This window comes from Euleptes europaea, chromosome 7, assembly GCF_029931775.1.
Source record: "Euleptes europaea isolate rEulEur1 chromosome 7, rEulEur1.hap1, whole genome shotgun sequence".
Classification (NCBI taxonomy): Eukaryota; Metazoa; Chordata; class Lepidosauria; order Squamata; family Sphaerodactylidae; genus Euleptes; species Euleptes europaea.
Window position 1 is genome coordinate 38,178,319 of NC_079318.1, and position 286,244 is coordinate 38,464,562.

Below are 286,244 nucleotides of genomic sequence, written 5' to 3' on the forward strand. Positions count from 1 at the left end.
CCAATGGTAACTATGGTTTCATTTGCCTTTCCCCTTCAAATGTTACCTCTAGAAGTCAAAGTTGATCCGTCCTTTAACAACTAAGGAAGATTTAGCCTCTTGTAGGCCCCTCTCATGGGAGGGAAGGCAACATGGTGTAGTCCAATCTCGCCAGATCTTGAAAGCTAAGCAGGGTCACCCCTGGTTAGTATTTGGATGGGAGACCGCCAAGGAATACCGGGGTTGCTATGCAGAGGAAGGCAATGGCAAACCACCTCTGTTAGTCTCTTGCCTTGAAAACCCCATAAGGGGTCACCATAAGTCGGCAGTGACTTGACAGCACTTTACACACACACACACACACACAGGCCTCTCTCATACGTTCTCACACATTTGCCTTTACCTCGCTGAACTATCTGAACACTTAGACGCTTAGTGTCTGCCTGGGGACAATAGCAAGGTTAGAGAAGACACTTTCCATTTTAATGAATAAATGGCTCCTGTCCGCTTAACCTCACTCTGAGCTGTCTGTAACAAATACAGGCAGAATCAATTTTCTTCCCTTCTGAGCTGCTAATTAAAGGCCTTCTTTGATGCGATGTTGCCACCGAAAAGGCTGCTTGGATCATTTCTGCTTTCCTGTAGTGCAATAGGGTTCCCCCTCTTTTTTCAGCACACAGAGCTTTAATCGAGCAATTTCTGAGAGACCAGAAGTGACATGCGATTTAGGGAAGCGGTGACGGTGTCCAAATAGAACCAACTGCCTAAGAGTTTCCATAGACAAATCATGAGTGACTGAGCCAACCAATACAAAACCAACATGTTGATAACCAAGTGTCCAGTGGAAGCAGCAAGTGGGAGTTGTTTTGTCCTATTTATTTATTGCAGATCAATGCTAATCTTAGGCATCTGTAATGTTCATCTGGCCTATGCCACCACCACCATTATCATTTAGTACTGTTGGCCCCCAATAATACACTTGAATCACAGTGTTACGGTCCTGTAAATGTTAATGGGTTCAAGGGCAAGTATCCATATAAGGGTGACCATTATGGGCTGAACATCAAGACCATCTTCATCCCTCTTGTCTTGCATGGGTGATCTGTAATCGCTTACTCCAAATAAATAATATAATACCAGATGTTTTATTTTAAAGAAAACAAAATGTCTGGTAATTTTATCATATGATCAAAGTTCTGCTGCTGAATGCCAGATCCTGAATAACCCATGTGAAGAAGAAGAAGAGTTGGTTTTTATACCCCGCTTTCCTCTACCTTTAAGGAGTCTGAAAGCGGCTTACAATCACATTCCCTTCCCCTCCCCACAACAGAGACCTCGTGAGGTAGGTGGGGCTGAGAGAGTTCTGAGAGAACTGTGACTAGCCCAAGGTCAACAGTTAATAACAATTAAATAGTATACAGTTTGGTTTCCAAATCTCATATCCTCTAAAGAGGTTCAAGATAATTTAGAACTAGAAGCTCTCAAGGTGTTAGCAAGCCCTGCATCTGGATTCTCAATTATTGAGATGGATCTTGTCCATTACACATATGGTAACTGCGTTTATTGCTTTTATATTGGGTAGGGTACATAGACTGTCGGTAGCCTTTCAACTCATTATATGTAGTTTTTCCAATATAGCTATCTGCAGAGGAAAATTTTTGTAGAAACATGAATCCAAAGGGCCAAGCAAAAAGGAGCCATAGCTCTGGGACAGAACACAAGTTTTGCTTTGCTAAATTCGTGGTATCTCCAGTATTAAAAAGCAGGGCCAGAGTGGACCTTTGCCTAGGACCATGGAGTGTCATTGTGGTATAGTGGTTAAGAGTGGCAGACTCTAATCTGGAGAACCAGGTTTGATTCCCCACTCTTCCATGTGAAGCCTGCTGGGTGACCTTGGGCCAGTCACAGTTCTCTCAGAACTGTCTCAGTCCCAGCTACTTCACGAGGTGCCTGTTGTGGGGTTACAGTAGAGAAAAGCAGGGTATAAAAACCAACTCTTCTTCTTCTAAGATGGACTGTACTAGACTGATGTATAATTGGTCTGACTTGGTAAATCCTGTTATTCTAGAGTACATCTATAATTTGTGGTGAAGCTGCAGGTGCAGCAGCTCTGAAGGTCAGTCCCAGTTGTGTAAGTAAAAAATGATGGCTTTCAAAGACTATAAAATATGTAAAATAATATCTGGCTCCAGTAAAAGATATCCTCTTACCAATTTTGCAATTTTGAATGACCTGAAACCATTTTGCTTCGTTGCATTAAATGATACTTCAACAGTACTCATGTTTCCAAAGATAGAACTCCTCTTGGACAGTAACAAATAAGAACTGCAGCTGGGGAAGTCAAATCACTCGGAATTTGACCTTTAAGGTCTTGTAAAAAAAAAAAAAATCCTCAGCTATGAGGATGCAGCCAGTGTCAGAGGCAAGATCCTGGAAATGAATGAATGATGGGCTTGATCCATTCGAGGTAGGGTTGCCAACTGCCAGGTACGGTAGTAGCAGGAGATCTCCTGCTAATTCAGCTGATCTCCAGCCGATAGAGATCAGATCACCTGGAGAAAAATGGCAGCTTTGGCAATTGAACTCTATGGCATTGAAGTCCCCCCTCCCCAAACCCCGCCCCCTTCAGGTGAGGAGCAAATGCAAGGTAAAAGAGGTGATAGGCCCACTGTTGGGTGAAAATGGAGAAACTCTGACAGAGGACAGAAAGACAGCAGAAAAGCTCAATGCCTATTTTGCCTCCATTTTTCCCCTGAAGAAGAGAACAGGCTCATCTAGAGATGGTAGTAGGCAAGCCACGGCATCTGGGCTGCTGGTTGGCATAGACAGAGAGGTTGTTGTGAGGCACCTGGCTGCACTGGATGAGTACAAATCCTCCAGGCCAGATATTTGCACCCAAGAGTGCTCAAAGAACTTTCTAGAGAGCTTGCAGAGCCTTTGTCCATCATCTTCATCACCTCTTGGAGGATGGGCAATGTGCCACAATACTGGAGGAGGGTGAATGTTATCCCACGCTTCAAAAAAGGGAGGAGGGATGACCCAGGAAACTACAGGCCAGTCAGTCTGACCTCTGTCCCAGGGAAGATATTGGAGCAGATTTTAAAGGGGTCAATCTGTGAGCATCTGAAGGACAACTTGGTGATCCAGGGAAGTCAGCATGGATTTGTCCCCAACAGGTCCTGCCAGACCAACCTTGTTTCCTTCTTTGATAGGGTGACGAGCTTACTGGATCATGAGAACGCCATCAGTGTTTTTGACAGGGTTCTCCATGAAGTTTTGAAGGTTAAACTGGAGCACTACAAACTAGACTCAAGGATAAGTGCAGAGTTCTACATCTGGCTAACAGAAATGAGGGCCATTTATACTGGATGGGGGTACACTTCTGGGTTGCAATGTATGTGAACAAGAGCTTGGGGTGCAGCTGGACTGTAAACTAAATATGAGAAGTCAGTGTGATGCAGGGCAAAAAAGGGTAACATGGTCTTGGGGTGTATAAAAAGAGGCATAACATCCAAACGGCAAGATGTCATAGTCCCGCTGTATACCACATTGGTCAGGCTCCATTTGGAGTACTGTGTGCAGTTCTGGAGGCCTCACTTTCAAAAAGATGTGGACAAAATGGAACAGGTGCAGAAAAGAGTTAGAAGGATGATCAGGAGCCTGGAGATGACGAAAAGCTGAGGGACTTGGGAATGAATGTTCAGTCTGGAAAAGAGGTTGAGGGGTAAGGTTGCCAGGTCCCCCCTCGTCACCGGCAGTAGCTTTGTTGTGGTAGGGCGGGGGGGGGGGTGATTGCCACAATAACGTCACTTCTGGGTTTACCCCAGAAGTGACAGAGACGCTCAAGCACATTCCTCTAAAAAACTCTATGGAAACAATAGAGTTTTTGGAGAAATGTGCTAGAGCTGTGTTGGCGAACCTATGGCACGTGTGCTGCAGCTGGCACGCCGAGCCCTCTCTGTGGGCACGCGCGGACCCGTCGCGTCTGCCTAGGGCTGTGCCGTGTTGCCATGGTGAGGGTGCTGAGGGCGGTGCTCCTTCTCCCCAAGCACATGCTCCCCAAGCCTGCGCTGGCGCCCTCCCTCTCCTTGCACCGGGGCAAGCCCCTCCCTCTCTCTCAGCTGAGCTGCCACTGGTTGTCGGGGGGCCCTCCCATCTTCAGTTTGGACCGGGAGGCTGCAGCCGAGCACCTTGACACTCCCCCCCGCTCAGCTGAGCTGCGGGGCAGCTCAGCTGTTTGTCGGGGCCCACCCGTCTTCAGTATGTCTGGGGCCCCGTCTGTCTAAAAAAGCATTTAAAAAATTCTACAACATTTGCAGACAATCCTACAAGCCATCAGGAAATCTACAAGGAATTTCCTAGCATTGTAGCAGCTGCAAAGGTGAATTTTAGTAACAGATTTTTACAGTTCCATAAGATGGAGACAACCCTGTGTTTTCTTACTTCTCCAGATAAAGCCAAATTTGAAGAACTTGGTCTTTCCTGTCTACACTGGTTAGATTTAGAAAATCGGGAAATGGAGCTAATAGAATTTCAAGAAAGCTCTATCTGGAAAAATAAATTCTATGACCTGCGTGAAACACTTGAGAAGATAGAAGGGATGCCAAAGGACAGCACAGTTAGTTCTGAAAATGAAATCCTTAAAGTGTGGAATTCTCTGCCAAATAATTTTAAGTCAATGAGAGCACTTGGGATTGCTTTCCTTACTTCGTTTGGATCATCTTATGCTTGTGAGCAGCTGTTTTCAGCTTTGAATTATATCAAATCTGACACCAGAAACAGGCTAACAGATGACCTGAGTGCTTCATGTGTTGCTCTCAAACTTACAAAGTATGAGCCAAGGGTAGACAAATTATCAGCATGCACACAACAGCAAAAATCACATTAATTGTTAAAAAAAGTTGACGATGTCCTCAAAGATGTCACAAAAATGGTGAATTACATCATGGCTTGTGCTCTTAATTGTCGACAGTTTCAAGCACTTCTTGAGGAGGTTCAGGCACAGTATAATTGTTTACTTATGTACAATAATGTCCGGTGGCTGAGCAGAGGACGAGTCCTGGAGAGATGCATGCCAAATGCAAACTTTTACCTTTCAATAAAAAGTTGTTTGTAAGGTTCGCCATCACTGTGCTAGAGCATCCCCATCACTTCCAGGGTAAACCCAAAAGTGATGTTTATCGCCCCCCTTCAGCTGGCTTGCTTTTGCCCACCAGCCAGCTGAGGGGCAGCGAGCAGCCCCAATAAATAGCAAGCAATTGCCTGCCATTACCTGGTATCTGCTTTCTTTAAGTATTTGAAAGTCTGTCACTTAGAAGAGGCCAGGGAGCTATTCTTGTTGGTAGCAGAGGATAGGACTCTTAATCATGGGTATAAATTACAGGTGGAAAGGTACTGGCTGGATATTAGGGGGAAATTTTTTCACAGTAAGAGTAGTTCAGCAGTGGAATTGGCTGCCTAGGGTGGAGGTGAGCTCCCTATCACTGGCAGTCTTCAAGCAACGGCTGGAAGAACACTTGTCAGGGATGCTTTAGGCTGATCCTGCACTGAGCAGGAGGTCGGATTGGATGGCCTATATAGCCCCTTCCAATTCTATGATTCTATATTAAAAATAAAAAGCCTGATGAAGAGTTCTAGAGAATTCAAAAACCTGCATGCTGTTTTGTGGCATTTGGGTTGGTTTCAATAAAAGGTATATGGTTTCGTTTTTGGAATTTGCTTTGGACCAACACTATTTAGTGATGCTAGCCTCCAGGTGGAGCCTGGGGAAGCCCTGGAATTAGAGCTCTTCTCCAGACTACAGAAATCATTTTCTCTGGAGAAAATAGATGCTGTGGAGGGTGGACTCTATGGCATTGTACCACTCTGAGATCCCTGTCCTCCCCAGGCTCCACCCCCAAATCTCCAGGACTTTTACAACCTGGATGTGGCAACCCTACCCCCCATCCCCCACCAGTGGCCGGGGGGACCTGGCAACCCTAACACAATGCATAGTGGAGCAACAACAAACACACAGTTTCCATCTTAATAGTTTATTATTTAACACTGAAACTTCAGGACAGATAACTTTGTCTTGAAAAAAGAGATATAACAATTCCTAACTAAAAGCTGTTTCTGGTCCACTAGGCCTAGAATTGTCCTGGCCTAATTCTGAGCAATTGCCTACACCTAGCTAGGGTTGCCAGCCCCGGGTTGGGAAATACCTGGAGATTTTTTGGGTGGAGCCTGAGGAGGGCGGAGTTTGGGGAGGGGAGGGACTTCATTGTCATAGAGTCCAATTGCCAATGCGGCCATTTTCTCCAGGTGAACTCTATCTCTATCGGCTGGAGATCAGTTGTAATAGCAGGAGATCTCCAGCTACTACCTGGAGGTTGGCAACCCTACTTATATGCTGTTGGGATTTCTGTTGGGCACTGATTTGTTAGTAGACAGCATTATTCCCAAGTTTGCTGGCTATTTGGCTAACCATTTTTGTGCTATTATTGTTTATAAATTGTAGTTATCCTAGTTACCCACCTTGCATTGGTGGGCTTATGACTCTTTTCAACAAATAAATTAATAAAGGGCTCTAAAAATCCTAAAACCTTCTCAAAAAATAAAGGTTACTTTGCTTTTCCTCACTGCTGAGAGAGATAAGGAGTGGAGAACATGCAGTTCCATGCCTTGTATTGAATGCAGAGGAGGGGTGAAGGCTGGATCAGCTTTACTGCAGTCTTCCTCAGTGAAGGTACACAAAACCGCAGCAAAGAATGGTGTGGATCCCATTAGTGGCTCTCCACACCTCCCCACCTCTCCTCCCAAATGGGGCACTTGTTTTCAGCTGAGCAGTAGAATGACTGAAAACCCCGAAGAAATAACAAACCCTCCATGTGCTCATCAGTATGCCTGTAAGTGGGAGCTGACATTTCATCCTCTGCTATGCCAGCTTGTTAAAACAGTTAATTATTGTTAATTATTGTTTTAAATATGTTGGTGGCATTTTGAACATTATTATGATTCATCCTTTGTAACTCGCTGGAGCCGTTATTAGGCAAAACAATTCCACTGATTAAAATAGTAAGGGCATCTCGTCTTCCTCCATGCGTCTTGCCTTGTTGTGCCGTACACTTGGAACAGCCTCTCCAAATCTATCCTTTCAGCCAAATCCCACCTTTAAATCCAGGTCTCTTGCAAATCCTGTCATGGGGTCATGGTAACCTCATTTCTACACCTTCAGCTATCCATTAACTTCCCCTTTACACTATTCATCATTCCTGTCCAAGCCCTTTCTTCTCTATCTGCACACCGCACATACACCTGTACACCAAGGTACAGGGAAAGTCAACTTCCAAGGCTTCTTGGAATCAATCATCCCCTTACAAGGTTCAGTACAGAGAGAAGGGCAATAATGTGAGAGTGTCAGTGCCTCTGTTTCCTTTTCTGATCTGCATCAGCAAGGGTGAGAGGGCCTCTTTGTTGTCTTTTCCTGTTGGAGTAAAGGAAACCAAGGTAGGGACAGCCCAGAAGAGACATGAGAACAGGTTGCAGAGATCAGAAAATCATGTTGCAACTTGTCAGCTCCATGCTGCCTTTGGTCTTGGCACCCTTATCCTTAGATGTGCCGAGCTGTGGCAACACAAATGCTGACTTGTGCCACCTGAGCAACTACAGCAGCACCCAATGGTCAACAAACGGAACCAAACCTGGCATTGCAAGCTCCTCTCTCTCCTTTCAGATTGTCAAGAAAGCCAGATGGGCATGGCTATGGTGGTTGGCTTGCCTTCGGTAGGACCAAGAGTCCTTCAAAATTTAAGAGGCTGAAGATGGCTCTTTTTCTGTCTGCTTCTGGCAGCACTTCTGTACGGGGGAAATTTAGGGTTGCCAGGTCACCCCTCTCCTCCGGTGGGAGGCTTCTGGGGCAGAGCTGATGGGATCGCGCATGCACAGCTGCGCCAATGCGCATGCACATCACTTCCGGTTTACACCTGGAAGTGCCACGTTGCGAGGGGCCTTTTACCACTCAAACTCCCAGTTTAAGTGGTATAAGGGCCCTTGCGATGAGGCTCTTCCAAGTGTAAATGCATTGCAAGGGGCCTTTTACACCCAAAATTTCTGCATCGCAAGGGGCCCTTTACCACTCAAACTCACAGTTTGAGTGGTATAAGGCCCCTCGCAATGCGGCGTGTAGGTGCGCGTGCACGTATGCCCACCGACCCTCAGCTGATTAGCGGGCAGGGGGGTGAATTGCCGGGGGTTTGCCCACCACCACCGGGTACCTGGCAGCCCTAGGGAAATTGTTAGAACTACCTGACTAACAAAGACTACTACACTGAAGCTTAGGTTTTCTCCAACCATTTGCAGAAAGTGAGAAGCCTCCATGTGCACATGTATATTTCTAATTCATTCTATTGTGAGGGTTTATGGTCAGCCAAAAAAAAAAAATTTAACCAACAAAAATCAAAAACCTCAAAAGGTTGTTGCTGTGAAGATACAATGGAGAAGGGGAGAATGAAGCTATAAGCCACTTTGGGTCCCCAATAGAGAGCAATCGGTATAAATATCTAAATAAAACAAAATGAAATGTTCATTAAATATTAAATACTTTATTAAATTAAATAGTTCTATACCCAAACTGAGCTTGAATAGGGGTATGCAATCAGATATTGCCGACTCTAAAAGTCATCCAGCCTACATGGCATTAGATTGGGTCGGCTATATCTGAGGCAGTCAAAGAATTCCCAGAATGACTTCTGGATCTGTTAACATAGTGAATTGTCAGGAATTTAACCGTGCCTGCCTCCCGTTCCCTGGGAAACAGCATTTATCCCAGCCAGTCATAGCTCTGGGACAGTTCAGGAGAGCTGCTTGGCCAATCACACAGTTTTTCTTGGAGGGGGGGATTTTAAATAGCAGCCATCAGATACGTTAGCCATTTTGTGCCACACATGTGCTGCGCTGCTTCTCATGTCCTGGGAAAGATGGCTCGCTCGGCCGGTCAAATCCTGCCTAGACTGTGCTAGATTGTTTTCTCCATAGACTGCTCTGATTCATTTCAATTATTTATTTATTACTGCTAGCTAGCCTTTCCTCCATCCTTCTTCCCCGGCGGGGTAGTAAGGAGAGCGGCATTCAGTCACTGGGAGAGGTCTTATTTTCATTGTTTTTGCTTCTGGGTGGATTAATCTCTGGTTTGGTTTGATCTTCTGCTTCTCCTTTTCTGTGCTTCGGAGAAATTTGTTTCTTGCTTTTTTATTATGCGGGTGTAGTATTGATCCCCAAAAGTCCCGAAAAACATTGCTCACTGTGCTCATGGAGCTGCCCCTCCATTGCTTTGCAGAAGAATTGAAACTTCTGCAGCGATCGCCTCTAGAAAGAGGGCACAATCTGCCCCCTACTCCCAGGAAAACAATTGCAATGCCACGTGAACTTGCTTCAATTAAAATACACTCTTACTTCTCTGCAACAGGATTGGCAGGGTGGGCAGGCTTCTCACTAGGCAGAATCTCTGGAAAGACTGCTTTGCTCACAGTTACTAAGTTTTATAAAAACAAACACACACCGTTCCAGAAACCCAGCAGAGAGGATGCAGACAGGATGGCTGGGGGAACCTTATTTAAGGAGCTGCAAAATTGGACCCCTTTGTCCAATTCACTTGAAACTTGGGGAGTCTTTAGAACAGAGGCTGTACTATAGTCCCAGATATTTTTATAATGTTTGTTGAAAAAACATCCACTTGGGAAAATCTGCCATTTTCCCTGCATGGAAAACAATGGGCAGACATCCAATACAATCTTAATAACAACGGAACGGGAACCCAACGGATCTTCCGAAAGCCAGTGTTGTGTAGTGGGTTAAGAGTGGTGGTTAGGAGCGGTGGACTCTAATCTAGAGAACCGGGTTTGATTCCCCACGCCTCCACATGAGCAGTGGACTCTACTCTGGTGAACTGGGTTGGTTTCCCCACTCCTCTACATGAAGCCAGCTGGGTGACCTTGGGCTAGTCACAGCTCTCTTAGAGCTCTCTCAGCCCCACCTACTTCACAGAGTATCTGTTGTGGGGAGGGGGAGGGAAGGTGATTGTAAGCCAGTTTGATTCTTCCTTTAGTGGTAGAGAAAGTCAGCATATAAAAACCAACCCTTCTTCTTCCCAATACATTTCTGAGAATTCTTAAAAAACCAATATACCTTCCTTTTCTTAAATTATAATACAAAATTAAAATGATTATTTTTCCACTGCACACTCCTATGTCCAAACCAAAATCCCTCAGAGACATTATCGAAATGTTCAGATTTATATTTCACGAGTGAGAAAAGCATTACATTATTTTGTGGCACCCTCCAATAAAACACCTCTCTTTATGGGACTGCCAGTTTTAGGGGTTGTTTTCCCTCTCAGGGTCTGCAGCAAAAGATTAAAACTGGAGAGGTTCAATGAAACCATTTTTCCCAGGGCCCATCCCAACTCCTCATTTTCAACTTCAATACTTCCTCTTTTCATATTGGCTAGACTCAGTATCTTTCTCTTTCTCTCTATGAGACAGTGCATCTTCATTCTGACAGCATGTGGGGAAGAAGGCAAAACCCTTGTAATGGAAGGCTCGAAAGACAGGCTTGAACACTTCTTCAGGGAATCTTCAGTTCTCCATCATTACTGCTAGACTTCATCCCTTGGTTCACAGCATTCACAGTGTGAGCTCCTAGGCTTTGCCTCTGGAATCAGGAGACCTGGCAAACTTTTCTCTGCATGGCTTTGATATACAAAAATGGCACATATAATCAGGCCAATTTCTTGGCAGAACTAAAGAGATGTGACACAACATATGCAACAGTGCAGGATCAAATGAACCTGCAGAGCACATTCAGATCTATGAAAGAGGATCATAAAGATACCTAGACGCTTATGAAAAGCAGTTGCACTGTTTGCCCTGAGTATTTAATGCAGTTGGAAGGTGCCAGGTCAGGTGAATAAGGGTGTGTGTGGCAAGAGCTGGTAACCACAGCTCTGGCATTGTCTGCCAGCAGCCAAACACCTTTGGTCAGTTTGCCTCAGCATTTCCCCTTCAGAGCATCCTGCAGCCTTTCCAGGAGTCCCCTGTAATATGCCCCGATAATGCTATGGCCATAGTCAGGTAATCAGTGAGGATAACACCATCAGAATCTCAGAAGATAGACAACATGACCTTCTTTGCAGAGGATTCCACACGGACCTTCTTATTGGGTGGTGAGGAGGTGTACTTCCACTCTTTACTCATGGTCTTGGTCTCTGGGTCAAAGTGATACAACTAACATTCATACATTGTCACCAGATGACCCAAAAAAGTCATCTTCATTAGACTGACACATGGCCAACACAGTGGAAGCACAATCCAGCCGTTATTGCTTCTGAAAAGGGGTGAGTGACCGTGACACCCTTTGTGCTGAGAACTTAAACAGGTAAAGGTGGTCATGTAATATGGTGGACACTGACTAATGCCCACTTCAGCCACAATGGAATGGATAGTAATTTGTCTGACCTCCATGACCAGCCTTTCCACTTTCTTCATCATGTCAGCATCAACTGTAGAACTGGGTCTCCCTTCTCTGGGTTCATCTTTCAACCTTATGCATCCACGTTTCAGCTAGCTTTTCCATGTTTTTACGGTGCTTAGGGATGGACATTGTTCCCCCAAAAATAATTTTAATTTCCTCATAGATCTCTATGGGTTCTTTACCCTCCCCCTCTTTCTGCCCAACTATTATTTATAGGGGGGTGGCCTGCCTACCTGGCCATATCATCTTTGGCCATGCCATCTTTTGCTACAGTGAGCACTGCAGTAGGTAGTGCGCCATCCACTTTTAATAATTTGGTTAAGAATGGGGAATTTGTACTTATGATTTGATGTTTTAATTGGGGTTTTAAATTGTCATTTATGTGTATGCTTTGTGACTTTATTGTTGTTCTCCGCCCTGAGCCTGGTTTCAGCCAGGGAGGGCGGGTGTCATAAATATAAATAAATAAAATGGAGGAACTTGATTACTGTCCAGTGTTCAAGCTTTGGGAGTGCGCCACCTTCAGTCATTCTGGCAGGTGTAATTCACAAGCACTTCAACCCAAAAAAAAACATTTGGAAAATAAGTTGACAAGACAGGGGACAACATACCATGCAAGTTTCACAATTCCAGCTCAACTCCTTTTATGTGATGGCAAAAATTATTGATAGGCCCTCGTATTTGGAAAATTAGGTATGGAGATAACATCTTAACCTCATACCTGCGTCCCACTTTAGGATTACAGAAGTTGTTCTTTGTCCTAAAGACATCCCTTGTAGACTCACTGACAATGCGGTCTGGTCTCTAATGTGCCCACATTTATGGATATGACAGTGAATTAGGACCAGCCAAAAGGAGTTGCTGGGTTTCATGCTGTCTCCTCTATTCCATGTAAGTTTCCTCTTCACCCGCCTTCTGGCAAATGATTGATAGCCAGGCTGAAAGGCCAGGAACAATCTAACACAGAGGCTTTATAGATCTAGAAAGATATAAATGAATGCAGCAGCATAACTCCAAATGAAGAACACAAACATAACTCTAGATTAGCCCCAAACCCAAATTAACCTGTTAAACAGCAAGACCTTGTCAGGGGATACCTAACATGAATTAAGTGGGTGTTTTTGAACAGTAATAACCAGAGTAAGATTCATCTGGTAAGATTCTGCGGCAGCTTGGTTTTCAGGGGGCTCAGATGGTTCACATAGTAACATTCATTACTTGATTACTATTGTATCCAAAGGTACTTGTCATAGAGTCCTAGAGTTGGAAGGGGTCTCATAAACCAATTAGTCCAACCTCCTGCTCAATGGAGTGAATCCAGCACGAGAACATTCACAACAAATGGCTGTCCAGCTTCAGCTTGGAGACCTCCAGAAAGGGGGAGCCCATCCACCACATAGGTATTTGGTTCCACTGTCAACCCATCCTGGTATCATGTGTTTGTGAGATATAACATACCACAAAAGAACTTTTGTATCTCCTAAAACAACCCCATGCAATGTTTTTCCACAGAGTTCACACATTCGGCCACCAAGCTAAGCCCACAGTAGTCACGTGTAGAGAAATCAGCTTGGAGACATGTATAAACCATGGCTAAGTTTTTTTGTTCTGTCCCCCACTATTACACAACAGCCCATTCTGATGCCCCCCGTCAATGGTCTATGGCAGTATTATACTTTCCTTAGACTATAAAACAACCAACTGCTGCTCCGAACACAGAAAGTTGGGGCTGCTGCTTGTTTATTAGCAACAAAGCGTTGCTGTGACCAAGGATGCAATATAAATAAAAAGATAATGGAAGTCGTTTAACTCCCGTTTAAGAAAAATGAAGCTGCAAGGGACTTTTCCCCCTGCCACCATCATTACCCTTTGTGAGGCTTCGGCTTTTTAATATTGCTTTAATAACCTTGCCTTATGGGAACATCTGGCTTCCTGGTAAACACCCGAACTCATCAAAGGTGAGCGGCTGAGGGGATTGCTCATTGCAACCAAGCCAGGCCCATCACAAGAGAAACACAGCAATGAGCCCATTTAAGATGCTGCCCCTCCTTCCTCCTTCCCCCAGCCCCTGTCCTAGTTACTGGAATAAAGCACTGAAGGTTGCCAGCAAATTAATCTTGTTGCAAGCCTGTCTAAAGGGGTTGAATACAACTGAGGCTCCTGATGCCGCCTTCTGTACGTCTCTGACCATTAAGTGTCAGCGCTATTGACTCAAGGGAACACTTAATGCTCCCATTTATTTTAATTTCATATCACTTTGCTCTGGTTCTTTAGAAACACAATTGTAGGCTTAGCTTTATGTTGAGTCAATATCAGCCAGACAGCCTGCAGTCAGCAGTGGGTTCTTAAAGTCATTGTGTCATTGGCCACTACCAATGACAGGAATTCTGCTCAGGCAGGGTGTGTATATGAAGGGAGGGAATCAATATGAAAAAAACCCACGGATCAAAATGGAAACATTTTCAATAATTGGTATATAATTTGGGGGAAAAACCAGTAATACAGTATGGTGTTTTCCAGTCTTCTTTCCTATGTATTAAGTGTACCCAACAGAAATGATATGGGTGCAAATACTGGTCCCTAAGATTAAAAATTAAAAGTGGTAAGTATATCATCCACTTTATCAACCCCTTAAGATTAGGGATGTGCATTTGGCTTTGCAAAACCGAAAAAAGCCGAAAAATACCTTTCCTGCATTTTTCAGTTTTTTTCGGCTGAAAAAATATCTCTTTAAACAGAAGCAGATAAGTGAAATCCGAAAAAGCCCCCCAAATAGGCTTTTTTCAGCTTTTCGGGATTACCCATAGGCTTCAGTGGAGGCAAAATGCCTCCATTGCAGCCTATGGGAGATATTTGTGTGGCTCTGGAATGCTGTTTTTAAGGTAGAGGCACCAAATTTGCAACCGAGATTTGGGGATTACGGTGTTTTGTTTTGTTTTTGAAATCCCAAAAATATTCAGGTCTAATATACCCAAACAAAAAAAAATGTTTTTTTTTAATGCACACCCCTATTTAAGATGGAGAAGGAAATAAGGGAGGTGACTAAAACAGATAATGTTGTGATACTGGGTGACTTTACCTACCCCCACATTGACTGGGTAAACATATGCAGGAGTCAAGCTGTAGAAATAAGATTCCTAGAGATCATAATTGACTGTGCACTGGAACAGTTGATCACAGAGTCAACAAGAGGGATAGTGATCTTGGACTTGGTTGTCAATAGGGCTTGAGACCTGGTGCAAGATTTAGTTGTTGTTGCAGCAGTTAGGAACCGTGACCACAATGCTATTAAGTTCAGCATTGATGTCAATGAAAAGTTACCCCTAAAGTTCAAAACTGTAATATTTCATTTCAAAAGAGGGAACTTTACAAAAAAGAGAGGATTCATTAAAAGGAAGCTGAAAGGGAAACACAAGACAGTCAGATCCCTAGAGGATGCATAGAAGCTATCTAAAACCACACTAATTGAAGCTGAAGTACAATCCATTCCCCAAGTGTAAAATGATGCCTGCATAGTTAATGACCCAGGTCAAGGAAGTCATAAAAGGCAAAAAAAAAAATGGCTTCTTTTTAAAAGTGGAAGTTCTGCCCCAATGAAGTGAACAGAAGGGAGCACAAGGTCTGGCAGAAGAAATGCCTGTTAATAATTACACAAGCTGAAAGAGAATTTGAAGAGCAGATTGCAAAAATGACCAAGACAAACAATGAGCATTTTTTTTAAAATACAGCTAGACCAGGAAAGCAGCCAGAGAGGCAGTTGGGCCTTTCAATGACCAAAGCAAAAAAGGATTGCTAAAGGAAGATGGGGAGATGGCAGAGATGCTCAATGAATTCTTTGCATCTGTATTCACTGTATAAAGGACCCATGCCACAGCCACTATGTTCAGGAAGTGAGTCTGTAGAACTTGGTCAAACTGAGGTGACAAGAGATGAAGTTCTGGACCTATTGTGGAAATTAAAAACCAGTATGTCACTAGGTCCTGATGGCAGACACCCTGGGGAATTCAAATGTGAGACTGTTGATCTACTAATATGTATGTAATTTGTCACTAAAATCAGCAGCTGTACCAGAAGACTGGAGAGTGGCAAATGTTACACCATCAATTAGCAGCTACTAGCCATGGTGACAAAAAGAAGCATCCACATTCAGAGGCAGTAAACCTCTGAATACCAGTGCCAGAAGGCAATATCAGGGGAAAGCCTCAGCCTCTATGCCCTGTTAGTGGCCCTCCAGCATAACTGGTTGGCCACTGGGTGAGACAGGATGCTGGACTAGATGGGCCACTGATCTGATCCAGCAGTACTCTTCTTGTGTTCAAAGGCTGAACCCAATTCACCATGCATGTCACAACCCCAATACCTATTGGGGGCCATACATGCCCAGGAATCACATTCCCAGCTAGGAACTTCCAGAATACATTTCTATGAAGACCATGTGGAACACACATGAACTTTGTAGCCTGCGGATCAGACCTGAAGCTAACAGGCAGTGATTGCCCCAGCCACCTAGTTGTTTCATACGAACTTAGGCTTAGTAGCAGTAACATACCAAGGTCACCTACAGACCATTATAGTTGCATAGAGATTTCAACAAGGGATTAGGGATATGCACCTAAAAATAAATGTGATATTTTTCAGATTTAAGGAAGGCCATATATACTGGTATTTCAGGTTATTTGAGTCCCCCAATACCATTTAGGTATTTGGTTTTGGGGTCTGTATTTACTTAGGGTTTTGGGGGGTTCCAAATTTTTGGGATCCATTACTCTCTGTGTGGGGACTTTTGCTGAGGTGCTGGAGTGGCTGCTTTTCAAGCAAAAGACACCATCACTACAGGGTACCTAGTCTTTTTTGTCTCCTAAATATCCTCCAAGTTTCAAGCAGATGCCATCAAGGTCTAATTATATGGGCCCCTGAACAAGGTGTCCCCTGTCATCCTACTTGCCTCCATTGTTTTTTATTGGGGGAGGGGGATCTTATGCTTTCTCCGGGGCAAAGAAGCTAGTAGCCAAACACGCAAGAGCAAACTTTAGCCAAAAGTCTCCAAATGCAAACAGAGCCAACAAGTCAAATAGAACCAATGTAAAACTAGAGAATCCATGCAGACGTACGGGTTAATGTGGCAAGCCTACTATAACCAATGTCAAACCAGAGAACTCAACTTAAGAAAGGGACACTGTTGCAAGCCTAACAGAACCAATGCCAGCTCACAGAGTGAAGCAGAACACAGGGCCAATGTGGCAAGCCTGACACAAACAATGTCTAAGCAGACTAGGGCTGTCAATTCAGTTCGGCCCGAACTGAAAATCAACTGAATTTCCCCTGATTCGGTGCTTTTCTGTTCGGACGGATCCGAACTCAAAACTGGCGGGCAACCGGGGGGGCCGAATTCAGCGAGTTCGGGAGTTCGTGAATAAATTCGGCAAATTCGGCCGTCAGTAAGCAGCATAACCGTCAGTAAGCAGCATTCTCCTCCCCCGGCCAATCGGTGGCCAAGCTGGGTCTTCTTCTGGCCAATCAGTCAGGATTGAGTACTGGAGGAATCAGCTGATGTGCGGCCCGGCCAGGGAGAGAGAGAGAGAGAGCGAAATCCTCGTGTGTGTGTGTGGGGTGCTTGTGCACATTCACTCCTTTCTGTGGCTGCAGGGGGGCATTTTTTGGGGTACAGATACAAAACTTTCACTGGAACTTCAGATGAAGCTTCTTAAGGTACCCCCCAAGTTTTGTAAACATTGGGTCAGGGGGTCCCGAGATATGGGCTCCCCCCTTTTTCTTTCCATGGCTGCAGGGGCGCATTTTTGGGGGTGCAGATTCCAAACTTTGAGCGGAGTTTCAGACCAGTGTTCTTAAGATACCCCCCAAGTTTTGTAAACATTGGGTCAGGGGGTCTTGAGATATGGCCTCTCCCCCTTTTCCCTCCCCCCCTTTTCCATTTATGTGGCTGCAGGGGGCGCCTTTTTGGGGATATAGCCCCCAAACTTTTAGCATAGCTTCAGTGAATTATTCTTAAGATACTACCCAAGTTTTGTAAAGATGGGTTCAGTGGGGGCAGAAATATCGCCTCCCCCCCTTTTCTCTTTCCATGGCTGCAGGGGGCGCATTTTTGGGGGTGCAGATACCAAACTTTGAGCGGAGTTTCAGACCAATGTTCTTAAGATACCCCCCAAGTTTTGTGTGCATTGGGTCAGGGGGTCCCGAGATATGGGCTTTCCCCTTTCCCCTTTTCCCTATTGGGATGAATGGAGCAGCCGATCCTGTGTGCATCTCCTCTCCAGAGCAAAACGTTCCGTGCCTAATTGGAATCATCTTGGATTACAGCCCCTCTTGATGGAACAGAAGACAGCCACAGTAAGACCCCTTTGGGGGCTTTAATCTATAATTTTTCTCCTGTGTATGTGTGTGTGTGTGGGGGAAAGCAGAGTCTGTGTGTGTGTGGGGAGGGAGCAGTTTCTGTGGGTGGGGGGGAAGCCAAAGAGGGCTTTCGTCGGTTCTGCCTGGGGTGTGTGTTCCCCCTCGAGTCTCTCGCTCCCTGGTTTGAGGGGGGAGGTTTCAGTTGTGTGTTGCAAAGGTGTTGTTTAACAAGGTTGTGTTTGCAGTTGTTTTGCTAATTTCTCCGCTGTTGTCGGGGCTGGGAGCTTTGTGCGTGGGCAGCAAGCTCTGCTGAGAGATGCACATTAAGGGTGGGGGGGGCCCTTTCAGGGCCCATATCTCAGCCCCCCCTGACCCAATCTTTACAAAACTTGGGGAGTCTTTCAATAAACGTCCTTTGAAGCTCTGCCAAAAGTTTGGGACCTCTAAGCCCAAAAATGCCCCCCCAGAGCCACGGAAAGGCGCGGTTGTGTTTTTAATGGCTTTATTTGGCCGAATTTGTTTCCGAACTTTGAATTCCCGCCGAATTGAACGGATCCGAAGTGGGGGAGTTCGGACTTTGGCACGTACCGAACTCACAAGGGCCAAATTCGGCCGAATCCGAACTGTACCGAATTTTTTTTTTTGACAGCCCTAAAGCAGACGATCTAAGCCAAACTGAAGCATGGGATACTGTTACAAGCCCAACAAAACCAATATCAAACGAAAGAATCCATGTCAAAGCACTTCGGCATGCCTGGTAAGAAGACACTGATGTAGACACTGACGTAGCCACTCTGAGCCCGACCTTTGGGTTGGGGAGAGTGGGGTAGAAATGTAAATAATAATAATAATAATAATAATAATAATAATAATAATAATAATAACTGTAAAATTGAAGAAAAATAGTCCTGTGAGCCTTAAAATGCTGGCCTTGAATATCCCCGTATATTTCTGAATTTTTAGGGGATCCATTTGACAGTATCCCAAAAAATCCCAAATACCATCCAGAAACCTGAATATGTTAAAAAATACTGATAAGGTATTTTTCAGATACATATTTGCACTGGACATATCTGAACACACATCCCTACTAAGGATGCTTGAACACTTGCCAGTTTAGCTCATGTCCTGTTCACCAGTTGTGATCACGAAGCCAGTTTTCAATGATCAGTTTTACTGTTTGTCAACCCACTCAAGTCTGTTCAGCAGGTTACTTCAGCGCAACCTTCCTAACCATGCAATACAGTGCAATTAGCTTTTCATGCTCACATAGCCCGATTGAGTTCTACTATCCCTGCCATCCTCGCTGCTTAACTGCTGAGCTCAGCAGGCATTATTTAAATAGACAAATCAGTCACAAATAATACAAATCAGTAATAAATAAATTGTGTGTTTTAATAAAATCCTACCCGTGGGTGTTCTTCTAAGTAGTCCCTTGTGACACTAATGGCTGGTGATTGATCTGAATGGGCAGCTTTTTTGCATATCCACTGTTTTGAAAAAGAAAATCCCCTTGGCAGGCTTTTATGACTGTTCAGTATGAACTGAACAGACTGTGTGATTAGCTCATATCTGAATGATGCCATGCCTTTGAACATGGTACAATCATAGAGTTGGAAGGGACCACCAGGGTCATCTAGTCAAACCCCCTGCAAAATGCAGGAAATTCACAACTACCTTCCCCCCACACCCCCAATGACCCCTACTCCATGCCCAAAAGATGGCAAAAATAATCCTCCAGGATTCCTGGCCAATCTGGCCTGGAGGGAAATTGCTTCCTGACCCCAAAGTGGCAATCAACACTTACATGGACATGTAAGAAAGGGCCACAAGAGCCAAACACTGACGCAACCGTCCTGCCTTCCCTCTCATAAACTGCCTAAGTTCACAGAATCAGCATTGCTGACTGATGGCCATCTAGCCTCTACTTAAAAACCTCCAAAGAAGGAGCCCACCACCTCCCGAGGAAGTCTGTTCCACTGAGGAACCGCTCTGTCAGAAAGTTCTTCCTAATGTTTAGCCAGAAACTCTTTTGATTTAATTTCAACCCATTGGTTTTGGTCCGGCCTTCTGGAGCAACAGAAAACAACTCGGCAAGATGCTCTATAAGACAGCCCTTCAAGTACTTGAAGATGGTTATCATATCACCTCTCCGTTGTCTCCTCTCCAGGCTAAACATACCCAGCTCCTTCAACCTTTGAAATGGTGACCATGTTCACAGAATCCCTAATTCCAAATGGGGTTTTTCATGTCTAACTCCATCATTCCAACCATAACAGGACACTAACAACGAGAAAGGCCTATGCCTGGTGAAACTCAGATGCAGAACCTAGAGCCACAACCACAGGAATCTTGTAACAGGCCTAACATTCTGTGATGGCAAATTTCACTGGGATAAGGTTAAATCTTTATAGTTCTTTACATGCTTTAGGAGACCTTATAAACATGGGCTAGGTTGAATCCCTGAGGCTGTGGGAGAGTCTTTCTCCCTCTTCTTACCCCAGCACTCCAGAGAGTCAATTGGTAAACCAAATTGGATGGTTGTCTATTTGTTCCCTCTTCCTGTGGTAGTTGATTTAATATGGGAGTGGGCTAGAGGTGTTTTTCTGAAAAACAGTTCCATTGCCAAGGCATAAGCCTTGGGACAAAAATCCCATATGTTGCTGAAATAGGTTGCAAGGTTTTATTTATTATTTTTATTAAAATATTTATACCTGTTACTCTTTGTTCCCAGGGAAGTTGATTTTAATTCCTCTAGTTACTCATCCTCCTACTACACTGGAAAAAGAGCAGGTGGATGAAACTGAATTGGAGTAAATTTGGTTTTCCTGCAATTGCAAACAGTTGTTTCTGTGCTGGAAAAAATGCAAAGAGAATAAGTTCCCCAGCAAATGACAGGTTAACTGGGACAAAACACCTGAGCCCCGTATAAGAAATGCACTAGCAACTCTTTCATTAGCAATGCTCAAAAATACAGGCAAGAAGAAAAACTCATGGGCACAATCGTCAGACCTTTCAGAGCTCCTTAACAGCTTATATAAATCATTACATCCCTAGCTCTTGATTTGGACACCCCAGAAGCGATTCAGAGACAAAAATCTCATTCACAAAATATTGAAAATGTAAAATGAAATGAGATTGTCCTTGCCTGGAATCAACTCAGGGGAAATGTCAAGCTTTCTATTTCAGAAGTACAGTTTAAATACTATACTCTTTAAATGGGAGATGATTGAGTCTTAATCCCACCAAGTGAAACTTGACTAGTTCCAACTAATAGGTTATTATCATCTTTGACAGAAGCCCTTGCATCAAATCCCTTTTTGCTGCCATTTGTAAGAAACATTTACGAGGCAAAGCAAAACACATTTGAAGAGGCCTTTTCCCATTTCGGTAATTTAATTTTTTTTTTTTGCACATCTCCTTTTAAACCAGTTGCTGCTGCTGCTGCTAGAAACATACTCTCCTTCTTCCACACTGATCAAAACCAAACAGAAGCTCATCTTCAAGGGAGGCCCCAGGCTCAGTCAAACACAAGAGCTTCCCACAGAGGATGCCCTGGCTCCCCACTAATCATCGTTATTCATTTATCTGTGTGCTTTGTTGTAATTGAACGTGATCTCATTATTATGCATGTCACTGGATCCAAAAGCAACTATCACCGCTAGGTGTGTTCACATTGTGCCGAGCAATTCTCAGGCTTCAGTTCAGCGGGGAAAATTCTGCTTTATGCAAAAAATAAAAATGAATATTTTCCATACTGATCTCCTTGAAGGGAGGTCCCCACCAATTTCTTGGTGATGGAAAGTGCCATCAAGTTGTAACTGACCTATGGCAACCCTGTAGGGTTTTCAAGGCAAAAGATGCCATCGTCTGCTTCCACATAGCAACCCTGGAGTTTCTTGGTAGCCTACCACTCCAAGTACTAAACAGGGCTGACCTGCTTAGCTTCTGAGATCTGATGAGATCGGGCTAGCCTGGGCCATCCAGGTGAGGGCAGCTGATTTCTTAGAGAGGGGTAAATTCACCCAAGAATCTTGCTGTCTTCTCAGAAGAAAAGAAACAAAAGAATTTGGTCCTCAGAAGTGCACTTCCATTTATCAGAATTAGGGTGGGGGCATTCCTCTCCACTTGTGGTACACTATCTGCTTTGCATTCAAAGGATCCCAGGTGGAATAATCCCTAAATCTTCAGTTAAAAGGATCCGGTAGAAAGTTATATGAAAGACCTGAGACCCCAGAGAGCCGGTGCCAGTCAGAGTACACAATACTGACACAATCACAGTTCTGACTTTGATGGACCAATGGTCTGGCCCATTTTAGGGCAGCTTTGTGTGCTGTTCCTCACTGCATAAAATTTGTGGATGCTTAACTACAATAATAGGAGCCCCGTGGCGCAGAGTGGTAAAGCTGCAGTACTGCAGTTGAAGCTCTGCTCACGACCTGACTTCGATCCCAGCGGAAGTAGGTTTCAGGTAGCCGGCTCAAGGTTGACTCAGCCTTCCATCCCTCCGAGGTCGGTGAAATGAGTACCCAGCTCGCTGGGGGTAAAGGGAAGATGACTGGGGAAGGCACTGGCAAACCACCCCACAAAACAAAGTCTGCCTAGAAAACGTCGAGATGTGACGTCGCCCCATGGGTCAGGAATGACCCGGTGCTTGCACAGGGGACCTTTACCTTTTTAACTACAATAATATAATATTTCAGTATACAGGCCAAGGAAATAGATTCTTCCCGCTTATCTCTGCCTCCCCACTGGCTGAGGGGGGGTCTGTGCTTAGTCCAGTCTTTTGCTTTCTTACAGCTGAGTGCAGAAGCCTGCTACTCTGCATCTTTTTTTCAGAGCATTCAGATCTGCTCAGTTAATGTTTATTCATAGGAACCTTTATTCATTGATAGCTGCACTTATGGCCAGTCTTATAGGTCTCGTATTTTGTTGGTTACTCATTCTTTTGTGTTGTGTTGTATCTTTGTTTTATGTACTCCCCGCATCTTCCACCTTGTTTATCTCTATTCTGCTTTATCCAGTAAAGGATTTTACGGCTTTATTCTTGTCTGTGTTTTACATTGGGCTCAGCGCAGCATCTCTCTTGTGGCTTATCACTGGAGGTCAAAAATACTCATAACTGTTGGCAACAACCGCTGGAACTGGGAGACCATTTTGGTACTCTTTTGGTTGCTGGTATTAACTCTTCAGCTGCTGGGTGACAGCCACTTTTATGTTCTTTCAGTAGCCTGGCCAAATACTGGTCCACATTTTACCAAAAAGTCAGATTGGGATTGGTTTTTTGTGACCATCGCCATTCAGATTAATTTATGTTGATTTCAATGAGAAATACATATCTGAGTACAACTGCCATTAAAAAATTATTATCTTATTTCATAAAAAGACATAGAATACACAACAACAAATAACACATTACAAACATAAAATCTACAAAAAACAAATAACAAGCTTTCCTTGGGTGAGCATAACCAAATTTTGTTCTTGTCTTATAATCATCCCTATATTATACTGTTCTAATTTTATAGCATTAAATATACTGCTTAATATTAAACCCTTCACTCGCATAATATATGTACTTTATACGAACACAATAAAATTAACAATGATTGAATGTGCTATCTCATTTATAATCTCTTTTTAGCTCATTGGTAATAATTACTAAATTCAATTATATGCTTTTCAGTATGACATTATAACTAAGCTTTTTCATTTCTGTCTATATGTATTTTAAGAGACATGTGCAAAATATAATTTCCAATTTTTTTGAAACTCATAGCTGGGTCGTTTATTCACATAACTTGCCATTTTAGCCGTCACTGCGTACTCTGCTAACTTGTCTTTCTAACCTTGAGTACAATTGTCTTTTTGTTTCCCATTCCATTGGGGGGGGGGAACTGTCATTGACTATATTTCCTACCCATGTTATCCTCCTTGCCAAGTTCTATCAAGAAAGTATCTCCATTATACAGGCCACCAACATTATCACTTGCAGGCCACCGATGGGGAGGCAACAGGCAACCCCAGAATGCAGCCAGCAAGGCAGAGTGAACAGGAGTGGTAGACCAGAACCTCAAGACAGATGGGCAGGGTTTCATGTCAGAGGCAAGAGGGTTTGTTTGCTCACCCTGGACAAGACAGGCTCTCCAGGAACTAGGACAGAAGTGGCATTGGGAAGACAAGCAAGGCAGCATTAAGACAGAGGCAGATAATTGCACCCATTGTGAGCCCAGCAGAAGAACACAGACAGGGGCTATTGTTCTGAAAGCACTGATATGCTCTCTGTCTTGTGCTCAGTGAGGGTAAGTGCTTGGTGCAAAACTCTCACTGGAATGCTGAACAGAAAATAACTTTGATCTCCTCAATCAGCTTCATCTGAGATTACACACACACACCAGCAACCAGTCTCTCACCTGCCAGCTGCTGCATGAAGCAAAGCTAGTTCCAGCTTCCAGAATACCTATTCAACACACAGTAGAAGTGAACTAACTGTACCTGTAGCTGACGCAAACTGAAATTGCATGATCACTTTAGCTAATGTTTTTTGGGGGGTTTGCGATCAAGTCACATCTGACTTATGGTGATCCCTGGTGGAGTTTTCAAGGCAAGAGACGTTCAGAGGTGGTTTGCCATTGCCCTGCGTCATAACCCTGGTATTCCTTGGAGGTCTCCCATCCAAATACTTGCCAGGGTTGACCCAGCTTAGCTTCTGAGAGTTGATGAGATCAGGCTAGCCTGGGCTATCCAGGTCAGGGCCAGCTAATGTATAGCTAGGCTAATTCCCTCCCAAAGCCACAGAGATGGTACAATAACTGACAGAGAGGAAACTGGAAATGATGTGCATTAAACATCCAAGGGAAAGATCCAGTTTGATGAGAATTCTCCCAGCTGTATGACATTCCTGATGCTGAGTCACTTTCTCCTTCCACTGACCTCACTCCCCACCCCCAGAAGACTTAACCAGGTAAGCAGGTGGAGTGAAGTCAGATCGGTAGGGTTGCCAAACTCCAGGTAATAGCTGGAGATCTCCTACTATTACAACTGATCTCCAGCCAATAGAGATCAGATCACCTGGAGAAAAATGGCCGCTTTGGCCATTGGACTCTATGACATTGAAGTCCCTACCCAAGCCCTGCCCTCTTCAGACTCTGCCCCAAAAACCTCCCACCGGTGGCAAAGAGAGACCTGGCAACCCTACGGATCAGAGGGCCTGCCTGCCATTCCCAAATGACATAAATATTTCTGTTCAGATTTGGAACATTTGCTGTATTTACAGAGTGACATTGTTCAGGTGAGATCTGTATTAGTAAATGTCAAACTGTATGTCCTTACAAGTTACTCCAAACAGCTGAACTCAAACTAACGGTGTAATCCTAAACAGCTTTAAAACCCTTTGACTTTAATGGATTTAGAAGGTTTTACCTCTGGTTAGGATGGCTCCATGAAGCTGCCTTGAATATAGAGGCTTGAGAAATGAGGTATCTTATGTTAATTACAGTGAGGGCCAGTCAGCTCAGCAGCTTTTCAACCCAAATAGGCTCTCCTTTATTTTCTTTTTTAAAAGCCATTTCCCATGGCTATGGGGAACTCTTTAAAAATAAGCATGTCTAGCATAGCCCTGAATGTATGAGCTGCCTTCCTTAAAAACAACATTGTGGGTAAAGTGATAAGAAAATTCTCCCTCCCCCCCATTGTTGGATCTCTGATAGCCCATTTAATACATGGAGGTTACATTCAGCTGACAAAGCTGCAAATATTAACAGGGGAGAAGGGGAATCACCAGAAGGCCCACTTCTCCAGAACGAGGAATATTACAGGGCCAGCTCTACTTATTTTACCATCCCAAGCTCTATGAGTGTGGCACGGAGGGGAGGCTGCCTCCCCAGTGGTGTGGTAGAAGAGCAATGCCTGCTCCTATGTACTCCCAACAGTTCAAGGCAGCAGCACAGAGTAGAGCCCTTGTGTCCAAGTATTTTTTTTTAAGGGACTCACAACCAAATGTTACAGGAATTTTGAAAGCAACAATTGGTTCTCAGTCTCAGTTAACTTCCTATGACTACCATGTTAGGCAACTGCCATGTGGAAGCTCAGCAGAGAGGTGGTTATTAAAAAAAGAAAAAAAAGTAATTGCCTGGCAATGGATGTTAGCTGTTGTTGGACAAAGTCTGAATAAATTCACTGGCGAAATTAAATTGCCCTGGGGTGGCTGGCTCTGATGCAACAGAGGCATATGGCTGGGTTTTTAGGGAGCGAAACAGAACAGACTGGATGGCTGTGAGAAGTCCGTGCGACTCTGCCAATGTCTCTCGTTCTGCAGCCAGAGCAGCTCCTGCTACCTATCTCCTTCCAGTGTTCTTCGCACAGCTATTCCTGGACGCTTCTGTCCAGGGTTTGTTTGTTTGAAGCCTCAAGTACCCCCTGCTATTCCCATTCTGATCTCTTCGCAAACCATTTGGTAATCTGCAGCCCAGTCCCCCATGGTATACTACTCCTGTCTTCCTCCCCCCCGCCCGCCCGCCCCACCATATACACACAGTCACACCTGCCTACTTTTACAAGCATTCTGCTGTGTTATGAATACACCGCATTTAGCAGGAGTGCTACATGCTTCAGTTGGTCTGACTGATTGATCAGATAACAACGTGAAACTACCCGATCCTGCGCACATTGACCTGGCAGAAGTAAGGCCTTCTGGCTTTAACAGGGCGTTCCATTCTCCCAATGTGCACAGAGGTCTGTAGCCTTAGTTTAATGGAGATATTAGTTGGTGAGCATCCAAAATATACTAGACCGTACGAAACATACACAGCAAAAGAAGAGTGTTAAATACAGAAAACACATTATCTGTACAAGACACAGATATCGATGTTTTAACAGCATGCAGATCCAGTTTGATTTGTTAGTTAAAAGGGGAATGCTTAAGCAACTAGCAGTGATTTAAAGGGTTGATGTTCAAAGTCAGTGGCATACTATGGCATTGGGAAAGTTACAGGACTAGAATGGTGGTGATATTGAAGAGCAGGATGAGGTGCATCCAAAAAATTATACAGCATGCAACAGTGGGATTGCTCCATGGAGAGAGAAGGCTAATTAATCTGGGCCTCTTCGCCAAACTCAGTCAGGCCTGCTGCTGAATCCCATTTTGGTCTTCTTGATAAGCGAGTTATCTGTTCTGAAAGAAGGATGGGAGCACACCTAGTGTTGCCAACCTCCACGTGGTGGCTGGCGATCTCCCGCTATTAGAACTGATCTCCAGGCGACAGAAATCAGTTCCCCTGGAGAAAATGGCTGCTTTGGCAATTTATGGCATTGAAGCCCCTCCCCTCTCCAAACCCCGCCCTCCTCAGGCTCCACCCCCAAAATCTTCAGGTATTTCCCAACCCGGAGCTGTCAATCCTAAGCACATCTTTCTCCCAAGAATTCATATCCCAGACCGTTCAACTATCCCTCACATCATCCATATATGAGGTCTTCTGGGTGTTAAGGAGCAGGCTTGTCCTGCATATGCTTTGTGTGCTTACTCTGGAAAAACGTTGCAGTTATCCCCACACACGTCTGGAAAATACTGCATGAAATTGGCAATGATGTTAACTATGGATAGTGTCAAGGAGAGAGGAGAAGCCCTTGTTGGATTCACTGTGGAGTAAATCCAACTACAGTCTCAACCTCCGGCTGCCAAGGTGATACTTCAAGAGGCTTTCCTAGTTTTCACCTTGAGATTAATAGATTTTTTTTTAAATTCCCATCCAAATCTCTTTTCTGCAGGCTTTGACTTTACAACATGCGGTGGGTTTGCGGAGGGAAAGCATTGCTCCTCATCAGGGATGCCACAAGATATTATCGAGTAGATATTCAGGGCTCTTGCATATCTATATTCTAAACCGCATGCCAAACTGCAATTACTCGGCCATCTGAAGAAACAATTTGATTATTCTGTCATTTGAGTGCAACGTCCCAGCAACAAAAGTTCTGCCTTTAAATGAGAACTCTGGGCCCCGTGTCCCAAATGAGCAGTGGCACGCACATTACTGCTCTGTGAAAGGACCCTCTCTGATCCTGGCAAAGGCATTTCCCCTCTAGGTGTCTCCATTTCACTATCAATAATATGGGGATAGAGACACAGGCCTTCCTTCCCTGGAATTTTGTGAGGCTGAAATTCATTAATGTGAGTGGCGATTTTAATCAGGGGGTGATTAGAGGGTGCCAGAGGATTGCAAACTGTGGCTCAGAGCATTGACCTGGTGTGACTCAAGTGCCTTTCTCCTGTTCCGGCAGGATGGCAGATGTTCCTTTCTCATCCTGGCCCCCCTTGAGGAAGCTGCACCAGCACTTGATAGCAAAATTCTTTCGTAAGTGATGACAGGGCATGCCAAAGCCTACATCTCAAGGACGCTGGCTATACGCACGTTGCTGTGACTCTTGCTGCCACAGGGTCTGTAATTCTTCTAACCCCAAAGCTGGTCATTTAGCAGTGCAATAAATCATCAGAAAAAAACAGAATCTAGGAAAGAAATTCCATATATACCTCTCCTGTGGAATTCACCCTCTCCCCTCCCCACCTCCCCACTACTTGCCTTGTGAGAAAATGCTGCAGCCAATCATTAGCTCCTTTGGAAACCCTGGTTCAGTAAGAGACACTCTACTCCTGCCCCCTTCAACTGTTGCAGAGAAGGACCGTGATCAGAGGTGACTCTAAACCAGCAAAGACAGGGTGGCTTCTTACATCACTTTGTCTCCTGCCCCGCTTAAGGGGATGAATCAGATGCTATGGCTGGTGCATCTTGAGAGGAAGGGTTAGGGTTAGCCCTGCTACACAGTAGAAGAAAAGTGCTTCTGAGAATTTCAGATCAGAAGATATGACTTGCAGGCTGGGGTTAGGGTTGCCAGTTCCAGGTTGGGAAATACCTGGCGATTTGGGGGCTAGAACCTGAGGAGGGCAGGGTTTGGGAAGAGGAAGGGTTTCAGTGGCCATTTTCTCCCAGTGAACTGATTATCACCTGGAGATCTTTTGTAATCCCAGAAGATCTCCAGCCACCACCTGGAGGTTGGCAACCCTAGCTGGGGTACAACATGCAGCTGTTCAGTCGAAGGACACTTGCTGGTCCAGGAGTTAAAAGTATGGTGTTTTCTATAAAACATTATAGGTGTCTGAGTTGAGGAAGATCCCTACACCAATCCCTGGAGCACTGTTTCGACTCACTGTAGACAGCGCAGAAGAGCCTTATTGAGAGGCAGCTGCTTTTATCTGGCTGAAAACCTGGTATCAGGCACTACTGCTCAAGAGCCCATTGGTAAGTTAAAATGGCCCCGGAGGAAGCCAAACCAAGCAACCCCAGCAATGCTACAAGCCAGGACTGCAGGACTACTCCGTTAAGCAGCACCAACAATGGGCATTAGGTCACCCATTGCTTTCGCCCACAGACTGATGGCAGTGCAGGAGACGGCCATGGTTGACCCAACAGATGATCACTGCTGCTGTAAGGTTTGAGCAAAATGGTCCCTGGCAAGCTGCTGGGGCTTGGTTGTGCTTCTTCCAAGCATTTAGCAGCTCTCTAGGGCAGCAGCCCACCAGGAAATTTACCACTCAGTCATAAATAAACACCATGTTTTAAAAAAACTTCTACCATTTGGTGTCTGGCTGAGTAGTTCTTGGACACATGAATAGCTGCTGGTCTGTTGGATTGGCAGCATTTTGCACATGTATGGTTTTTTAGGGAGAACATAAGCAAGCCAGGCAGGCAAGCCAGGCAGGCTTTTGAGTCATTCAGTGCTGAACCATACTGACGAGGTGATCGGTAAATGTCTGATCATCACAGTCAAGCATGGTAAGTTCAACGTCAAACTCTTGCGCAATGAAATTCAGGGCATCTCTAGATAATACTGACAGCAGGGTGTAGCTTAAGAAAGCAGGTAACAGAGCATGGCTGTGCCACTGAGCAAAAGTCCACTGAGGGCTGAAATACTCTTCTGGGGAACTGTGTGTTCTGTGCCCTGCCTCCCTGAAGGACATCTGTCTTCAGTTAAAGGGGCAACTCTAGATTTCTGAGATATTCACTACAGAAAGACTAATATGTCTCTTGGAATTCCTGAGGACATTTATGTGATTGTAGATATTAGAAGGGAGCATTCTCATGAATAAGGGGCAGAGAAAGCACAATCCATTGAGGTTCTTCACCTAAGGAAGTCTTTAAAAGATTGCTTGCCTCAGTGGCTGCTTCCTGAGATGGCTCTCAGAGTCTACCCTATCATTATGATCCCTGAAGGGCATAATTCTGTGAAGGATAGGGCTGCCAGCTCTGGGTTGGGAAATACCTGGAGGTTTGGGGGGGTGGAGCCTGAGAAGGGCAGGGTTTGGGGCAGGGAGGGATTTCAATGGGGTGTAATGCCATAGGGTTTGTCTTGTGAAGCATCCATTTTCTCCAGGTGAACTGACTGACCTCTGTCACTTGGGGATCACTTGTAATAGCAGGATATCTTCAGGCACCACTGGGAAGTTGGCAATCCCAGCATAGGACGACACTTGATGTCCCACTCCCTTCCTGATGATGTTCAGATCATGGGCAATGACACAGGCAGCTCATACAGACACAGTACAGAGCAGGGCCAGCAAAAAGGGGGCAAATCCATCTCATTGACTTGCTGCAGAAAATACCCCCCTGAATTTTTGCAAACTCTCCCATACCCCTGGATCAAGTACCAATTGAAAGAGACTCTGGCCTGGCAGGCACTAGGCACCGGTGAGTGACAGCCATACTGCTCCTACATAAAAGAGTATTTATTTTCGTGAGGCTTTAATGGCCCCAAAGTTCATAGCCCACGGCCTTTTATTCACAGTGTTCTTTGCACTGAAAGGTCTGTATAAACGTTATTTCAACAGCCCAACAGCAACAACCTGCATTTGGCGCCTCAGAGTCTGTTAATCTGCAGTGGTCATAAGGCTACTTATCTCCTGCTCTTTTCAAATAGCTCAGCAGTGGATACAAAAGGGAAATGGCAGGAGCTATTCATCTCTGGAAACCGAAGGGGCTTTCTTTTTTTTTTTTTTTTCTTTTTTTTTTTTTTGCTGCACCGCTGCTACATTACCAAATGTCACATGTAAAAATAATGGCAGTGTTTGCAAGAGAGATAAGAGATTCATATCTCCTGGGTTACTGGGAGTGCAAAATATTCCGTCTAGGAGAACAGCTAGCTACAATAGGCTGCATTCTGCAGGGGCCAGGAGCCTGGCTGTCTGATGCGCAGTAAATAGGAAAATCTCTGATCCTGTTTGCAGAGATGGCCACCAATACGAGAGATGGATCTTCTGCCCAAGGTGACAGATCTGCACAGGGCATTATATATCCAACTTCTGAAGAACACTGTTGTTGTCTTTAGTCAAGTCACAGGAATTCAACCACACACAGGTGCCTCTCTTGACAGTTTGCGAGGAAATCGGAGACCAGTTTTTGTAGTGCCAAAAAAGTGGGGGGGGACAAAAAGGTCCTCCTAGGCAATTCTGTAAGAGCCCCATGGCGCAGAGTGGTAAGCTGCAGCACTGCAGTCCAAGCTCTGCTCACGACCTGAGTTCGATCCTGATGGGAGTCAGTTTCAGGTAGCCGGCTCAAGGTTGACTCAGCCTTCCATCCTTCCGAGGTCGGTAAAATGAGTACCCAGCTTGCTGGGGGTAAAGGGAAGATGACTGGGGAAGGCAATGGCAAACCACCCCATAAAACAAAGTCTGCCTAGTAAACGTCGGGATGTGACATCACCCCATGGGTCAGGAATGACCCGGTGCTTGCACAGGGGGCCTTTACCTTTTAGGCACTTCTGGGCTACTAAACATGTTTCAACCTATCCAATATAATTGGGACTCCCCACAGTAATTATGAGCCGTGGTCCTGAACATTATATTTAGGAGCATGGTGATGCCTCATAACAACCAGAAAGATAGGTTTATCTAAAAAACTATCAAACATGGTCTAAAAAAATGGAGGGTGAGGGACAGCTAGGGTTGTCAGCTCTGGCTTGGGAAATACTTGGAGATTTTTGGGATGGAGCCTGAGGAGGGGGGGTTGGGGAGGGGAGGGAATTCAATGCCATAGAGTCCAATTGCCAAAGCAGCCATTTTCTCCAGGTGAACTGATCTCTATCGGCTGGAGATCAGTTGTAATAGCGGGAGATCTCCAGCTAGTACCTGGAGGTTGGCAACCCTAGGGACAGCCTCCGCATCCTCTTCAAATGGAACTCCTTGTTTTATAATTTTCCCAAGCCTGATCACGAAAGTGGAGCGGTGTTTGCATCTGTCCAGTGAGTTAGCTTGTCCTGCATCTCAACAGACACCTACTCTGGGCCAGGGCTGAAGCTTGCATATGCTGACAGTAGCAGAGGGTCAAACAGACAAGACCTTGGAAGGTGGGTGACTGGATCCTCCAATATTTTTTAAATGTTAACAGATGTCATTTGGAGCTCTCAGTTAACACTGGGGCAGAGAAGAGGAGGTTTCACTCCCCAATTAGTTTTGCTGATCTAAACCAATGGCTACAAGCTATTATTAAGAAGGAAAGGGCAGGGAAACAGATGGGTAGCTAAGTCCTGACCCCCACCCCATGGGCAGCAGAAATTTGAATCAGACCCCTGCACTGCTTCATTTAGTATTTTAAAAATGCTAGGAGGATGTGATCGCCCTAGTGGCTCATCTAGTGTAGCCCTAAATGGCACCTGTAGGTTAGAGCCACAGCTTTTATGCAGCACCTTGAAGCATCTAAAGCTGACCCAGCACTTTCCCTCCTTCTTTAGTATTACCCAAGCGCTCTGCTGGCCCATTTCTTCTTTATAAGAACATTTCAAAATATAACCTTTTATGTTAACTGCATTAACTTACCTAATAAATATTAATTTCCCCCTAAAATCCCCAGACATAACAGCATCAATAAATGGGGAATATCTTTGCTACATAAGAATTCAAATTTCTGCAAGTAAATTCTAGTTTGAACTTGTTCAAGAAAAAATTTCTGGTTTTTTTTTTCCAGGCCAGCTTGTTGTCCCTCATTTCTAACCCAAAGGTGTAAATTAATACTAGAAGGAAAATTAAAATGGGAATTAATTTTTTCCATACACCAGAAGAAGAAGAAAAGTTGGTTTTTATATGCTGACTTTCTCTGCCACTTAAGGAAGAATCAAACCGGATTACAATCACCTTCCCTTCCCCTCCCCACAACAGACACCCTGTGAGGTAGGTGGGGATGAAAGAATGTGACTAGCCCAAGGTCACCCATCTCGCTTCATGTGGAGGAGTGGGGAATCAAACCTGGTTCTCCAGATTAGAGTCCACTGCTCCTTACCACTGCTCTTAATAAAACACAAAAAGATTATCACATACATTAATTATAATATATCCAGTTCAGTTTAAAGAAAACGAGAAGAAAACGAATATGCCATATTGCTACATTCTGTAACATTTGACACTCATAATTATACACTCATAATTTTACACCTGCTACTGTCTGGTGTAAACCAATTTTTCTCCCCTAATAATCTTTTGTTCAGATATATTTCAAATATTTTCTTTTACCTGCTCATTAGGTTTGCTTCTATTCCGGTACAAAATAAATGAATACCCTGTCTCCATAAATGGCTCCTGAATCTTAGTTTCCTCTTCCTGAATTTACTTATATGCTGTAATCTTCGCCATTAACACAATATGCAATATTTTGCAAGCCCAAAATGTTATAGCAAAAATAAATGTTGTGGAAGCAATTTACTTGAGATCATATGATTCACTATTTCAGTGAGGGGGAAATGGGAAAGGGAAGAAAAAAATTTAAAAATGGGATCGACAGCAGAAGAATAGTAGTGTATGGATAATTAGTTTGTACATCTGTAACCAGAATGTTCTGTATCAGCAGTTCTCAGACTTTAGTAGCTCAGGGATACCTATTTGGGTTTAATCATGTTTGCAGATTCCCTCCAAGCTGTGCCCTCCCCTCCTCCCTCACTGGCACCTGCCACACAATGAACCACCACTTTTGAAGTGCATGGCAAGTTGTGCATGTCCCATCGAAGTCTCCATCCTCTAGTCTACTCAGAATGACATCAGGCTATGCTTTAAAAACAAATTTAATACAATCTTCAAGGGCAGCTGATTCTACAGAGCCACAACTAAAAAGGCCCTGATTCAAGTTCTGATGAATTTTAGCCCTTGATTAGAGGAGACTTTGTGCTGGAGACAGCAAGAACCTTCATTATTAGTGAATAACGTCTATCCAGAGGCTAGCTGGAGTGGGAAATGGCGTGAAATGGAAGAGTCTCTGGAAAAGACAATAATGCTGGGAAAGGTTGAGGGCAAATACCTAGAGATTTTTGAGGCAGAGCCTGAGGAGGATGGGGTTTGTGGAGGGGAGGGACTTTAATGCCATAGAGTCCAATTGCCAAAGCGGCCATTTTCTCCAGGTGAACAGATCTCTAAAGGCTGGAGATCAGTTGTAATAGTGGGAAGTTGGCAACCCTACCTAGGCCTCATTTTAAGCCTGGTAAGACCCCCTGCCAGCCAGCTGGATGGCACCAGTGGAGGGGGCCCAAAGCTGGGGATCCCCCCAGTGGAGTTCTGGCAACCTTGGGGGGACCAAAGAGACTCCTGGATGGGAACATTATGGACAGATCCCAGTTGGTTTACATTAAGAGCAAACAAAATGATTTGCTGTTTTATGTAATTAGTGGCTGGATTATTTTTTTTATTAATTTTATATTCAGTGGGTATTAAATCAATATGAGGAAGTCAGGGCTGAAATACAAAATGCTTACTGAACAGCACAAAACCCGCTTCCTGCCTTTTTGGCTCATTTGTCATTGTTTTAATGAAACAATGCTGGTTCACAGAGCACAATAGGAAATGGGTCTGGGGATTGTGCCAGTCCTCTAGAACAAAGAAAGATATTTTGCAGCCTCTGGTTTAGAACTGCTGGGTTATAGCAGCTTCAAGAACTGGTTTCCCTCCTTAGGTTTTGGAAAGTAACCTTCGTTTTCCATCAGACCCACCTGTTGTTTCAAAGAGACATGGAGTTAGATGAAATTCATAATCAGAACCACAACCCCTGTTATATCCAGAAGACCAGGCGTGACATGTAGTAGGCAGCAGTAAGGCTGCCAGCTTTTAAACTGATCCCTCTAGCCATCCCTTTAATAAGTTTGATCCGCAGCAATTATCGGGTGATGTTATCTAGCTTGGTACCATGAAAAGCTTCAGCTGCCCATCCCCACACATTAAATCTTTGTTGAAGGGACAGGATATTTTTCTCCAGGCCTGTTGGCAATGTCGGGGCGGGGGGATGGAACCTTAAAGCAGAGTGAAGCCACAGGCATTGCTTAGGGATGCTAACCTCCAGGTACTGCTAACCTCACCTGTGCTGTACGGTAATAAGTTGGAAAGGAAACAGTACTCAACTCTATATGCAAAAATATCAAAAGTGTATTACAATACAGTGAATATGACAGTGGAGTGCAAACGAAAGCTTATAAACAACCTAAACAAAAATAAACATAAACTTAAGACATGAAGTTCATCAACTGAATTGAGTATAGAGTTGCATATATATATTGCATACAGAGTTGAGTACTGTTTCCTTTCCAATCTCCAGGTACTAGCTGGAGATCTCCTCTTATTACAACTCATCGCCAGCCAATAGAGATCAGTTCACCTGGAGAAAATGGCCGCCTTGGCCATTGGACTCTATGGCATTGATGTCCCTCTCCTCCCCAAACGCCGCCTTCCTCAGGCTCTGTCCCCAAAAAAACCCACCGGTGGCAAAGAGGGGCCTGGCATCCCTAGCATTGCTTCATCACCAGAAACGCAGATCAGGCCTCCTTGGTTAGGGTCTGAAAATTGGAGGCAATTTCATTCAGATTAATTGCCCTTGCAAGGCAGGCAACTAAGGTGCGTTCAGGCTGGATTTGGACTAGTTATGTTTTCGATGAAAGACCCTTCACAGTCTGGGATGATGTTGCATTTTTTACCTTGTCCTCTCTCATTGCTGTCTAGATCTTGTAGGCTTTAAAAAGGAGGGGTGGGGGGACAATGGCAAGCCAAACTTGTGCTTCTTGCTGTGCGGCTTTAATTCGTATTGAATTTTTGAAGGCAAGGCCTTCTGTAACAACAATCAAGACAAGGCTCAAGAAGTAAAAAAAGAAGTGTAAAAAGCTTGGGAAGAGGGTTCAGCGAACTAAAATAAATCCTGGTTTTCTTTCTATTGATCACCTCAGTGCAGGCTTTCATTAGCAGTCCGGCATGATTGAAGAAATGAAGAAAGCTGGACTTTGAAGGTACCTGGGGAAAGCAAGCTCAGCCTGGAGAATGTGCCTATCTGAAAAGCAGCAATCAGAAACAGAACTGGAACGGGGACCTCTTGTGAGGCAGGCGAACCTTCTGCTCACAGAGCCTCTCTGGGGCTGACTGTGAATGGGAGAGCAAGTGGGGGGAAAGCAAGGGTCACACGTAGCTGGAGAAAGCATTTAATTCCCACACTGGAGGGGCGGGGCCCAAGCCACTGTGTACATGTGCCGGACACAACTTAGGAGTCCTTAGGAGAGCCAGCATGGTGTAGTGGTTAAGAGCGGTGGAGTCTGATCTGGAGAACTGGGTTTGATTCCCCACTCCTCCACATGAAGCCAGCTGGGTGACCTTGGGCAAGTTACAGCTCTGTTAGAGCTCTCTCAGTCTCACCTACCTCACAGGGTGTCTGTTGTGGGGAGGGGAAGGGAAGGTGATTGTAAGCCGGTTTTATTCTCCCTTAAGTGGTAGAAAAAGTTGGCATATAAAAAACCAACTCTTCTTCATCATCATCATCATCCCCAGTAGCCCTGCAGAAAAGTGCCCTACCATTTGAACAAAGGCTTAAGCCGCTAGTTACCAACTCCAAATTGGGAAACTACTGGAGATTTGGGGATGGAGTCTGGGAGGGTAGAGTTTGGGGAGGGGACGGAGCTCAGCAGGGATGTGATGCCATAGAGTCCACACACCCAAAGCAGCCATTTTGTGGTGTGTGTAGTCTGAAAATCAGCTGTGATTCCAGGAGATCTCCAGGTCCAGCCTGGAGGTTAGCAGTCCTAGTAGACCCCCAAAGAAACACTCTGAAAAAACCTCCCTGGCAAGAGCAAGGCAGTGACCTTTTTTGTATGCTCAAGTTACTCATGATTTTCTCAGGAGTCGATCCACAAGCATTGGAATTGGTTTGGGCAGGGGTCTTCTTCACATCTTTACTCCCTGTGCTTTTTTACAGTTGTGGGGTCTATTTATTTATTTCTGCACATGGCTTAAATAATGAGGATTTTCAGAGGAAGATGCTGTCTTCATCAGTGGTTATCCGTTGCATCAGTGCACCCCTCTTATTTAAAAAAAAAAAAACAGACCTAAAATATATCACTATTGTGTTGTGATGTTAGTTTAAGCCACTTCTCTGAAATCCCAGCTTTCTTTCTTTTTTAAGTAAGTCTCTAGCCTCTTCCCTTGCAGAAGTATAAGGAAAAAGAAATAGCTTTGTGAGGGAAAGCACTAGAGCCTTACTTTTTTAAGAAATTAAAGCTGGGACTTCAGAGAACCTGCTTAAATTATCATTACAACACTATAGCAATATGTCAATATTTTAGGGCTTTTTTAAAAAAACCTGAAATCACACGTCTTCTGGGTGGGAGGGAAAGGGAGTGGTTTAATGATGGCAAAAGTCCAATCATTGAAAAGTGGGCTGGAAGTGGGTGGGAGAAATAAAACCAATAGAAACATGCGCTCGGAAAAAAACAGCTCAAAAATGGCTTCCCGAAAAAAAATCAGGATAAAGTAGTTTCAAAGGGCAGGAAAAAATCTGGTGGTGGTGGGGGGGGACAAAAACAAACAAAAAAAGAAGGGAAAACTAAAGGCAGATGGGAAAAAAACATGTGGAAAAGCCCAATAAGACTTATTATGGCTGTGGGAGTTGAGCAGATTGCCTTGCCGATTGCAGAGCGCTTTTAATCCTTCCAAACATCAAAAGATTTATTTCATTTGATGATGCTTTTCAGAAAATCTGTAGATCCTCATATCTTTCAGTGGATCTACTGAAATGTCAGTAGAACTGGCAACATCGGTGATTAATCAGACGTAAGGAATTCAAACTCTGCCCATGCTCAAAGGCCTTCCCGGTCACATTTTTCAGAACTGAATCCAGCCACATTGAAAACTGATGCCAAATCTGAGCCCCAGGGAGCCACAATTTTACACTATACTTGCTTAGTTCACCAGTAACTGCAGGTATAATAAGGAAAAGACACAATGACAGCTCCTGTCATTCCCATCCTCCAGCCATCAGGTTTTGCATATCTGTATATTTTTATCTGTAAAGAGCAAGGGCTTTTGCTGCCGCTTATTGCTGCTGCTTCCTGCTCTCCTGCTCTCAGGGCAGATGTCAGAAATGTCGCCCTTTGAGAAAGCCAGGAGGAAAAGACAGTTTTGGAATGAGATGAACAGGGACAGGAAGGAGAGTTGTAGATAAAGGTCCAAATGTCACTAACAATACATGAAATAGCATAACAGGAAGGTGTCATAGGGGAGAGAGAACACAGGCAATACTGGACAGGTAGAATCCAGTTTTCCCTTAGGCGCTCATTAACCTCTTTGCCACGCTTTATCCTGATGTTATGCCAGCCTTGCTATTTGGTATCATTTCAGGCACTTAAACGTGGGAGGATGAGGCAACTGTCATACCCCTCGCTGACATAGGGTTGCCAACCTTCAGACGGTAGCTGGAGATCTCCTGCTGTTACAATTGATCTCCAGCCGACAGAGATCAGTTCACCTGGAGAAAATGGCTGCTTTGGCAACTGGACTCTATGGCATTGAAGTCCCTCCCCTCCCCAAATGCAGCCATCCTCTGGCTCTGCCCCCAAAAACCTCCTGCCGGTGGCAAAGAGGGACCTGGCAACCTTATGTCATACTCAGCACAAAGGCCCATCCTTCCCTTAAATTCCAGGTTCTCTAGAATGGACAAGCATCTGGCTTACGTTTGAGTAAATATGTTGACCATGAAGCCACAAGGATCCCTTTATTACTATAAGAGAAGACTCTGGACCATTTGTTATATGTGGATGTGACTGCACAATAACAACAACACTAATAATAATTATGGCAAGCATATAAGTGGGTGAGAAATATATGTCTAGGGCTGCTTCCACAGTTAGCAATGCCAACAGACTTGGAGAAAAACATCCTGTCCATTTAATAATGGAAAGCTGAAACTTATCATGGCATGCAGGTAAATAAAATCACCTGGTAAAATAACATCCCAGTAAGCCTCTGTTGAAGGGGTAGGGGAAAAAATTCTCTAGGCAGTTGGCAACCCTGCTTCCACATGGCAATGATTCTCCATGTAGCTCTTGTTTCTGCTGTAAAATGTCCTCACGTTTTTGTTGCTTCCTCTCCTCCCATTTTGCAAGCTAAGTTTGCATGATTTATGGTGGTTAGTTAGGGCCTTGCTCAGTGCTATGGGCAGCTGGACTTGGAATGGATTGTCTCTCATCTAAAGGCCCTACCATCAGCAGAGCTAGGGGTGCAGTAAGTGAAGGTTAAAACTTAGTAGACTGGGGCAGAAGGCAAGCCATCTCCTAGTTCTTCCAGTCCAGAGATCCCATACTGTTTAAAGATCACAGGAACTGATGGTGCATGCTCCTAACCCACTCTGTACCTGAAGAGAGTTCTGAAGTCTGAGCACATACGCTTCAGGGTCATTCATTTAAATGGATCCCAGCTTCAGACAAGGTTCCTGCTTCTCCTGACAAAATTGATAGAAAACTGGGAAATACTTAAAATATACTAGAGGTAGATTTATTTAACTATTTTAACCTATGAAATTATGCATACATGACCTATTTAGATCTGAGGGCACTCTTCCTTCACAGAGTTCAGGTCAGTCTATGGGCGAAAACGCATGGTCGCTTTAGCCTCCTTTATTCCCTGTTTCAGCCAGGATTCAGCCAGGATCGAACGCATCCTTTCCGCCAAACGTCCGTTCGATCCTGGCTGAATCCTGGCTGAAACAGGGAATAAAGGAGGCTAAATGACCATGCATTTTCTCCCTCTGTGGTTCCTCCCTTCTCCATTTTATCCAGTGAGATTGGCTAGGATGAAAGATCAACTGACTCAAGGTCATTTCATTATATTGCCGCCTCACTCTCCCAGGGCCGGATCGAGGGGTGGGGGTGGGTGCCGACGTTGAGGCAGTTGCCCTGGGTGGTAGGCAGAGGGGGCGCTGCTGTGGCAGCTAGAATCTGCGGGTATGGCTACTCACCCGGCTGCTGTGTGCCCCGCCCTTCCTCATCAGCCTACGCGACTGCAAGCAAGGAAGCACGTGGTGCCGAGTTCAACTCTGATGGAGACTGAGTGCCGCGCACACCCACACACAAAAAAATCACATGGGGTGGTGGGTGCAGTCTGGTGGGGGGCTCAGTCTTGTGGTGCAGCCCCCAACACACCGAGTCGAGGAGAATCCCCGGCCACGTGACTGACCTTCAGGCGTGTCACTAATCCTGCCACCTCTGGCGGCTGCAAAAGTGGGTCCCTCCTCCCAAGCAGTGAGTAGTGGGGTCAGGGCCGGGGGTGGAGGCAAGCCAGGGCATCCCTGGGATGGGGGGAGGGGAGGAAGAGAGGCGAGCCTCATTCTCATTGGCTCCTCTGCTGCTGGGAACATTTTCACTGCTTTACCTTTCTTAATGTGTAATCCTAAAACCCTTTCCTGGGAGTAAGTCCCAATGAATATAACGGGACTTACTTCTGAGTCACCTGCTTGGCATTGCTCATAGAGGCATTCTTGGTGGATACTCCCTAGCTGCTGTGTTTTAATCTTTCAGTCACTTGCCAAAGAAAGACAAAAAGGCCATTTTCCCCCATTCCAATTCTCCCTTCTCAATGTTTAATTGTAAAATATAATGAATACTTTAATTGCTAATTTTGTGTGTGCAAGTATATGCTTAGGGGTGGCCCAGAGACGTGTGTGTGTGTGTGTGTGTGTGTGTGTGTGTGTGTGTGTGTGTTTGGAGACAATGGATACCCTAGGCAGTTGTCTGTTGCGAGAATCTGAAATATGAATCAGCGCAGAGCTGACTCTAGTTTTGCCTTGCTGGTAGAGGACCAACCATTAGCTGGTTCTCATGATTCCCAGATGAATCTGCATCACAAGGATTTAAGTACAAGTTGAAAGGGTAATGAAACAAATGCTCAGGTAATTGCTTATGACAGGGAAAGAGGGAGCATTAAGTGGCCAAGGGCCTCTTCAGCAGGTCACTTGCCCAACTTAAAAGTTGACTCTGCGTCCTCCAAGCAGCTGAGCTCTATCAGCCTCCATCCTGCAGAGCATTCAGTGACAGATGTACGATTTGAATTGTTGTGCCCAATTTCATAAATCTAAAAAGAAGGAATAGAGTACTCACTGCCTCAACCTCACGAGACTCTGGGTAGAGGATGACAGCTGGTGCTATCAAAAGATTTACATACAACCTGTTTTCAGCCCATGAAATTTAAGAGAGCATTCTAAACTGGTGGCATTATTGAACTTGCGTTCAGCTGCCAAATAACAGAAGATCAGGTTTAAGAGCTGCAGCAGCTATCGAACAAGGAGAGGATATGTGTCCCAACTGATGTGTATGCCATGATCTACATGTGGCACTCATTAGGGTGGAGTGTATGGCTATTCACTTGCAGGATTTGTATAGGTGTTCTGGACCTGTGCACTCATATGTGCATTTTATACTCAAAGGGCTAAATCTTTTCTTGAAATACAGTTGTTTGCAGAAACAGATACCTCCAAACAGCATCCTTTAAGGTGCTGGATAAGTAGTACTTCATCCAGAGGGCCACATGGGAATATTTAAAGTAGAAATAATATAATTCTGCTTTGTGTGTATGTGTGTGGTTTTGCCATCAAGTCACAGCTGACTTATGGCAACCACATAGAGTTTTCAAGGCAAGAGACATTCAGAGGTGGTTTGCCATTGCCTGCCTCTGCATGAGCTGAGAGAGTTCTGAGAGAACTGTGACTAGCCCAAGGTCACCCAGCAGGCTTCATGTGGAGGAGTGGGGAATCGAACCCGGTTCTCCAAGATTAGAGTCTGCTGCTCTTAACCACTATACCACGCTGGCTCTAGTTAGTAACTAGTAACCCTACAAAGCCCCCCCCCAAAAAAAAAACAAGCACCCCTCCTCTTCCATTCTGTGAGCACTTTTGTGTTTACATGTTACAGCTTAAACACTGATGGGGGGCCAAACCCTCATTTTCTTCCCACTTCTAATCTGGAGACTGGGGGCAACACAGGAGAGAAACAGCAGGCATGAGAATGACAGGCATGCTTAGCCCTCACCTTATCCCTCATTTTGTGTTACTAGGGTTGCCAACCTCCAGGTAGTAGCTGGAGATCTGCTATTACAACTGATCTCCAGCCAATAGAGATAGAGTTCACCTGGAGAAAATGGCAGAATTGGCAATTGGACTCTATGGCAATGAAGTCCCTCCCCTCCCCAAACCCCACCCTCCTCAGGTTCCGCTCCCAAAACCTCCCACTGGTGGCAAAGAGGGACCTGGCAACCCTATCTGTAATATTGGCATCTGTAGGTTTAGGGACTGTCATGGACCAGAGTACAGACTCCTCCTCATCAGGTGAAAATGCCAAAGACTCAGGCACCACGCACAATTTTTGGTGATTCTTTATAGCAACGTGATGTCACTTTCAGGTTTTCCCTGGAAGTGATGACATGCCACACACAACACAAGGAGTGGCACAGGAAGAGATAGCTAGCAGCAGGTCTCCCACCATAACAGGAGAGCTAGCAACCCTGCCTGATTTGGACCCTGAATCCTTCACCCCAGAGCCTGCTGCTGAACCAGAGGTCTCTCATCCACCAACCCTTCAAGCCTCTTAAAGCCCTAAACCACCTCAGTTCCACCACAGTACTTGCCCCTATAACTGGTGATGCCACCTTTAACTACTGGCAGCCTGCTTCTGGAGAGAAAGAGCCTGTATCTCCACCTCCTTGAAAGAGTACTTAAGACCTCATTTCACCTTTAGCCTTTGCTGGAACAACATCCATGATAGATGCTGGCTCTAGCTGCAGTAACTTGACTCCTGAACCTCAGCCTTGAGCAGGACAGGGACCTATGCTTCCTGTAGAATGTAGTTTTGCCCTAATACTATGAAGAGGAGAGTACTCTACTACCATCTCTTGGATTTTTGCTGCTCATCTTCCATCTATTGTGTTGTGACAACCAAATAATATCCAGAAGAAGTTTAGCTATGGAGCTCCTAGTGAGAATAACAGAATGGAAACCATTAATCTCTGCCTGACATTGTGGAGGGATATAAAAACAAAAAAAAACAAAAAAGCCAAACTTGTTTCTGGTATAATTTCATCCATTTCTAGAGATTTGCAGTCTGAGATGGATTTGGCCATTATACACCTATTACAACTGTATGCTTCTGGCAGGAATGGTATTAGTGACTTGCTCCAATCATGCAAAGAAGGACAGACAAAGATTTATTTCACTGAGGATTCATGTACAATAGAGAGTGCGATTCAATGGGTACGTTCTATAGAATTAAAAGGAGCAAGAAGGAAATATGAAGGTTCTCATCAGATTCATGTGACAGAAACATACTTAATTGTTTCCTGGGGTGTTTTATGTTCTGTTTGCATGCCATAACTCTAATTTAGGCTCAACTCTCAGCAGCCCACACGGAGCTGGTGGAAGATGCATGTCATTTTCAAGAGGATCCTGCTAGAGGCCACCAGCCGAGAGACATTTCACACTCAGCAGTTTCACATTTTAGAGCAGCAAACAATTTAAAATAATTCCTGTGACCATTCAGTTAGAATCAATGGAAATTACTAGATTTTCAGAGTTTGCAAGGACAGGAATGATAAAGGCAGGGCAGGCAACAGCAGAGGCAGAGGGGAAGTAGAAAAAAGGGGTGAATACTGACCTCACCTCTAACATGCTACTATGATTTGGTTAGAGTTGATAGCCAAAGAACCATAAGAAACAATCCTGCCAAGTTCTTCATTGGACCCTGTTTTTCTGGTAAGGTGTGCTGCCAACAAACTGCAGGCAATAAGATGCTATGGGAGTATAAGGCAGTCAATTTCTAACATAGCCCTTCTTGTCAGTATATGTATCTTACCCATTGCTGTGCCTGAACCATCGAAGGACAGCCCTAACAAGACTGATTGCTACATACCATACGTTGACTGCTACTGCATGTCTGCTCTTAGATACAGTCAAATGTTGATTGCGGAATGTCAGATACTGTCCCCACTGACTTCCACTTCATGTTGGATATCAATTATTGTCAAATGCTGGCTGCAACATGTCTGATATCAAATATATACTAGCTGTCAGACACCATCAAGTTTTGACTACGGAATATTTGGGTGTCAAACACAAAGGGGAATATCAAATATTTGCTGAACATTCTGAGAAAATGAATATTTTCACAGAATATTTGCAAATAACTCACCAACAAATGTCAATTAGAGTAAATAAGGAGAACTGGGGGGGTTGCATTCTATCAGCTCTGTTTTAGACCTTCATGTATTCTCATTTTCTGCACAGAAAATAATTATGAAATTGGGGTGTTTTGTAATTATGAAAATGAAACAACTTCCCCAACTAAACAGACTATAACCAAAAAAAAACAGCCACCATGTTTTTCTTTCATTTTGTTCTGGTTTGCTGTGTTATTGCAGTCTCTGCTTCTTTGGGGTTCACTTTGTTACAGGGCAGGCAGCATTTTCCTAATAATGGCTTAGAGAGAGCACAGTGTTCGTTAGGGGGAGGCAAGAAAAATGTTCTGAGCTTTCTTAATTTACCACAAACTGTAGCTATTAAGATTTGTTCGTGAGGTATCCCAATCCTGAAGGATATGGGGTGGCCTTCCTATCTCCTCCCAATGCCTGTCCTGCTGTGCCAAATTTTGCCTTGCAGTCTGCATTCCCCTACTTTCCTGCTGCTCTCCAAGCCTTAAACCCTCCTGCTGCTGCCTGCCTGCCCAGATGCCTTACCCGTCTTGTGCCATGAAATGCCCTTGCCTCATCAGTCTGCCTGGAACTTGTACTAAAGTTCTTCTGATTCAGTGGCTGCAAGTATTTGTCTGTGTTACTGTTTGGAAGGGAGCTTTGACTTGCAAAAAGGAGCTTTGACTCTCGAACACTTATGCCCTGAAAATCTTGTTCATCTCTCAAGTGCTACTGGACTTGAATCCACTGTTTGGAATATTTCCTATCAATTCTCCCATAGAGTATAATGTTAAACATGGGTGCCTTTCAATGCCTGAAGAAGAGCTGGTTTTTACATTCCAACTTTTTCTACCTTTATATTTATTTATTTATTTATTTTTCAAAATATTATACTGTAAGGGAATACTTTTCAACAAGATATACATTTTATGAATAGGTAGCGTAAGGAAAAATTTAACAATATTGTCGAAAAGCTCTTTCATCATTAAGAAAATATAATGTAATAAAAAGACTTCCCCTTCATCTTCCTTTGTCTTGCTATAAGTTTATACACTCTTTTGTATTTAAAATTCTAATCCTACTAAGATATTCCAGACTGTATTTTCAATTCTATTTTTTATCACTATTAGCTATAACAGTTACATATTATCTTTTAACTTAAAATAATAGTAAAAAGTTATTTTCAAAAATTATCATTAAAGTAAAAGGATTAGATCAATAATAACTAAAATTTGTTGGTTATTATTAAATTCCATAGTAAGCTCTCCGAGTCTCTCTTCACCCATAGGTTGTACGATGTCTTTTGGATTTGTTCTTGCCATGAATTTTAGTTTTTCCACCACTTCTAGAGTTTTTATATCAGTTCCTTTTTGTCCAAGTTTCAAAGATGGAGCTTATTTCCCTTCTTCTTGTTCTTGCTTCTGCTCTGGCATAATATTGATTAGATCTTGTTCATAACATTTCAGAAATTTTTCAGTGTCTTCCAGTGAAATGATGGTAGTTCTGACCTCTTTGTAGATAAGAATAAGTCCCTGTGGAAATATCCAGGAAAATCTTATTCCATTCCTCTTCAGTGTCACAGTGAACTCTTTATACATGTTTCCCTTCATCATCAAATGTTGAGGGATATCCTTGAGTATTATCAATGGGTTTCCCTTCATTGACAAAGGATTGTCGTAAAAGATTTGCATGATCATGTCTTTCATCCTATTGTCATAGAAGGAGATCTTAACATCTCTGGTCTTCGATTTTTCCAATCTGGATGGTAAAGGGATTGTGTATATTCTATTTATTGCGTAGTTCAAATCTTGTTCACTTATCTGAGTTAGATCAGCCAATGATTTTATAATTGATTCTCTGGTATCACCTAGTTCTCCTGGCAAATTGCGAAGGCGAATATTAGATTCTCTTACTTTCAACTCCATCATAGCAAGTTGGTCTTTAATAATCTCTTATTGGGAATGCATAGCTTTAATTTGTTGAACTTTAATTTCCAGTTTTTTCTTTATTTCTTTCTGTTCTTCAACTGTCTTTTTTAATGATAAATCCATTTGTCCCATATCCGTTTTCATTATAGTAACTTGTGATTTTATGTTTTTCATGTCACTTGTCAAAATGTCCAGTTTTTGGTTAATAGATTGGTTGGAGTTGGTTAACATGGTTAACATGCCAGTTAATTGAATCAATTGATGTGACATTTTTTTCTTGTTGTTTACTTATCAGATCCTGTTGTTTTGCTAGCATTCCCTGTATTTTTTTTCATTTCATCCATATTTGTTTTTTAAAAAGGGTCCAGAAATTTTGATATTACAAGAGAATCCAGTCTTTAACAAAGTCAAAACTTATATCCTTAACATTTGTCTTTCAACTGAAATGGCAGGGCCTAGTTCTGTTTACTTTGTATTTCCGCCAACTTTAATCAGTTTGAATTGTTCCAGTTATAATGAGAATGAAACTTAAAGTTTCAACAAACCATCAAATTTTAGTGACGCTCTAGCTCGGCAGTGGAGTAGAAAGTAGACAGGATGTTGTTGGTTTGCGGACCTTCCGTCGTCTCCTCTCTATGATCCTGGGTCGTAGGAGATATTATGTAGTTGCACAAGGGAAACGCACTTCCGGTCCAACGATTTAGTCTGTCCTCTCCGATCTTGGTGGTGCTGGGTCTTAGTTATAGGGTACGTTGAAAAGCAGTGAGTATATTTCCTTGCAGTCTTCCAGTGCTCCGAGATAGATCATTCCAGTGAAAACGTGGCTGGAGGACCTTCTCAAGCTGGAAAGACCCAAAGGTATTTTTCTTGTTTACTCCCACCCCTTTTGACGTCTCAGGAACTGATTGGTAATTGTAATGTCTTTCAAAAGTCCCATTTGTTGTGTCTAAGTGCCGATCAAATAGATAGGGCTCCTGCTAGTTTATCTAATATCTTTTTAAATTCCAAGTCACTTATTTTTTGGGGGAGAGCGCAGATTGCCCTGACCTGGATGGCCCAGGCTAGCCTGATCTTGTCAGATCTCAGAAGCTAAGCAGGGTCAGCCCTGGTTAGTATTTGGATGGGAGACCACCAAGGAATACCAGGGTTGTTGTTCAGAGGAAGGCACTGGCAAAACCACCTCTGTTAGTCTCTTGCCATGAAAACCCCAAAAGGGGTCGCCATAAGTCAGCTGCGACTTGACGGCACTTTACACACACACAAGCGCAGATTGCATAGGTGATTTTCCCGGTCTTTCAAAACTTCAAATTAAAGGTAAAAAACAAGAGAGTTCTTGCAACTTACTCAGCTTTTGGAAGATGCGGTTTCCATTCCAAAAAAAATATTATTTAAGTGTTGATAGATAGAGGAGGTCGAAGCTTGAAGCCAAAGAGTCGTTCATGGTGATGGAATTCCCCTCAGTTGCTGGCGGGACAGCATCCACTCCTCCGAGAGGCTTGAAACTCTCTCAGAGAATATGGGAGTCAAACCGCTCTTCACGGCATGCAGGGGTGATCCTGCATCCCAGTCCGCTATTTAGGACTGGGGTGGAGTTCCTTATTGCACCCCAATTTGAACGTTTCTTGGATTCTCTCGGGGAGATCCCCGAGAGACATGGTGCTTGGGCCAGTGCTCTATCGGAAGTCCCAACTTTTTCTACCTTTTAAAAAGAATCAAATCATCTTATAATCACCTCCCCTCCCCCCCCCCAACAGGCACCTTATGAGGTACATAAGGCTGAGAGAATTCTGAGAGAACTGTGACTAGACCAAGGTCTCCTAGCAGGCTTCATGTGGAGGAGTGGGGAATCAAACCTGGTTCTCCAGGTTAGAGTCCACTGCTCTACACCACGCTGGGGCTTTCCTCTGTCTCAAATTTGGCAATGTGTGTATCCTTGGCAAATATTACAATCCCTCTGAGCTAGGGTTGTGCATATTGATGTACCCGATATACCCCCTACCACCAACCAATAGGCCAAGGCCTGTTGGCGTCTAGCAAAATTTAGAAAATAAGCCCCAGGAACAACAACTTGTTTAAAAGGAAAACGATATCTCAAACCATTCGATGTCTTCTCCTCCAGGCAGCAGGGAGGAAGGAATCCAACCCAAGCAGCAGGTTGTAATCCAGCAGGTCAGGATGAGGCACCAAGATCCAAGATCGCAGAGGAAGAATCAGGCAGCAGCAGCTAAAGCCAAGCTATGCCACCAAACTCAAACGGCCTGGTCTGGGAACCACACCTGCTTTTATAGTCCTTGGCCAAGCACAGAAAAGTTTGAAAATAATTCCAGCCAAAAAAACACCTTCTGTGATTAGTGAAAGAACACTGTTCTTCCCTACATGGGTTCCTATTGACCACTGAGAATTCCTGGCCCTCCTCCTCTCTAAGTTGTCCTCTGTTGCAATTCAGGCATTGCTGCCGTTGGCCACATGGGAAGCTCCAGTGAGCCTTCCTATTGGCCACTCCAACATGCCTGCTCCCTCCCTGCTGCTACCCTGGAAACCAGCCAGGGTGCAGGAATACGAAGAAAGGAGATAGCTCTCCTTTAAACACAATAAGGGCCACAAAATGGAGACTCCACAGAAGGCGAATAGCTGAAACCCAAAAAGCCGAATAGATATTCAGGAATCACCTATTCGGCTTCGTGCGGATTCCCATGTTTTGGTATTCAGTCAACCTGAAACCCAAATATTGCCGAAACAGCTAATTTCGAGTTTATTTCAGTTCAGGTATATTGATATGCACAACCCTAGATTGCAGCCTTAGTCATGTTTCAAAACTGATTTACAGTGCAATCCTGAAAACACAACACTTTCCTGGGAATAAGTCCCATTGAATAAAATGGGACTGACTTATGAGTACACCTGCCTAAGACTGCACTCTCAGTGGCAGCGCTCAACATTTATTTCTCCTTTCCTATCTAATTTCCCTTCCAAATCTACAATTCATTTGTTAACAGCTTGCTAAGTTATCTCAGTAGTAGTCAAGTCATCTGAAGATATACTCAAGCTTCCCTGATGTACTGTGAATAAACGTATACAAAGCTCCTTTCAGTCATATATAGCATTACCCAACCGCCTGGGGCAAAAATGTCCTGTCCTTTTACTACAGTCTTAAAGTTTTAACAATGGGCAGCTGAATCTTTTCATGAAATGGAGGTAAATAACTTCAGATGGTAAAAAGCATCCCATTAAGACCCTATTAAAGGAACAGGCCATTTTTGTCCAGGACTGCTGGTAAGTCTGTTGGCCCATCAAGTCCAATATTGCCTATTTAAACTTACAGTAGTTTTCTAAGGCCTTGGGCAAAGGTTGTTCCCAACCTTACCCCTCAAGAGACATTATTTATTTACTTCATTTCTAGTCTGCCTCTCTCACTGAGATTCAAAGCAGGTAATTTTTTAAAAGTAATAAAAATAGTATAACATTACATTCAATAAAATGCAATAAACTGGATTACAAAACTACCAGGAAAAATGCAATAAGGACAAGATAATATATACGATAAATGATGAAGTAAGAACTATGTAAAGATTTCCCCTAGAGATTAAAGCAACATGCAAAGCATATGTTCTGCCTCAACCCCTCTTCCTTTTAGCCAGCTCCACCCCAGGTTTTACCTGCCTGCCCTTTACTTTTTGGAAAACGTCAGTGATACTTGCCAGATCTAGAACCCTTGAGGAGTAAGTATGACCACTGCTGGAACTGTTGAAGGGAAGGGAACACAAAATAATTTTCTCATGCCTTAAAAAACATTGTTGATACAAATTTAAAAGATCTAAATGGTTCTGGGAAGCTACTCATACTAATTTCTATTGATTTGCAAGGGAAATCACTCAAAAAAACTCTGGATTTGGTTTAGAAGTGAATACTGCTTTGGCAAAAGAAAAAGTGTCATCCTGTAAGAGGAAGCGGGTGAGACCTGTTTTGTTCACACGGCACAATCTTACTTATAAAAACATATGAAAGATGTAGGGAAATAAAAATCCAGCTGACTATTAATGCAATGATATTTTGACAAAGGGCAAGACTGATCAAAACAGACACTGTCATCCATGAAGCCAGCTCATAAACAGAAACTGGTTTATGCCAAAGGTTCGGGACTGAGGCAAACATTGCAGATACCATGTGGCTGCTGCAGAAAGCAGCCCCTTTGTAGGGAGCAGCGCCCCACCTCACCTCACTTCTGCAAACAGCCTGTTCCCTTCTCATTGTGAATCTTCCTAAACTCATGTGATTGTCAGGAATTTAGGAGTTGAGAGTGGAATCCCAATAGGGTTGCCAGGTCCCTCTTCGCCATTGGCGGGAGGTATTTGGGGTGGAGCCTGAGGAGGGCATGATTTGGAGAGGGGAGGGACTTCAATGCCATAGAGTCCAATTGCCAAAGCAGCCATTTTCTCCAGGTGAACTGATCTCTTTCAGCTGGAGATCAGTTGTAATAGCAGGAGATCTCCAGCTATTACCTGGAGGTTGGCAACCCTAAGTCCCAAATGTATGGGAATAAATTGTATGGTGAATATTTCCAAGTATTACAGGATGAGCAACAGTCATTTATGATAGATTTGGGGGAGGTGGATTTTGGCAGGAGCATCTTCATGGAGACTGAAATCTCTGTTCCAGCTTTCAATGTTGATGATGTGTTACTGTCCAGCTATCCCCCATGGGCATAATCAATGCTGTCATCTTGGATGGCATTGATCACATCTTTGGTGGTGATCTTTTCCCAAGTTCCTGGTTCCTGGGATCAGATTCAACATGTCCAAGAACTATGATGGTGCAGTGGATGTAGCGTAGGACTAGGAAGACCTGGGTTCAAATGCCCACTCAGCCAAGAAGTTCACTGGGGCCAGGCACTCTCTCAGCACAATCTGTTCTCACAGGGTTGTGAGAAGTTAAAATAGGGAGGAAGGATCCTGAGCTCCATGGGAAAAGAACAGCATAGACACGTAATAGATATTAGGGTAATCTTTGTCAGATTTAGAGGTAACAAAATTGACTTCAAACTACAACACATCTGCTTTTGAAGCAACGTGCACATTAGTGAAGCTGTGTCAAACTAAAAGGAGACTAGGGTATTGTTATTTCTGACTATACAGGTACATAAGTATTCCTGCTAGGGAAATTACTTGAAATGTTATGTGGCCTCTGTGGTTTTTTCCGGGCACATACCAGATTCTGAGCAGCTTCCTTCGTGTCATTTTTTTCCCATTGTGTCGTTCTCGTCTCATTTAACAGTCAGCATCACTTCAAGCCTTCTGCATTTGTAATCAGAGACAAATACAGTAGCATTGATTTAATTTTATTTACACTTCAGAGTCATTTAGATGGAATAAATTGAACCAAAGTTGATTGAAACCTTCCTGCAGGACTGACTTTAAGCACATTCAGATGCAGAGTTCTTTATAAATAATGGCAGCATTTTAGTACACAAAAGGCACCCACTTGGAAGGAGGGATTTGCCAGAGTTATTAGCCGATGAGAGAAAATAAGCACTGCCAAGAATGGCGTTATGCTAAGCTCTTCTCTTATTATGAAAAGCACTTTTACAGATAACTTGCCCACTCATTCCATTTGTATAGCCTCTATATATAGCGGAGTGAATATGAATACACACACACACACAAAATCTATATAGAAATAGATATATAATTAAATAATAAAAAGAAATTGCCTTATAAATTGGCTGTTGGCACAGTGCTAGTTAGACATCAAGATGATTCTGCACTGGCAAAGAAGTAGATGAGCCAGGCTTATTCACCATCTCCAGGGTGGCAGAAAACTAGTTTGGATACAATGGAAAGGTTGAGCCTTTGCACAAAGCTCAAATTTAATTAATCTCAGTAAATATTTTTGCAGGAATGGAATAGAATTTTCACTTCAGTGGCTCATTCAAAACACACGCCCCAGCTGGAATCCTGCCTGCTGTGAGAACAAGCAGACTTCAGCATCTACATCAAGAGGCGTGGATCTTTGAAGACGTCATGTGCACTGACACTGGACACTCTCACTTGCTGGAGCATGCTGAAAACCTGTCTTTTTATGTATGAAACTACTTGTAATCAAACCTTTCTTGCCTCCATCCATAGAAGTCATTCTAGTAGAAATGTCCTTCAGCTGAGTATATCCATTTTCCTACTGAGAGGAGAAAATAATTGGAGGCTGACTTCAACCAAGCCTGTACGTACATTAAAGACATGTCTGTTGTCTTCTGAGAACAACCCACAAAAAAGCTACTGGCCATGATCCAACCAACTTTAAAAGATGAGGCCTTAGTAGTCTCCTAGTGGTCTTATTTGTGACATACCCTCTTCTCTCCCTCTCCCAATCCCATACATTGGCAGATCAAATAACAGTTTCTAGCTGCTCATTATTTTTCTAATTATTGCATTTGCACAAATTAAATCTTTGGATCTATATAAACCTTGCATGTCCTTTAACAAAGAGTTCCCTGTGATTTATTCAAACTGAAGGATGTGTCAAGTATTACAGAGTCAAAAGGGTAAATTTCAACATTGATCACAACATAGAAGAATTTGATTAGACACTGCAGGTTTTTTTCAGTTAGACTTCTCCAATTACTTTTATTATTTGATGGTATGTATATGAAATGTTCTTCTGATCCATATCATAATAAAACAAAACCCAATTCGATCACCATAATAACTATGTCAGGCAGTAGTTAGTTACCATGAAATCAGAATTCAGCTAAAATAATCAGAAACCATATATGTATTGCTTGTCCTTAGAGGACTTTGGTTTAACTTGCCTACTCACTTGTTTGGTTGGAACTTGATACTTCCCTTAAACTAGATATCACCATGAAATTTGGTGTGTATGTTCAGGACAAAATTCTGTGGTTCAAGTGTGAATACCAGCTTTATCACCCCACACCTGTTTTCAAAGCGGTAGAAAAAATGCAAAACATTGTAATGCAATGTTCACACTGGAGACTGTTACTGATGTGGAATTTTTTCTGCACACTGAGGACACAGTTCCCCACTGCATTCAGAAACATGAGCTCCATTCCTGCATCTGTTTTCAAGGGGAGGCAGAAAAGATTGCAAAACACAGTGATGTAATATCTCCCTAAAGCACATACACAATGAAATTTGCTATGTACATTTATGACACGGTTCTCTGACACTTGACTGCCACGCCTGCTTTATAGGAGCAGTGAGGTGTGCAGGGACAGGGGAAACTGGAAGTGATATCATACTGGTCTAGGAATCACTGGACATGCTAAGGTAAAACCACAGAATTCCCAGCAATCCCCCCCCCAATTTTTCTCCTGCTGCCCAAAAGAGTAGTGGTGAGAAGAGTGGGTTACCACACTGCTGCCATACTGACAAATCTGGCAGCCCTGTAATAAATGAACAAAAAATAAATAAATATTTAATTCCATTATACCTTGCCTTTACCCACAATGGGGACCAACACAGCTAACATTATTCTCCTCTCCTCCATTTTATCCTTACAACAGCCCTGTGAGGTGGGTTAGGCTGACAGTGTGTGATTGGCCCAAGGTAACTCAAGTGAGTTTCATGCTAGAGTGGACATTCGAACCTGAGTTTCCCAGATCCTAGTATAAAGGCTGGCAGTACTGTTGTGGTTGCCTAGCAATGGCCACTGGGGGTGTTTGTTTCTTAAAGCTACAGGTACTGTTTCTATTATTTTTGGAGGGATAAACCTGCAATGTTGTTGTTTATGTCAGATTTTTCTGCACATTCAGGGTCTAAATGTCAGATTTTTCTGCACATTTGTAGAAAGATCTGTCTTGGCTGTTCATGGCTCTAATCCCTTGATTTAAGCATGCACAGATTTTGTCATGTTGAGAATTCAATATATTCATTATAAACTTGTATTTCCCTCCTTTTCCTTATATTACTCTATAAAGTATCATGTACATTGATGATTCTTTTAAATGTATTAATTTTTTAAAAAGTTTGATCATTTACACCCATCAAACTGTTGATTTCTTTATGTAAAACAGAAGCAGCGTGGTCTAGAGAAAATATAAAGGTTGCTGTATGAAGGCTGGTAAGCTAAATTCAATCATCCTCCCCCAAATGATAACAAAATATTTAGAGACAAGAGCATATAATTCAACAGGAGACAGTAATGGGTCTATCTAAATATGTGTTTCCTTAGGGAATATATGCTACTTTATCCGTATTTAATTATCATGTTGAACAGCAATATTATATATTCCTTTATTCATAATAAATGGATAATCCCATTCTGATTTATACTGATCTCTTAAGCTCAGTTTTACCTCATGGGGATGAGCTGAATTTTGTATGCTGTAAAAATGTTTTTCTATCTATCCCTTTTCATTTTCTTTCATCTTTTCCATTTAACTGAATGTTCCCTTGTTCTTATATTTGTGAGAGGATAAACAAGAACACCCAAACTGTCTTCTCCTTACAGTTCATTATTTGAATGTACTTCTTACCCTGTTTCCATTAGTCATGTACTCTCAACAATGAACCGCTCCACTGTGTTCAGCCCCTTCTATAATATCAATAACATATATCATTTTTATCATAGCCGTCTTTACCTCTAATTAAAATTTGGCTATCTCTCTTCTTAAACAGTCTTGTACCTAAAGCAGAATACACAGTTTGAATCTGTACCCTTTTACATATGTAAGCTGCAATATTGTCAATTATTATGCAGCCTGTTGTGTAAGATCTACCAATGCTATTACTTTTTTATATAACTACCACTTCCTTTCTGGTCCTTTGTGAATCTCCCACTGAGTTAACAAGGATGCCTTCCAGGATGCCTGCAATTAATTTAGGACCTGTTTATGTGAACAACTAGTTTGGAGAGCATTTACTATTGAGCTTTTACTACTAGATGTTTACCTCTCACCCTACAAGTCATTCAGCAACCATCTCATTATTCACATCTTTCTCCACACCATTAACAGTAAGCACTTCAGGCATGGTGCTGTTCACTGTTAGTGTTTGATAGTACTAAACTTCTTCCATTTATTCTTCTTTTGAGCTTTCTCTTTCTTAAATATCTCTTCATCCATAATTTTACTTCATGGCCTGTATTTACATGTCACATTTAATTACAGTTTTTAGAGACTTTGGGTTTTTTGCAGCTATACAAGTGTGATATCTGTGTGGGCTTTGTTTTTTATTAATGCATTTAATTGGTTTTCAGAACTAAAATTACAGCCATAAGTGAGAAGGAGAAAAAGAGAAATGAGGTGGTGGGGTGGGGAGGGGGGAGATGAGGAACATACAAAGCTGCTTTTTTACCAAGTTGGACCATGGTCTATCCAGTTCATTACTGTTTCTCAGAATTTCAGGAGCTCTCCATGGTGTCAGGCAGAGAAAAGGTCTTGCTTCTCACCTGCTGCCTGCCTAACTTTGCCAACTCTGGGTTAGGAAATTCCTGGAGATTTGAGGGTAAAGCCTGGGGAGGGAGGGATTTAGAGAGGGAAGGGACCTCAGTGAGATATAATGCCATACAATCCACTTCCCAAAGCAGACATTTTCTCCAGGGAAATTGATCTCCATCTTATGGAGATCAGTTGTAACGCCAGAATATCTCCAGGCCCCAGTTAGAGATTGGAAAACCTATTTCCATATCATACAAGAGCAACAATCTCTCCTTTCCCCAAACCCTCAACCTCCACAGGCTCCACCCACAAATCTCCAGGAATATCCCATCCCGGTACATGTGAGCAGGGACATATAAGGAAGTATAATGGGGCAGCAGTTACAATCAAAACTCTTAAGGAAGGCCTTCCAAGTACCTTCAAACCTTTCCAAGGCATTTCTTTTCTTAAACATTTAAATCTCTTTCAGCTGCATTGAACAAACATAGGAAATAGGTTCCCCAGTTCAGTGGGAAAAGAACACTTCTTATACGTATTTAAAATATTTATCGCCCACACTTTCAACTGGATTAGCTTCTACAGCAGCTTCCAACATAATTAAAACAATAAAACATACCAATATTCAATAACAATTTTAAAAGTCCAGCAAAAACAGCAATGCAATAATATCATAGACATATCCAAAAAGATCCTTGAAAGGACCCAGAGATTAAAAATTTAAACAGTATGTGAATAAAGCAATGCAGGAGTCAGATTTAAACAAGAAGTTGGGGGAATCAATAAAAGGTCAGTGTATGGTAACCAAACTTCTGCTCAGTTGGGCTGCAAAGGCCAGCATAAACAAATGTTTGCAAAAATGGACTTTCCTTCTCCCTGAAGTCCCCAGCCCCCACCCTGCTCAGAGACCCTTGGAAAGGCCTTGCCAAAGTTGAGAGAAACTCTTGAACCAAAAGTCATATGGAACTGGATGGCCCAGGCTAGCCTGATTTCGTCAGATCTCAGAAGCGAAGCAGGATCAGCCCTGGTTAGTATTTGGATGGGAGACCAACAAGGAATATCAGGATTTCTGTTCAGAGGAAGGCACTGGCAAACCACCTCTGTTAGTCTCTTGCCTTGAAAACCCCATAAGGCGTCGCCATAAGTTGGCTGCGACTTGACAGCACTTTACACACACACACACACACACACACACACACACACACACATACATGTAGCTATGGGCAAGTTTCCCAGTGGGGGAAATAGCAGCTCCCCAGGGACATTACAGCTCAGGAAAATAGTACGGGGAAATGCTTATGCTCCCCCATATGCTGGGCCTGACCTAAATAATGCACCTGAATACCTAAATTTTATCCAGGAACTTCTGGCATGTGTTTAATCAAATGTCCTGGCAGCCACAAGAACTTTATAACATGTGAATTGGTCCTAAGGTAGATATCACTTCCCTGAATATCAGTCTGCTTTAGCACCATGTGACAGGTTTGGGAATACTTTAGTCTTCCTAGCCTAGCTCTATTACAATTTCCACTATACCAAGGATAGCCAACCAGTGGCTCTTGAGACAGGCCTGCCCACAAAGAAATCTTATCAAATGTTAATCAAGATTTCTTTATTTTAAATTGTACACAGTTCCTCTTGATACAAAATTTGTTTTTAAAGTTGCCATAGTTAGAGATACGTCTTGGGTTGTGAGTGCGAGGAAACTTGGGTTGAGAGGGGAAATAACCTTCCGACCCCGAGAGAATAGACCTAACAGCCCTTGAGGATAGGAGCCAGCCCAAGGAATCGTTACTACACTAGGCACATTAACATTTTGCCCCCCCTTGTGTCTTCTCATATGCTAACTAGTGTAAAAATAGCACATTAAATGAAAGTTGACCAGGATATTACCATCTCATTTCCATTTCTAATGTCTGTCATTTCTTCTTATCCTTGACAACTGGATGTCTGATGATGTTTGGAAGGGGTCCCAGCCTCCCAGGGAACGTGGGGGATTTTGCCCAGCTGACAAGCTGCTTCTTTGCACTTGCTCAGCCTGTGCAGCAGGCCGCCACAGTGCTTGCTCGCTCTCAATCTCCAAGAAATTCACATAGCTGAGGAAGGGTCCCCTGGAATATTGGTACTCCTGACAATTACCCAGTCTGGTTGAGCTGGCCCTGCTGAGAATTGAAAGGTTAGCCACCCCTTCATTTAGCTGCAGTCCATCTTCACTTTCTCACACAACCTCTTAATTGTTTCAAGGATTTATTTTTTTCTGAAAGGTGAAAGCAACCTTCTCCCACTGAACTAAACTGAAGGCCAGAAACAAGACAAAGCTGAGCCTTTCCTCTGCAGTTACCTAAATCATTAGAGAAGTATTTTTGTGGTGCATGAGTGTGTTTATTTTTTCTCCTTTGAATCCAAAGATCGCTCTTAATAGACATTAACAGCAATGCAGTGGCGCACTTATATTAGCATCTGCCATGCCAATATATCCCAGTAGGCTTTCAAAATAATAGATTAAAGCTTCTGCTTTCATGAGCCAAAGGCAGTGCTCCAGAGGACAAATAAAAGATGTAGTATTTTAAAACAATGACAGCTTTGGCATTATTAGTTTTTAAAGGGGAATGCATCAGTATCCCTCAGAGGGTTCAGGTGGACAAGATAGAATTAAAACAATAACTAAGCGCTGTCAAGTTGCAACCAACTTATGGCGACCCCTCATGGGGTTTTCAAGACAAGAGACGAGCAGAGGTGGTTTGCCATTGCCTTCCTCTGCATAGCAACACTGATCTTCCTTGGTGATCTCCCATCCAAGGACTGACCAGGGCCAAACCTGCTTAGTTTTCAAGCTCTAATGAGCTTGGGGTCAGTCTGGGCTATTCAGGGTGTCCATACTGAAAAAAGAGTCAGATCTACCCTTGTCTATTATTTTATTTAAAAAAAATGTTAGTCATTTGGAGTTGAAGCTAAAGGTATTAGGAAATCAATTGAACAGTTGTTTCCTTTGGCTTCAATAAGGAACATATTTCCTATGAACCACCAGTATCCTCACTCAGAGTCCCTCTTTGGTACTACAGTGACAGATATACGTACCATACCATGAATAAGAGATAGTGAGGAAGGGCACAGGTAGGGTTGCCAGGTCCTTCTTCACCACCAGCGGGAGGTTTTTGGGGCGAAGCCAGAGGAAAGCAGGGTTTGGGGAGGGGAGGGACTTCAATGCCATAGAGTCCAATTGCCAAAGTGGCTATTTTCTCCTGGTGAACTGATCTCTATCGGCTGGAGATCAGTTGTAATAGCAGGAGATCTCTAGCTAGTAGCTGGCGGTTGACAACCCTAGGCACAGACTTTTGTAGAAATATATTCTAGTTTTTTTTCCTTGATTTTTAAGTCTGCAGTCTTCTGCATGTCTATCCTTTAACAGCTGTGTAAGAACCTTACGGATTGTGTGGACTGCCAAAAAAAACAAATCAATGGGTTATAGATCAAATCAACCCTGAACTGACCCTAGAAGCTAAAATTACTAAACTGCGGCTATCGTATTTTGGTCACACCATGAGACGACAAGAGTCACTGGAAAAGACAGTCATGCTAGGAAAAGTTGAGGGCAGCAGGAAAAGAGGAAGACCCAACAAGAGATGGATTGACTCAAAGAAGGAAGCCACAGCCTTCAAATTGCAAGATCTCAGCAAGGCTGTCAAAGATAGGACATTTTGGAGGACTTTCATTCATAGGGTCGCCATGAGTCGGAAGCGACTTGACGGGACTTAACACACACAAGAACCTTAATTGCAAGTAGGGCCTACCGAGTTCAGTGGACCTTGCTTCTGGGTTGGCACATGAAAGGGTTTGGCTGCATTTACTTTAAAAGTATGGGGATTCTTCTTATTTAAACCTTAGGACTTAATTCAGATCCCTAGTTTATTTTTCACCCAGACTCCAGGCAGATTACAAAATATAAAAAACAATCTGATCAAACAGCCTAAGACATCCAGTGAACAATGCAGTAGGACTAGCGTTACAAAGTTGGAAAATACTGCAAACAAATAAAGGGGGGGGAAAGAAACCTGTCTGAGGGATGACATATAAAGAATGCAGAAAGTGGATTACAAAGGCAAAAGGTATGATAATACATACAATAACCATTGCAATTACAATCCTATTCTCTTATAAAAATACCATTCTAGACTGTTCCATTATATCATATCAATACATCTAATTCTCAACCCAGCCAAATCTGAGGATACTTTAGTCTAGAGATTGCAGCCATGAATGCACAGGACTTTCTACAAACCTGAAAGTCATCCCAGGTTCCAAAAAAAAATCTGAAAAACTAAATCTAAAAAAAAAAAAAACACTAGGGAGGGTTAAAACCCCCAAAATAATAGAAGCAGCACCTGTAGCTTTAAGAAACAAATGCCCTCTGTGGCCATTTTTAGGCAGCCACAACAGTATTGCCAGTTGAAGCCTTTGTTTCTGTCAGTAAAAGGCAGGGGGAGGGGGGCAGGACCCTTTCCAGGGTTGTTTTGGCCTTTGAGAGATAACTTATTAAGGCCAGGCCCAGCAGCAACCACTGAGCGACTTGATATCACACAACATGCATGACTCACCCAAGCCTGGCTGCTTGCTGCTGTTCAATAGCAGCCATCCCATGAAATCAAGTGTGGTGTAGTGGTTAGAGTTTCAGACTAGGATCTGGGAGACTCAGGTTTGAATCCCAACTCTGCCATGGAAACTCGGTTACCTTGGGCCAATCACACAGTGACAGCCTAACCTGCCTTACAGGGTTGTTGTAAGGATAAAATGGGGAAGAGGAGAATGTTGTAAGCTGCTCTGGGTCCCCATTGTGGAGAAAGGCAAGGTATAAATGAATTAAATAGATAATAAACCTGGATATGGGCCCATATAAAATGTAGGTTGGTGGGTGGGTATGAAGAAGGGAAAGGTGAATGTATGGGAGTTTCCAGGAGGAGGGAAAAAAGAGAAATAGTGTGGGGAGGGGAACACAGGGAAAAGTGAGGTGTCCCTTGCAAGTACTTGCAGTTTCTCTGGTGGTCATCACTTTGCAACTTGGCTATAGTTTTCCTAGGTAGAGGCTGCCAGGGAGAGTGAAGGAAAAAAAGCTGAAGACAGGGGAGCAGATAAAGATAGGTTGGCTGGTGGACTGGAAGAAGAGGAGAAAGCAAGAAAATGAAAGATGCTATGAGGGAGTTAGGGGAGATAAAGAGGAAATAGTGGGAGAGGAGAACTGAGGTGCCCCCCACAAGTCCTTGTACGTATCCTATTTGTCAATATGTCTAATTCCATGGCCCCATCTGTGGCTACTTAAATCTGTGGATTGGAGCCATTGGAGAAAATATATCAAAAATCAAAAGAGTTTCCGTCTAGACATTAGGAAGAATTTTCTAACAGAGCGGTTCCTCAGTGGAACAGGCTTCCTTGGGAGGTGGTAAGCTCTCCTTCCCTGGAGGTTTTTAAGAAGAGGTTAGATGGCCATCTGTCAGCAATGCTGATTCTGTGACCTTAGGCAGATGATGAGAGGGAGGGCATCTTGGCCATCTTCTGGTCACTAGGTGTGGGGGAGAGGTAGTTGTGAATTTCCTGCATTGTGCAGGGGGTTGGACTTGATGACCCTGGTGGCCCCTTCTAACTCTATGATTCTATGATATTTTCTAACAAATATAGGGGATCCCTCCAGGCTTGCAGAAAAATATGAAACTTTTTTTAATGGAAGTGGGGGTAAGCCCCTTCAAACATTGCATCTCTCCAGGAAGCTGAATTTCTACTTCTTGCAATGGTGCAAGCACAGACAATGCATCTCCCTTGGCCTGGCCTCAGGCAGCTGGAGGAGGGCAGGGGAGGATAAGACGAGGAGTGTGCTGCCTGGATGATCAACCAAGCAAGAGATGTTAAACACCACCCTGGTAGAGTTTAAAATTTATTAAAAGATCACAGTCAATACAGAAAAATAAAAGGTGTGGTGAGCTGTTAATAGCTTGCATAAGAGAAAGGCATCTCAAAGATAAACACAACAAAAATCAAGTCAGGGCAAAGACTGAAGATTGCCCAAAAGCCAGGTGGCAGGTCTCCACAGAACAGCTGGTTAGCTTGCAGTGGAAGAGCTGGGGTGTTGCAGCTGTCGATCTTGAATTTAAGCTGTCTGTTTGCTGAGCAAAAGAAAAACAATGGAGTTTGGTCAAAAGTAAACCAATACTGGGCCAAACAGTTTAAACTATAGCCAGGCCCCTAAAAAAACTACAGAGCAGTCTCTAACAAACCTACAACTGAAATGGTCCGACAGTTCACTAACTGATTTCCCAGTCCAGTTAACTGGCACAAAGTCCATTGACAGCAGCCCAACAATTGAATGATTCCAGAAAATGCACACTTGAGCTCCTTAGGAGGGGAGCTGTATTAATTTTTGTCCAGTGCCCATCATCTTTGGGCTCTGATTGGGCTCTTTTTCCTACTGAAGGCTGATGTGAAGTCAGTCAGAGGCAAGATTTTTACTGGATGGCATTGGCAGGAAAAGAAGGATTATCAGCTCTGCTCTAGAAGGAGGAAAAATCCCCATTAAGCACATGGCTTCCTGTTGTGGCTTAAATGATGAAGAGGTTGTTCTGAGTCCCTATGGTTATTCCTTCAAGGGAAAAGGGCAGAGGGGCACAAATAAAAAATAGGGAAAGTCATAATGAATCCATGACATCCATGCCCATGATTCATTACAGTTGCCAACTGACCAGGAGAAAAGTGGCATGTCCCTTTAAGAACATAAGAAAGGCCCTACTGGATCAGACCAAGGCCCATCAAGTCCAGAAGTCTGTTCACACAGTGGCCAACCAGGTGCCTCTAGGAAGCCACAAACAAGACGACTGCAGCAGCACCATCCTGCCTGTGTTCCACAGCACCTAATATAATAGGCATGCTCCTCTGATCCTGGAGAGAATACATATGCATCATGACTAGTATCCATTTTAACTAATAGCCATGAATACCCCTTTCCTCCATGAACATGTCCACTCCCCTCTTAAAGCCTTCCAAGTTGGCAGCCATCACCACATCCCGGGGCAGGGAGTTCCACAATTTAACTATGCGTTGTGTGAAAAAATACTTCCTTTTATCTGTTTTGATAAAAAGTTTAACAAAGGTTTAACTGGTGGGTGAAGCAAAGAGCTGATCTAAGTGCTGCAGATCACACAATTGTGAAAGGGACAGCAAGAGAGGCCAGTTCAAAATCTGGCAACCTTCAGCCAAGCTCGTCAGTTGTCATCAATGTTGTACATGCATCGACTGCACAGTTTAAGCATTCTAAGTGAAGATGACGCTGTTTACTTTTACTCAAAATTTGGATCAATATGCACCAGATATATCTTATGTGGCTTAATCCATCACTTAAAGCTAGTGGCTACCGCTTTATTTTGAAACTACCCCTGAGCTGAGAGGCGTTTTCTGAAGCTCTCACATTTAATAAATTCTGTGGACCTATAACTGTCTTTTTTAAGAACCGTGAAATATAAACAATCTGTCTAATACCACCCCCTAAACATAGTCTGCCTAGTAAACGTCACCCCCATGGGACAGTAATAACCTGGTGCTTGCACAGGGGACCACCTTTACCTTTAATATGATATATAATCAGCCAAAGCATCTCTTAATCAAATTATTTGGGCTTGATATACAGACCGTTAAAAGGCCAAAGCAGATTGATATTTCAAAGCAGGAGATATTTCCATGCTTCCAAGAATATCAGTTCCATTACATCATTGCTTCATGGAAAGTATTTCACCTGCTTTAGATGTTATGGGTTGATTTCTATGCATTGCCAGAGGCTCCTGCCCATGGAGGTCTCATGAGCATAGGGTTGCCAGGTCCCTCTTCGCCACCGGCGGGAGATTTTTGGGGCGGAGCCTGAGGAGGGCCAGGTTTAGGGAGGGGAGGGGCTTCAGTGCCATAGAGTTCAATTGCCAAAGCGGCCATTTTTCTCCAGGTGATCTGATCTCTATCGGCTGGAGATCAGTTGAATTAGAAGGAGATCTCCTGATACTACCTGGCAGTTGGCAACCCTACATGAGCACCAAAAAGATGATGCTGAGGGTGGGGGCACCAATGCCTTGCAACCCATGTGGCTGTGGTGTGGAGGCAAAATCATCACTTACTGCTTCTATTAACAGCTGCGGAAACATTGCTGGTGGAAGAGGCAGGAGGGTAGGATTGACAGCTCTGGGTTGAGAAATACCTGGAGATTTTTAGGGTGGAGCTTGAGGAGGGCGGGGTTTAGGGAGGGAAGGGACTTCAATGCTATAGAGCCCAATTGCCAAAGTGTCCATTTTCTCCAGCAGAACAGGTCTCTGTCGACTGAAGATCAGTTGTAATAGCAGAAGATCTCCAGCTAGTACCCGTAGGTTGGCAACCCTACAGGAGAAGCAATTTCGCCTCTTCCGCTTCCTTACTGCAGCCATCTATGTGCTAAACTAGAAGTGATGGCATCCTCATAGCCACCATGATTTTAAAACATGGTGAGGGTCCGATCCTGATAAGGCCCACAGCTTGGCAGGCTGAGGCATTCTCTCCTCCAATGCTTTATCAAGTGTAGAAATGGCTCCCCCACCCTCCAAGCGGATTAGCATTTTAAAAGGTACGCAGGAAGGAACAAGAGTTCTGTGCCCTTGCAGCACTTAAAATAATTTTAAAATGGCAGCAGCATCTCCACAGCAGCCATGAGGGTGCCCATCACTTCTAGTTGGACCTAGGTAACATGACTTTTTTGTCCATGCATGTTCTCCAGCATAATGGTGTCACCTTTTGGGCAGCCACAGGGCACTGCTGGGCGGGGGAAATAAATTGAAAAAAAATCTACTTTCATTAGCCTCTTGTGCTAGCGATGCACAAGACCGACTGGTATGTTTGTGATGGAACACAGAAACAGGATTCACTGTCAAGACAGCCCAATAGAAATGGGTATTAATCTTCACAGTGACATACATTTGACGTAAGGCATAAACACATACAGAAAGAAGTATCATTTAAAAAAATACTCTGGTCTCCAAAGATACTGGTCCTTTGCCATTACTATGAAAATGCCAGATGTGGGAGATACCCAACCAAATCCCAAGCCACATATATAGGAATTGCAAAGTGTGTCTGCAACTTTTAGACACAAGTCAAGCAGATAATCAACTTAATGCTAAAAAGTGTTAGCCTTTGTTCATTTAATGACTAGATACCTGCTGGTCATCTCTGCGTCACACAAGCAGGCAGTCTCAATCAGGCAGGCAACTAAAGGCTTGGAAGAAGTGGTCAAAAAGGATGGGGCTTTTTTTTCCCGTTACTGTCGCCTCTTATCTTGGGAGCAGCCTCACTCTAACCTTCTGCCTGGCATCAAATCTGCTAACTCTCTGGTGCCAGGCAAAAGCTTTCCAATTCACCAGAGATTTTCCAGATTATTAATTTGGGGTTTGGTCTTCCTCTGCTGTTCTATGATTGTGACTTAATTAAACCTTCTGCTGCTGTTCTTAATATAGATTAACTTTAACGCTTCTAATTCATTTCAATGCTTTATGCTCTTTTTAATGGTGATTATGCTGTTTGTTTCACACAGTTATCCTGTCAGTATTGTTTTAATATACCTTGTGGTTTTATATGTGGTTCTATTGAAAATTGCCTTGAACACATTGGAGAGGGCAGTATATGAATACATCAAACACAGAAAAAAAAACAGACTAGGTAAGCTCATCTTCAAATATAAAAGACGGTGTTATAGATTTTCTAGATTTAACAACTAAGGCAACCATACGGACAGTTACTTCAATCTAACTTTGGAAAAACTCTGTATAGGAGTACACTGTGACACATATGTATATGCATGTTTGTGTGTAAAGTGCCATTAAGCCACAGCAAACTTATGGCAACCCCAGAGGGTTTTCAAGACAAGAGGCTTACAGATGTGGTTTGCCATTGTGTTCCTATGTGTAATGACCCTGGTATTCCTTGGTGGTCTCCCATCCAAATATTTACCAGGGCTGACACTGCTTAGCTTCCAAGATCTGTTGAGATTGGGCTAGCCTGGGCCATCCAGGTCAGGTTGAAGTGTGACATAGATATATTAGAAAAAAACCTTGAATCACTTTAAGAGTTCATGGAGTGCCTTTTTATGATGTTGTGATGACAGTTCATGTGCTGTCATTACACTGTTAACCCCCCCCAAATCTGAGTTTGACCCATCTGCTCAACTACCTTGTAGACTGTCTTCTACACAGATGAAGTGAATTTCCTTACACTATCCCTTCCCCTTCCCCTCCCTACTTTAAACATTTTTGTTTCATGCAGTTATCTGGGTTATGAAAGGAGATTCTACAACCTATGTATGGAACTGTCTCACCAGGGATATTAGTCTGTCTTCTTCTCTCACTGGCTTCTTCCAGTAAGTGAAAACTTATTTGTTTCGTCTGACTTCCCCTTCATGATTGCTCCTTCCTGCTTTATCTTTAAATTGCAGTGTCCTGTACTTTTATATATGTATTATAGCTCTAGCTTCAGTTGTTTTTATGATGTGTTTTATAATACTTGTTTTACCTGTTAGCCACTTTGGTGGCCATGATGAAAGCAGAAAGGTGGTACAATTTTGTAAACAGAAAAAGAATCTCCTCATAGGAATTATGCTTCTTACGTCACAACAAAAACACATTTTTAGTATCTTGCACATGCTTAGTGGATTTTGGACTAACTTCTATTTCTTCTCTTTTTAAAAATTTAGTTTAACTTATTTTCCTATTGATTGTTATGGTTGTTTTATATGAAAACAACAAATATTATTGATTTTTTAAATAAAAGAGAAATCCTGAGCAGGTCTACTTGGAAGTAAGTCCCACTTTATTCAATGGTACTTATTTTCAGGTAAGTGTTCTTAGGACTGCAACCTAAATTTCTGGTTTTGCACCAAATATTCTGGAAACTAGCAAATTAAGAAATGGTTAAAAAAAAATCTCTAGATAAAATCAAGCTGGTAGACTCAGTAGATGTACCCAAAGCTGTAAGGTGGATTGCGACATCTCTAGGTGGGGCTTTAAAGAAATTAATGGAAAATTAAGAACTTCATTACAGCCAACCTAAATGTCTATGTCCTTCCAACAAACCCAAGTGCCCATGTGCATTTTAGTATCTATGAACTGATAGCATCATAAATAAATGAAGTACACAGGAATAGTTTTAAGGTCAGTAGCTTTTATTCATAATGGACACTTTCCTTGAATAACTAATAATTCCCTTAAATTACCCTTCATTTTACCATATTCACAGTTGTGGTATCTGAAGGGGCTCCACGCAAGATCTCTTCAGCCTAATAAGTGTGATTGTGATCTTCAGAAATCCACCAAAAAACGTGGTAATGTTGACTGACCAGAGCTGTGCGCGCCAAGTGAGTGGAGTTTTGAGCTTACCACTTGGGGCTGGGGGTGGGGGACCACTACCATAATAGCAGAAGAAGCAGCGTTGGTATTTATACTCCAATTTTCTCCACCAAAAGGAGTCTCAAAGCAGCTTACAATCTCCTTCCCTTCCTCTCCCCACAACAAACACCTTGTGAGGTAGGTGGGGCTGAGAAAGTTCTGAGAGAACTGTGACTAGCCCAAGGTCTCCCAGCAGGCTTCATATGGAGGAGTGGGGAAACCAGCCCAGTTCACCAAATTAGAGTCCGCCGCTCATGTGGAGGAGTGGGGAATCAAACCCGTTTTTCCAGATTAGACTCCACCGCTGTTAACCACTACACCACGCTGGCTTTTTTCTTCATAAATTTTCCTATTCTACAAACAAGATCTCATTCTTCAAACAGAAGTTGTTATGCCACAAATATGGAGCATCTTGGGGGAAAATAGGTGGGGTGAATCACTGCTCTAGACAAACCAGTACACCCACTGGTCCCACCCTGGCGCTGGCCCTGGCTGTACCCAGGGTTATTTTTTTTTAAATTGACATTATGTTCTCTATTTCAGTTCAAGTAGACACGGTTGCGCCTGTACATTACCAACCTTTTTCTTTGTTGTTTGTTTTGGTTGAGACATGATTGCCCAATTGAGGTGCGTGTGGAGAACCCTAAAGAGGGGCAGGTAAAGTGGATCACAAGTGCCATGCATCTTCCTTCCCATCTTGAGGGCTAAATTATCATAAAATGAGGAAAGCCACTCATATGGTGCCAATCTGCAAGAGAGACTCTTCATCTGATTGGGAAAAAAATCACTTTTTAAAAACATACATTGCAGTCAGCTGATACTGCATTCTCTTGGAATATCAGCACTTTTAAAATGCTGAGGGCAAACCGCATGCAGTGAAGAATAACAAACAGGACATGTTTCAATTGTTGGAGTTCAGGAAAGAGAGAGAGAAACTGCAGCAGCACTTTCATGGGGGGAAAAAGGCTTTAGAATGCAGAAACTACATTTTCTGTTTCTCAGAGAGGCTTCTGGCAACAGAGCAATTAAAGAGATTGGGTGGCTGTTATTACACATGACTCATGCAGAATGGCATTGGTGACAAGGCCTACATAAAACATGTTATCTTAACATACAGGTGTGAATTACCTTCACATGAAAAGATGATAATAGTTGCACATGTGATTTCACTTCAGAATTCGTGTTTGTTCCCAGCCTAGTCATTGACAAGGGGAACAAATCAGATTGGTTGGGACCTCTTTTACTGTTCTGCTTCTGTGCTTTTCACAGCCGCCTAGTGCCCAGAAATCAGGACTCATTTCTGGCCAATGTGAAATAAGAAGTCAGAAACAAATGGGAAAAAATTGTAGTGGAAAGCTGGAGGCTGTGAAATAGTGTGAATTACTAAAAGGTTAAATCAATGGTGCACAAAGAGGGTGTTACTGCCCCCTGGGTGTGGCGAGGGGCCACTAAGAGGCACGGGGGCGGCAGGGGGGTGCTGGAAGTGGGCCTCTTCTACTGTGTTGTTCACTTATTTACGACTGACCAGGCTATGGCATCATGCTGGCAAATGGAACTTCATGTTTCTGCCTCCACGTAGTGCTGAAACTTGGTGCAAACTATCCGAATTTTTAGTGGAACGTGGTTTTAGCTGCTCTGAGCCTGGCTTTGGCTGGGGAGGGCTGGGTAGAAACTTGACTAAATAAATAGTGTGGTCATTCAACTTTTCTCCAAACAAAGAAATCAACTAAATGTGGTGATTTAAGACTTTTGCTAAGTGACTTTAAACCAGATATTTGGGAAATTGGTATCACCATCAAGCCTATCCATGGTATTAAGAATTTACTGAACAGTGACGTAATTACTAAACGTGGTAGCTAAGATTCTTACTAAATGACTATCAGACTTTGAAAAGCTGGTATCATTGGATCAAGTTCATCAGTTTTGTTGAATAAATTAAACTTAAAAGTTTTAAGTGGATTTCAAATAAATGTGCAATGAATTGTTACTGTTTTGAATGTTGTTATTATCTTACTTAAAGGGACATGCAAACTGCTATTCTGAATAATGCATTTATAGGATAAGGTAGGGGGCACTGGGGATAAATTTATGGGACCAAGGGGGCAGTGGCCCCAAAATGTTTGGAAACCACTGGGTTAAATTATGCCTAGCTTGAAGAAAGTCGTCAGCACATTAGAAAGGAAAAATCTATTTGATTACAAGGAGTAGAATAAAAGAATGAAAGTTGGAGGGGTTGATTTAGTTTTTTAAAATTAATTTAAAACATTTATTAGCTGCCTTTCTACTTTGCAGAAGTCAAGGTGTCTTACAAGGTAAATGAAACAACAATGATAAAAAACACATTAAACACCACAACTGAAAATCTCAGAACCGCCATTAAATAAAGTCTACATTAGTCAAATGCAGTTCTAAATAAAACTGTCTTCAACTGCCTTCTGAAGATTGAAAGTGAGGGGACCAAGCCCTGGGGAGATTGTTCCGTAATCATGGGGCTGCCACTGCCTAGCTTGTGTGCCCACCAGATGAGCTTCTTTTGTGGGACAGTCAGGAGGGCTTCTCCCTGTGATGTTAGTTCCTAGGCAGGAACATATGGGAGAGGATGGTCCTTCAGATACCCTGGTCCCAAGCCATGTAGGGCATTCAAGGTCAAAACCAATACCTTGAATTGTAAGGAGTGTATCAGTAGCTAGTTTAATTGCTGTAGTATCAGGGCCACATGCTCCCAGTAGCTGGCCACAACCAGCAGTCCAACTGCAGCATTCTTCACTAGCTGCAGCTTCCAAACACTCTTCAAGGGTAGACCCAAACGTTGCAATGGGCCAGTCTAGATGCACACTGACGCACCAGCCGAAGCAAGGCAAACATATTCCAAGCCACTGCAGCCATCTGGTTTTCTAAGGTGACTGCTGCATCAAGCAGCACTCCCAAGCTGCAAACCTGGCTTTTCAAGGGGAGTATAACCCCATCTAAGACAGAAGAGATCTCAAGTCCCTGGTCTGCCTTTCTACTAAGCCAGAGAACCTCTGTCTTGTCAGGATTAAGTTTCAGATTGTTCACCCTTATCTAGACTGTTACTGACTCCAAGGACTGGTTCACAACATCCATAACATCCTCGGAATTAAGTGGGAAAGAAAGGTAGTGCTGGATATCATCCACATATTGGTGACCCCGCAGTCCATACCTCCTGATGACCACTCCTAGTGTCTTCATATACATAGTATGGGGAATAAGATGGAACCCTGTGGAACCCTGCAGACAACATATGGTGGCTCTGGAAAGGAGCTACATGACCCCCCCCCATGAACATCAAAATACCCACTCAGTCAGTACAGTGGGAACCAGGTGAGTATTGAGATGCAAGCAAGAATGCGAATTCAGATGTTCTTCTGTATCCACATTGGCTATGTGCATGGAAAGCTGCTTAGCTGTGCATGTTTCCATTGCTGGATATGGATAATGTTTTTAAATTGGATGTGAAAATTGCTCTAACAACAGATCCTTTTATACTGAGGGGTACAGATTCAGTGAGAACTACTGGCGTGGGGGATTTCAGTGCAAAGAAAAATAGTCTATGAATAGTTCAGTGACGCAATATGTGGAACACAAAAAAACGGGGTATTTTTTCCTGGATAAATTATTTAAATTGGCCTGCAGAGTGAGAACTGGCACAGTCCACTCCTATCTGGAAGCAGTCATTTCCTTGTTGAACATGCTCCCAAATTAGAGATGGACAATGTTTCCCCAGATCAAACTCAGAAATGGACTCTTACCACGGCTAGTGGGTCTTCCCAGGATTTGTTGTGGACAGCCTCCACTTCTCCCTGTTCACAGCCAAGTGGGGGAAAACCTGGTGCAAATAAGCCATTGTTTACAACTGGAAATATCTATAGTGAGTAGGGTTGCAAACCTCCAGGTGGGATCTGGTGATCTCCTGCTATTACAATTGATCTTCATATGACCAAAATCAGTCCCCCTGGAGAAAATTGCTGCTTTGGAGGGTGGACTCAATAGCATTATACCCTGCTGTGGTCCCTCCCCATCCCCCACCCTCCCCAGGCTCCACCCCCAAAATCTCCAGGTATTTCCCAACTGAGAACAGGCAACCCTAATAGTGAGGCCTACTATGACAAATGAGTAGCCAGCTTGCTGGGGGTAAAGGGAAGATGACTGGGGAAGGCACTGGAAAACCACCCCGTAAACAAAGTCTGCCTAGTAAACGTCAGGATGTGACATCACCCCATGGGTCAGGAATGACCTGGTGCTTGCACAGGGGACCTTTACCCTTTACCTTACTATGACAAATACTAAGAACCACTTTTGTACCAGTGTGGAGTCTTCCATTTGGCTTAACCCGACCCCCACACCCCACAATAAACATAAGCACAAACTACAGGATCATAGTATGTTATGAAATGTCAGCAATAATTGGTCTCTTAGTGTGAAGCATTCAAGTTGAAAAATATTGCACACATTCCACTGATGCTTAAAAATGGTACGTTTTGTACAAAATGGTATCATTTATCCCTATAATCCTATTCAAACTTGTAATAAGCAACATGCTTGGGAAGAGACAGTGATTCTCTATTGGAAGGAATTTAATCAATGAAGTGTAGAAAGAGGCCTTTTTTATAATCAAAATACAGGTTCCTTCCTTTTCTTTTTTTAAATAGTAACTCAGCCTTTCTAGCTTCTGCCTGTCACTGATTATTTGAAGTGTATTGGTTTCAGTCTGATGCTGAAGGCAACCAACCCTAAAGGGCAGTGATATTTCTAGAATACATATAGATTAACAGGATGGTCTCACACACCAAGGTCTGGGGAGGAGAGAGAGCACAAATCATTATGTCTGAAGACAAGGCAACCTTTCCTCCATGTGGATCACAAACAACAATAGGTGGCTGTTGCTATTAGCTGCGTCACATTTTCAGAAAGTGGAGAAAATCTGAACAAAGAAATAAATCAAGCAAGGGAATGAGGTTATTATGTGAAAATAAGGAAGGCAGAAGGCGATGTGGAGAAGAGACAGCGGGGTAATGCTTGCTGTCCCACCAATAAATGGAATCAGTAGATGCCAATCACAATAACTCTGCCTACCAACATGAACACAGGTCAGTCAAAAGGAAACATTCTGTGACAGGAAGCGATTTCCCATGACTTCCTTATGCCTCAGTCTCATCCTAGCCTATAGAAACGTCAAATGCATTAACAGCCAAAGGAACTAAGGCCACTTACTGTGTTGCCTGTGATGTCACAAATGCCTGTCACAAACAGAGTTTGTTCAGCTACTTACGGTAACTTGAATGCATTCTGCAGGGATTATACCTTGTGTATAGATTATGGTTTTGCAGAACTGCCATCACCTATGAGACACACAGAGAAGTGAATGCCTGGAAACATGGGGACTTCTTCAGTTTTTCCAAACCTGGACACCTGGTGGTGGTGGGGGGATTAAAATATCTCACGAACGATTTCCTTTTGCAGTGATGAGTGAAATGCTTCTAAAGCAAGGTTTTAAAATATTTTTGTGGCTCTTTATTCCCTTAAATTGCTTTCTTAAACCTATGGAAGCCTATGTAAAGTAATAGGCAGTTACCAATCCTGTATATTTGTAGTCATGTACAACTATCAGATCCTCTTGCCTGCTGTCAGTTCTTCCTTCTGCAGCATAAGAAAGAAACTGGTCTCCCTCTGAAAACATTCACACCAAATCAAGAAATATGCTAAGACGTAAAGTAGCAGAAAAGCTTGTTTCAGTCCCTGCAAATCTTCAGTCCATTGGAGATAAAAATGAAAGTTTAGAGTCGGAAGCTATTACTTTTTCACAAACTGGTTCTGCTAATATCCTAAAGGATATAATGTGTGTGTGTAAAGTGCCGTCAAGTCACAGCCGACTTATGGCGACCCCTTTTTGGGGTTTTCATGGCAAGAGACTAACAGAGGTGGTTTGCCAATACCTTCCTCTGCACAGTAACTCTGGTATTCCTTGGTGGTCTCCCATCTAACCAGGGCTAACCCTGCTTAGCTTCTGACAAGATCAGGCTAGCCTGGGCCATCCAGGTCAGGGCAAATAATATAATACTGGTGTACTATTATTTAAATGGCATGTAGCTAACCTTTATTGTATATAATAATTACTGAGAGGTTCAATATTACTATAAAGTTTAACTCCATGTCCAGATTTATAGATCTTCTATGATCTTCTGGGTCATTGGCAGAAACTGTCCATATAGAGCTGCAGCAGAGTACTAAGCAGACTTTCACCTTTCTAAGTCTATTGGGCATAGAAGGGTGTAACTTTGCTTAGGATTGCATTGTTGGATGCTGTTTGAAAGAGGGATCCTTGCTTGTGGTGTTGCTGGTTTCTGAATAGTGTTGATTGCATGGAGAGGCGGCTGTTTTGGTTATGTGATAGTTATAATTATTTACTGTATGAAAACCCAAAAATGTTGCAGTAAACGTTAAACAGTCTTGAACATTTTAAAAAAAACTTCATTTGGTTTACTATAGTGCTGATGGTTTGTATTTTTATCTTTCTAACTATAACAAACAAATGTTTATGAACCTTATTGTGCAATTCTATTAAGTCTACTCAGAAGCCTATTCTGAGGGTCTACTCAGTGGGGCTTACTCTCATGAAAGTGTTGTTAGGATTGTACTATTAAGGTGCAGCAGCTGGCTGTTTCATCTTTAAGAGCAGATATATTTCTAATTCAATTGAAAACAAGTTTTAAAATTTGATATACAGTACAAGTTATAAATAATATATATTGCATTCTTAAGTTAGTAAAGTAGAAATAGATCTTGTGAGAAAATATTGAATATTTTCCAGTTTCCCTTAAATGTTCTTTCCTGCTCACACCAATCAGGATGAAAACAGTGAAATGCACACTGTAGGTAACAGTGGGGGAAGGAAGATTTCTGTCATTAAGCAGAGGAAGTTCTAATGTACGATTTTATATTTTCATGGGTACTTTATTGGATTAACATTTACTATGAAACCCTAAGGAAGTCTACTCAGAATCCTACTCAAAGTGTACTCTCAGGAAAGTGCTCTTAAGATTGCAGTTAGTGTTGTTTCCTATGTTAAACCTTTAGCAGGAGGCACTTTAGAACCAAATCAATCAACCTAGAGAGCGGTTTAAATGGTTATTCCTCTCTGCCATAGCATCCCAATAACATTTGAGGTGTCAAAGGGCTCGAGTTTTAAATGGCATCTACTAACCCTGGACTGGTCCGATGTCTTTTTTATAGCAGCTTGTCATACAAAAATTTAGTAGTTAAATTCCAGACAGGAAAAGGATGGGGAAAGGACCGCCTGCTTATTTTTTCTATCATTTTTTAAATGAAGGCTCTTAAAAAACCCAACCTTGTGCGTTTCCATGAAAATGGATACGCCCGAGTGGCACATCTAGAAATATTCTTCAGCTCCGTCGCTACTACGAGTGAAGTGTTACTCTCAAATACTACAAGCCCTTCCTGAACACAGGCAGGATTGCAAACGCGATAGGATGGCGCCTGTCCCCATTGCTGCATCTGCAGGAAAGGAAAATAAAATGACCGGGTTTTTTTGTTTGTTTGTTTTTTTGCTTGTTTCACAGCTGATAAAGGCAGAGAAGGAAGCAGGGCGAGGAAGTGGGTAATTCCAGGTCTAGAGCTCTTTCTCTCTTTTCTGCATTTGAAACTGAATCAGCAGCTCTACCAAACCCACCCTCTGGTGTCAATACTGTTGCTTGCAGCGTGCAGAAAACAATGCCGGGAGGACAGCCCTAGCAGGAATTCCCGGGGCTGCTCCCGCCTAGACAGGGAATTCCACAAGTGCGGGGGAAGGGAACCTCCCGACAGAGGCTCTTTAATTCATACTTCCGGGTTTCCATTCCCTCTGCGCATGCGTAGACTCTTATCTCTCTCTCTCTCTCTCTCTCCCCCCCCCCCATCTTTTTAGATCGTACCATTAGTAGAAAATAGCTTGGGGTTATTTTGTCTTCCCCACCCCCACCCCGCATTCCATTCACGTCTCTATTAACCTCTCAATCTTTGTTCTCGAGAGTCTATGGGTCCTCGAGGGTATTCACCGGGTTGGCCTACGCCTTCCTTCTCTCCCACTTAGTCCCCACCTCTTCCTGGGTGTTGGTACGCTCCTCTCCCAGCCGGGCCTGCGGCCGGGCGAGACCACCCCACTCGCCCGAGGGGGGGAGGAGCCGAGGGCATTGTTGGGTCAGAGGGCGCGCGCTGCTCACGGGGGCGGCGGCGTGCCGGGGTCCGTCACAACCCCCCCGCCCCCCGTCGGCGGCCGCCCGCGGCTCAGTGTCACCTCAAGCGCCACAGGGTGCGGCCGCCTGCCTTCCCGCCGCCGCCTCGCCCACACCCGCCCTGCCATCGCCGCAGTGGTTGCGCCCGACTCCAGCTGACCGGCCTGGAATCCCGGCTTCGAGCCCCGGCCTGGACCCTTCGCCTTGAGCCGCCCCCCCCCCCTCCTCCGACCCCGAGGCCTGGTGTGGCCGCCGCCATGGGAGACGCCGGCAGCGAGCGCAGCAAAGCCCCGAGCTTGCCGCCCCGCTGCCCCTGCGGGTTCTGGGGGTGAGTACGTGGTCGGGGGAGGAAGGGAGCGAGCGAGCGGGGCGGCCGGCCTGCCTGCCGTGGGGGTGGGGGTGGGGAAGTGAGGCCCTCACAGTCCCCGGGGCTGGGCCTGGCGGGGCTCCCGCGGCTCCGGCCTGCCGCCCCCTCCCCCCGCGCTCCCCGCGCTGCCCCCGCCCCCAGCAGCGGAGGCGGCCCTTCTGCTGTCACAGGAGCCTCTCCCCACCGAGGCCTCTGGGCCGCCTTGGCTGCATCACAGGGGTGAGCTGGCGAGGGCCTCCTGGAGAGGGTGGCAAGCCAAGCCCACGCTGCCGAGAAGAAATGGTGCAAAAGGGCAAGAGTCCAGTAGCACAGGGGTGGGGAACCTTTTCCCTGCCAAGGGCCATTTGCACATTTATAACATCATTCGGGGGCCATACCAGGTGTCGATCTCCCGGTGGGAGGGAGAGGCTAGGGTTGCCAGGTCTCCAGCCACCACCTGGAGGTGGGCAACCCCAGGGGAGGCCACGCAGAGAAGGCCTAGAGGGCGCCCCCAGTCCTCCACCCCTTCCAGGCAGGAGGGCAGCCAGCGGTGGGCCCAAGCAAACGAGGCGCCAGGGAGGCGCAGCCCGCGGTCAGTCGGCAAGGGAAGAGGGAAGGAAAACAGAGAAAGAGGGAAAGGGAGAGAGGGGAAAAGAAATGGAAAGGGGGGAGAAAGAAAAGGACGGAGGGAGACAGAGAAAGAGACAGAGAGAGAGAAGCCTTCCTCCCCCCCACACACACACCCGCCGGCCCCACGCGACCTGGCCCCAGGCTCCATGCCCTCCCTGCTCCAGAGTCCACAAAAGGCCCCCTGAAGCCCGATCAGCTCCTGCGCGCATGCTCTGCGGCCGGGAGCCGCGGGCCTGTTTCCCCCCCCCCTCACTGCTCAACAGCCGACAGGCAGCAAGAGTGTGCCCTGGCATTCCTGCATGCTGCGGCTATAGGAGGCAACCTTGGGGGAAAGCGTCCCTCTCCCTCCTCTTGCCAACCAACAGCCGTCAGTCGGTGAGAGGAGGTCCAAAGGGCGCCGCAGCACCCCTGCAAGCCGTGGCCCCAGGAACACCCTCAGGGAGGGCCGCCCTATGCCACGCCTTCGTGGCAGGGCCCCGGAGCTCCCGAGGGCCACAAAAAATGTCCTCGGGGGCCGCATACGGCCCCCGGGCCTGAGGTTCCCCATCCCTGCAGTAGCACCTTAAAGACTAACAAAAATATTTTCTGGTAGGGTGTGAGCTGTGGCTCACGAAAGCTCATACCCTACCAGAAAATATTTGTTGTTAGTCTTTAAGGTGCTACTGGACTCTTGCCCTTTTCTACTACTGCAGGCAGACTAACAGAGCTGTGGCTCACGAAAGCTCACACCCTACCAGAAAATATTTTTGTTAATCTTTAAGGTGCTACTGGACTCTTGCCCTTTTCTACTACTGCAGACAGACTAACAGAGCTGTGGCTCACGAAAGCTCATACCCTATCAGAAAATATTTGTTGTTAGTCTTTAAGGTGCTACTGGACTCTTGCCCTTTTCTACTACTGCAGACAGACTAACAGAGCTGTGGCTCACAAAAGCTCACACCCCACCAGAAAATATTTGTTGTTAGTCTTTAAGGTGCTACTGGACTCTTGCCCTTTTCTACTACTGTAGGCAGACTAACAGAGCTGTGGCTCACGAAAGCTCATACCCTACCAGAAAATATTTTTTGTTAGTCTTTAAGGTGCTACTGGACTCTTGCCCTTTTCTACTACTGCAGACAGACTAACAGAGCCGTGGCTCACGAAAGCTCATACCCTGCCAGAAAATATTTGTTGTTAGTCTTTAAGGTGCTACTGGACTCTTGCCCTTTTCTACTACTGCAGACAGACTAACAGCTGTGGCTCACGAAAGCGTATACCCTACCAGAAAATATTTGTTGTTAGTCTTTAAGGTGCTACTGGACTCTTGCCCTTTTCTACTACTGCAGACAGACTAACAGAGCTGTGGCTCACAAAAGCTCATACCCTGCCAGCAAATATTTTTTGTTAGTCTTTAATGTGCTACTGGACTCTTGCCCTTTGCTGGACTCTTGCCCTTTTCTACCATTTCTTCTCGGCAGCGTGGGCTTGGCTTGCCACGAGAAAGCTCATACCCTACCAGCAAATATTTTTGTTAGTCTTTAAGGTGCTATTGGACTCTTGCCCTTTTCTACTACTGCAGACAGACTAACAGAGCCGTGGCTCACGAAAGCTCATACCCTGCCAGAAAATATTTGTTGTTAGTCTTTAAGGTGCTACTGGACTCTTGCCCTTTTCTACTACTGCAGGCAGACTAACAGAGCTGTGGCTCACGAAAGCTCACACCCTACCAGAAAATATTTTTGTTAATCTTTAAGGTGCTACTGGACTCTTGCCCTTTTCTACTACTGCAGACAGACTAACAGAGCTGTGGCTCACGAAAGCTCATACCCTATCAGAAAATATTTTTTGTTAGTCTTTAAGGTGCTACTGGACTCTTGCCCTTTTCTACTACTGCAGACAGACTAACAGAGCCGTGGCTCACGAAAGCTCATACCCTGCCAGAAAATATTTGTTGTTAGTCTTAAAGGTGCTACTGGACTCTTGCCCTTTTCTACTACTGCAGGCAGACTAACAGAGCTGTGGCTCACGAAAGCTCACACCCTACCAGAAAATATTTGTTGTTAGTCTTTAAGGTGCTACTGGACTCTTGCCCTTTTCTACTACTGCAGACAGACTAACAGAGCTGTGGCTCACGAAAGCTCATACCCTATCAGAAAATATTTTTTGTTAGTCTTTAAGGTGCTACTGGACTCTTGCCCTTTTCTACTACTGCAGACAGACTAACAGAGCCGTGGCTCACGAAAGCTCATACCCCGCCAGAAAATATTTGTTGTTAGTCTTTAAGGTGCTACTGGACTCTTGCCCTTTTCTACTACTGCAGGCAGACTAACAGAGCTGTGGCTCACGAAAGCTCACACCCTACCAGAAAATATTTTTGTTAATCTTTAAGGTGCTACTGGACTCTTGCCCTTTTCTACTACTGCAGACAGACTAACAGAGCTGTGGCTCACGAAAGCTCATACCCTATCAGAAAATATTTGTTGTTAGTCTTTAAGGTGCTACTGGACTCTTGCCCTTTTCTACTACTGCAGACAGACTAACAGAGCTGTGGCTCACAAAAGCTCACACCCCACCAGAAAATATTTGTTGTTAGTCTTTAAGGTGCTACTGGACTCTTGCCCTTTTCTACTACTGTAGGCAGACTAACAGAGCTGTGGCTCACGAAAGCTCATACCCTACCAGAAAATATTTTTTGTTAGTCTTTAAGGTGCTACTGGACTCTTGCCCTTTTCTACTACTGCAGACAGACTAACAGAGCCGTGGCTCACGAAAGCTCATACCCTGCCAGAAAATATTTGTTGTTAGTCTTTAAGGTGCTACTGGACTCTTGCCCTTTTCTACTACTGCAGACAGACTAACAGCTGTGGCTCACGAAAGCGTATACCCTACCAGAAAATATTTGTTGTTAGTCTTTAAGGTGCTACTGGACTCTTGCCCTTTTCTACTACTGCAGACAGACTAACAGAGCTGTGGCTCACAAAAGCTCATACCCTGCCAGCAAATATTTTTTGTTAGTCTTTAATGTGCTACTGGACTCTTGCCCTTTGCTGGACTCTTGCCCTTTTCTACCATTTCTTCTCGGCAGCGTGGGCTTGGCTTGCCACGAGAAAGCTCATACCCTACCAGCAAATATTTTTGTTACTCTTCAAGGTGCTACTGGACTCTTGCCCTTTTCTACTACTGCAGACAGACTAACACGGCTACCCACTGAGGAGAAATGGCACCAGCATGCCCCGTCAAGCTATCCTCTCTGGGCCCTCGCCTTGTGCTTTTCTTCCCTCCCGCATCCCTCGGTGCTTCGTTCTCCATGTTCCTCCTTTCCTCTCTCTCTCTCTCTGCAGTAGTAGAAAAGAGCAAGAGTCCAGTAGCACCTTGTGTGTGTGTGTGTAAAGTGCCGTCAAGTCGCAGCCGACTTATGGCGACCCCTTTTTGGGGTTTTCAAGGCAAGAGACAAACAGAGGTGGTTTTGCCAGTGCCTTCCTCTGCACAGCAACCCTGGACTTCCTTGGTGGTCTCCTATCCAAATACTAACCAGGGCTGACCCTGCTTCGCTTCTGAGATCTGATGAGATCAGGCTAGCCTGGGCCATCCAGGTCAGTAGCACCTTAACGACTAACAAAAATATTTTCTGGCAGGGTATGAGCTTTCGTGAGCCACAGCTCACTTCTTCAGGTACGAGCTTTCGTAGCTCACTTCTTCAGGTATGAGCTTTCGTGAGCCACAGCTCACTTCTTCAGGTATCTGATGAAGTGAGCTGTGGCTCACGAAAGCTCATACCCTGCCAGAAAATATTTTAGTTAGTCTTTAAGGTGCTACTGGACTCTTGCTCTTTTCTACTACTGCGGACAGACTAACACAGCTGCCCACTGTGAATTATCTCTCTTCCTGCGTGTGGCATGTTCTTGTTGGGTAATTCACAAGCATGCCCACTTGTCTCACACTCTTAGGTGTGTGGGGCACCTGTTTGGCCCTCTCTGACGTTGGTAGACACTGAAGGCAACTTCCCCCAGATGAGCAGGTTCGAACCTAGGGTTGCCAGGTCCTTTCTTGTTTTAGTCCTTATATCCCTCCAACACTAGATATATGCTGCTCAAGATCAATTGATCAAGGAGCTTCTAAGGGATAAAAGGAAAGGCCAGGTCCTTTCTTCATCACCTGCGGGAGGTTTTTGGGGTGGAGCCTGAGGAGGGAGGGACTTCAATGCCATAGAGTCCACTGGCCAAAGTGGTCATTTTCTCCAGGTGAGCAGATCTCTACCGGCTGGAAATCAGTTGTAATAGCGGGAGATCTCCAGCTAGTACCTGGAGGTTAGAAACAAACAATAAACCCCCTATGCTGCACTAAGTCAAGCTTTGACCCCCCCCCAAAAAAAGCACGTAGCTCACAACTTTCACTATGAAGCAATATAAATTTTACTATAGTGAACTAAGTGAGTTTTTGCCTATTGGTGTTATATTGGCTTCTTGAAGCTAGGAACTGGATTCTTTCATTTTACATATTGATATATAGTAGGAGCGTGTGTTTGTTTCTAATGGGGTTTGTTGTACAGCACTTTGTGATTTTTTTGCATGTTGTAATTATCTTAGTTCACTACAGTAAAATTTATATTGCTTCTCAGTGGGAAAGTTGCGAGCCACGTGCTGTTTTTTTGTCAGTACCTGGAGGTTGGCAACCCTATTCAAGCTCCCACTCCTTTTCATATTTGCTTTCTTTTCTGCAAGTGAAGGAGGAAGTTTGGCCCAGTTTTGAACCCATCATTAGAATAGTAGTAATAGTCATGGGGCAAGTAATATGATAGCCGTAGTACCAGTATAGAAGCTTTCCTTGACTTCTTGGTCACAGGCAAAGTAATAATCTTAGCTGTTGTGGGCTGTATAGGCCTAAGGAATGGCTAAATCCTATTTAAAGGCCTATATATATTACTTAGGCCTATATCAAAGTTGGAGGGGAATGCTAACGCATAGGGTGTGGCTTCTGAAATTTTCTGTGATGAAAAATGTTCTATCCTTAATAGAATTCCTGGATTAATGGAGTAGAATATAGGTTTTTGGCAGAGGTTTGAATTGGTTGTCTGGTGAGGCATCCAGTAGAGAGACTTTGGGAAGGAGAAGAGTGGGCAAGAAGCTTAACACATTTTGTTTAATGCCAGCTTGGTGTGTAGTGGGTAGATGAAGAAGGATCTGGGAGACCCAGGTTCAAATCCCTACTCTGCCATGAAGCTTACTAGATGATCTTGGGCCAGTCACTGTCTAATTTACCTCACAGGGTTGTAGAGAAGATAGCCACCTTGAACTCCTTGGAGAAAGGCTGAGATGATGTACGAAATAAAAGGTCATCAATGGTTTACGTTGTATTGTTGGACTGAAGTGGTCAGGTCCTATACAAAATATGGGCAAGCTAGAAAAAGATGCAAAATACAACATAGATATGAAATGTTCGTTCAGAGAGTTCTTACTAAGTGTGTTCTAGTTTTAAAAGGTAATCAATAACAGTAGCTTTTATAATCTGTTTGACCTGTAATGTATTGATAGATCTTTAGGTCAGAGTTATTAGTTTTACTGACCTGTGTTGGCAGAGTACCTTGTTTCTGTCACCAGGCATCCAGTATGGTCATCTGTGGTGAGTAACAGTTTCTTCTTGGCAGGAAAGCTCTTATACCTGCCATAAATAATATAGCTCTGTTTTGAAAGGCTAGTGAACATTTTCGTGTGCGTTTTAATATGAGGGAGGGGTACTTTAAATATGGCAGTATCTTGTATGCTACTCAGATTCCAGAGGGGCTGTCCAGTTTACAACCGTTGTATGGTACGTTAAGCACTTTAAACAAATTTATTAACAAATGAGTCTTTTCTGTGGCCAGGGTAGTATCAGCTTCAACATATCATGGTGTAAACAGGGATCTCAAAGGTTGTCAAACCTTACTACTTTTGAGTTGCATTGGCAAGTCTTTAAGTGAAGAAGATAGAATAATTTAGGCTGTCAATAATTTAGTCTGGGAATCACATTAGTGATTCCCGGCGTGGCACTCATGGTCACCATGGTACCCATCTGTGTGTTTCCTGGTGTCACTTGCTGCTTAACTCCTTTGGGGGAAATCCAGAGAGTCTTGAATGGAACAGGGGGCAAAAGGGACCTTCAGGTCACATTTTGCCAGCTGACTAACCAGCAAAGTGCTGAGTTTAGTCTGGGCACTTGTGTCATAGCTGTGCACCCTTAACTTGGCTATAGATGCAAATTCACGTCTCTGGATTTGCTAATCTCTGTTTATGGGCATGCAGAGTAGTTGTTAAACTGGAGTTAAACTGGGCATGCAAACCAGGTGGAAAATTTCTCCCATTTGTAATACTATGATTTTTGCTGATATATAACTTGATGTAACTAGTGATAATTAACAGAGTACAATCCATAACAGTGTTCTTATTGGAAAGTTTTTAAAGTAGTATGATGGACTGAGAAGGTGTTTCTCCATTTTGTATTTGCTAGTGAGCAGTTAGTTATTTCCCCCAGTTTATTATTATTCTCTTCAATTGACCAGAGAGCCAGTGTGATACAGCAGTTAGAATGTCAGAATAGGACTGGAGACAGTTGGGTTCAAATTCCCACCATAAAGATTTAAGCCTCTCAGATTCAGCCTAACCTACCTTGTAGGATTATTGTAAGGGTAAAATGGAGGGAAGGAGGAGTATGCCACTTTTAGCTCCTTGGTGGGAGGCTAGGATAAAAATGGGATGGATCATCTGAAAACTCTTGCTATTTCTGAATGTTGTGCTATTTTCATTGTTAATATCTATAGGCTCAGTCCAGAAAACTTATATAATATATATATGTGCCAGAGACAACCGATACAGATTGAAATTAATTGTGTGCAGTACTGCCCAAAACAAGTTATGTGTTATACTGGGCAGTGATTTCTGTCTGTTCAGCAGTGGCAATATCAACCTCTAGTAGTATATGTACTTTTCCTTGTATGCTTATAGCTTGATTGCATCACAGCTATATTTCTGTGCTCCTGCATCTGGATATTAATAGCAGCATTGAATGATGATACTCTTGTGGAACTCTACTGGGTGGTTTCTACTACTAATAAGTATAATTCCTTTTGGATTGTCACCAAGTATATAAGATTTGTAAGAGTGTTGCTGAAGCAGGGATATATGGGTTGATCTTGCATTGCATTCTTGATCAAATTTTCTTTCTGTTTTTCTTGATTTACAAGAATCTGCCAGGAAATGGTTTGATTACAAGAAAGAAAATAAATGCACAAATAGTTAAACTGGAAAATTATAAGCAGAGCAAACTATTTCACAAATTTGTAAGAGCAAAGTTTCAAAATCTAGATAGCTAGTTTTTTTTGTCTAATTTACCAGAATTATAGGATTCCAGGTGATTCAGAGTGCTAATCTCTTACAACTCTACATCATTAATATAGAAAACTAAAGCAGGCATTAATTAATTTGTTTAGACTTTTAATGTCTTGCTTTCCTTAGTGAGAAGTGGCCCCTAAGGTTTTGTTTGCCCATTCAGATTGTTATCCAAATTGCCAGTCATTTGCTCCTTTTGTTGATTGTCACCTTTAGCTGAACTGAGACATGCTGACGGTCAAGCATCAGAAGACTAAACACCTGCTGTTTCTATGGTTTTCTGATAATATTCAAAATTAGTTGTGTTTATCAAGTAGGGCTCATGAAAAATAACTCAAGGGAAGGAAACAAGAGTGTATTTGGGGGTTCATTTATGCAGCGAGAGCAGACATTCTTAATCGCTGAACTTTCTGAGGCTTGAAATAGGATAGCTGACTTGTTTACATGTGTTTTTCTGAGGATTTAAGGCTGTGAACAAGCTCCCTTGGCATTTACTTATTGCAGGGGCTGGTGAAGCCTAGTCAAGCCCCATAATAGTATAGATCCAGCTACATAAACATGCTTTTCCTGTGCCACATGGCATAGTTGCTAGAGGCTTGAAACTGGCCACTTTGCATCAGCTGGATGTGAGATAACAAAACAGATTTTGATAATTCTCAAATCTAAGCAGGAAAAGTCATGTATTATATCATCCATGTATACAGAACTAGCTTCATGACACATTTGAGACAACTAAAGTGCAATCAGACCTTTTAACTTAATTTTCTTCTGTGGTTTTTCAGTTTTGTGGGTTAGTGGGATGTTTGCCTTGTGGGATGTGTGCCTTTTCAATGGACACTTTTCTTAGACCAAAGTTCCACATACAAGGGTATTTCATACTTGTGTGTGAAAAATGGGAAACATTGAAGATGTCAAAAAATAATTGTTCTGGTACTGGCATTCATTTTTTTTTTGTCCCCAGGACTTTTTACAGTTCCTTTTCTGATCAATTAGTAATCCAGTGTGCTTTGATTTAATTTCCTGGATCCAGTTTTTGCTTCATGAAGAAAGTTTCCTTGACCTTAGATATGAAAAGGCTGTTGTTGAACTTGACGATGCAACTGAATGCTTGGGACCAGTTCTTGCCAAAGGTTACAGTAACATAGTGGCATTGTAAGGGAAATGCCTGAAGGCACACACAAAAGTAAATAGGTCTTGCATGTGAAAATATTTACTCTTGCTCTTTCCACGTAAGTCTGTATTTGGGGTATGTTTTGATTGCATTTGTACTTCTAGTTGCTGAAATGTGATCTGTAAAAATGAGGTGGGTTGTTATTGCTTCAAAACAACATAGTCAACATTATTAAAAATAGTAATTTATTGTAGGTACTAGGGAAGCTCACGTTTGGTGTTTTTTTCTTTTTTGCAAGGATGCAATCACCGGTAATTGAAGCACTGCTAAAATTATGACATTACAGAAGATGAGAGATAAGAGAACGATGGTCCTGCTGTTTTGCATGGTGGCTCACTGCTTGATGGTTGTGCTGCACCTTGGAACTGGCTGCCTTTCAGGCATCAGAAGGCCATTCAGTAGCCTGGGGGTCTGTTCCCTGGGCACCTTTGCTGGGATGTGGAATTTGGCACCACTGTTTCCTGAACTGGTTGCACTGCTTCCACATATGAGGCATTGCTTTGAGAAGTAAGGCAGCAGACCCTAAACCTCATTTTGTGAATGGGCAGAGGCTATCAGACAACATTGTCAGAACCAAAACCTAGCCATTGACCTCCCTGATCCTTGTGGTACCTATCCAGCTGTGTTGTTAATTCAGTTACATGGACAGTCTGTTTTGTTACAGGAACCTTTTCCAGGTGCTCAGGCGACTATGCAGTTTGGTTGGCTTTGGTAGGTCAACCAGAATTTGTGCGTCCCCCCCCCTCTTTTTTCCCTGTGTGGGAGAAACATGGTCTTAAAAGTGATGTTGTTGTGAGCTTTGGAAGGCTTCTGAGCCCTAGTGCATCTATAAGAGCAAGCCCCTGCCTTTCTCCATCATTTTTCATGCTGAGCCTCATTGATGCTTGGGCAGTAATTAGATATTTTTGTACTTTTGAAACCTCTTCAAGATTTGGCCTGATGTCAGTGTAAGCTCTATCCTTTTCTGTGTTCTGGGGAAGGGAAGGAGAATTTGTCATAATTAAAAAGGCACTCTTCTATGGTGGACGCTGCATTTATGGACCCTGTCTTAATTTATTGTTAAAGTTGACTTTTGCAAACATGTCATTTTTAGATATTAAAGAGAATTCAAAGGTTGAATATGGAAGTGGCCACATGGTTGAGCTTTATACTTATTTCACAAACTTCTGAATGAAAGCCATACTACAAAATTTTCTAAATGAGTCTTACTGCTCTTTTATAATAGGTCAGTTTAGTAAATGCTACAACACCTTTTAAAGCCATTCTATCAGTTGATGAGTTTTCTGACTGTCACTTTCCCCTATTCTCTCCACAAATTATTCATTATCATCACATATACTTTAAATGTCTCAAAATAACTTTGAGGAATTGCATATCCAGTTGTTTTTCCTGCGGTAGTCGAAATCTGTGCCTAGAACTATGAAATATTTGTACAGTTGCAAAAAATACATGTTGAAGTTGTCAACAGCCAGTGTAATATAGTGGTTTAGATTGCTGGACTAAGATTTGGAAGACCAGATTCAAATCCCCACTGTCATGTGAGCTTGCTGGGTGACCCTGGGTCAGTCACACACTTTCAACCTAGCCTGCCTTACAGAGTTGTTGTGAGGATAAAATGGAGGAGAGGAGAATGATGTAAGCTACCTTGGGTCTCCATTGGGGAGACAGACGAGGTATAAATAAAGCAAATAAATATGAAAAGCCTGCATCTGGTATAATTTTAATCTAATTTGTACATGGTTGTAAATCAAACCACACCTAAGTGGCCTACTGTCTACCAATTACAGGAATTAGGAACAGTAAAATAATGCTATCTGTATCTGCTGTGGCTCACGGTAGCTCGTACCCTGCCAGAAAATGTGTTAGTCTTTAAGGTCCTACTGGACTCTCGCTTTTTTCTACCAGTAAAATAATGTGTTTACTTGTGTGCTTTTCATATGAAGATAAACAAAATTTTGTCATGTAGCACAACTGTTTTGTTTTAATACTCATCATTAGCATAACTAGCCATGAAGCATTGAAACTAACGTTTTCAAAAAATGTGCTGAATTATTTTCACTTTTAACAATTCTAGGCAAGGTTTCCATAACGGAGGATGTGTTTCCATAACACTTTGTTTTGGCTTTTGTCCTCAACACCAGAGTCAGCCTGCAGTTTGAGGGAGGGAGGGAAGGAGAGGCGGGGAGGGTGAGGAGGGAACAGAATGAGAGATAAAGCAGCTGTATGTAAGAAACAAGTCAGTTTTTAAACACAGGTGCTAAATAGGCAGCAGGGCAGAACTTGCTATTGGGAGACAACTGCCCTTACAGTAGAAGGTCAGGAGAAGAGGCTTTGGGAAGTCTGCCCCAGCTGCTGTAGGGTTATTGAATTTAAACAAAGGTATTTCTCAGTTTATGGTATCACATTCACAATTGATGTTAAACACTTTAATTAAGCCCACAGTGTTGGGGTAGCATTCACGGCTTCATGAAGAGCGCAACAATATTTGAGCGGTCAGCTGACTAGCATGCCAACCCTTGTGTCGTTAGGGAAACATTGTAAGAGCACATGGAGGATAATACATGAACACATGAAGCTGCCTTATACTGAATCGGACCCATGGTCCATCAAAGTCAGTATTGTCTGCTCAGACCAGCAGCGGCTCTCCAGGGTCTCAGGCAGCAAACACAGTGTCTGTTTCCAGAAACATTATGCCAGTGACTTACAAATCCTTTGATAGGTAATGGATGTTCTTATTTGTTTGTGCACTGTTCGGGATGCCATCTTTTGGCAGAAGTTTGGTCCTTAAATGTATAAATTTTTCATTAGTAGTAAGTCAGATCTCACCATCAATCTCTGCTTTTGGATCTCCCAGAGGCATTTGTCTAGGCACTGTTAATAGGTGAGTTGTTGAATTAGATGGATCATTTGTCCTACCCAGTAGTACAACTCCTATTGGGAGGTCTTGTTTAAAGTGTTTGACAGCCAGGCTGCATTCTTTGCCTTGCACCCTGAGACCTTTCAGGATTTTCACTCAAAGCCTGGGACTTCGGAAGCAGCAGTGTAAGAAGCATATTGGAAAAGAGATCTATAGCCTGAGCTATGACTATTTACTTTTTAAAAAGTCCCCTGGGTGCAGTGGTTTACTCCATGTGCCTAGGATTTCAGCCTTAAAGAATTTTGTATCTCACTATAGGCAGAAAATCTTCTTTAGAGGAACTAACATTGCATGATGTTGAAGTAATTTATTTTAAAACAACAAGCCACAGTGTTAAGAATAAGTAGTAAGCTAAGGGAGATACACTGCTTATTATTGCTCAACCCTGTTCCTGAAGCAGGAACTCAGGCATTCAGGTTCTCTCTTCTGTTTTCTTTTGTGTATAATGAGCTGCTGTGTGTTGTCCTGCTTGTTGAAAACATTTATAGTTATGACAACCACGGCTGGATTTTCCCCCTTCTTCCAATCTTACAGCATTTTGCTAGTGGCCTTGTTTGTTTCCTAACTTGCTTGACCCCAGACGACAGTGAATTCTTGCCACTGAGAAATCTGGCTTCTGTCTTATTATCAGGGCAAGTTCGATTGCTGTCGTTCTGGCTTTGGGAGGCTGACTAGGAAGATCTCCTTCTTCTAAAAATAGCTCTGTGAATGAAGTACTTTTGGACTTTGCATGTCTTAGTGCCCATTTGAAAAATCTCTTCCTTTATACTTGAACTGTAGGTTTCTTGAATTTTAATATTGACAATGACTTTGCCTCTTAGTTTCCTGAATAATTCCAACTGAGAAACCTCAATCATCCAAAAAGTTGGATGAAGATGTGTGAGCTGTCAGTTACTGATTACTTCAAAAAGCCTTGCTTTGGAATGACTTGTTACAGTTGTTAGGTACATCAGTTGGCCACCACTGTAGATAAATAGCTGTCATGTAGGATTACTAAATTTCACTCTTATATTCTTAAATTTGCCCTGACCCGGATGGCTCAGGCTAGCCTGATCTCATCAGATCTCAGAAGCTAAGCAGGGCCAGCCCTGGTTAGTACTTGGATGGGAGACCACCGAGGAAGTCCAGAGTTACTATGCAGAGGCAGGTAATGGCAAACAACCTCTCAACTTCTGTTGCCTTGGAAATCCTACAGGGTTGCCATAAATCACTGCAACTTTGCAGCACTTTACACACACACATTGTTGAGTTCAGTGGTACTCAGGGAGTGAGAGAGAGCTACATTTGTAATAACCATCAGTCAGAGGAGCCACATGACTACTGTATGCCACCTCACCAGACACACGTGTAATAAGATATAGCTATTAATATTCAATAAATACATTTTTTTGAACATGATTTGTTGGAAGAATACATTTTTGATATCTTTTAACAGTTGTCTTCCTTAAAATTGTCAATATGTTTCTAGTATTTCCTCCCATAAATAGTGAATAACATTATGATAATAGTACTATACTATGTATTTGGTCAGTACTGCTCCATAGTCTTATTTTACTTGAGCTGTCCTCTTGCATGTGTACAGAGAAACAGTAGTTTTGGAATAAAAATGTTTTTTCATAATGTTTTTAAAGTTATCAGATAAACAATGTACTTTGTAACATTTCAAAACAGAAAAAATCTTGGCCAGGATCTAAAGAACTTCTTTATGCTTGCTTAAGGGCGTGGGTATATCCACTGTAGATTCTTGATGTTGAAATATATAATGGAAATTTTTTCTTGTAAACAACTTTTTAAAGTTCCCACCATATTAAAAGTGGTTCTCTCCCCCACCCCCTTGAGTATGTTGAACTAATTGTACAGTTCTCTGGGTCTTGGTCTTCAGTTGCTAAATTATATATTCAGTGCAGGTATGGGCTGACTTTTTAAAAAAGCCATCCTAACAGGAATTACATCCTTTTAGGCCCATTGAGGTCAATGTGTCTAGAAGGGTGTAGCTCTTAGGGGTTGCACTGCAAATCACCTTGATTTTAGATTTATGTTGCCTGTTCAACTATTACCAAGTAATCTTGCCAAGCTTAGAAGGTCGATACTGTTAACACAGGCAGTTTCATATCAACAGGTGATAAAGTTTTGTATTTGCATATATTTCTCATCCCTTTTGCCCCGGGAATGCCCCCTTGCGCTGCTTTGTTGCTACACCACCTTTTCTGGTGGCGTAGCCTCGTTGTTTTCTGTGGGGACATTTTCCTTCTTTTATATTTTTATTCCTTTTATTTTATTTTCGGGGGCCTAACTGCCCCCCTTCAGGAATGGGCTGTTAGTCCCACATTGATTCTGCTTCTTGGTTTAGTACCAACATTTTGGGACTTCCTCCGGGGTATTAATCTCTTTACCTGTGAGTGAAGACTTTTTTTGTTTTGTCTGGCATTTTCTCAATGACACCCCTCTTTATTACCCTTTGTTTTTAAATTGCTTGGTGTGTGTGTATAATATATATATATAAAATATGTGTGTGTGTGTGTATACACATACATATATATACATATATATATATACACACACACACACATATATATGTGTGTGTGTGTGTGTGTGTGTGTGTGTGTGTGTGTGTGTATATATATATATATATATATATATATATATATATATATATATATATATATATATATATATATATATATATATATATGGCAGAAAGGCTATGTATAAATTCTGTAAATAAATAGTATATCTCTTGCTTCCAATAAGCCTACTATTGGATGTTGAGAAGTTCTTGATTTAGTGAACTAGTGTAATAGGCTCTGTTAGTGGTTTATCTCGTCTTACTCTGTAATACCCAAAGTCATGATGTCCTGTTATTTGTAACAATTGTAGAGTGCCATTGTACCTCATTTAGAGGTTACAAGAGGGGAATGCAGGATCCCATCCCTTTACTTTCTCTTCTCTTGCTTGCCTAATTTTCTTGTCACTAACATGTTGATCCCCCCTCCCCCCAACTCTGCAGCTGCTCCTTATTCTTTCAAAAAGTACTTCGTGTTGTGTTGCAGGGCCACACGGCACTGCTTCTTTGGGAGGGGGTGTCCCCCCCAGTTTTTTGGGGTTTTTTTCTTCCAGGATTTTTATGCTAATTAGAGCAATACCCCAATGTTTGTAGAAATGTCTTTTTCGGAAAATGGCCCCATCATGATTATTTTAAAATCCACTTTATGGGATCTAGTTCAGAATTAGATACGAGTATTATGGTACCATTATGGTACCATCTAATTCTGAACTGGGTCATGGAGTGAATCACAGAGTCCACACACAGTGGGGTCAGGGACAGGTGGGTTCTATAAGCTTGGTTGGGGAAAGCCTCAGATTTTTCAGAAAAATCTGAAATCTTAAAAGAATACATTGGAGGTTAGAAACCCCCCAACAATCTTAGAAGCAGTTGTCTTCTTTAAGAAGTGTGCTGCTGAGATCTTGCAAGGCTACATTGCGAGACCGTGGCCATTTGGGAGGTTTAGGCAGCCTACAGCCAACATTGCTGAAGTTTCCAAGCCTCAGTTAGTGCCAGTGCTTACTTTGGGGGTGGGGGAGCAGATTTTAAAAGGTAAATGGAGTGAGGGAGGGAAGATAAAGTGGAGGGAGGAGCAGCAGAAAAGGTACAAAAGGAAAGCTGCAGATGGAGGAGAAGAACAGAAAAAGGTGTGTGCATGGTAGCGAAGGAAAGGGGCACTGCCAGTGAAGGCAAGAAGAAAAAGCAAGAGGGATTAGAGAAAAAAATAGATTCCCATGTATGAGTCCTCGCTGGTCCCCCACTTTATGTTTCTTTTGTGATTTTTATCTGCATTGATAACCAGTTTCAGCTATCTTCTTTCCATCTGAACATGGCTCCTATTCTTCCCAATGTACTGACAAATGTAAAAAGGAACCATCTGAATCATGTGGAATGCAACCACTGTAGCCTGTCAAGGTTTTAGTTGTACTTGTGAAGAATTTTACCATCATATTCAGTACTGCAAGGGTAGATCTTTAAAAAACAGACACCTCCCCCCCCCACACACACACACTTTGGGAAAACCATAGAATGAAAGTACAGTATAATATCTGGCTTCTTTCCCAAAGCAAGACGGAGTTTGACAATATAAAAATGCACAGTTATTGACTTTGTCGCCATCATCTCTGTGAGTGATGTAATTGAAAGATATATCAAACTGTCTTCATATTTAGAGTAAAGAATGGAAGGGTTTATCCTTGAATGAAAATCCAAGTGTATTTTGACAGTATATTAAAATGCTGCTTTGTTGGCAGGTAACACTGTCACATGCTCTGCTTTATTCTGTTGTTAAAACCTTACCGCTTTAACAAAAACCCCTCTTATCTGATCGATAGAATGCATTTTTAACTGGCAAAAGAAGCTGAAATCAGTTTGCAGAAGATGATATTGATTTTCCTGTTAGATGCAACAACTCTTGCTAATATTGTTAGTAAGTATTAAGAATGAGGGAAATTAACAAAATTAATTTTTGCTGCTTTCCCCCCTCCCCTGGCATCCCTGCTAACATTACTTTTATAGAAAGAACCATTCTAAGTAGAGATTGTGGAGTTGGGTGGGGTGTCAACTTTTCTGTCAAAAACCTTGGAGGAGTTTGGCCCCATATGGGCCTGACATTCCCATCGGGCAGTTAAATTCTCTAGACGTTTGGGAATCTGCCACTGGCCCAGCAGCAGGAACATCATTACCATTCCATTCAGCCTTCTCTTTCTGCACAGTTTTTGTTTGAGATTTCAGGTTTTTCTGCAGACCTGGGGATTTTTTTCAGATCTACCCATGGTTCCAGTATCCAGATTTAAGTATCCACAGATTTGGCCATGTTGAGAATTAGACTGGTGACCTTTTTTTGCTGTCAAGCCACATCTGACTTACGGTGACCCCTGGTGGGGTTTTCAAGGCAAGAGGTGTTCAGAGATGGTTTACCATTGCCTGTTTCTGTGTCATAACCCTGATATTCCTTGGAAGTCTCCTATCCAAATACTTACCAGGGTTGACTGTGCTTAGCTTCTGAGATCAGACAAGATCAGGCTAGCCTGGGCTATGTAACTATAACCTTTTACATTCCCTGTACATTTTTTTGAAGACAGCTGTGGTTGCTTCCAACTTTGACATGAAGTTCTTTCAGGTTATTCTCATTCCTGTTGTTCTGCTAGTTCTGATGTCTGTTTTTTTCACTTACCCTCTGGTACTGTTCTGCTACAGTACCTCATTTAAGGAATTGGCTACTCCTAGTTTGTATTGATAATCTCTACACTAGCACAAAACAAGAAAGAAAAGAAAAACTCTCTTTAAGAAAAGAAAAAGAAAAACGCTCTTTAAACTTCTGTCATTCATTTTCAGTTTTCCTTTTTTAACCTTTTCATCTCACCTACAAGAAAGACTAAGCCATTCATTGACTATTATCAATATCCCTTGTACTTCCCTTGTGTCTATTATAGTTTATACTCCAATGGCTGGGAACAATGTTTCGTTACTTGCTCTGTGTGGATCACCTAGAGCTTGATAATAATCCACGACAGTATTTAATATTTAAGGTGAAAATATATTGCAGGCCGTGTTATAAGAGAAGTAATAAAAAAGAAAACTTTTGTCGAAGGCTTTCACGGTCAGAGTTCATTGGTTCTTGTAGGTTATCCGGGCTGTGTGACAGTGGTCTTGGTATTTTCTTTCCTGACGTTTCGCCAGCAGCTGTGGCAGGCATCTTCAGAGGAGTAACACTGAAGGACAGTGTCTCTCAGTGTCAAGTGTGTAGGAAGAGTAATATATAGTCAGAAAGGGGTTGGGTTGAGTTGTTCCAGACTAACAAAGACTACAGTCAACAATAGCCATGCAGATTAGCTTTGGATTTCACACATTAACAGATCACTTCAGGATACAATGGTTCCATATTAACATACCACACCCTCATTAGCACATTATCTTGATACTTACAGGACAATGATTAGCACATTACCTTTGATACTTTTTGCAGGACAATGATTCAGCTCAAACCCAACCCCTTTCTGACTATATATTACTCTTCCTACACACTTGACACTGAGGGACACTGTCCTTCAGTGTTACTCCTCTGAAGATGCCTGCCACAGCTGCTGGCGAAACGTCAGGAAAGAAAATACCAAGACCACGGTTACACAGCCCGGATAACCTACAAGAACTAAAGAAAACTTTTGTTGATATATTGATTTTATTTAACAGTAGGATACCTGTTGACAGTAGAGGGTTAGCTCTACAACAAATAAGTAGGTCACCTGTAATTAGAAGGGCAGGATCAAGCCTATATTTTATACTTCATAATCTCCAGTGTCTTGCTACCTTTCGCAGGTATGAAATCCTACAAATCATTTTTTTCTGTGCAGCTGTATCTCTTTTGTAATGATTGTCCTTACATGTGCAATTAATATGAGATCACAGAAAGGGAATGCCAGGTAAGTAAGGAATACTTCCTGTTTTGTTCCAGTGACTTGAAAGGGCAGCTTCAAATAACAAAAGGGGACAGCAGGTACAATGTGTGTCATTCAGTAAATCATTCTGATAGTCAAGTAGAAGGAAACACGATTATTGTTAGGGTAGGAGATTGAGACTTTGATTTCAAAATCAGGAATTTAGCATCGTGCATTTGTTTCAGCTAATTGGATAAAATGGGCTAATGGAATCTCCCTGCCCTTCTGTGACGCTTACTGGGTAATATTGACCCAGTCACATGCTCTCAGCCTTGCCTACCTCACAGGGCTTTTATGAGAGCAAGATAGAGACTGGGAGAACCAAATATACACAGCCCTGAGTTCTTTGGGGGAATGGGAGGGGGGAATGTGATAGAGCGAATCAAAAAATTTTCTCATTCAGATAGAATGGTTAAACCAGTCTTTTTAAAGCTCTGTTTTGTTTTAGATGTAATCTGTCGAGATTCCTTGATGACTGGCTGTGGGCCTGGAACAGACGAGTTTGCCTTTAAAACTCATTTCATTAGGAAAGTAGGTTCTCTGCACATTCCTGTCAATAGTAGTTCTGCCTTTATTGGGTGATAGATCTTCCTGAAATTCCCTGTTGAAAGATTGCCCTAAATTGTTAAAACATGAGGTAATTTAACTTTTATTTTAAAACACTTCAAAGATGGAGGTTCTAATGCTTTCACTTATTGGGCTGGACCTTGCAAGTGCTAACAACTGTTATCTCACTGACAGGAAGATCAAATGCCTAATAGATGTGGTTAATTGGAGTGGGTTTTGTTAGTATTTTGCTTTGGTATTATATTTATTGAGGCCAAAGCCTTTGTAAACGTACTATAAATTCTAACTTGGTCTTACCTGTGAAATGTGTACAGGCTTGCTGGACCAAATGCTCATTATTGTGACTTTTAAACATGTTTTGATTTAAATGCAACTGTGTGATAAAACTCTGAATGTAACTGTGCAGTTAATGAAAGAATGTGTTACACTATTGCAGTTAAGCTATTATTCTTCCCTTGACTGAGACCTGGCATTTAGTAATGACAGCTTGTGGTGAGCAATGTGAACTTTACAACGTGTGTTAAGGTTTCTATGGTAACACAGTAGAAACCGTGATTGACACTAGACATGTGCATGTGGGTGAGTTAATGCTGCTCAGTGAACTAGGTGCTTGCATGCAGAACCTTGTTTTTCATATCTTATTCACGCATCTCAAATGCAACTATAAAAATGCTGCATTCGGTGAGGAAAGTTGTGGGATGGCAGAGCATAAATAAATCCGTTTTGACATATTCATGGTCATCCTTTTTTTTTTTTTTTTTTTTTTGCTAATAGTTTATTATGCCTGTTGTGTTTGTTTTTCTTTACTGGATCACAGTACACAGAATATGGGTTTATACAGGAAAGTGATTCAAAAACAACCGAGGACACATTCTCCATTGATTTGATCACTTGTCCTAGGATTTGACTGAACATCCAGTGTATTATAACATCCAGTGTATTATAGCGATGTAGCAATTTTGAGCCTGTAACTTTGTGCCAGGCCACATAATGATTTATATTATAGCTGGCTTTTTGAAATGTTGCAGTAATGGGAAACCCAGCCCAGACAGAATTAGGACAGATAAAGGCTTTACTTGTCTCCAGTGGGTGATTTAAACCAACTGCTGCCTAACAGACAAGTACCAGAGATTTTTATTATAATATTCCACTTCTTTATTCTCCCCCCCCCCCCTGTATTTTCAGCTCAAGTAGGTGAAACATCATTAAATTCTTGGAAGTGCTGACATGGGAAACTGGTACTGTTACCTTAATGGTACAGAAGAATCATTTTGCTGCCCTCACCTCTATTTGCTGATTTACTAACCCGCTTTTGACATCTATTAAAATACCATTGATGTAGAAAGTTAGCTCATTTTCACAGTAAACCTGTCTTTAAACACAGGAATGACACTGAGCCCCAATTTCTGCTAAAGGATGATCAGTGTGACAAATGCAGTGGTATATATGAACTGCAATTCTGAAAATGAGGATGATAATTATAATAGTAAAGATGTTAATGTTAGCAGTTTGCTGCACTGGCTGCTGACAAAACAAACAGGTACAATGATTGAAGACTGTCATAATAGTATTTTGTGTCACAAGAAAATAAACATTTCAGTTTTACAGTAACAGTGTATATTGTCCCAGTGAGTGTAAGCATAAACATAACTATGAATTCTTAGAAACAGTCTGGGTTTTATTTTTGTAAAAAGTAACAGAATTGAAGTCTGCTGAATATGTTTTTATTTTATTTTAATTTGTTTGAGTGAAATTAGTAGTGGACATACTAGAGAGAGAAGGATGAAATTAATTTAGAATATTTTTGTTCAGTTCAGCCTTGCAAATAAAAAAAACCAGCTTTAATATTTCATGCTATAAAGGTGCTAATTGCACTGTAGGAGAAAGAAAGCTAAATCAAACTTGTAAGCTGGTAATCAAACTTTCCTGCCTTTGTATAATTGATGGCCAGTACACTTCAATCGAACTTTTCAATATATACAGAAAATGGCATATCAGATTAAATATTTTCTGGGGTGTATGTGGTCAACATGACCTCATAAATAGAATTAGATATATACAAGTAGGGACCCACAAAAAACTTGAGGGAGCAGCAATCTCATCCCCCATCTTTGCTTCCTCCCCTCTCCCCCTACTACTCTCAGGGCGAAAATGCATGGTTGCTTTGTGTGTGTGTGTGTGTGTGTGTAAAGTCCCTTCAGCCTCCTTTATTCCCTGTTTCAGTCAGGATTCAGCCAGGATCGAACGCACGTTTGCCGAAACGCATGTGTTCGATCCTGGCTAAATCCTGGCTAAAACAGGGATTAAAGGAGGCTAAAGCGACCATGCGTTTTCGCCCACAGTCTCTTACTTTCTCTCCCTCCTGCCGTACCTTTTCTTATGCTCTCTCTCCTCTGTGCTTGTCACTTTCTTTCTCCTCCCCCACCCATCACTCTTTCTTTCTTGCCCCCCAACTCCATCACTCTCTCTGACTGCTCCCCCCCCATCACCCTCCCAGCTTCCCACCTGCTTTCTCTCCCCTTCCCACAGTATGAAAATTTATCTGGGTTCTGTAATGGTTTTCAGTTACACAAAGGTAAGGAGGATCCGAGATATATGGACAAGTAATAGAATGTTGTATTTACTCAAATGCAAGACTGTGTTTCCCCCCCAGATATTCCATACAAAAAAGGGGGTCATCTTAAATGTACATACAAGTTATAGTTATGTCCAATAATAAAGAGCTTTAGGGGTATAGCAATTTTGGATGCCCTTACCTAGATGGCCCAGGCTAGTCTGATCTCGTTAGATCTCAGAAGCTAAGCAGGGTCAGCCCTGGTTAGTATTTGGGTGGGAGACCAACAAGGAATATCAGGGTTTCTGTTCAGAGGAAGGCACTGGCAAACCACCTCTAGCTTTCAGTTGTGATGTCTACTGCAGACATAGCTTTTTAGCATCTTAGTTGAGGTATAGTGACAAATGACACATTTACTTCTACAGACTATTTCAACATTAAGATTTGCAAAGCTATAGAGGGGGGCTCACAGTAGCACTAAATGAGTTCTTCAACAAAGCAGCAGAGGAAAAATAACACGTATGCTGAGGTTGGTGGTTCAGAGGCTGTGAGGAGGAACATACTTGTCCCTTCCCATTGCTAACATTTACAAAATAATATTCTGGATGAGAGAATAAAGCAGAGATCAGGTTTTTTGGCTATAATTGGAATTAACTCTGTGTCTTGGTCACAATGCATTTGCCGGGGATTATCTTCTCAAATGCAGGGAAAGCTGATCTGAGAAAAGAACCCAAGGTGTTCTTTGGAAATTGATGCAGTACACTGTTCCTTCAGTGCTCTGTGATTAAATATTAGCTGGAATAAGTACAGTGATTGTGGGGTGCGGGGGGGGCTACTTTCCAATCTGCAGTTAAGAGTATAATATTGATTTTTAATTCTCTGGCTCAGAATGAAAATGCTGAAGTAATTTGGATCATTTCATGAAACTGTGAACCAGATAGATTGAAAGCCATTGTACCCAAAGTTCTTTCAAAGTACTGCATGTGATCTCATTTGCATATGAATTTGTGTTCCTTGATGCTACAGTCCAGTAGTGCGTGTTCATATAATCAGCCTCAAGTATATTTGAAACAGTGATATTATATGACTTAACTGTGTTTTATTGTGAGTCCTTTTATTAATTTAATGGTGATGCCGTGGACTGCTGTTTTTGAAAACTTCAGCAGGTCACCAGATAAATTTTGATTTGGACAAGGAACGTATCATGGATCTGTATGTTGCATCACAGAGTTGTGGCCCTTAATTCTTCATAAAACATTACTCGACAAAGTTGCCATGGTGCCTTGAAATTTCACTCTGGCATTTAGTATTTTTTAACAATGATTGTAGTGTCCCTAAGTGAGACAGAGTTCATTTATAATTTCCCACCAGAATATTATTTTGTTGTATGGTATAAAATCCATGTGCTTGAAGCTCCTGTTGTTGGTTATACTAACTTTATGCCATCCAAGGTGGTAGATGAATTTATTTCTTAACCAGTTGCTTTTTATACTGGCTCCAGTATGCAATTAAATGGAGCTTGTAAAACAATAATGGAATGATCAGAAATAGGGGAGAAGTTAGGTTAGGATTAGAGGTTAGCTTTTTGCTGTGGGGATATGATAGCCAAGGCTATCCCTGTATGTACAACATTTTTGTTTTTTAAAAAAGAGAAGAGAAACTAGCATTAGTTTTTGTGATAGCAATAATTAGAAAATGTGCTCTCATTAATATATGAAAATCTGAAGACTGAAAAACTAGTATGACTCTGAAATTTTTGGTCTGGCTTGTAGAACCAAAGAAAACTTGTCAGCGACTATCCTAAAATCAAATCAATTTTCAATATATCTGTTCTGCTGTAAAATTTATATTTTACTAGGCCTAAATATAGAAAAGACCTAACAGTGATTGTGTGTAAATAGTTCTCCCTGTTTCCTTCAGATAGAACTATCACTTGAACTGGTAACAGCATTTATCACTTGAAGGTTGCGAAATAATGTAAAGTGTGTTGATAACAACACTGTACCTTAGATCTTCTCAAAGTGATAAAAGTAGCAACTGGCAACAGTTGGGTATGGCATGATTCACTTTTGGCACAAAAGCCCTTAATGTACATATACGTTGGTTTGGCCAACCTCTTAAATACAGAGGCAACACATGCATTTAAAGCAAACTAATGGATACTTTACTCAAAACTAATGTGTGCATGCAGTGTACCCTGTAGTGTGAGAGGGGAAAATAGTCCCTTTTCATATCTTCCTGTATACCGTTTTGGGAGCTACAGCAGTTCTAAGTGGAACTTAACAGTGAACACATGGAGTGTATTTGCTGACCTTTTAATATGTGAAGCGCTATTCAGTGATAAACCCTGTTCTTCCAGCTCTTTAATTTCTGAACAGAGATGAAGTTCAAGTTAGACATTGATATTTGAAATGGAATAGTGTTGGATTTTCCTTTGAAGATGTAGATTCAAACAACAGGAGATGTGTAGTTTAAAGAATACTGCAGTACAGAATACTGCAGTACATTTGTTGTCTTTCATGACAAGGTGAAGCAGGCAAAAGATTAATTTACATTTGCCCCCCTGCTATAACCTTTGGTGGAACAGCCGTACTGATCTGTAGGCCCTATTCTGTTGTGCTCTCTGAGGCATCTGGGCATCCAATCCTTTGCCTGGTAATGTACCAGCTTTTCTGACCTTGGAGTGAATTTCTCTCCCACTTTCAGTACACCCACTGCCACCACCTGGCCTTTCTAGGAATTTCCCACCAAGAGGACCAGACTCCCAGCTTCCCTTGCCTGCATTGCTGTTCTAAGCCCCCGCCTTGTGCCTCTGCATTTCCTACTACCCAGCATCCAATCACCATGAGGAATGCTTACTGCACTTGTGAACTACTGGAAGAACTGGCAGCTTGCCAGTTGATCGACTGCCTCCCTTACTTGTAGTGCCTATATTTAAAAAATTTCTTTGAATGGTGGAGGTCTGTGGGGTACAGAGAACTACCAACATTAATAATTATAAAATTAATATTATATTAAAATTAATTATAATTAATAATTATAAAATATTTATTATAAAGAAAATGTCCACATGCATACTGTGACAACTGAGAGGACCCACACAGCCTTTTATGATTTTTTGGGATCTAAGATTGTCTTAAACTATAAACCTTCCCTTCAGTTATCAGGTGTTCTAAAGGTAGCAAGGCTTTGGTCTCACTGCCATGAGGTAAATTTTGTGGTGCACAGGGAGATTATGGAGATCACTGAGGCAGGATTAGTACATAAACAACAAAGAAGATTTATTTACAGGTTGGTTTCAAGGAAGAGATCAGCAGCACAGGTCTCCAGGTAGACAAAGGAGAAACCTGGCTGAGACACATAAATTGAAGAGAGTTGTTAGAATTTTTTTTAATACTTGCAGGCACAAGCAGGCTTTAGCTGACTAGCCACTAGGTTGGATCCTCTCACACTCACAGGATTCCACCCACACCCAATGGTAAATGGTACAAGGTCTGCTCATTACCAGACAGGCCTAGCAATCAGGTACTCTGTCCTCTCCCAGAGATAGAGCTAAACCACTCTGCCACACTTCCAGGCAGAGGTACCCTTCATTCTGGCTGCTCTTTTGGTCAACTGAACCTGAGCTGTCACCCTCTCTTCCTGAGGCAAACCTGAACCTAACCTCCTCCTGTGCTTCCCTCAGACATTCCATCCCCCTTCTGAAAGGTGATTGGATGCTGTCGTAGCACTCCTTATAGGCTCATCTGAGTGGCTGTTTTTCCCTTCAGGGGCAGGATAGCCTCCTGTCTGTCGCACATACTCTCAGCACAACAACAGGGTGAGTAAGGGATCCCGAAAGAAAGGTGTAAACATATGATACCTCTGTCCCTCACTCTGTAGACGCTGTAGCTGAGGCAGGCTCTTTAATTTAGAAGTTACAGTGTTTTGAAAGTTTTCCATTACTTTGGAGTCTTTGTTCAGGCCTACAGACTTCCGCATAGAATCATAGAGTTGGAAGGGACCACCAGGGTCATCTAGTCCAACCCCCTGCCCAATGCAGGAAATTAACAACTACCTCCCCTCACATCCCCAGTGACCCCAACCCTCCCCCCACCATGCAGGATCCCACAATCAAAGCACTCCCGACAGGTGGCCATCTGGCCTCTGCTTAAAGACTTCCAAAGACGAGGACACCACCATCCGAGGCAGTGCATTCCACCATCGAACAGCCCTCACCGTCAGGAAGTTCTTCCTAATGTTTAGGTGGAATCGCTTTTCTATTCGTTTAAATCTATTACTCCGTGTCCTAGTCTCTGAAGCAACAGAGAACAAGCTAGTTTCCTCATCAACATGACATCCCTCAGCTGCCCTGAGCAAGGCCTGGGTGTAAGACCTCCTTTAGCCTAGCTGGAATCAGCCAAAAATAGACCCTCCCCTCTGTGCCAAGGGGTTTTTATCATACCTGTTTATGCACCCTCTGTGAGTCTGGGAAGCTTTTTCCTGAAATCTCTGCTCTCCAGGAAGTTAATTTCTGTCTCAGATCTCCCAAACCTCTCCTCCCTGCTAGGTATCAGCTTCTAGCCAGAGCATTGTCTCCAGCCCAGGGAGGCTATTAACTTTTCTAAAGCCTGGCTGGGTGAGGCTTGACTCCCCCCTCTGTTGCCTGTGTTCTGTGAAGAGAGAGAAAAGCTTTTTAAAACTCAAGGTAAAAGTTTTGTACAGTCCAAACATTCAGAATTTCTCCACAGTCTTTATTACATAGATGTGAAAGAAGAGGAAACTTCTCTCAAAGGCTCAAAGAATGTGCAAGTAAAAGATGATTAGGGTAGAGTAGTACCCCTCGCTTTGATAAACAAGGAGAAACTTGGAAATTTAATCTTTTGCCCCAACTCAGGGAAAGCAAATCTCCCAATATGGAATTTCCCAGAAAATGCCTTACAAACCATATACTGGGTTTCCCACTTGATTGTTTTGAAATGAAAATTACAAGCTGAGACACTTGTGATGTTCTGCTTTTTATCTGTCGAGGTTTATCTATAATCATATTAGATTATGTGCTGGAGTAGACATAATGGCTGACGGGTGTAGGATTTAAGAGTGACTGATGGGTTTGTGCATTTCTTCTTCATAGCATCCAGTGTGTAAATTCATCCTGTCCCAGTCTATATAGGAATTTGTATATGATTGCTGAGATGGGGAAAGCTTACTTTCCCTGCTCCATAATAGAAAAGGTATGTTTGCCACTTCTTACATTATGGTTTGCCTGTGACATGCATAGATATACCCACTACTTTTGTAATGTAGGAATTATTGCATAAATAGCATAAAAAGGTTCCCTGACCTGGATAGCTCCAAGCTAGCCTGATCTTGTTAGATCTCAGAAGCTAAGCACGATCTGCCCTGTTAAATATTTGGATGGGCAACCTCCAAGGAATATCAGGGTTGTGATGCAGAGGCAGGCAATGGCAAAACCACCTCTGTAGGTCTCTTGCCTTGAAAATCCTAGGGGGTCACCATTAAGTAAGCTGTGATTTGAACTATATATATATCAGATGTATTCGGCTCAAGATCATTATTTGTTAAGCAGAGGAAGTTAAGTTACTTATAAGTTTGTGATTCAACTGGGAATCTTTGAAGTAGATTCAGTGCCTAAGAAAGCATTCGGAAAGTTTGCTGTAGCATGTCAGTGTACTGACTGAAATTAGCTGGCATCTAATACTGCAAAAATATTAGATTCCTCATAGGTTAATATAAGGTGGTCTATATCTAATAGGTTTATAATGTTCTGTAGGAGTTAAATATAGGACAGGGATGGGGAACATCAGGCCCGTGGGCTGTTTACGGCCCCCGAGGCCATTTTCTGTGGCCCTCGGGAGCTCCAGGGCCCTGCCACAGAAACACAGCGCAGCCTGGCCCTCCCTGAAGCCGGAGCATGCAAGAACGCTGCAGCCCCTTTAAACTCCCTCTCGCTGACAGTCAGCTTTTAATCGGCAAGAGGAGGGGGGAGGGAGAAAGACGCTTCCTCCAAGCCGGGAAGGCGAAGTGTTCCTGCACACCGCGGCACAACAGTTTAAACCTCTCTCGCCACTGAGGGAGGGGGGAAGAAGAGGAAAAAGCCAGCCGCTCCCGGAGGCGGAGCATGCGTGAGGGAGCCGATCAGGTGGAGGACTTTTGTGGACTTGGGGGGGGGGGGGGGTGGCAAGGCTGAAGCCCGGTCGCATGGAGCCGGCTGTGTGTGTGAAGGCTTTTCTCTCTTTTCTTCCTTTTTCTGTCACTCTCCTATTCTTTCCCTCCTCTTTTTCTGTCTTTCTCCCCCCTCTCTTTTTCTTTTTTCTCTCCTTCCCTTTTCTTTCTTTCTCTCTCTCTTTCTCTCTCTCTTTCTCTCTCTCTCTTTCTCTTTCTCTTTCTCTCTTTTCTTTCTTTCTTTCTTTCTTTCTTTCTTTCTTTCTTTCTTTCTTTCTTTCTTTCTTTCTTTCTTTCTTTCTTTCTTTCTTTCTTTCTTTCTTTCTTTCTTTCTTTCTTTCTTTCTTTCTTTCTTTCTTTCCTTCCTTCCTTCCTTCCTTCTTTCCTTTCTTCCTTCTTTCCTTGCTCCCTTCCTTCCTTCTTTCCTTCCTTCCTTCCTCCTTTCCTTCCCTGCAGATCGACCGCAGGCTGCAAGCTGCGCCTCCCTGGCACCTCCGTTGCCTGGGCCTACCGCTGGCTGTCCTCCCACCTGGGAGGAGGGGGAAGACCTGGGGGAGCAGAGGCACCCTCCAAGCCTTCTCTGCATAGCCTTCCCTAGGGTTGCCAACCTCCAGGTGGTGGCTGGAGATCTCCTGCTATTACAACTGATCTCCAGCCAATAGAGATCAGTTCCCTGGAGAAAATGGCCATTTTGGCCATTGGGCTCTATGGTTATGCAGTCTTCCTCCCCAAACCCCATCCTCCTCAGTCTCCACCCATAAAACCTCCCGCCAGTGGTGAAGAGGACCTGGCAACCCTAGCTTCTCCCCCACATCACCAGGAGATCTACGCCCGGTATGGCCCCCAAACGATGTTATAAATATGCAAATGGCCCTTGGCAGAAAAAAGGTTCCCCACCCCTGATATAGGACTAGCATATGAAGCTGATTTTGAAGTATCTTAGTCATTTTATGGTTTGAAATGTTGCATGAAGTGACCTACTGAAATAGTCAATACTGTTTGTCATATACTTAGCCATCACACCCTGAATCTTGTATTTAAGTTCTGGTAGTGCGACTCTGTTCCAGTGAATTCTACGGTCAAATTAATATATTAAGTTCCTTGTAAAGATAGTAGATGAGGCAATAAAGGCATTAAAATGATATCAAATTCCTCCTTGCTGTGGTGTTAAGAGCTGGATAGAAAGGCTCAAAATATGTCTATTGAAAGATTTATTTTGTGAATATTGTCATACCACCTCTTGTTTATCCTGCTTTCTAAGTTTAATTTTGTGGTGGAGAGATATTATAACGTGTGCTTGTAATAATGAGTAGGTGTAAATACAAGGGCATCATCAGGTGAATACCAATGTACATGGGAAAGTATTCTTCTGTTGTCCAGCTAGACTTCTATAACTTAAGGGTGTTAACTGGAGATGGCTAATATTAATGATGAAAGTAGCTTAAAGTTATGGCGCATCATACAATGCTATAAAATTAGGTAAAAAGATTTACTAGGCGCTGGTAATACAGTTTTGCATGTAATTTTTAGTCTTAATGTATAAAATTAAAAATGGTTGATCTTAATATAGAAGAAAGTGGAAACACGTTGGCTGAAAAGGTTTTATTTTTAGTGAGGAAAAAATTGAAAGGCTGTAAGCTTGAACTGTTGAAGCTGTTTTTCTCTAAAGCATGTTAATGTCCATCTTGGGAGTAAAATGAAAATGTTTGACGTTGACAAAAAGTTATAGTATTTCATAAAAAAAACTGATTTTTCCATCAAGTAATGCACTTGTAGGGAGTTTTTGTTAATGTTGCAGGTTCTTACCATATCTGCATTTTCCAGTGTCCACAAATTATGTCTGAGTTTAGTAGAAAAGTCCCCCCCCCCTATTAGCCAACTGAAGTCCAAGCCTCTCAGCACTGGGACTAAGGGGCACTGTGTTAGGATGATTCGAGTCCTGTCTGGGGGATTCCTGCTCTATCCCATGGCTGTTGGCCTGTGGGTTGTTGCAGGGTTCCACGTTATCCCCCTTGCTATTTAATATCTATATGAAGCCATTGGGAGAGGTTATCAGGAGGTATGGGCTGTTGCATCATCACTGTATAGCTCTGCCTTTCTTTCCCACCTAATTCTGAGGATGCTGTTGATGTTCTGAACCGGTGGTTGAAGTCGGTAATGGGCTAGATGAAGATGATCAAGCTAAAACTTAACCCTGACAAGACAGAGGTTCTCTGGGTTAGCAGAAGGATAGATCAGAGACCTGAGATCTCGCCTGTCTTGGATGGGGTTTTATTCCCCTTGAAAAGCCAGGTTTGCAGTTTGGAAGTGCTGCTTGACACAGAGGTCACCTTAGAAAACCAGGTGGCTGTGGTAGATTAGAATGTGTTTGTGCAGCTTCTGCTGGTGCTTCAGCTGTGCCCATTCCTGTTTCAGTCAGATCTAGCCACAGTGATCCATGGCTTAGTTACATCTAGACTGCACTATTGCAATTGCTGTACATGAGGTTACTCTTGAACAATGTTTGGAAGCTGCATCTAGTGCAGATTGCTGTGGCTAGACGGCTGGTTGGGGTCAGCTACTGGGAGCATATGACTCTGATACTGTAGTCATATATGTGTGATGGTACATAAAAAGTATTTTTTAAAGAAAAGCTGGATACTATACTTGTATGAATTCTGATAGTGACATGACAAGGGAAGCAGCTATACAGGGTCCTGAAATTATGTGACCACAGAAAATGTTACCCAGAATTATCTTTAGCTTTCAACATCTTGTCAGCTTCACACACACACGGTAAGCATATTTTTACACTCACAAGGGCTAGAAAGTCATGCTGAATTCTGTGCTGGATACTAAATTTCATGACTTTCCAGTATGTATTTCATAATACTCAAGTTGTCTTTCAACTATTCTCCCAACTGCATGCGAGCTATTTGCCCATTTCTGCCATGCCACTGAAAGCTGTAGGGACCGATTAAGTCTTGCTTGGTCTCTTTAGTTGTATTTGCTTCTGTAGACAAGGCTGGATTGTACTTGTGAGTTCTGTAAATGCTGATGTTGCCAGAATGAGTCTTGGAAGTCTTCCAGGCTCACTTGCTTCTCCACCCTCTATTTCTTCCTCTAAGGCTAAAACTATGACTTGGGCTCCTGCTTTGCAGGAAAGATAACCAATTGTAGTTTGGGAATGTAGTTCCCATGTCACATGTGAGGGGAGCGGATCACATGAATTCAAGACTAGTTGCAAGGCTTGTTCCTGTATGAAACCATGTCAAAGCATTCAGGTTTACATAAAGAATAAGCTGCTGTGCCTAATCTAAAACTAATCTAAAACTGCTGTGCCTAATCTGTGCCTAATCTAAAACCAAGTAGGTTTTCCCAGATTTTGTAGTGATAGAAATAAATAAAATTTTGCATAAATAGTGAAATATTCACTATTCTCTTGAATGGAAGGGTTAAATGGAAAATCTACTCTAAAAGAGAGAGGAGCAGTGATATGCTCTCCATTTGGAAAGAGGAAATACAATTAGTAGAAGAAGAAGAGTTGATTTTTATATGCCAACTTTCTCTACCACTTAAGGAAGAATAAAACCCGCTTACAATCCCCTTCCCTTCCTCTCCCTACAACAGACACCCTGTGAGGTAGGTGGGGCTGAGAGAGTGGGACTAACCCAAGGTCACCCAGCTGGCTTCATGTGTAGGAGTGGGGAAACAAATCCCGTTTACCAGATTAGAATCTGCCGCTCATGTGGAGGAGTGGGGAATAAAACCCGGTGCTCCAGATCAGAGTCCGCCACTCCAAACCACCGCTCTTAACCACTACACTACGCTGTCTCCCAGTGGGCTAGAAACACCCTTCCCTAAACTCCCTTCTGTCCTGCAATGCTAAGCTCAAGTGTTGGTACTGTTGTATAATTTGCTTACATGTTAGGTATATGTTAGAAGCTTGCTCTGTCAGCCAGTCTGTGGTTTTTCGTATGCCAGTATTTGGGAGGCTTTAATTCAGCAGCTAATTTTCCACCCACAACAGAATTTGTGCTTAGAACAGCATAAATTGTTTTTACAGTTTGCAAGATAACACCATAATCACTGTTACATTTGGCCTCATCTGTTACTTTTAGTGTGCAGCTACAAGTGTTTCACTTTTTATTAACCTTTTGAATTGCTTGCATCTCCGAAGCATACATTCTTTTTTGGTCTCCTGCTGTAAATGCCAAAAGTTCTACCACGGTCACCAGCCTCCACCAACTGAGAGGTCAGATAAGAGTGTCTCCCGACTTTTAAGACTTTGTACTAAAAGGGCATTGCATTATGCATTAGGAGCACTTCATCAGTGCCCAGAATGTTCATATGATCAGTCCCATTGACATACGTTCTTCTTAAAAACTCTTATCAATTTCTTCTTCATGCAAAGGCTGTGCAAAGAATTAAAAAAAAATGCTCACCTTTAGGAAACAAAAGGCAGCAAGAAGTGGAAGGGCAGTTAGGGACTTGCCCGTTGGGAACAAAGAAGGTGCTTTCAAAATTTGCTCTATATTCTCCCGTAGATAATTCTGTTGAGACTATTTCAAAAGGCTGCTAGACTTCCTTGTGTGCTTTGGAATGAAGTTAAGTAGTGCTAGGCATCAGTTCTTCTGCTATTGTGTGCTTGGCTCGCTATAGGTGTTATAAATTGGCTTCATCTAGATTTTGTTGTTGCCAGAATGAGTCTTGGAAGTCTTCCAGGCTCACTTGCTTCTCCACCCTCTATTTCTTTCTCTAAGGCTAAAACTATGACTTGGGCTTCTGCTTTGCAGGTAAGATAACCAATTGTAGTTTAGGAATGTGGAAACCTTCAGTTCCCATGTCACATGTGAGGGGAGCGGATCACATGAATTCAAGACTAGTTGCAAGGCTTGTTCCTGTATCAAACCATGTCATTCGGTCTGTGAAAAGTTTATGCTTTCTTAGTATACTCTGCTGTAATTCATACAAAAAAGAATGCGGAAGGACCTTTTAGCAAGTGCTGCTTTCTTCTGCTGCATGGTGGACTGTTGGCACTTGTACAGTTGAAATAATTGGCAGTAAATTATAGACATGCAAGTCAAATTAACTCACTAAATTAGCCATTGTTCCCCTGCCTTATAGGTTCTTGTTCATTAGAGGAAATATAAAAACCTGATTAAATTTTTGTTCTGGTTCACTTTCACGGTAGAAATATTCTTTAGCAAACTCAAAATACTAGGCTGGTGAATGTCCCTTTATAAAAGGGAGGTTGAGCCTTTTATAGTATTCTGACTTGGTCAGCGGGGAAGAAGTTGTGACAGTTCATTTTACCTCTTATTCTGTAGGTTAACTCCATCGTAATATATTAGTTTGGCAGTTGAAAGATACCTTTCTTTGCTTTATTCCGTTTGGTATTCCTAGGCCCTCCAAAATAGTATTTCATGGTATTCCTAAGACATGTATTAGAGCGACTTTAGAAATTATCCTTCTCCAAGGCAGTCATAAATGATTGAAGCAAGTGTAGCTCAAACATGCCTGGCTGGACTGAACTGGAATTCAGTTTTGTTGCCCTGATTGTGAATTTTGATTTGATATGCCAGATAAAAGCTAGTAGCAAAAAAAGTTTAACCTTTTACAATAAGTAGCAGATTAATGTGTAATAAAAATGCAGTAAACAAAAACAATCTTATTAAATTTTTACAGTTGTGGCAATACATATTTATTTAAATTTTTCTGCTATGGCTCACCCATCTATTTTGTCTAGTATACTTCAGGGTATGCCGTTGTCTCCCCTCCATATTTTCCTAAAGTCAAAACTAGTTTCATGAATTTTAAATCATTCTAATGAAGGTTGTTTTTTTTAAATTGAGTGAGCCTGATGTTCTTGAATGCATTGGCTGAATTCAACATTGCTTTATTTCAAAAAAGCACACTTGTATTTCTTGCAAGTAGCCCTTATCCTGTTGAAGAGTAGTCTTCTATAGGTTCCTCGCACAGTGGACAGCCTCCTACTTAAAGCGTGTTAAAGCACAGTGACGCACCTTGCCTACATCCCCATTTCATGCTTGAAGTTACTGCCCCTAAGATAGTAGTTGTGCTAGTCATTTGTGGCACATAATTCAAAGTTTTTTTTAAAAAAAAAAAACTCCCATGGTTTATAACTGCTTCAGGCATTTGGGTAAACCAACGTTTGTGAGCCTAACAGCGATTCACTGGAGGAGGGGGAGATCCATCCAGTTCAGGATGCAAATATTGATACATATATGTTTTATTCTTCATCAGGAAAACAACAAAAAATAGCTGGTGTAAGTTGATGATGCATGAGCAGAAAGGCAAATGTCCTTAGTGCAAGGATTGCAGCACATAGTCCTTCAGTAAAATTTTAATGAAATAACAATGCTTGCTTTAAAACAGGGTTCCTCCATATGGGGGGGATTCAATATCTTGCTCCAGAAGGAGCTACTTGCCTGCTGTTTCACATTGCCATATGGGTACAGAGGTTAGCTTCTCCTTTTGGAGCAAGGTATTCAAGTCAATAAACCAATTTTGTCCTGTCCCCTGATGAAAAGCTAACTCTTTCCAATGCAGTGGAATTTACATTGGTACCAATAAACTTGCCTGTTTGAAACAGGTGGATATTCATGGTTTCTTATTTATAAACCCATTCTTGGATGTTTGTGGACTAAAAAAGTCTGGCATAAAACAAACTTGATGGGTACGTGACTTTTAATGGAGGTTATTCCCCACTGCTGAACTTCTTGAAGAATCCCTGATAAGCTTCTAAGAATTGTAAGATTCCCTGGAACTCATTTTAGAAGCTTGAGTGTCTGTCTTGTAACATTAATATCATGCAGTCTTTGTTTAGTCATTAGAAAAGGGTTTGTACATTGTAGCTGCTCCGATTCATCCAATTAAAATAGCGAGCATAGTTCAAAAGGATAGCATGACCAGAAAAATACTTGGTCTGTCCATTGAGAGGGAAGGGAATGGGCAATGTATGGTCATTCTAAAGCATATTAAAAAGGGGTATTGTTCCCTTTAGCATTTGAAATTGTTCTGATTGTTTCCAAGCTGGTTTTCTGAGAAATTAATTATCTGGACCATTAAAATAAAATTACAATTAATACCACTCTCTATCTGTATCCCTTGAGCTAGAGACTGTGTAATTTATTGTTACCCAAATTGCTTTGTTCTGAAACGTAAAAGAAGAAATTAAGATGGAGATTAGAACATTTTCCCTAAGTGAGGTTGATCAGACAATAGAACATCTGACAAAAAAAGGACACAAAAGCTGAAGCAGAAGAGGGGAGGAGGGAACACTTGGGGGCAAGCTTTCATTGCAGCGGTGGGATCAACTGTAAGCCCCAAGAGAGATGTTCTGCCTCTTACTATTTCTGTGGACAAAAACAGCCTGATGCAATTCCTCTCCATAGACTACTCTTTCAGGAGTTAGAACATTTTCATCTTTGCCCACTTTCAATCATAAAAACAATGCAGTTGTTATATGGCACATGTACTGAAATCTCAAATGTATAGGCTTGCTCTAGAAAGGAAAGGGTTTAATTGGTGTATACAGCCATTTGCTTAAAGGCCTTTTCTGGTGAAGGTAACTTACCGTTCACTTGCAGCAAGCGCTCTGCTTACCATGACTGTATTGTCCTGTAGCATTGTAAAGGTAAGCCTTTTTGCCTGTTGGAAGGCTCACATAGTGTTCTGGCAATTTTCTGGCAGGCCATAACCAGTTGTTTACTTTCTGTTGATTCTGATTTGAAGCATCTGTGAGGCTGTCACCAGTTTGATGCTTCAAAAGTATGTGTGGACAGAGCCTGTGAAGGGGGACATGTGTGCCACCCTGAGCTCCTGGGGGAAAGTTGGGATAAAAATGTAATAACTGTCAGAATATAAGGTTCTGCTCCATGTTTAACTTAGAACTTTTTCAGCTTCTTTAATACTCCTATCATGCATAGCCTTGGTAGGAACAGAGATGTCACTGCTTGTCTTCTACCTTAAGGAACACCTCTCTAAAACAGATCATTTTTGCAAACATTAACAAGTTGGTTATGCGATTGCACATCTTAGTTGGCATAAGTGTGAATTGGAAACCAGGACCTTATCAAAATGTAGAGAATAAGTCAGAGTTAGATGGTGCTCGTGCCGTTAAAAATGGCTCTACTTTTTATAACAGTGTCTCAGTTAACTTCACTTCTTGACTGTGTTTTCAACGTAGCATTAGTCTCTTCATGGAACAGAAAACAGGAACAAAAAAAGCTTTAAAAAAGTACAGGGCTGTTCATTTTTTGGTCCTTTGCAACTGATAACTTTGCAAAACAAATTGTCAGGGCTGGCCTAATATTAAATAACAGGGCTACTATATTCACCTAATGTGCAAATTTGTGTTAAAGCAATATTGAAAAGCGTAGGAAGTTTTAAACTACTACAGAATTTCTACTGTAACTCATTATAGGCTTATTTCCTACCAAATACTTAAAATTTAAATAGTTCGAGAACACAACAGACTTAATATTTTATCAGGCTTGTGTAGTAAATCACCTAATCATTACAACTTAGTACATAGAATTATAGCATAATATGACTTTTCTCTTACTAGAGAACTTATCTGAGTGCTCTCATACACAAAAGTTTGCTTTTTTAATAGTATCTCTTTTTGGTGGTAGGCATACATGTTATGCTTTTCTCCAAGGTTTCCTAAATGTTTATCTCTTGAAATATTTTGAAAAAGGTCATGCCCCAAGAAGGGATTTAGAAGGGTGAAAATTGCACATATTGGATCATTCTAAATTAAATAGAAGAGCTGTTATTCAAACGGCTGTTTCCTCTACTGTACAGCATAAAATCATAATTCTTAGTTCAGAAGCAGACTCCTTTGGAAGGGAAGGTTTGTGGGGTTAAGAGAGTGCCTCTATAAGCTAGTTAATACAGTCTGTCTTTCCAACTACATGTGAATTATGCTTCAGCAGTCCAGATCAGCTTTGGGCATGTGTTCACAGTGAGATGTAGCAGGTAGTAACTTTGAGTGATCACGGAAGTGCATTTCCAGCTGCAGTGATCATGAAAATTGCTGTTTTGTTTCACACTGGATGTCTTCAGTTTTTCCATGTGAACTTGTATCCAAGGATGATGAAGGTGGTAAAAGAGGAAAGGGGGGGGAAAACTAGGGTTGCCAGGTGGGTGGTTTCAGCAGGTAATTGCCCACCAATCCACCGGGCTACTCCAGAGCGGGGATCACCCGCAGCTGCGTGCAATGCGTTTACATCACTTCTGAGTTTACCCCCAGAAGCGCCACATCGCCATGGCTGCTTTAGCACTCAAACCCCCCAAATGCCAGCGGGGGATCTGGCAACACCAGGGAAACCCCAGAATTATGTGAAGTGATGATCTGTCACTTGACAGTTTTTGGATTTCCCTCTATAAGACTACTTACACATGTGTGTTCACAGACACTCACATTCTGTGGTGGCATGTGAGTGCGTGTGGATGTCTGGATTTGGGCCAAAGACCGCAGGCAGTATCCAAGTACAAGTGATTGTGTGGTGCCAGTGGGTGAACCATGAGGAATTACACAGGGTGTCTGTGTGGCTGAAGCCCACCAGTGTGGGGGTAAGGGAGGGCATTGTGGGTAAGCTGCAGAGTTTCTTCACTCCATGAACTACTTCTTGACCTTGCCCCTCTTTCACCCAGATTGCACAGGGCAGGGAGGAACGTCCCACAGAACAGATCCCTCAGGACTGTAGCGGGAAGCCTGAGTTGTTGCTTCCCAGCCTCTCCTTGATTCCCCTCATCTCAGGTAGCAGGGGAGAAATGCGTCAGCTCAGATGCAGTTCTTCCTATTTCTTGTTGTTCTTGTGGGTTGAGCAGTACCTCTTATGCACTGGCATACTAGGAACTCCCCTAGTCTTCCTGCCTTTACTACAAGCAGCCCTTTAGTTAGCGGTTTCTTTATTTCTCTTTGCAAAGGCTGTTTAATGCCAAAGGGACTATGTTGCTGGAAAGCTTAGGCCCCTTTCAAACTGCCCTTATTATCTGGTTGAGCAACAGGTTGTTAATGGGTTTTTATGTCAATTTGGACACAACTGGTTTGGCTCCTGGCTGCTAATGGGGTTTTTACCTGTTCAGACAAAGCCGCTTGCGTCCCGTCTGTATCACAGGACTCTGCCGCTTTATATGAAAACAACTTTTTCCCGTTTTCAGTTCTTCCATGTGCTTCTGAATCTCTCCAGTGTGCTGTTTGAAATGTCTGGAGTGCTTCTGAAAGGACCAGAATTCCCCCCTCCCCTCCTCCTTTTTCCGTATGGCATTCTTTTTAGCTTTTTTCCATAAATGTTCTGGACTACAGTGATTTGACAGTGCCCTGTACTGGGGAAGAGTGAAAAATCAAATTGCCATTGAATTCTAAAATTTATCAAAATGTTCCTTAGGAATCTTTTTTTAAAAAAATAAAAACTTAAAAGTATGTTGCTGCTATAGTTATCTACATCTTTCACACTGTGGAGGGTTTATCTTTTTGTTTGTGTAGTATACAATGACAGGTTCAAGGGTCTTCAAATAAGAACTACAAGTTTAATTTCAAGCCTTCAGCATTCAGTGAAGATGATAGCTGTAACATAAGATTTACCCTAGGCTTGCCTGGCATGCAGGTCATATGCAGTGTGAATTTTTTTGTTGGATACTGTAGCTTCCAGTTACATTATAGGTAAATAGTTCAGAGTCAAATGGTTCATTCACTCTTGACTGCTTCACTGTTTCTGCCCAAAAAAGGAGAGTTCTGACTTGAACAAACTCTTAGACAACTCTGTGGCATGCTTTGGAATGCAATTGTATTGAGTCAACTTAGACTCATATTTCTATGGAAGAAGTTCAGCGTTCACATTGGGATACATATTGTAACATTAGAAATAGCGGTCACATAAATTTTCAATACTTGCATGGTACTTCTCAGTTATTCTTGTAAGGGTTGTCTAATCATCTGTCTTTTGACTGGTTAATAGATCCATATATTATGTATTTTGTATACTACCACAAATGCAGATCTTTTCAAATCTTTTAGATTAGCACTCCAGCCAATTGACCAGGTCTTTTTTAAGCCAAGAATGACATTATGTGTCAGTTGTAACTACTTTTTATGGCGTAATTGGTAAGCAATAGAAGGAGGGAGAGGTGCTTGCTCTCTAGCCCTACAACTATTGGATTCAGATCTAGCAACATAGCTAAGCTTTTCCTCCAGGCCACTTGCTATATCTCTAGGCACCTCCACATAAAGTTAATATTCAGTGGCATTTCTTAGGGCTGCCTACATACATTAAATTGTAAATTAATTAACATAATTTAAAATTAATGTCATTGAGCTGTGCCCAGCAAACTGTAAAATGTAACAGTGATTCTTCCCATTGACCCATGAAGAGGTGCTCCTGAAGGTTGGGGGATCCTTAGCAGTGGTGGGATGCTGCGGCAAACAGGAACTGGCTGGTTTTGACATCCCCTTACACACTTTTCTACAGAGCTTGCAAGAAGGAAGGGAGAAGCTTCTGGTGATTTCCCCCCCCCCCCCCCTTGAGTTGAAATATTTTGCACTGCTTTCCACTCTGTTCCCTGGAGTCTCTGATTCACCAAAGCAGCTTTTCAAGGGTGCAAGGAGATAGGAGAGGAGAAATCTCATCAGTGAACTAATTCCAAGCTGTTTCACAATATCCGTTAGCTGTTCTTTTATTATTTGCTTATATCAAACCTAGTGATTAAACTGTATTTTTGTTGCATTCATTTTATTGTTACTTTAAAAATACCTGACCATTATTTGTTTTGTTTTTAGGAAGGGCCTGGTCAAATGCCCATGCCTAGATGATTCCGGTTTAGTAAACCAAAGATATGGTTAATTATTGAATATAAAGACCATCTTCAATGTTTCTTTTAAATTTCCTACTACTGTTGCAGATTGCTTTCTGTTTACACATTTTTAACATTTAAGTTCTCTGGCAGAGATATAGTAGCATTTTAAACTGTGTTGTACTTCCATGCAACATCTGTCACTGCTTTGGTATCTCACCTTGGTCCCAAAGAGATCATTGTAAGATTCAAGCTGTACTTCTGCTTACTGTTGGGGTAATACAAATGTAGCTTTAGAAACTGATCACCTTTTCAAGCTGTGTCCAAACATAACAACTTTATTCATTTTGTGCTTTTTTAGGAAACTCATGTTGTAGAGCTAGCAAATACTTGCTCTCTTCCACTTGTAATGCTTTATGCTTAGCCACTTAGTATAAAATCTAGCAGGTGAGTGCTAAGAGATGACTGTTAAAACGGTTGCATGTGATTGTATTTGGTATCACATGTGATTGGAGGACTGATTATCTTCCTCACTAAACAAAATGAAGTTTTGCCACTTTGTGGCCAGCTCTGAGGAGAGAAGCAATCAGTGAATGCAGAAAGTGGATATTACATCTGGACTGACTTTATCTTAATCCTAAATTTAGACAACATAGTTATACTACAGTTCTGCTGGATATATTAATATTAATATCAAAGAAAATTCTTCTGGAGGCTTATAAACCACTGAAAATTGGTGTATTATGGAAAGCCATTAATGTTGTAGCATATTTATATTTTTAGCATAAGTGAGGCCATACCACTACAATAAACAATAATTACTGTGTATATACGGTAAGGGCTCTTTATGCCATCTTGTTAGACTTCATTGTTTATTAAATCTTCCCTTGAATGGCTTATGACTCGTGGTACTGTCAGTCAGCATTCTGAGTGTCAGCTAGAGAGCAATCATTACAATATTGTAGCGGGATGGCTACACTTATGCAATAATAATTATGTTCTGCAAATGGCATTTTGGACCAAACATTAATATGAGTAGCTGTTTTATAAGTTCTGGTTCCATGATATTAGGTCATTAACAGAGATTGCAGAGGATCAGTAGTTGAAATTCTGAAAGAATCTTTGGATATTTCACCCCTGTTGAGGGTATGAGAAGCACAATTGGCTAGTACTTCCATGCCATCCATAAAATACATCCTGTGCATTTGTTCCCATGGTTTTTTTGTCTCAGTTTCTTAATATTTTTCAGCAAAATACAGATTCTACACTTAAAGGAGCTGAATCTGTAAACCTTTGTGCTTTATTCCATTTGTAGAACTTGTGTACTTTCAGCTATACCAGAACACCCTTCTGTTGCTTCTGCAGTATTGATTTACCAGCAGTACCAGTTTTATCTGAGTTAGGTTATAAACATACCCTTTTAAAAAAATACAGAAATAGATTGAGTGTCTAAAAGGACATTCCTTGACAATATGTCAGACATCCTTAAGTCAGCTGTTCTAAAAATATTGTTTAAATCCCCAGATGATGGGATTGCCAGGGATGATTTCATCTCATTGTGGGAGGGAATAGATATTATCAGAAGGGATGAGGCCTGCCCCAAACATGTATGTATGTATGTATGTAAAGTGCCTTCAAGTCGCAGCCGACTTATGGCGACCCCTTTTGGGGTTTTCATGGAAAGAGACTAACAGAGGTGGTTTGCCAGTGCCTTCCTCTGCATAGCAACCCTGGTGTTCATTGGTGGTCTCCCATCCAAATACTAACCAGGCTGACCCTGCTTAGCTTCTGAGATCTGACGAGATCAGACTAGCCTGGGCCATCCAGGTCAGGGCGCCCCAAACATACCAGTTACAATTTTAGTGTTCTACTTGTAGTCCATTCACCAGCCTCAGATAGTATGGATGTTAAATAATCAGGGAGGTATCTGAGAGTGTATGAGATACATGTGTCCTTACAATTTTTCATTTTTCCAAATGATCACCTATTGATTCTACAAATGAACAGTAACAAGGATTAGAGTTGTCACACTCCCCTTAAACATTAACTGGAAGAAATCCAGTGTTCTAACACCTTTTGTCAATACTAATTACAAATGTGAGAGTGAAAATCTTTGAGAGCTGAATTTGAGGCATTTTAGGTGTGAGTAATTGGTATCAGGCCTGCTTTTTCTTAATATAGAGAGCTGTGTATATCTTTTTCCACATTACAGATGTTTCGTTCATGACTGCCAATTTCAGCCCTCCAAAGTCTGACTATTCCTAGAGTTCTGGTTTATTTGGCAGAGTACAATTTTTAATCCTCATAGTAGGCAGTGTCAATAGAGACTCTTGATGGCTTGGCAGTAGATCAGTAGAATAAATATATGGTATTTGAGTATAACTTTATGTGCACAACTCAATTAATTGTATCTGTGGGGTGTCTTCCAAACTTACTTTATTGGAAATGTTACACTTGCATTTGTCAGTTACTTGCAGCTCTGGAGTATTGCCATTGCAATCTAAATACCATCAGATGCTTCCCCCCCCCAAATTTAACATACTAGCTCTGCTATAGACAGTATGAGGCCATTCAAAAAGTATAGCTAGCTTGTGACCTGTATTTAAAATTACATATCATTAGTTTTGACAGACCTTTCCTTTAAAAATATTGTACACTTCAGGAACCACAATTTCTTCTTGGCAGGGAAGACATGCCATTAAATTTACTTTGTTTGCTAGGTAAATCTAAGTGCTAGCTACTGAACTTTCAGCCCCACTGTTTTCACTTAAAATCTCTATTTTGAACTCACCTCCTTGGCAAGGATTGAACCCATGAACCATTTCCTTTATCTACCCACCCTGATCACTTGGGAGAGACCTTATTCAGTGACAGAGCATCTGCTTTACATGCAGACATTCCCAGGTTCAATTATTGGATTCTCCAATTAGACGGTTCACATAGTAGGCAGTGTGAAAGACCTGAGACCCTGGAGAGCACTGCCAGTCAGAAGAGATGTCAATGCTGACCTTGATTAGACCACTGATCTGACTTACAAAAAGTCAGCTTTTTGTGTGTGTTCATTTACTGTGTCTTCTAAACTTTTCTGATAAAAGGTGCACAATTTTTGATGTTTCTATGCCAGAAGTATACATATAGTGTAAACGAAATTAACGGAGAATATAAACTATGAATGCCCCCTGGGATGCAGGCGGAAGGCCTAGCCAGTGTCCCTGTGTGGTGCTGCTACGGCAGCACGGGAGGATGGCGTCAGGTTCCCCCCCCCAGCATCTGTGCCACTCTGGACGGCATAAGTGGCACGGGCACTGGTGCAGAGGGCACGAATGCCAGTGCAGCCCCTTCCTGGCCTCCTAAGGACTTTGTCCTTTTGGGTCAGGAATGGGCTGTTAAACACCTACCTCTCCGATATTCAACTTCCAATACATTTCAGAAGATCATCAATGCACTCTGAATGATGCAATAAAAAAGAAAGAAATGGATATTGTTATTTAAATACCCCTAAAATCTGTAAAAAAAAAAAAATTGGACTCAATGGGCTACCTAGTGAACTTTACTAGCTGTTTAAAGGTATTTTGGTCCCTCATTTGGCTATATTGTTCAGTTATATCTTAAATGAGAGCCAAATTCTTGCTGCTTGAAAAACAGCCAGAATAATTTTTCCAAAATTTCAGAAGTGTAATGCTACAGACCCATTACACCGATGAACCAAAAATGCTGAAATTTTCACTTCTATATTAGCAAATAGATTAAACTGTGTGATAGCTACATAAATACTTTAAAGTAATCAGGGTTTAAGCTGAAATAACATATCAGATAGAATTACATTTTAAAAATACATAGTTTTGTAAATCCACAAATGAGCAGCTGTACTTTTCATCTAATGATCAGAAAGCTTTTGCAAAGCGACTTCCTGCCTTCCCCGGCAAGCGGCGTGAATCACCCAACAAGATGACCTTTCCTCAGAGGGAGAAAGGACCCTCATGGTAAGTATCCAGGGTACCCTTTCATCTGGTGATCAGAAAGCTTTTGATAGAGTAGAGCAGCTTCTTAAAAAGGTTTAATTTCCTAAGAGCCCATTCCTGAAAGGGGTAAAGCTCCTTTGGAGCCAGCGTGAAACTCCAGCAAAGGTTCCACCTTATCACGGAATAAGGTGGCACCTACGCTAGTGCAAGGGCAAATCCGCTGGCGTCCAGGCGCCACCAGCCCCTGCCGCCAGAGCAGCCATGGCAGCAAGCCTTTCTTGGAAGGGAAGCCCGTGTCGGCGTTGGGGGCGTTCCCGGGGGTGGAGCTTCCTTTGGGCAGCTTCCACAGCCCTTTTGCCCCAGGAATGCCTCCCTGAGCAGCGGGGCTGCGCCACCTTTTTTGGTGGCATAGCCTCACTTTGTTCAATGGTGGCATAGCCCCCCTTTTATGCTCTTTTTGCCTCCGCGGTGGCCAGGAAGCCTCTGAGGAGACAGCACATCTTAAATAACAATAAACTGATTAGTCAATAATTGCCTATTCTCACTGGTGGTGAAGTGCAGGCTCACCAGTGTTCTCCTGAGCATTACTTTACTAAGGAGAGCAGCTGCTCTGTTCCTTCCTTGGATTAACCCTTGAATAGATTTTATGATGTGTTTTCTCCCTATATATATTGCCACATGAGATGCCTTATGTTCTTCATTATATATAATTGATGGCGAACCTTTTAGAGACCGAGTGCCCAAACTGCAACCCAAAACCCACTTATTTATCGCCAAGTGCCAATACGGCAATTTAACCTGAAAACTGAGGTTTTAGTTTAGAAAAAACAACTCCTACATTCACATATTTTGCATTAAAAGAAAAACACAATAACAGAGCTTTCAATGATACAAACAACTTTTTATTGAAAGGTAAAAGTTTGCATTTGGCATGCATCTCTCCAGGACTCGTCCTCTGCTCAGCCACCGGACATTATTGTACATAAGTAAACAATTATACTGTGCCTGAACCTCCTCAAGAAGTGCTTGAAACTGTTGACAATTCAGAGCACGAGCCATGATGTAATTCACCATTTTTGTGACATCTTTGAGGACATTGTCAACTTTTTTTATCAATTAATGTGATTTTTGCTGTTGTGTGCATGCTGATAATTTGTCTACCCTTGGCTCATACTTTGTAAGTTTGAGAGCAACACATGCAGCACTCAGGTCATCTGTTAGCCTGTTTCTGGTGTCAGATTTGATATAATTCAAAGCTGAAAACAGCTGCTCACAAGCATAAGATGATACAAACAAAGTAAGGAAAGCAATCCCAAGTGCTTTCATTGACTAAAAATTATTTGGCAGAGAATTCCACACTTTAAGGATTTCATTTTCAGAACTAACTGTGCTGTCCTTTGGCATCCCTTCTATCTTCCCAAGTGTTTCACGCAGGTCATAGAATTTATTTTTCCAGATGGAGCTAATAGAATTTCAAGAAAGCTCTATTTCCAGATTTTCTAAATCTAACCAGTGTAGGCAGGAAAGATCAAGTTCTTCAAATTTGGCTTTATCTGAAGAAGTAAGAAAACAGGGTTGTCTCCATCTTACGGAACTGTAAAAATCTGTTACTAAAATTCACCTTTGCAGCTCCTACAATGCTAGAAAATTCCTTGTAGATTTCCTGTTGGCTTGTAGGATTGTCTGCAAATGTTGTAGAATTTTCTAAATGCTTTTTAGACGGGCGGGGCCCCAGACAAACTGAAGATGGGCGGGGGCCCTGACAAACAGCTGAGCTGCCCCACAGCTCAGCTGAGAGGGGGGGGCGTGGCAAGGTGCTGGGCCACAGCCTCCCGGTCCAAACTGAAGACAGGCGGGGCGCCCCAACAAACAGCTCAGCTGAGAGAGAGCTCAGCTCAGCTCAGCTTGCCCCGGGTGCAAGGAAAGGGAGGGCGCCAGCGCAGGCTTGGAAAGCATGGGTTTGGGGAGAAGAAACACCGCCCTCAGCTCCCTCACCACGGCAACATGGCACAGCCCTAGGCAGACGTGACGGGTCCGCGCGCAGAGAGGGCTCGGTGTGCCGGCTGCAGCACGCGTGCCATAGGTTCGCCAACACGGTTATATATCATTCATTGTTTGTTCTAATCTTAGCTGTTAGTGCATTGTGTTAAATCAGTTTGCCAGCTCATTAATCACTTAGTAGAAAACTTTGACTCGTCTGTTTCATTCCATACTGTACAGTGACTTGTTCCTTGCAAGGACTTCCCAGCCTTCCTGAAAAGGTTAGGCAATGAACAGTCAGTTTCTTTAGCACTGTATTATACGATTAGACTGCTTTTGTTTTGCATTGGTTGCTGGTTTGAAACCTTAAGTTGGAAATGACTTGAAGATAGTAATGCAAGTGAAGTTCTACCCATGGCATTATTGAAATGGCTTACACATTAGAAGGAACTTGTCCATTCCCTTAAGGTTCTTTCTTGCTATTAAAGTTGAGTTTGCTGCTAATAGTTTTTCTGAATGCATTGTGGTTGGTTGGCTCTAGGTTAGCGGTTCTTAGCTGTATGTCCCCCTGGGGGTAAACTGCAAATCTTGGAGGCAAAATAGGGCTTTGGGTGTTTTAAACAGTCCTTTCCCCCCACTTACAGTGACTTCTCACAACAAGCCAAGGAGAGGTATAACCTCTCACTGAAGATAAAAACCCAGACCCTACATTTCTCTCTTACTCTTAAAGTCACACATAGCAAATAAGAATCAAACAGAAGATTAAGGAGTTTCTTGACAGCCGTTGGGCATAAAGGTCATATTTAATGCATGCCTGAGGATCATGTATCGTAAATATACATAAATATACATATACGAGTGGGGTAACTGCAAGGACTTGCAGGGGGCATCTCCTTCCCCCCCACACACACTATTTCTTATTCGCTTCCCTGAAAGCCCCCATAGCATCTCCCCTTTTCCTGCTTCGCTCTGATCTTCCCATCCAACAGCCAAACCTACCTTTATTCTCCCCCTGCCCCAGTCTTCAGCTTTCCCTCTTTCCCTCACCTGGTAGCCTTTCTCTAGGAAAACTATGTCTGAGTAGCACACTGCTGGATACCAGACCCAGCTGCACTGTTGGGAACCCACAAGGGCTTGCAGGGGGCACTTCACCTTTCTCTGTATAACCCCCCCTCCAAGCTATTTCTTCTTTTCCTTTTTCTGGCAGCCCACATATCTTTACGTTTCCCTGCTTACTACTCTTCCTTCCAATCTACCTTTTGCCTTCCCTCCTATCATCAGCCATATTTATTATTCATTCATTTATACCCTGCTTTTTGTCACAGTGGGGACTCAAAGCAGTTTCTTTTTAATCATGACAGCATTTGATTATTGTTAGTTTTTCTGCCTACTGACAGTTTTAAATTATTTTAAATTAGTGGTTTTATATATTTTATATATTTTACTATATTTCATCCCTATTTATGGTAAGCCACCTTAAGTTCCTTAAGTGTTACTTCTCTGAAGATGCCTGCCACAGCTGCTGGCGAAACGTCAGGAAAGAAAATACCAAGACCACGGTCACACAACCCGGATAGCCTACAAGAACCAGTGTTTTAAATTGTTAACAAATCATCAGTGCAATTTTATGGTGTGCTTGTCTAAGAGAGAGCCCTGTGGCGCAGAGTGGTATGCTGCAGTACTGCAGTCCAAGCTTTGCTCACGACCTGAGTTCGATCCTGATGGAAGTCGGTTTCAGGTAGCCGGCTCAAGGTTGACTCAGCCTTCCATCCTTCCGAGGTTGGTAAAATGATTACCCAGCTTGCTGGGGGTAAAGGGAAGATAACAGGGGAAGGCACTGGCAAACCACCCCGTAAACAAAGTCTGCCTAGTAAACGTTGGGATGTGACATCACCCCATGGGTCAGGAATGACCTGGTGCTTGCACAGGGGACCTTTACCTTTTACCTTTTGTCTAAGAGAACTGGCATAAAAGTTCAATTTAAAAAAATGATTTGAAAAAATCAAAGCTTTGCTAGTTTGGTAACACAGGCTTAACTGCATTCAGGGATTTTGTTGAGGATAGCTATTGGCTTTACCCTCTTTATGCCAGCAGTGAGATTAACTTTCCATACAAATGTCTTAGAGGCAGCTTGATACTAAGAATATTTTTGAAATTTCATTGTTACATTAGGACGTAATTGTTTGAGCTTCATGTGAAGGAAACCTGACCAGTTGTAACATTGCTGCATGGCCCAAGGGGAAGACAAATGTCCATAGACTGGGGTTCTGTTTCCGTTCCGTTCAAACATCTCACAATTCACCTTTGTACAATAACATTTCCTGTGAAGAGTTTACCAGGATTTTCAGATGATCCTCCTATCCCCCAGCATGGGAGAATGTTTTGAATCCTCTGAATGGACACTGCCAGAAGTTATATGTCTTAAGTTCTGTCCTTTCCAAGAAAATTGCAATTAAACAGGACTTCCATAAATTTAAAGGTCTTCATGTGTTCAGTGAGATAGTTACCGTATATACTTGCGTATAAGCTGAGTTTTTCAGCCCAAAAAAAGGGCTGAAAAAACCCAACTCGGCTTATACACGGGTCATTACGGTGGGGAGGGGGAACTTACTGCCGCCGCCGCCACGCCGCCACCACTGGCCCATGCGCCTTCCCTGCGACCTGGGAGCGGCCAGCGCGCCTTCCCTGCGGCCTGGAAGCGGCCAGCGGGGCCTTCCTGCGCTCAGACAGGGCCCCGCCGGCCCGCGCGCCTTCCCTGCGGCCTGGGAGCGGCCAGTGGGGCCTTCCTGCGCGCAGGCAGGGCTCCGCCGCCGCCTCCAGCTGATCAGCTGGCCTCGTCCTCCTGCCTCTCCCGGTGAGTAGGGGGTTCAGGGGCTCTTCCCCCTCCCCCCTAGGGTGGCGCTGGGGTCAGGGTGGGTCTGGAGGGCCCGGGAGGGGGTGGTGCTGGGGTCGGGGTGGGTCTAGAGGGCCCGGGAGGCCGGGTGGGAGGGCGACCCGGGGCAGGGGCATTGATTAAGCCAACCCTCGGCTTATACGCGGGTGCCTAATTTTTCCCCATTTTTGGGGTGAAATTAGGCACCTCGGCTTATACGCAGGTCAGCTTATACACGAGTATATATGGTACTTATTGAAAACTACTACTATGGGACTGTCTTATCATAATTATAATTAACAGTAAGAGATGGTGATTGTTTTTTTACCAGAAAGGTACCAACATCAAACCAGCATCTTAGTCCTGCCTTTGTAGGGCCTTGTCAGTGTGTAATAAAGCACACTTCTTGAGGGTATCATACACGTTTCCACAGATTGGTTCAGTGAAATGCAGTCAGTGTATAAATACTATCACTTTCCATCATGAAAATGTCACAACTCCAATATGGATGCTGTGGGTCAGCTGTTAATTTGGTCAGTTTAAGCCCATTTTCACTACATTACACTACATATAGTTTTAATATGCTGCGTGCAGGATGCATCTATTTCTGAGTAAGCTTTCACCAGGTTTTCAGTCTGTGTTGTACATCAATTTTAGATGGTAGCATACAGATAAAGTACTTTTCTTTAGTATCTATTTCAAAACTGAAATGTCTAGAAAGAGAAATCCTTACATATTACGGTAGCTTTCTTCTACACTGCAGCTTGATTTGGAAGTGGAGCCTGTCTATTAATTTTATCGTGTTTTACATGTATTTTGTCCCCCACCCCCTATAGCTATTGGCTTTTACAGCCTAATAAAAGTCTAAAATATTCTTTGACTAAAATGATAACATTCAAACTCTTCGTTTTTCAGGATTTATAGTTCTGTGTTTCTGTTCCAGTTTTTCCCCGCCATGGTTTTGTTGCATGTTTGCTTTGCCTACATGTACATTTGATTCAACACTATGGAGACCTGGAACTGAAACTAACCTGTCTCAGTGCCTGCATGCTATTGAAAGCCTTTCTGCCATAAATATGAACCATTTGAACTCTGCCTTTTTCTTTTTCATCCTGGGGTTTAATGGCTTCTCAGGGCAGCTCAAGCTTGGCATATAGACTTTTAAAAATAACTTGAACTTCAAAGCAAAGACCACCAAATTGCAACATGCTAGCAATGTAGGTGTTGATTTATCCTGTTTTAATTGTGGGTTTTTTTTCTGAAGGTAGATAAGCTGAACAGATTGTTGGCATAACAGGTATCCTGGAGTGTGTATACTACTTGAATGGAATAAATATAAAGCTATAAAGAGGTATTCTCTAAAGTGTTGAGAGAGGGAAATTCAAGTATGACTGTGTTCACTCAAATGTGTATGTTGTAATTGAATCATTCCCTCCTGTGTCAAGCACATCCATTTTGGCTCTATAATATGTAAACCAGCGTCTGACCAGACTCAACAATATGCAGAATAAAAGGAAAAAATACAAATTGTGTAGACATTATAAAGGCCAAAAAGCATGTGCATTCTCTAAATTTCCCCCAATATTTCCATCACCACTCCTTTCTTTAAAAAAAAAAAAAAAAGTACAAGAATAATATGTATTTTAGTGGAGAACAGCCCTGACCTGGATAGCCCAGGCTAGCCCAGTCTCATCAGATTTCAGAAGCTAAGGAGGGTTGGCCCTTGTCAGCATTTGGATGGGAGACTGCCAAGGAATATCAGGGTCGCAAGGCAGAGACAGGCAATGGCAAGCCACCTCTGAATGTCTATTACCTTGAAAACCTTACTGGGTTGCCATAAGTCAGTTGTGACTTGACAGCAAAAAAGAAAAGTGGAGAACAAAAGGTTTAAACTATAATGCCACATAGCTGTTCTTGCCTGTGGATTAACCAGTATTATGATGAGCTAGAGTGTTGTCTTGGTTAACAGATGAATTGGGAATTTGTGTGAAACTCTGGAATTTTATAGAACATTTTCTTCTGCACCCTGTGAAGATTCTACATAAATGCAGTACTTAATGCTAAGTTTGTCATACTAGACACTAATGTGCCACATCTTGTTGCAGCAAAGCATTGTAAGTGAAAGTGAAATCAGTCCTATATATTGGATGTTGCTAACATATTTGTGGATATGCCCTGGATACATATGTTTCTTCAGTAGAGCACATCTTTAACACCTGATGAAAATCCCATGCTTCTAACTTCTTACCATCTCTTTCAGCCTAGCTCTTGTAGTTTCTTAATGGGCAAAAAGGCAGAGTGGAAGCCCCCTATCCTCACTCACCAGTTGCTTCTACATAGGTTGAATGTGCTGGGCTGCCATGGTATGTCTGTGCTTTTGAGAACCAGGGTCTGTTTTGAGAGACTGTTTGCTCCTGGCTTTGAAGGAGGGAAGTTTGAGATAGCATTTTCATAAGCTCGCCATAGCGTAGTTTGTGAATCAAGTGGTACAGATGGTTAACCAGAGTCCTTGCTGTCTGTCTTCTTCTCCCCTTTCCAGCTTGCTCTGCTCCTTTAAAAACTACTGTATTAATAACTACAAAGAATTTTTAAGATCTGCTTTTTTTTCCCCCTTGCCTCAGGTCCAGCAAGACTATGAACCTCTGTTCCAAATGCTTTGCTGGTAAGTGCAGTGTAAAAGTTTGGCTTAGAAAGTTGTTTTAGGGATTTCCCCCTGATTTAGACAACGCAAGACCCATAATCAACATCCCCTTTGGAGTTTATGTCTGGGTGTATGTTTCTTAATGTACATGCATGAAATCAGATTCTCCTCACTGCAGTGCCCCATTTATTGGCTCAAGTTTGTTGAAACTGTGTGTGTGAAAGCAAGAGCCCCTTGTCTATAGTGCCACTAATCAGGTCTTCAGGTAAAATTAACAGAAGTTACTTTCACAGGAGTTGTCTAGCTCAAGGACATTTCAGACTTCTGTAAAGAGTTCAAATTGTTATCTTATAATTTTAAATTCAATAGTGCAGGCTTTTATTGTGCTAGTTAGAGTTGAATAATATTATTTTTCAATGGAAAATGATCTGTTTTCTAAAGATTTATTGTTTCGTAAAATGAATAATAATGAATAGATGCCATTTCTCATCCACTTTCAGTTAAGTTTGGGAGTTTCAAAGTTGTAATGAATGTTTTTCAGATTATTATCAAGTAGGAAATGGGCGAGAGTGTGCATGCATGTTTTACAGATTTATAAATAGTTGGGGTGGGGAATAAAGTCACAAATACGTATCAGATTTTAAAAATCAAGTTAATAATTTATGACAGGCTGCGGAGGACAAATCCAAACCACAATTAAATTTCTTATATCTGTCTCCTCTCATATGGTGGAAAGGATATTGTAGTTACTGATCTGATGTGGAGCTAACAGGTTATGATAGTGATTCTGTGGAGAGTAACTGTGAAACAGAGCTTCCCCAGTGCCTCTGTGGAAGAGAGTTAAATTCTGTTGAAACGTGTGAGTGGACAGGCAGGTGCACTGCATACCATGCACAGTTCTTTGGGTGTGCTAAAATTAGCGTGTCAACAGTTTTTGTTGCCTTTGAGTTTTCCCGCTCTGAAGGAAGGTCATCTTGATCTTTGGGTGTTTCTCGGCCATTGCTAGGGGTAGGCAGGACTAAACTAACAACTTCCTGTCTCCTGGCGAGGAACACCTCCCCTTCCAGTTCTCCTGCCTTCGCTGGGGTGAGAGCGTTGCAGCCATAGCTGCTGCCTAGGTCTAGTGAAATTAGGTTAGAATAGATTCTTTTCCTTACCTTGCAGTATCCAATTGTTTTCCCTCCCTACCCTCCCTCTTGTTTGGGTACGTTTGCTTTTTAAATTTAAGCTCCCAGCTCTGCCGACCATCAGCTGAGCTGCGGGAGAAACAGCTACGCCATGGGAAAGATGTGGCAAACAAAATGGCTGCCGGAGAAGCTGCATCGGAGGACATCGAGCTCCTTTCTGATGCAGATCAAGAATTGGCCTTAAAATCAGCTCCCGCCATTAGCCACCCTGGTGGACTATCAGAGAGGGAGACTGGAAAGTTGCCGCCGCCGTCTACTTTGGCTGGAAAATCGCTGAAGAAAAACAAGTCTAATGGAGGGGGGGGGGGAAGGCGGCAGCCGCAAGCGCCATCTTAAGCAGAGTTCTGCTTCGACCTCTAAGGTCCCCTCCAGATCCTCTGCTGTGCCTTTGGATATGGAGCCCAGGATACCTACAGAGAGTAAAGTAACCCACCCTTCTGAGGAAGGGGGATCCCCCAAGAACCGCACGTTAGAACAGGTACATAATATGATAGAGGGCTCCATGGAAAGACAATCTCTTATCCTACCCTTCCAGCAGGGTTACCCTCCTCAAAGACTCCCTCAGCCACTTCCTCAAGGGTTTTCATATAGTTGTACATCTTCCCCTGGGTCCTCAGTCATATCTGAACCCATGCAGGAGGAGCCTGGCTACAGCCAAAGCGCCCCCTCTAGGCAGTGGCCCACTAAGGCAGCTATGAAAGCGGTGCCAATTATCCAAGAGCAGAGAAACCTGCCAAGTACAGAGAAATGAAACCTACCCTGTGGATAGGGATTCTGGGGCTGACGATAAGGAGGAAGGAGAGCTCGTTTCAGACGAAGAACTCCCCATTGTTCAAGAGCAGCAGCCTCGGCTGTTCTGTTCTACCATCCGGAAGCAGAGCAAGTGGACGCTCTTCTGACTCAGTGGCCTCTGGGTCTCCCATACGCCTTTCCACCACTGCCTATCCTTCCGAAAGTCATCAGGAAGATAAGGGCAGAGAGAGCGGAAGTCATCCTGATCGCTCCCAATTGGCCATGCCGGCCGTGGTTTCCGGCACTCATGGAGCTCTCCACCAGGGCATCTTGGCAGATTCCGACATCCTCGGATCTCCTTCAACAGGGACCAATGATTCATCCAGATCCTGGATGGTTTCAATTGACTGCTTGGAGGTTGAAAGGGCAAGGCTCTTAGCCCTTGGGTTTTCCATGGAGGTGATTGGGACCATCCTTAAAGCCAGACGTCCTTCTACTACAAGGATATATCAATACACCTGGAAAGCCTTCTCCAGGTGGTGTCACCGGAAGACGATCAACCCTATCTCTCCTAAGCTACCTCAGTTACTGGACTTTTTACAGACAGAACGGTGCACAGCAGGGCCTTAGAGCAGCAACCTTACAAAAGCAAGTGTCTGCTATTGCCTCAGTCTGTCCGGATATTGATGGGATTCCTCTGTCATCGCACCCTCAGGTTAAAACTTTTATTAAAGGAGTAGCTCAATCTACCCTTCTGGTGACTCACTGCTTCCCTACCTGGAGACTGAACACTGTACTTTCTGCTCTAACCAAAAGTCCCTTTGAACCTATGAGAGAAGTTCCCTTACGATTAGTAAAGATGAAGACCTTATTTTTAGTTGCCATAACCTCTGCCAGGAGGGTTTCAGGGTGCCCTCTCTATTTGCAAAGACTTACGTATCTTTCACAAAGATAAAGTTGTGCTACGTACGGATCCCTCGTTCACCACCAAAGTGGGTTCCCGGTTTCATCAGTCTCAGGAACTTCACCTCCCTTCCTTTTGTCCTAACCCTTCTACTCCCAGAGAGCGGAGTTGGCACACCTTGGACCTGCGTAGAGCTATTTATATATCTAGAACTGAATCCATTAGGAGAACAGAATTTGTTTATCTCCATTTCTGCACCCAACAAGGGACTTCTCGTGTCCTGACAGTCTTATTCATCAGAGAAGCCTACCTAGCCAGTGGTCTCCAAGTTCCGAATGGGATCACAGCCCATTCACTGCGAAGTGCAGCCACGTCGGCCGCACTTTTCAAACAAGCCTCAACTGAAGAGATCTGTAAAGCGGCTACTTGGTCCAACGTGACTACCTTTATTAGACATTATCGAATCAATACTATGGCATCCGCCGAAGTGGCATTCAGCAGACATATTTTACAGCACGTAGTGGAAGAGGCTGAGGACTGAGTTCCCACCCGTTATTTTATTGCTTTTGGAGATCCCAAAGATCAAGATGCCCTTCCTTCAGAGCGGGAAAGGTACATTGTTTACTCCCCGAGAAGGTCCTTTTCGCTCTGAAGTAGAAGGGCATCTTGCCCACCCGGAGATGGCAACGTCATCTTACAAGGGTGGACTGAAGCTCACCAAACTGGCCTACGGATTCAATCGGCCTAATAATATTGTAGCAATACATATAGAATGGTTCTAATTTATCGTTCAGTTTATTGTTGTTTGTACTCCTTGTTTGTGAGTGCCTTTCCCTGTCTCTTGAGCTTGCTGTAGAATAACTGGAAGGGGAGGTGTTCCTTGCCAGGAGACAGGAAGTTTAGTCCTGCCTACCCCTAGCAATGGGCGAGAAACACCCAAAGATCAAGATGCCCTTCTACTTCAGAGCGGAAAATACCTTCTTGGTGAGTAAACAATGTACCTTTCTCTTTAATTTCCTCAGTGTAAGGGAAGTACATGCTGTATTGTCTTCCAGTTTTTACAGCTATTATTCCTGTAAAATAATTTCCACGTACAACTTTGAATTTGCTTGAATATAACCTTTAAACCACACTTGATAAGTCAAAATAAAGTTGCTAAATCAGGGTCACACTCTATTTAGGGCACTGCAAAAATTTCCAATTCAGTATTGTCTACTCAGACCGGCAGCGGCTCTCCAGGGTCTCCGGCAAGGTCTTTCACATCACCTACTTGCCTGGTCCCTTGGCTGGGGATGCCGGGGATTGAACCTGGGACCTTCTACATGCCAAGCAGAATGCTCTACCACTGAGCCACAGCCCCTCCCACACATTGTCTTGTGTTACAAGCTTTTGTAATTGAGGGGATAATACTGTTGCCCAAACTACAGTTTTCCAGCAGTGAAATGTTTAAATACGCTAGCTGATGGCAGCAGGTAATTTCAGCCTTTGCCTTACAACTGGATTATTTATCACTTTTGACAATTTAAAGTGTGTATGTATGTGTGTTCTCCATACTTATTTTGCCCTTCCAGCGGTCAGTGTTCCCATTATACAGATTGAGAGCAGAGTAGGGAGCCGTCATCTTGTGGTGGCTGGTGTTGATGTGGATCTGGGAGACTCAGGTTGGAATTGGCACTCTGAAACGGAAGCTTGCTGGGTCACCTTGGGCCGGCCTCACTCTCTTAGCTTACATATGTCATGGGTTGGGTTGCCAGGTCCCTCTCCACCACCGGCGGGAGGTTTGTGGGGCGGAGCCTGAAGAGGGTGGGGTTTGGGGAGGGGAGGGACTTCAATGCCATAGAGTCCAATTGCCAAAGCAGCCATTTTTTCCAGGTGAACTGATCTCTGTCGGCTGGATATCAGTTGTAATAGCAGGAGATTGCCAGCTAGTACCTGGAGGTTGGCATCCCTAGTCATGGGGAGGATGTTGCAAGGACAAAATGGATGAGGAGGGAACAATGTAAGGTGGTTTGAATCCTCACTGGGGAGACAAGCAGCCTATATATAAATAGGGCTAGCTTCTTGTACAAGACTGTGGCTCAGCAGCGTTTTGAACCCTGGTTTCCTAGGCCCAAGTCCAACATTGTGTTGTGCAAGCCACTTAGGGCTCACATGTTCCTCAAAGATGTAATGATTTAAAAAGCAACAGTGGGAGGTTTAAATATTTGTAATAATCATTCACAGTAGGGATTCTTGGATCAGATTTCTTACAGCCCTGCAGAGTTGTGATCATATAATTTACAGAAGAAACTGACAAGTCCTGTAAACAGCACTATTCTATACAGTATTTATTCTCTGGGTGGCTTTAGTATCGGTTCTCCTCTGAAAAATGCCAAAAACAGTAGTCTGTGTTAAAGGCCTTGTGAAGATAAAAGAATGAGGGTTATAAAGCACTTCAAATAAAGTGGAGCAGAAAGAATGAGTATGATTGAAAGAACAAACACCCATTATACCTATGCCACTTCCTTGGCTGTGACAAGTGCTTTCCTTACTTAACTTGGAGTATGTAAAAACTTCTTCTGAATGGCTGGCTTCCTCAGCTACTCCCATCTCAGGATGCTGGATATTTGGGGGGGGGGGAGTATGCTGCAGCATCTTGACACCGGCCTTCACAAATTTCAAGTGTATTCTAGCCAACAGACACTTATTCCACAATCATTTCATCTGGTTCTGAACTGACCATAGAGGGCAGATCAAAATATTCACACAATGGGACCAGGGGCAGATGGGGGGAGGGATTTTTCTACAATCCAAGGGGAAGCCCCAGGTTTGCAGAAAAAATGTGAATGCAGAACACACATTGGGGGTTAGAAAAAGCCAAAATCATAGAAGCAATGTCTGCTTCTTTAAGATAGGTGTGCTACTGAGATCTTGCAAGACTATCTTGTGTGGTCTCTGCAATTTGGGGGGTTGCTAGGCAACATGCAACCAACATTGCTGAGTATTCCAAGACTCAGTGAAGACCTGTTCACATGTTACAGGGACGCATTTACATCAGTTTCTAAGACATTCACTTTGCAATTGAAGCCAGTGACTGGGACCTGGATAAATGTGAGGAAGGGGAGCAGAAAATGGGATGGAGGCTGCCAGGGGAAGAAACAGAAAAAAGTAGGTACTTGCGGGGGGGGGGGGGGGCGGCGTTGCAGGTACTGCCAGTGGAGTGAGAAGAAAAGCAAGCGGGAGAGAGAAAATGGGAAAATGAGATTTCCTCCATGTGAGTCCTTGTAGGTCTCCTACTAGTTCGGCTCTTAATCACAAAATGCTGTAGTACTCTTAAAGTAGACACATGCAGCCATCTTTCTGGATGTTTTGTGTTGCTTTTCTAATCAAAGAGATGATTAGAAATTTAAATTAAAAGTCTGTAAGTGTGGTTTCTTTTGAGACATGCAATGGATGTGTATAAATCTTGAGTACTGTTAGCTATCTGCCATCAGGTACTCTGAAGCTCTATAAAAAGCTGATATGCAAACAGGTTTTACTGTTTATATGCTGTCTTGTTTCCCTGCTGTTGAAAACTTCCTTGAAGAGCATTCCTTTTCTATTTATATATTAACTTTAACTTGCCATTAAAATGGCCTGACATTCAGCTGGTCAGTGAGCATGGGATTATAGTGTTAACTGCCCTTAAGGCCTAAAACTTTAATGGTTCACTTAAGTATATTTTTGAGCATACACAAATTAAAGAGACTGTATATTTACAGCCTGTTCCTGCCCTGAAAAGATGAAAGTCCTTAGGAGGCCAGGAAGGGGCTGTGCCAGGGTTCATGCCCCCTGAGCCGGTGCCCGTGCCACTTATGCCATCCAGGGTGGCATGGACGCTGGAGGGGGGAACTGGACGCCATCCTCCCAGCACTGCCACAGCAGCACCGCCCAGGGATGCTGGCTGGACTTTCCACCAATGTCCCACCGACGCAAAGCCCCATGCCAGTGTTCCTGGGGCATGCCGGGGGCGGAGCTGCCAGTAGGCAGCTTCCTGCGCCATTTTGCCCCAGGTATGCCGACTAAAAGAACAGCATTGCTGCACCAGCTTTTTGCTGGCGCAGCCTCGCTGTTTTCAATGGAGCAAAATGCCCCATTAAAAAAATAATCCTTTAAAAGGCTTTTTAAAGCCTTTTGGTGGTCAGGGAAGAGCTTTTGAGGCACCTGGTTACGCCGTCCCTGGCTGCTAAAGGTTCAGGAATGGGCTGTTAGTGGATCAAAAATATATGGTTACTTAGCACATTGTCCAGGTATTATGGACAGTTGACAGTAAATATATCAAGAAAAAATATATTCTGTCTTCCAGCTGTGGTCTTCTTTAACCAGATTATGTTTAGGAATTCCTGCCAGTGTACTTGGCATTCTGTCTCTAGAATTTGTATTGAAGTTAGTTACTGCAGCATTGTGGGGTTTTAGCCAGACCACACACCGGTAAATAAGAAAAAATGTGATCTTTTAAAATTGAACTTCAACATGATTCGGAAGGTTAAAGAACTGAAACTGAATCCCTATAAAATCTGTGTATTAACCTTTGAGACTTCGGTCTTGTTTATCCTAAATTAAAATCGTACAAAGTGAATGTAAGAAGGAAAACTTGCAACTTCTTGTTCTTCACTTCAGTTTCTCTCTCTCTTTTTTTTAGAAAAAAGAAATCCACTCAATGAAAAAGGTTAGTAACTGGCAAAATTAATTGACTACTTGGGGGAGGGGTTTAGGTCTTCTTTCCATTTCCTTTGCACAATCAACTGTATTCATCCCATATTTCATTGAAGTATGATTGTAAATATATCAAATAGAAGAGGTTATGTCTTAACTGCTGCCTTTTAGATATTGGGTATAATTATATTCCTGTCACCAGAAGAATTGTTCAGGCTTCAAAAGAAGTTAAACTTTATGCAGAATTAAGGGAACAGGATTGTGCCTTTTTAAAAGCACCCCGATGGCGCATAAAGCCCGTGTGCCTCGGCATGTGGGGCTGGCTGCAGATGTCAATCACTGGACATGATCCTGTACTCTGCTATGCCAATACACTTTTGAACTCTTGAACAAGGCTTAATTCTTACATTATTCTGAATTACTTTCACTATAGGATGCATCTGATCACAGTATTTTTTCTTCCCGAAATTAACTCTTAGACTCTGTAGGAGGATGACTTGAGAATGCTTGAAGTCATGTTGCTTAGCAACCCATTTAACCTGTTGAACACATTAAGGCCGAAGTGCTTAGTCTCCAAATGATACATTTAAAAATCTGTCATACAGGAGTGAAATGATTCTTAAATATGAACTGCTTTCCTGAGCTTCAAGTTAGTACATTTATAGGGCTTATAACAATTTAGTGTACATTTTTATTTAGGAGGCATCTACATAAGAGATCGTTTTGATTTAAATACAGTATAAGTACTGTGGTTTAAACAATGTTGCATTCCCTTCTGTAACTTTAAATCAGACTTTAGCTATTGATGTGCTTACGGATAGATAAATCACATCAAACTTGAGGCTTTTTGTCACTGTTCTTGCTTTTAATATAATTGTGTTACTTGGCTGAGGATCACGCTGCAAAATATTGAAATGGATAAAGTATGTGGTTTACTGCAACAAAACATACTTCATAAATAGCAAGTGATAGTTAGCGTGGTATGTTCACACATTACTAGGAGCTGGTCTGTTGATGCGGGCAAATTGCCTTTGTTCCACTTTTGAGAATTGAAGGGGTGAGGGAAACTTATAAATGTAAATTGCAATGGCTAAGTAATTGCCCCAAAGCTGTTCCCTATGTTTTTGAGGTTATCTGAGTAAAGAAGCACATGGGAGTTTCTTACTTTCCCAGAGGAGAAGATCTGAAATCTACAGCCCAATCTGTAATAAAGAAATGAACAGCAGTAATGGATAGAAGTGCTCTCTCCCTTTCCCATCTAAAGTACCTTGACAAAATACGCTGGAGGTGTCAGAAGAGAAGAAAGTAATAGGCCTATCTTAAAATCTGCTACCCTGCCAATTTCTATATAGCTCACAGCAAGATTCTGCAGCAGATTTGCATGTATTCATTGGCAATATTTTGAACTAATCAAATACCATAATTTAAAGCTGCATTATCTATAGTAAGAGCTGTTGTTTGCATTCAATTTAGGGTGTTTTTTTAAAACCATATAATCAAAAGCAAGGGAGATCTTAAGCAAACATTTGTGGCATTCTCACCTAATATGAACATTAAAATGTGCTATGTTTATTAAACTGTTGAAAAGGGGTGAGCTTGTATTCTGACAGTGCAATCCTAAAAAGAGTTACTCCAGTCTAAGCCCATTCATTTCAGTGGGCTTAGACTGGAGTAACTCTTTTTAGGATTGCTCTGTAAGATGTCTAACTAGTTTATTGTGGCATAAGAATAGGCAAGTCTGTAAGGGAAATGCTTAAGGAACTCAATTTAATCTTTAGTGGGTTTTATATGTTTGTATCTTTTAAAGTACCAAGTGTTTGAAGATTTTTGCCTCTTCTGAGATTTGAGGGATTGCATAAGACAGAATTCCTAAACTTTTTGAGCCTTTGGGCACACAAAATGGTTGCTACAGAAAGTCTGAATGGACAGTACTGACCTTGATGGACCAATGGTCTAATTTAGTATCTGGCAGCCTCATGTGTCTATGTGAGTGAGAGAGAATAAAACCAACTCTGTGGTGGCAGCTGCTGCTGAAACAACGTTACTTTAATCTGCCCAGCCAATTGGATCTCCAGTGGCCAATCAGAAGGCCTTCTGGGCAAGTGCCCCACTTGGGTTTACCCACTTTGAAACATTTGGCGGGTGCCAGGAAAGGTGCCAGCAGGCACCACATGGGTGACCCCTGGCATAAGCTCATTCCAACAAGTCAGTTGTAGAACAGAGTGATATGTGTTACATATACCTCATCCAACTATCCTTGATAATATTTTTAATTAGTATATATATTGGTGAATAATAATAATGTGTATTGTTTTAGCTATCCAACACTGCTTAAAATAGTTAAGCCCAAAGAGTGTGACTGATATTGCTTTCTGCTGCACCATATTATCATTTTTCTCAGCCAACCACTTTGGCAAACTAATACTAAATCATTATGCACATTCTACAAGGTAATAGAAATTGTTATTGTGGACAGTTTGCTGCTAATGCAACTGTTTTGTGCTACAGTAAAGCTGGGCTTTAAAAAATGCTGTCTTGTTTGTGATTAGTTTATGTATGTCTATACAAGAAAATAGGGTATAACTTATGCTAAATGGCATTTTCCCTATAAAGTGGGTTTACTTAAATCAAAATTATCTTGGTTTTATCTTCAGTGTAGGCTTGAAAAACCATAAAAGCTGCTTTAGTGCCCAATCGTTATACTTCAGATTAGCGCTTCACCTCTCTTTGTGGCAGGTTGAAGGACTCAACGTGTCATTTTATGGGCTTATCAAATTGGCTCATTAAGTGGCTAAAGGCATCATTCTTGAATGTAATACAAGAGCTTTGTACTCTCCCTCCTCCCTTTCTTCACCTGACTCCCCGAACAGCTTTTAGATTTGCAGCGCTGGGACAGAAATCTAGAATTAAGTGTGGTTTTATGTGTGTCTATATAAATACGCACAGATTGTTTGTAAATCGAGCCTAGCAAAGGAAACATGGCTGTATTGTGCAGCTGATTTGAGACTATTACTTGACCTGCAGACATGACCTCTGGATCCCAGTACCAGTCTCTAACAAATCTACAGTTTGTTAAGCAGTGTTTTTGACCCCGCTATCCGTGGCAGACTTTTTATTGTGCGAAACAAATTTAATAGGATCTGCCCTGTTAACACTTTCCCTGTGGAATACTTATTTACAAATTAAGACAGGTAATCATGGAATATATTTCATTTCTATTTGGATATTTCATTTCTGACACTATATATTGAGACTTAGCACTTTGTTCTCAGTAGCAACAAATTTCCCGATGCGCAAAGGAGAGTGGTGCTCTGAGCTGCCTAAGAACATCCTCTTGTGGATAAGAAGGCTGCAGTACAATTTCTTCTGCATTAGAGCCTGATAAGAGTTGGCACCTCAATTTGTGTTTCTCCATTAGGCTGGTGCTTTGTGGTGTATTTTAACAGCAATTGGCTCGCCTTTGTAGCTGTAGCCTGTTGAGTGTTTGGTGCAAGATTGTTTCTAAAGTCATTCTCTGGACTAGTATTGTGAAACTGGTAGAGCAGTTTGTGTTCTTGTCCGCTTTATATTGAGTTGATTTGGCATGCTTTTTAAAATGTTAGCATAACTATTGCTTTAAATGACAATAAATATGGCCAGTGTCTGTAATAGCTGTGAAACTAAGAATACCCATCTTCAATAGTATACTCGTAATGGAGGGTAGTTTTTAAAGTGATCCATAATGTTTAGTTCATGAACCATTAATTTTAGATTCACAGTTGAGCTATGACCATTCAGATTAGAAAGATAGGAGGTGGTAAATGTATTACACACGTGAAGATGAAATGGCCAATTGGTTATAACCATGCATTCATTCCTCTAATGATTATCATTGCTATATGACACCAGAATACTAAATGGAATATGGCTTAGTCCAGGGCAGCTTTATTATGTGCTTGGGTAACTAGGTATTCCATTCAATTGCAGAAATGTTATCTGTTAAATACTAACTACCCCAAAGGTCTGGCTCTTGGTTTATTATGAAATAATGCTGTTACCCTTTTATACTTTCTATGTATGTTCTGTGACTATCCTGAAAATTCCACTAAGCATGATTGAAGATCTGTGCACAAAGACATGGGAAAACTTTTTCAAGGAGTAATGTTGTGATTGTACTTTTTTCTCTCTGTCAAAATGCTTTGTACATGTTTAGAGCTTCATAATAGTCTGTTCTTTTACTTTGTCTTATTAATATCATGTTCATCAAACTTCTAGCTAATTAACCTTGCTCTCTGCATGACTTGCTAAAACGTCAGCTCTAATTCAGTCCCTCGTGTTTTGTTCTCAGTTGATTAAAAATGTTTAGCGTATGACTTAATTGTGAAGAGACTTTTGCACATTGTCAGTGTGATAGCGAAAGGGAGTTGGAGGATGATCAGTTTGATTTTTTTTTTTGTAGCACCCATTCCCTGGTCCATATAGGCAGGAGTGTGAGGGAAGGGAATCTTCTCTTTGCCCATGTTCAGCAGTGTGGCTGAATTATGCAAAAGCCTGCCCTCTGTTTTGTATATTTTCACATTTGGAAACCTTGTGTAGTTTATAAAGACACTGGTGATTTGTTCCTCAGCCTCCCTACGGAGTTGGTTCCGTATTACAATCTAATTCCACGTCCGTGTCGCGCACCCCTGAGCCGTTAATTTGTACATTTCGATGCAGTTTGTTTCATCGTGTTTTTGTAATCCAAACTGAATGTAACGAGCTGTGTGCTTTTGGGACCCTGCCTTGCCAATTAGAACAAGTGGTTACTGAGAGGGAGTATGTTTTAAATAAAACATGGCGCAACTGAGTGGTATTGTGATATCCTCTGGGAATAAAAGGAACTGTTTAACTCTTTCTTTCTCCAGAAGAGAGACCAGCATATGAGAGAGGGTGATATTCAAATGTTCAGTTCTTTCTTTTTAGACAGGTAATTAAATTCACATTTTATTTCAAATGTTGGAGACATAGCACATTCAACCTTATACTGTGTAGGCAGAAATGCAGTGTGGAGGTGCATGTTTGTGAGACTTCTACAAGTAAAAATTACGCAAGAATACTTAAATGCACTCTTCAACTGTTTCTCCAAATTCGATGACAAGCAAGTATACATCTGATGGATGTAGGGTCTTCATAGCCTACATGAAATGCAGCAAGGAAGGTACCCATTTGTTTGCTGTAACAGTACTGGCATTAATTTGCTTGCAGTGAACCCTGATCACTATGTCTTAAAACAAGACAGATTTACTGAACTATAATATTATACACTTCCTGTTTTCCAAGTAGAAGCTTTTTACAGAAGATGTGAAGACATCGTCATAAGTATAGTAAGAATGCCATTCATAAATTTTTGACCAGTATCACATCCAAACTAAGATATATTGACAGGGCTTGAGAGGTTGTATGTGCAATACTGACTATAGCATGGTTAGAAACTAGTGGTGTCCTATATGTAAACTAGAAACTAGATCACTGATTGGAGCACATATTTGCTGAGACTTTCACTGGAGTTCATTGGGTGGTAGCATGTCTGTATCATAGAATAAGCAGGACACACACATGAGTTAGAGGGCAAAGGAGCCTGGGAATTGTATTTTCCCCATTGCTACTTTAGCATTGAGGGTTTCTTCCCATTTGGGAGTTTTGTTTCAGCACGTAACACTCTTTCCCCCTCCCACACACACATCACTTCTGACAATACAAATGTCTTCCCTTTGTGGGGCTTTGTTACAGCAGTCTGTTTCTTCTTCCTTGATGGTTAGTTAGAAGTTTTCTGGTGAACTAAACAGGTAAGAAGAGCCCTTTCCATACGATATAAAATGCTGGATTTTACTTATGATTCTACATAACTGACCAGAGGATTTAAAATGGATGATCATGACTTTCAGATGGGGCTACTCGAGCCTTACCATCTAATCACATTTCATAGCCAGGTTTCCCCCCCCCCCCCAAAAAAATGTTGTGCTGTGTAAAAGTCAGCAGAAAAACTAAAGCAAGGTCTCTATCCCAAGGAGGTTACAATACGAATTTAGACAGTACTGGGAGAGACCAGAGAGAGGGGTTTAAAAGCTGAGACAATAATTGAAAAGAAACACCATGCCTGTCTAAAGCACAAAATTGCAGCATCTAGGAAAGTATGCCCCTTCTACATCTAGGACAGAAAGTAATGTTTTCATTTTTCTTCCCGACTCATTCCTTTGTGCAGGGAAGGGGCAAATCCCTGGAAATCTCTCTGACTTGTTGCAGCTTTTAAAAGACAGCAAGACATAGAAAGCTAAAGTCTAGTCCTTAGTTCAATCAATCACATTTTGATATAATATCAGCTCTGAATAAAAATCGAAGTTAGATTAAAATAATAAAATAAAATAACAAAAGTTGATGATTCTGGGAGGGATGATTTGAAGAAGAGGAGGAAAGATCTTCTATGGGGAAAGGCTTTCAATCAGCCGGTTACGAATCCCACTAGACCAGAGGCAAAATTTGGCTACTTGAGTGGTTATCTCCCAAGAGGAGTCTGGTAAGACTCCTTATCATGTTCCCTTGAAGTGACTGAATTTGCAGCCATTACATCACCTTGCCTGGCTCCCAGGGAGCAATGGTGTGTGTGAACATTATTTCTTTCTCTTTCCTTTGCACTGGTTATGTAACCAGGCAAATTCTCTGAGCATCCTCCACTAAGTAAGATTGCCAGAAACCTTTGTGATGCATGGCTAAAGCCATGAAGCCAAGGACTATATCTTTCCTCCCTTCTTGGAGGTAAGTCTCCACTTTTTCCTAGGCCCCCTCCCTCTCACTCAGTTTGTGGCTGCTCCAATTATGTCCCCGAGATCAGGCAAATAATAAGTCTGGGAGCAAAAAAAGAAGTAAAAAGCTATTGCACAGTTTGCTAATCCATTTGTGAGGTGTCCATGATATTTGCTGGGCTCGTGAAGTAATCCTGGGATCAGCTCACCATAGTTGTTTCCCATTGACTGAGATACGTTCGCATGACAAACTCATTCATGACGAAGATTGCAACATCCCTGGCAGCTGATGCTTTTCTGATAGTCATGCTTGTGTGGCCTGTGTCTTAACGATAAACATAAACGGTATTTACTGTGACTATTAAATACACACCAACTCTCTGGGTGTTTCTGAAGTCCATTGTTTCTGCCATGTAAATCATTAGGCTGAAATGAGCAGAGATTTAGGCTGGAAATTTTTCTGTTTTACTCTGGAAAAAAAATCCATTTCTAAAACTTTCATTCGTTTTTTCATAATTACCATTGCCAATACAATTCTAGGCATACTTCATAGTTTCCAAGTTGTAATTAATGTTTTTCATGTGATTGTTCCTAAGAATTGGGTGAGAGTATTGTGCATGTATGCTCTATTGGTTTGTCAACCGAGGTTCGGGTGGGGATTGTGTTTCCTTTCACATGGTTGAAGGAGTATTGTGATTACTAATCAGAAAATAGGACTAACAAGTAATGCAAGCGATTAATTATCTTAGTGACCTCTGTGGATCCCATAGGGATGCCAGCTTCCAGGTGGGGCCTGGGGATCTCCCAGAATTACAGCTCAGCTCCAGATTTACAGAGATCAGTTCCCCTGGATATAACGGCTGCTTTGGAGGGTGGACTCTATAACATTGTACCCCACTGAGGTCCCTGCCCTCCCAGGCACCGCCGTTCGAGTTTCCCGACCTGGAGATTGCAGTCCTATGCCCCCCCCATCAGGTGCCAGGTGGGACCTGGCAACCTTGCATTGATGAGAGGTGGTAAATTCTGTTGAAATAGGTGAGTGGACAACCATGTACACAGTATATCATGCAAAGTTCTTCGGTTGCGGTAAAATCAGCATGTCAGTTTTCAGTGCATTCAGTTCCACCCCCCCCTTAAATTTAAATAATGTAAGGGAAGTGCATGGTATATTGACTCTAAATTTTTACAAGTAGTATTCCCATAAAACTGATTTCCACATAAAGTTTTGAATTGGTTTGAAAATAAGGTTCTTTATTTTTTTTCTGATCAAATATTTTTGTTCAGGTATTTTTTTGCTATTATGACATAAAATTAACAAGAGGTATATCTAGTAAACGCATTTTAAAAGTAAGTCAAAATAAAACATGCTAAAGCAGACCCCACTTTACCTTAGGTATCAGATTACTCTTTTAGAAATATCACTGTAAATCAGACATTTCAAACCTAGTGAACTGCCATTAAAATAGACGAGAACTTTGTCTTTGCCTTCAATGTAACATTAATTATATTTTTTTGAAACCTTCCTGCCATTTTCTTGTTAATGAATTTTATGCTACATTCTAGAATAAGAGTAATTCTGCTTAACATGAAACTACTTTTCCATATGTACATACTAGTAAGTTCATAGAGTCAGATAATTAATTGTCTGTGAGCCATCCTTCCTGCGTAACTATGGCATGTTTCACAGAGGTGGAAATTTCACAGCTTACTCAGTTATGACCTATGAAAAGGTCACTACTCATACTTTAAAACCTCTTAAATTATTTCAGAGAGGCACTTCTACTAAAACCTATACTGTGTGGCTGCATATTTATTGTGAAGGTTGAGCCCTTGCATCCTCAACTCCTGAACCTTTTCTGTCACTGGACGTCTATATATTATTCTGTTCTGGCTACTTAAACATACTCCAATTACCTTCCCCAGGTTAATCTGAGAATTTTCATTGTTGAGTGCCTACTTGGAACAACAATGCAGCCTTGAAGAAAAATGTGATGTTCTTTTTGTTTAGACATTATTTATTTGCAACATTTATGGATAATAACAACAGTAATAACACGTTCTCAAGAACATGAATGAAGTAGTTATGTATGAAGGAAGGACCAATAATACCAATAACCAGTGGTGCTCCAAACTTAAGCATACTTGGATCAGTGGAAATTTATGTAGTCACAACATATAGAATTTGGGTGCTCAGTGAAATATTTAGATTTGATTAATCGGGAGGGAGCTGTATTTCAAAGGCAAATGTGACATTCTTATAGTAGCAGCATGGTGGTGGTAAATTTGATGCATCCTGTGGAGTTCCACTATACTTCCTTCTCCAGTTCTAAACCATTTGGGAAATGACTCCACTTATTGAAGCATATTACATATAAATATGTAGATTAGTTATATTCTGTAAGTGAGGTCACAAAGTGTCACAAGCATACAAAAAAAACATAAAACATTTGATGTACGCCATTTCATACTTCATGTAACCATCAAAGGTCATAGGGTTAATTGTACCCTACTGATTCATGCACTTTTGTTTTCCAAATAAAGGTTAAAACTAGAACAATATTGGGGAATGAGTAATTGCTGTTGCAATCACTGGGGGCGTGAAACTACTATACACCCAAATTTATGGGGTTGTATGGACACCAAGCATACTGAAGAATCTTGTTATTTAGAGCTTTTTTTTTTAGTGGACAGCAAAGAAAGCTGGCTACAATGAATCATCCATCTTGAATCATAGGTGCCCAGATAACTTTCCCTTTACTCTAGTATTTGGTTTAATTGAGCGATTATCCAAAAAGTCATCTTAATTTAATACTATGTGTTCTTTTCGGCTTGTTCATGTCAGGGAGCAGGGTCTCAGTACAAATGAAACTAATTGCCTGGTGAGAGTGAAGTAGCCCCCCCCCACCACCACCACACACATTCTTTATCAATGTGGGTCAGGGCCTGATAATATGGGGGGGACACTTAGCTCCAATCAGGGTCCATCTTGTTCCATATAATTGTTCGAGTTGTGTACTTTGCTGTTAAGAATTCAGATGCTTGAGAATGCATTTCTGTGCCCTTTATGCTTGTATGTGTTAAAAAAGCCAAACCACCCTATTATAAAGTGGTGTTTCTTCCTGGAGGTATCATTAAGAATGTTGTGCACTGATGTCATTGTAGAGTGTGGACTTATTTACATGCCATTTAATTTTAACCTCAGAACTAAACTCTAGAATTATGCTAAAACCCAGTCAGGGAAGCTGGTGCATAGACTTAAGCACTAGCCAAGTGGATCCCTGCAGTCCTCTAAATAAGGACATGAGTTGTCATATCTTCCATAGTGCATGGGTAGGTATCTACATATAAAGTTGTTACATTGTTGTTGGCGATGAAAGCACGAAAGACTACTGCAAGGTCAGGACACTATCATAATAAAGCATTTGTCACTTGGGGAATAAATTAAGAATTTGCTGCTTCCCCTTCTCTCCCCTAAGTAGCTTCCTGTAAGATCAGCACAATGTCCATCTGATAACCTATGTAGGTTTTGTTTTTGTTAGTTTGTTTTGCAAAAGACTCTGACTGAGAAATGATTGAACATAATGGTGTTTGTGAGTTGTGATGCTTTCTGTGGTATGTTTATAAAAATCCTAAAATATGACTAAAGTTCTATTGAATAGTTGGTATGTAAAGGACACTAATTGTCTCTTTAACACAGTCAGGTTTTATGCAACTAGCTTCTGAAACTGTTTAGTTCCTTGCGAGGGAAATGTACAGACAGAGATACATAATCACCTTTCTGTGATCATAACTAAAATCCTTCCAAAATCCGGCTACTTTACACCTGTTCTGTTGAACACGGGTAAATTGTATCTGTAAATGCATAACCATACTAGGCTGGTGGTAGAACTCAGGTCTAGCAATTATATACACATATTTATTAAGCCCTTGATATAAAAACTCATTATCTAACATTGGAAGATCACCTATCAAGCTGTCTATCTTGATCATCTTGACAATTCTGAGATTTACATATTCCGCTTTACCAGTCTTGTTTCAGAATGAGCTTCATAATCATTCACTATAAATCTCTCTCTCTCTCTCTCTCTCTCTCTCCTATCTATCCTATCTATCTATATCACACACACAAAGAGGTATGTCTCAAGGCCTCAGTAACCTCTATATTATCACAGTCAATTTGTCCATGTTTTACACCTATTAAAGAGGAGTCAGGCTCTGCCAGTATAAGGAACATTGTTTCAGGTGCGTAGCCATGTTAGTCTATAGTAGCAGAACAAAATTTGAGTCCAGTAGGATCTTAGGAGACCAACATCATTTCCAGAGTGTAATCTTTTGTGAGTCAAAGCTCACTTTGTCAGATAAGGAACATTGTTGTCCATGGGCTCATTTGTGAAAGCACTTAATACAGTACAGTTGCCTGCATTAGATTTTGGTCCCAGGATTAAAGCTTTTTCAATTCAGAAGGCAAGGATTTGTCAGCTGCTAGTCCAATACTTCATTGCAAAATCTGAGTGGATAGAGGAAGAAGTAGAGATTGTATAAAATACATGTTGCCACTTTTGCCTTAAGTACAATCTATGCTTTTCTTGCTATTCACACATTTGCTGTGGCTGGTTTGCAAACTTTGGCAAGGTGTATCTCAACATCTGGTCTCTAAGTCCTCAAAATTATAAAACGTTTTCTGAAATTAACTGCATATTTTGGTGAGTGGGTTTTTAAAAGTCATCTGCAGGTGACTGTGCAGTTTGTAATAGGCTTCAAGGCTTTGCTTATATTAGAATTGAAAGGATATTGTGATGGTGGTACTTATTCAGATATATATCAGATAATATGTACACTGGGATCAGTTTATGATGTGTTTGGGGATGGAACTGGTAGCCTGGATTGTTTAAATTGACATTCTTTTGTGTGTGGAAAGCCCTGTACATAATTAAACCAAGTAAGATCAGAAATATAAAACGAAAGTGAGCAGTTCTGGTTGCATTTAAAGGGTAACTGTCAGTAAAACAGTGTACTAGTGTTGTATCCTTTAGTGCCTTCCATATTACGTCTCCACATCTGATTAAGCAAAATAAATGTTTCAAAATGCCATCGTATAAGACTCAAGCTGCAGTCTTCCGTACCCATGCCCCATCACTAATAATAATCACAATGGAATTATATTTCTGTCAGTTGAGTGTTGTGTGATGTGGAGCTAGATCATGTCGTTTCAGCAAGAGGATGAGAGCTCTGAAACAGTAGGGTTGTATGTGGAAATACTGTTATGTGGAAATCCTGTTAAAGAAGGTGAATAGAAATTTCTTTTTTCTTTAAGATTGTACTGGAAACCCTGATCGTCAGTTTACCTGGCTGTGTTTTAACATGGGGTTTTGTGTATATGTTGCTGTGATTTAAATGGCCAGGCCTGTAGAATCAAAAATGGGGGGGGGCTGGATGGGTGATTGAAATGTGTTCTGATTGGGATAGTAGCTGTACCCTAGGGGGTGGAGTTGACTGGTTTGTAGAGAGAGAGTTTTTTCAGTGTGTGTGTGGGAAGAGTGAGTGAGGTGCTGGAGAATGTGAAAGAAATCTGTGCTATTTGTGGATGTTACTACCCTCCTCAGCTCCGGAGGCATTCTTGCTAGAGCCTACAAGGGAAACCTCTTCCCCAGCCTCATGAAGGACTTGAACCCAGCCCTGTAGCCCCCCAGGATCCTCTTTCAGTCCGCAGAAGCACTGGCAGCGGAGGCCCTCAGACTGGAGTGGCACAAAGGAGGTGAAGTTATCCAGTGGGCATTGTACACATGTATTTTAAAAGGGTTTAACAAGACTGTATAGGTTAAAGGATTTAAAAAACCTAATCTTCAGAGTATTTGGATGCTTAAAATTCATTTAAGCATATTTAAATTTAACTGTCAACTGTTGTCACCATGTGAGTGCTCAGTAGTTTAAATTGAATAGCACAGACCAGTTCTCCGCTATCTAAGCTTATCAGTGAAGCCTGCTTAAGTGATGATGCATCTTGATACTTATTTAGCACCATCAGTGTGCTTAAATCTTAATGCAGAAGTGATGCAGTTCTCTCTCACCGTGTCAGTTGGTCCTGTCACCACAGCTGCACAAATTGACTCTTAACCTTTTGCAACTTGCTTTTATACAAGCCAACAGACTTATCAAAAACATTATACAACTATGAAAATAGGCCTTTGAGAAAGATGAGGACCAGTATTTATTTACAGTGCCTTCCTGTTCTTCTAGATATACGGTTCCAGATGTGCATGTAATCAATGGCCTTTTTTTACCATCTCTGGCAGATGACATTGGTGGCTACATCTGATACAAATATCTCTCTTTAAGTATTTAATCTATAGACAGTGGGGTTGACAAAGTAGTAACAGTCTTGCCCTACAGCAAGTGATGTTCTGAGTTTAAGAATAACTTCATCACACTGAGAGGCTTACAGAGAAGAGGGCAAAGGAGTGGAGAAAGAACCTCTCTGTTCATGACATGATCTTAAATTATGGTATATATTCTTTACTCTGCTTAAAATCTGGTTGTCCCTTCCCTATTCTCACTACTGTAAAGCAACGTCTTCTATAATTCTTTTAATTCTGTCTGTCGGTCTATCTATCACTTTTTTCCCTACTGGGGTCCCAAAGTGTCTTATAGCATTTTTTCCCCTCTGAATTTTATCCTCACAGCAACTCTGCGAGGTAGGTTAGTTTGAACTTGTATGACCAAGTTCAACCCAGCAATCATCCAGGGCACAGTGGGGGTTCAAGCCTGGGTCTCCCAGATCTTAGTTTGGCACTCTAACCATACACCACCTTGCTTCTTTGGCTGTTCTAAAGGTTGCCACTCGCTCAGCTTGCCAGTTGAAATTGTGCTTAATTTGAATAAAATGTAAATGTGAGCAAAGTGTCATCATTTTTTTTCCTGCAAAAGTGCAGCCCATCTACTCTTCTTATATGCTTAAAATACCATGAACTAAGCGCTTGTGCTAAGTCACAAAATGCTTGCGTTTCTATTGAGTAATGTACAATGGCCAACTTCTGTTTTAGCTTGCTTTATGCAGTGGTCCCAGGCCTCTTTGTTTTGATGTATTTAGCACATTTACATGCCACTTGCCCATTTTTTTTAAAACATGTTCAAGGTGGCTTTTTTTTTAGAATCAATCCATTTGTTAGTGTCTGGCAAGTTTGGAACTTCTAGAGAAATTGGGCAGGCTTGCCTCAAAGGGCTTATTGTAAGGGATGGACACAACTCCGACATGTGGGAAGATTGCCCATCCAAAGTAGCTATCTTGTTATGTGAACATACTCAGAACCATTTACAGCCAGTTAGAGAGTTGCCAACTGAAGCACGGCTTATATTTTCTTGAAAAAAGGTGTTTCTGGCAATAGCTCTGTTGGTGACAATTAGACATTAAAATTGGTGTAATAGTATTTTACTAATTTCTTGGTAGAGAATTAAATTGAAGCTTATTTTCCCTAATAAACTTAGAATTTGCTTTCTGAATTGTACATGTTGATCTGAAATAAATGGGAAAAGTCCTGGTTGAAATATATGGTCCTTTTTCCTTTAATTTGGCTGCTGAGTGGAACTATAGTTCTTGGATTCCTCCCCCCTCCCCCGCTATGTATTGTACAGAAAAAGTATCAACAGACTTCTCGTATGCATTCTGCCCTATTAGCAAGAATATACAGTGATACAAAAATGGATTTGTCCAGTTTTATGGCTCCATGATCTATTGTACAATATAAATCCTGCTGCAGTGTTATTAAGTCATTTTTCATCTCCCCTCAAATTAATGTTGACGTTCTATTACTGGAATTGTTCTTGTCCTCAGATTAAAACAAAGTTTTTTTGTTTTTGTTTTAAAAAAACTTCTCTTCTAGAATATTAAAATTAATTGTAGCATAAGCAGGACCTTGCTTAAAGAGGAGTCCTCTTCCTACAAAAAGTGTAGTGCAAATGTAGTTATGTATTTCATGTTACTTTCTTGCAAGAAATAATTGCTATCTCATGCCATCAAGGGCATAAAAATTAAAAGACAAATTGCAAGTCTTTGGTTAAGGGGTGGCTTTTTGAAATAATGTTGTATTTTCTTTTTTTAAAATCTGTCATTCCTTTATTGGCATAAAAACATAATCCAAAAAGGGTACAAAAGGAATGGGGATCTTTAAAAGTGCTCTTTATGGAACAGTTAAAAGACAGTTACATCAAATAGCGCTGTTTGTTGATACTGCCATCTAATTAACCGTTTGGCGGGCTTTTAAAACAAACTTTAAAAACTGTGCCATCATCTCCAATATATGGGGCAATGTTGTATATTCAAGTTGGGAAAATTTAGCTATGAACACTCTCATCTTAAGCAGAATAGTGTATGTGGGGAGGTTACATTCAACTTTCTTCTCTTGGCCTGCAAGTAGTTTTAAAGCAACCAAGATTATTCCCCGCGGTGATTAGAAGAGATCCTTTTGGCTCTTTAGATTTTGTAACTTGATCTGCTTCACAGTTCAAACAAAAAATGTATACGTTGGCATCATCGTGCAAGTTTTCATTATGAGATAGTTGCAGATGAGTGTGAAACCAGATCTCTGGAAGCTGTGTAATTGCATAATGGCCTCAGTTATATGTGCTTCACGGATTAAGTCAATAATAACCCTTAATTTAGAGATTCACCACTTACTGTGGCTGGAAATACTAGATGATTGTTGTTGATTCATGGCCAGATTATGTTACTACAGATCCAACTGCTTTCTGGTTTTTTAATTTAAATCATCCTGAATGTTGGGATGATTTTAAATCCCTGAGGAATTGCAGGAGAGGAAGAGTTTGGAAATCCCCTTCCCCAGTCTCTCTCTGGTTCTCCTAAAGGGCTTGAGCAGACTGACCCCCATCTACCTCCACCCCCGGGTTTCACTTTAATTGACTCTAAACTGCTGTCTGTATTTTGCCCTTTCTAAAGAAATTTCAGTTGCCCTTCTCTTAGAGTTGTAGGAACCATGGTTTCTTTCTATCTCATGAAAGCAACTTTTGACTTGAAGGTACTGGGGAAGTACCTGCTTGCTGTAATTAAGAATGATGGAGAAATTCCTAGATCAAGGTACAAATAGGTTTGTTCCATGCCATTTTAATGTGTCTTCTCAGACCTTTCTATTGTACATGAATTTATGATTGTATGTGTTCAGTCACACCCAGAAAATCACAGGGCAGTCTACTTAGCTGTTCAGTATCCCAAAAGATGATCAGGCTGCTTTCTCTGTGTATGCAGATTTGCTTTATTGATGGTTGTCAACCTTCTTACATATCTTTTTGTTCTTTTGACTCAGTGGTCTTGAGCAGATCGAGGTCCAACCCTCTTACAGACAATCACTGGAGCTATATATTTAGTGACTGCTAAGGTAGTTTTCTGATCCTTATCTACAAGGGAAAAAATGGACAATTTTTTGAGATGGTAAATTCACATAACCTATTAAGAAGAGCTAATACCTTTCTCTCAAGTCCGACCAGATTTCACACTTCAATAACATATGTTCTAAGGACTCAAGCTCACCAGATCCACATTTACAAACTCTATCCGAATACACTGTGCCTACGAATCAGCCTTCCAGTATGGCTGAGGGAAAATAATTTACCTGAATGAGAATAATTTTTTTTTATAATGTGGGATTGTTAGGAGATTGTCAGTCTATGAATCTCAGATTAATCATATTGTTACTCTTATAAATAAGCACACAATAGTAGTAGAATAAAAAAAATTAAATGCATTCTTTATCAGGTACAGTTTTAGAAGAGGCATTTCTTCTTTGGAAGAAGAAGAAGAGTTGGTTTTATACCCTGTTTTTTCTCTACCATTAAGGAGTGTCAGGCTTACAGTCGCCTTTCCTTTCCCTTCCCTTGTGAGGTAGGTGGAGCTGAGAAAATTCGGAGAGAACTGTGACTAGTCCAAGGTCACCCAGCAGGCTTTATGTGGAGAAGCGGGGAATCAAACTCAGTTTTCCAGATCCACTGCTCCTAACCACTACACCATGCTGGTGTAGAAGAATGCCTCTTCTAGGGCTAACCCTATCATCTGATTAATTGTGAGCATTTAGAGTCCTAGAGTTGGAAGGAACCACCGGGGTCATCTAGTCAAACCTCCTGCACAATGCAGGAAATTCACAACTACCTCCCCCACACACACATCTAGTGACCCCTACTCCATGCCCAGAAGATGGCAAAAAACCCTCCAGGATCCCTGGTCAATCTGGCCTGGAGGAAATTGCTTCCTGACCCCAAAATGGCAATCGGCGTTACCCTGGGCATGTAAGAAAGGGCCACGAGAGCCAAGCACTGACACAACCCTTCCTGCCCTCCCTCTCATGATCTGCCTCAGTAAACTCAGTAAAAAGTTTTAATTGATTAATTTAACCCATTAACTGTCTAAATATTGCAGCCTTTGGTTTTATGCCATGAGCATAAATTGCCAGCAGGCATGCTGTGAGCTGTGAAAAAATTCCATACAATTTATGAAACCCCAGCAGTTTGTGCTTATAGCACCTGATTTACATGGCTGGTTTGCAGAGTGCTAAAGATAGGAATTTCTGGCACGGCTTAAAATAAAAACGGCAGTTTGTATTTATTGTCCGGATTTATACTTCTTGTCCTCTTTTGCAAGTATGTTTGGTGAGAGGAGAGGGTAACTTACGAGGTAGACCTTGTTGTGGGGGGCAGGCTGTGGCCTGCTGGTGGTTGCTGCTGGGAACGGTAGGTTCTGACTGTCCACTGTAAGAGAACAGAGAGGTATTCACACTGAAGGTATCTATGGCAAAGTATTACAGGCCCTTTATGAGTTGTCATACTTGTAGGCTTTTACTATAAAGCCTTTAAAGTATGTGGCATGTTTACCATCCAGATTCTTCCTAGCTGTATAGATTATTGCACTGTGTGTTCCACAGGCTACATTTGGAATACACAGTGCAATGAATCTATATGGCCAGGAGGAGTCTGGATGGCAAACATGCCACACACTTTAAAGGCTATTGAGTGTGGGAATGGAGCAGAAACTCTGTAGAAAGTTGCATTTTAGTAAAATTGTAGGTGTTTAAATCTGCATTTGTGCTTACGTTACCTTATCAGTCAGCAAAAGCTGTTGTGCAAGGCTTTGAGTTAAGCATGCTAAAGCAGAACATTTTATTCAATGAGAGGTATAGAACTGAGGGTCTGATGTTTTGCTTTTACCTGGCTCTGGATTATGCTGCCACCTATCTGGATTACTTTTCTCTCCTGGATGTATTTTTATTTCCCGCTAAGGGGCTTTTCATGAATTTGCTTTTAGATCTCGCTTCAAGAAGTGAGTGATGTATACAGATCTGTCAGTCTGCTATACATTACAGCATGTGTTGAGGTGAAATCTCCATATCTGGAGTAGCAGTTTTCATCTTCAAGGCTTGATGGGATCCCTGTCTTCTGTTATCAGTGTTCAGTTCTTTATGAATCTGAAGAACTGTGGCAGCCTCATCTCTTTCAAATCTTGTGTGTCCTCCTAGTCTTAGGGTGTTTAGGAATTGTAAAGCTGTATAAGGATACTGCAGTGGGAAGCAGATAGGTGTTGAAATATTAAATATAATTCTTCTTGGTATTTACACTAAGGAAAGGAACACATTAAATTTTTATTCTTAAGCTTATAGATAATATTGTATCGCTTCTATCTTTTTTTCTGCCTTCTTCCCATATTTATATGTGGCAAGTGTGCTCTGCATTTTTAAAGTTCCACTTGTCTATTTATGCTGCTGTTTAAATTGATTGGTTCTTTTAACTCTTGTAATGGAGTTTCAGAACTGTTGGTTTCCTGTTCTAAGCCTTTAAATTTGTTTACCCTTGAAGAGCACTGGGCGAGGTGAAGAATAAATATTTCATGTCTCTGCGTATTACCTTTTCTCAGAAAAAATAACAAGTTTTAAATCCCACAGCCAAGAATCCCGAGTGGGATTGCATTTTTTTTTTAAATGACGGCAGAATGAAAAATGAAATTAGGAACCAAATTCACTTTGGGCAAAAGTGCTGAGTTAGAGGGAGACTTTTTGTTGTTTTTCCAGGTTCAAGAATCTTTAAACCAGGGAGGCCGGCTTAAGTGGCACTACACCGGTGTCCGTGCCAGTTTGCATGCTGCAAGTGCCATGGACGCCTGCGTAGAGGTCATGCTGCCTCCTATGACCATTCGCGCCCCCTCTTCAGGAATGCACTGTTGAGTGTCTTTCTGAGTACCGCTTTTTGAACAGTGGCTGTATGAAATCATAAAATGATGGCTAGCCAATTACTGCTATGTGTGTGGCTAAGAATGATAGATATGAAGAAGAAATGGGATGAAAATTGCAGTAGTGATTGGAAACAGTGAAATTTGTGAAGTGAGAGAACTTTGGGAGGCCGTGTAATGAGGTAGGCCATATCTGTGCAGATGTATCTCTCTCACAAGGACATACAGTTCTCCGGGGGTGGGGCGGGGGAGATTCCTGTTGGGCTGCCATCTGGTGGCACAAGCTCCTGTCAAGCCGTCTGGCTTTCATGGGCTGATGCAAAGTCTATTAGCAATTGGTGCAGGAGAGTGGTACGATACTTCACAAGTAGAATGAAAATAACCCACTTTCCTTATCAGTGGATAGATAGAATAAAGACTAGAAGTGAACCTACAGACTGATAAAACCCCTGCGATTTACGTAAGCTCTGGTCTGGAAGATTTCATAAATCATTGCAGGACTGAGTAGGATCCATGTAATAATCTTTTAGTAGGACCAACCAGTGTTGTATGGAAGTGGCATACCTCATAGTGCTATGTTTTCTGTCATTTTGGTTGGCCCAAAAGAAAGATATTACATGAATTTCATTTGTGTTTTGGATTTTGTGTGGGCTATACAGCTGGTGGTAACTTTTCCCCACTTTATGGATTTAAGCAGGGACATAAACATAATTTTTTTAATTTTCTGTTTAAGTAAAAAAGAAAACCTGAAACGGTCTTAAACATACCGAAAATATTTTTGTGGGGCGTCGCCATGAGTAGGAAGCGACTTGACGGCACTTAACACACACACTGTAGTTAGTGACAGAAACAGTTTCGTTGATGTTGGCATTTCCTTCTGTCACTTTCTCACAATATGGCTGCGCAAAGTCTCTAGAAATGATAAAGCAAAACCACCTACATTTTTTCCTCATTGGATTATTATGCTTCTTTATAGTTGTTTATAGTGATCTACTGTAATTGCTTAATGTAGTTCTTAAAACATCTTATTTTAAGCATGCTAACTGAAAAATAATATAAGGTAAGATCTGCTGCAGACATATGACTTAGCACATGGAGTAGTTTCCACATGGGTACATTCTCATGGCTACCATAATGCAGCTACTGTGTGAAACTTCTACCTACCTTGTACTCTGTATCGTAAGTTGTCGTTATCCTTGTACTCTGTCTCTTAAGTTAAGATATCCCCCCACCCCCCCCACCCCGGTTATGTGGCCACGTTGAAAATAATCTTTGTGGATGATGATCGTGTTAATGTATTCATATTAAGCACCTGCCTCTACTGCCCTAGATCCATGTTATTGAATACTGCAGAATCATAACGTCTTAAAAGCCCTTTTGTGAACACACAATACCTTGCAGATCTGTGCAGTGACTGATGGAACTGAACATCCTATCAGAATGCTATGTCTGCTTTAGCAGACATAGTCCGAGGTTTTTTTTAAAAAATTGCCTGTATACTTATCAAGCAATGTGTATTCTGCTGACATTTTAAAAGGGAAAGAAGAGCTGCTTTTGAAGTGTACTTTCCTACATGACGACAGTTTTAAGAGGAAAATCTCCCTCTGCTATGCCTAGTGGAGTAATAGTTGATCAGCTCCATTGAATGTGACAGTGAGGGAATGGAAAAGAGAAAGGTGAGACTAGAAAAGAGAAGGTGACAGCATCATAATGCAGAAGACACTTGTGAAGAGAATATTCGGTCGATCAATGCATTGTGCTGTGTCAAGGGTGTAGAACAAGCTATTGGATCTTGTACGGATCCTATTAACTAACTTGCTCAATTTTGGAACCTTCTTGGTGGAAATTTAACTGGAAATACAAACTGTCCACACTATTCCCTCCTCTCCCCCCCCCTCCCCCATATGTTAGTGAAAGGAAATGAATTTGTCTGGCACACTTTGCGCATTCATTTGTAGAAAACTTTAAAATGAAACCGTAAACCTCTTCTTCTCAAAGAGGGGTAACTGAAAGTCCTTTCCCAGAGTCCAGGAGGTCTCAAAACCCTTCCCTTTTTTTGTGGAGTGTTAAGTAGCAGCAAAGAGAGGTTTTGATAATGTTGCAAAGTAATTGATTTGCTTTTTTATCTGATGTTGATGGGCTGTCTTTTTATGAAGGCTACCATGTGCAGATTATACATTTTTCACTGGCTTTTAATTCAGGAATCCATTCCATCGTGTTACATTGTTTGGAGTGTTTGGTTAGTATCTCAGGAGTGGTTCTCCAGTAGTTTTTGTCAATTTTGGGCCAATCACATGCGCTCAGTCTAGCCTACCTAACATTGTTGTTGAGGATAAAAGGGACGAAAGGAGAACAATGTGAGGTATTCTCAAATAAATAAAGTAAATAAAATAAAAATTAACAAAATGCAATTAGGCAGCTTCCTCACATTGGATATGCTTCTGGACAGTCATAAGAAAACACTCAAGAAGCTGTTCATTCAATTATTGTTCTCCAAATTATGCAGCAGTGAAGTCCGACAAAGAAATAGCTAATATCAGCTTCATATTTCAGCAGCTTCGATTTGGAATGTATCATGCCCTAGAGAAAGGTCAAGTTAATTCTTCATATTGTTAGTAGTAAGTAATTTATATTGCATTTCCACTAGAAAAGCAGTTTAATGGCTGCAAGTAATGTTTAATAACTGAGAATTTAAGTTAAATAGACCAGCCACTACATGTCTCTGCCCCTCTTTATAATGACATTTGAGACTGTGAGAAATTTCACACTCATTTTGTTTGATTATTCTAATTGTTTCTTTTTAATGCAAAGCATGAAGAAGTTCCCACAACTGAGAATACCCTCTGTAAACCAAGTGTAAATCCAGTGGCCCATAGAAATTTGCCTGCCCTGCCTCATAGTGGATTGTTTTAAAGAGGGATTCAGAACTCTCTGGTGTTTACATGAACACTTGCCAATTCTTAACAGAAGCTAGTGCTTCCCTATATTACAAAAGAAGCTTGTACAGGTTGCTTGTTCACTGAAATAGGACAGCATATTTTGCCTGACTGATTATTTATACAGCCTAGGATAGCTAGTGCATGTGTTTGCTTGCAGGAAGCAATGATAGGAACAAGTTTTCCATCCCAGTGTATTTTGTTTAGAAAATGTATTTAAATCTCTTCAAAATGAACTACAGACTCGAGCAAGACATAAGAATCAATGGTATTGAATGCTGGAAAGTCTTATTACAAATACTGTTAAATATCAGTAGACTAGCTCGGGCAGAGTAATCCTGGAGGAGGGGGAGCTGCTCAGGAGCCTGTGTGACCCCCTACGCCAGCGTAAAGGCCACTTGCACCATACAAATGGACACTAATGTTAGCGCAGGGGCACTTATGCAAGTGTAGGGGAGCCTTGCAGCAGTGCGAGGCTCGGGCACCAGTGCTACATCACCAGCAGTGTTTTTCTGGTGCAAACACTCGCGCCAGCACCAATGGGGACATTCCTGGGGAGCGGAGCTGACATTAGTCAGCTCCTTAAGCCCTTTTGGCCCAGGAATGCCCCTAGAGGCTGTGCCCCAAATACCCCCCCCCTTTCAGGATTGCGCTCTAAAAGTACTGTTTATCATTGGCTGGAATATAAACAGTTCAGGATACTCCTAGTGACCTGTTAGTTAAAAGAAATATGGGGAGTGAAAAATGGCTTTGAGAAGTGCTAGTGTATCACAAAAAATACATGAAGACTCAGATACAGTGAGCAGCTTCCTCTGTACGTGGGTATTTTTTCACAAGTCATTGTTATGGATTCACAGGTTTCATTCAGGAGGCACCAGAACAGTGACTAAAACAGGGTTAAGCACCCGTGAACGTAGATGAACGGAGATATTTCTGCTATGCATCTTTCAGTTCTCATCTCAGATATTATTGGAGTATGAGATTGGGGATGGTACAATAGATCTATGGGTAAATCAAAGCAACAAAGGAAGCATTCGTGTTACTTTTATGTTCCACTACAATCTCTGTGAAGTGTAGAACTTGCATGCTTCTTGCAAGACTGTCTTTTATCAACAATTCACCATTGGTTTGATCCGTTATTAGACAAGAACAAACTCATAGATGGATGCTGTTGAGAAAAGATTGATGCTTTATTTTAAACTTAAATCAGATTGATGTGTTTTAGTTATTAATTACAGACTGTGGCAACTTTTATTCTTATACCCCAGAAGGGCTTACTTGTAGGAGTGAAAGATGTCTCTGCTTCTTTAAAAAAAGTGTCTCTCAAATTTAAAAAGCACTGCACTTGAAGATTTTGCAGTTAATCATTAAATGCTTATAGGAATCTGAAGTCTATAACTTGGAACATTTTTTTTTAACTCCAGAAACTAGATCAGTCAACTAAGTGATTTCTGTTTTTCATGGACCCATATTAGCTGATTATAGGTATTCTTTTAATTCTGTCTGCGGAGATGTGACTATCTGAGAACAAAATTATCTGTTTAAAGCTTTTGTTTAGCTCCAGAATTCCCAGCTTTTATTCAGAAAACATGCAAATTGGAGTCTTAAATATGTCACACATCTGCTTGGTTCTTCAGCCGCATCCTGTGAACAAGGTTTTGTGCCTTTTAATGTCACTGCCATATTCTGGACTGACTTTTCAGATTTCATTTAAGTTCACTTTTGTGTTTGAAATTATATATCCCAAAGCTTCCTGTTCAGTTTTCTCATTTAGTTCTGATTACAGAAAACATCACCTCTTCAGTATAACTGTTTTAATATTGACAGAACTAAGGTGGTAGATCTTATACTTTTCTGCCTTCAAATTACAGTTATGATTGGACAGGTTAATTGTAAACTGAACAGTATTAATGGCAAGATTCAAAATATTGTCCAGTACAAAATATTCAATACAATATTTGTACAAAGGCATATTTTTCTACACATATGTGTCTTGGATCTCTAGAAGAAGCTTGAAACTAGGAGGGTTGAGGGAAGGCAATAGTAAACCTTAATTGAAGTCAAGCTAATCGATTGACCTCTTTTTTCCTCTGGGCCAAATGGAGTGTGATTAATGTTTCTCCCAGTGCTGGATGTCTCAGCACAGTCTACCTGTAGCTTTTGAAGACCTTCTAAGGCAGAGGGTGTATTCCAGCACTTCAAACTTGGAAGAAAGATTTAAATACTGTATTTCCATAGAGGAGTTTTTCATCCATTTGGTGATTATTAGGATGGTCTACCCCTGGAGATTAACAGTGCCAATCCTAAAGAGAGTTATTCCGGTCAAAGCCCATTCATTTCAATGGGTTTAGACTGGAGTAACTCTCCTTAAGATTGCAGTGTAACAAAGCCAATTCAGGAAGTTCTTGGCAGTTTTGAGAACTTTAGTGATGACTCACATGGGACTATGCAATAGGTACCCACCCATGTGATTGGGATTCGTTAAAAGTTTTGCCAGTCTTGTGGAAGTTGTTCATGGGGAAGTGTATTACATGTAGACGGGATAATCTCTAAAGGGAAACTCAGTCCACTTCTGTGTTAATTAAGGTTTAAAGAATGAATTTATTACCATTTTTCTGTTCTTACTGGCTTGGATACCTTTTTTGATCATTTCTTTCTCTGATAAAAGTCATGTTGATTGAATTACTTCACTTAAAACCAGGCTTCAGAGGGAACAGTCATCACCACAAAGTAGATTGTTAAAGTTACATTTTTTTATCCATCCCCTGCTTAAAATTGACGACAATGCTGTTGCTGCTTATACATGTACAAAGAGCGAGCTAACTGCTATAAGGCCTGGCATCACAGGGCAATCAGCAGTACCAAAGGGCTGCAATGTTAAAAAGATCCAACCTGCCATACAGACTGTAAGAATTCCAGCTAGTCATGACTCTGGGGTAAAGGTGAAAATAGGATTAAAAACTACCTGCTGTAAGAGTCCATAGGTGAACTTTGTTTAATATACTTTAAATCCCAATTCTGTTCTGAGGTCTGCTAGGAAAAAATTATGAAAGATCAGTAAAGTTAACTTTATACTGCTTTTACAGATTACTTCCTTCCCCCCCCCCTTAATAAAGCAGAATTAAATATGTCGAAAAAGATTGGTCCTGCTTTTAATGCATTTTTAGAAGAGAAAGGACATGCCTGAGCTGCCTAAATCTAGGGGTACTTTCCCACTTCCCCACACCTCTTTTTAACCTTATTTGTTTGAGTTCTTAATGGACAGGATTAGTGCTGTTCAAAAAAGACTTGTTGAACTGATGGTATCGACATGTAGACAGCAGTTCTGTGTGCTCTTCCATGCGAAGACCTCTGCTATGAAAGCACCTTAGACATCTCTTAGCAGGCTGGCAGATGTTGTCCTAGTCTTGCTATTTCTATGACAAATCCAACTAATGCTGTTACAACGGAAGCCAAAGAAGAACTCTCTGAGGAATTCTTGAGGAATTCTATATGTGAAAACTACCTTTAAGGAATAAGGTAGCTATAGTTCCCCTGACCTGTGCACGCTTAACTTGGGGGAAATTCCCATTGAACTTAATTGGGACTCAAGAGAGTAAACAAACAAATTGTGCTGAAAGTCTGTTAGATGCTGTGTGTGTTCTTTCCGTTCACAAGAAATTCATATTTTTGAGAGCATGTCCACATAAATCTTCTTTTCCCCTCTGCTCGCTGCCCCACCCCCCAGCTCCAGCACCAGTTGGTCCGATTCCCATGTGTGGTCTGTTTATGACTTTGTACAGACATGCCTTAATGTAAATATGAAGTTCCATAATCAGTTTCTAGATAATGCCTTTGTGCAAAATATGGGTTAAAGGGAGCTCCTGATAAGGACTTGTTAAACCATTAGTTAGGTATAATTCCCAACATAAAGACCAATGGTTAATGTCGTACACTTCTGCTTGCAATTACTTGTAGAAATTCAACATATTTTTCATTCTCAAAATTGATTCACTGGAGAGGAAAACAGAAGCTCCTATGTCAAGGTTTCTATGCAGGGGAAAACAGGACGAGTGAAAAATTAAGCTGCGTTTCCTGTTTGGCATTCTGTTAGTCAGGCTGCCTTTCCATTAGAGCTACTTCAGCTGGTATTTCTAGCTGGTTATTAGTGTGCCCAGCGAGCCATGGTTTGCTGGAGTAGCTTGGTGTTTTAAAAATAATGTCTGAAAGCTTGATCTGCTTAGTTCCGCTAAGCCAGTATTCCTGATTTTTAAAGACACTTTAGCAGAGCCTGTCTCTTCGTTTTTTGCATGTAGAGCTTCAAAATAAACAAAGCTTTCAAAATATGCATGCATTTTATACTCTTCTGTCATTTCTTAGTGGAGGAAATGCTAAGGTAATGCAAGTGGAAGAAACACAATAAATCTCTGGCCGTCTCTTTCTTTCCTGCTTTGTCTGAAGTAGACTGAAGAAAATTGCATGACCTCTGAAGCAGCCTGCATTTATTTCTTCCTATTTATTGCCCACATTTTCTCAAGGATTTTGTATTAAAGGCTCATTATCTTGGATGCTTCTGCCCATTGGCTGAAACTTAAGTTATTTTAATTAGCAATGCATCTCACAGTTACAACTATATAAAGCATACCTCGCATACGTGTTTCATCCATCTCCAGATTAAACATTTCCATCCAAGAATGCTGCCAACTGCACCCTACAACTCAGTGTTCTTAGGCACATACCACACGTCTGTTTCATTGGACTGCTTCTTTTTGAGAGTAATAACTTTAAACTTTTGTTGGCATCTTTGAGTTTCTGCTGTTCTGCCACTCATGAGAAGCTGTGAACATTTAAGTATGAAATTAACTTTCTGCTTGCTCTTGGCTTGACTCTTTTTTCCTCCACTCTAGAAGCTCTTTCTCTTCTTCAGTGAAGTGTTACGTGAAATGCCAACGAAGCCTAGTTCGAGCATGTCATATTAGTTAGACCTGACTTCCATTTCCACTAAGTTGACTAGTGCGATGTGGCCTAATGTTTTGCCTGCGAAGGGGAAGAAGGGATACATTGTGTGAAAATATGCAGCATTCTTTGACAGAATCAGTAAGACTCTGATATTAAACTTAAATAAGACAATGTTATTGGAGAGCAAAGGCAGTTCTTTAGGCTGTAATTCTTATGTGTTTTGAATTGTTAAATGGATTTTAGTTGGATTTCTCTGCAGTCACCACTGATTATGATCTGTGCAGCCTCATGTACATCCTCCCCAATAGACGTGAGTTAGTTCCAGCTGAAGTATATAAAGCCATAATGCAGATAAATTTAAAATCCCCTACTATACCACTCATCTAAGCCCACTGAAGGCTGTTGAATTTAGTGGTAATTCACATGTTATTGTAGCAGCAAACTCGTGTTAAATACCACTTGTGCAGGCCAGACCTGAATAGCTGCTCATCTGGCATTTCTTATTATTTTATTGCTAATTCTCAGGAGGGATTTTAACTCACTAGTCCTACTGGGAAAATGGAATTTGTGAATCTGCCCTAGTATTCTTGGAGTATGTGTTGAGACTGTCCACAGTTCATTGTCTTGCACTCACCTTTTTTGGGGGGTGTAAGGTTGTGGCTCTTACCAAGGACAGGTTCACCTTTCCTTACTTGCCTTACTACCTGGGTGCTTTGAAATTGAAAGATTAAAACTGTGTTTATTTTTAAAATACCAAATGGCTGAAATCATTCTGTCTTGCTTGTAATTGAGTGGTTGAAATATTTATTCTGTTGATAGCTGTGCTCGTTGATAGGAATGCTTCTTAGATTTACTGTCAGTAATAAAACAGCCTGAATTGACAGCAATTGAAATTTAGATTTTGGACATAAATGGAAGCATCATTAAGAGTCCACCCACATCCAAATATATTTGTAGACCCTACAAGATACTGGTATTGTTATTAACAGCAAAATCTCCTTTGAGTTCTAAGCTTTGATAGGCATTGTCCTTAGAGTTTACAGAAGTGTTTAAAAAGGTGCTTGTTTTGCAAATCATTGCCCATGCCTGGTTTGTGGATTGAAGCTACCTGTTAAATAGAAAGGCTTCTGGAATTAATGGCTGCCATCTCCTTGAAAGAAACACATCTTTTAATTTCTCCTCCCCGCCCACTAATGCACTTTCCCCCTATTACAAAGTTTCATATCCAGATTGTTGTGGTTCTCCTTGCTTAAATGAACTTTGTCCCACTAAGTTAATTTTCTGCCAGTGTTGCTTTGGTCTGATGACGGTGGGTGTTAGCGTGTCCATTAAGTTTGCTGCCAGGACGCATCCACCACTTTCCACTTCTTCCATTAAAAGGCTGTCAGCAGGTTTAGAGAACTGCTTTCTTACTCTGCACTAATTGCAGAAAGGTTGCTCAGTGTGATGAAAAACCTCCATAAAAAAAAGCTTGTTCAGAGATCTCAAAAAGTAAATAGAAATGCCATGAACAGTTAGATCAGATTTTGCATATAGTCACTCTGCGATTAACAGGATGATGGTACAATTTCTTCTTAAATTTTTACAGTGCACAGCAAACCTGTCTGCTACCAGCAGCCCCACATATCAAATAAAATTTGTGCAGGCATATACAATTGCATATTGGTAGAGTTGTAGATAAGGCATGTTCATTAAAGCTGTGGATTCCCCCCTGCTGACTTTACAGTTGGTTTTGAAATGAAAATCTGATAGAATGACATCAAACATTATCTTAGCTGGGTAAATGACATGAGGGGGAACGAATAGGTTTTGTTCATAAAAATTGAATATAATGTATATCCCCTGCCGGCATGAGGCTTCTTTGGAGAGGCCGCATGAAGATCTGGGGTTTAGGGCCTATGGCAGCTTACACTGAAAGTAATTTACACTTAAGGCTGCTTAGGTGTAAAACAGCTTTGCCTCAGTGGCTTTTTAGAACCAGCATTTAACTTGATAAACATGGAATTTTTAAATATTTAATCAAAACATAATTTTTAATTCCAGTTACCAGAATGATTCTAAAACCTTTTATTTTCCTGTGGTTTGTTGTTGTTGACAGGAAAAACCTAGCAAGTAGTTTGCTTAATTGGATGTTTCTCCCCTGACTGGATTGGCTGTGAGAACTCTAAGGTTCCATGAGTTTTTAGAGAACATTCTGTTTGCTGCAGTTCTATAGGCACATAATACATTGCCTTAAAAGTTATCAGGGACAGCCATATAAAAAGATTGATAGCCATGTTGCCGAAAGGACCCATAGCTATTGGCAATTTGGAATTATTCATACAAGCAAAACAAGTTAGCTTTGGGGGTGAAGGGAAAGAAACACTAGGTTTAGTGAGGAAAGCAAGCAGCTTGACTTTTCTCCTCTGGCTCTTAACTCATTGTTTACTTATGGCCACCTGGTCTTTCAGGGGAGACATGTTGCTTTTTCATCAATTCCCAAGAAATTCCTGACTAAAGTATTGACCCTAAAGTAGAGATATGAAGACCCATGGAAAAAAGGAAAAAATGTTCTTTTCTTCCCCCTTTCCCAGATGACTTTCTATTTTTCCAATGGAAAAATTGAAAATTTTGGGGAAACTGAGAGAAATGCCTCTGAAATTTCTGTTTAGAATTCATGAAATATTTTTTGGTAGGTAGCTTTGGTGGCAGCAGATCGCCGCATATTCTGTCTTTGCAATATTGCTTGTAGAAAACAAGTGTTTATAATTCTAAATTTCATAAATATCGAAATAGTACAATTTTTATATGCTGGCTGTTATAAATGATGCATTTTATGTAAACAAAGCCATGGAATAAGTTTAGGCTTGATAATATGTACATATCGGATATATTTCAGTTTTACCAAAATTTTCTGGGGTTTTTTCCCAGCATAGGGGGGAATGTAATGAAATCTGTTTTTCCCTATATGGACTAAGAATTTCTGGAAACTTTACAACCGTGCTTGAAAGAATGGAAGAAGCTCTGGATTCAATTTGGGGAAACTGCCAGTGTTGTTTTGTTTTATTTAAAACATTTCCTTTCTACTGAGTTTAGGATCTCCAACGTGGCAAATGATCAAAAACATTAAAACAAGCTCTTGAAATGTATGGTATAAAACAGTTTAAAACTACAGTTAAGCAAAAGCACATACACAGTTAAAGCACATACACACGAAAGAGCATCAGTGAGGAAATGCCAGAAGAAACAGATAAGTCTTCACCTTCTAGTAGAAGATGAAGATAAGGGACAGATGGCTCTCCCTGGGAAAGAAATTGCATACTTTTGGTGCCATGACCTAGAAGAGCCTCACCCATCTAGCCTCAGATGGCAAATCCACCCAAAAAGGGCCCCTGAAGATGACCATCAGGTAGGTTCATGTGGAAGTTGGAGGGCTTTAAGGTATGTTGCTCCCAAGCTTTAAATTGGGCCCAGATGCTAATTGGGAGTCACTGTAGGTGAAACAAGATTGGAATGATGTGATCCCTATAACCCCCTCTAATTAGGAGTCTAGCTGTAGCATTCTGTACCAGTTATAGCTTCTGAACACTCTTCAAGGGCAACCCCGTGTACAGTGCACTGCAGTAGTCTAATCTAGATGTTACCAGGGCATGTACCACAGTGTCATGATCTTTTCTGTGTTACTGGTATTGGAGTTAGAGTTACTACTGAGATTATCTTTTGGCCATTTCTCCACAGCTGTGACCAAAATGGCATGTAACCGTATAAAAACAGATCAACAAACATATTTTTCTTGATTTATACCTGGCCTTTCTCACCAATGGGAACTCCAAGTGGCTTATGTCATTATTGTCACAATTTTTTATTCTCATGTCCCCACCCCACACCCCAATGGCTGTGTCTTCCAGGCCTTGTAATATTTACCTCAGGAGGTTGGGAGACCGCTGCCGCCAATGCTGCCTCCACCACAACCCAGCCCAACCCAGAGGCCAGCTGAGACCCTGGGCCTACTGCTGTCAGCCCACAGGAATCCTGGGCTGCCACTTTACCTCAGGGGCTAGAAGCCACCTACACAGGCCAAGGGATTAGGTGTCCATCTTAAATAACAGGCAGGTCAGTACATGAGAAGATGGTGCTTTGGGTATCCCATTCCTAGGCCATTAAGGGCTCTAATGATGAGAGCCAGACCCTTGAATTGACCCTGGAAATGAATAGGCAGGAAATGTTGTTGACAATAATTTAAGCAGGGCTCTTTATCACATTCTAGTATTACCGCAAACCAGAACAAAGGGTGGTTTAGTGCAGACTGAATTTTATGGGACAAAGTAAGTAGACCAAAGTGTGGGCCATAGTTGAGCAAGGCAAAACTTGACGCCGGATGCTGATATTCTTGAGAGCACTGCATTACTTTTGTGCAAGTGACCATAAAGTTCTCTACTTTGGATAGTGAGGAAGTGAAACAAAACCTGCCCACCGTGTTTCTAAGCATTCCTTTCAGTGTAATGATGAGCACGCTGCTTGTTGTCTTACCTAAAGAAAACTGCTTTTGAACGGTGAGGTTTTTTCATCACTCATTGTCTTTCATAGATATGTTACTTCCATTGTAATACACTTTTTGTAAGACTAAAACTACTTACCTTTTCACTTTTCAGTGTATTTCTGCACTTCATGGCAATGCTGCATATTGCCGTTCCCTACCTCTGGGAGTCAGCTTAATAAAAGATTTGCCTATGTCATTAGCTTTTGACAGAGCATAAGCAGCTTTGAAATTCTTGCTTTGTAAGAGTTCTTTTGGGAGCCAGAGATCTGTATTTAAAAAAAAACGTGATTTTGCTTTGACTTTGGAATAAAACAAAATACCTTCGTTCAAACACGCTGTGAAGAAAACAGCTAGACAATACGTGTGGAATACAAAGCTGGTGTTTGTTGAACATTCAACAAATATCTTGTCAGTTACTTTGAATACAGTAATTTTCAATGCCACAAACTTGCCACTATTATTTTGTCTACCCAATTAGTGATTGAATATGTATTTTCAGCTACAAGCTCTGTATTGATGTGTCTTGCCAAATAACTGTTATCATACTGAAAAGGAGCTTGAGATCTTTTTAGCTCAGTTAAGTAATTCTAAAAAGGTACTTAGAAGTACATGTGGCCATGTTCACTACTGTGATCCTTTTCTGATTATGAAAAGAATCAGATACCCAGAAATGGAGTATATATTCTTGAGATAGGCAGTTAAAAGAGAAAGTGCCAAAGCAGGACTACAGCTGAACATCAAGAAGACAAAAGTAATGACTACAGGAGAATTACGCAATTTTAAGGTTAACAATGAGGAAATTGAAATTGTTCAAGACTTTCTATTCCTTGTCTCCATCATCAACCAAAAGGGAGACTGGAGCCAAGAAATCAGAAGGAGATTGAGACTGGGAAGGGCAGCCATGAAGGAGCTAGAAAAGATGTGTCACTGGCCACCAAGATTAAGTTAATTAATGCCATCATATTCCCTATTACTATGTATGGGTGTGAAATCTGGACATTGAAGAAAGCTGATTGGAAGAAAGTAGATTCCTTTGAAATGTGTTGGAGGAGAGTATTACGGATACTGTAGACTGCCAAAAAAACAAATCGGTGGGTTATAGATCAAATTAAGCCTTAACTGACCCTAGAAGCTAAGATGACTAAACTGAGGCTATCATATTTTGGTCACATTATGAGAAGACAAGAGTCACTAGAAAAGACAGTCATGCTAGGAAAAGTTGAGGGCAGCAGGAAAAGGGGAATTCCCAACAAGAGATGGATTGACTCAATAAAGCAGGGATGGGGAACCTCAGGCCCGGGGGCCGTATGTGGCCCCCGAGGACATTTTTTGTGGCCCTCGGGAGCTCTGGGGCCCTGCTGCGGAGGCGGGGCGCAGGGCGGCCCTCTCCGAGGGTGTTCCTAGGGCTGCGGCTTACAGGAGTGCTGTGGTGCCCTTTGGACCTCCTCTTGCCTACTGTTGGCTGTTGGTCAACGAGAGGGGAGGGGGAGGGACGCTTCCCCCAAGGCTGCCTCCTACAGCTGCTGTCGGCTGTTGAGCAGCGAGAGGGAGGGGGGGAAGAGGCTGTCGGCTCCCGTCGGCAGAGCATGCATGTGGGAGCCTATTGGACTTTGGGGGGGGGGCTTTTGTGGACTCTGGGGGGGAGGGCATGGAGACTGGGGCCTGGTCATGCAGGGCTTCGTGCGCCGCCGGGTGTGGGCGGGGAGGCTGGGGCCTGGTCGTGCTGGGCCAGTGTGCGCGGGTGTGAGTTTTGGGGGGGGGAGGCTTTTCTCTCTTTTCTTCCTCTTTTTCTGTCACTATTTCTCCCTCTTTTTCTGTCTCTTTCTTTGTCTCCCTCTGTCATTTTCTTTCTTTCCCTCTCTCCATTTTTTTCTCCCTTTCTCTCTCTTTCGCCCTCCCTCCCTTTTCCTCTTTCTCTGTTTTCCTTCCTCCCTTGCCAATTGACTGTGGGCTGTGCCCCCCTGGCACCTCGTTTACTCGGGCCCACTGCTGAATGCCCTCCTGCCTGGGAGGGGGAGCGGGGGTGCCCTGCAGGCCTTCTGTGTGGCCTCCCCTGTGGTTGCCAACCTCCAGGTGGTGGCTGGAGACATGGCAACCCTAGCCTCTCCCTCCCACCGGGTGATCTACACCTGGTATGGCCCCTGAATGATGTCATAAATGTGCAAATGGCCCTTGGCAGGAAAAAGGTTCCCCACCCCTGCAATAAAGGAAGCCACAGCCCTCAATTTGCAAGATCTGAGCAAGGCTGTCAAGGATAGGACATTTTGGAGGACATTGATTCATAGGGTCACCATGAGTCGGAAGCGACTTGATGGCACTTAACACACAGGCAGCTCAGTTGTTCAAGATGGCCTCCAGGGTCTTCCTGTCAGGCCTTCAGCGTAGCACACACACTCACACGTTCCAAAGACCACCTCTAGGAAGGTGTCTTACCTGTGAACTGGGGTAGAAGCATATGGTGGTGCTCATTTGAGGTGTACCAGGACAGAAGTTTGAAAAAGAAATGTTTAAACTTGACATTATTACTATATCTTTTTAGGTACATAACACTTGCTGAAAAGTTATTTGTATGCTAACAAAGCGTTTCTTTGCTAACTTATCCATCAGTTTTTAATTTCTCTTAGCCTTCCTGAGCCTATTGGAAGACTCAAAGGTTAGCAATAGAACAGTGAAGGACTAAATTAAATTTAAGAAACTATGATAATGAGCTAGTCCTGATAAATGGTGCTCTAACATAATGGTTCTCAACTTTTCGTATCTTAGATCCCACCAATCAAAGAACCTGGGTCCTACCGCGAAATGAAAAGCCCACTTTTTCCGAGAAGGCATTCTGTAAAGGTTACAGATGAATAATCCATAGCAGATAGGGTTGGCAGAAGAATGCACATCACACTTACAGGTGGACATGGAGGTGGAGAGAAAATGAATTCTTAGTAATTGTTATGAAAACACTGTGTGCCACATAGAGTACTTTTGCATCCCACCGGTGGTATGCATGTCACTGTTTGAGAACCATTGCTGTAACACATTCTTGCCAAATGTGAATCTTTTTTGGGGTAATTGGAGTGAATCCCACATGAACACATGAAGAACACATGAAGCTGCATATACTGAATCAGACCCTCAGTCCATCAAAGTCAGTATTGTCTACTCAGACCAGCAGCGGCTCTCCAGGTCCCAGGTAGAGGTCTTTCACATCACCTACTTGCCTGGTCCCTTTAACTGGAGATGCTGGGGATTGAACCTGGGACCTTCTGCATGCCAAGCAGATGCTCTACCACTGAGCCACAGACCCTCCCCCATAATCCCATAATATTGCATAATTCCCGGCTGTTTAGTTTCATCATCCTCCCCACTAAAATCAGCCAAAGAAAAAAAAATAGGGTTTAGTGCAAAGCCATGTTCCATTCTTTCTCCTCCCCCCCCTTCTGTTGTCACCCAGTCTGGGAGTTTCAGTAATTCACACAGCGCCTGCTATGGCCAAATGCTATAGATGTTGAATTCCCAGAAGACTAGGAGAAAGTCAGAAGAAGCACTGTTGCATATCCTCCCACATAACTGACCAAGTTTAAGGCTGGCACAAGACATGTAGCTAAATTGAGTTTTTATGATTCCTTTCTCAGACATATTTTTTTTCTTATTCAGTTTCCTATTCAGTTGTAGCAAGTTTGCTATCTTTTCAAATTGTTGCTTATAACATGGAGAAATCTGGGCCAGTAGGGCATGCTTAAAATATCATCTCTGGAAAGGCATAGAGAATACATGTGTCTGATTAACTGGATATGAATGGCATTTGCACTACATTTTCTCATCACTTTAAAATAGGAGTAAGCAGACTAAAGTGTCCGGCTATGGTCCTTATACACTTCAGTGAAAATATAAGTATGTTTGCCACCGTTTCTTTAGCAACTTCTGTAACTCCTGGAGTACTCAAGAGTGTGTGTAATTACAAAATTGCACGAGTTTGCCACTATGTCAAGACTAACATACCTGGTTCAAAGAAAGTCTGTTGACGAATTCAAGCTGAAGTGGCAGTCATTCTTTGAAAGATTCGCTTGATTTAACAATGTTCATGAAAAGGGTCAATAACACTTTTATTATAAGCAGGATAACAGATACAATTAAGACGTGGGAAATGTTTGCTTGTCACAGTTTATTAAAGTTTATTTACATTTATATTTGATATAATTTTACAAGGTAAATATAGGTACAGATATTAAGGTTTCTGCCTACAACATTTTATTAGTCATACAAATAGATTAGTTATCATTTACTAACAGGTTCTGAAAGTAACTCATGAGCTACTAGGGCAGTGGTTCTCAACCTGGGGGTCGGGACCCCCAAGGGGGTCGCGAAGTGTTTTCTGGGGGGTTGCCGCCATTGTCCTGGGACAGCCCCCATCCCAGGCTGTCCAGGACTAACCCAGACGCCCTGTAACCCTGATCCGTCCGCGAGGGCAGGGAAAACCCCAAGCAGAGAGGCGAGGAACTGGCCGACTGACAGCTGGAAGGAGCCGGGCTGCAGAGATGCAGCAGCGTGCCGCCGCACACCAGCTGTAGCCCCACCGCCCAGCTGAGAGGCGGGCGGGCCAGCCCTGGGCGCGGTCGCACCTGCGCCAGGAGCATGACGTGGCAGGATGTGTGGGAGGCCGAGGAAGCTCCCCTGGCTCAGCCAGTTCAGGTCTCGGAGGAGAAGAGGGCGGTCCCCCTTGAGGCCGCTACAGCCACGTTTTTACTTTTAGCCGCACTCAGGTGGGGCGGGAGCTTCAGCCTGGAATCCAAGTGCGCATGTCTGTAGTGTGGCTTCGCTTTTCTGCCCCGAGTCATCAGTTCCGCTCTGCCCTGAGTCATCAGTTCTGCTCTGGCAAGGCCAAGGGGGAGAGAGTCGAGGTGCATGCGCAGTTCGGGATTTCCCCCTCGAGTGCGCAGGTTCGGTGAGGCGCAGAAGGAGCGGTGACTGGCGGAGGGGAGAAAAAGGCACGAAAAGTCTGAGCGGGATAAGCGGCCCTCAGCTCTTTCCTGGCCCTTTGCTCTCGTGAGGTGATTAAACGGAGCTCCGCTTTGAGCGATAACTGCAGTTCTGTGCACAAGCAGTGTCCCAGTCACGAGAGGGGGTTTCCTCGTGAGAGCCCCGGCCTGCTTGGAAGAGTTTTTGGGGAGAGAGGGGAGGACAAGGAATGCAGTGCATGCTCAGAGGCACTCTTTCCTCCGTGCCAGGAAAGGTTGCCTCGCCACACAGTCACAGCCGCTGCGCAACAGGTGGTAGTACCATTTGCTTGTTTGTTTTAAACTTTAAAATTTGAAGTAATTATATATATGGATACCCTGGACTGCCCCAAAAAATGTGTTTTCTTTATCCTATTGAAAATGTCATTTATGCAAATTTATGCAAATTTATGCAAATGTGACAAGGGTCGCAGGTTACTTGGCAATTGTAAAAGGGGGTCGCGACTCGAAAAAGGTTGAGAACCACTGTACTAGGGGGTTAAGTTGATCAGCTTGGGCACGAGAAAACTGTTAATTGTAAATCTTTCCCCATTTCCTCCTTTTCCTTTTTCTGTATCCTTTATAAAATGGAATAAAAAACATATTTTTTAACGAGTGCAATTCTGCATGTTCTGCTTACTTTAGGAAACAATGGAAAGTGTGTGCAACTCAGTTGAAATTTTTTTAACTGGCCTTATCTAATTTGTTTATATATGTTATCATCACTGTACATTTTTGCCTTTGGGGTGTAGGAAGAATTTTCTAGATTTTACTTAAATCTTCAAGCTGCTAAGACACAGGCTAGGCTGAATTTTAAATTGTCTGTTTATATTCCTGTTTGTAATCAAGTAGTAGCACCCTTGGAAGTGTAACGAAACTGCCATGGTGGCTTTGTATTCGTGTATTAATTCTAACAGCAGATATAGCTATTGCGGTGTTCATGACATACGTTTAAGAATGCCAGTATTATATTATTTTAAGGAAGATGCATTGTATTGGAAAAGTCAATATCTATTCTAATACATTCGATCTTTTGAGAAGTTTTCCTCCTTCATTGACAACTCTTCAGTCTGTTCTTGAAGGAAATTCATATATCTGTGTGTCTGATTTGCAAAATGATACCTTCCCTACCCAAAGAACAATGGCTTTTCATCTTAATAAAAAATGTGGTTCCTAGATCCATTAAGCCCTGACCTGGATGGCTCAGGCTAGCCTGATCCCGTCAGATCTCAGAAGCTAAGCAGGGTTAGCCCTGGTTAGTATTTGGATGGGAGACAACCAAGGAAGTCCAGGGTTGCTATACAGATGAAGGCACTGGCAAACCACCTCTGTTAGTCTCTTGCCTTCAAAACCCCTTAAGGGGTCGCCATAAGTCGGCTGCTGAAGGAAATACAGACAATTCTGTATCTTTTCTCCTTGGAGAATGCTCTCCTCTGAGCATCCAAGGTTTTATTAAGAAATATTACAATGGATAGCAAAGGTCAGTCAGTGATTACACAATGGAACTAAAACAAGGCATACCAAGATTAATGATTAATGAGATCAAAAGGAGAGAAAGACAGTGATACATTCTATCTTGGAGTCAGCATCCTTAGAGCAAACATTTGGCTGTCTAATACCTTACAATGAGTGGATTAACAGAAGCTAATCCCTTTAAGGTTGCTACACTGAGGTGAGGAGGTGACCAGTACAGAAAGTGGACTTTGACCAGGAGCTTTCCATAGACCTAGAATTTATTGTAACCAATATTTCAATATGGCAAGAATCAGGGTTCTGTGGAACCAATATTAAAATGACGAGGGTGTGCCCTGCCACCAATTAAGTTTCAAAGATCCCCTACAGGCTGCGACTTGATGGCACTTTACACACACACAGATCCATGAAACGAATTGGAAAGTAGCTGAAGCTTGATTCGGTTTTAAATATTATGAACAAATGCTAGCAACGGTAATTAAATCAAGCTAATGTTCAAAATTGCTAAATTTCAAAAGGTAATAGATGTCAATTATGGTTCCGGAAAAGAATTGAAACGTACAGATTGAAATTCATGCTAACTTTCTTTACATTGGATAGCACAATGTAAACTTTGTTTTCAGTCCGGGCAGCCCATTCCTGAAGGGGGAGAAGGTTTGGCAGTGGCGGGGAGCAGCGCTGCCACGCCGCCTCTACAGAGGCTTCCCGGCCAGAAAAATAAAATTAAAAGTATGGGAAAATCAAAATCCCGTGAAACTTGCCATAGAGTTTTACGGGGCTACGCCACGATTTTGCAGGTGTATCTCGCTGCCTGAAAATTGGCACATTCCCGGTCTGAAGGGGGTTTGGAAGCTGTTTTAGTGGCAAGATTTCTTGCAAACATAGATATTGTAAGAACTTCAATGAATTTCTAGAACAAGTAAAACGGAATTAACAGTGCTGTTACTCAGTTCAAGAAAGAGATTTATCAGGTTGCATTAGTACAATATCTGTGGTATACAGTAAGCAAAATGCTGCAAAACCCACTTGCAAGAGCTGGAGGTGAGGAGAGTTGAAATGTTTGAAGTCAGCTTTCTTAATCTAGTATTTTTTAACAGTAAAACACTTTAAATTATTCATTAGGGTCAAAGTATTGTTTTTTTTTCCCAGACAAGGTATTGTTTTTTCTCAAAGTTCTTGACGGATTGGTTTTCTTGGAAAACAATTGATAGGCTACGGAAGTGTTTGGCATTTGACTTGTCAAATTATGGCCACATATTTAAGGTATTCACTTAATCAACAGATATGGTATTAAATAATAAAAACAAACTTGATGAAACAATGAAGTTAACCATTTTTTAAAAAGTAATGAATTATAACTTTTAATAGTGGATAAGGTTTCTGGAAATGTGAATAACTCACTAAAATTCTTTCCTTTGGCTTTTATTATGGAACACCAAGGCAAGCCAATAGTGATCAAAACATTTTAAATGAAATTTAAGCCTAAAGTAGCAGTAGCTATTTAAAAAACAAAACATGTTTAGAAATACCTGCTGGGCTCCCAGATTTGCCTCTGTCTTCTACTGTACTAGGGGAAAAGCATATATCCTGCAAGTGCTGACAGATTGTACCCCCTGGCAATAACATAGTGGCATTCCTGTCCTCATGGACTATTTGTCAGTATTTATCTAAGATCAAATGGGCAGTAAATTGACCCATGTGCCAATCTAAAGACAGACATAATTTGTGTAACCTTCCTTATCCTAAGGCAGTTGGTAGTGTGCCCATTCTGAATTCACTTCTTGTTGCAGGCCATTTCACTTCCTTTCCAAAGCCATGTGGCTGAAAGATTTGACAGATATTGGCTAGGGATGCTGTAGGGTATGGGTACCCTACATCAGTGGTTGGAATGTATGATGTGGTAGGTTTCCTACAGCCTCGTTTTTACAGGGCCTTCTCAGAAAGCCTTGTCTGTCTCTGCAGGGATTTTTTACCCTCAAGTGTTCTCAGAAACCCATTCATATTTTTTGCTGTTGTAATGTTTTCAGTTGTCTTCAAATTTCCATGCTAGATATTGACAATTTCCATTAATTTCCACAGTATTCTGGTCCATATTATGTTACAAAAATATTTCCTGCTAATAAATACCAATGATAGGTTGAATTAAATATGCCATGGGGATTCCTTCTCTTAAAAGGGCAAAATGCTACATCGGAAATAACGAAAGTGTGTGTATCTAAGCACTTCAGTGGTATTTTGGAAATGAGGGGCCAGTGATAGTAATCTGTGGGGTTCAATTGCTTGGAATAAGGGACTGCCCATAAAAAATGGTTTTGCAAACTAAATAGAGGTGAAATGTTTAACAAATCCATGCCATGGTTATATAGATATGCTTCACTTCTGTGTCTAACTGTAAACAGAATCAGTTACTATACAGCATTTTCTTCCTAAATCTTTTAATAGCACCTTGTTTTGAAATGGCTAGTTAATCTTACAGTGTTTTCTTAGAGTTCCCTCCCTTCTTGGAATTTTCTGGCAGAGTTATGTTTGCACTGTGCTTACAGGATTGGTCTGCAGGAACACTTAATGTTTCTAATAGGTAATTAAAACAGTATGCATGAGATAGCCAGTAGCTTAGAGTAGTAATTTATCTCTTTCTGTGAGAATAATTTACCCTCTAATTTACTCACAAATTATTTATTCTGACTTTGATATGCCAATCTGTAGTTGCCTCTCTACAATAAGCCCTGTAACTGTGTGCAGTCAATATACAATTAGCTACTGGATCTTGTGTCTAAAAATATCAAAATGGCTGCTGTAGGAGGTGGGGCCACCAACAAAATGGCTGCCACAAGAGGCAAAGCCAACCACAAAATGTCAGGGAGTGAAGTCATGCATAACTCTAATAGTAACTCCTCAGGCTGAAGCTCTGTTTAACAGGATGACTTTTAAAATGAATATATTGTTTTAAAATATTTTCTTGCACCTTTGATCACAGAGTGAAGATCCTTGTGCTGCGATAGCAGCTGCTGCCAAAATCTGCACAGCCAGTAAGATCTCCTGTGGCCAATTGGAAGCCCAGCTGGGCAAGTTTTACCTGGCCCCTCCCACTTTCTAAAAACATTTGGCAGAGGCCAGGAAAGGTGTAGGCAGGTGTCATGGCAGCAGTGGGTGCAATGTTGGGCCTTCCCCCCACAACACACCTTGTGCTATGTATTCTGTATCTTAGCTAAACGGTAAGAAGAATTAAAGTTGAGGGATGACACACGTTCTGTGAAATACGTTGAGCAAGACAGTAACTAACAGTGCCATAGGGAGCGTTGCACCCTTCTAAGCTTCACTGTACTTAGAAGTATACAACTCTGCTTATGATGGTATGGTCAGATGTTTAAGTATACACAGTTATGCTAAATTATGTTTGTGGTGATGACTATTAAGCTCTAATTCTACATGTGCTCAAAGCATACACCCACTGTAATTTTTGCAGTGTAGAGGTATGATGGATCTTGCTGCTATTAAAAAAATGGTTTATGTGCTAATTTCCTATTATCTTTTATAAGCAAATTTAACAAAACTACTTTTGGATTAGGCATTAAATTTAATTTCAATGTATTTAATGTATTATCAAACATATACGGTAGCTTATTAATTGTTACCAGAATTATTCATATTCAATAAACATATCCTTGCAAATGTAGATAGGATGCATAGGACTTATTATCTAATGTTGTAGGATTGTCTTATGTACACTTTTCATGTTAATGTTTTTTAGTGAGTAAAATTTTGTCTTAAGAAACGTTTCACTCATTCCATAAGAAGAAACATCCTTCATAGAAGTTTTAGTGCTTCCCAAAATTTCCCAGTTTTATCCCCAGCCTTCACATCTCTACACATAAGTTAATGGGATATATGTGAAATTTCAAATACCCTGATTACTCACCATTTAAGACTAATGTTGGTAGTTGATGGTGTCTTACACTCATATTTGTAATCAGAAAGGCTTAATTGATAGGAAGGCTTAACATTGGTTATGTTGTTCCATTTGTGATTTTCTTCTTGATGCAAACATCTGAAAGTGTGTTTCGATCCTGGTTAGCTAGATTTATATCCAGTAGCACCTTAGAGACCAACAGGATTTTTGGAGTATACCGTATTTTTTGCTCCATAACATGCACCTGACCATAAGATGCACCTAGTTTTTAGAGTAGGAAAACAAGAAAAAATCTGAGTCGCTCTCCTCCTCCGTGGAAGCCAGGGTCTCTCACTCTGACTGACGTCAGCTAGAGGACTCCTGACCGCTCTCCTCCTCGGCCTCCGCTCTGTCGTTCCGGCGCACCCAGCCGGCTCTGTGCGGCCCTGCCCGCTTCCCAGCTGGCCATCAGGGCGGGGAACGCCTGCTCGCGGCGTTCCGGTGCGCCCAGCCAGCTCTGTGCGGCACCACCCGCCTCCCAGCTGGCCGTCGGGGCGGGGAACGCCTGCTTGCATCGTTCCGGCACACCCAGCCAGCTCTGTGCGGCCCTGTCCACCTCCCAGCTGGCCGTCGGGGCGGGGAACGCCTGCTCGCGTTGTTCCGGCGCACCCAGCCGGTTGGTCTTCCCCAGCTTCTGCGGGCCATCCAGGCTGCTCGGCTCCTGCCCCGGATGGACCGGGCTAGGGTCCGTCTCGGGACACACATTCACTCCATAAGACGCACAGACATTTCCCCTCACTTTTAAGGAGGAAAAAAGTGCGTCTTATGGAGCAAAAAATATGGTAAGCTTTTGAGAGTCAATGCACCCTTCTTCAAATACGTCATATCTGACGAAGGGAGCTTTGACTCTCAATGGCTTATACCCTGAAAATCCTGTTGGTCTCTAAGGTGCTACTGGACATGAATCTAGCTGTTCTACTGCCAATCAACACAGCTACCTGAGACTCAGTTCTAATTGAATACTATTAAAAATTAGGCGACAATTAACTTTAATTGAGACTCCATAAGTTAGCCTCAACAAATAAATAGCCTCAAAAAAATAAATAAATAAAAAATAATAGACATAAGTTTTGAAATTCAAAAGTTTTCTCTAGATATTCTATGAAGATGCTTGCTGTACAATAGGTGCTAATTGCTGAAGGGTTTTTTTTATTAAAAACAATATGAAATTCTGCATGCTTCCTGATTGGAGTGTCCAAAGTAAATATGAAGCATAATCAAATTTCATATCCATCAGTAAACCTACTTCAGAGATCTATTTGGTCATTGCACTAGAATTTCCTTTCTACCATTCAATTTCTTAGATGCTGCCTAACTGGGTTTGTATATATGTATCAGTCCCTTTTAATTTCTGTGAGAGAGGTTTTATTTTCCCTGCTAGACTTTTCTGCCTCTTTATGAAATATGTAAAATTAGGTATTTTTGTTGTAATTGTTTCCAGGCAGACACTTGTTTTCCAAATCTCCTTGCAAAGAAATCATTGAAAAATCTGAATAGGTAAATCGCTTTCTCCATATTTGAGCCAAGCAAAACTGATTTCAGTAATGTCTTCATCAGTTAGTTCATTTACCCATTTTTAAACGTGAAAGACAAGCTCTGTAGAGGTTATTAATGTGTCGTATTTTTTGGGTTCTTCATCATGGTCTACATCACACTAGTGGGAGTTGAGCCTGTGCTGAGTCTCATTCAGAATCTTATAGAGCTGGCCTAAAAAGGGTACCTTGGGGGGAGGAGTTTTTCGTCCCTATCATGTTCTGCACAGGCACAAAACCCATCAGTGTAATGCACATGATAGCATACGGGCCTGCCTAAATCTCCAGGACTGGACCTGGCAACCCGGTATGCAAGCGCACTGACTGCTTTCCAGCCGCGCGCCTGCCTCAAACGCTACTGGGCAGTCGCGGCGCGGCTCATTTGAAACTGACACAGCCGCTCTCGCCAACCCGGGCAACCAGCCACTAGGAACCAGATGCAAAGGGCTGTCTCTTGTGAGCCTGAGAGGAGCCATGTTCCTGTAAAACCTCTGTTCTAGCAGCAGCCATTTCGCAAAGAGCTGACAACCACGTACTCAATGCGAGCTGCTTCCCCCCTCCCAACTTCCTCCGTTGCTCAATGGATCGTTAGCGGTGATCCTGATATCCAGATGAGTCATCTCTCCTGTCCAGCTGCAGAGACCCCAGGACATTTGCACAGATCGCACCTATTGTTCCTGAATGTAAATCACATCAGCAGAGAGATTCCTGACCATCTCGGGTTGCGAAAGCCATTGGAATTATAATAGATTTCCAAATTCTCACCACCCTGCCCCGGTAGACACAGCTTAATCCTTCTGTCACCTTTTGTCACCTGGGAACCTGGGAGGGGTAAAATCCCTCTTCCCGCCCCCAGAAAATAGTATAACTGGGATGCCCCTGGCCCATTCAAGACACCTTAGGTCTTTCCTGGCACCTTTGCCTTTACTCTGTTGGTTTGGTTTCGCGAGCCTTACCACGCTCCCTCCCGCCTTGCTGGTCAAGTCTACGGGAACCCCTGCCCCCCCCATCTCGGTCTTCCTTTTCAATCTGTTATTAGTCTACGTGAGTTGGACAACATCTCATCTAGATACGGTAAATATTGGGTCAACGCTCTCCTGCCACGTTGGCAAACGTCTCTGTGCTACTCTCTGATATTTCTTAGCCTCTTGTATGTCTGTACTTCACCATTTGAATGCTTGAATACATAAACACTGTTTAATTTGGAACTCCTAGTCTCTGTCTTTATTCAAACGTCTCATTAAACGGATTCTGGTATAGTTGAGTGCGAGATCGCTATAAAAATACATAGTTACCGATTTCTCAGCTAATTTCCCCATATAAAGGAGCATTTCGGCTAACACACAGATGCCATGAAAAAGTAAAAAATAAAAGTTGAAAGTATAAAACACATTCTGTAGAGAACAAAAAGTGTATTAAGTGGACTCTCATACAGTGGCAATAGTGGATATCAAGTTATACTTTATAATATTGAAATCGCTGAACTCTTTAACAGTGTATTATCATTAAACACATTTTAGTGTATTAATTGTTGCCAAAATTAAATACACTTTTGAACAAATACTTTAATGAAAACATGTACATGTCTAACATAACATAACAGGAATATCTAATGTTGTGGACTATTTAAGATATATTTATCTTGCATCTATGGCAAAAGTTATAATTAAACCTTATTTAGCGTGTGGGAAACAATTTCTATGTATAAAATACACATTCATAATTAAGCCTTATTTAGCGTGTGGGAAACAATTTCTATGTATAAAATACACATTCATAATTTACACATGGCACACAGGTTTATACTATGATGTTGTGGTGTAACTCATCTGATCCCACAAACTTGCATCTCATACTTCAACAAAAAAGTCTCTGAAGCAGTTTTTGGTCTTCTGTGGTCAACCAAAGAACCAGGATAATCAGGATAGCAGAATACTAGGTTAAAAAATTAAAGAAATATTCACTAAGCATTCCCCAAATTGAGTTCAGGCCTATCTTTTGCTACAGTTTGAACATTGTTAGTGAGGAGCTCATGTGTATACAAAAATTTATTAGTCTCCAGTAGATGCATTCAGGCTAGGGCCTCACTAAATATTTGCCAGATTCTGGTCAAAACTGCCCATTTCTGTAGGACAGAAATTTCAAAGAAGACTGAGTGCAGATATTCACTCTTCTCAGTCCTGTTCAGTTTTGTTTCTATTTGCTCCTATTTCTTTAGTTTAGATATATGAGTGATCCCATAAATTAAGCATTAACATGATGTTATTCAACATGTCATCGTCTGAATCTGTGTAAGTAAAAATACAACCAGTACGGTTTGGCTACTGATAAAGGATAACTTGGAATGATGTCATTAAAACATCATTAACAGTCTGTGAAAAACAGTTTGTTGTTTGGCTGAGTTCAAACCATTGCCATTGTTTTTGTTACACCAGCATGCTGTTGAAACACTGATAGTTCTGAAACCCAGCTGTGTTGGCATTTGACTACGTTGAAGGAATTTCCCCTTGGTGGAAAAGTTGATTTGGTTAGATGCTGTGGTTGACTAGGGCACTCTGGAGAGATGTCCCCAATTTGGGTGTGAACAGCTGCTACACATTTATTAGAGATAGTTAGGTTTCTGGACATAACTAGACATATGCTAAATGTTGTCCTGTTATAATTTTTGTATTAAGTGTTTAAGTATTGCTTTTAAGTGGCCAAAGTATTTTCTCCAAAATCTTAAGTTGTAAAAATGTTTGCTGTTATTGTTTGTGGTTATTGTTTCCTTTTTTCTGATCTTACTCTAGTACTACTTCTTCCCTCTTTACTATGTCACTGTGATATCGAGTTAGTTATGTGGATGATTTCACAACATTTCAGAGTCAGATTTGGCTACATTATGGAAGTTACTGGTGACAGTTGTGTCAGAGTAGTGCTTGCTTCCTAAATTCGTCACATTGGCACTCAGCCAATTGCAAATCATATAATGAACAAGATATCTCCAAATAACCAATGAGATTTAGCTATATGTTAACCTCACTATTTGCAAATTAAGCCAGTTCTAAGTAAGGGCAATGTTTTTTTGAACTGGTGATTTCTGTTGCTTGCTTTGCAAAAGGTGCAGCCGCTGAAAAAAAGCATTAAAGGAGTGGGGCTCTTGAGCACCAACAAAAATGTTCGTGAAAAGTTCCCCTCCCATTGTAGCTCAGCTTTAATGACTGCTTTTTTGTTGTTGTTCTATTGTGTAGAATTTTATCATAAAAAAGAGAACTGAAACTAGGATCAAATCAGTTAAGAAATAAAAAATTTAAATTATGAAGTTTATAGAAGTCAGTACTTGGCTGGAAGGCCACCAAGAAAGACTGGTGCTGCTATGCAGAGGAAGGCAATGGAAAACTATCTCTTGCCTTAAAAATCCATGAGGTGAAATTTCATTGGGTTGCCATAAACTTGTTGCAACTCGACGACACACTCTACCTTATAGAAGTCATAAATAATATCTAACCTACATTCTGTATTGTGCATATTGAACAGTTTTGTGATCCTGTAATAGTTTCAAGTGTCTCATTATTCCGTTTCCCCAACATTACATCTTGCCAGATTTTCAAAAGAAGCAGCCAGATGATGAATCCACTCCCAGCACAAGCAACATCCAATCGGATTTGTTCTCTGGAGAATCAAATAATGACAACAGTAATACCTCACTATCTACGCAGACTGTTAACTCCAACCAGCAACTTTCGACAGAACTGAATGTAACTTCAACGAGCAAAGAGGAATGTAAGTGCACAATCCCAGAGGAGGAGGCAAACAAAATGAATTCTGCTTTCCCCCCCCTAGTGAATTTAGTTTCTGGTCCCTGGAGGAATGTAGCAGACTGTAAGTGAAAGAACAGAAAAGAGACAGTTATACATTAATTATAGGAAGAACACAGGAACAAAGTTGTTTTTGTATCCTGAATGAACAAGACTAATTGTTCTGAGTTCAATTTGACTGATAACGATTTCTGTGAATCCCTATTACTATTATGCCATAGCATGAAATGTAAAACCCACTTTATCACTATATCATTAATTATAAAAATATTGGAACAGTGATTAGTAGCTGCACTTAGTGTGCAATATAAGCATCACGTATAGACTGCTGGTAATTGAGTTATTTCTGGGTTCACAGATAAAGACAACCAATATGACAACTGGCTTAAAACAGTGTTAATACAAGGGTCAACTAACTTTTGTACAGCAGTTTCTAAGCCTTGTTTTAGAACTGAGGTCATGTGATCTTAGAGCCATTCCTTAAATTACCAGTTCCCTAAAAGTTAAATATAATGCATTGTCTTTAAACAATACCTTCTGTCATTGCATCTCCCCTAACTCTTATAACAAAGTAAAATTATGTATAAAGTAAAAAAAATGTACATAAATTACATAATGTAAATATCTTTTTTTTTTAAATTCAATTTACTACCCTGCTCTCTCTGGCCGAGATCATAAAAATGACCTTTGCCAGTTAATATCATTATCATACGTTAACATATCTTTAAGTCATTCTGGAGGTTTGATCTTTCTATCTGAACATCTCAATATTGGTTAATGGATGAGTCCTCCTACTGAAAGTTCCTGTTCTGATTCAATGAATATAATGTCAATTGACCAAAACTGTAACTTAGTGCTTTCTCTGGGGCACATCCTAGGATATCTCTTATGTCACTAGTGTTATGACATGCAAAGCTTCCGTTAGTCTGGATCACACGATTCCTTGGATATGGCTGTTCTACAACTGTCCCTTTTAGATCCCACATACAAGTGTCTTGAAACTTGGTCTTCTGGGTTCAAATTCTAAAAAATCAAAAGCTCTCTTGTCAAAATAACAATTTTATTTCAGCTTCTTCCCAATAAAATTCAGTAAGGGACCAACCTAGGAGCCCCGTGGCGCAGAGTGTTAAGCTGCAGTACTGCAGTCAAAAGCTCTGCTCACGACTTGAGTTCGATCCCGACGGATGTTGGTTTCAGGTATCCGGTTCAAGGTTGACTCAGCCTTCCATCCTTCCGAGGTCAATGAAATGAGTACCCATCTTGCTGGGGGTAAAGGGAAGATGACTGGGGAAGGCACTGGCAAACCACCCAGCAAACAAAGTCTGCCTTGGAAACATCGGGATGTGACGTCACCCCATGGGTCAGGAATGACCCGGTGCTTGCACAGGAGACCTTTACCTTTTTAAGGGACCAACCATTCTCAAAGAGCATGCTCCTGTAAATCAGCAGAGACTTATACAAATCGGTACCACCATCAGAATCTTTCTGTTCCTTATTTTTGACTTTTAGGACAGACATTTCTGCAAGTCCATTCCATTGAGGGCAGTTTGGTTATTTTCAGCACACCACATCTAGCTCAATCTTTGGCATAATACCTGAATTGTATTAAGGAAGCTTATGGGGCATTCTTACTGAAGACTTCCTCTTGAGTACCATGTTGTGCAAATATCCCTTTCAGGTTAGCAATCACTGATTTGTTGATGGTACTTGTTTGTGTGTATATTTCTGAATATAGTCTGTGACTGTATCTTTGGATTTCTATGTAAATAAATCACTGCCTGCTTTTTGATATGCCCTTTGATATTTGCTATGTCCTGATTAATCCTGGACTAGTACATTGCTTCTAGTGCTCGTTTTTTGCACGTTCCAGTGCCTAGACGACCCTCCTGGATTTTCTGCAATATTTCTCTGTGGATGTTAGTAGGTATCAACAGTTTGCTCTCCTTAAAGATCACTGCCACTGTGAGTTCGAGTCTATAATTCTAGTAATCTCTTTGTTTCAGATCACATAGTTTCTCTGATTTTTCAGATCACTGTAGTTGCTGACCATTAACTATTCACAGCTTGGATCAGAGTCTGCAGTGCTAGATCTTTATCAGTTTTTTTTAATATGTTGTGATTTTTCATTTTTTATCCACATAGGATTTCATTTCCTAAGCCTTGTCTATTATCGCAGTGTGGGGGACTTGCCCTGAAAAGTACATCAGCAATGAACAAATGTTTGCCTGATATATAGGTCACAGCCAAATCATATTTCTGAAGCTCAGTCATCCAGAATATGCAGTCACACCGTGATCTGCTATATATTGTTATATGGAACTTATGATCTGTCCCCACAGCCACTATGTTCATAAATGTATTGGTTAAATCTTTTGCAAGCAGTTAAGATACTGAAGTAACTTTCTCAGTCTGTTCTTAACCTGGGTTCTATATCAGTGAGAGATCTGGATGTGTATGTCACTGGTTGCCGACGTGCATCATCTTTTCGTAAAAGTTCTACTCCCAATGCTGTTTTTGAGGGATCTGCTGAAATATTCATGGGTCGGTTTGAGGTGTAGAACTTGTAACACCAGATGTTGTGTCAAGTGTTGCTTTAAGACTTTCCAGGATGCCCCCTGTTCTACATATCTTCATGTTTTTCATATTTTGTAATCAGCTTTCAGTGAAAAAGGCGGTCTGTAAATGAAGTTAATAATAATAATGCATCTCAGCAACGTTCATTTAATCTGTCCAAGAAGTCCCCCATTGTGGACAAATTACAGATAGTATTTTCTAGTATAATATATCACTACCCCCACCACTAAACATCTTTCTTTGACTGTAGCCATGGCATCTAGTCTATAGCCAGCACTTTCTTCATATCTGGTTTCACCCCTTCAGCAGGAATGATATATCCTACAAATTTCAGTTCTGTAGCACCAAAACTATTTATCCCAGTTCAGTTTTAAACTTGCAATTCAGAACTTCCTGAACTCATCAGTCATTTTTTTTTAGTCCTGCCCCAAACTATAATGTCATCTATAGATGTGTCAGTGCCATAGCGTGTACACGATCTTGTGACAGATTTTGGGTGCAGATGCAATACTGAATTGCAAGCATAGAAATCTATATTATCTAAATTGAATATTAAGCATACAGAGTTTTGAGCTTTCTTCTGTTAACTTCCATTGACAAAATCCTGAAGAAGCATCCAGCTTGCATTTTTGCACTTGACTCTAACAATGCAACCTCCTAATACTGGGGTATTTGTTTCAGAGTAACTAGCAACCCTGATTTGGGTTAGTATCAGTTTTGGTCTTACTGACAAACTTGTAATCCTGTCCAGGTAATGTATTAACTTGAACGGCAGTATCCACTTTTTCATCTACCTACATTGGCAAAATCCATTCCCTATCCCCAGATTTTCTTCTTGGGATCAGTTCTTCCAACACCTTTATCTGTGGGTGCCACAAGATGCTGGTACTTCCATGGCCATGCCTGAAATCTTCTGAGATAGTGAACAGCTGCTTTGCTAGGCAAGGCTTTTCATCAGAAAAAATTCAGTGAGGAGTTTGGCTGTAAAGATACACGAAGAGGAAAACTTATTTTAAAAATACGTTTTCCTGTTCTAGGCTTCTGTACACACACTAATGCATACTCCAAGATGATAGATATTAGGCAGCCTAGCCCAGCAGCACATCTGAAAATATTACCTATAAAAATTCTTTATGACTTCCTGCTGGGATGGCTGTAAGTGAAACATAGTGGTTAGATTTATTTACAGTTCTAGCTATCTCTCTTCTCCCCCCACCAACACTAGTTCTCTAATGTAGCTCAGATTAGTGTCATTTATCAGAGCTAATTATACAGCAGATGGAGCTTTTCTGATTGATGATGGTCTCAATGTGGAAGGTTCTTTCCCATAATGAAGAATGCCCAAACTTTAAATGTCTTTTTTGATTTTAATTTAAGGGTGGCTTTCCCCCATTATTTATTTTGTTTTGTAGAGAGTTCTGTTATGTGAACACTGCTTTCATTATAGCAGTGTTTCTTGAGATTGATATTTTTGAGTACAGTGCGATGATGTACAGCTGTGTGCTTTACTGAACGAATTTCCTTGAATTTCACTGAAAACCAGTGTGGGAGATCATTAAGTTAATTTTCTACCAAAATGCAAATGGATTAGACTAGCGATGTCTTTAAAAATCAGATGCATTCCTTTGTGACTTTTCCCCCTCTCCTCTAAAACAACTCATCAAGGTGCTAGCCATTGTTAATTACCCTACAGGATAAACGGACTATAAGTAGGCCATTTTATTCATCATGTTGCAATAAGGAACTGTCATGTGAATGGCATCGAATAGGAAGAATTGTAAGTAACTTTTTTTTCTGAATAGTGAAAATATTCTGGAAGGGGAAAAGGCCTGTAATTATGTTTGCAGCCGTTGGATCTAGCAGGATATTTAATGTGATTGCGTACACTTCCGTTATTTTACTAATCCTTCATGTGAGTTAAAAGTATCTTTCAATGATACTTGTATTAAATTTTATTTCCTGCATAATTAATATCTGAAGTGCTACCTGAAGTCCTAAGAATTCTTATTTAAATTTTTGGCCAGTTGCTGATTTTACACTGAGAGGTAATGCTGTTTCCAGCATTGCTCCTGAAAGTGGTCAGATGTGAATCTTCTTAATGTCAAATAGGCCAGGTGCCAGTGACACACATACCTTTGTTCAGACCATTTGGTTTGGGGGCATTTTCCCCTCCTTGGTCTTAAGGTTTGAGTTTTTGGGGAAATTTTGTTTTTTAAAAGCACCTTAAGTAGCTCTTGAAGTGAAAATGACATAAAGAAAGTCCTTCCATCCTTAACTTTATGAGGCTTAGGGCTATTTTCTTGTACTCCTGTGAGTTTTACCCCTGTTGTCCTGCAAAACATCCTTTAATTGCTGTTGATATACCTCTTGTGTTCAGATGTTTAGTATTCAAATACGACTTTCTGCTATCTCCTTCCTTCTTAACTATTCCCTGTTTTTCAGGGCATGTTGACATTAATGATTTCACCAGCTCTCGGATACATTTAGGCTGTATTGTTTTTAGATGATTTGTAGGGCTTACTAGCAGGCAACTGCCTGCAAAGCGTTGATCGTACAGATAGGAAAGAAGGAGCTGAAATATTTTCTCTCTTAAGCACTCCTTCAGAATGTGCTTATTAGAGTAGGAAAAGTCTTGGTACTTTATTAAAAGGTCATGCCATCAACTAGAACAATTTCATTTAGTCTGAGCCTTTCATCCCCTTCTCTGTGGCTGTCACATTGTTTTCCTTTTTTTCTATGCAGTTGCAGCTAGAAGCTGACATGGCACAGGTTTAAGTGAAATCTAAATTGTAATATGACAAGAAAAATGTCAGTCTGAAAAATATGACTTTGGCAGTTGGTTCAGGTTTGATATTTCTGTACTTTCTGCTGCAGAGGACATTTTGTTTTAATATATGCTTAACTATTTCCTTAGCTCTGCAAATTGGCCAATGGTGTGGTTATATGAAGAACTGTTAAAATATTATAATTTCTGGTTATGCATCTGTTAATAAAGCATGCAATTAGACTTATCTGTAGTGGTGCATTTGCATAGTTCTAAATGGAAAATAATGTTAGAATTGCCAGAATGTTCACCTGAACACACAATGTCAGTCCTGATGTTTTGCTTTCAGTCTTAATGCTTGTGATGGAAGAGTCCACTTAAGCCACTGAACATCCATAGTTCTTTAGTAGTGGTGTGTCTTTCAACCCTTTTAAAATTTATAGTCAAGGTGGAGCAAACTCACTACAAATTCTATCGGAAGGTGTTTGGGAGGAGGGAAAAAACAGTTCTGGCAGTCCATCTCCCCACTTAAAACCCTGCAGAACTTCAAAATCTCCTTCTATGCAGGTGTCAGGAAAGCATTGCAGTTGCTAATAGGGGCAGATTCATATTTATGGCAGCAAGTATGTTTTTCACTGTTATCATCATTGCTCCTTGTGGGGGACTGAAAGTGTGAAAGTCAGATGGACATAGGCAAACTCTAAAGCAGTGGTCCCCAAACTTTTCGGGCCACCGGCCTCTTGGTTCCACAAACTCAACCCCTGCGCCCTCTACCCTACCCTATAAAAAGCATTATTCAAAATAGGGGTTTGCATGACTCACTAAAGAAGATAACAACAATAAAATTTCAAAACAGTAACAATTAATTGCACATCTATTCAAAATCAAATTAAAACTTTTTAGTTGAAATTTATTCAACAAAACTGATGAACTTGATCCAGTGTTATCAGCTCTTCAAAGTCTGGAAAAAAATTCTAATAATTTCCACCAAATTTGCCAGCATGGTGCCATACCTTGATCTACTGTAAATTAGTAAACAACACAGTTGAAGAGGCCCACCTCTAGCACCCCCCCCCTGCTGCCCCCTTGCTTCTTAGTGCCCCCGTAGGTAATCCCACTGCCCCCCAGGGGGTGGTACTGCCCACTTTGGGAACCACTGTTCTAAAGGATGTGTGACACAACGGGGGAGCACCATTGGCCATGGCTCACTGCATTTTTGAAGGGGAAAAAAATCTGTTTCATACTTCATGTTCTTTGCAAGGGACACTGTTGCAAGTAAACAAATCTGTTGATGTAAAGTATGAATTGATTCTGATAAAGACAGTCTGTGCCTTCCCCCTCCCCCCAACATTAGGAAAGAGCAATCTAGTGAGAAAATTTCCAAAAGCTGGGAATGGACTAAAAGAACGAAGTGCTAAAGGACAAAAAGATGGGATGTTGGGTTAAACTAAGTAGTGGCTTAAATTCGGAGTATCTCATATCAAAATTATTTTGGAACACTAATTATGTAGCCTAAAGATATTTAAGAAATCAATATTTTAACTATCCTGAGAGGAGTGTGCATGTGTGTGTGTGTGTGTGTGTGTGTATGTTCATAAAGGACAATGGTCTTGAAAGCTAGGTGGTCAGTCATCATTCAGCTAACCTTGACAGCCATTCCATTCATTTCTTGAGCATCTACATAGGTCTAGACATAACAGTGGCTATCAAATGGGAGATGACAATGAGAACCCAGATAAGCTTTGTGTTTTCCAGGCCATGGTGTTTGTATTTCATGCATCATACGGCATTTTTAAACAGGGGCTTTGTTTTAAGTAAGGGAGCATTGTATCCAAGTTACAGATGGAAATAGTAATGCAAAACGAATTGTTTTGACAAAGCTGCCTTGATCTCAGTACCCTCCTTTAATATATTCCTCACAGGAAGCAAAGGCAGTAGGGAAACTCACTGGAAAAATTAGCATTGACAATGAGAGATTAGTCAATCAGTTAAGTAAAATTAATGATAGTGTAACCAGATGCTGAATCTTCCACAAATAAGTAGTTTCACATATAGAGAGGGCACTGCCTGTGCAGACTTCGATCACCGATTAACTTCTCTCTAGTTTTTACCTTTTATGTGTTTGTTTTTCTATTTCACAGCTCTTTCAAAACTTGATTATGTAGATAAATTATGCATGTCTCTTCCAATTAAACATGTTCATGGCTAGATTCAGAGTTTAGGCAAGATTCCCAAAATGCCAGTTCCTTCAGTAGCTTTGTGGTACTTTCTAAAGCTTCGTGTAAGAGCTCTCTGCTGACAGCTCTCAGTGATTTTTTTCCTCCAATGTGGCTATTCTAAGTTCATGAAAAATCTTTGAGTTTCTAGTTTGGAAGGACCCTTATCTCTTTTGCAGTCGATCATGAAAACAACTGTAGATGTTTAGGCAAGTTGTTTCTTAGAATGGATGCATTCTATGGTGTTTTGGCATTAGCATCCCAAGCAATAATAGCCATGATCACAGGAAGTATTCAGAGAAGAGGAGCTGTTCCCACTGTGCTTATGTGGCTGTTTCCTTCTTCAGAAGGTATTCAGGTGCAGTCTTCTTTCTTTCTTTGTGGCTGTTTCCTTCTTCAGAAGGTATTCAGGTGCAGTCTTCTTTCTTTCTTTTCCCCTGTTCTTAGACCAAGGTCTTGAACAATGAAACCATAAAACTTAAATAAGACCCATCTCTAAAATACCTCCTTTCATCTCTGCAGCCTCCAGAAAACAAGTGACAAAATAAGTATGCTGAGGGTCAGAGTCCTCTAGGTGCAGTCTTCCAGTAATTATTTGGGATCCTTAAGTAGACCACACTGAGCTTAAAAATAGAGGACAGGTTTCTTAAGAAATTTCTGCTGAAATTCTTATCTATTTTTTTTCTAGAAAGGAAACAGCATGATAAATTAAGGAAAGGACTTGCCATCTGGTGTCATTAACACCTATATGTTGAATATCTAAATCTTTCGGAACAGTTTTAACTTCTGCTACGAAGTCCTGAATAGTTGAAAATACTTTCTGCAATATTCTTAAGCAAGCTTTTCAGAAATCATCCATTCTCAGGAAAGTGCTTGAATTTACATAGAAATAGCCAAGGCAACAATGTTTAAAGCTTTTTTCCTTCGGCTCTACTCCATATTTCTATAAAATTTGTATATTATTTTAGCATTAATACAAGAAAATGAAATAATTGATTTCTAAACCTGCTTGTAAAAGGGTGGTATGGGGGCAGGGGCAGTAGTCATGGAATTTTACATTAATGTATTAGGACATGCTTTACTTCTAATTTAGATGCCCAGCACTGTTTGTATGAACGTGAGATTTAGTATAACAGCATGTCTAATCCTGCAAAGGTAAAATCATCAAGGAGATTATGATGTGAGTGAAATTGACAAGGTATTTAATAAAGGATGATGCATTTCTAATTAGTCCACAGACAGTGCCTGTAGTTTGAAATTAATTGTAGTGTTATGTAAATGTCATGTTAATTAAGAGAGAATATTGGAAGCACAATAAATCTGCAAAAAGTTACCTATTTTGTTAATATTTATGCAAAGTTACAAGAGACTGGTAGCAAAATAATTATTGACCTACATCATCTTTTAGCTCACTGTATGACAACTTATTTTCATAATTAATGTAGACTTCATTTTTATACTGAGAGCATTTGAGAACTGTTCTCACAGCAGCATACAAAGAGTAAATCTGTGCTGAATTCTACTCATGGTATCAGCATTCATGCTACTGCCTCAGCATATGATACTCTCAGCTGGAAGTTGTCACAGATGGATTCCAAACCACAATTGCCCCACACTGAGAAGGCCATGGGAATGGACCTGTAATGTGGAAAATTTGTATTCATATTCTAGATATAATTGTTGAAACTGTGATTCCGTGTCAGTTTAGGACACGGTGTCCTATAGCGTTGAACTAATGCCAGGCCTCCCAAAGTGTAAGGTAAGTCTCTTTATTGGGAACCAGCATGATGTAGTGGTTCAAGTCTGAACTGTTTAGAATCACCACTGTGATTTTGGGGCCAGTCAGTCTCTTACAGTTGAACAAACTCTCAGGGAACTTTGGGGGAGAAATTTTTATTTTGGTCCCCCATACAAATTGGTGAAGTTCTCTATTAGAGGGGGGGGGGATTAAAAACCTGAATGTCTTTTGCTGTCTAAATCTACAATTATTGTAACCAAGGATTTTACTCACAATCGATTTAGGTATCAGATTCTTGCTTTTTCCATAATCAGATCAATTTAGTCCATTGTACGAAGGCTGGAATACCTTCAATTATATTTCATTTCTAAGACTGAAACTTGATGGTTATGTAGAATTACTTCTTGACTCCTAGTGAGATAAAATGTTGGCTGAATTGTAGAAGATTAATGTTCATCTGCTCTTCAGACCTGTTGTATACATATTTAACTATTCGTAAGATTATGTTTAGTGCAAGCACAAGGTCATTCCAAAGCCTTCCTCAAGGGGGGTGGAATTCACTTCTAAACATGAGTTTGAAGTAAAGGGGGAGGGAGTTCAGTGGCTTTTGCAAGTCAACCACAACAGTACTGCCAGCCCATTGCAGCCTTGGTTTCTGTCAGTGTATTTTGGTGTATTTGTTCAGCTTTATTCTCAGTACTAACAATTCATGGTCTGTACCACCATCAGCTCCTGGGCTTGTTTTAGCAGAGAGAATAGAGAATTTCTATCTTCTGCTTACAATTATGTAATCTATTTGATTTCTATATTGGCCACCCAGTGATGTCCATATATACAATCATCTGTTTGGTTGTATGAGTCACTCCCCTGCTTCATTTTGTGCTCCTAGCTCAAATCTTCCAACAATATTCTGCTTTGTTTCCTACTTTTGTGTTCTAGTCATTTATGTTTATCAGCACATCTTGTTTAGGAGTGTGATCAATTTCTTCCTATACACTTGCATAAAAGCTTTCAATTTCTTCCTCATCAGCATCTGAAGTCAGGACATAAACTTGAATGATGATTATGTTGATAGGCTTTCCCTGAAGTCTGATTGATGTGATTCTGTCAGACTTTGCATTATAGCCCAACTGCTTGTGCTACATCTCACCTCCCTATTAGAGCAACTGTATTTGTCATTTCCTGACTAAAGCACTGTAATTTTCTCACTGAAGATATCCTAACCCAGTGCACTTTAGTTCCTAGGATTGCAATGCCCTAACCCAGTCCACTTTAGTTCACTCACTCCCAGGATTACAATGATGAAATGTTCCATTTCTCAGTTTACAATTTCCAGTTTACCTTGATTCATGTTCCATGTTCCTGTTATATGTGTCGAACAGCTTTCAACTTTCCTTTTGCACCTATTCATGTCAACAACTGAACGCCCTTTTGGCTTTAGTCCAGTTGCATCATTAGGAATAGCGCTAGTGTAGTTCTCTTCCGCTCTTCCCCATTAGCTGATTGAGTGCTATCCAACCTGGGAATTCCATCTTCCAGCACTCTTTTGTTTTTTCTCATAATTGGGTTTTTGAGGTAACAGATGATCAGAAGTGGTTTACCATTGCCTTCTTCTGCACAGTACTAACCGGGTTTAGCTGAAGTGGCACCGCTGTTACCTATGATAGATCCTCCATCAGTGTCACCTTCCACTACTGCTGGTGCCCAGTAGCTACCCATCATCATTGGAACTGTGCGTTCTCTTCTGCCGATGTGGCAATTGATCTGTGAAGGGGGTGATGCATCTTAGTCTGGTGCTCAGCTGTGACCATTCTGCCTTGAGTGACTCTGCTAGAACCTAAAATGACCAAACTGAGTCTATCATACTTTGGTCACATTATGAGAAGGCAAGAGTGACTGGAAAAGACAGTAATGCTAGAAAAAGTTGAAGGCAGCAGGAAAAGAGGATGACCCAACATGAGATGGACTCAATCAAGTAAGCCATGGTCCTCAGTTTGCAAGACCTGAGCAAGGCTGTTAACAACAGAACATTTGGAGGTCAATTCATAGGGTTGCCGTAAGTCAGAAGCAACTTGATGACATTTCTCTCTCACACACACACACACATACACAAACACACACACACACACACAGAGTATGCTTTGCCAGGCTGATCTTTTGGGATGTTTGTGTATTGGGCAATTAACTGCAGAGTAAACAGCCCATCTGTACATCTAGAAGCAAGGTTTTGCAAAGCTGTATTCAATTATTGATGCTTAGGTATCCACGTATTACTAAAATTACATAATTTTATGCCATACGGTTATAATCAGCTGTCACAACTGCAGTGTAGTATTATTACCATTTACATTTGCTGTCAATTTATTTCATCTTAAGTACACAGGTGTATATGTGAGTGTGTGCATATTACTGTGATACAGCTAATGATTATTGGGTTGTTGGTTTTAATAACGTCTGTTAAGAATTGTTCTAAGATAATACATGTTGAGGGTTGCTGAGAAACCTAGATGCCAATTAGGACCGGCCAATTTCCAGATGGCTAGAGCATTGCATTTCAACAGAATTATAGCAGGCAGGGTAAGAATAGAAAAGATGGCTAAAACTTTTGAAGTGGCACCTATAAGAAATTATATATAATATTCTGTGGCTTTAAGCAGCATATATCTTTTGAGGTAACTTTTCATAGTAGAAGAATTCACTTCTAAAAATGGAAACCGGTGGCATAACCATTCAGGTGTAATGCTTCAGTTGCATAACATTAGATTTATTTATTAGACTTATATTGCATCTTTCTCCCAAAATGGAATTTGGTAAGTCTCTCATCTAGACACTGACCAAATATACATGCTTAGTTTATGCAAGGTTTCTTTATCAGGTATTTTCTACCAGTATTGAGACATACATAACTGACAATAAAGCTGTTTCAGAAATAATTCTAGTAATGTACTACCCTAGTTGTTAAAAAGTAAAAAAGTTTCCTACCAAAGTCCAAAGATATAGGATCCAAAGAATTTCTTAGTGTTATCCAACGAGTTTGTCTTTGCTGTCAAGTCACAGCTGACTTCTAACGACCCCACAGGGTTTTCAAGGCAAGAGACCTTCAGAGGTTGTTTTCCATTGCCTGCCTCCATGTCACGCCCCTGGTATTCCAGGGAGGTCTCCCTTTCAAATATTAGCCAGGGCTGACCCTGCTTAGCTTCTGAGACAAAATCAGGCTAGACTGGGGCTAGGTCGGGGCAAAAATCTCACTGTTTTTGATCTACAGTAGTGACAAATGAATATGTGTGCGTCAGCCTTCCATCCTTCCAAGGTCAGTAAAAAATTAGTACCCAGCTTGCTGGGGGGTAAAGTGTAGGCAACCGGGGAAGGCAATGGCAAACCACCCCGTAAATATAGTCTGCCTAGCAAACCCTGTGATGTGACATCACCCCATGGGTCAGGAATGACCTGGACTACCTTTACCTTTTTTAAGTGCCTGTAGGGTTTTCAAGGCAAGAGACATTCAGAGGTGGTTTACAATTGCCTGCCTCTGAATAGCGACCCTGAAATTCCTTGGTGGTCTCCTATCCAAATACTTACCAAGGTTGATCCTGCTTAGCTTCCAGGATATGATGAGATCAGGCTAGCCTGGCCCATCCAGATTAGGGCATGGTTGTGCTAGTCCAGTGGAAATTTCTACTCCCTCCCCAAAAAAAACTTACATCCCAGACTCCTAGGGAAACTCCCTTCAATTTCAAAACAGTTTGACACTGGCCAGGGATCCTTAGATCCTAGCAAAGGTAAAGAAGAATAAGAAAATAAGGCATGAGGAAGGAATAGAAAACTACATTGTATTTCCATTGATCTGGTTCATCCATTAAATTTGTATGTGGGAAATGCAAGTTCTCATTAGGTATGCATCATGGAATTAAGCCCTGATGCATAGAAAAGCAAAAGTAATTTTTTGGAACTGACTCCCTTTTCTGCTTCCAGGTGGGCCATGCACAGATACAGCTCATGTCTCCTTAACTACACCAACCAAAAGATCTTGCGATTCAGGTAATTTTTTCTTTTAATAGCAATCTATGTATTCTAGGAGAGACCAATATTTATGACTGGGAATTAAGAACAAGCCTTGTTGAGTTCTGAGCCTGACTTTGGTTATGTATTTGGCTATGCAGAATGTAGAGGAACCGTGGAATCTAATTATAAGTAGGCTTATTTAAAGTGGGGGTTTCACCAACTTTGTACAAAAATTAAAAAGTAAAATCTGTCCTATTAACTAGGAGTTAAGATTATCAAAATCTTACATCCCTTCCCAAGTACAAGATAAAACCCAATACCAATTTATAACAGTTTTTCTTTAATATTAATGAATTCTGAGGAGGTGTCTTAAAGTTCAGGCTCATAACACAATTGAAGCTTTGTGTTGCAAGGAAACTTGCTGCAGTTGGGAATGCAACAAAAACGAACTAACAGATTAACATATGGGTTCTCTCTCCACAAGACTGCAGCATGTATTTATTCAAAACATTTTAATTCTTGCCTTTATAATAAAAAATATCCTAAGTGGCTAACAAAGAGTCAAAATAAAATTCAATATAATATGAAAACTAAAACAAGAAATCATTAAAATCAGGTAAAACAGCAGTCAGATGTTTTATTTTATTTTCATTGCTACATCTAATCAGCAACAAAAGGGATGGGGGAAAGGTTTTGGCATCAAAAGTATAAAGGTGGAACTATGCCAGTGTCTTTGGGATGTATTATATTGCATGTGTTATATATAACTGAGATGCCACCAAATTAAAAACCCTATCTCTGGTTGCAACCTACCTGATCCCTGATGGTGGGGCACCTGTAACATGGCCTCTGAACCTGATTGTGGAGAATGGGCAGTTTCATAGGAGAGAATGTAGAGCAGGGATGGGGAACCTCAGGCCCGGGGGCCGTATGCGGCCCCCGAGGACATTTTTTGTGGCCCTCGGGAGCTCTGGGGCCCTGCTGCGGAGGCGGGGCGCAGGGCGGCCCTCTCCGAGGGTGTTCCTAGGGCTGCGGCTTACAGGAGTGCTGTGGTGCCCTTTGGACCTCCTCTTGCCTACTGTTGGCTGTTGGTCAGCGAGAGGGGAGGGGGAGGGACGCTTCCCCCAAGGCTGCCTCCTACAGCTGCTGTCGGCTGTTGAGCAGCGAGAGGGAGGGGGGGAAGAGGCTGTCGGCTCCCGTCGGCAGAGCATGCATGTGGGAGCCTATTGGACTGGGGGGGGGGCTTTTGTGGACTCTGGGGGGGAGGGCATGGAGACTGGGGCCTGGTCATGCAGGGCTTCGTGCGCCGCCGGGTGTGGGCGGGGGAGGCGGGGAGGCTGGGGCCTGGTCGTGCTGGGCCAGTGTGCACGGGTGTGAGTTTGGGGGGGGGAGGCTTTTCTCTCTTTTCTTCCTCTTTTTCTGTCACTATTTCTCCCTCTTTTTCTGTCTCTTTGTCTCCCTCTGTCGTTTTCTTTCTTTCCCTCCATTTTTTTCTCCCTTTCTCTCTCTTTCGCCCTCCCTCCCTTTTCCTCTTTCTCTGTTTTCCTTCCTCCCTTGCCAATTGACTGTGGGCTGTGCCCCCCTGGAACCTCGTTTACTCGGGCCCACTGCTGAATGCCCTCCTGCCTGGGAGGGGGAGCGGGGGTGCCCTGCAGGCCTTCTGTGTGGCCTCCCCTGTGGTTGCCAACCTCCAGGTGGTGGCTGGAGACCTGGCAACCCTAGCCTCTCCCTCCCACCGGGTGATCTACACCTGGTATGGCCCCTGAATGATGTCATAAATGTGCAAATGGCCCTTGGCAGGAAAAAGGTTCCCCACCCCTGATGTAGAGCTTCAGAGATACCCTGGTTCCAAATGGTTTAAGACTTCACAGGTTGAAACCAGAACTTTGAATTCTGCCTGGAAACTAACTGGGAGCAACTGAAGATGTTATAATATTGCTTTAGACTTGATTTAATTGAAAAATGTGTCGTAATAGGATTTTGTAGTCAACTCTATCCTTCCTTCCAAGATTGCTGATTTTTTTCAGTGTCCCGGGGGCAGTAAAGAAGGAGCCATCTAGAGCAACCTTTGTTCAGTGAAAGAGGCAAGCTGACAACTGATGGTCAGTTGCCTGGCTGTGCATTCATTTTAGGATGGGAAGGAGCTTGTCTTTTAGTTAGTGTTGCATGGAGGGATAAATTACTCCTTAAGCGGATGGACCATCTCCTTTGCACCCAGAAAATCCCAGGTTCATTCCCCAGCATTGCCAGTTAAAAGAATTAGTTAATTCCTCAGCCTGAGACCCTGAAGAGCTGGTGCCAGTGTGAATAGACAGTACTGACCTTGATGGACCAGTGGCCTGACCAAGGGCAGCTACATGAGTGTGTTTGCATCAAATCCATTCATTATTTTCTATAGTTGAGTAGTCTAGTATCACAACTGTCTTTCTTTCAAACTAATGAAGTCTGATCTCAAGTTTTTTCCAATATTAAAAGATGTTTGAACATTTTGTTGCTATCGTTTGTGCATTTCCATCTGCTTTGTTTATAGAACATGATAATTACAAGGTATTAAATGGATTTCCCTTACTCATATTTTCCCTCCCTCAAAAATTGTTGGATTTGTGTTGGTGTTAGGTCTCTCGATTATATTTGTATAAACAGGCTTTTTTGTTCAGAAACGAGAGGGAAGAGTAAAACTCTTTTCCTGCCCATCATTTTTTTCTCTACAGCTTCCCTCTACCGGACTGCTTTTTCCTTATGAAGTCCTTGTAGCACATTTTCCTGCAACCCCTTCCAAAACTGCTTTTGTTCCCAAATAAAGCTTGTTACACTGTCCCTGATCATGCATGCATGCAATTTTTTTTCTGTTACAGCTAGGCTAACACCTTATTTGCAGCTACCTCTTGCGAGATTAACCGTTCCAGCCAGGCAACGAATATGTCCGTATGCTTTTCTTGGTGTCCCCAGTTAAAGGATCTCCGGAAACTGGGAGAAATCTTCCTCGGCTTAACACCTGAGAGAGCTGCTTCTAGTCAGACGAGGCAAAACTGAGCTATGTGGACCAGTCTCTGTATAAACCAGCTACATCTGTTTATATATGTGCAGCATGTTTTTGTTAAATGTGCATGATACAGTTCTGCCGTAGTGAGCAAGGCCGATTGGCTAACTCCTGAGTTGTGCTTGGCTGAATTTTGGGGGCAGCATGGCCTGCAGTTGCCATTGAACCATTAATTCCTCAGAAGATGATAATTTTCTTGGAAATACTAGAAAATAAGTATGGTAAAAATACCAAATCCAGCAACTAGTTCTTGGCTGTATATTAAACTTCCTCTTTCATACTCATATTTTTTTTTAAAAAATCATGCGTAAAGGTGTCTAACAAGAACAAAAAGCTCTGGTCTTGCCATTAATTAGAAGTCTGTTGCTCTGCAGTGATATAGTGTCTGTGCTAACAATATAAAAAAGGTTAGGCTTTTATTGTTTGTTCGTTTTTAAACAACTTTAAGATGGTTTTGTCATTTCAGTTGACCTTTAAGGTATTCTTTAGTGTCTGACTGGTGGAGGGCACTGTGTTATGAATCCAGCCCTCCTAGGGCATTCTCACTGTATGATAAGAACACTCACAAAGGTACACTGTACATCATCAGTCCTGGCAAAGACAGTGCCCATTAATGACACATTTTTGCCCCGCTCAGTTCTTAGCTGTACTAATAGAACAGCACATCAAGAAAGGCTGTAAATAAAAGTTATTACCTAATAGGTGGGCAGTGAACTGGAACGTACAGGAGCTGAGGCATAGAGGCCTTATTACTGCTCATCAGCAATTATAAACAGGATAAAGTGTCCAGGACTTGCACTGACACAGCAAAGGCTAATGGAGGCTGGGAGATAATGTACCAGAATACCTTGATGGATGTTGATGGAATTTTACTGCCTCAGATTTGCTGCCTGTTTCTGATATCAGTTGTATTATCTTTTTCTATATTGTCACATCTCTTGGGAAAGATAGATCAGTTTCCTCTCCTGGTTCTCATGGGTTGGAATATAAAAGAATTAGAAAATGGCCATGATTTCAACACAAAATACCTTATTCTAGAATGTGGCGTTGTGTAATTTTTCACTACATTCTCCAATACATTAAGGCTGTACCTCACATTATGGTTTTGATCTATAATAAACTTGACACTGCCATAATAGTGAATCACCAAATAACTTGATCAGAATCTTAAAGATAAATTAGCAGACAGCACTACACAGCCCCGCATGGCCTCTTCAGTTCAAGTTAGAAAGGCAATTGCCATTGCAATTTGGACAATACTTCATACCATGGCTAACCAGAAAATGTTAGGTTTTATCTCCCCTGTTTAGAAAAGAGGAAATATTTTGTTGTTGCCTCCCTTCTCCAGTCTTCCAAAGTTGTATGCATTGTAATAGTTCACAAATGGACTACAGGTGCTGGTTGCTCTTGATTATTTTTATTTAATGTGAAATAAAGCGTTTATGGTATCTTCACCAAGCATTTATGGATCCTCTCGCAGCAATTGGGTGTTGACGATTCCCATCAGCTTTAATGAAAATGCATTAAACCATAATATGAAAAGAACTAGGGGGTTATAATAATCAGTAGCTGCAAAACTGTTTAGCATCTGTGTATTATATTTTCTTATCCGTTGCATTGATTTATGCTGTGTTATATGTGCTAGCAAAGGAGAATCAGAGATGTTAACCCTGATTTTAATTTCTTTTTAAGACCTTTACATCTACCTCGACATGCTTACAGTGTATTCAAACAGAGTCCTAAGATGCCTATTGTAAGCATATACTCCTTTAAAGACAGACATAAAATGAACACATAACACATGAGAGCATCGATAGCTTTCCATACAGAAATTATATCTGTGTGAGAACACTGTTTTGATTGAAATGTTCTGGTGTGTTAAGCTCCTTTTTTGAATGTTCAATATTAAACAGCAACTCCAACCAGTAGAAAAGTACCACATTGTTCTTGTTGTGCCTTGCTAAGCTTGCGTGTATATAACAAAAAAGGTAGTCTTGGGAAGGTGATGATACTGCAGTTTCTAGCATGAGAAAAGTCCCCCCATGAAAACCCCAAAAGGGGTCGCCATAAGTCGGCTGTGACTTGACAACACTTTACACACAAGGTTACCCGAAAGGAAGACAACTCACCTTTAAAAGGTTATAAACATTTTTAACCTAAAATGTATAGGAAATTTTTAAAACTCCTTATTTTTCTTGGTCGCAGTCATGTAAAAAAAAAGTCTTCCTTTCAGGTAAACAGGGTGCTTGATTCTACATAAAATCTCTAAACCTAACTACAGACTGATTGTTGAGACTGTAAGAAGTGGTTTTTCACTACTCATGTAACTTCATTGCTCAGTGGCAAACTTAGTGAGGTTACAAAGTAATCTTAGTCTGTAGGTAAATCCTAGTCTGATTGCATGGAAGGGATTGGAAGTAGCTGCTGTTGCACTATATCATAATGCTATAGGTTCCAGGAGTCTGCATTATAGTTGGGGTGCTGCTTGACCCCTCTCATTTTTGCACATCATCTTATTAATCAGTAACCTCCAAAGCTGAATTCTGTAAGCATATTTTGCAGTTATATACAGTGAGACTGTCCTCCAAATGCCCCATTTCTATAAAGAAATTACAAAAGCCTATGAGTGCCAAAGCACATATCTATCTTATACCATACATTTATAAATATAAGATACAAGTGGGAACCCGCCAGGACATCATTTTCCCCATTATTTCTCCTTTCCCTTTCCTGAAAGCCCCCATAGCCTCTCCACTGTTTGTACTTTCTTCTCCCCTTCCTACCCAACAAACAATCTACATTTATTTGCCCCTTTGTCAGATATCCCTCTTCCTCCCAGCAGCCTCTATCTAGGAAAACTGTGGCTCAGTTGTGTGGTTGTGGCCTCAAGGACTTGTGGAGGGGCAAATCATTTTCCCCTGTATCTCCCTCAGAGTTTCATCACTCAGCCTTAATCTAGGCTCACTGTGTAGTCTTGACCAAGTCACTATAGCTTTTTCTAGCCTACCTCTCAGGGTTCTTTTGAAGTATTTGTCTATTTACTTCATTTTGTACCCTGACTTTCTTCCTAACGGGCTCAAAGTGAGAAAGGGGGACCAGTTATAGCCTCTCGCCCAGAGTCTACAAAAACCTGGAACTGGCCCTGGCTCAAACAATTAACTGTATTCTTAAAGGAATTTTACAAAGTACTAAATATGGGAATAAACACATTTTAGTATGTGAATACCCAATGTACTTAACAAAAGTTTAATTATAATATAAATATTAGAATTTTTTTATTTAATCATTATCATAAGAGCCACTCCAGTAATTCTAGAGCAGTGCTGCTGATTGCACTGTCGTGGAACAGAAGCCCACAAATTCCAAAAGGATAAATATAAAGAATGTTGTTAAATCTACCCATTAGAATATTTTTGAGTATACCTTCCATCCCTTTGATAAAAGTGGAGGCCCCTTGTCTTCAGAAGTCACAACCAGTATATGCTTATAGACAGTGATGTTAGTGTTAGTGTGCAAGTTCTTTACACTCTCTTTACTATACAATTTAACGATAACAAATATTTTAATAACTAATCCAGAGACACATTGCATTAATATATAGCTGTGTTGTAGCTAGTGCTGCACCCACCGTTACTCATATTTGCACTATGAGTGGTGCCAGAAAGACGTTCAGGTGGCACTAAATGTTACTACACACTTCCTTTCTTTATATTTAGTTTTATAGATGTTTATAGAATACTTTCTATATTCTTAATTTTTAATCATCATGTTCTGGGGGGTAAACCATTGATTTAGCTGTCATGATACTTGTTTTCTCTGTGGTACTTTAAGTCAGTGGCAGAGTATTGTATATTTCTCGTAGTTTTCCTTATGAGTAATTTTCCATTTATTTACTAGCTCCTTTAAGTCTTGAGCTTAACCATAACAATAATACTTAATTATGAGTAATTTGTTGGTGAGGACTGGTTAAAAACTAAATTGGCTTTTCCCCTGCAAAATTAGTTTTCTGCCTCAGCCACTTTCTTTGCAAAAGTAATTCAATTTATGGGTCTCCCTATTCATACCCTCTCTTGGCAGCCCTGCATGGTCCTCTTTTGTAGGGTTTGTGGCAGAGTAGGCTGTTGCCACCTTGCATTCCTAATGTCCTGATTGTTTTTTATCCTCTTTTCCCTACTGCAGGAGTGTCAAACATAAGGCCCGCAGTCCGGATCCAGCCCCTTGAAAGCTCTTATTCGGCCGCAAGCCAGCCGAAGCAGCCACACACACACACACCTCGATCTGGGCTGGCGAGGCATGGCCCGGCCCGACCAAGTGACATTTATGTCATATTCGGCCCTCGTAACATCTGAGTTTGACATCCCTGCCCTACTGCTTCCCTTTGTAACCCATGTCTCCTGTAGAGAACTGCTCCCAGATTTGATTTTAAGGCTTAAGCTCCTTCTAAAAAAAATGGTCTGAGGAGCTGTACCAGTAATGTTTGAAGGTTCGTTAAGTATTGGCCTTACTGATGTTTTTGCAGGCAGCTGGGATCATAAATGTCAATCTGTCAGACTGTGATAGGTCCTTAAAGAAATCCTGACGGAGCGTCGCAAATTCCATTGTCATGTTGGGGATTAAACAGGCTAGTCTCATCGTGAAGCAGAAGTAGAGGGGGAGTCATTTTCTTTCTCCGTGGTACTTGCTGTCCTTTTCTTACGTCCTTCTCTCCATTTACGAATTCCCTTCTGCATCTTCCAGGTACTTATTTCTGTCAGGGGAAACAATTCTTTGAAACATCGGGGAAGGTGCCGCTGTGGTTGTTAGTGTAGTCGTGTATGTGCAGGTTGCAAACTGCTGTGGCAGGAGATTGAGAGATTGAAATTCAGCTCTGACAGTCCTAACACAATTTATTTGGAAATTTGAGGAGTGGGGGGATGTAGAGTAATGAAGACAAGAACAACGACAGTAGGAACAAATGCAACATTCGGCAGGGGACAAACCCGATTTTAACAACATCGGTTTGTTGGTTTGTTTCTGTTCAAGATTGCAATTTAAAAACTGCTGTGTTGAATTAGCCCATTCTCATGTTTTCCAACCCAGCAGACTAATTAGAAGAACCTGCATTCATAGAATGATAGATCATTAAAGATGCCATTATTTCTTGCCCCTCTATTGAGTTTACACTTAAGTTGTGGTAAGCTGCAAGCAGTGTATTTTGTTGTTCTCCTCTGCCCTTCTCTCAATGCCTCCTGAGTTGGCTCACATATAGCTTTCATTTAATTGGAGAAAATATCTGTTCTCTTTGGCTATATTATGTAAGTTCCATTATAACTTAGTTGGACTATATAGTGTTGGTGTGCAAAGTTTATTTTTAACACATGGGAATACCATTTTTGTGTTAGCTCCTAAAGTGTGTGTTTGTTAGCTCTTTACTTACAACCGAATTCTTGATTTGTGTCCTGTAATTATCCAGTGTTTTGTTGTTTTGGTGCATAGAGTATATGTTTCTGTTGTTCTGTTTGATCCAAAGAACAACGCAGCTAATTTCATGTGCCCAAAGGAGCTTGTTTTAAATAGCAGTCCTCCCGTATGCTCCATTTGAGGGAAGCTTTGAAATGTATCTTGAGATATGGAGGGTCTTCTGTTAAGCAGCAGCAAAAAAGCCTCCTGCTACAAGTCCCAACTGGATACACAAGTCTGGTGAGTCACACAAAGCAGCCATTGGCTCCTGGCATCAGTACTCTAGACCTGTATATGTATTTTATTAGCTGAAAATTAAGATTCTTTTCGCATTATTTATTTTGTGTAATAAGCATGTGGACTGTAAAATTACTGCTGTTCGGTATCTAGCATTATTAGGTCTGATGGAAAGAAACCTGTAATGGCCTCTTCATTGGTTAAAGCAGGTCACTTAGGTTGAGAATCCAATTCATGCACAGTCCGTAGATAATCTTTATATGCGGATTTATTATATTTATAGTTACAGCTCTCCATTAAACAACTTTGAGACAGTTCAAAGCATAATACTTAAAATGTAGACTGATTAAACAAGTAAAAAGACAACAAAAAAGGAACTAGTCAAAACAGCAACTAAAAACATTTCCAGTTCAAACATAAGCAGCCATAATATATAACCACCTGTAAAAGCAAGGGGAAATATTTAGATCAGGGGGAAAAAATGTAACCAATATCAAAGTAGCAACGATCACCACAACAAGATGAGTGCTAAAGAAAAAAAACTATCAATAAAGTAATAATGTCTAGCGTCCCAAACGTAATGTCTAGTGACCCAGAACTGTTTGCCTGGTGCCAGGCAAGGTATCACTGCAGAAGAGGCCCTGTCTCTGGTCTCTCGCCACCTTCTTGCAGAAGGTGAAGTCATACAGAGCAGGGCCTCTGCAGAATATCTTAACTTCTAGGACAGACTCACATGACAACAAGCATTCATCCAAAACACTATGGTGCCAAACCTTTGAAGGCTTAAAAGAACAAAAACTGCATTTTGCCCAGAAACAACCTGGCGAAATGTATTTCCAGACTCGCAAAATATAACCTGCGCTAGTCAGATATCTAGCAGTCTGGCAGATACTTCTGTAGAGGGTACTGTGTCCATCCCCTGCTGTACTTGCCAATCTTGCTTTCTTACATAGAGGAAGAAAAACCACTTAATTGCATATCCTTCACATGCTGTTGCCTTACTTGTTCTTTTCCGACCTGGTAGAGCCCCTGTGTGTTGGGAGCACCCTTCTGGTTATCTGGAAGCTATTTTTACTAATGTGATCACAGAAGGGGGACTAACTGCAACCCTGTTTTGTGTGCAAATGCTCTAAGTAGAGTTGGCATCATTACTTGGTGCCTTAAGAAGTAAAGAGGTGTTAATATTGTCTTGAAGCAGTTTTGTTATTCGATGAAGTCATGCATGTTTAATCTTTCTCTTCTTATGAGTGAAACACAATGATAATGCACTAATAAAATAATACCAGGTGTGGCATGCAGAATAAATCCAGAATACCTTAATCCTGATCTAAATTCTTGCTTAGCTGTGCTCAAATACAGACAGAGAGCAAAGCTCTAGCCCTATGTTTGAGTTGCTGGTGTGTCTTAGTGATGGCAGAAGCAACATGGCATCTTCCTCTTTGGTTCTCCCTCCCCCTGTGGTGATTCCAGTGAACAATTCTAACCACTTGGCCTCCACTTGGAAAATATGCCCATGTAATCTGTTGAAATTGATAATGGGTTTGAGAGTGTTTATTCTTACTGTAGTATAGAATGTGCAAACTTAATGTGTGGTGTGAATCCCCTTATAGGTGGCTTACTGGAAGCACCTTTTAATTTATAGCTTCATAAAGAAATGTTTTCCTGTCTCTGCTCTCCTGAACAATAACATTTTCCTCTGAGAGGGAAAAGGTGCAAATACGTTTATTAAAATATGTAGTGCCATGACTTGCTTTAAAGAGATCTTTCGAGCATTCTGAATCTGCAGCAAGTATGTACATGTTGCGGTTTGGTTTATTTTGCCTGTGTATAATCATTTACATTTAGATTGTTATCCTTGTAGAGAGAGAGAGAGGGACACAGTATGGTGCTTTCATGTGCCTTTGGTTATTGGAGCTGCAGCTAGCACACTGTGCCCTAAAAATCTCTCCCCTGCTTAGTTGGGAAATAGGCCAAATTTGTGTTCTGCTGTTTTTGTAAAAGCAGCATTGTGTGTTTTTTTATGGGGGTGGGGGGGCTGAAGATGGACAGGAGAAAATAAATGAGATGTAAACCAAAGGTTGTAGTTGCCGAGACTAGTGTTCTCTCCATTTGTCATTGCAAAGTTGGAGTCATGACCTAGAGGAGTTACCCAATTTATTTTGTGAACAAGAAAGGAATCTGATAGGGAACCAAGCTAACAGATCCCTTACCTGATTCCTGTTTTAGTTATTAAAGAATATGTATATGAGCTAAGGAGTAAGAAGCAACTTGCTGTTTGCAAGTGAGTCTGCAAGTTGCACACCAGTAATTCAGTGACTGGGGTTAGAGGCCTGAGTGAAGAAAAGCTAACATATTGTACTCCAAATATTTTTTCCCAATACAACAGATTCACAGTCGGAGAGTGAGGCTTCACCAGAGAAGCGGCCACGGTTACTGGAGGACAGTCATGATAGGCCTGAAGAAATCAGCCGTTCCAAACAGAAGAGCAGACGCAGGTGTTTCCAGTGCCAAACAAAACTGGAGCTGGTACAGCAGGAACTGGGATCATGTCGCTGTGGTAAGGGTTGGCTGCTAGCATTAAAATTACTCTTACCTGTACAGTCATGTGAAAGCCCCTTTCACATCTGGGTTAAAATCTGGGTTGCTTTGTCATTTAGCTTTTACCGGTATAGCAGCAATGTAGTCTATAAAATACTTGAATGAAAGCTGTTGCAAACTGATAAAAAACTGAAATCCGTTCACAAGTATCATAGAATCATAGAGTTGGAAGGGACCACCAGGGTCATCTAGTCCAACCCACTGCACAATTCAGGAAATTCACAACTACCTCCCCCACACACACCCAGTGCCCAGAAGATGGCTAAGATGCCCTCCCTCTCATGAAGTGTCTAAGTTCATAGAATCAGCATTGCTGACAGATGGCCATCTAGCCTCTGCTTAAAAACCTCCAGGGAAGGAGAGCTTACCACCTCCCGAGGAAGCCTGTTCCACTGAGGAACTGCTCAAACTATTAGAAAATTCTTCCTAATGTCTAGATGGAAACTCTTCTGATTTAATTTTAACCCGTTGGTTCTGGTCCAACCTTCTGGGGCAACAGAAAACAACTCGGCACCATCCTCTATATGACAGCCCTTCAAGTACTTGAAGATGGTTATCATATCCCCTCTCAGTTTTCTCCTTTTCAGGCTAAACATACCCAGCTCCTTCAACCTTTCCTCATAGGACTTGGTCTCCAGACCCCTCACCATCTTTGTTGCCCTCCTCTGGACATGTTCCAGCTTATCTACATCTTTCTGAAATTGTGGCACCCAAAACTGAACACAATACTCTAGGTGAGGTCTAACCAGAGCAGAGTAAAGCGATACTATTACTTCACGTGATCTGGACACTATACTTATTTTAATGTAGCCTAAGATCGCATTTGCCTTTTTAGCTACCACATCACACTGCTGACTCATGTTCAGTGTTTGGTCTACTAAGATCCCAAGATCCTTTTCACACACACTACTGCTAAGACAAAGTCTCCCCCATCCTATAATTATGCATTATAAGTACACGAAAGCTTTTTAATTCGTGTTTGAAGAACTGGGTTATAAAGGTCCATTATGCATCCAGGTAAGCATAATCAGTCTGCCAAAATGCCCTTGCTGAGAATTACAGAATCAGAGTTGGAAGGCGCCATACAGATCATCAAGTCCAACACCTTCTCTATGCAGAATGCAGGATCAGCCTAGAGCACCCCTAACAAGTGTTCTTCCAACTGCTGCTTGAAGACTGCCAGTAATGGGGAGCTCACCTCCTCCCTAGGTAGCTGATTCCACTGTTGAACTGCTCTCACTGTAAAAAAAATGTTCCCTAATATCCAGACGGTACCTTTCTGCCTGTAATTTAAACCCATTATTGCAAGTCCTATCCTCTACTGTCATCAGGAACAGCTCTCTGCCCTCCTCTAAGTGACAGCTCTTCAGATACTTAAAGAGAGCAATCATATTCCCCCCTCAACCTCCTCTTCTCCAGACTGAACATTCCCAAGTCTCTCAGCCTTTACTTGTAGAGCTTGGTCTCTGTATGTATGTATGTTCCATCCAAAGGTTCCTCACATGTGTAAGGGTCCTGGTGTGCACAGAAGGGTGCCAGGCATGTAAGGATTTCTTTGTACTGCATTGTGGAGAACAGCATTGCATGAATTAGGCGAAATCTCTAGAAATCTAGACACCATATTTGTATACTGATTCTTTATTGTAGTGGAGAGGATTAAGCATGGTAAGACAGCATGAAAAGTAACCCAGGGATGTTTCCCAACATGGTGTCATTACTGCTGTAGAAAACTTACAGGTACCTTGGTTCTCTTAGGTTATCCGGGCTGTGTAACCGTGGTCTTGGTATTTTCTTTCCTGACGTTTCGCCAGCAGCTGTGGGCGGCATCTTCAGCGGAGTAACACTGAAGGACAGTGTCTCTCAGTGTCAAGTGTGTAGGAAGAGTAATATATAGTCAGAAAGGGGTTGGGTTTGAGCTGAATCATTGTCCTGCAAAAAGTAACAAGGTAATGTGCTAACCATTGTCCTGTAAGTATCAAGATAATGTGCTAATGAGGGTGTGGTATGTTAATATGGAACCATTGTATCCTGAAGTGATCTGTTAATGTGTGAAATCCAAAGCTAATCTGCATGGCTATTGTTGACTGTAGTCTTTGTTAGTCTGGAGGTTTTCAAGACAGGAAGCCAAGCCTTATTCATTCTTAAACTCTCTTTTCTGTTAAAGTTGTGCTGATGTTTATGAATTTCAATGGCTTCTCTGTGCAATCTGACAAAATAGTTGGTAGAATTGTCCAGTCTTTCAGTGTCTTGGAATAACACCCTGTGTCCTGTTTGTGTCAGTCCATGTTCAGCCACTGCTGATTTCTCAGGTTGGCCCAGTCTGCAGTACCTTTCATGTTCTTTTATCCTTGTTTGTATGCTGCGTTTTGTTGTCCCGATGTAAACTTGTCCACAGCTGCAAGGTATACGATATACTCCTGCAGAGGTGAGGGGGTCTCTTTTGTCTTTTGCTGATCGTAGCATTTGTTGTATTTTCTTGGTGGGTTTAAACACTGTTTGTAGGTTATGTTTTTTCAAAAGTTTCTCCATCCTATCAGTGACTCCTTTAATAAATGGCAAGAATACCTTTCCTATGGGAGACTGTTTTTTCTGAGTTTTCTGATTTTTGTTTGGTTTAATGGCCCTTCTGATTTCATTCTTGGAATAGCCGTTTGCTAGCAGTGCGTGATTTAGATGATTAGTTTCTTCCTTGAAAGGATTAGTTTCTTGACCGTGAAAGCCTTCGACAATATTACAGGTACCTGTTCCCCCTCCCCCCAGCAAGGTAAAAGCCACCCAGGGGAGCTTTTTTCCAATGGGAGCTTCTGTCGCCATTTGAAGAAAGGAGCTTGTTTTAATAGCTTTCTTAAATTTATACCTGCTGACACAAATTTTATACTACTATATAAGGTTAAAGGCATATGTAGAGAACAGGACATGGATAGCATCTAGCCATTTTTTCCCTTCAAACTCTGAATTTTAATTAAAATGCTGCTTATTGGTTTTGAAAACCCATCACAGTGAAAATAGATGCCATGTGGTGTCCTTTTAATAAGCCCCACTGTCTAAATAGTAACTTCAAATATATATTAAGCATGTATATTAAGCATTTTTCTTGCATTCAGATAAAGCCATTAGGTGATAACTGATCTGTTAATAATATATTAACCCAATATTTATGAGTGTGTATGTAAAATTGCTATGCAGAGGAAGCAATGGCAAACCACCTGTTAATCTGTTGCCTTGATAACCCTACTGGGATGCCATAAGTCAGCTGTGCCTTGACGGCACTTTACACACACACACACACACGCACATATATAAAATCCTACTTGGATGTATTACTGTTGAATGGAATGGTCGTAGAAACTTGATTACCGTATTTTTCGCTCCATAGGACGCACCGCTCCATAAGACGCACCTAGTTTTTAGAGGAGGAAAACAAGAAAAAATCTTGTTTTCCTCCTCTAAAAACGCGGGCAGGGAGCGGGCACGCGGGCGTGCCAAGCGCTCAGAGCGGGCGGGGAGGAGGCGGGCTGGCGCTCCAAGAGCTCAGAGCGAGCTGGGAGGAGCCGTGCGGGAGAGGTGCGCCAAGCGCTCAGAGCGGGCGGGGAGGAGGCGGGCGGGCGCGCCAAGCCGCCCCCCCTCCGCTTCCCAGCTGGGAGGCGAGCAAGCGCACAGAGCGGGCTGGGCGGGCGCACAGAGCTGGCTGGGCGCGCTGGAACGGCGCAAGGCAGCTTTCCCCGGCTGCCTCCCAGCGCGCCCAGCCGGCTCTGTGCGCACATTCGCTCTATAAGACGCACCCACATTTCCCCTCACTTTTGAGAAGGAAAAAAGTGCGTCTTATGGAGCGAAAAATACGGTACATTATCGATACAAACACCACCACCCCTTGAAACCATGTTACATTTATACAGCGTAGAAAGTATGAAGCCGAAGAAACATTCTAGTTGTTTGGAACTGGAACCTTGCATTTACAGATGTGCATGTACGATGGTAATGCAACTGGTCAGCATGTTAACCACAGGACTATCAGCAGACCCCCATTTCCTGGCCTATTAAGAGTACTACCATCATGTTTTAATAACACAGCACTTTTGTCAAATATCTACTGCAGAAAATGCACAGTAAATTTGGTCCTTGGAAGGCTGCATAAGCAATGCAGAATTACGTAGTTTAGCTAATGCCTGATGTTTCCGGGGCCACTATAGCCTGACCAGTGTTTGAAACTTCCCTATGCAGTTTGGAGCTTGAACACGTTTTATGCTCTGGAGCAGATGGACAACACATGAAATTTGATATACCTCCTACACGAGCTGACAAAATATGCTGATTAGTAAATGTGCTTATTTTCTAGCTCCCTTTGGGATCATGCATTTACCAAAAGTGGTCCTCAATGCTGCACGTATTTGGTGATGGAAAGTTCCATCAAGTAACAGGCAACTTATGGCAACTCCATAGGGTTTTCAAGGAAAGAGACAAATAGAGGAGGTTTGCCATTGCCTGCCTCTGTGTAGCAACTTTGGTTGTCTCCCTTCCAAGGACTAATCAGGTCCGGCCCTGAGTAACTTCTGAGAACTGATGAGATCAGGTTAGCTTGGGCCATTAAGGTCAGCGTAGCACATAATTAACTATGGTTAATTAGTATATTTTTGTCTTGTCTCTCAAATGTTAGATATCTATTTTAATTATATTTACTGTTTAAGGTTTTTTAATACTTCATGAAACATCTACACATATTCACTTAGAAACTGAAATTGGCAAGAATGTTCTTTGAGATGGGCAGTACACTGCCATTCCATGAAATTATTCAGCTATTTTTATCTTGCAGTGAGAATTCCTTGTCAAAACTCTTTAACCAAAACTAGGGTTGCCAACAACTCCAGAAATTTCCTGGAGATTTGGAGGAGGTTCTTGAGGATGGAGTTTGTGTGATGCTGTAGAGTCCACCCTCCAGAGTTGCCATTTCCTTCAGAAGAACTGATCTCTCCAATCTGGACATCAGTTGTAATTCTAGGACCCACGTTGAGGTTGGCAACCCAAACCAAACCATATTCCTGAACGTTACTAGTATATGACCATAATGATTTTAGTTATCTCCCATATCATATGTAGACACTCAGTGAAACATAAAATCACACCATGTGAAAACTATCGAGAGGGGGAACATCACCTTCTCTCCCCAAAAAAGTAATACAGTCTAGATAGACAAGCCACATGCTCCTTATGACAAAGGTTTAAATCCTGACCTAAGACCAAGAATTATACATCCACTATCTATATTATGGTCCTAGTGGCTGTAGTTCCCCTGTGTCATAGAGGGGGAAAATGCTTCCACCCTTTGATACTATATTCACTTTCACATTGTGGTTGTATTAATATCATTTTACCTTTGAGGAAGTTGTATATGGTGGTTATGAACATCCGCAAATGTTACAAGCAGGACTCACAATGCCAAAAACAAAACACCTTCAGTGGCAGTGGCTTTATTGTTGCTTAAATTTTATGTGCTGCCTTGTCCATTGTAAATAAAACCCAGGCAATAAAATAAACAAGATTACTGAACCAAATAACTATGGAATAATTTGTTGGATGTTTGGTTATCTATTCTTATTTTTTCCTATTAATATTCTGCAGCTTTGTCTGCTTCGGGAAATAAAATTATCTGTATCACCAAATTGAGTAAAGAATAGGCTGGCTTTAAAAGTGGCTAGAACGAGGGTCTTATGTCAAGTTTGCTGAGAAATTGCTAATTTTGATACTGCAAATGTTTGGAAACATGGTTCTCTATATTGCTCCTTAAGAATTTTGAAGGATTAATCCAAGCAAGGAGTCCTCATTTGGGGTTAATAAAATATGTGACTTACTCAATTCACTAGAGTGTTAATACCAGACAGAATATTATTTTGTTATTTTCTTTAGAATGCTCTTCAGTTGCTGGAGAAGACATTTTCTTTATCATCTGTGGGTGCATTTGCAGTATTAGCTAGGAAATGGGAAAAGAATATACCCATATGAATACTGATTAGCACAACATTAATAGAGAATTGACCTGGGTTTCAACATAATTCTAAACTGTTGAGCCTATCAAATGATCCTAAATGCAGTATTGTCATAGAACATCAAACACATGGACTCTCCAAACCTATTGCATTCTCTAGAGGTGCAAATGGTTCTTCATAATCTTTTTTTTTTTTTGCCATTTTGTTGAAACATATAGTAAGTGTTGGATTACCACCCTTACTGTTGTAAAGTCTAAAATTACATAACTGTACAAGACAGGAATAATATAGTATTGGAAGGGTACCAGAAGAACTAGAACTGAAATCCTCACTCAGCTGTAGAACTTGTTTGACTTCCCTTGCAGGACTGTGGTGGGAATAAAACAGAGGAACCTCTGTGAGCTCCTTTGGAGAAAGCCAGAATGAACTACAATAAATAAATGAGATAAACTAAAGGATCCCTTCAAGCTTAGTGGGGTAGGGGAAGAGGGATCTACCATCATTTCTTCATGTGGGAGTGGGAGGAAAGAAATTCTTAAGCCCCCTCACTTAATTGGTGATGGGGGAGGGGCAAAATGTGATGAAGAAGCTTGCTCAAAAATGGTCTTTTAAGGATTCCTGAGAGAACATGTGAATGCTTTCATGTTTTATGTAATGCATTTTTTGATGACATATTCTGGTGTAAACCCTCTGTGTAGGGGGAAGTGCCGTGGCACAGTGGTAGAGCGTCAGTGTTACGTGCAGAAGGCCCCAGGTTCCATTTTTGTTATCTTCAGTTAAAAGGATCAAGTAGAAGGTAATGTGAAAGGCCTTTACCTGAGATCCTTGGAAAGCTGGTGCCAGTCAGAATTGACAGTGCTGACCTTGGTAGACCAGTGGTCTGACTGATTGTAACGCTGCTTCATGTATTCAACTGTTTGTATGTGGAAGCTGCATACTCTGAGCTGCAGTCCATGCTTCAGTTGGTGCCCTGGGCAGCCCTTTCTAAGCAGTAGACATAAATACTCTTTGTACATGATCAAAGGTGTCATCAATATGTTTCCACATAATAACTATGGTAGCCTCCTTGTTCAAAGGCAGTGTATCTCTTCATACCATTAGCTGTGAGGAATGGCACACAAAGCGAGGGAAAGGAGATTGAGACAGGCTGAGAATTGTCCCTCCTTGCCACCTGTCTGGAGGAGGGAAGGAAGGATTGGCTGTTTAAATGATCGCGTAGAGTTAGAGACAAGACCAGTGCAACATATACAAGCCTTTCTTCTAGTGTCTACTATAGTGCAGCAAATTGTAGAATGGTGGCACAGAGGTGAAAGACTGGAGTCACCCTAGCCTTGAGCATCCCGTTTTCTGTAGGAACGCAGAGTGTGGTGTCACTTTGTTTCTCTGTGGTCCTGGGCCAACTCTACTCCTTTTGCCACCTAAAGCAGTGAGATGACTTACTCCCCCAACCCCATTCCCGCTCTGAGGGAAAGGGCATCTTGGAGCTCGGGTTTTCCCGCCCTTTGCTCAGGGAGGCAGGACCAAAAAATCTTACTTCCTGTCTCCTTGGCGGGAAAGCCTCGACTTTCACTTTCAGTCCTACCTTCGCTGGGGAGAGCTCACTCTTTGCAGACCTCTGCATTCAATCTCTTAGGACTCGTTGTGTTTTGTCTGTATTAATCTCTGTCTATTCCTCTCTACTTTACTGTTGTTCAACTGTTTTAAAAAAAAAATTCTATCTTGCTGTCTTCTTCTTTAATTCTTCTGCGGCTCTACCCCGGCCCCTCAAAATGGCGGCCGCAGCCGCCGCAGCTATGTCAGTCCTCAGAGAGGACGATTTAATGTCAGTGGAGGACTACGATACCTCCCTAGGTCCCCACTTGGAGTTCTCCGGTGGCCGCCCAGGCGGACCTCCGGGGACTGGGAAGCCCGTGAGCGTGGCCGCCACCAAAACCGCTGCCGCCGCTAAAGCCGCCACCGCCAAAACTACGACGGACGGCAAGCGCAAAAGGAAGGACGTGGGCGGCTCTCCTAAAAGGAGCAACAGGCGGCTTCAGGACCCAAAGCATTGGTCGGGTGTCCTGATGGCCGATCCAGCCGACCTTCCCTCCACTTCTCAGGCAGTGGATGCGCCGGCTCTCGGCAGCCCCAGGGAATGTCGGAGGATAACATACCTGCGCCTGGGGCTTCGGCAACGGGGGGAGTTTTTTCCATAGACCTTGAAGCGGCCATTGAGATGGTTATGGAAAGGAGGGAAGCAAGACGGGCTGCCCTTACCAAGGTCCCAGTTCCTCGTAGGGAAACCCGGGCCAGATCTCTCACCAGATCTCACAGAGGGAACCGAGAGGAGTCTCCTTCTCTTTCCCTTTGCAGCAATCCTGACTGCAGCGGTGCATGGCCTACCAAGGCAGCTCTTAAGGCTCCTTGTGCATACCCCCTTACAACTAGGGATGACGCCTCTCTCTATTCACCTACAGAAGGTGCAGACAGAGAGGAGGGCGAGTATGATTCCGAGGCTGAGGATTCCAAAGATCAAGGAGAGGATCAGCCCCGGCTTTTCTCCCATGATGACTATCAGGCCTTGCTTTCTAAAGCCTTGATTGCCTTAGAGTTAAATCAAGAGGCAACCTCTAAGCCTGGGGGTCCTCTACCTGAGTCATGGCCAGTGGGTACAAAGGACTGTTTTCCCCAAGGTTCTTCCCAGGTTAAACGAGTCCCTCTTCCAAATTATTTTGTTAAACTCATTAAAACTGAGTGGGACAAACCAACCCAAAACAGGCAGTTCCCTGGGTCTGTTAAAAGACTTTATGAAATGACTCCTCCTGCAATGGAACTCCTCAGTCTGCCTACAGTTGATGTTCCTGTGGCATCTCTTCAGGCACCAGATGGATTATCTGAGGAGGGAGGGACAGTGATCAAGGATCAGCTTGATCGCAAGATGGAATTTCTCACTAGAAAAGTGCATGAATCCTCTGCTTTAGCTATTCAGGCTACCGCGACTGCTGCCATTATATCCAGAGCATCCATAGCCTGGGCAAAAAAGATATCCCAGCTCATGGGGGAAACAGACAGAAGGATTTCTGATGGGATGGCTAGACTAATCAAGGCTTCCTCCTTTCTAGCAGACGCCTCCCTTGACTCTTTATCTTTTTCAGCCAGATCAATGTCATCTAACGCCGTGATTTGCAGAGCCCTTTGGCTCAGATCTTGGCAAGTAGAGACCAAGACTAAATCAGGTCTTTTGGCTTATCCGCTCCAAGCCGGCAAACTCTTTGGCGAACGCTTGGATAAGATGCTGGCTGAAACCAAAGATAAGAAGCGCATGATGCCTAAGTCATCAAAGAAGGAATCAAAAGGGTTTTCTCATTCCTTTCGATCCTCCCATACCCTGTCTCGATTCAGACAGGATCAGAGATGGCCCTTCTCTTCCTGGTCTAATAGCCGCCAACAGTTTAGAAGACAAGGTCGTTACAATCGCCCCTTTCAGCAGAACCAGTTCAGGGACAAAGGGGACAAGTTCCAAAAAGCCGGAAAACAGTGACGCCATGGATGCTCCTGTGGGCGGAAGACTTCAATATTTCCGCTCTCAGTGGGTGGGGTCACAGATGGACGTCTGGGTCCTACAGATTGTTCAACACAGTTACTCAGTGGAGTTCCGAGCCACCCCCCCAGACCGATTTATCCCATCTCCAGTTTCGTTGTCTCAGACCAAGCAATTGAGGGATATGGAAGCCATCACCACCTTATCTCCATCGGAGCAGTGGAAGCAGTGCCGACACAGGATCGATTCATGGGAGTGTATTCTGCCTTTTTCACAGTCCCCAAGAAGACCGGGGACTGGAGGGCCATACTCGACCTGAAGTTTATCAGTCGGTACATACACTCGAAGCACTTCAGGATGGAGACCCTTCTCTCAATCATTCAAGCTCTCAAGCACGGTTCCTTTATGACCTCCATAGATCTCAAGGAAGCTTATCTGCACATTCCCATTGCTCCTCAGCATCGCTGCTTTCTGAGATTCGCCTATGGGGAGAAACATCTGCAGTTCAAGGCTCTTCCATTCGGTCTTGGTGCTGCTCCGCGTGTGTTCACCAAAGTGTTAATCACCCTCGTTGCGGAGCTTCGTCGAGAAGCTATTCAAATCCATCCATATCTCGACGACCTGCTCATTTGTGCGCCTTCAGAAGTGAAGTCTCGATCCCACACCAAAAGAGTCGTCCAATTACTTCAAGACCACGGGTTCATAGTGAACTTCGCCAAGAGTCAGGTGGTACCTTCTCAAAGCCTCCAACATCTGGGCGTAATCATAAACACGGATGTCGACACCATTTTTCTCCCAGAAGAAAAAGTTCTGAAGATCTCAAGGAGAGCCAAACAGATTGCCAAAGCTCAAAGATCCCTTCTCTTGTCTCTAGCGAGCCTACAAGGATTGATGATATCCTGCATTGTGGTTGTTCCTTGGGCTCATTTTCACGCTCGACCCCTACAATGGCTTCTAAAGCCACACCAGCATTCCATTGCCAAAAAGGACAACAAGTTGATCACATTGACCCATCAAGTCAAAGAGAGTCTACGTTGGTGGACTCATACTGCCAACCTCCGCAAGGGAAAACGGTTCATTTTACCAGATCCGTTACAACTCTTCACGGATGCCTCTCTACTAGGTTGGGGAGCCACCCTAGGAAGAGAAACGGCTCAGGGCGTCTGGAGTTCCGCAGAACAGAAGATGCACATAAATGTCCTGGAACTAAGGGCGGTTTTTTTGGCCCTTCAACATTTTCAACACCTAGTTCAGGATCAGAACATTCTCATCAGGACCGACAATGTTGCAACAAAGGCTCACCTGAACAAGCAAGGGGGGGTCCAGGTCTTCCACAATGCATCAGGAAGCCAAAAGGATTTTCAGGTGGGCAGAAAGGCATCTCTTGCACATTCAAGCAGAGCACATCCAAGGTGTTCAGAATGTTCAGGCCGACTGGCTAAGTCGTTGTTCCATAGAGGAAGGGGAGTGGGCTCTATCTGCTCAAGCCTTTCAGATTGTGAACCAGAAGTTCGGCCCTCTTCTAGTAGACCTCTTCGCCTCGAATCTGAACCACCAACTGCCCAGATTCTATTTTAGATTTTTCCATCCTCGGGCGGAACAGACGGATGCTCTTCTCTCCCCTTGGCCCAAGGGAACTCTATATGCCTTCCCCCCTCTTCCTATTCTCCCAAGAGTTATCAGGAAGATAATATCCGAGGGGGCCACGGTGATTCTGATCGCTCCGGACTGGCCACGCAGACTCTGGTTTTCGGATCTGATGGAAATGTCAACACAGAGGCCTTGGCAAATACCGCTTCTACCAAATCTACTCCAGCAGGGTCTGATCAACCATCCCGATCCAGCCTGGTTCAAACTAAACGTGTGGACATTGAAAGGCACAGATTAACACAACTCGGTCTAGGTCCAGAAGTCATCTCCACAATTCTTGAGGCCAGGCGTCCTTCAACAAGGAGGATTTACGAATACACTTGGAAGACATTCACCAGATGGTGTCGTAGGAAGGTCTTAGACCCCTTGAACGTGGATCTTCCTTCTCTTCTCGCCTTTATACAAGATGGAGTACAGCAAAATTTAAGGGCGGCTACCTTGAGAAAGCAGGTCTCTATAATAGCCACTATCGTTCCAACATTGGACGATCATCAACTGGCCTTGCATCCCCAGATTAAAGCCTTCATAAAGGGGGTTTCTCAGATGCATCCACCTCCCATTCATCAATTTCCCACATGGCGACTGAATCTGGTTTTACGGGCATTGACACAGAAGCCCTTCGAACCTCTACGTAAAGTTCCACTAAAGTTCCTAGGTATGAAAACTATATTTCTCACTGCTGTCACTTCAGCGAGAAGGATTTCGGAGTTGGGAGCACTTTCAGTTAGGAAAGAACTCTGCATCATTCAACGGGACAAAGTCATTCTGCGTCTAGATCCAACGTTCATCCCCAAGGTTAATACTACCTTTCATTGTCAGCAGGAAATATTTCTACCATCTTTCTGTCTGAATCCAGCTAATCCTAGGGGGAAAGAATGGCACAGTCTAGACGTTCGAAGGGCTATCAAAATTTACATTAGTCGGACTGCATCATTTAGATTATCGGACTCACTTTTTATTTCCGTTTCTACCCCTAACCGGGGCAGGCGATTGTCTCGACCTTCTCTGAGCCGGGCGGTCAAATGCTGCATTTCTGAAGCCTACCTGGCTAGTAAAGTTCCCGTTCCTTCAGGCATCACGGCCCATTCTATCCGCAGTGCGGCAACCACAGCGGCTATAAATCATCAGGCCTCAGTAGAGGAAATATGCAAGTCGACTACATGGTCCAGCGTATCCACCTTTGTCCGCCACTACCGCATTGATTCCTTTGCGTCCGCTGAGGCAGCCTTCGGCTGTAGAGTGCTACAGCACGTGGTCAAGGAAAATGAAAATTAAATCCCACTCGGGTATTCTACAGCTCTTGGACATCCCGAGCTCCAAGATGCCCTTTCCCTCAGAGCGGGAATGTAGCCTTGTTACTCACCGAGAGGGCTCTTTCCGCTCTGAGGAAGAAGGGCATCTTGCCCCACCCAAAATGATTCAGCTAATACTGTTTAAAATTGTATCATTCAAATTCCTTCTGATTAACCACAGGCATGTCTGTTTAGGTTAAAACAAGGATATAACTTGCCTTGTCAGATAGGTTAACGTTCTTATCTCTTATTTCTGTCTGAGTGACTTACTGCATATCTACTATACTTCTAAGTAGGCCTGATGTCGTTATTGTTACTACTGTTAACAAAAACCTGGTTTTGTACTTTATCGTATTCCGTACCTATTTTGGTTCGGGTTTATCAATGTTTCTTCTAGTTATTTCTAGTTATTGCTCCTGTCTATAGCTTCGGCTCCTTAAAAGTGGAAGTCAAGGCTTTCCCGCCAAGGAGACTGGAAGTAAGATTTTTTAGTCCTGCCTCCCCGAGCAAAGAGCGGGAAAACCCGAGCTCCAAGATGCCCTTCTTCCTCAGAGTGGAAAGAGCCCTCTCGGTGAGTAACAAGGCTACATTCACACCCACCAGCTCGGAGCGGCAGCAGCGAGAGTCTGGGAAGGAACAACAGGCACAAGCCATTCCTGTTGCCTCCTCCCCCGTAGCATCCTTGCCAGGGTGGTGTCCCAAGCAATTTGGGGGCGGGGGGAAAGAATCCTCTTCACTGTGCCTTGCATGGGCAACGGGTTTGAGGTAAATCGGGAAGTGCTGTTTAGGACTACAATGGCACTTTCCTCCTTTAGAACTGGGAGGGAAATGGGCTACCCCTCCCTGTCCAAGGCAGTTAATGCTCCCATATAGAATCACAGAGTTGGAAGGGACCACCAGGGTCATCTAGTCCAACACCATGCACAATGCAGGAAATTCACATCTACCTCCTCCCCACAACCCCAGTGACCAGAAGATGGCCAAGATGATATCACTAGCTACAGCACGCTTTTGAATTCCCCTTTGCCAAATCAGGTCTCTGGACTTGTTCTTAACAGTCTGGCCCTATAATGCCCATGTTCCCTTAGATAAAATTAGACAAAATCTATGCACATCATTTTAAATTGATAGTTTCAAAATTTATATTACTAGTTTTCATTAGCAAGGTCGCCTAATATGGCTACTCCTTCTGACAGTAGCAATCTCTTAACAAATGGCTACTTCAAAGGAAATTACTTTGCCTTCTGTTTCTTTATATTTTGTTTTTTAAATTGGCAATGTCTGATTAGTCTGGCTCACCAGGCAGAATATCTGGCCTCCAGCATATCTCAGTGCTGGATGCTGTTTCAAAATTCTCTTTTGCTATTATCTAACAGTCCTCAGGTTCCCCCCACTCCCCAGGTAATCTATACATTCATGCCTTTTTCTGTACTGTATGTTTCCTATATACTATGCTTGAGGGGAGCATTGTGTCTTTGGAACATTACAGACACTCAATTAAATTGTCTGTGGCCACATTACATGACACTGTTCTGCACTCATCTCTCATACGAAAAGCAGATTTCTCAGATGGCTTCCCTTTATCTTATCTGTAGTGCTGTTAATGTGAACTCTCAGAATATTATCTTTGAGGTGTTTACATTTAAAATTTTGCAGGGAGTTGTGAGTGTTTTTAAGATACTGAATTGTTTGCTTTTTGCAAGACCAAGCTGTTAAAATGGTTTTCCCTGTATGAGAAACGGATTCATGGCAGTGAATGAAGTAGAAATGTAGATAGCGATTGACTGCGGGTGGAATGTTAGTGGTCTGGGAAATGTGATTTTAAATCATTGTGGACTGCCTTGTTTTAATTTGTGGCATTATGAACTGCTTTTCATTCACATGGTGTGGAGAACTGTGGATTAAACATTCTGTAAATGAATGAATTCAACACAAAGTGTCACAGTTACTTTGGTTCTTGTAGGTTTTCTGGGCTGTGTAACCATGGTCTTGGTATTTTTTTCCCCTGACGTTTCGCCAGCAGCTGTGGCAGGCATCTTCAGAGGAGTAACACTGAAGGACAGTGTCTCTCAGTGTCAAGTGTGTAGGAAGAGTAATATATAGTCAGAAGGGGGTTGGGTTTAAGCTGAGTCATGGTTACACAGCCCGGATAACCTATAAGAACCAATGAACTCTGACCATGAAAGCCTTCGACAATATGTTGTCACAGTTACGTTTGAGTCTTTCTACATGGTTAGCCAACCTGCTGCTTGGATGCCACAAGGGACACAGGCTGAAGGAGTTTGTGGCACTCCTAGACAGGAGTAGAACTTAAATGCCGGTCTCTGACATAATCTCCCATGCTGCACTCTTGCCTGCTCTGTAGACTAAAGGCAAATGTAAAACTCTGGGAATTGCATAAATACCATTATGATCACTTGAGTAGCACCATCTGACTGCTTTGTGACCCATTTGCCAAACGGCTTGACAGCATGTGAGTTACAGTAAGTATTGTTCAGGAACGAAGGATGCTGTTAGTTTTGTATAATTTATTTACATGAATTTATTAAAATATGTATATCCCATCTTTTTCCCTGCAAAGGAGCTCAAGGCAATTAAAAAAATACTTTTAAACCATATTGAATAAAAATATACTGTTTCTATCTGACAAAGTCCAAACCTCCATGAAATGCCCTCCTCAATAATGCTGTTTTAAGTTTCCTGGATAATTTCAGGGTCTTTGACCTCCTTGCATCTTCAAGAAGGCCATTCCACAGGACCACAGCCACTGCTAAGAAGGCTCATGATCTAGCTGGGGCAGGTCTCTTGTTAGCACAGCCATTCTGATGGTTTTGGACTACTGGGAGTACACAGTACCAGGGTTCCATGATCTGCTTCAGCTGCTTGTAACCTTTACAATTGAGGGAGCTATCTTTGACCTCTAAAATAATAATTGGCTTGGTTTGCATAATTTGAAAAGTGCTATCTTCCTTTTGGCTGACTTTGGTCTATTGCATATGCCCTCTGTTACCTTTTGGCACGAATACTTTTGGAGTTTGCTTTTGGGCGACTCTTTCATTGAAAGTTTAACAGTGCTAGCAATAAGGAAGCATTCCCTCCCTCCCTCATTAGGAAGTGTTTCAAGATGTCCCTGAGCCACCCTCATTATGGTTCCAAGTTCATTCTGGGGTTTAAGATGCATTTAAGAGGACTGTAGGACTTCAGAAAAGATGGATGAGAGAGACCCCCTCAATAGTTTTTTATTGGAGAGCCAGACAAGGGTGCTTTGAACCCAAATATAGCATTGCTTTGCTGTTGAAAGATTTTTGTGTGCGTGACTGTGTATTTTCAGTCTTTTTTACTGTCTCTTCTATTAACCACTGACAAGAAATTCACATCTCATAAATAATGCTTAAGAACCATTGCTATATAAATTGAATGTGTTATGAATTGTGATGGGGGTTTCTGTAGAGTGCTGTGCCTAGAGCGGGAAGAACAGAGGATGTCATTTTCATTAATTTCTAATGAGATGCCAATTAAAGGCAAGGAAGGGAAGAGTCATAGAGCTCTCCTGAATTCTCTATCCTGGGGCTTCATAAGAACATGCCACCAAGCCTTCCCTTAAAAATCCATTAAATTACAATCTCATCTAATGCACACACACAGACAAATTCAGTTTCTCTTTGATCTTCAAAAGAGCAATTTGTAAGATGAATTCTGAGCTTTCACTCATAGCAAGAGGTGAGGGGAACTGCTAATTGCCAGTGCACTTTACAGGCTGTAGTGAGGAACAGAAATTAAGATTTTCTGACTGATCCTCTCTGATTGGCTAACCTTTAAATCAACAATACTGGAATAAAGCCACTTTCCTATAAGATGTTTCTAGACATGGGTTACACCTGCCATGTATTCAGACAGCAGTAATCTCTAGCATTGGACTTTTGATTGAGTTGCTCAGGGTTCCCTGTGTGAATGTTAACTATTGTTTTTATGTATTGTGTTTGTATTTTAATTTTTAAAATGTGCTTTTATTATGTACATTTTAAATCTGTTAGCCACCTTGGTAGCCCAAATGAGGGCAGAAAGGTGAGGGTATAAACTTTGTAAATAATATAGACTGCACACAATTTTGTTTAGACAGCTAATTCGATTTTAAAAATTTGTGGGCATCACTGAAAGTTGTGTGTATCCAAATAACCAGAAGGCTATAACTATTCCAGTACCACTTGATGTTAGAGTTACACTGAATTCCTGGAATGGCATGAAATCACCAAAAACTCTTAAGCTGAGCCGCCTCGTGCAACAGTGGTGACATACATTATAAGATCACATTTTAAAACCATTAAAACCAACCCCCCAATTCAAAGCAGAGCTTTAAAGAGGATTGATTGGGCCCTGGACTTTGTAGTGTCTTGTGTCTCCTGCTTCACTGAGGATCCACAGAAAAAAATCGAACAAGTAGTGTCTTATTAGTCTGTGCTTCCAACTGTAATATATATATTTTATCTCATCCTTTCTCCTGGGATCTCAGCAGTGCTTTTTTGTTTTTTAAGAAGTGCTAGTACTCATCTGTATGTTTACTTGGGAGATCCTCCAAGAAGGTGTCAGTACTCAGTACTAGGAATGTAAAATTTCCAGAAATTTTTAGGAAAAAATGAAAATGGAGAGGGTATCCACTACTTGAGAGAAAACTAAGTTGATACACTCTACACTGCTAAGTGTTTAGAGAGAGGTAAGTTTTCAATGTAACTTTCAGTTTTCCTCTGAGGCAATGATGCAGTTTCTGCCCCACCTCCTTTTGATATTTTTTCTCCCTCCTTCAAGGTAGGCCAATAAGCTACTTTTTACCCAGTCTGTGGGTAAATTTGTCAACCGTGGTTTGAGGGAGAGGTGAAATGTTCAACCATATCAGGTCAGAGGGACAAAAGAAGGCATGCAGCTATTGAGAAGCAATGAAAGCTTCATGCTTCCCTCATGAACATTAGGTATCCTTCTAGGTGCAGAAATGCATCTTGGAAAACATTGGAGGGAAAGGCCTTGGGGGGGGGGCGCTTTTTTATTCAAAATTTTCAGTTTTTTTCCAGGCCTTCACATCTCTACTCAGTATTATTGAGTACCACCAGAAAAAAGCTCTGGATCTTAGGGTGCTGGTCATACAAGGTCCCCTCCCACTCTTTTTTCTCACAACAATGCTGTGAGAGAGGCTGTGAGAATATGTCTTGCTCAAGGTCACCTGTTGAGCTACAGAGCAGAGCCCAGGTTTCCCCAGCTGAACTTCAGTATAACTACTACATAACACATGCTCTCAATATTTTCAGGGGGAAGTATCCCTTGTCAACCATAAAAACCTTAAATTGTGTGGAACTCCTGATATTAAGAATCACAGCTGGATTCCCCACATCTCTTTCTTGTTTTCAGGCTGTAAACTCTGCCTGGATCCCAGTGCCATTTGACCAGCTGGCGGTGATGCAAAATGAGGCCTAGGCCTTGACACCATTGGCACGTTGACATCATTTCCAGAAGAGATGTCATCATGTTGCCAATGATGTGGCAGATGCTCTGGTATTTGGGCAAAACTCTGTGGTAAAAATTTTTTGCCCAAATATCAGAGCATCTCTCACATCATCGGTGACATGACATCATTTTTGGAAGTGACATCAATGCACTAATGGCATTGAGGCCTAGGCCTCAATTTGCACCTGGTAAGACCCCCCTCACCCTGGCAACCCTAGCTGTGGCTACCTAGCAACAGCCACTGAGGGCTTCCATTTGTTAAGGCGGCAATCATTCCTTTTATCTTTTTGGTTTGTTTTTTTTACCTGTCCAACATATTCTTTTTTTAGGTTTCAGATTTTTCTGAAAACCTGGGGTGTTTTTCAGGTTTGTAGAAATATCCGTCATGTTCATCAAGCCTGTACCTAAGAAAACTGTTGCCCAGTTGTGTGGTGCTGGCTGAATATATGATGATCATGTTGTTACCTGTTCTAGATCATTCTCAACTCAACATTTGTCTTGCTCCTTTTTTGGTTTCTACTTCAAGTGATAAATAACTGTGGGAATCGGGTCTAGGGCAAACCAGCATAAAGAACGGTAGAGTTCAAGCCCGCCTGGACTGTGGATTTAATATAATACGTTAGTCTGGGACAATCATTGTGTGAACCTACTTTTCATTTGTCTAAATGTAAATAAAAAGTGCGGGCTCTTGTGAAGACCGACACAATTAAGTTTGTAAAGAGCTTTCCCAGTTAAAAATTAGTAACTTTGTCAAAGCTTCACAAATACTTCCCGCTAACACTATCAGAAATTTTCATAGTGCTTGTTTGAAGATGCTCTGTAGTGCTAAGTGTTATTCACGGTCTTCCATTTTTGGCCAGAGTGTGCCATAGCTTAGAGCCTAGCATGCTCATGCATCCAGCGCAGATGCTTAGAGCAGGTTGTTACAAAGAAAGCTGGAAAAATGATTCAATGAATTGTAAGAGTATTTCCCCCCATAATCAGCAGCTCTTCCTAGACCCTTAGAAACTTCTAATAAGAGCTTAATATTGAAGGGCGTACTCATTACTTCATAAAATCCACTCTGGTCCTCTAGGAAAGCCTGAGGCACAGCTGTGGCTGTCTGCCAAAATCTAAAGTTTTCAAAGTTGAGTGGAATGGTGACAGTAGCCCAACTTTTTTCCAACCGTCAGAGCTTTCGGGCGGTAGCAAAAAACAATCAGCTATGTATTTAAATGTTTTTATACAGAATATAATTGACTAGCTAAAAATATGCTCCAAAAAAAACAGGCTAGAATGAGAACAGGATTTTTTTTTGTCTTAGTCACTGAAATTGTTTATATATGTGATAATGAAATACGAAGGCATTTTATGTTATCTAACTGCCCTCCCAAGTGAACTTCACCTAGCGCTATCGCTTTTGGTTTTTCACCATCTGCTTAAGACAGCTTGAGTTAGTAAGATTTACTGCTTATTGGGAATTTTTATTGTTGCCATCTTTAAAACAAGAATTGGTTGGTTTTTAACTCTCATTTAAAACTCTCGTTTTTAATTTATTTGTGTACATATATGTAGCAAGTCTCTTTAGGGATATCACAAAATGGAATGGTAGGCAATTAATGTCTCAAATAATTAATAAACTTTCAAATGGGCAAACCATTTGATCCACCATCCTCATTCCTCCCCCACCCTTAGCAAAAAAAATCCTGTTGTTTTTAATGACCTAAGTATGTAAATAATAGTGCCCCGCTGTTAGTAAAGTCAATGTCCAGAGAGTGTGCATGTTGGGCATCCAAATATGTGGAGGGCGAGAGATGCAGCAAATCGAGCTTTGAAGTACCCCAACCTTTAAAACCATTGAATCAGAGCCTGCATATGAGCTTCATGTTAATTTCAGGTGTTGGCAGCAGAGAGCATTGTGCAGGGTTTGCTCCAGCCCTGGAATTTTAAGGGGAGAGGAGTTGGCTTCAGAGGATACTTGCTCTGAGGCCAAGCCCTTCAACTCCACAGACACCTTTAATGTTAGAAAAATCTCAAGATGGAACATTTTCCAGCTAACAGACAAAGAATATTAAGTTTACCTTATAAATAAGAGGCCAAAATTCTAGTACCGCACAAAGGCAAACCATATGTAGAAGGAACAATAGGCTGCATAAGTTCTGTTGCTGCTTCTGGCTTAGATTTGGGAAGGGGATGTGACTTGTAGCTACCTGAAGTATAATTAAGACTTGCAGAATGCCAGCTTCATTCAGCAGTGAGTGAAGAAACTTTCCCTGACCTGAATCGCCCCAAGCTAACCTGATCCTACAGGGTCACCATAAGTCAGCTGTGACTGGAGGCACAAAAAAACCCAAAAAACTTTGGCCTCACTAACAGGGATATCAAAGTTGGTGGGGTATCAAAATTGATGGGGTATCTCTCCAGTTATAGAGACATGAACTTTGGTGCATACAATATACCTATAGTCTGAGATACCTCAGTTACTGGAAAAATCAGAAAACAGTACAACTCTTCCTTAAAACAGGGAACTAAGACCTGGTATGCACAATACAGTATTGAAATGGTATGAATTGGTCAGTTGTGGCACGTATTTATGTGTGTATTATTTTATTATGTTTATATCTAATTCCCAAGGGTGCCCCCCATCTGCGGATAGCTAAATTCGTGGATCGGGGCCACACTTATCCAAAACAAATTTTTCTGCAGACTCAAGACTCCCTAGATCTACAGAAAAATCTGAAAATATTTTAAAAAATCATTGTGGGGATTAAATTCTCCCCCAAATTAAAGTGTTGACTGAACACAGGCAGTCAACATTTGATTAAGCTGAAGCTACAGAAGTCCACACTAGGGTATGTACTCGTTAATGTATTGGTCAAGACTTGCCTGATGGCTCCAATGGTTACCATTGCAACAGATGTCGACAGCTATTTTTAACAATCTTAATGGCAAGTGCTTTGACGTTTTTAAAGTAACAGTGGGTAAAGCCTTTGAGGTTAAAGAACATGGACCTTTGTAAATGTCTATTGCAGAAACTCCAGAGGCAAGTGCTTCAGTCTGGAAGCTTGCCATTATTTATTCTTTTTCCTTATTAATATCTTATCTGCCTTTAATTTTCATTGGACTGAAGCAAAAAAACAAACGATACACATATATTATCAGGCTGCCTGGTACCGATTACTTGTTTTAATTAGAAATTTGGATACACTTTAGCTTTTAATTAAATCCTCAACTTTGGGGAGTGGTGTGTTAGTGTAGATAAATGTTCCATGCAGAGACTTCTAAAGGTATGAATACTAACCCAGGCAAATGTTCCTGTAGCTGATGAGTTACTGTAAGAGATGAGTCCAGACTTGGGATAGTATTCTGATAATTACTGCCTTTAGTCATTATGGGTAGTAGCCACTGATAGGCCTATCCTCCTTGGATCTGTCTAATTCCCTTTTGAAGCCATCTATGCCTGTGTGGTGATCACTACAGCCTCTGACGTCGAATTCCACATTTTAATCACTCCTTGAGTAAAGAAGTATTTCCTTTTGTCTGTACTGATTCTACTGCCCACCAACTTTATTGGATGCCCTTGAGTTCTGCTATTTTGGGAGAGGGAGAAAAAGTTCTCTGTGCATTCTCACTGCCCCATGCATTTATAATAATAAAAGGATGTGTTTATCTGTGGCATGCGTAACTCCTAAAATTGGCCACCTGCTTCAAGGTGGTCTTGGAAGTGGCAGTGCCAAACATGAAGGAAATGGGAACATCTTGGCCCACATAAACTCCAGAAACTCTGCTTTTTGCACTGGAAGACATCTGCGGAAAGCCTTGGTTTTCACCATCCTGAATAACGTGTAAAAACATATATAATCCTAGTAAAGCAATTATGCTTTTAGAAATGCACAAGAGATATGTAAGTTAAAAAGCATAAAATATACAGAACAAAGTAAGAAAGTATTTAAATTAAAGCCATTCAGACTAAAGGTTTCTTCAGTAGTCTCTAGAAAATGGTATTGGTTTATAAAAGTACATGCACAATATAAATATAAGTACTATAAACTCAATATAAGGGTGACATTAAACCCCTGTAATAACTATTTACAGGTCTTGTTTTGGAAAACCTAAAGATACATAAAAAATGAATATTATTTTTTCTTGAATCATATTTTAATTGAAAACATTTTAAATTTTTGTAACAAAGATTTTTACCAACCACAGTAAACTGTTTCTGATATATTTGGAAGTTCACTTATTATATATGTCGTGTATAGTTGGAGAAGTATGTTGGCAGAAACATTATTGTCAGCCCCTGGGAGGTAAAAACAGTAGTAATATCATTGCAGTTTTATACAACACCGAAGGTGGTAACTAAATAAGAAATTCACATAGCTTACAATTTAATGGAATTAATGGTAGAAAAATTGCCCTGTAGGCAATAAAGGTGCAAGCACATTCCCAAAGTCGGGGGTCCCCAATCTTTTTGAGCCTGTGGACATTTGGAATTAGTTCCTTCTTCAGATTAGTTTTTAATTGCTGTTTTGTATGTATGTGTGAGATATGTATTTTTTTAAGTTGATTTTAATGGTTTTTCAGCCGTTTGCCACTTTGTGGGACCTAATTAGGTAGAGTGATGGGATAAAGAGTTTTAAATAAATTAAATGAATAAATATGAATATAGCCAAATCTGCTTGGCTGTATAGATCCGTCATACCAGAAATGCTTTTATCCACATCTTAGTATGGGGGGGGGGGGGAACACGTCGGAATAATGTGCATTGGAGTATGTCGTTCTTCAAGGGTTGACTTTCCCAAGCAATCACAATATACATTAAGGCCCTTCTTTTGATAGCCCAGCTTTTCTGCCTTGAAGAAAACCATACTTTGATATGTAGGAGGCAGTTCTTTACTAAATTTGGAAAACTAAAAGTCAGTGTTTCAGAACATTGTGAAACATCATGTTAGGATTACGGCCATAGTGTCATCTTCATATTTTCATACACCCTATTCTTACTTTGAAGTGATCCCTCCAGTTTTCCCACTGTGTCTGTGCGCCAGTAAAGATTCTTCTAGCATGATGCCCTAGAGAATGGCAATGAAAGAAGATATTTTTTTCAGTATATCATTTCTTCTTTCTGCAGTTCACATGCCCTTCTGCATACATGTCTAAGGTAGCAGAGAAATGCCTTTTTCTGTAGAAGAGAAGTACAAGCACTGCTTAACCTTTCCGGAGTTCTGAGGCATAAACTTCTACTTTGTATTGTAGACATCATAGAGCAATGTGCTTGCGATGCGAATCCATTACGAGACCTGTTTGCTTGCTGCCTAGAGGCACTCCAGGCCTCAAGAATGAGCAAGAAGACTGAGGGAAATACTGCAACGCATCATTCACGCTTGTCTCCTGCTGTGATTTCTTTTTGTGCTTTCTCTGGTAGTTGCTAGTAGGTGTGCTGTTGGGAATCATTCTTTTTGTGTGAGTGTTTAAAAATGCTTGTGAACTTTTTAAGTAAGCCTTTTGGATAAACACAGTCACAAAAATCCCTGAATACCTGTTGTGCAACCTGTAAAACTGTGCTGTATGAATATCACAAAGAAGAACTGAATTGCTTTGGAACCTGCTGATCTGATCTAAGGTCGTTTGGTTTTTAATATGTGAAGCTAGCTCAAACCAAGTTAACACTTCTCCTCTTGGAATTACTACTCTGGCTAAATGTTATATTGGATCATTTGCCTCAAGGTTCATTTTGAATAGAAAATGTATTTTGTAATTATTCTCATGAGCAAAGGCACGTGAGAGAATGTTGCCTCTGAATTTAAAGTCCACAATGAATACTTTGTGCAAGATCTAGGAGTTAAATGTTTACCATCATTCTCAGATTTTTTCTTGAAACATTCACTGGTTTTCAGTTGCAAAGCAGCGTCTTCCGCAAGGTATTTCCCCACAAGAAGCATTCCACAAGCAGATTCTTCCTGGAAAGCTTCATGCTGAAGCTGGCCAGGCTTTTCAATGATGGCATTTGAAACAATACTGTATTCCAGGTCCTCTGCCTTGCCTAGGAAGAAGAGCATTGGTTGGTCTGCTTTATTTCCGGTCATGGGTTGACCATTTTGATTTCAGGTGTTAGCTTTGCAGAGAAAGTAGAACTGGGCAGATAAAGGGTCCTTAAGACGGAACAAGGCTTTATCAGCATGTGGTGTTCTTCATAAATGGGAGAAAATAGTAATTACAGGTTGTGCAAGGGTGTATCTGTCTGAAAGGAAACAGCCAGCAAGAGACAGTCATAATAACAATGTGTGAAGCTCTGATAAAATGGAGTTTAACATGGTTGTATTTGACTTCAGATCCGCTTGATGGAAAGTGTGTTATGGATCTGGGTTGGCCTTTGCTGCGTTTTAATGCTGGAAGTACCCAGTAATTATTTTGGGAAAGGTTGTATCGCTACTAAATGAAGCTTGCCTCAGTTGGTTAATCTTTGAAGAGACTCCATAAACCTTTTATCAGAGTGATATCTGTAAATATTATTCTCGGTAGTGGCTTGAGAAAAGTCCTTTTTACCATTTACAGAAGTTACAGATATATAATTACAAATAGTTGGGTCATAACAGGGCCGGATTTAGGTTTGATGAGGCCCTAAGCCATTGAAGGTATTGGGGCCCTTTATATGTCCAGTTGTCCTTTGTCAACAACAAATTGTCGCTGTTTTTTGTGTTGAATATATGCTATATGGTAATTTATGGACCTAATAGGTATCTAAAGCCATTTGCACATAACAAAATATGTATTTTTATCAATGTAATTGTTGAACTGAAATACAATTAAGAAGAAGTATATTAATAGTGAAATAATTATTAAGCTCTAACTTAAAATGATTTTTTATTCATAACAAACTTAATAATGCAAACTCATTGGCATTTGGCAAAAACAAAAGTTCCTTTAGAAACACAATGTACATCCAGTTTTTTTTTCCAGGAACTGCTGCCATATGGCCTCCTGCACCAGGCAAGGAGGCCCCAGAGGTCATGCACTGTGGCTGCTTCAGGTGCATCTTCCATCTCTCTGCTGCTACACCATACCCACCTCTTGCCCACCGCGGGGTGCCCTGGTGCTTGGCGGGGGGACATATGTGCCCCCAGGAGTTTTCTGCCCTTCCCCCATCCTCTGCTATCCCATTTTGGGGCCAGGTGGAGGTGGACCCACCCTACTGCCTCTGTTGCCTAGTCCTGTTCCTCCTCTCCCCATCTCGCCCTTCCTCCAGCCCCCTGCTGGCTGCCTGCCGCTTTGACCGACGAGCCCCCTGGCTCTGCCCCCAGTGCTAATGCGTCGGCATCCTAGGTCCCAGGGTGGTATAATTTCACTGCTGCTTCAGGGCTGGCCATGGCACTGCAAACCACTTAAGGAAGAGGCTCAGCTGTGCGGTTGCTGTGTGGTTCCCCCCCCCCCAGATTGCACTATTAGTGTTGGTTTTGTAAAGTGAGGCCTCTTGTTCATCAGTTTAAACATGAAGCAAGGTCAACTTCTCTCTTCCTTCATTTAGTTGCTGTCTTGTCAAACAGGCACCAGGCAAGCCATTTCCAGGCCAGATTTAATTATTTCACTGAGACTTAACATCTGAATATATTCACCACCTGTCGCTGATATGCTGTGCCACAGGCATGCTGAAATAAAATGTTAAGTCCCCTTATTACATTTCTGTGTTACAATTCTGCCTTAGGCACTTGGTCAGCAGACACAATAGCACTCAGGGATTTTTGCTTGTGAAATACAAAGAACTAATTTTTTTTTTTAGAAAGCCATTGTCCATAACTGTGTCCAGATAACAGGCATGTGTTTCCAAACTAGCTTTTGGGCCTTAGCGAAAGACCTCTTCAGGTATTTTTAAGCTTCGTGTGTGTAAACAGCGATACCTGTGGCTACTTGCTATTCAGCCGTGTAGTTAGAGCTCTCAAGTGGTAAGCATTTGTAAGCAACACAGTCATCCCAGAGCAAACCATCATTTTTTAGTGCTTCTGTTAACATGGTGAGAATTCACCTGAATTGTTGTGGGAAGGTACAAGAATCAGCTTTTCATGGCTGCCAGGGGGTGGGGGAAATTATTCTGTAAAAAAAGAAAGAATAGGACAACTAAACTTGCAGGACTAGCTCTATGAAATAGTATTCTGTGTACAGTTTTGTTTTTCTATCTGAAAATAGAAAGTATATTCTCTGATGAGAGTGTAGGTTGAACATTTATGCTAATAGTTCGTTGCTCAGGCACACTAAGAATAACTAATGTTTTGTGAGGGATAAAGTGATTGAAGACACCCATGTGATGCGGTAGTTAAAAAGGCAAATGCGATCTTGGACTGCATCAACAGAAGTATAGTGTCCAGATCACATGCAGTGATGGTATCACTTACTCTGCTCTGGTTAGACTCACCTAGAGTATTGTGTTCAGTTTTGGGCCCTGCAATTTAAGGATGTAGACAAGCTGGAACGTGTCCAGAGGAGGGCAAGAAAGATGGTGAGGGGTTTGGAGACCAAGTCCTATGAGGAAAGGTTGAAGGAGCTGGGTGTGTTTAGCCTGAAGAGGAGACGACTGAGAGGGGATATGATAACCATCTTCAAGTACTTGAAGGGCTGTCATATAGAGGATGGTGCCGAGTTGTTTTCTGTTGCCCCAGAAGGTCGGACCAGAACCAAAGGGTTGAAATTAAATCAAAAGAGTTTCCGTCTAGCAATTAGGAAGAATTTTCTAACGGAGTGGTTCCTCAGTGGAACAGGCTTCCTCGGGAGGTGGTAAGTGCTCCTTCCCTGGAGGTTTTTAAGCAGAGGCTAGATGGCCATCTGTCAGCAATGCTGATTCTATGAACTTAGGCAGTTCATGAGAGGGAGGGCATCTTAGCCATCTTCTGGGCATGGAGTAGGGGTCCCTGTAGGGTCATCAGGTCCCTCTTCACAACTAGCGGGAGGTTTTTGGGGCAGAGCCTAAGGAGGGCGGGGTTTGAGGAGGGAAGGGACTTCAGTGCCATAGAGTCCAATTGCCAAAGCGGCCATTTTTCTCCAGGGGAACTGATCTCTGTATGCTGGAAATCAGTTGTAATAGTGGGAGATCTCCAGCTACTACCTGGAGGTTGGCAACCCTAGAGTGATCTCACAGAATTAGGTAATCTGGGCAGTTAATACTCTATTGCTTCATTTTTGAAGACCAGGCTTTTATATGTCAATGAAGTGTGTGCTAATTGTTCTGAAGCCACTAAGAGGGATTTTTTTGTCATAACTTGAACCATTTCTTAGAGAAAGATGAAAGGAGAATGGTTAGAGCAGTTCCTCGGTGGAACAGGCTTCCTCGGGAGGTGGTAAGCTCTCCTTCCTTGGAGGTTTTTAAGCAGAGGCTAGATGGCCATCTGTCAGCAATGCTGATTCTATGAACTTAGAGGGAGGGCATCTTGGCCATCTTCTGGACACTGGGTGTGTGGGGGCAGGTAGTTGTGAATTTCCTGCATTGTGCAGGGGGTTGGACTAGATGACCCTGGTGGTCCCTTCCAACTCTATGATTCTGTGTATCCAAAATACCCACAGAGGAGTCATGTGTCTATATGATTTACTGCTATGCCATGGCCTCCACTCCAGTTGGCCACCAGTTGGAATTAAGGCCACTCTGTTTCATCTCTGCATTGGGGGTGGTTGAGTGAGCCAGTTACACCCAGTACTCAGATGCAGAGGTATGACGTGACCCCAGCAATGGCTGTAGGAGTCACTGCTCCGGTCTGGTTCCTTTCTAGTTAGGCGGCACATCAGATTAACGACTCGTGCACCAACATTGGTGGGGGGTGGCGTCTTAAGAGGCATATAATTCTTACTGTGAATATAGGAAGGGAAGAGTGAAATGTTCTTCCAGTTTTAAATCAGAATAAAAGTATGCTTTGACTGTTAGAAGTTCTGGAAAATACTGATTTATGCTGAAGTGTGAATGGTCATTAATCAATTGCTGCTATTTGACTTTAAAATGCTTTGCGTGCCTGTATTTAAACATTCTTACAGTTCATGCATCTGAGTATGTTTATGCTAAGTTATTGGAGCATTTGCCTCTGACTGATATAGTTGATTTTTGTGTGCCAAAAAAAAAAAAAAAATCCACACTGGAACACATTACCATGGATAATACAGCATGATGGCGTGTAACTAATGCAGAGCCTTCGTTTTTGAAAGTTTCTAGGTATTTTTAGCCTAACATTCACTTTTGTCAATTAGAATTTAAAATCAGTAAGAAAGTGTAAAAAACTTCATGCGAGAGGTGAAGGTGACATCAGCTAGAACAGAATTTGGTACAGGAATAACTATCGTTATTAGGGTTCGTTTTGAAGTGAGGTATCTGTAAAGAAACAAATGTTTTATTTATTAAATTTGGGACATGACATGAGCGGCAGATTGTGGCTGATTTGAACTTTCACTCAAAAATGAAGCTGACAACTAGCAGCATAAGCATGAAGCTGGTGCTAAATTTAAAATCTTAGGTGTCTTGATCTTGGATGAAATTTTTGGCTCTGCTTCTGGTCAGAAGCAGAAAGGTCCCCTGAAACTTTCTCAATTTCAATGAAGCTTTCTTGTATTTTTTAAAATGTAAACATCAAGCAAGTTGTGTTGTTATATACTCACTCTAGCTAAATGGTAAAATGAATGTACTGATTACTTAATTAGGGAGATTCTAGCCTTAAATCTTTAAAGTTTAACCCAAAAATGTTCATTAGAGAAGCATTTAATAAAATTTAATAATATTAATAAAGGAAGCCACAGCCTTCAATTTGCAAGATCTGAGCAAGGCTGTCAAAGATAGGACATTTTGGAGGACTTTCATTCATAGGGTCGCCATGAGTCGGAAGCGACTTGATGGCACTTACACACACACAATAATATACTACACTACATTTCTTCCTCCAAGTTTATCAAGGCACAGTTTTATCCTCTAGCAGTTAGTGTTGTAACCCAAACAGCAGCTTACCGCCTCATTGACAACTAGGAACAGTATACCAGGCGGGGTGTCGCTTTCTTGTGACTTGATTATAATTCTTACAAGCTTCTGTATGTATAAATGGTCAACATTGGTCTAGCAGGGCTGAAACATTATTTCTGTGTATCTAAGATGAACTTGTAACATACCGCCTCTCATCTCTTCCTTTCTTCGCCTGCACAACTCATGAGTAAGCAGATTTTTTTCCTTCGTTTTTAAATTGTATAAGTAAACTATATCATGACAGCCGGCTTGTCTACATGGATCCCTCTGATCCCTAAAGAAGTGTACTCATTTTTCTGTCCCTTCACCCTTGTCCAGCTTGCACCTTGGAGTACGTACAAAAAAGAGTACTGATGTATAAAATACTAATGCTTTCTTCAACTGTATATGTTTTTAGGGTACGTTTGGTAGTCTATACCCCAATTCAAATTCTACCTTAGATACAGATGATCTTGGAGGAGTCTTGTTCTCCCAGCCTTGGTTTCTGACTCAATAAAAATGAAGTAACTACTGTGACTCCTAGCTTAGTTGTATGGTATCTAGATCAGCTTCCCAGACTTGACAGTTGAGGTATACTTTTTTCTGAATTAAAATTGGAGACACATTTTGCTCTTACATCTAAAATTTTCCTTTTCATTTTTGTATGTGTGTGTGTTAAGAGTAAGTATAGCCCACCCCTGTGCTTCCATGTGAATTACTATTCTGGATGTGCTTTCTGATTATGAGGAGAAGCTAGATCTCAGGTAGGGCACATGGTTTGCATGTAGAGGATGCCAAGTGCAATTTGTTTTTTATTTTTATTTTCAATTCAATAAAATACAAACAGGACATACTGTGTACAACGATACCATACAATACGTAACACCAGAACAAACATATCACTGCAATGTACCGAAACATTCTTTGGCTGGGTGAACATGCAACATTTAATTTCGTTATTTATTCTATCTTGTAATATGAAAATCTAAGTGTAATGCTGTTATAAACTGCCCTTTATACTAACATTCATAATACATATGCTTTACTTTTACTTTGTTGTGATGACCTACATATCCATTTATGACTATTATCTACTTGTATGTATTGAAAAGGATTGTAAAAAACGTTACCAATATAGTCGTTTATCTAAGCAATTCATCTCTAAATATACTTTACTCTTACATAATAATTCTAGCCAGGATTAAATGTTATCTCCAATATAATGCATGTAAGATTTTCATGTAATAACTGACATCTGTAATATTGAATCCAATGCACTCTTATAACTAAACAGTTTCTATTTATAGAAACTTTACAAAACATATGAAAAATACAGTTCCCATTTTAAAAAAAAATCTTTACCAGATTTTTTGTTTACTTGATTTGTCAGCTTAGCCATCACTGCATACTCTGCTAATTTATCTTTCCAATCTTCATTGTCTGGGCATTCTTCTGACTTCCATTTTGATGTAATGACAACTCTTGCTGCTGTAATCATATATCTTGCCAACTCTTCTGAAGACTTCATAATAATGGATGGTAGAATTCCTAACAACTTATTAGGATCCACTATAAATTTCCCCTTTAAATTTTTTGCATTTCAGAGTGGACTTCTTCAGAGCCAAGGGCAATTTGTGGCATATGCACATAAAAGCAACTTGAGAATGTCATTCTGGGCAAACATTACCAAGCTAGATTGACCAAGTGGTCTGTATAAGGCAGCTTCATATGTATGTATTGGAAGGAGGCAAGTCCAGAAGTATTTTTAGAGATTCTGCGGGCCGTTCAGTAATCCAGTTGAGTGCTAATGCAACACTTGCTTTCGTACAGTTTTCTTTCCAGAGAGTTTCTAATATTGTGTGTGGGCTTTTTTGTCTTCCCCACACCCATTTTCTGTCCTTCCAGGTTACGTGTTCTGTATGTTGCATCGCCTGCCTGAACAACACGATTGCACATTCGATCACATGGGACGGGGGCGTGAAGAAGCCATTATGAAAATGGTGAAACTGGACCGGAAAGTTGGACGATCATGCCAGCGCATTGGCGAGGGATGCTCCTGAGTGCAAGACTCTACAACCAAATGCCGTTCTCTTAGTTCACTAATGTTAGCCTTATTTAGGACAAAGTCAGCCAGACACCTTGTACTGGGCAAGTTTCAGACTACAGCCAATCAGTTTCCTTTCTTTAGTCAACCATCCTGGTACTGTAGTTTAGGGGTTAATGGTGATTGACATTGATTTCTGGCTGGTTGTTAAGGTGCCTGCTAGCCACTGTATTAAAAAAAATGAAGAAATATTTTTGAGCATGGCTAGTGGATTTTAACAAAAAAAAATCTGAAGACTTCTATTATGACAGGAGCTCTTTAAAAGCCTTATGCTGTTAAGCTTCCAGCAGCTGAGTAGAAACTGATGTAAAAGACTGCTATGTGCACAGCTCTCTGGAAGAAAATACACTTAATATCCTGGTTTTCCTATCCTCACTTCTAGCTAACCTTGAAGGGGTGAAACTCTGCTTAGACTAGGCAGTGTAGCTGCTGGACCTAGAAGAACTGAACAGTCACTTATGAAAATCTCCGTGTGTGTGTGTGTGTGTGTGGCTTCTGAGGTTAGGTAGCATCACCAGCATCAGGGAGTCTCTCGGGGTGGGAATGTCTTTCTGAGAAGCCAAAAAGAGACAGGGACAGATTCTTATGACAACTTTTGTATCGAAACACATTACAGGGAACCTGTTTCTTCATTCAGAGTGGAGGAGGATGGTCTTGCTTTTAAAGTTAGCTCTGTTCTGGAACAAGCAGTAAGCATTTTCTACGCAGCATCTACAACATTTCTTAAGAGTAGTGTGATCCAATTCCATATGCCAACCACTGCGGCTGTTCCCGTCAGCCAAACCCTGATTGGCTCTTGTTTGCCTTTTGCTAAGTGCAGGTATCTCTGAGACTTGATCAAATAAGGCTAATTCGCAGCACAATAGCCATGGCTGGTTCCTGCAGGCTGACTTTCTGTAGCTAGAGATATATTGAGGGGGAAAGAACATTTTGGTAGCAAGCAAAATTCAGTAACAGTATTGGGGAACAACCAGAAAAACCACCCCCTTATTGAATTGAGTTTGTGCGCCTCACTTCCAGTGTAAGGAGATAATCATATGGCTGTTCCAGCCTTGTGTCTATGCAGCTCAGCACTCTCAGTGAAGGTTTCTGCCCATCATCTCCTGCTAAGCAAATGATTGTGGAATGCATTGCATAGAACTGGGACCCTCCAGCTCTGTTTTTTAAGGCTTTTGTTCTCTGTTGGAGCAGTCTCATTGAACTGAACTGCACAGATCTTAACGTGGGTGTCACCAGAGAAAAGGGCAGCACCTCCCTGTGCCTCCAGCCACGTGCAAAGTTTCTGTAGGAAAATTCGTGTTCATGGTGGCCCCATGTGGAATTTTTACCCCAAACCTCTTAGAGCACCGTTAGCAATTGGGAATTAGGTATATAGTTGGGAGGGGAGGGAGGGTTGCTGGAGGAAGGGGGAAATTGTATTGTCTCTCAAATTTAGCCTGTTTGTGAAAGTATAAGCCACCTAAAGAGTGGATTTACCCTCCTGTCACTCTAAAAAAAGGTTATGGGGTAGAGCAGTTTAAATAAGCCACTGGCTGTTCTGTTTATGCTGAAGGTAAGCGTCTGGTTTACAGGCCAAATTGTATTTACTCTGGTAGCCAATTTACGGCCGGCGAAGGAGGCTTAACCTTTGCCTATATTATCGAAGTGCAAATTAGTGATTAAGTAAATCGGAAATATTCCATCACTCTAAAATCCAATATGGAAAAGCCATTCTGTGTTGTACTCGAGGCTTTGAAAACCGCAATGGAATTTCCAGCTGCATATTTTGTTTCCTAAGGAAGTATTCCCCTTCCATTGGCGTGAGGGGAAAAATCAGACAATTTTCTTTGTGAAGAGTTTTAAAAAAACAAAAACCCGTGGACTTCAGCTGCTGCCGCGCTATGCACTTTTTTCCCTTTTAAAATCCTAGCATAGCATTTGATGGACATTCTGACTGATACATAAGACTTTTGCAGATTAATAACGAAGATGCTATTTTTCCCCTTGTTAACCCTTTCTTTAGCCCTGTTACAAAGTGCACAGTTGGTTTCGAGGTGGCTCTTGAGCGAACACTACTCAAAGTTCATGTGGATTATGGACAATGTTCACTTAAAAAAAAAGTTTGGGGGTTGTTCCTTTGCAGTATCTGTTCTGTGAAGTTTGTTAAACGTAAAGAAAGCTTAAGTTCTTGTATCTTTAAAGAAAATCTTATTTAACCCTTTTTTGTGTTCTAGATTTACTTACACATTGTAGCCTAGAGCTCAGTTTTAGTTTAACATTGTGAAAATATTAAAAAGGATCTTGTAATTCTTTTTCCTCCTGCTTAAAAAGAAAGAAAACCATTAAACAGATCAGATTAAAGTTTGAATTCTTCTCTTGAGTGCTGCAACAGGTGTTGCTCATCAGCACAGTTTCTGCTGTGGCTTGTTAATTTTAGGGGGGGGGACAACAGTGATTGAATGGGGAGGGAGTGTGCTGATGGGAAGGGACCTCATCACTAATCCCTAGGTTTCCAATCCAGCCATACGTGTTGTTTGGCCTGCTGCTTCAGATTGACAATCTTGGGGAACAAAGTAGCCAAACATAAGCATTCGGTTCTTTCCCGTGGGGAAGCATTGACACCTGAGGAGTTAGCCAGCTTGAACTCAATATTGCACTCTGTGTAAATAAATCCAATTAAATGTAAAGTTAATTTCAAGAGTGACAGGCCCTTCTAATGTTTGTTACTTCCAGGAGCCAAATACACATTGGAATTGTCTACCCACCGACTTCACTGCTGTGGCATAAAAACCAAACGTGTTATCTAAAGCAGATGTTCCTCAGTTCATTTCAACGGCGGCGTCACCTGCAATGTCACCCTGTATCTGGAATCTAGTTTTCTTGGTTATTAAATGTGTGCATGACTGAATTGCATAATAAAACTGTAAAACAAGCCCTTGGCTATTAGAGACAAATCTAAAAATATGCAGTCATTGGAATCCAAGTGCAAGTTGTGAACAGGGAGATGACAGCAAATTAATGTTATTCAACTACTTTAATTTCCATTTGAATATGAAATGTCCCCTACAAAAGGGGATGCCTAGCCCTGTGTTTTTATACAGGGCACAGTGTGTGTAGGTGCATACAATGCATGTCACTTAGCAATAGTGCAGTTTTGTGGAGTTTTGCTAGATGTATTCCAGCATATGAATGAAGCTTTTCAAAAGAATGTTCCCCATTCACTTATTTTTTCACCTCTGAGTTCAATAACTAAATTTGTTGGTTTGAGGCTTCCTTTAATGTTATTCGAGTCATGTGCTGTGTGTTTTTCCCCTGTATGTCCCTAAAACAGAAACATGCTATGTTCATGGCGCAGCCCAAGGGCTGTGTCCACACGGTGAATTCTAGCAGTCTAGAATGATTCTTTCCATTTATTTATTTACTTACTTACAATATTCATATCCTGCCTTTCTGCACAATTATGGCCACCAAGGTAGCTAACAATTGAAACTGCATAATAAAAATACATCATAAAACCAATTAAAAACCAGACTAAAAATACATGTACAGAAATACAGCAAAGTAAAACAATATTTTTGTGGTCTAAGACATTCTTTGGGGTATATTTGACCATTTTCCATTTAATTCTGGTGAAGAAAAGACAGAACAAGAATTTTTTTAATTGATCAAGCTTCTGTTATACAGTTGGAATACAGTTAGACAGTTCCACAAGTGTAAGAAATAGTTTCAGTTAATCTTAATCTTACTGGCTAAATTATTGCAACTGGGCCTTTGGAGAACCCTAACACAACCAGCAGTTCCTCCTTGTGTCCCCAAGATCATATAAGCTTACCCTCACATGCCTTATCCCATCTTCTACGCTTTCTGCCAAAATGTGCATCTATACAAATGAAGTACTGTGTTCCTCTTTATCCGGTGTGTTAGATTTGAATTGCAGAATTTATGCGTAAGGAAGTACCCCAGTAGAATGCCTGTGTTTGTGTAGATCACAATGAGTAGCCATGTTAATCTGTCAAAAGAGCAAGAGTCTAGTAGCACCTTAAAGACTAACAAAATTTCTGGCAGGATATGAGCTTTCATGAGCCACATCTCACTTCTTCAGATACAGCTAGAATGTTTCTGTAGTTTGTGATTCAGGTAAATATCTTCCTGAAATGGCTAAAACTTGTGTGTCTTTTTTAATTTTCTTTATAATTGAAATTTAGGGTGGTTTCAGACAAATGATATCCCTACATATGCAGACTTATGTAGGTACTCTATGTTCAAACTAATTTGTCTGAATGGATCCAATGAAAAATGGTTTTAACGGTTATTCACTTTTGTTCCAACCAGCATTGGCTGCAGCGTTCCATCAGATAAATATATATTTTAGGACTTCAAGAAGAAAAAGGCACATGATTGATGCAAAACTGTTTGCCTAAAATCAACTTTAGCTGCTGTAGATGATGTTCTAAAAAATATACTGCTTTGTTTTATGCCATTGCCTCTTTAATATTGTGTTGGGTGACTATTATAAGGACTTGAAACTATAGCATGCTGTTCTTCAAACTTCTTTGAGTGACAGTGATCTATCTGTATTCACTTCTCTTCCAAGAAGAAGTTGTGCAAAGTATTTCACCTATTCTGACTTGAATTGATAGATGGAAAGTTAAAAGAAAGAAAACTGATCACTTTCACTGGACCAAATATGTGCATTGTTTGTATGGCCGCCACACATCCGCCCAAGCTTCAGGCGTGCATGAGGAAGTTATGGGTGTTTGAGCAACATCTGAGTCATGTGGAATTCTTACATGAAGAAGTGCTACAACCACAGCTCACATAATGTTTAAGTAAATCCATTGTATGCCACATTCTGGGACAAGTGGTGCTTGATTACCTGCATTAATATATCATACCTCTTGCTCTATGAAACACCTGTCCTATATTTTGTTGTCCAAGTATATGGCATACCATCCATCACGAAAAGTACTTTGAAGCCAGAGCAGAAGACTGAGACACACAATTTACATCTCTGAACCTAGTCTGAATCACAAAAATCAATGGCGTATGACTGTAAGACAAATTGGAATAGTGCTGTATAGTTTTGAGCTTAGAACTGCAATACGAGATGAGGGTCTCTGGTATTTGATTCTCGTAAGAATTGCCTAAATCTAAAAAGTTATTTACCGTATTTTCCGGCGTATAAGGCGACTGGGCGTATAAGACGACCCCCCATTTTTAGAATTAAAATACAGAGTTTGGGAATGTCCCAAGGAAGGTGTCCCCCCGCCCCTCAGCAAAGCATGGGGAAAGGGCCCCTTCCCTCTGGCCCTTGCCCTGCCTGGAGAAAGAGAAGTCCTGATCCAGCACGTGCAGCCCCCCGGCCGGAGAGGGGGTGGGGGGCTTCTCTTGGCGTCACCTCCGCCCAGTCTGGATTTCGGCTCTTTCTGCAAGCGGCGGGAGCGCCCGAAGAGGCGGCCACGCCCCACTCCGGGTCTTTGGAGGGGTGGTCGCGCCGGGGCCGGGGGGCGCTCATTGCGCGAGGGGCAGCTGGGGAGAGAGGGGGGGCGCAGAGCCCAGGCGGAGGGGACAGCGCGAGAGGGCGCGGAAAGCCGGAGCGCAGGGATGATGTGCCTCGGGAGGCAGGCGAGCCGGAGCCAAAGGCTCGTCGGGGCCCCCAAGGGGAGGGGAAGCAAAGCCCTCCCCCCAAATAAAACACGGGAGGGGAGGGACGGGAAGGGAGGAGGGGATACGCACGCAAGCCCCGCGCGCTTACGCGGGAGTCAGCGGGCGCGCCTGAACTCCGCGGAGCTGGGACGGCGCTCCAGAGCGGAGCCCAGAACTTGGGGGCGGGGGGGGCAGAACCCAACTCTTCCTGTGGGAGCTGCGCGCGCCCCGCCGAGCGCACTTGCCAAAGTCCGGCTGGAGTTGAGCAGAGGGGGGGCGAGGGCTGCCCGTGCGTCCCCCTGCCGCCCCGTCCCTTTGCGGCGCCCCGCCGCACGGCTGCCCATCCCGGCCCATCGGCGGGGCGAGGGGCGACCCCTCTAGCACCCCCTCTGCCGGTCTCGGGGGCACGCACTCACCGGGCGGGCTGCTGCTGCGGCGGCATCGCCGGCCAGGCACTTGGCGGCTGCTGCTGCTGCCCCTCGAGCAAGGCCTCGTCTTCTTTCCCCTCCCTCCCTGGAGGCGAGGCGGGGAGAGAGCCTCCCCGGGCAGCGGAAGCTGAAGCGGAGGCCGGGGAGGAAAGACGATACCCGGCGTATAAGACGACCCCCCAGTTTGGAGAAGATTTTCCTGGGTTAAAAAGTCATCTTATACGCCGGAAAATACGGTAAATGCATGTTGAATCAAAACAAATTGCTTGGACAAAAACAGATGCTGTGTTTTATATTTAAAAGGGATTAAATTTTGCTGAGGAGTTTTCTGTTTTGATGTGACTTGCCTATTCCAAGGTGTTGAATATGTTGCAAGCTAGGCGTAACTTTGATAAATCATACATCTAATTCAAAACAGTGTAAACCTTGAGGAAAGGAGTGTTTAAAAATAATTGCATTCAGCAGAACTAAGCATTTGTCAGATGTTGTTAAACTTTGAATGTGTTGATTTAATCATAAATGTGAGATTATAATCTGTTGCCTTCTGCATTGATTAAAATGACACCATTCAGTAGAGGGAAGTAGGGGATTAGAGGAGAAACCTACAATTCCCAACACACTTACCGGGGACTGGAGTAATTATATTTAAATCAGTGGAACTTCTAAGTCAACATGCATTGGATTGGGCTACATGGCATGGAAAAAATGTACCAAAAAATCATTTAATTGTGAGGAAAGAGTTTATGCAGAAGCTTGAACAATAAACGAAATTGAGCAGCACAAGTGTGCTGATCTCTCAAAAACCCAGAGGATTGCCACAGGCAATCTGTAGCATTTGCTACCTCATCTGTATTTCATGATATTGTTAATGGTCTCTAGTACTCTAGAGCTGCTGTAAAACTACACCCCAAGATCCGTCATATGGCTAATTCTCTGCAAATAAAGGTCTGCTTGCAATAATGCAACCCAGTCATTCAATCCTGTTTGAAATGAAGGATGACATCTACCTTTATTTCAGTGAAGATGCATCATCCTTCTAAGCAGGAAAATGGAGGAAAATTTCCGATCCAGGTGTAATGATAGATTTTAGATTTCTCACCTAGTTTTTCAAGTAGCCATAGGATCAAAAAAAATCAAAATGGCTATAAGTCAAATCCTGTCTTTGTGTAAGACATCTGCTCTTCAAGCAAAGTTCTGTTGATGTCATAATTTAATTTTTGTGAGTCCTGCATACATTTGTTTAGATGATCTGTATGTGCTGAAGGATCTACAATGGCTCCTCAGTGAAAACTGAATAATGGAAGTACCCTTTTGTGTCAGTTCAAAACAGGAAAAATTTCCTAAGGCAAAAATAAAAATAAAAAAAAATTCCCGAATCCCCCTTGTACCTTTTTGTCCCAAAAGATGAATTCATCTCCAAGGACCTCTGTTTATATAGTCATGAGAAAAATGCATATTTTTTGCTACAATTGTGCCTACCAGCACCACAGGGACCACAAATTGGAAAAGTTTGTGCTCTCATCCTGCTCAGATGGGAAGTTAATCAAACTTGGACTTCTGCTAATATAGTATTTTCATTTGTAATACATTGATTTGAAGAACTCTATTTTAAATCTAATTTTCCCAGTCCTGAACTGTGCTCCAAAAATCTTTCTTTTTATGCCGTATCGTTCAGCCACTGTGAATTGAATGACTGCTCCATTGACATGCTGTTTAGCAGTATATCATACTGTAATGAAACTTAGATTGTGTTTAATGTGTGACATTCAGAACTATAAATGTGAAATGCTTTATATCTTACACCATTTGCATGTAAAACATTATTTGATCTCATTTTCAAAGGTGCAAAGGTCCCATAACAATTCAGTTAGTGGACCAATTGCATAATCTGAAAATAATGTGTACATTAACTCTTACAGCCCAATCCTGAAGGGGGGTAGTTGGAGGGCGCCCGGGGATGCCCCCCTGGATGTCAGCGCTAGCACTCGTTTCCAGAAAAAAGCTGCTGGGGAGGCAGCGCCAGCACACTAGGATCATACTGCCATGTAGCTCCCCAAAGCCAGCATAAATCGCCCTGCACCGGCATCCATGCCCCTTTGGACAGTGCAAGTGGTATGGACACCAGCTCCGAAGTGGCTCCAAGTCCCCCTTTCAGGATTGCACAGTTAATGTGCATCTCTTAGGTATAAATTACATTTACTGAGATTGGCATCTGTAGGTTCATACCACTGGCATACAATTTCATACAAAATTCCAGAAGAGCTGATTACGGCACAGGTAAGGAAGTTGAGCTAGGCTTGAACCCGATGGTGTCCAGTTCAAACTTCTTCCATACTCTTGTTAATTGTGCCATGCTGAGCAGAGTTACACCCTTCAAATCCTTTTTTTTTATTATTTATTTTTTTAGTCTAGGGCACATAAATACTAGGACTAGACCGGCCCTGATGGTCTAGGTGTATCCAAGTCCTAGAAAAAAATAGTAGCTTCTGTGGCCACCTGAAGGTGCTGAAAAATATGACACAAAAAGAGGAGGTGGAATCAGGAGAATAAAAAGTGGGTATAACTAGGAGAGTTGGAGGATAACATGTAGGACAACAGGCAACTGTATACAGGTCTGCTTTGTGGCATGCACGGGAAGAAAAGCCTGGTCAACTTGCAGTTATGAAAGGGCTGCATCTGTGTATAACCTGGTCCTTGCTGTGTTCCTAGTGCAGCTGTGGTAATGGGTCCATCTAAGGACAGTTGCAGGCTGTTCACGTGCATAAACAGTGCATGGGAAACTGGCTCTTAGGGTCCTGTCATATAAATTATTCTCTGTAGGGATACCACAAACCACATTGAATAGGTCCAGCAGTTGACTACACTGTGTTCGCTACAAACCTGAGCCTTGGATACGTTCATCTCGCCACCCTCTAAGCTACTGGAAGGTTTTACATCTGCACAGAAATTGAGATTGTAGAAGTCTTTTTCCTTGTGGTGGTGGAATTTCGTTGCCTTGTGGGAGGTTTTTCATCTGCTAGTTCATCTGCTGAAAGAAATTATCCCCTAGAGTCATGGGTGAGCAAGTAATGAAATGATGTGGAATAGGAAGTACACCTCACATAAGGCTTTGAGAAAATGTGTGTGTGAAAGAACATCAATAACATGGACTTAAACACCAACAGGTATGACTTTTTTAAAAAGTGTTTATAATGACTGGCTGACTGTTTTATGTACTATTTATATGATTGGCTGCCAAACAGCCTATAACAACACTGGGATAGGAAAAACTGGAACTCCAATCAGGTTGTGTGAGGGCTGCGTACTATTTGAATACAGAAAAATAACCCAACAAACGGACTAAAATTGCCTTACAAATAGCCAAATGGCCAACGAAAAATCAGTTCCCTGTTGGTGACTGGTGAACAAAATGATGTACGGTGAGCATATCTTAAAGTGTAACAAGCTTTGATTTTCAAACTGTTACCTGAGAGAGACTGTGGGAATTTATTGTATGAGTGCTTGGTTGCAAATCTGGGTCTGCCCCCATGTAATATGTTAACCAGCCCTTTAAATATTAGGTAGGGCAGAGATTAATGCGGGGGGTGGGGGTGGGCAGAAGGTTTCAGATGGTGGCTTTTCATTGGCAGTTCTGTGGGTTAGCAAAGAATTTTATCCCACTGGCAAGGATGGCCAACGAGCCATGTTTTTTTAAAGGGAATTATAATTTGTCCATGCTGTTTTTTTACATAATTACATAAAAGACAATAAATTGGGATACCTCATTTTTGGAAAGTGGAAGTTGCATAGATATACTGCACTCATATATTTTTGTGTGTGTGTGTGTGTGTGTGTGTGTGTGTGTGTGTGTGTGTGTGTGTGTGTGTGTATATATATATATATATATATATATATATATATATATATATATATATATATATATATATGTAGATATGAGAAAATCCAAATTGTGGTGATATTTAGATAGAATGCTAATTAGGTAGATATCAATTAATTAGTACACAGCCCTTCATAATCATGTTCAAACAGATCAGAAAGCTCATTTGTGTTTTATTTGGATTCCCCCCTCCCCCACCTTTTTTTTTTTTGCTCCTGGCTCTTGATTGACATTGCTCCAGGGCCGGAAAAATTAAACTGTTTCAAAGGGGAATTCTCTCGGTGCTTTTGTTAGGCAAGGAGATGTTTGTTTTCTTGTAAATTAAAGGCTTGGGGGAAGCAGAACTGCCATGCTGTTTGAGAGTAAAACAAACACAAATTGCATTATGCTTGCATATTTGAACATATCTGGCCATCATCCCACTGAAGCGTTCTGACTGGAAAGTAGCCTCCCCTGGGATTACAATGCCCCCATCTGTCTCTTTCTTGTTCTTCACTGATAACTTCTCCAGCCCCTCACAAGCTCCAGTTCTTAAGAAGGTCACTTCATTACCACTCACCCCTAAACCCAATTTCCTCTTCCCTCTTTGGGTATGAATGGGCTGCACTATTTTGCCTGTAATGTTAATCCTGTCTTTCAGACAACTAGAATAATGAGTAGCTACCAGCCAGAGGAGCCCCGTGGTGCAGAGTGGTAAACTGCAGTACTGCAGTCCACGCTCTGCTCACGACCTGAGTTTGATCTCAACGGAAGTTGGTTTCTGGTAGCCGGCTCAAGGATGACTCAGCCTTCCAGCCTTCCGAGGTCGGTGAAATGAGTACCCAGCTTGCTGGGGGTAAAGATGACTGGGGAAGGCACTGGCAAACCACCCCGCAAACAAAGTCTGCCTAGGAAACGTCGGGATGTGACGTCACCCCATGGGTCAAGAATGACCTGGTGCTTGCACAGGGGACCCTTATCTTACCAGCCATACAAGCAGCTCAGGAAAGAGTTCAGTCTGGCCTGCTCTGCACAGCATAAGAAGAGATAGTAAAACTGGACTATACTACCTCTTCAGATGATAGGTGGTAGTAGGGATCACATCTTGTATGACACAGGCAATAGTAGTAGGCAAGGAGATGAATGTACTAGAACCTTTGGCATAATTTTCTTTGTGCTGGTATGGTTCTTCAGAAAGAGATACTGAGACTGTCACCTTTCCTATAACTCAAATTCTCACTGAGGTGGTAGACCTGTGGCTGGGTTGCCCCACTTCAGACTGCAGGTTTGAGCTCACATGGTGGAATTCTGTTCCCCCACACAGAGACATATACACAATCTTCCCAAATAGAAACCAAATATCCGATTGGGGTTCTGATCTAGCCTTTTTGATGACAGAGGAATGCAGTTTGGCATGATTAACACTCAGGGACGCCTTGATCTCAGTCTTTCCTGGGAATGAAGCAATGAGCTCCAACTTCAAGCTGAGAGGAGATGAGTTTTCCTCTATGGGGACAAATAGTTGGGATGTAGGTGGCTGTTTGCCCACCTGCCAGGAAGGGGCAAGATAGATGGCTATTTGGATATTCTGAGTTGGGCAATAAAGGTTTTGATTGTGCACCTTGATTTGACTGGTGAAATGGTGCAAAACAATACATATGGGGACTCAAACCCCCATTTCATGACAGGTCAAAGTAAAACCCTCCTACCTAGGACAGGAAGTGTTAAAAGGTTAGGATACCCTGTCAGAGGTGTATAAGCCAAGGAATGGAGAACAGAGAGCAATGGTGTGAAGTATGCCCTGACCAGCCTTTATTTCAAAGTGCCAGTGGGCTTGTGTCTATTTCACAGAAAGGAATGCCAAGGTACCGCCAAGACTTGTATACCATCACACCCTGTTGTATTTTGAACTAGCGTTTCCTGTACTCGTGTCCTAGTGAATTGAGACAGTAGTTTAGTAAATAAAGATCTTTTCCTTCTAAAGAATCTCTGATTGTGTTCAAATATCTCACCCAGAATGCCTGGCTCCTTGTCCACCCGTAGGCTAGAAACTCCTGACCAGGATACTGGCCAGTGTGGAGGAGAAGTGAAGCAGTTCATATGCCCATAGCCTATATCTGTGCCCCAGGCCACAGATAGTGGAAGGGCAGAGCTCGACTGGTGGCACATTATCCTGTCATGGGAAAGGAGGGAGGGGGCAAGTGGAGCAAGCCTACACACAGCGAGAGACCCAGTTTTCCCCACTGCCCTTTGGGTATGCTCAAGTGAGGAAAGCAAGGAAGGGGGCTGGGAGACCAGATTTTTACAGCCTGCTCAACATAGTACCTTTTCTACATATGAAAAATTCACATGGGAGCATTTTGTTTGTGAGCCTTCCACCTGCAGCCTGAAAGGATGTAGGCCAGATGCAGTTCTACCACCGTTCTCTTAGAGCTCTCCCAGCCTCACCTACCTCACAAGGTGCCTGTTGTGGGGAGAGGAAGGGAAGAAGATTGTAAGCCGGTTTGATTCTCCTTTTGAAAAGGTAGAGAAAATTGGCTTATAAAAACCAACTCTTCTCATTCTTTTTCTCAATGAGAACTAAGCAGGATTGGCTTACAGTGAGGGAAGGTGAGGTTGTGGCCTGAGGCAACAGATGGGTAGACTAGAAGCTTCTGCCACCTTGGCTAGTCTCTACACCAGCCCATTGCCATCACATGCTGCCGCCCAATACTACCCCCTGAAGCTGGAGAAGCTAGGGCATCTTCTGGTTTCCCATGACTCTTTAAAGGCAGCACACCAAGCTGTGCTTGCCCAGTGGGTCTTCCTGAACTCCTGCCAACTCACAAGGGTTCTGGAAGCTGTGTTTGACACATGGCTTGCTGCACTGCTTTAAACGCTCAAGGGGAAGGAAGGATGAAGGAATGTTTAGCGATTTTTCCATCTGGGCGACCATGGGGGATGGGCAAGGTATTGGCAACCAGGGGTATTGGCCTCAGGCAACAGTCCTTGTTGAGCCACCACTGCAAGTGGTCTTACATCTTTGCCAGTTGTACTTAGACTATTATCTTTACAGGTCTTCTGAGGTTGATAAGAGGACCAGTCTGTCAACAAAATTGAAATATTTCTCATCCGTTGCCATTATGCTTGTCCAGGGGGAAAAAAAATCTAGATGAGAGATTCTGACAGGTCTACATTTTGGGTAATCATTCTGGCTCAAAGTCACCTGCTTCCCCTTGAACTGTGAGGGGCAGGGTAGGATATCTTGGTAAATCTGTTTCTTGTTAGCCTACCTGATGCAATCTGTGAAGTTTTGCCACTCGTAGACCACTGAAACAGGGAGTAGTCCAGGTGAGGGAGGATGCCAAGGGACAACTCCAGCACATTAATCTGGTCCTCACACATTTTGCCTGCTCTGTTCCCCTGCCAAAAAATAATGATGGTGGTGGTGGTGGTGGTGGTAGTGGAGGTACCAGGTCCTGACAATGGCAGTTTTCTATAAGCAGTTGTCAAATACTTCCCCTGTCAAATTTAGCTACCCTTACATCATGTAAGCAGACATCCTGTGATTATTTGCTAAGGTGCAGTCCAGCCAAAACTGAGAACTTCTAAATCATTTACCTTGATGAAAGGGTGAAGTATGTGCTTAACTCTCTCTTTCTCTCCCATCCAGATCAATGTCATTTAAAACTGCTTAGCTATGGCTACAAGGAGCCCGTTATTTGTAAAAATCATTTTCTAATTCCAGAACTAATTTTAAAAGCATCACAAGCACTTGGCAACCCTGGGCTGCCTAGCAAGAATAAGTGGAAACCTCTTATGTAAATGATGTGAATTCTGAATAGTTTATATTTACTGAGTGAAATGCATGTCTTGTTTTTGTGCTGTGTTTACACATCATTCAGTTAAGGGCTTTCCCCCTAAAAAGCATCACCTGTTGGAAAAGCAAATCAGGCACATGCATTGCATTAATATCTACCAGGAACACAGAGTGTGCCTAATCCCTTGCCGCCTCTGGGTTTCCCTTACTTTTCTTTCATGGAGCTTTTATGCTGGGAGTGTAATTTAAAGATAGCTGTCACCCACCATTTGTGACAGGGTAATAGCATTTGCCACTCGTTCCAAATGTGTGATGGTGTATTATTGATAACTGTAAAGATCAGCACAGTTTTGTGGGAGGAAGGGATTTCTTTGTAGAGCTTTCATTCGACAATTTTAAACTCGAAGGCTTCTGGAAAATTAGGCTTTTCTCTCCCTGTTTCAAACGTCCGTTCGGAAAGATCGGAAATATTGTAACCTGATACTCCAGGAGCTTTTGGAGTACTCAAATGGACTTTACAAGGCAAATGTAAGCCTACATAGGTTTCTGGCGGTGATTGATGGGGCAGAAAAAGGTACAGAGGTGCTTATATAACAGAAGGAAAGACAGGTTTGATAAGCTGTGGGCATTTGCCAAGCAGTTCACTGTCTGCTGGTTTCAGCAAATCATGGAGCTATTTCTGGACAACTTCAAGGTTTTGCTTCTGGTTTTACACAAAGTTATGGGGGGGGGGGCTTAAATGGATTCCTTCTAAAGAGAGAATGGAATCACTTAGCAGTTTCCTGCAAAAATATAAAAATCAGATGAGCCTTCTTTTGTGGTTCATGGAAATAAGAACACTCGAAACCTGATACCAGAAGCTGCTTGACAGCACTTAACACATACACACACAACCTGCTATTGCTTCCCGAACCTACGTATAGGTCCATTTTCTTCATTTACCTGGGATCCTACTGGATAATTAACCAAACAAAATGATGGCTGACATTCTGGCAAAGAGTTTTTACACTCATTTTACAGTTTTAGTTGCTTGTGACAAAATAAGTTCAACCAGCACAATTCTTCTGAGGATCATGGAACATAATTGGGGGGGGGGTGCTCTGCTATCCTTCTCTGCCCTTCTCACTACAGGATACTATAAAGCCTGCTTGCCCTACAGTCTACTGCCTGCCATCTACTAAGAAAAGATCAAGTGGTATTGCTGCTTAGCAATAGCAGTAGGAGACAGAGTCAAGAGCTTCCAAAAGGTGGTGGAGAGAGTGGGAAATACCTAGTGCACTTTTCTTTCCCCTGCTTCCCACAAGAGAGTCATGGTGAATGCTGCTTCTAAATAGTCCCTCCATGCACCAGGTGCCACCAAGAAATAGGGGCAGATGTAAACTGCTTCCCTGTTCTCTGGAGTTCCTAGAGAGCAACTGCTGTCATCTATAGCAATAAAAGGAGAAGGCAAGAGTTTCCACAAGGGACAGGGGAGAGTGGGAAGTATCTTCCAGTCCTCTTTTACTCCAGGCAGTTCTGCTTTTTCGCATTACAGCCCACATGCCAGTTTACCACATCACCTGGCGTTTGTGTTTGGCCTGAAAGAGTTAATGATCTGCAGTCATTTTTAACCAGAGGCTTTTCATGGTGTGAAATCCTTGTAAGATCTATTGTACAGTAGACAGAGATCTAATAATGGAAAATGCACTTTCAATTTTTAACACAAGAAATTAGATGAAAACATACATTTAATCATATCAGTATATATAGATCTCAACATGGCCACTTAAATTGAAAGACCTGTCATGGACAGACACAACTGATCTTTCTTTTAAAAAAAAAAAAAAAAAAAAAACACTAGAGGAAAACCCCAGGTTTGGAGAAAATCTGAAATCTAAAAAGGGGGAGGGGTAAAACCCACCAAAATGATAGAAGCAGTCCCTGTAGCTTTAAGGAACAAATACCCTCAGTGGCTATTGCTAAGCAACCACAACAGTATTACCAGCCTTCAGGCTTTGGTTTCTGTCAGGTAGGGGAGAGGACAGGGCCTTTTCCAAGGCTATTTTTGGACTTCGAGGGAGGAGTCATTGGGTTAGCCCTGGCAGCAACCCAAGGGTGACTTGATACCATGCAACTTAAAAGACTCACCCAGGACTGAGTGCTTGCTAATGTTTGACAGCAGCCATCCCTCAAAAGCCAGTGTAGTGTAGCTTTTCAGACCAGGGTCTACAAGATCCAGGATTAAATCCCACTCTGCCACAAAAGCTCACAGGATGAATTTGAGCCAGTCAGGCATTCTTAGCCTAACCTACTTGAGAGGTTGTTATGAAGATAAAATGGAGGAGAGGAGAATAATGTATGCTGCTTTTGGTCCCCATGGTGGAGAAAGGTGGGGTATAAATACAATAAAAAATAAATATAGCTGAAGATGGGGGAGCAGATAAAAGGTAGCTTGGTTGGTGTGGAAAGGAGAGGAAGAAACCGGGAAAGGTTGCCAGGAGGAGGGAAAGAGGAAATAGTGTAAGGAGTGGATGTAGGAGAAAGTGAGGCACCCTTTGGAAGTCCATGCAGGCTCCCCGCCAAAACAGTTGAGTCCAGTGGCTGGCAACACACGAGTAGGCCCATCCAGGCAGCTGACAATGCACAACTCTGCCATAGTTTTCCTGGATAGAGGCTGCAAGGCGGAGGGAAGGAGGAAAAGCTGAAGATGGTGGGGGATAGATAAAGGTAGGTTAGCTGGTGGGTGGAAAGCAATCGAGAAAGAGGCTATGTGGGCTTTCAGGGAAGGGAAAAAGGAAATTGCTGGGCTGGTGAAATTGAGTTTCCCTCACAAGTCGTTTCAGGTCCCCCGCTAGTGCTTACTTATTTAAGAATAAGCTACCATTAAGAAAATTAGAGATTTCTCCATGGTTGATCTCTATGCACAATTTAATTATCTACATTTATCTTCACCTGTATGAATAGCTCCAGAAAGGACAGTACATCTAGGGTTGCCAGGTCCTTCTTCTCTGGCGGGAGGCTGTAGCGTGAAAGTGTGCGTGCGTGCGCACCGATGCACGCACATCACTTCCGATATAAGCCGCCTCGCAAGGGGGCTTATACCTCTAAGTTTGAGTGGTAAAGCGGCCCTTTACCACTCAAACTAAGAGGTATAAGGCCCCTTGCAAGGCGGAACGTCCGGTTCTAAACCGGAAGTGATGCATGCGGTATACACGCACGCGTGCACATTTGCCCGCCTACCCTCAGGAGGTCGGCGGGCAGAGGGGCAAATTGCCGGGGGTTTGCCCACCATGAGCGGGCACCTGGCAACCCTAAGTACATCTTAGGTATTTTCTGTAGACTGTCTTTTGTTTTAAAACCCTCTCTTGTTAAGGCCTCTTTATGGGTGGCCGTGAGAGAGAGAAGCAGAAAAAATCTCCATGGGATTCAGGAAAACATTTAGCATTGACGTAACCTGTATGGCCTTTATAAGTATTTTGACTAATTCTGCAGAACATGGCTTTCACCTCCTGATGACACCCATTTTTATTTCTGGACGGCAGGTTAACCTTTTCTTCTGCATCTGGAAGCCCCAGAAAATGTTTCCAGTTGGACTATTGTATTAAAATATTCATACCTGGTCTTTCAATTAAAATCTTCAAGTCAGCTTTATTCTCAGCTCAAGTTCATAAATTAGTTCTGTGCCAGGGGTTTCACCTTAAATTTTTCACTGCTTCTTGCTTGGCCGTGACTTCTGGTATGTTGTGAACGCTTATGCTAATGATTTCAAGGCAAGAGCAAACTGCGACTGGAAAGAAACAAGTAATGTCCAAGGCTTCTTAGAGAAGTGCCACAATTAGCAGCAGGGTCTTCTCAAGGTCCAGCCTCAATACGAAGCACAGAACACACACTCAGAACTGAAGAAAAGCTTAAAGGGCTTTCTGTTCCAAGTTCCAATATTCTCAAAACAAAGACAAAATGGTTTTATTTTATTTTTTCTGGAGTTCGCATTTCTATCTACCAAGCTTCCTACAAGATGTCAGTTTCACTTCTATATTTACCTCAGAGATGAAGTGGAAATTTTTTTTTTTTAACTGAACCTGCAATGTCGGAGCTTGGGCAGCAAGTCAATCCATCTATCAGAGTGAGGTCCTTTGTGTCTGGCCAAAATAAATGGTGTCTGTAGTGAAACCAGCAGGCCATTTTATTCCCTTGAGTTGTTTTTATATAAGATTCTTCCTACTTATGTTATCAAATGATTCCTTCAAAGTTGCTGTGTAAGAGAAATTTTACAAGGAATGTTTGTCATCCTTTGGATTATTATATTTTTTTTTTAAAAAAGACCTAACAAAGGAAAAATGTCTAACATTCTTTCTTCATACATCAAGATTTGTACTGATGTCTTGTCTCTGTGGCAGTGCTAACCACAGCTTTGCCTGCTAAACAAACCTGATCATCTCATCTATGCCTTTATATAGATCACGATGGGTAGCTGTGTTAGCCTGTCAAGAGCAATAGAAAAGAGCAAGTGTCCAGAAGCACCTTAAAGACTAACAAAATTTCTGGCAAGGTATGAGCTTTCATGAGCCACAGCTGAGTATCTGAAGAAGTGAGCTGTGGCTCACGAAAGCTCATACCTTACCAGAAATTTTGTTAGTCTTTAAGGTGCTATTGGACATATGCATTTATATTTCATTCCATCTTTTCCATATTGGTATTGACCTGTTTAGCTGTTTAGTGGCCTTATCCTTGCATCCTTTAGAGTGGTTTTGCAGTACATAGAAGAGGGCACAGCGTTTTTCACCCTCCTACCCCTGAGCTACACAATGCAGCCTTCAATATACTTTTGTTCAGGCTGTGGGACCTCTGATACAACTTTTCAAAAAAAAGCTTCCAAGCTCTTCTGGTTGCAGTGATAAGGATGAAAAAAAGATTGGAACCGTTTTTCCAACTCATAAAGCAATGAAGACCATCCCCACTGCTTCTCTTTCACATCTTTTGATTTCTAAACCCCTGTTGTGATTTTTAAGTATTGCCTCATGCTTTGGAATATTTTGAAGATGACCCTTGAGGTGGCTGAAAAGATCTAGGGGCACTTCTGGTGATTAGATGTACTCCTGTAATGCCCCCCCTTCCCATGGGTCAACATGAGTTCACAGATGTTCCCTCCCTATCAAAATGCATTCCTGGCAGGGGGAAAGAAGAAGAAGCGTTGATTTTTACACTCTGCTTTTCTCTACCTTTAAGGAGCCTCAAAGCAGTTTACATTCGCCTTCCCCTCCCCAAAACAGACACCTTGTGAGGTAGGTGGGGCTGAGAGAGCTGTGACTAGCCCAAGGTCGCACAAATGGTTTCAGCCAGCCTCAGGCCTTTGGCAGGCCTATTCTAAGATGTGTGTGTGTTTTGTTGGTTCAGTTATTGTTGGTATAAATTGTATTTCTGTATTTGTGTGTGTGTGTGCTGCTTGGAGCCCATTAAGGGAGAAAAGCCATATACAAACCATAAATAAAAAAGTAAAAGACCGAAAGGCATGTAGAATCTTTTCCTCCCACCAGAAATTTCTCCCTTAAACAGCCAAGATTAGGTGTCAATGAACTAGGGCTGCCAGTTCCCCACTCTCCTCCGGTGGGAGGCTAATGCCATGATATCGGGAATGTGTGCATGTGTGCCGATACACGCACGTCACTTCTGGTTTAGAACTTCCAGTAAAGCAGCCCTTTACCACTCAGATTAAGAGGTATAAGGTCCCTTGCGAGGGGGAACTTCCGGTTCTAATCCGGAAGTGACACATGCGGTATGTACGCGCGCATGCACGTTTGCCCACCGACCCTCAGGTGGTCGGCGGGCAGAGGGGTAAATTTCCGGGGGGTTGCTTGACACCAGTGGGCACCTGGCAACCCTACAATGAGCCCATAAAGATAACCAGTTTGCCATGTGGTTGGTTTGGTCTTTGTAGCTACACAATGGTAGAGAATGGGATCCTGTGGTAAAGTTTCCCAACGTTTCTCTGTATTGGTGGTCCAGATATAGAAGGCCTCTTTACATGTTACAAAGTCTTTGTGCTTGTGGAAAAATGATGTGGAATTTGAATCATGTTCAATGGGAGTATTGTGCCTCCCAGTTTCCCATGAGCCTTTTTCTTCTTTCAACCAGGGTGCATGGGCAGCAGCAGTGGTTGCCTTCCTCTCTGTGTAGGGTTGCCAGCTCCTGGATGGGAAATACCAGGAGATTTTGAGGGTGGGGTTTGGGGAGGCGAGGGACTTCAATGCCATAGAGTCCAATTGCCAAAGCAGCCATTTTCTCAAGGTGAACTGATCTCTATCAGCTGGAGATCAGTTGAATTAGCAGGAGATCTGCTATTACCTGACAGTTCAGAAAATCAGAAAGAATGAGTACCAATCTTCTACTTATCTAATGCAAAACGAAACTTTAGTGAAAGTGACAAAAGTGCAAAAGTGAAACGAAACAACAAGCAAAAAACACAATACAATTATCGAATACGTAGCTCTCAAGGAGTCTTCAATGTAGTCGTCTAGAAGTCTGATATGGATAGTTTTTTGGCTGTCCCTTAGACCCTATCTGAAAAGTTCCTATCAGAAAAATTGGATCTATTAGATTCGAATGAGCTGAAACTATCATGATCTGAGAAGGACTCATCATTGCGCACAGGTCGCCAATTGCGTCTAGGGTTCACAGGGAGATCTGTGTATTCCCAGTGATAAATGCGTTTTTTATCATAATCATCTTTATCCCTATTGTATTTCTTGGCAGCACGATTCGCCAAGTGAAACTTAGGATAGGAGAGCATAAATCTAGGATTAGACAAAAGGTTTTAGACGCCCCCCTCACTTTGCACTTTATTAATAATAAACACAGCGAAGATGACATCCGCTTTTTTGTAATCTGGACTTATAAAGGTAATCAATTTGATTTGGAAAATGTACAAAAAATTTTATTACAACAAGAAATGCGCTTTATACATTTGTTTAAATCTTATTCTCCGTTTGGGCTTAATAACGAAATGGACTTGTCTTGTTTTTTATAACATAGAATTTTTAGCATCTTTGCAATTTTACAATTATACACGCCAGTGGTTCTAATCAATGATGCGTTACTTTAAGTTGAGTTCTTTTTAAGATCTTTGTGTTAGATAACAATGTATAAATTAACTTCACCTGTAACCTCAGTATCCGACTTTGAACGGAGCAGCCTTTCGAGCGCTTTTGAACTCCCTTGATACTTTCAGAGAATTTATAACTTTTGTATTAAGGTATGTCAGGCAGAATTTTGTTCAATTTTTAAGCTTTATTGTGCTCTGTTTATATTAACCTATTTATTGTAATTTTGAGAGAATATTTATTTATTGTATTTATAGAGGAGCTTTATCTCCCATCATTTAAAAGGTGCGCTGATGAAGCCGCCGCTGCGGCAGTGAAAACGTTAAGTTAATCCGGACTGCGTTTCGACTTGATCACTTCCACCGTCTTTTAAAGAAAATTTATGAATGAAGTCTTTGGACTAGTTAATCACTTCTAGACGACTACATTGAAGACTCCTTGAGAGCTACGTATTCGATAATTGTATTGTGTTGTTTGCTTGTTGTTTCGTTTCACTTTTGCACTTTTGTCACTTTCACTAAAGTTTCGTTTTGCATTAGATGAGTAGAAGATTGGTACTCATTCTTTCTGATTTTCTGAACCCTATTAGTACCAAGTGCCCTTTTTTCCAGTATTACCTGACAGTTGGCAACCCTAATCTCACATGGTGGACCATTGCACCCCAGAGTTAACATCTGAAATATAACTTCAAATGCCCAGCATAAGCTGTGTGTATCTGCAGATTGTTTTAAATCTCATTACTTCTCCCATCCCTGGTATTGAATACAAGTTATCGTTTTTAATCTTGTTTCCCTGATGTCTTAAACATAATACCTGCATTTAGAAGGCCACTGGGGTTCAGTCTGTCAGTAGAAGGTTGGGGCAGAGACCACTCTGGTAAAACTACATAGCATGCTACCTTTAAAACCTTGACCACAGAATGTACTGTAGTACTTCATCTTACATTTAAGAAGTAAGCAAATTGCTTCACCCATGGTAAGCTGGTCACGTGTATTGATCCAATGCCTATGTGAATGAGGTTGAAGAAAGTAGGGCTGGTGGTTACAGTTGTATTCCATCTGAAGAAGCTACACAGAAGTGTGGCACTAGATGGAGTTTTGGTGGGAAAATTGCTTCTACAGCATTGTGTTTGGGGCACTAGGTAAAGATAAGTTCCTTGTGCAAGCACTGAATCATTACTGACCCATGGGGTGACATCACGATGATGTTTACTAGGCAGACTATGTTTATGGGGAGGTTTGCCCATGCCTTCTCCAATCATCTACACTTTCCTCAAGCAAGATGGCCTCCACCCCAAGCCATATGACAACTAAGGTTTTCATCAGTGCTACCCAGATGTTCCTTCTCAAAACCACCCTACCATACGACAATGAGGGCAGTTCAGGAAATTACCATCATAGCAAGATACAGATGAACTGCCTTATACTGAATCAGACCATAGGTCCATCAGGGTCAGTGTATACTCAAGATTGGCAGCAGCTCTCCAGGGTCTCACATTGAGGTCTTTCACACCACCTACTGTCTGGTTCTTTTAACTGGAGACGCTGGGGATTGAACCTGGTACCTTTTGCATGCCAAACAGACACTCTATCTTTGAGCCACAGCCCTTCCCTACCTCAGAGTACCTGCCAGTTCTCACTACTGATCACACAGAACCTGCCCTATTCCTGCTACCCAAGGGAGTTAGACCAGGTTAACATTCCTTGCTCCACTTGCTGACTATAATGTCTTGCAGGCCTTGAGAAAGGTCTGCCAAATATACATCAGCACCCTCTTGAGAAAGATGAACACCATCTCAGTACAGGTGTGGCATATTGTGATGGATGGGGAATGTACACACACACCCATCTATCACTGCCCTGGACAGTGACCTTTTTGACCTTTTACCTAGCTACCTCAACCTTGCCAGGCTTCAGAGCCCCCTTCCAGTCCCTCCACTGGAGTAGCTCAGTCCATACCAGACAGGTAGAAGGACACCATTATCTGATTTTCTTGAAATCTTCTATGACCCTCCAACTTGTTCTCCCCTAAATGAATTATGATGACCTCAGGGAAAATGCCTCTTTCTTGATAACAGTATATTTGTTTTTTATTGAAATTATGCAATTGAGTTATTTAGTAATGCTGCATACCTAAATTAGCAACCATGAATAATTATCCATGAAAATGAGCAAGACTCCAATAGCACCTTAAAGACTATCTGAAGAAGTGAGCTGTAGCTCACAAAAGCTCCTACCCTGCCAGAAATTTTGTTAGTCTTTAAGGTGCTGTTAGGCTCTTGCTCTTTTCTACTGCTAGTGACAGACTAACATGGCTACCCATCATGATCTATATCCATGAAGAAGGAAGCCAAGGTGCTAAACTTATTAAACTGAGTTTACCTGTTTTATTAATAGTGTTTTAGTTGCCCTTCAGTCTGAACCAAGAGTAAAGGACAGATATCAGGCATGGTAATGGCTAGCTGTTCATGATCACAGCTACCAACTAAAGCTAAAACTGGGGCCTGGAAGGAGACTGCAGTGGAAGAATTATTCCCTCCCTGCCACCAAAATTAAATTTGACAGAAGGCAGCCGCTGGTTAAGTGGTGCTTGTTTCCTTTCACATAAATAACATTTTCCATAATCTCTGTTTCTTGTTGACAACAAATGACAGTAATAGAGAAACCAAGATAACAGGAGGTCCCTGTGAGCACATGGGGTATGTCTGGGTCTCTTATGATGGACAGTTGGGCAGTGTCTGCCAGATGGCCTTAAAACCTGTGCTTTGGCAGTCACCACTCAGTACGGCTGCCCTCTGCCACGCTATGCAAATGGAGAGCGTATGCACGAGAAAGGGAAGAGGGGAGGGATTTGCATAATACCTTGGCTCCCTTTCATTATGATCAGATCTGTGTGCAGCTGCCATTGGAACAAAGTTTTTAAAGCTGCCTCTTTCTCACTCTTTCTCTCGCTCTTTCTCTCTCTTTTTTGGCAGCTTCTCCTGTCTGCAAACAGATGTTTCATTTCCATAGGCTATGGAACTCTGTAAGGGTGTTTGCTTTAACAGCTTCAGAAGTAGTTATATCAGTTGGCTTTTTTTTTCCAAAGGCAAAACAAGGAGGGAGGTTGTTGCCTAATCGGTTCCACTTCTGTCTTCACCAATACATTTTCATGGAGATCAATACCCTGTATACTGAGTCAAACTGCACCTGCCCAATCAATCTTGGGTGCTGAATCAAGCACACAGAAGTGAAAGTAATGCATTTTGAACTACGGTATAGATTTTTGTTAATTGCAATCAAACCCTATTTTCTTTTCTTTCTTAATGGCAAGTTTGCAAGTATTAATGCCCCTTTGCCAGGCTGTAGTTTTTCACAACTAGAAACACTCCATTGGCTGACTAAGTAAGATCTGCATTAAAAGCATTTCAATTTGAAGGGTGTTTATGGCGTTTCCCTTCCTGCTTGACTGTGTCTTCCTCGGGTGACAGAAGCATGATAATTACATTTTGCTTTTCCAAAAGGCATTAGTTGCATGATTGGGGGAAGAGGGTCAATTTCTTTTTCTTTTAGTAGAAACATACCAAGGATTTGGCACTTATACTGATCATGGTCAGATCACTGTCTGCTAAAGGCCCATTTGGAATTATGGAAAGAGCAGAGAATCAATTAAGATGATCCAGCTGGGGTACAGTGCCCAGTGTGTGCTGAGCGGTCTTTTCCATCGTAGTTCATGACACCTTTCCCTCTGTTGGGAGCTTCCCACCTGGCCAGCTCTTGAGGACTCCTCTATGCTTATGTCCTAGTCAATAATAGGAATGAGAATCTTTTAAGGCAATTGAGAGTTGATCCCCAGCAACCTCTTTCTTTACATGGGGGGACATGGAACATGCAGGAACATTCACAAGACTCATGTTGAATCTGACCAAACAGGATAGTAGATAGTAGCCATGGTGAATGTTCTGCCTCTGAAGATTAATGTGCCCTCCCACGATTGGTCTTGTTGGAGCTATCCATTACCAGTACTTTTAGTAGAGTCAGTCATACTATCCCCCCCCCCACCCCAAGATCAACTAGTATTCTTCACAGGCATCTTGTGGAAGGTTTTCTGGTGGATTTGTTCTGTCTCTGACCTGTAGAACTTGGCTCCCAGGGAGTGAGATGGGGCACCACTAATCCGCACACCTGTATGAAATGTTTCAGGAAGAAGAAATTGACCTGGCTTGCATAACAGAAACATGGTTGGGACAAAATGACCTGTTATGTCTGTCCCAACTAATGCCCCCTTGAGACCTTCAACTTCTGCAGACTTATAGTGCAAACCATCACTGACACTGACTCTGTGCTCCTCACATTAGGAACTAAGGATCAATTAGGCATTCTTCTTGTCTACTGGCCACCTAGTTCCCCAGTGAGCACCCTCTGTGAGCTGGCAGAGGTACTGTCAGATGTGATACTGGAGACTCCTAGACTGATTGTTCTGGGGGACTTCAACATTCATGTTGACAATACCTCATTGGGACTGGCCCAAGATTGCATAGCTTCTTGATTGTCTTAGGCCTCTCCCAAATTGTGACTGGCCCAACACATCCAAGAGGTCACACCCTGGACTTTTGCACTTCCTTTGAGGGAAGGTTTGATTTCAGGGCTGGAGATTCATCCTGAACCATGGTCTGACAACCACCTACTTAAAGCCAGAGTGAATGTGGCTCCAATAGTACACCCAGAGAATCCTACTCAATTCCAGAATGCTCCTGGGGATTTTAGGGTTTAAAACATGTATTATACGGAGGCCACAGTGGAAACATGGAACATGAAGCTCCTTGAAGCTATCAACAAGGTTGCCCCTTGTCAACCTGGGGTTGCCAGGTCCCTCTTCCCCACCAGCGGGAAGTAAATTGTGAGTAAATTGTAGGCAAGATTTGCACGTAGCCACATTGTGAGACTCACCAAGGCAAAGCAGACAGAGCGAGTGCTCATCAGTTCTGGTCATTTTTGTGTCGCATTGCAGACACTTCTTAAAGAGTGCTGATTGCGCCATTTCTAGTACCGTTACGATAATAGTGAAGCTATTCAGAACGTCCTTTCACTTTGGCGGCAAAGAATGAACTGAGGGAAGGGGGACCCGTCGGAGTACACCACGTCATCGGGCGGGAAAGCGGACGCATGCGCAGTGGTGATGGCGCCCCCTATCTATGTATACGAAGCTAAAAGAATCCTTTCCATGGTTGGCCTGCACAAGCGCAGTCCCAATGTGGGACTGCACAGAAGATCGCAGACGAACTAGCTTTTCAGGAGGTGTTGCCAGGCTTTCCGAAAGCTTTATCTTGCATGCCTGTGTGCTTTCCATTTTGGCTCCTGGCTAATTATTATTGTTTGCACGGAGAGAGCCAATAACATCCCTGCTGTGAGAGAGGCATTTTTGGGAGACGGCAAGATGATGTTGATGAAGAGCTTTGAGACCTTCTCATAAAAGTTACTCCCCAGATGCCTGGGATTAAGTATTTAGCCTTGTGCTCCTTTTCAAAATTACAAGCTTGTTCTTGCAAAACGGAAATAAAAATAAATGCCACAAAGGTCGTTTAGGCATGGGAGTTTTACCTAAGGTTCGTTGCTCGCTGGACCCACACTTTCCTATTGGGAATCTATGCACCAGCAGTCTCCAAGCTCAAATCAAGTCCCTGCCCCTTTAAATACTGCTTTGTAATTGACTTACTTTGTAGAGCTAACTGCGAGAGAAATTCCCCCCCCCAATACCCAATTGCTGCATAAAAAAGCATTTTAAGAACAAAAACAAAAAAAGGAGCAATCTGAAAAGGGGGGGGAATCCAAGCCTCATTTTTAAAAAGCCTTTTTTCTTCTCAGAAAGAGCTCAGAGGAAGCAGGAAGCATTTGAACCCCCCCCCTTTACATGCTGCTTTGTAATTGGCTTTCTGTGCTAGAAACCAAGCTTGGCATCCTGTGTGTTGCCTTATGTAAGGGGATTTCACCTGGGCTGAGCTGGGGGGAGAGGGAAGAATCGGGTTAACAGGGGAATGGGAAGTCTCAGGATTTGTGAGGGCTGGTAGTGAGGTCATCTCTAATGGACGGAAAACCCATGCATAACTCCAAGGAACAACCGAGACAGACTGGGGGCGAACATGAGTGAAAGTACCCATGCATAAACAGGTTTGTACTGTTTGACTGATTGAAAGGGAGGAAACTAAAATTTAGCAACATGAGAGATCTGGCATACAACCTCAACTAACAAAAGTGACTGGCCTCCTGAAATTCCTGCTTAATTCTTTTCTGCATCTCACATTGACTTTGTAGTTATGCAACTGTGCTCATGCCTCTTTCCCCTCTGTTAATCTTGCCTTACCTCCCCTCTGTGAAAAGTTAGATTATAAACTTTTTGTGGCAGGGCTTTATTATTGTTGTTGTTATTTTGCTTATACTACTCTGCAAAGCATCAAGTACATTGATAGTGCTCTACACACACACACACACACACACACACACAATACAATTAAATGTTGCATCCTGCTACCTGACTCCTTCAGACAATCAAGAGTTTTCCTCATTCAAAGGTCCCCATGTTGGATCTTGACAGCATACCTTTCTTAAAATGTTGATTATCTCGGTTTTCATTTCAGGCTCTAGGTGTCATGTTTGTGTTGAATGCAATTGACTTAATCTGTGGCTGACAGGGGCCATTTCAAAGATTGCCACATCTCTCTGCCACCAGCTCCCCCCCTCTACCCTTGCTGTGGGAATAGAAGAGGATCTGGGCTGCAAATCAGAGAAGCTACATGAAAATAAATTCCTGGGATATCTTGTATCCATTTTAATAGAAGGCATTTAGGCTCTGCATTTCCCAAAGAGGCATCAGCCTAGATAATAAAATAATACTATAATACACAAACAACATAATGTGCAATAAAATCATAAAAGTAAACTGCAACGCAACAGAATGAATCTGCAGACTTCACATTGTTAATCTATACGAGAGAAAATTAGAAAAACGTTTTCCAAAAAAGAAAAGCCTTACAATCTGCCCTGAAAACGTGGATAGACAGATTCTGGAAACAATGCTGTCATGAGTGGGAGTTTTGGGAAGGGTTGCCAACCTCCACGAAGGGCCAGGGGTTCTCCCAGAACTGATCTCCAGACTACAGAGGTCAGTCCCCCTGGATAAAATGGCAGCTTTGAAAGGTGGACTCTATGGCATCCACCCACACACACCCCACACCCGGCCAGGCTCCACTCCCAAATCTCCAAGAAGTTCCCAACTCAGAATTGGTAGCCCTAGGGTATTGAGGCAATTTCACAGGCTCTGGAAAACCCATGAAGTAGGGCAAGTCATGTGATTTGCTTTTGTAAGATGATTGGCTATGGTCTGAGTGATGTGAGAGGGGGTCCAGTAGGAATCCATTGCTAGGGTCCCCATATGGCATCTCACAGCACTGTCTGGAAGTCCCCACACAGAAAGCCCTGATCCGTTTAGTTGATAAGAAATAGTACTTTATCTCATTAAGGGGCTTGACGGTAGTCTGATTCCACCAATTCAAAATCATACTGGCACCAGCTCTCACCAAGTTAATGTTGCTCCCTAAACCTTATACTTCTTAGGCTATTCCCCCCCCCCCCTTCCTATTTCCAGGATAGGACAATGATCCACACCTAACCTAGCTCTTACAATGGGCCACCTTGCTCCTATTGTCTTGCAATGCATTCCTTTCCATTGAAAGAAACACTCTTCAGTAGGAACTTAAAATTATGTGCTTTCCTCTATATTTAACCCCTTAGTCTATCTGATCACACTGATAATGAAATTATGGAAGATTATTAGGGTTGCCAGCCTCCATGTGGTGGCTGGAGATCTCCTGCTATTACAACTGATCTCCAGGTGTCAGAGATTAGTTCACCTGGAGAAATTGGCTTCCTTGGAAGTTGCATTCTACGGCATTACACCCCATTGAAGTCCCTCCCCTCCCCTAACCCTGCCCTCCTCAGGCTCCACCCCCAAAATCTCCAGGTATTTCCCAACCCGCAGCTGGCAACCCTAAAGATTATGCTTGAAGCAGAAATACATTTTGACTCTGCATTTTAAAAAGGGAGGGTGAGCACAGAATAGCCTGGTCCAAGCACTGGCCCTTTTACACTCTCTCTATTTGAGTCAATGTCTCTTCTTTGCAAGCTTTTCTTTCCATCCACCTGCTGCCTCTCTCATCTCCGGTGCAACAACATCTTGGGGTGAGTTGCTTTCACTCCAGCTTGGCACATGTGAAGCCCGGAGGAGCGATGATGCTGTTTAATGATGTTAGTTATGCCATACACTGCCTCACTGTTTCTAGGAATAGCTCTGCTCAGATATCAATTAACATCTAATTGCTGGAATTACTCTTGTTACTCTGCTATGGATGCCACAGAGATCAAACCAGGCCTGTTTGCGGTTCTATTTTTAATTTAGTGGATTTGCAGCTTTTTTCATCCAGCAAAATAGTAATAATAATATGACACGCCATTCAGAGATGACACAGTTCAAGGATCAGAATGCTGATAAAGAAATGAAATGTACAAGACCAGAACGTAATTGTTTGTGCCAAAGGGAAGGCGGTGTAGTTTTTTGCAAGAACTTTCCCCCTGAACACCCCGCTTTCCTCTGCACTATACACTATTTTCATGCATGCCTTGTTTGTCTGTGTGATCTTTAATGCAGAGAGGGAAAGGGGATTTGGACTTAATTGCTAATTCAGTGAGGTAGATATTTCTTCAGTCATCAGTGGGATCACCTTCAGAGAAGTCGCTTTTATTTGTTCATTATTTTTGTTTTTTTAGCTCCTGCAGTATCCCATCAGGCTCAGCTATGGAATAAGAAGAAATAAAAATGTGCCTGATTGATGGCAATAAATGAAGGGGTGGCAGAAGAAGAGAAAGTCAGAGACAGTGTGCATTCCACTTAGGGTTGCCAGCTCCGGGCTGGGAAATAGGTGGAGATTTTAGGGGTGGAGCCTGGGGAGGGCGGGATTTGGAGTGGGGAGGGACTTCAATGCCATAGAGACCAATTGCCAAAGTGGCCATCTTCTCCAGCAGAACTGATCTCTGTCGCCTGGAGATCAGTTGTAATAGTGGGAGATCTCCAGCCACCACTTGGATGTTGGCAACCCTAATTCCACTAGCAGCAGAACAACCCATCTTAGTTATCGCTAGTTCCCCTCTTGTAGTCTCTATGAAGTAGCAAGGAATCCTAGAGTACCCCCCATGTCATGATATCACTTCTGTTTTTCTCTGGAAGTGACTTTGCACTCCAGCACAGTGCCAGCTCACCTGCCCCTGCCCCCTCCCATGCTCTCGTGGGTTTCAGTCTGCATCCTGACAACCCTTCAGATTCTACTGTGAGGGCCTTGGCCTCTGTGCAATGCTTGTAGGCCTCCTGGGTGCATCTGGCTGGCCACTTTGTGAAACAGGAGGCCAGACTATGTAGGCCATTGGCTGCTCATGTTTTATCGTCCCTGGCAGCTCTGGCGGATAGGCTCTCAATTTGGAAATCTCTGCCTATGGCTATGGGCCAGTCAGAGCAGACAATACTGGAATAAAGGAGCCAAAGGTTTGATTCAGTTTAGGCAGCTTCATATGGTTAATCGTTGCCAAAGCTCATGAGATATTTTCAGTAGAAGGTTTCTGCTGCTGTTTTTAGTATGAATGGTTGGCATGTCCACCTGGACAGACAGACACCGTTACCCAAGGAACAACTACTATGAGGTAAATATAACTTACCCTGGGGCAATTGTCACAAAAGCACAACATCCTGAATCAACAGTGCAGTGTGTTTTATACATATGTGCTGTTTTTGAGCCAGCAGTTTCCCCCCACTCACTTCAATGGAAGGAAACGTCTAAGCTCATATTGATTTGAACAAACTTATCCAAACCTTGACTGAGATGTGTAGGAATGTCCCTAGAGGCAGGCCCATATCTGGGGGGACAAGGGGGGCAGCTGCCTGCTTCATGGCATAAAGAGGAGGCAGAAATGCCTCTCCTGCTCGACACAAAGGCATCCACTCCTTCTCACCTGCGCTCCCTTCCTTGCCCGTGACGCCTTGCAAGTATAGTTGCCAATCTCCTGGTACTAGCTGGAGATCTCCTGCTATTACAACTGATCTCCAGCCGATAGAGATCAGATCACCTGGAGATAAATGGCCGATTTGGCAATTGGACTCTACGGCATTGATGTCCCTCCCCTCCCCAAACCCTGCCCTCCTCAGGCTCCACCCCAAAAACCTCCTGCCGAAGGCGAAGAGGGACCTGGAAACCCTAACTCTGTGGCATTGAAGTCCCTCCCCTCCCCAAACCCCACCCTCCTCAGGCTCTGCCCACAAAACCTCCAGGCTGATGGCGAAGAGGGACCTGGCAATCCTACTTGCAAGAAAGCATCCTGTTAGAGCACAACCCCGGCAGGTCTCTGCCTTCCCGCAGGTCTCTGCCTTCCTGCAGGTCTCTGTCTATTGTTGCTGCTGGCTGGGCCGGTGCAACTTGCAACTTGCTGGGAGCACCCGCCAGGCGAGGGGAGAGGAGGGGGAACGGAGTGGGAGGGTGAGAGCGTGTGAACTCCCAAGCTGCCTCAGTGCCGTGCTCCCCTTCACACAGGGTGAATGAGTGCAATAGGAGACTGCTGCCCAGCTTCTTCCCCTGCTGCGGTGGGGGGGGGAGAGAAAGCTCTGTTGACAACTCATTTCCATTGCCTGAGGGTCTAGATGGCACAAAACCAATCTTTCTTGCGCTCTCAGGTATACATAGCATATCTCTCTCTCTCTCTCTCTCTCTCTCTCTCTCTCTCTCTCTCTCTCTCTCCACCGAAAGTGCAGCTGTGGGAGAGGAAAGCTGCCCTCTCCTTCCCTACTGATCTAGAAACAAAAGGTGAAGGAGCCAGTCAAGTGGGAGCTGACATAGTATAACGTGTTCTTTATTTATTTGATAGATTTATATATCACCCTTCCCTGTTTTAAAAAAAATCCCCAAAGTGGTTCACAACAACAATAACATTCAGCCTAAAATTGGAGTAAACCCAGTCGATAATGATAATTTCCTAGGCCAATAAAATGATTAGATAATAAAAGAAATAGCAGCACTAGTAAATAACAGCAATCACAATAAAAATAAATGGTAACACCAGTAAATACATCAGTGAATAGCCACAAACCAACACAAATGGGGAAACTGTCATGAAATAGAAGAGATTAAAATTAACAAACAAAATAGCAGTACCATCACTTTTATGCAAATTCTGGGCAAACAATAAGGTCTTAACCTTAATCGTGTCTACAGCACATTCAGCAAATATATAGAAACCCAGAAGACAAAAGTCAGAGATTGATGTGCAGTATAATGAGTGAAATTAGTACTTGGTGGCAAAACCCTTGTTGGCAATTACAGAGGTCAGACGTTTCTTGTAGGTGGCCACCAGGTTTGCACACATCTCAGGAGGTATTTTGTCCCACTCCTCTTTGCAGATCCTCTCCAAGTCAGTAAGATTTCAAGGCTGATGTGTAGCTACTCGAACCTTCAGCTCCCTCCACAGATTTTCGATGGGATTAAGGTCTGGAGACTGGCTAGGCCACTCCAGGACCTTAGTGCTTCTTCTTGAGCCACTCCTTTGTTGCCTTGGTCGTGTGTTTTGGGTCATTGTCATGCTGGAATACCCATCCTCGACCCATTTTCAATGCCCTGGCTGAGGGAAGGAGGTGCTCACCCAAGATTTGACAGTACATGGTCCCGTCCATCGTCCCTTCGATGCGGTGAAGGTGTCCTGTCCCCTTAGCAGAAAAACATCCCCAACGCATAATATGTCCCCCTCCATGCTTGATGGTGGGGATGGTGTTCTTGAGGTCGTAGGCAGCATTCCTCCTCCTCCAAACACGGCGAGTTGAGTTGATGCCAAAGAGCTCGATTTTGGTCTCATCTGACCACAACACTTTCACCCAGTTCTCCTCTGGGTCATTCAAATGTGCATTGGCAAACTGCAGACGGGGCTGTACATGTGCTGTCTTGAGCAAGGGGACCTTGCGGGCTCTGCAAGATCTCAGTCCTTCACGGCGTAGTGTGTTACCAACTTTTCATGGTGACTATGGTCCCAGCTGCCTGAGATCATTGACAAGTTCCCCCCGTGTAGTTCTGGGCTGCTTCATCACCTTTCTCATGATCATTGCAACTCCACGAGATGAGATCTTGCATGGAGCCCCAGACCGAGGGAGGTTGACAGTTAGGGTTAGGGTTAGGATTAGGGTTGTCACCTTCTCACCAAGCTGCTTGGCAATAGTCTTGTAGCCCAGTCCAGCCTTGTGCAGGTCTACAATCTTGTCCCTGACATCCTTGGACAGCTCTTTGGTCTTGGTCATGGTGGCTAGTTTGGAGTCTGATGGATTGATTGCTTCTGTCGACAGCAGAACCCTAACCCTAACCCTAATCTGGCTGGTTGATAGGGGATCAAATATTTCACTCATTATAATGCACATCAATCTCTGACTTTTGTCTTCTGGGTTTCTGGGGTTTTTCCTGTTGTTATTCTGTCTCTCACAGCTACAATAAACCTACCATTAAAATTATGGACTGGTCATTTCTTCGTCAGAGGGCGAACGGGCAAATTTAGCAGGGGATCAAATACTTTTCCCCTCACTGTATATATATTCATTCGGAAAATATATATATATATATATATATATATATATATATATATATATATATATATATATATATATATATATATATATATATATATATTCAGAGGACTTAAATACTGAAGAATTTACTTGTAAACTTGAAACATTTAGAGATCAAGCTCAGTATTTTTCTAAAAATACAGAGCAATTGTGCTGCCTAGGTGTATTATCTGTGATTCACACAAAGGATTTACAGGATGCATTTTCTAATTTGTATATAGTGTTAAGAATGTATGCCACTCTAGAAGCAATGTCAGCATTTTAATTATTTAATTACATTATTGTATATAGTAATTAATTATATATTTGTATGTGTTTATGCTGGGGTTTTAATTAATGGGGTGTTGCATTGTTGTTAGCTACCATGAGCCCAGCCTTGGCTGGGGAAGAGCAGGATAGAAATAAAATAAAATAAATGAGGCTTATAAAAACCTATCTCAGGTGGACGATGTACCAAGAGCATTTATGAAGGGATATGGCGAATAAGATGAATTATGACAGTGCTGTGAGAAGTTTTGCAGGGGGGCGGCGAGAAAAGTTAGACTGTAGTGAATTCTCTACCACATTTCTGTCTTACTGGGATACTGATGGCTTGAGCTTGCAAGAGCTCTTGTTTTAGGAGAGCCCACCCTTCACTTGCTCCTCTCCCTTCCAGCATTCTTGCAATGGAATGAATCTCATCCTGTCGCTGAGTTCATTAAAGTCTGTCTTCCTAAATTCTAACATACATGTCTGGCTATGAACTCCCTTGGTTCCCTAAAGCAAAAGGAATTCTAGAAGGACATGGTCACTTCCCCCTGAAGTCCACACCCCCTTCACCCCATCTACCAAATCTAGCCTGTTGGTTAATATTAAGCCACCCATTCTCATTAGGGATGTCATACATGCTGTTGTCCCTCTGACTGGCTTCCCATTCCCTATATAGGGCCTCATGGCTGCTGTCAATGAAATTCTCTCCATATTTGATCTCATAAAGGGGAGCAATCTGATCCTCCAGGCTCTGAACCGTCTCCTCTATGAACCCTATCAGTTTACACTTTTGACAAGTGTCAAAAGTGTCATTATTCATAAGAACATAAGAAAGGCCCTGCTGGATCAGACCAAGGCCCATCAAGTCCAGCAGTCTGTTCACACAGTGGCCAACCAGGTGCCTTTAGGAAGACACAAACAAGACGACTGCAGCAGCACCATCCTGCCTGTGTTCCACCGCACCCAAAATAATAGGCATGCTCCTCTGATACTAGAGAGAATAGGTATGCAGCATGACCAGTATCCATTCTAACTAATAACCATGAATACCCCTCTCCTCCATGAATATGTCCACTCCCCTCTTAAAGCCCTCCAAGCTGGCAGCCATCACCACATCCTGGGGCAGGGCGTTCCACAATTTAACTATGCGTTGTGTGAAAAAATATTTCCTTTTATCTGTTTTGAATCTCTCGCTCTCCAGCTTTAGCAGATGACCCCATGTTCTAGTATTATGGGAGAGGGAGAAAAACTTCTCCCTGTCCACTCTCTCCAAACCATGCATAATTTTATAGACCTCTATCATGTCTCCCCTTAGCCTCCTTCTTTCCAAGCTAAACAGCCCTAAGCGTCTTAACCGCTCCCCATAGGACAGTTGCTCTAGTCCTTTAATCATTTTGGCTGCCCTTTTCTGCACCTTCTCAAGCTCTGTAATATCCTTTTTTAGGTGTGGTGACCAGAACTGTACACAGTATTCCAAGTGTGGTCTCACCATAGATTTATACAAGGGCAGTACTGACGTGGAAGCAAGTGGATTAGGAGTTCCTCCAGGACATAACCGCCAGCAGTCTTGCTTTATAAGAAACAGTGTCTTTTATTTACAGTGCACAGATAAAACATACCATCACGTACACTTCTCCACTACTACTTCCAGGCTGTAATTGGTGTTACAGAAGCACAGTTACATAGCCTTATATACACTCACTGCAGCTGATTTGAATTAGGCCACCTGTGGACCTGTGCAAAGCATTGCATCAGCAAACTGCCCAGGTCCATATTCTTGCAGTTCCCTTTGGTACCAGCAAGGCTATTGCTTCTGCTTACATCATATTTGACCTCCCAGCTCTCTCAGATCTGACAGCTATCACACAGCTGTTACTGTCAGATTATTACAATCAACTTGATACACTGACAAGTACGATATCAGCAGTTTTATTCTCTATTCCTCATCTAATTATGGCCAGCATGGAATTTGCCTTTTTTTACAGCAGCCGCACACTGGGTTGACATCTTCATTGAGCTATCCACTACCACCCCAAGATCCCTTTCTTGGTCTGTCGCTGCCAGCACAGATCCCATTAGTGTATATGTGAAGTTGGGATTTTTTGTCCCAATATGCATCACTTTACACTTGCTCACATTGAATCTCATTTGCCATTTTAATGCCCATTCTTCCAGTACGCAGAGATCCTTCTGGAACTCTTCACAGTCCAGTTTTGTTTTAACCACCCTAAATAATTTGGTGTCATCTGCAAACTTGGCTACTTCACTGTGTAACCCCAACTCCAGGTCATTGATGAACAGGTTGAAAAGCACCGGTCCCAACACAGATAGATAATGGAGAGATAAGATAATGTAATGTAGAGGTCAACACTATTTATTCTATCATTTAAAAGAGTTGTTGATTATATATGTACAAGTGGGAACCCACAAGGAACTCGCAAGAGCAGTTATCCCATTCCCCTCACCTTTGCTTCCCCCCCTCTTCCCCTACTTCTCTCAGTCTCTTATTCTTTCTCCCTTCTGCCACCCCTTTTCTTACTCTCTCTTGTCCATACCTGCCACTTTCTCTTTCTGCCCCCCATAACTCGCTCTTTCTCCCCCCATTACCCTTCCAGCATCCAACCTGCTTCCTTGTCCCCTCATAGCAGCTGTCTCGGAATCACAATGGATCTCCCTACCATTGTGATTCCACTCCTCAGGGTTGCCAGCTCCAGGTTGGGAAATTTCTGGAGTTTTGGAGGGGAGCCTTAGGAGGGTGAGGTTTGGGCTCCACCTTCCAAAGCAGCCATTTTCTCCAGGAGAACTGATCTCTGTTATCTGGAAATTAGTGGTAATTCCACGTGATCTCCAGCCCTCACCTGGAGGTTGACAATCCTAGTTCCCTTGGAGGAAATGGCTGCTTTAGAGGGTGGAGTCTGTGGCACTGTACTTTTCTGATGTCCCGCTCCTTCTCAAACCCTGCCCTCCCCAGGCTCCTCCCCTCAAATCTCCGGGAATTCGCCAACTTGGAATTGGCAATCTTATCTCCTTCCCACCCAACAGCCAACCTACCTTTATCTGCTCCTCTGTCTTAAGTTACCCACCTCTTCCCACCCTGTGGCTTCTACCTTGGAAAACTAAAGTCTTTCTCCACAGTGTGGACCAAGGCAGCTTGCATTAGTCTCCTCTCTTCCTTTTTATCCACACAACAACCTTGTGAGATAGGTTAGGGTGAAAGTATGTGACTGGTCTACAATCACCCAGTGAGCTTCCACAGTAAGATGAGGATTTGAACCTGGATCTCCCAAACCCTGCTCTGAAGCTCTAACCACTACACCACACTGGCTTTCATAGGTTGGCTGCTGTTGAACAGTAGCAAGCAGCCAGGCCTAGTTGAGTCATGCAAATCAGGTGGTATCAAGTCACCCAGAGGTTACTGCCAGGCCTGGGGTCACCAGACTCCAGGTAGGACCAGGAGACCTACCAGAATTACAACTGAACTACAGATGACAGAGATCTGTCCCCCTGGAGAAAATGGCTGCTTTGGAGGGTGCACTCTATGGCATTATATCCAGATAATGCCTCTTCCCTCTCCAAACCCTACCCTTCTCAGACTTCACCATAAAATCCCCAGGAATTTTCCAACCTGGAGCTGGCAACCCTAGGCCTGAGCCTAGTGAGTCCTCACTCAAAGGCCAACCTAGGCCTGGAAAGGGCTCTGCCCCTCTTCCTGCCTTTTACTCATAGAAACTGATGGCAGGAATGCTGTGGTTTTTTAGCAACAGCCACTGAGGGAACCTGTTGCTTAAAGATATAGGCACTAATTTTATAACTTTGGGGGGGGGGGGTTTAAGTCCCCAGTGTTTTTGTTGTTGTTGTTGTTTTTTGTTTTAGATTTCACATTTTTTTGCAAATCTGGGACGTTGTTCAGGTTTGTATGAAGATCTGTCTTGCCTGTTCACAGCTCCAGTCATGGTATTTAAGTATCCAAAAATTTGGCTGACTTCACTATTGGAATATAAGATATTATATATCTTATATATATGTAAATATAAAGGAAAATGTGTATATAATATATGGGGGGCGTCTTTTGCCTCCTTAAAAAATGTAGATCCAGCCTGCCTAGAGGAGCAGGAATGTTGTGTGAACAATGGGACTGCTCCAGCTCACGGTTCTCCTCTGGGAAATTTCTGTCATTGAACTTGACCTTTGAGAAGTCCACTTGTTAAACCTCTTGAATAGAATTCAGGTGATTGGATACTGGAGCAGCACCGGAGGGCCATCTGTCAGCAATGCTGATTCTATGAACTTAGGCAGTTCATGAGAGGGAGGGCATCTTGGCCATCTTCTGGGCACTGGGGGTGTGAGGGGGATCTAGTTGTGAATTTCCTGCATTGTGCAGGGGGTTGGACTAGATGACCCTGGTGGTCCCTTCCAACTCTGATTCTATGATTCTCATAGGCTCAGGTATGAAACATCTGGTGGGCTCTTTTACCTTTCAGGACAGGCCAGCCTCCTGCCCTCCACATCCGGAATCAGTGACTTGTTTTTTGATACTGCTGCTTTCTGATACACAAACTATCATTTTGGCTCAATTCCATCATCCACAGATTATTTAGCCACCTGCTTCCCCATCCAGGACTGGCAGTTGATATGTTTGTCTTAGTATATTTATCATAGCAATTTCTCTGGCACTCATCATTAGTAAGAGGGTGCTTTACTGTTATGAAAGACAAAATTGCCTTGCACATTTCAGTTACTAGGGGGCTTATTTGCTATTATGGCCTAACATTGTGTTTGTCTCTGGAGTTACTCCATCCATCTTGTGCAGGTATGAGGAACTGCAGACACCTCTGTGTGTGTGTGTGTGTGTGTGTGTGTGTGTGTGTGTGTGTGTGTGTGTGTGTGTGTTGGAAGATTGAATGACTAATTTTATATCTGAAATATAAACAGTTTTCATTGCATTTATAAATCTTAATAGGAGCCAAGTATTAACTCCTGGTTTCATTATCATCCTAACATGCATTCTCTAAAGTGAAATACAATTCCTTGAGTCCAGCAAGGATGATTTGGGCATGCAGAAAGGAGCTGTGCTGACTTAAAAATCTGCATTCAGCAACAGACATTGCGAGACTTTTTCTAAATCAGGTCTACATACATTCCATACCCAAAAAGTGATTTCTGTCACCAGTTCTGATCATCTGGTGTGTATGAAGGAAGGTAGTAAAAAGGAGGCACTGAATCCAGATCTTCCTTCCGCCTTCTAACAAGTGATAGGTGCAGACAATATGGGCTGCCCCCATCTGGCAGGAGCATAGTATCATGCTCAGAATATTCTTAGGTTCTTAGTTCCAGTAAAGGAGAAAGTGAATTCCTTCATTTATCCCCTGTGTTATATAATCTCAGGTCAGAGGCCATGCATGTAAAATCATGTTTCTGTGATAAGGAGCATGTCACATGAATTTAATCCATACGTGGGTCAGTTGATGGCTGAAACTAAATAAAGGAATATTTTTTCCTACATTGCATCATTAATGTTGTATGCATTATTTTGTTTTGTTTTTCAGTATGTCAACAGCGTTGAGAATCCTCTATGGGCAAATGAATTCTCATTTATGAAGGCGACTTCTGAAAATGGACCTTTAGTCTTTCAGGACAGTGTTTAGACTTTATGATCTCTGGAGGGGTATCTGTATTTATGTCCCAGGGATATTTGCCAAGCGTACTATCTACTCCATCAGGACAGTGTGAGAAGTTATGTTGTAGGTTATAAGCAAACTTCCATATGAATTTACCTTCCACCTATAACATATAAAACTGATAACCAAAACCAAAATGTTTTAATTAATAAATTCCATTAATATCCCATCTTGAGGCCAAATAGGAGGTCTCCCATACATGCACTGACAAATGTCTGCTTGGTTTCAGCAAAGTGGATGTTATCATGTGTCTTCCAATAATACCCTGGGATTTTTGTGATGCATCCTTCAACTATTGAAGATTGCAATAGATGGGTTTAGCTTTAAAATAAGTCTTAAACACATTTAGTTGGCAATTGCAGATGGGTAATCGCGTTGGTCTGGTATCTGACTAAGGGAGCTTTGACTCTCGGTGCAATCCTAAGAAGAGTTACTCCAGTCTAAGCCCAGTCTAACTGCATAGAACTGCACTGGAAAGCTTATACCCCGGAAATCTTGTTGGTGTTTAAGGTGCTACTGGACTCAAACCTAGGTCTTCTGCTGCAGACTGACATGGCTACCCTCCTGAAACATGTGAGTCTGTAACAGCAAATTAAAACAGGCGTCCAGTGGCACCTTGGAGAATTACAAAATGTATTCTGGCGTGCATAAATTAATTAGTCTTATGGAAGTACACTTTATACATAAGATGAAGTGAGCTCTGTCACACACAAACTTGTGTTGGAATAAATTTTGTTAGTCCTTGAGGTGCCACTGGACTCCTGTGGTTATTTTACATTTGTTTGGAAGTCCCACGAATTCTAGTGGGGGGAGAGGAGGAGGAGGAGGAGTTGGAGTTAGTTTTTATATGCTAAAGGAAGAATCAAACCGGCTTACAAACACCTTCCCTTCCCCTCCCCACAACAGACACCTTGTGAGGTAGGTGAGGCTGAGAGAGTGTGACTAGCCCAAGGTCACCCAGCTGGCTTCATGTGTAGGAGTGGGGAAACCAACCTGGTTTACCAGATTAGCCTCCGCCACTCATGTGGAGGAGTGGGGAATCAAACCCGGTTCTCCAGATCAGACTCCACCGTTCCAAACCACCGTTCTTAACCACTACACCACACTAGACTTGGTCTACACATTGTAAAGCTGTTCCTGGACTGGACTCTTTCAGACTACAAGCCAGGGGGAGAAGTAGCATAACTGAATGCTTCCCCATATTTTTTAAAAAGTCCCCTATATAGAAAAATCAGATTTCAGTGGAAAGGGTTCTATTTTGCCCTATTTGTTCACAGGCTAGAATTCTAGTACAGGATTTCTAATGGGTGAGAGCTCAAACATATACCTGTCCCCCACCTAGTCTGAGATGGGACAGCCTCGGAATAGTTGCCATGTGATGACCTGTTTGTCTTGAGCAGGCCTTACTTCAAAGCGAGTATTGCATACAAGCCATCTCTTCCCTAGAGGTGAGGGAAAGGACCCCATCTTAATGCCATCTTTGCATTGTGGCTTCTCTGAATTAAAAAGTGATCAACTGTTATGAAAAGCCATGATTGGAAAAGCAAAGATAACCACAGATAACAACTGAGCAAATCACCGGGCAAGAAGGCATCTTGTAAATAAATGTAATGACAATGGAATTACTGTCAAATCAAATTATACAAATTACAGGTCGTAAACAGCCTCTCTGAAGCAGCCCAATTGATTACTCAAAATGAAATGAGAAGCACCGAGAGGAAACCACCAGAATACTAAACACCTTCTTGTGAAAGAGATGTACCTCATCAACCTCCTACAGCCAGCAGGAGCCAGCCCCCAATTGTGTCTTTGTGGAGGTACTTTTTTGCTAGTGATGAAATAGTCAACCACGACCAAACAAATCATTGAAATAATGTAAACTGCAGTGTTTGGGTTTAAGACAATTTGCATGCTCTACGGTCTGTGCAGTGGGCACCTTGATATTAAAGATACACTCAGGGTTTGCACAGATGTAATACCAAACCGGAATCAATGTTGTGTGTTTTCTCCTGCACCTTGAACCTGGCTACCACCTGCCTTTGCAAGGCATTTTGGTGGTATAATGTACACACACACAAACAAACTACTGAATCTATAGTCATCTTCTCTCATTTTCTTCAGTCAGCTGCCTTTTCCTGTTTTTAAAATGTTAAATCTGCATAGAAACATAGAACAGAAAGCTGGAAGGGACCACAAGGGTAATCTAGTCCAACTCCCTTCACAAAGCAGGAAATTCACAACTCCCTCCCTCCACTCCCCTAATGACCCCTGCTCTATACCCAGAAGAAGGAAAAAAAACCTCCAGGAATCCCTGGCTAATCTGGCCTGGAGGAAAATTTCTTCCTGGTTCCAAAGTGGCGATTGGCATTACCCTGGATATGTAAGAAAGGGCCATAAGAGCTGAGCACTGACGCATGTACATTTCAGTGTACATGTGGACATTTCAATGTACATTTGTCATTCTTGTTAAAAAGGAAATACAAATAAAATAGAAATAAACCAGATTAAAAAAAACTTGCTACAGAGGAGGAGAATATAGTAACATCACTAGTTCCAGCCAATCAATGCTATGAACAGCTGACTTTTGTTGTATGCACACCAAACCAATTTCCACAGAGCCAGAGAGCCATGGCAGTCACAGTATTAGAAGACATGGGTGTGAGAATGGAGAAGGAATCTATGGGTGCACAAGCAAATGAGCTTGTATGGCAAAGAGAGTTAACACTATTCCATGCTTCCATACCACTCTCACACCCCTGTACATGTCCTTAACAGATCCATTTCACCCTAGCACTTGATTACTGGTGCAGTAATGCTCCCTCCTTGCATATCTGCACCTCCTCCCAACAACAGTACAATTCTTCTTTGTTCCTCAGATATTTGTGCCAGCATTTTTATTGTTTGGCAGATAGGATTTTCACGAGCATTCCCTAACATCACAGAAGATCAGCCAATGGTTGAAAGGGAATGTTATTTCAACAAAGGAGAGCTCAAATTCTTGCTCAGTAACTATACAGAATTAAAAGACAACAGATTTCCTTTTTAGTCTTTTGGGGGTGTTAATTGGCAAAACTGCTCTACAAATCTATGTGTTCTGTACTTTAATTTGTCATGACATTCATATGTATATGAGCACAGTGCCCCAACTACTCAACCTAAATCTGGTTGTGACTTCACTGTTAGCATACAGATGAGACCTTTTTCTTCAGCTCTCAGAGAAGATAATTTTGCAGCTGCCCTAAATTACTCCACTGTTCAACAGTTTCTGGCAGTTTGGAAGTTTTTTCCTAATATTTAGTCTAAATGTACCACACCACAGCTTAAATCAATTCCTTTTGTTGTTTGCTCGGCCGCACAATCATTTTCCATCTTCATTATGACAGGCTTCTATTTGAAAACTGTTATCCTTTCCTCTCTCAATCATTGTTTCATTGAGGCTGCATATACGCAGTTCCTTCTCTCATAGGACATATATTCCAGCCAAGGCTCCCAACTACTTCCTCCTACTCCTATGACTTCTTTTAAGGGTTTTCCTCATTACCCATCACAACAAGGGCCTTGCCTGGCTTACTATTACTCTTAGTAGATTCTATTTATGAAGGTCTGTTTCATCATGTCCAAAGGCAACACAACTACACCTCATGGTTTCTGTGACTTTGGCCTCCGTTGTAGCCCATCCACTTGTAGTACGGTGCTATCAAACCATGGTTGGCATTGCTCAGAAGCCAGGAAGAAATGAGGTGACTGAGGATAGGGATGATGTGAACTTCACAACAGCCATGTCCAGTGGGCAAACCACTTTGAACAGCCATGATCACTTCTGAGCTAAGCTTCGGGTTTCCTCACGGCACCACCATCCAACGGGAGCAACTTGCTGTGCAGTAGCTGTGGTGGCGGCGTTTCATTTCCTTCTTTCTTCACTAGCTGTGGAGTCATCCTAGTCTGAATAAACACCAGATTGTTTTTTGTGTTGCCTGGCCTGCCTTGAGTGAAGGAGATAAAACAGGTGGACCAGCAGGCTGGCAGAAATACAAAGCCAAAGCAAGCAGAATCTTTTATGGAGTCCCAAATCGCCACATAATGAAGCACGTTGGTTTGGCACTGTCGTTTGCAGTTGTTTGTTAGCAGAAGGAGAGTATTCATATTGTTTGTTTGGGATGCACTGGTGGCTTTCCAAAGATAGCAAGATTAAAACCAATTATTGTTTCTATTACAAAAATTATACATATTTGGGAAAGGAGACATTGTTTGTTAAGCTGTTCTTCCACCTCCACTGATCTTGCCCTCTCTTTCCTCTTCTCTCCTTTTCTTGTGGCGGTCTTACGATTTGCCTTCATCTATTTTGCAGCGCAATATCTAAAAACTTATTCGCTGAGATGATTTCTTTTACAAAATGCTAACTGCAAATGAGGGTCAGTTAAAGGTTAAAGATATGGAAATAAGCACATGCATGTCAGACTCCATTTTTATTACCAGACTTGGACGCTAACACGCTGCCCCATAATGATGCCGCACAATGCTAGTTGCTAAAGAGAAAGCAATCACAAAATGTAGCAGAAACAGCAATATTAAAGAAATCCTTACTTGCTTCATGAACACAGCAACGTTAATAACGCCAAGGCAAAGAATTAAGTAGCTTTACAGTTTTCACCTCTCAGGCAAAAGAAGACTTGTTCTTCCAAGGACATTTCATAAAGGCACCCTGGCAGGTTGTTTACAGTTGGTTTCGTCCCTTCTCTAGATGTGGGGGGGAAGGGGTCACAGAGCCAATTAATAACCATTAAACATGTGAAGATATTAAATAAACAATGACAGGCCCGCTCCGTCTCCTTGCCCTGGGTCCTAACTAAATGAGCAAATTTCATAAAACCTGGATTGTTAACTAATTGACAGGAAGGTTTTGCCCCCTCTGCTGTCTCTGTCAGCCTTTTTGCCAGATTTACGCGTACAGCCGATGATCCATAATAAATTCAACGGAAGAAAGGAAAACTGGTATTTCCCAGGCACCTTCCTCCATAGGCCTGCCGCTCACCTAAATCTCCCTTCCTGGGTCCAAGGCTGAACAAGGTGTTTAACTCACCTGCTTTTATTTTTTTAAAAGTAAAATTGTCTTTAAAATGTATGAGACACACTGTAGAGGACAAGACAGCAGCCAAGCAGCAAGTGCCGACTCAGCTGAATAAGTTTCTCAATGCAATAAATAATGAGGGGAAAGCAAAGGTCCTGGGAAGCCAGAGAGACAGGCCAATAGAAGGGTTGCCAGTCCCTCTTCGCCACCGGCGGGAGGTTTTTGGGGTGAAGCCTGAGGAGGGCGGGGCTTGGAGAGGGGAGGGACTTCAATGCCATAGAGTCCAATTGCCAAAGCGGCCATTTTCTCCAGGGGTACCGATCTCTATCAGCTGGAGATCAGTTATAATAGCAGGAGATCTCCAGCTAGTACCTGGAGGTTGGCAACCCTAGCCAATAGGCACATGTGGAAATCACCAGACTTCCAATGTGGAATCCTCACCTCAAGATTCTCATGTTTTTGTTCAGAGCCCTTATGTGGGGGAGGGAAAGAAACAAAGGTTGCCAACCATCAGGTGGGGCCTGGAGATCTCCTAGATTTACAACTGATCTCCAGACAACAGAGATCAGTTCCTCTGGAGAAAATGACTGCTTTGGATGCTGGATACTATGACATTGGGAAGGGGATGGAGCTCAGCAGGGTACAAACTCCATTCTCCCTATGCCCCCAAATCTCCAGGAATTTCCCAACTTGGAGTTGGCAACCCTAGGGAAATGTAACTAATTAACAAGGCCTTTTCACAAGTTATAGTGAATTCACGTACAATCTGAAGAAGTGAGCTGTTACTCACAAAAGCTTATACCCTGCCAGAAATTTTGTTAGTCTTTAAGGTGCTACTGGAGTGTTTTCTACTGCTCATGTGCAATCTGTGTGCAGTGTATGCTAGATTTTTTTCTTTACATAAGTTGAGTAATTCTCATGTTATCTTCAACAGATATACAGCTGAATGTGTGATTTTAAACCCCACATTCATCCAGACACTGGTTCCCGGTTTCATTCATAAAGTGAAGGACTGTTGGCTCTTTCTTACAAACAGGTTCGTGCACGTATGTACAGGTGGTGTGTTCAGTGCACATACATGCAGGTGGTTTGTTCACTGCAACATGTGAACAGGGCTATCCTTCAAGAGGATTTAGGATTTCCTCCCTTCTCCTCTCCCCATCTGTTCTCCTCCCCCCAAAAAAGCTCTCTGGTTTTTTCCTTCATTCCACTTCCCAAGAGGCACTGCCTGCATAGGGTTGCCAACCTCCAGATACTAGCTGGAGATCTCCTGCTATTACAACTGATCTCCAGCCAATAGAAATCTGTTCACCTGGAGAAAATGGCCACTTTGGCCATTGGACTTTAAGCATCAAAGTCCCTCCCCTCCCCAAACCCCACTAGGGTTGCCAGCCGGTCCCTCTTCGCCACCAGTGGGAGGTTTTTGAGGCGGAGCCTAAGGAGGGCAGGGTTCTTTGCTCTAGCATCTAACCTTCTAAACAGAGGGAATTATATGACTTGGGAAGCATTCAGTCTTGCACCACTGTGCTACTCAAGTTAGCATTGAGCCTATCAAACTTGAATCTGTATGGGGGAGCAGAAAGGGCTTCATGCCTGATATTCATATCTTTAACTCTTGTGCATGCCCGAGACTTCTTTCACATCTGGCAGCATTTGAGAGCTAGTTCACAGCAGGTTTGCTCTGGATTGCATACTGATATCCCACTCCAAACGGAAGGCAAGAATTGGCTGTGGCTTACGGCTGAGGGACAGGGTGTGAATTGGCTGGAATGCTTCCTGAAAACAAAAGCCGAAAACACAGTCTGTTCCTGCCCTTTCCTTTTTCCCTGTCAAAAGTACGTGCCTGGACAGCAGAGGAACGATAGAGGCAATTGACAGGTCAGACGCTTTAATAATTGAAGCTGGATCCCAGGTGAGCATCCTAGGACGGGAATGAGAATAGACTATTTTAACAGCCGTGAATGGTCCCACAGGAGAAATGGAAGAAATGGGAGGATAGCTCTTATTATACTCTCCATCAGCTACAGGTATTCGGGGGGACGGACGGACCAAGAGTAGATGATGATAGAAATCTTATTAAAGCCTGTTCCTGTGGGGTGGTGGTTCATGCCAGAAGACTCAAAAACTACCCTTAGGCTCCTGGTGATGGGACAACACACTCCCTCACACCAGACCTGGCCTCAGCATAGGGGCAGTTTCTGGCAGTGCTCCTGCAATACATAATTACAGCCTTTCCCCATGTTCCCTGTTAGTGCTGCTATTGCACTGCTGTTCCAAGGTCCACTGGAAGCAGAATAATAGCAGCGGGGGGCCCCACCGCACTTAACACAGTGTCACGTTCCCTTAACAAACCTGAAATGCCTGTCTGCCTAACAAAGGCTCAGATTGTAGCTTTATTACAAGAGCCTTCATCTTTTTATGCAGGTGGAAGTGTTGGAGGTACAATGCTGGTTCCATCTCTGTCAGACAGTTAAGAGTTAATTGTTTGTGTTGACAGTTTAGTTAGTACACCTTCGCGGGTCATGTAAAAGCAATTGTAGTTTATTGCTCTTTTGTTTTGTTAAAGAGGAAAAGCTTGGGAGCACGTAGTCTTCTGTTGAAACTCAAACCAGTAAGATGCCTGTCTTAGCTCTCCTGAGCTGGGACACAGACATTGGGATTTAAGCCGTAGTTACCTGCTGGAATCTCTAGCAAGTTTTATAGGGAATGAGACAGTAAGAGTTGTTATTTGTTTTTACTCCATGTAAACCCCTCCCTGTTTAGATAAGGAATTTTGTTTGATTAAGACAAAAGTCTTTGTCTCTGTTTTGTTGTGTGCTGTGATCTGACTCCTCTGTAACCACAATCACAATTTTTTCGACACTGATTTTTAACAGGAAGCCACATTCAGTTCAGTGGGACTTAAGCCTTAGAAAATGTGATTAGCACTGCAGCTTGTGTTTATTGTTTTTTATCTTGCAATTTCACCATTGCATCCGAAAAGGGACCAGTAGCAATTCTGAGAATGCTACCTTTGAGGTCCTGGCCTTTAACTTTCTGCCTAAACGTTTCCTCCAGGACTACTAACTACTTTTCCCACACTGGTGCCAACATGCACCATGACAGCTGACTCCTCCCCAGAACTATCTCTCAACCTATCTAGACAGCATGTGATGTCCTCAGCCTTTACACCAGGCAGACAAATCACCATGCAGTCAAAACGCCTGTCACAGATCCTAATAACTCACCCACTACCAAAAGCCCCTCCCAACCCCAGAGGAGTATCTCCATATGAGAGGATATTGGTCCATCATCCAAGGAGGAGGTCCCTTCTAAGGGATCACAACTTTCCTCCTCCAATTGATACCTCCAACCTAGGGATTTTCAGTCTCTACAACAGCAGAAGAACTGTCAGCACAGGAGTGGGTCTGGTCTAGGAGGTCCCTGGTGGTCTCAGCCACCTACCTCTTTCTCTCCCTCAGCTTCTTCAGGTTGGCAACCCTTGTCTCCCTGAGAGCCAAGAGTTCCATGCATCGAGCCCACACTCATGTTTTCTGCCCAGTGGGTAGATCATACATTTAGCACTCTCTACCAAACATTAGATAGCCTCTCCCCTGTTGGCTTTCTACCTTCATAACTGATTTGGTTGTTTAAAGGTGTTTTCGGGTGAAACAGAGCTTACCTGATTTTTTTGCGGATTTCCATAGCTGGAAGGATACAACAGCACTCTACCCTCAGGGACCACACTGATCTGGAGCTTATATGTCCTTTCTCAGGAGACTCACACTAGAGGGGGTTCTCTTCTGCTCCCCTTCTACCTCCCTCACTGAACTCCCTTGTTAGAAACCCTTTTTGGAAGCACTGGAAGCAAGCCCTGGGAAGCAAGCCCTTCCTCTTACAGAGTCAGATCTCTAATGGTCTCTGCTTTACATCTGGGAGCTGTGGCTCCACCCCCAGGAGTCAGCATCAGGGGTGGGGGTCAACTGGGGGGTTCCTGGGGCAAACGGAAGTGAGTGAAGTGGGGCCATCAGAGACCTGCTGAGTCCAGGCATCTCTGACCTTTGATGGAGCTTGATTGGTTGGACATCAAGCCCTCTGGAAGGAGAAACTCTTGTTTCCTTCCTCCCGAGGGGGTATGTGTGGTCATGTATGCATGGGAGTTTTACCTGAGGTTCGTTGCTCACTGGACCCACACTTTCCTGTTGGGAATCTATGCACCAGCAGTCTCCAAGCTCAAATCAAGTCCCGTTCCATTAAATGCTGCTTTGTAATTGGCTTATTTGTAGTGCTTACTGTGAGAGAAAATCCCCCCAAAACCCAATTGCCACATAAATAGCATTTTAAGAACAACATAAAAAATGGAGCGATCTGAAAGAAGGGTGGGGGGAGAAATCCATGCCTCGGTTTTAAAAAGATTTTCTTCTGCTCAGAAAGAGCTCCAAGGAAGCAGGAAGCAGAAAGTATTTCAATTCCCGCCTCTGGACATACTGCTTTGTAATTGGCTGTGAGAGAAACCAAGCTTGCATGCCCCGCAATTTGCCTTATGCATGGGGATTTCAAGTGGGCTGAGCTCAGGGGAGAGGGAAGAATCGGATTAATAGAGGGACGGGAAGTCCCGGGATTTGTGAGGGCTGGCAGCGAGGTTGTCTCTAATGGAGGGAAAACTCATGCATAACTCCAAGGAACAACCAAGACAGACCAGGGGGCGAACGTGAGTAAAAGTATCCATGTGTGTGTCAAAACAGCCAGGCCTAAATGTGACAAGTGAAAGGCATCGTTTTCTGTACTTTGTAACTTGCTGCAAGGTGAGCTGTGATATCTATGACAGAAATGTTTGACAGAAATACTGATCTATTAAGGAAAT

At 42.2% G+C, this 286,244-nt stretch overlaps 1 protein-coding gene across 2 annotated transcripts; it reads left to right on the forward strand.

The window, feature by feature from the left end:
- Positions 1-75,589: 75,589 nt before the first annotated feature.
- On the forward strand, positions 75,590-237,405 carry ZFAND3 (zinc finger AN1-type containing 3). Of its 2 annotated transcripts, none has more exons than XM_056852846.1 (7): positions 75,590-75,660; positions 126,740-126,780; positions 134,243-134,269; positions 181,149-181,328; positions 194,628-194,693; positions 205,757-205,930; positions 236,749-237,405. In XM_056852846.1, the coding sequence occupies exons 1-7, from the start codon at positions 75,590-75,592 to the stop codon at positions 236,901-236,903; spliced, it is 714 nt and encodes a 237-aa protein (XP_056708824.1). In that variant the 3' UTR covers positions 236,904-237,405. The 2 variants fall into 2 exon arrangements, with proteins under 2 accessions (XP_056708824.1, XP_056708825.1); XM_056852847.1 differs by having other exon boundaries at positions 205,760-205,930.
- Positions 237,406-286,244: the final 48,839 nt, after the last annotated feature.

What these genes read in the sequence shown, in the direction of transcription:
- ZFAND3 (XM_056852846.1), top strand. Translation starts at nt 75,590, where the DNA reads ATGGGAGACGCCGGCAGCGAGCGCAGCAAAGCCCCGAGCTTGCCGCCC. An exon ending in CTGTTCCAAATGCTTTGCTG is followed by an intron (nt 126,781 to 134,242) that starts GTAAGTGCAGTG and finishes TCTTTTTTTTAG; the next exon opens with AAAAAAGAAATCCACTCAAT. An exon ending in TTCAACGAGCAAAGAGGAAT is followed by an intron (nt 181,329 to 194,627) that starts GTAAGTGCACAA and finishes TTCTGCTTCCAG; the next exon opens with GTGGGCCATGCACAGATACA.